The sequence below is a fragment of the Bactrocera tryoni genome, unplaced genomic scaffold (genome assembly GCF_016617805.1).
Source record: "Bactrocera tryoni isolate S06 unplaced genomic scaffold, CSIRO_BtryS06_freeze2 scaffold_25, whole genome shotgun sequence".
NCBI classification, from domain to species: domain Eukaryota; kingdom Metazoa; phylum Arthropoda; class Insecta; order Diptera; family Tephritidae; genus Bactrocera; species Bactrocera tryoni.
The window spans coordinates 31,311,962-31,594,325 of NW_024395977.1; the positions used below are offsets into that span (position 1 = coordinate 31,311,962).

Here is a 282,364-nt window from a genome sequence, read left to right on the forward strand (position 1 = left end):
AAAATTATTCACAGCTCTAACAAACTTGATGTTATTTTACAAATAAAAGCATAAAATAGCTATATTATAGCTCTATTATATCATTTGTAATAACAAGTGATAATTTAAAGCAAAAATATTTACCTATTTACTTATTTTTTGCATAAAAAATTTCACTTTGAACAAAATATTAAAATTTCATTGAAAAGTGAAAGGTATTAGTATGGCCACAACGAAATTGTGTACATGCAAAATGGACAACTGCGTTGTTTTGTGTACATGCCGGCCATTGTGTTGTTGTTGCTTCTCAAAATGTACATGTAGTAAGATGAACAACGACGTTTTCAGTTCACTGTCGTGCCGCTGCAGTCTGTCGTAGCCATTGTGTTTACACTTTGATGAACAGAGCTGAGCATTCAATGAAAATTGTGCTCAGAAATATACATACATTGCTATTACAGACGTACATATGTCGCTCTTTTGCTTATATTTTTATACGTTTACATGCAATCATATCATTTGATATGAATATCATTTTGCGAATTTTTGTGAATTCATGCAAAATTTATAACATTATTTTTAAATTATGGTATTTTCAAGGTAATATTTGCAATTAATGTCCAAATATTTCTTATCTTAGATAATATAATATAATTTCATATTAATGTATATATGCTATATACATACATATATGATATGCTATCTACTATAAAAGCTTAATACATATATTACAATAATAATATATGTAAATTACACCTCTTATTATTTAAAACTTTCATTCGCATCTATCCTGCAGATATGTATGCAAGTACAAATCAATTTCAAATCCATATATTATCATTTATCAGAAATATAAAATGCGCGCGCTGCTCTATATGTACACACATACATATATGCATATGTGCGTATGACATTTTCACACAAATAATGCATACACAAACCTACAGATATACATATCTGCGTACACATGTAAATATGTCGCACGTAAAAATTACAAATATTGTTCTACAATCGTCTCAAACATCATCATACATACTTGTACGCATACACATTAGGGTGTGTCATTCTGAGTCAACCTTTTTTTTTTCAACTGAAAAACAGGCTAAAAACTTTCGAAAATGTGAAAAAGAAAGTCACTCAAAAGATGAGCTCTTAGTATTAACATTAAGAGGTGCCTATTTCAAATTTTCTGTTTTCCATATAAATTACATGGAAAAAAAATCATTTTTTTTTGTGGTGGTTATTGTGCGGAGGTTATTATATGTGCACGCGATGGCTACCAGCAGGTAGAGGTAAACTCGATTCCGATTCTACTGGAAAATCGATTTTTCTCGTAAAATCCAATACTTTAGGATTTAGTTTCCACCACTTCCGAAATCCAGTTGTAAATGTTCTTTGTATGTTGTCAATGCGAACATTATTGGGAACCGGTAAACTCCAATGGGAAACATCTCTCAAGTGTTGCGCTTGATCGGTCGTCTTAATTGATTCTGTATTGTAGATGTTGCTATCTGAATGTGATTTTTCAAAATGTGAATCATTACTTTCGTCAGCAGGAGACTCGGGTACTTTACTTGAACTTTGGCCGCTATCTGCTTTTGTGACATACATATTTGAAAAGAGATCCAGACATGCTCTGAATTTCATCCATTTTAGCCTTTTTGGCTTTTCTCTGCTGAAACCCGCTTTGTCTTTTCGAAGTATGAATTCTCTGCGGCATATTTCGTTCTGGGTATCCTAAAAATATTGTTATTTAGTAAGTGATACGTTGATTTCATAAAGAAAAAAATAATATCTGTTCTTAAAAATTAATTTTTTTTTAATCAAAAATTAAAAGCTGATATAATAAATTAATAACTGAGATAGTAAATTTTACAACATATTAAATAATTATATTCATAACATCAAAAAGTACTGACTCGATTTAATTTATTACCATTTGGTTAAGAGAATTTAAAAAGTATAAAAAGAAATTCTATGAACTGTAGTACAATAAGTGCTATGTCAGCATTGAAATTTTTACTAACCAATATAGTACCTAATATTTTTTTTTAATCGATTCTAATAATAACTACACAATTTATAAATAATTACTATTCTCTTTACAAATATTACAAATACTATCTGTAAGAATACTTATACTAATTTTTAATATATGTATAGTAAAAAATACTTTCTTGTTTTTCTAAATATTTTTATTTTCTGATGTATAAATATTGATATCTATTCTAGTGAAAAGAATAATATACAAACTCGAGATTTTACTATACGGTTTGTAAAATTTAATTTGAGGTTAGAATTTGTTATATAATATATTCTAACATTTTTAGAAACAACTAGCTGACCCAGCAGCCGTTGTCCTGCGTGAAATTATGTGTTTTGAAATGAAAAGAAAGTTAAATTTACCATTTAATTTTTGTTTTTATTTTTCAATGTAACGCAGCTTGATAAACAACATTTTTTGGTTTCTGTTCCGATGTACAGAAAAGATGGTTTTCCAACTCGTGAGCACGCCACGGCCGTGTGAAAAACATAACATTTCCAAATTTATGCCTCACACTATGCGACTATCTTTAGGTGATTGTCATCTCACATGCAATTTTCACTGGAAACGAAATACGTTTGAACTGAAATGGGAAATCGTTAGAACTCAAAGGAATTCGTAGAATCAAGCATTCTGCCCCTTGTATTCGATAGGTGTGTCACAATCAGTCGGGTTCCAGTACACAGTTTCGTGGCATGACGATTGCGAAACATAATAACGACTGATCCTACTTTGAGACGCAAATGATGCGGTGGCATACCAAGCCTGTCCAAAGAATTTAGAAATACCACTGGATAATTCACGGAGCCGTCTTCATTGTCAAGACGATCGATCGATTTATATGAGCGCAGGTCTCCCGGAATTTGACTTTGAATCTTCCAGTTTAAGTCAACAACATCGGTATTTTTGGCAGCTAGCATTGCGCGTGTACTTAAGGAATCGTAGGTGCGATAATTTGGCCAATGTCCGAACATTTGTGATGAGTTTATCTTTCGTCAATTGACAAAGGGAAGATGGAATTGATATCGAACCACCGGAAGTATCAACCGAAATTCTACCATTTCCAATTTTTAGCGAAGGCCATGTAAAATGTCTTCGGCAATGTCTTTTTTGTTCGTATCCCATAATTGACGCGGATTTGAAGGCTGATATGTCGAAATGATTATCGCGAAAAGTGTGCGAACTTCATTTTCATTCCAATGATTAATGTGTTCTAGCAATTGTAATTGCTGGCTTACTTCTCCAAAACTTGCACACACCGTAACATTCACAGTAAGCAATGACTCAAATAAAGTTGAACCGCGTACATTAATCAATAGCAACCGAAGGTAGAATAGTCGTCGTTTTTCGAGTGGATTGTGTAAATTCGTCCTAATGCATTAGTTGAGAACACATCTGGATTTCAATCTACTGGTTGGCCTTGCTTTCTGCGCAACTATTTCTTCGACGATGCATTCCATGTATAATATCAAGGTATTTCCGAATAGAGCAACGTTCTCGCAAACGGATCACTGACGAAAGTTGAGAAAAAACTCGTCAATGTTAATTTTGTTGCTGGCGGTGTTTTCACAGGATGTACTGTATTCTTTGAGTTGAAATACACATTAATATAAACACATAAATATCATGGAGTGACATAACTACAATATGTAGTTGGACATATGCTACCGCGGAGTTTTTTGTAGACATTATGATGCTCTTCAATATTGTTTTACATTATTTTGTTCTATCGCTAATAGTTTCGGCAGCGCATTCGACGAAAGACATTTTAAGACTAATTTTTCTACACCTTCGGTTACATTGTTCAAATTTTACCAAGGATCCCTATTTTTGTTCAAAATGAAATGTAGCCTATGTCAAATTGGAAGAATGTAGCATTCTATTGGTGAAAGAATTTTTTAAATCGGCCCAGTACTTTTTGAGCCTATTCATTACAAACATACAAACATACAAAAATAGGTACAAATCTTTCCTCTTTATAATATTAGTGTAGATACTGTCATTTTTTTTTGTAATGTCGATTTCTAGTATAATAACGTTCGATAGATGGCCAAATTGGAAAAATCTCTCAAAACTGAATTGTTATAAAATAATTTTATAAGTCAATCTAGCAATGTCCGTGGTACTCCATGTTCCCTTGCGGAGCATATGTACTTATGTCAACGGTAGCGATAGGTCAACCTGCAAACACCGTAAGACGAATTGTTTTGGAATGTAGAGCAATATCTTGTTCTACATTTATATTTATCTGAAATAAGAAGCTACTCACACGCTGTGTCCGTAGCATACGCATAATCAAATAAAAACAAATATCAAAACACGCTTCGGTATGCTTCCACAAGAAAATTTGTAAACAACGTATCAAACTACACCGATGACGTATGTCTCTAAGCTGTATTTCAATTTTTACTATCCGCTGTTAGTAATTTTTACTATACAAGAATATAAATTTTCGTAGAAGAGGTTTTGAATATTTGTTACACAAAATACTAATAATTGTAATGATATTTTATTATTATTTAAAATGCAGATAACACAATTTGCGATACAGTTTTTGATTTTTATAAACTGGTTAGTAATTTTTCGAAACCTTAGTTATTATAATTTATTTAACCGAGGAATTTAATTTTCGTTTAGGCTTAGTAATTATTCTTAAATTTAATCCTGTTTTGAGATTACTAACTAAATATAGTAATTTTTCTAGAATATTATAATAAATTTTATTATATTTTTTTCTCCGTGTACTCGTTACGTTACGTTATATACATAAATTAATAATCCTGCATCTGGGTGTAAAAATGTATTTAAGTAGGTATGACTAGAAAATAATAGCAAAAATACTTTACTTACCTTGTTTATTTTCTTCAAGAATCGACTATTAACTCGGTTTTATACAAACATTGTTGTTTTTAATATCTAATAATTAACAAACACTTTGCACTAAACTTTCACACGTTCACGTAAAAGAATATTGAAATAAATGCGGTCGGAAGCAAGAGAAATTGCTCAATCCCAAGCGAACCAAGTAACATATCTTGGTATTTACCTAGATAGAAGGCTCACGTGGAGAAAACACATCTCGAGTAAAATAACATGTATGAAGAGCTGCAAATTTAAATTGGCTTTTAAATAAAAACTCCAAACTTAGCCTAGACAGCAAAGTGCTTTTATATAATGCGGTCATAAAGCCGATTTGGATGTACATATGGCATTCAACTGTGGCGTACGACCTGTGCAACTAATATTGATATAATACAAAGGTTCCAATCAAAAATGCTTAGAACTATCACGTGTTCACCATGGGACATGCGTAACGAAAATATCCATAAAGACCTTGGTATTCCTATGGTAAAGAAGGAAGTAGAGGACAGTATAATTAAATATATATCTAAACTCCGAGATCACCCAAACCCTTTGGCTAATGCTTTGTAACATTCCTTCGATCAAACATGCCTTAAGAGAAGAGATGTGCCTGCGTACTGAGGAGCAACGTATCACCAAAGCAGCTCAATCACTTGAGCATAGATTGAAGATTTTATAACTTAATGTTAGGCTTTAAGAAAAAGCAGATCCAATAAAGAAAATAATTGTGGAAAAAAAATATTTAGACATCATTCACAAATTTTTTGATGCGAAATCTTTGATATTCTGCCTTTGAGAAGCAATTGCCCGATGCACCTCGCATGGGCATTTGTCAGACGGCGGGCAGGATGCAGGTCGCAATTTCTATCGGAAACAAAAAAATTCAAAGAGATTCATATTTTGTAACAGTTTATCTTCTAGCCGAACTAAAAAAATTCCAAAAAAAGTGTAAAATTTAAATTTTTTTAAATTGAAAAAAAAACTGTTTTTTTTATGTTATATCATCAACAATGTCAGCCTGGAAATCCTACGTAGGAGAACTCTTGCCAACAGGTGCTACTTCGGACAGAGTAGGCAATTGAGAAGTAAAGTTCTCTCTCGACGAACAAAAACCAAACTCTATACTCATAATTCCCGGCCTGCTGTATGGTGCAGAGGAGGGATAATGGGATGCCCAATTTATTGCAGTGTGAGAGCGCCTCAAAATAAGCGTTTTTTATAACATTTTCCATTGTGGCCACATCGAATAAAATAAGAATTTTTGGGCATTTAAATTAAAAGACCCAACATTTATTACGATTGAAGATTATTATATATTGGACTTTTAATATATGGCGAAACTACTTAAATCCTTTTTATGATTTTATGATATATTAAAATAACTAACTTTTGATATTTCACTACTTAATAAGGTGAATTAAGCCTGTTATTTGTAATTGAAAATTAATTATTCTATGCATCAAATAGCAAAACGTTTAAAATATGTTTAAATTTTGCATTTTCTTTGATTTTCATTTTTTTAATTTTTATTAGCGATCTTGAACGGCGGCAACAAATTCCTCCGTTCATATATATTTTTATACTCTCGCAACAATGTTGCTAACGAGAGTATTATAGTTTTGTTCACATAACGGTTGTTTGGAAGTCCTAAAACTAAAGGAGTCAGATATAGGGTTATATATACCAAAGTGATCAGGGCGACGAGTAGAGTCGAAATCCGGATGTCTGTCTGTCCGTCCGTCCGTCTGTCCGTCCGACCGTGCAAGCTGTCGCAGATATCATGATGAAACTTGGTACACGAATTCCTTGGCTCCATAAGAAGGTTAAGTTCGAAGATGGGCAAAATCGGCACACTGCCACGCCCACAAAATGGCGGAAAGACCATAAAGTGTCATAACTAAGCCATAAATAAAGATATTAAAGTGAAATTTGGCACAAAGGATCGCATTAGGGAGGGGCATATTTGGACGCAATTGTTTTGGAAAAGTGGGCGTGGCCCCGCCCCCTACTAAGTTTTTTGTACATATCTCGGAAACTACTATAGCTATGTCAACCAAAGTCTACAAAGTCGTTTTCTTCAGGTATTTCCATATACAGTTCAAAAATGGAAGAAATCGGATAATAACCACGCCCACCTCCCATACAAAGGTTATGTTCAAAATCACTAAAAGTGCGTTAACCGACTAACAAAAAACGTCAGAAACACTAAATTTTACGGAAGAAGTGGCAGAAGGAAGCTGCACCCAGGCTTTTTCTAAAAATTGAAAATGGGCGTGGCGCCGCCCACTTATGGACCAAGAACCATATCTCAGGAGCTACTAGACCGATTTCAATGAAATTCGGTATATAATATTTTCTTAACACCCTGATGACATGTACGATATGGGTCAAATCGGTTCACAACCACGCCTTCTTCCAATATAAAGCTATTTTGAATTCCATCTGATGCCTTCTCTGTATAATACGAGTATAAACATTAGGAACCAATGATGATAGCGGAATAAAACTTTACAAAAATACGGTATTTGAAAAATATGTAAATGACGTATTATGAAATCTCGATTATCACTTTACCATGCGAGAGTATAAAATGTTCGGTGACACCCGAACTTAGCCCTTCCTTACTTGTTTGGTATAATTTCAATCTGGCCGTTCCAGCCATTCCAATTGCAAAACGTCAAAACCTACACAATCCAGTCAACTGTCAAAGTACGGTAGGTGAGCGGTTCTCACATTTCCAGTGACAGGAGAGTTGGGGATCTCTTTATCTCTTGTGCAGAGGCTTAGACGATGACAACAACTGATGAGTTGACGTTGCGAGTTTTCGAGAGAAAAGTTCTGCGAAAGATTTACGGTCCTTTGCGCGTTGGCCACGGCGAATATCGCATTCGATGGAACGATGAGCTGTACGAGATATACGACGACATTGACATAGTTCAGCGAATTATAAGACAGCGGCTACGCTGGCTAGGTCATGTTGTCCGAATGGACGAAAATACTCCAGCTCTGAAAGTATCCGACGCAGTACCCGCTGGGGGAAGCAGAAGAAGAGGAAGACCTTCACTCCGTTGGAAGAACCCGGTGGAGAAGGACCTGGCTACGCTTGGAATATCTAGTTGGCACCACGTAGCGAAAAGAAGAAACGAGTGGCGCGCTGTTGTTAACTCGGCTATAATCGCGTAAGCGGTGTCTACGCCAATTAAGAAGAAGCTCGGTCACTATTTCCCTTCTAGCTTCGAAAATATTTCGAATTCCCATCTATATCTTTGGTGGCATATTCTTAGACCATTTTTAAATAGATTTAGCAAAAAAACAAATTAATTTTTTGAAGCTTCTAAAGCAGGTCCCTCCCTTAATTTAGACAACCTACAAATAAAATTAATTCTTACTTCTTTTTTGTTTTTAGGTCAGTGATCTGTACCGAGTTTAGCCGAACATTTTATACTCTCGCAATTAGTTTCAGGTGTCGGTAAAACTTTATACTAAAGAATTAAGGATGATATGCACGTACTGAAAAAATTTTCCTTGGTTTCATTAAGGCACCCCACATACAATCACCAATTATATGGAGTAAAATCAGCCAAATGTTCGAAAAATCTGGTATTAGTTATATAGAGGCTTGGTCAAGTTTACGACCAAATTTATCCATTTCTTGCACAACTATATACTTTTATGAGTAAAATACGCCCTCCCATTTTTATTATGATAACCCACATGTTGGCCGATATATGCGATAAAACTGAACTATAGATACTGAATCCACATTTCCGATATTTGGGGCTTGAAAAGTTTTGGTTGAATTTGACAAATTTTTGGTCATAAATTGGCGCACTTTAAAAGAATTATTAGTGCAAAATTGCACTGTGCTCTGAGATATAAATGTAAGAAGAATGTCTCGTACCAAATTTAGTCGAAATCTGTCTTTTGGGTCCCGAGATATTTTTCCAGTGTCGGTAGGGTTGCTTAAGGGATTTTTGCCGAGCTTTGTAGCTTTAGTGGTCTAGGATATGTGTATATTAAAACTATTACCCCTACGTACACTTATACGTTTCCAGTTAATGGCGTTTTGTGGGCATGCCAGTGGTCTGATTACGTCCATCTACGAACTCCGTCTTACTTTTTTTGCGAAGGAATATAGTTATTAAGTTTCATCAAGATATCTTCATTTTTACTCAAGTTACAGCTTGCACGAACGGACAGATTTACATACAGATAGTCACTCGGAATTCAACTCGTCGCATTATCATTTAGAATGTGTAACCCTACATCTATCTCGCTTAGATAGGTGATGCAAAACTATTATACTCTGCAGCTACATGTTGCAAGAGTATAAAAATGTTATGACAGAATTTAACATTCATAACTCAACGAAAATGGGAAATGAGTTCAAACATATTTGATATCTGATTAACATATACTATTGGTTGTAGATTGACTTACTAGTTTTATTACTCTATTTTGCTTCATGACCAAGATATTCGTATTAAAATCAACCTAATCAAATGAGGATATTATTCAACTAAAGTGGTTAAATTTGATTCATTATGCATATGAGGGAAAATTCGACCAAATATTTAGACCAATATTATTCATATGCACTTAATATACATATATTTTAATTACATTTGTAGGTATTTTGAGTTTCGCATTTGCTCACAACCATATGCACAGCAGGAGTGTTTCGATCAACATTTATTGAAAGTACAGTCAGGATTTCCGAGTCAATCAATATCAACTGATCTTGAAACTAGATTTTATCCGAGAAATGGCAGTTTAATATATAATGTTAAAGTCCAACTTCCTAAAGGTAATGATGTGAAAACCTAAATAAATTTAAATTTTGAACTAGTTATATTCCTCGATAGGTTTGAACTGTAATCACTGTGTGTTGCAATGGCGTTATATAGCTGGTAACAACTGGGGTATTTGTCCGGATGGAAATGGTGCTGTAGGCTGTGGACCACAAGAAGAGTTTCGCGCCTGCTCTGACATCGTTATAAATGGTCACGAATACAAACCGGATTCTCCGTCCGAACCAAGGGCAACAGAAAGTCCAAAACACAGACAGACACCAACCAAAGAACACTTCGATGAATTTAATTATATCAAATTGATAATTTCATTAATTTTGCTAGTAATTTTCTTTATGACAGTAGGCGTTGGGTTTTTGTTTAGAGCGAAAATTAAACGTTATATCAAAACCAATTTGTATACCAGACTTCGAAAAGCCCACCCGTTCTCATTAAGTGATATTGCGTCTAAGCCGGAACCATCTTTAAGGACTATCTCGTCTTCTATGGAAGGTAAAACTTCAAATTCTGCTGAAATTAAGTCTAGTTTGACGCCACCAATACCGCCACCAAGATCAAAAAGAAACCTTCATGTTGAGAATAATCGCTTATTTTCTCAATCTTCAAACTTAGAAATATAAAAATTAAATAAAGAATATTATTTATAAAATAAAGTTAAAAAATATATATGGGGTACTCACAAGCCGTCGTAAAACATCGTCAAATCGTAAAATTATAAATTTTTGCACTTGCTTAAAAAAATTGTTGTTATATTTCATACAAAAATGAGTTTACACATTTACAATTATCAATGCTATATTTAAATCGTTATAACTTATAGCTTTATGAGACTTGTGAAAACCCTAATAATCAAAATATTAAATTTTCAATATTGACAAATTTTTAAGTTTATTATGTGATGTTGAAATGAAATATATTTGCTCGTGATAAAAGAGTTCACCGCAAAATTTAGTAATTAAAGATATGTTATTTCTTTGGTTTAATTTTTTGCGATCTTTAAGATATCAGAATAAGTTAAAAACTGGCAACATTTCATGCCTTAAAAAACAACAGTTTTAGTCAAAGCCTTATGACTTAAGACTGAATCAATTCAACAAAGAAATAAAAAAAAACATAAGTATATCTATAACATAAACAGAAGTTGATTGAAATTAGTATTGTAACACCGGTCCAGAAAAAGTATTTGCTTAGCGTTGTTTATAATTCTATGTAATTAAGGCTTAATTAAATATATACTGTTTAAGCATTCCTTACATACATTTTTTCAATAGTCTTGCGGAAAGCAGTGCAATAACAAAACATCCAAAACATTGGGTGATCGTTTACCTCCAAGAGAAGTAGATCGAAAATTTAATTATTTTGAAAACTGATGCACTTTATTGCTTTAACGTTACCATTTGTCAAAATTTTTTAAAGCATTTTTTTATTAGTTTGAAATAACTGTAAGATCCGATTTTTCCCAATAAATATTTATTACATACCGTTTAACATATCTTTAATTAATTTATTCAATTTATATACATACGTATATACGTATATATACATGTGCATATAGGTGTTTGTCATTATAAAAATATGTAAATCCAACATAAAAATGTCTTTTCAATATTAGGATATTCGAAAATATGTATGTATTTTACAATATGAATTTGTAATAAATTTGTACATAATTGTACTAAAGAAATTCCTTCTTTTTTCAATATGTGCTTTTAGTAATCTGTACCTCTCATCGTATAAGGGTTCCTCTATTGCTTGACTCAGTACTGTTGGAACATATGTCAAAGATGGGTATCAGACAAAAGTAAATACATCATTTTTTATAGTCTGCGATAAAGGTTAAAAAGCAATCTAACGGCTGAAAATGTGTTTATGGTTCTGTTATTGTAACAGTCAAACACGCGCAATTTTAGTTTATTCGATTCCGTTCCAGTAATTTTGATGTAAAATATGCACCGCCCTTCGAATCGGGGAAAATATCGATAATGTAATAGAAATCGTGGAGGTCGGACTTCATGTAAGAACTGTTTTGTCCAGGAGCTAAAAACATCGATACCACACGAGTTAAGACAATAAATCCTGACGCACCAAATTTTTATTTGCGAACTACTGAATCACAAAAAACCGCTTGGATCTTCCACGAGGAAATTACTTAAAACACACGTCAAGGGTTGTTAAGGACTGAGTGCTTTATTAAGCTCCGAGACAATTAAACCCTACATGAATGAACCTGTCTGGGGAACCAGACTCACTATTCTCAAAGAGAAAATAGAAGCAGATTAGAATAGCATAACATCTGCAGAGTTAACGATTCGACAAGAATCGAAACCACGGCGGGTGCGAAAAGTTATAGACGGCAACCCAACTACGATATATACTAAAATGTTTCAGAAGTTAATTTTTTACTTAATGTAAACTTTTTTAATGTAATTTTTGAGTTAAATAATTATTTTTTGTTGTTATTAGAAAAAAAGAATTGCTATTAAAAGACTACTACTAAGTTAACACTGTATCCACACATTTTTCTAAAAAAAAAAGTTCTCTGTGGAAGTTTTTAGTAAGCAAAGCGACAAAATCTACACAAAAACTTCCCAACGCGCTAAAAATGTTATTCCATGGGTTGTATGAGTACACTCTTCAATGGAAGGCATTGGATATTCTAGTAAGATTCTGCTCCAGCGCACCATAGTTGTTCATAGTTGCAGATTATTTTGACGATTTAACCCTGTTTGAATTGATCATCCGGAAGTCCAAATTATAAGCTTTTGGACTAGAGTTTGTGGTCAGAATTACCATGACCAGTTGAATACTCCACAGAAATTTTGGGAGTCTCAAAAAATCTCTCTAGCATCATTGTCAATACCAATAGAAATTGAGGGTTCTTCTACTGATCAATGGCCGTTTGGGGGCTTATGTGAAAGCAAAAGGTAACATATTCGAGTAAAATTTTGTACATCGGTCTTTATCTCATGTGTTATTAAATAAAATTAACTTTCAACTGTTTCAAGATACATCCGAATTTTATAACTTTATTATGAAATAATTAGTTAAAATGTTATCGCTTTATTAATTATTGAGTTATTTAATTTAAAGTCAAATAACCTAATGGATTGCAAGACTATGTTATTAGAGAAATAGGCGGTGTAGCCTGCGCTGCCAGATCTGTGGATTTTTCCGGATTTTGAACCGCAAAAGGCTTGCGGATTTACACCCACATTACTCCTGACATTCCATGTCAAAAGAGCTTTTTTCTTTATTAATGTAATATGAGTTTGGAAGAAAAAACATATCGTTTTATCTTCTCAAATAGCCAATATAGAAAAAATCACATTGTTTGCTACTATAACTATTTTTTTTTTAATATTTAATAAGTATTTGTCGCAGCAAGATTGTCATTTCGTGACATCGTAGTAGCGCAGCGAGATTCGGCTGTGTTCACTTTTTACACTTTTCTCACTGAGTTCTAAAACACCACTCCAGAAGGAATCTTTCTCTGCTAACCACCGAACCACACTCGGCGATAGCGTCACCACGCTGGCGCCCCGCTAAAACGGTACTTCCCAAAGCGACAACATGGAGACAACCAATCGCCGCACAATCAACGGCTGATGCAATAATGAAAAACTTAGTCTTCTAATGAAATTCCCTAAATTGTATACACATACACTCACACACGCATACCAATATCCACACACTATTAGGGTGTGCCGATACGGCCATCCTGACCATTACACGACCTCGTGCAATTTTACAAAAAAATGCTATGTTATTATTCAATCAACTTATAAAATTTTATTCAAATGTAACTTCCAATTTTTCATCTAATCTTATAATTTACATTGACAAATTACATCTTCATATTTCTGTTTCCTTCTTAACTAACACAAAATCCCTTACTTTAACACAGCTCATTTTCACATTATCATTAACCACACATGTTTTACATTATAATACCCAGTGCGTCACACACTGTGATCAAAACAATTGTTTTGCACTTGTGCCCACATTATTATTACAAACATTATTATAAGCCCTTAAGGCAACTGTACTGTCTCTTTGAACTTTCAATTTCCTCATTACTGTCTCTTTCAACAGTGCCTCTTTCAACTTCTACATTACTGTCACATAATAAATTCATTACTCAATCAAATACTCCACACACCATGATCAAAACAGCTAACATTAGTATGTTTTGCAATTGTGCTTGCATTATTATCTGAGTACTCTGCCATTCTCTTTGGCCTGCCATTCATATATTTTGTCATTCTTATTCATTTACTTCACTCTCTTTAGTGATTTCAGCATTCTCAACATTTTCATTCTCACTTTCTACTGTGGCTTCAACGCTCTTAATACTCTCAATATTTTCATTTTCACTCTCTTTACCGTTCGCAACTAATTCTCTACTTGCAACAACATCCTCATCATCACCATCATACTCATTCGGTTCCTCGGGCACTTGCGCCTCTGACAACCTTTTCAAATCTTCGCGTGCATATCCACAACATACCCCATTGATCAAGAATTCCAAAATGTACCTGTCACCTGTCTTTCTTCACCTTCAAGCAACACAAAATTTCCAACTTTATGTCCAACTACTTTTGCCCTACCTTTACCAAACCGCCTTTCATCACAAACTGCAGTGGCTAACGCATTCTTTGCAGCTTGCGCTTTTACGTTTGGCAGGTCAACAACATTTTTTATGTCGCTAGGTGGAAGTAATCCTAATGGGCGTGCTACCTTTCCCAACAACATTTCTAAAGGACTTGCTTTCGAAATGCATTGGTTGTACAATTGATTGCCAACTGCACCTCTCCTAACACATGCTGCCAAGACTGAGTTCCAGTTGCAATCGCCGTTAGCATATTTTTTAACGTGCTCATGGTTCGCTCCACTTGACCATTAGCTCGACTTGCACCAGTGGCTATCAAATGCAAGTTTATATTCTGATCTGAACAGAATTGATTGAACCTTGCGCCTGTAAACACCTTCCCTGGTCAGCTATTATTCGGTTTGGTACTCCAAACAATGAAACAGCGGATTGAACGGCTTTTACGCAACTCTCACTGTCTAATTTAAGGCTATGACTAAGATAGACGTATTTGGTAAACGCGTCTACCTGAACAATAACATAATTCTTCTGGTCACTCTTGCCACTTAATTTTCCTGTTATATCGATGTGGATTGTGTGCCAAGGAGTAGCGACTTTGGTATTGAATGCAATTCAGCCTGTATTTTCCCTGAGGTGGATTTTGACATTTTGCAAGTGATGCAGTTGTCAACAAATTTTTTAACATATTTTGACATATTGTCAAACCAGTAAAAGTCATAAGTTTCATCCAATGTCTTATCAAAACCTAAATGCATTATTGACTCATGAACCTGGTTTATAACAGACCATATGAAAGTTCGTGGCACCACTGGTAAACAACGTGTTCTGCCATTTCTCTGTATTTCCCGTCCTCAGTTCATAGGTTTTCGCAATATCTTCAGGCAGAGAAAACTCTGTTAATTTTTTTACAATTTCGACTATGTCCGAATCTCGACGCTGTTCGGCAATAGGCCAGTTGCTTGAAATTTCAGCTAAATTTACTCTTCTCTCATCGACTAATTTTGTAGCCGAAGTAGACTTTGTTAAAGGAGGATTTCTCAATAAAAAGTCAACATGTGCCATTCTTTTCCCTTCTCTATACTGAATATCGAATGTGAATGACTGCAAATAAGCCCACCAACGTTGTGCTCTGGGGGTTAAATCTAGTTTATTTTTTGACGCTTTTAGTGAGTTGCAGTCAGTATAAACAATAAAGTTCCTGCCCAACAAATAATGTCGAAAATGTTTAATGGAGTTTACAACAGCTAAGGTTTCCAATTCATATGAGTGATATCTTGATTTTGCGGGTGAAGTAGTTTTGCTATAGTTTTCTATTACTTGAGGTTTGTTATTAATTCTATGTAATAAAATTGCACCGAAGCCAGTACAACTTGCGTCTGTTTGCAATTCGATTGGATAAATTGGGTCAAAGATAACAAGCACTGGTTTTTCTGTAAGAATGGCAATGAACTCAGTGTTTTAATACGTGATCAATTTAGGAATGACAAAGCAATTTGTCAAAGCGTGGAAGAATATTGTTGTGCTGACATTTGTAAAAAATTTCCGAATGTATGTAGTATGGTAATGAAACACACAAATTATTTCAAGGTTATAACTGTCCCGGAAATCATAAATAATGAAACACACAAATTATATCAAGGTTATAACTGTCCCGGAAATTGAAGCTGGAAAAGTTTTATGTTGATAGTCGAATATTTCCCAGGCAACAACTAAGTTTCAAATTATGAAGACAAACTGGGACTATCTCTAGAAGCAAATTTGAGTATCAAGTTAAACTATTTCCGTAATAATCTGGATACATTTTCAGATAATTTTGGAAATTAAAGTAAGGACCAGGGTCAACTAGGATATAAAGTGGTGGAAGAAAGGTTGTTGATGGGATCAATTGTTACTGCTAGATCTTAAGAAAGGATCGTCGACCGTAAAATTATAAAAGAAATATAACATGTAGTATGTTTTCGATATCTGCCTTTATGTTTACTTCCATGTATTTTTTCAAAACAAAACAGATATTGCAAAGATTTCAGTTATTTGATTTCATGTTTTCTGCTTTTTCTTCTGAATAAGATTTTAAAATAAACGAGAGCGAATTTTACAAAACCATTTGTAATTTCATGAATCTAAGGCAACAAAACCACAGTGTAATCAATTGAATTAGGAGCTGGTGCGAGACGTGGATTACTGTCGAAGTAAAGTGTCTTGCAACAGATCTCCTTAATGTTACCAGTCAATAGATCGATTACTTCTGAGAAAAATGCTGGCTATTTTACATACATTTAAATAACATTTCACCGCAAACTGCGAGAGAATTTTCTCTCAAAACAATTTTATTCACAGCAAATCTGTGCGATTTTAGATGCGGACTTTGCAAAGATCCAGGCAAATATAATAATAATAATTGTAACAATTGTAGACATCATTGTTTTCAAAAATTTATAAAGCTAAATTTGATTAAATGATGTTTTCAAACTTTTTCTTTTGATAATTCCAATGTTAAAATAATAGGCAGTATATATACGCTCCAGAGGCCTTTTTTAATTTAGAGCACATAACCCTATTGACTCTTTTAGTTTAAGGACTTACAAACAACTGTTATGTGAACAAAACTATAATACTCTTCTTAGCAACTTTGTTGCGAGAGTATAAAAATAATTATATATAAATCATAAGCATATGTGCAATGCCTTGCATTCTCATATCAGTTAACGTCTCCCTTTTTATTTGTAAATAATAATAGTATATTATAATAATATTTAATTTATCCCATAGATATATATTATGAATTCTGATTTTATTGGTTTGTTGTTCGAATCCACGTTTTTGTTGGAAACTAAGCACTAGTATGAAAGGTATAGTATGTACATATGTACATTTGTAAGAGCTAAATTATTATTATGATTCTCTTGGACATGAAGTAGATTACTATGATCGCTAAAATCTTTCGTTTTCGTTTTTCACGTTTTAATTAATAATTTCACAAATAAAATTAATCAAGTTGTCTGCAATTTTTAATTTCCTATATAGAATTCTGATTTCGTTCGCAACCAAGTAAATCAGATTTGGTTTACACAAGAACTCTTATTAATTTCATATACAAATACATCTAATTAATTTATTAATCCGGCTAGCAACTGCTTAGCAAACATTCGAAGTTGCAAAGGATCGCCTTCATTAAACTCATTAAATATAAATTCCATTTCCTTTTTCAAACCATCCGATATTGAAGTTCTTATTCGTTCCTTGAATAAATTCGTAATTGGTGACAATATTAATCCACTTAATTCTCTTAGTATTTGAATTTGATCCAATTGAACATGTATTTTTCTGTAAACACAACATTAGAAATAATATAGTATACATATACTTATGTATGAATGCATTTTACGAAAACTGAAGTTAAATCGAATCCTTTGAACTCCTGCTAGTTATCCGTTTTGAATTTATGAATAAGATACCTCTAATATACATATGTATGTATGTGGATACGAATTTAGTATGAACGGCAATGAATAAATTATACTTATTTTTTTATTGATGCCAATTAATTCTTCTGACACTGCGAGAGTAACACATAATTACGAATCTACATTCTTGTTCTTACCTGTAGTCGAGAATGCGAAAATCGTGGAGAGCTAAGCTAATATTTGTCACGTCTATTGCTATTTCCGAACGAATAATTGTATCTTCCAATTTACCTATTACCTTTCCATAACCGTCAATGGGCATTACTTGAAGAAGAAAGTTGTATTCAAACTGAAAAGTAGTAAGAAATTTGTTACAAAGTTTAAATTTAACTCCAAGTCTATAAAAATGGTATGTATTTCAATATTACCATAATGAAATTTAATTAATTAATGTATCAATGCACTTTGTTGCCAGTTTACAATTTTTTCATATTGTCCACGTTCTAACTGGGTATGTCTGAATTCTTTATTGATATATTTGATTGTCTAATGACCTTCGGAGTGGTGTAATATTTCATAGGAATATATGAACTTCATTATTACGCACTGCTGCACATTGAACAGACAAGCTTCTATCATTAATTTAAAAAGAATTTCTGCACAAACTTCCCTTAGTCCTCGTGAACCTAATATGTATCTCTAATATCCCAATACGATAAACGAGCTAATAAAACTGTTTACGATTTAGTAACAACACATCATTTGATTTTGGTTTTTCTATGTTGTATCTTCTAATTAATATAATAATAATATTTTATTCATTAAGTCATCAGTATTTAGATGGCGCAATATTGAACTTCCAGCAGTCTGTGGGCCTTATCATTGTACAAACCTATGCCTATACAATAACCCTTGTATACTTTTCTTCTCCAGAAATTTCTTATATCGATTCCTCTCTTTTGTATTTAACACTTTTGGCACAATATGTTTCGTAATACATTTAAAAAGAAATGTTAAATAGGGTATAAGTCGGCGCAAGTTTTTAATCGATATCGATCGATTTAAAATTATGATAAATGAAATAAAATATGTTTGAAACAGTTTATTATTATAATTACAAAATAATATTTTGGCGAAAAAACATTTTTTTAACGTGAAATTTGCATGTCACTTGGAGGCAAAAACACAGACACTTTTGCAAATACCGGAAATAAATTTCATTTAATACTGTACATACCCATAAAGAAAAATTTTTAGTGAATTAAGTGGAAGGTTGTATTCGGAAAATATTTGTTTTATAGCATCAGCATTTTATTGTAAACAAATATATTTTGATATTAGTAATCATTTTTAAATATATTAGGTTAGTTTTCGAACTGCTAACTACTACTATCTAGCCAACTTTCTGCTGGAAATCGTTAAACAAGCGAGAGATGACGAATTTTATTTGATTTTGTTTATTTTCATTGTTTTGAACATCATTTTGATATTTTCCTGCTACTTTATGAATTTTTTACTATCGTTACATATGTAACATATTTCGTGTGTTAATAAATATTTTCTTTTTGGAGAAGAATACTGTTGATTTTGGGCTCTGCACCAGGGACATCAACCGCAGAAAAGATATTTGCTAAGTTGTAAAGAGGCGAAAGCTCTGTGCAAGGTGGGTGCCGCTCAAGTTCATAATCCAATAAAAAAAACGAATACCTTATTCTGAAAAGTGTTTGAGTGCACTATCATTGTAATAAAACCGAATTTTTGCGTCGGTGTATGGCAATAAAAACATGGCTTCATCATTTCACTGTAATCGAACCAGTCTTTAAGCTCCGAAAGACGAAAAAGTCGTCTGGTAAGGTTATGGTATCAGTCTTTTTGGGATGCACGTGGTATAATATTCATCGACTGATTACTGAGCCAGTTCTGAATAGACTAATAGAAGTATGAATGCATTTATGTCCTTCGCCCAAAAGAAAAGTAGCCGCAATACCCTGACGACGAAAATGTCAATTTTTTTGTGATATTTAAAATATCTGATGGGTTCCTTCTAAAAGAAAATGTCCAGGAGAACATCCAGCATAATTTTTTTTTACTTACTTCTTTTTTTTTTGAAGTAATAAAATTACCAAGTGATTCTTACAAGAATTTTAAAAACATGCTTATGATTTTAAATATAATTTTGGTATTTATGAACTGTACTGACTTTTAAAATAAAGAGATAAAAAGCATCCTACGCCCGTCCACTGCTCCAAATCGATTCAGCAGTTCTTGAGTTATAAAAGGTGTAACCAAGGCGACTTAATTGTATACTATACTTTATATGTATATAGATTACACCTCATCTCCTTTTTGCATGGTTAACTGAGAAGAGGGCAGCGAGACGCATTTGCAGATAGAAAAAGGTTGGAGGCCGATGTGCGTGAATACGAAGAGATTGACAAGCTGACCAACAGGTGTAATGCTCGAAAATTCTACGAAAAAATGCGGCGACTAATAGAAGATTTCAAGACTGGAGCATACTCTTGTAGAACCCCCAGAGGTGATCTAGTGACTGATGCCCAGAGCATACTAAAATTATGGAGGGCACACTTATCCAGCCTGCTGAATGGCAGTGAAAGCATAACACCAGGATATGACGAACCCGATTCCCCAATCGATGACAGTGGAGCAGGCGTTCCATTGTCTCACCATGAAGAAGTTCGAATAGCAATTACCCATCTGAAGAACAACAAAGCGTGAAGAATTAAAGCTCATTGTACACAAACGGATTGGACCTTATAAGTGTGGATTTAGACCTGACCAGATATTCACCATGCGCCAAATCTTGGAAAAGACACGTAAAAAGAGGATCAACACACACCACCTCTTCATCGGTTTTAAAGCTTGTTTTGTCAGCACGAAAATGAGTTATTTAAGCCGGCTGTGAAAACTGACGTTGAGCAATACCAAAAGCTCATGAGGATCGGGAAAGACCTCCCCTTGCCGTTCCATACACGAGGTTTCAGATAAGGCGACTTCCTATCGTGCGACTTTTTCAATCTATTGTTTGAGAAAACAATTCGAGCTGTAGAACTTAATCGAGCAGGTACAATCTTACGCCAATGATCAGGCCGACCGCCACCACGTCGTTAGTTCTGCTTTCCCCAGAATGGATAAGAAAGCGAAGCAGACGGCTCTGGTAGTAAACGAGGGCTAGACGAAATATCTCCTGTTATCAAAAAAAGAGTCGTCGCACACGCACTCGAATAACGCTTGCTAACAGGTGCTACTTCGGTCTGAGTGAGCAAATGAAAAGTAAAGTCCTCTCTCGACGAACAAAGACCAAATTCTACAAGCTACTCATCATCCACGCCCTGCTTTATGGTGCATAGGCATTGACGATGACAATATCTCATGAGTTGACTTTGCGAGTTTTCCAGAGAAAGGTTCTCGGAAAATCTATGGACCTTTGCGCATTGGTAACTGCGAGTATCACAGTCGATGGAACGGTAAGCTGTACGAAATATACGGCGATATTGATATAGTTGAGAAAATTAAAAGACAGCGGCTACGCTGGCTAGGTCATATTTTCTTAATGGACGAAAACACTCCAGCTCTGAAAGTATTCGGCGCAGTACCCGCTGGGGGAAGCAGAGGAAGACGAAAACCTGCACTCCGGTGGAAAGACCAGGTGGAGAAGGACCTGGCTTCGCTTGGAATCTCCAATTGGCGCCACGTAGCTAAAAGAAGAAACGACTGGGGCGCTGTTGTTAACTCGGTTATAACCGCGTAAGAGCTGTCTACTACAATAACGAAGAAGAAGAAAAACTGGGACAGTAAATAACTCGTGGCGCTGTCTACGCCAATAAAGAAGAAGAAGAAAAACTGGAACAGTAAAAAATCAAATTTTTATATAAAATTTACTTTGGTAGGTGGATTAGTAAATCGATCTATTTGTACCATGAGAATTTACACGGTATTATAAGTGTACATATGTATAGTAAAAGAAACAGACAAAGAATATTCGGGGAATGGTAAAATACCAATAATAAATTTCAAATGATCTTCTAGTTCTGTCGCCAGTTTCAAACTCGTATTACGATAACATGTTCTAAAATGAACCTGTATTTTCGTAAGGAATTTAGATAAAGCTGATAGATAACTTTTTCGACCTAGATTCAAGTATTCGTAGGCAGGAGTAGCTTCCATTATGTTATATACTCACCAATTGGTTCTCATAATCGCTCTCACGAATTCAAAGCACTGCACATTTAAATAAAGACAATAGATTAACGATGGGCAGCAAGGAACTGCGACTGAGAAATATGTAACCTTACATTTTGAGAATATTTGTATTCTTTCATGAAGCAAGCAATTTCATGCTTTTTTTTATTAATTTTTTATATATTACGATTAAAAAAATTATGTTGGGTTCCAAAACAATTAACTTTGTTGTCTTTAAATATAATATCTTAAAACACAAAATGTTTTTATAACACCCAAAAGCATTCATAAAAATTATTTCATAACACTTACAAGTATTCATAATCATAAAAAATTTCATGCAGCGCACATTTGCTTTAGCGGCACGACCATACACACCATCTCTCTTCCTCAAACCAATCGAATACTTTTAACCACTCTCTACGGAATTTTTGCTTTGAGGGTGAGGCAATCATTCGTCAATAATAATAATATTGTCAAGAACTGTCATCCGTACAGCTTCGACGTCGAAATACTGGGTTAAGACGAATTAAACATAATTCAGACTGTCATCAAGCCTAAGATTTTAGGCGGTACATTTGACAGCCTGTGCTTTTGCACTCTATATACGACCGTATTTAAAGCCAAAGTACAGAGACGCAACAAAATCCCCAAGTCGCGAGCCCGCAGCTTCTGGAAAATGACATAGAAACGTTGTTAGTAACTGTATAATGCATTGCGCAATGCATTCATATGTTACAAGTGTTTAGATTCACTCCATAGTGGTAAACACAATGACTGCGACAGATTGCAGCAGCACGACAGTGAACTGAAAACGTCGTTGTTCATCTTACTACATGTACATTTTGAGAAGCAACAACAACACAATGGCCGGCATGTACACAAAACAACGCAGTTGTCCATTTTGAATGTACACAATTTCGTTGTGGCCATACTAATTCCTTTCACTTCAATGAAATTTTAATATTTTGTTCAAAGTGAAATTTTTTATGCAAAAAATAAGTAAATAGGTAAATATTTTTACTTTAAATTATCAATTGTTATTACAAATGATATAATAGAGCCATAATATAGCTATTTTATGCTTTTATTTGTAAAATAACTTCAAGTTTGTTAGAGCTGTGAATAATTTTACATTTTACATATTAGTGGCATCACCACTCTACCTCCTCTTTCTATCTTCCATTCTACTGTCAACTCTACTGTCGTCGTACTGTCGTTGGCAAATATAGGAGAATATTGAAGTTAGCGAGAACGACAACTGTCGGCCTGCAGTCGTGTAGTCGTGCAGCTGTCAAAATAACAGTGTCCATAAGAACGTGTGTATTTTAATATTTGACAGATGTAGTTTGCAGTCTGTCGCTCTCTATGTGTTAAGCGCTTATGACTTACGTGCAGCTAACGCACTTACATAAATAACCTGGTATACACACACACCTGGAGCTCTGTTATCAGTTAACAGATTGCAATTACTGTGTGCATTAGTATTTGGAGTATGTGTGTTTTGTATATGTATATTAGTTTTATGAATTCAATTAATTTATGTTTTATTCGTTTCGACAATGATTTTCACATTTTTAGCAGCAAGTTTCAAAATACAATTTTGTAATCATTGCACTTGACATTTAGTGGAGTGAATATTATTCTTGTTTAACTTATTTTACATATAAAATATTAATGATTAACGCTATTATCCAAACTAAAGTTTGCCAAAAGTAACCATTTACGTGATGAAAATTTATACCTTTTAATTCTATTTTTTGAGGCGTTCTATTTGCTGTTTAAGATGCACACAGCATAGCCTTAGCATAACAATGTAAAGTACATATGTGCTCTACTCTACTCCGAGTTTTGATAGGTAAAAAACTATAGCTGGAGCTATGCAAATCATTTTGGCACTTGTTGCGTCAAGTGCCTTTATAAATCTAAAATCAAATATTTTAAGAAATGTGTTAATAAAATTAATTATATAATAATTGAATAAATTATAAATTTTTTTTTATTATGTAAAATATTTACCATTTTCATATTACCAAAAACATCATATATTCCAAATGTATTACAATACTCAATTACTATGAATTTTCGAAATTAATTTTAACTACATATACTTTCCCCCTTTTTATATACATTAGGGTGTTTTTTTTTTTTGAACTATTAATTTTTTTCAGTCCCGTCACGAAATTTCCTTGGAAATACCCCAAAAAAAATTCTCTGAAAATTTTAGCCCAAAATATTAACATTAAGAACTGGACCGAGGCATGTAAAAATTTTCCATAGAAAATACACTACAATCCTGAATTTTTATCTTTAAATTCCTACAGATCAGAGGTATTTTATGGCATCGCTTTGACTTTAGACGCATGTTTCTCAGAATTGTTCATTCTACGAAAGTGCCCAGAGCAACAAAGTCGAAACTCACACCAGCGAGGTATTCAAACCTGAATTTTCCTAGGAATTTGCATGTTTTTGTATAACTGACAAGAGCTATAGCGTCTAAAGTCAAAGCGATGCCATAAAATACCTCTGATCTGTGGGAATTTAAAGATACAAATCAGGATTGTAGTGTATTTTCTATGGAAAAGTTTTACATGCCTTGGTCCAGTTCTTAATGTTAATATTAAGGGCTAAAAATTTCAGGGAATTTTTTTTATGGTATTTCCAAGGAAATTTCGTGACGGGACTAAAAAAAATTAATAGTTCATTAAAAAATAACACCCTAATATACATATTTACCACTAATTTAAGATGTTAGGTTAAGTTTTAGGCTACACCATGAAACTCTGGTAATAAAGAATTCTATTGTTCAAAAACCATAATCGCGAACGGACGTTTTCTTAACCGGCATCTTTTAAATTCGCTTAGGCACAGGCACGTTCTAAGTAATTCGCGCAACCCAACTAATTTGTTTGTCCTCAAAAAACCTTTAGAATTCTTCAGCACTTTTGAATATTTATTTCTTGCGTAAAATGGCACCGCCAAAGAAAACCTTCAACGTACTTACATACTTACTATGAAGAGAATGATAACGACCGCGTGAAATGTAAAACATTTTCGCGTGTTTTTAATTTAAAGAAACTTTTACTATTGCATGACATACGACTTGTGCAAAAAGAAAACAATTCTGATTCCAAAAAGAACATGAAACATCAACAGGTAAAAGTTCAAATCAGTAAAAAAATTTTAGTTCGTTCATACATTTGTCTTGTCACTGAAGACGGCGTTCCGTTCAATGTGCTTAATTCTAACGATATGCGCAATATAATTGATCCTATATGTCAAGGTTTTAAAGACAAAAGTGGAAAAAAATTCATACTAAATGGAAACAAGTGTAAAGCTGTACTAGAACAAGTAGCAGCGAATATTAAACTCGGAATACATGAAGAATGTAAAAACCGTCTGATATCTTTAAAAATTGATAGTGCAACACGGCTTGATCGAAACATATTCGGCATCAGTGCGCAATTCATTTGCAAAAATGAAATTAAATCGCGAATTCTTGGTATGGTGGAACTCAAAGGAGCTGGGTCAAGTGCATCCAAAAATCTGGCCAAAGAAATTGTATCCGTTTTAGACAAATATGAAATAGCACTAAGCCAAATTGTATTAATTACATCGGATAACGGTGCCAATATGATAAAAGTTCAAAAATTTTATCACAAATTCATACAGGCGATGACGATACTGGCGATGCCTGTATTCTACAGAACATTGAGTACTCAAAGCAAATCGACCTTTTCGACAAAACAGAAAATATTAGTGTTGGTGAAATACAAATATGTCGATGTGCAGCACACACTGCACAGCTTTGTGCACTTGACGTTACAAAAAATACTACTAAATGTTAGGGAGTATTTGTTTCAGTGCCGAAATCTAACCAAATACATTCGGAAGCCATCAAACGGTTACTGTTTTGTTTGAGTTAAGAAATTTTACATTACCTGGATTGCCCAACTAGATGGGGATCTACTTATAACATGATTGACCAACTGAATAAAGCGAAAAGTATATTAAGCCTTATTGAAACTGTAGAAAATAATTCACAAGACGAACATACATATGTATAGCAGTGAATGAACTGTTATGGGACTTCATGGACTCCTACGTTGCACTACGGAAACTTCTATGCTCTGTGGCTGGTTTGCAAACTGTCTACGAATCAGATTGTAACAACCAGCACTTCAAGTAAAGATTCCATTATTTATACAATTGGAGAGATGCTTATTGAAAGTATGGAAGCACGAACTAAAAAATTAGTGTCTAATGTTGGCTTTGACGCTTGTTTATACACTGCGCATCATCAGGTTAGCACCTACCCTCGTGTAAGTGCTTTAGGTTCGAAACATAAAGCGCTAATGTTTTTAAAATTAATAAAAATTATTTTTTTTTATGGCCCATTCAATTCCGAGTTAAATAAAACAAAAAATACTGGTTTTTTATTTTTGTAATATATTTTTTTGTTTTTTTTTTTCGAAAAATAACATAAAAATTAACAATTCAAATTTGGTCATCAGGTTAGCACACATCATTTTTTTTTTCATTGTTGAAAAGTTTCTTAACCATGAAATTTTATATAAAGTGTTACATATAGTAATTTTTACATTTTTATACAAAAATTAATAATGTGTCGATCCTCCCTTGTTGAGAATTACCTCATAGATTCGATTGGGAAGCGATTCATATAATTTTCCAATATAATTAAGTGATATGGTGGACCAAGCGTCCTTGATGCCTTCAATTAGCTCCTCTTTGTTGGAACATTGTTTCCCAGATTCGTAAACTTTACGAGCCAGCCATCCCCATACGTTTTCTATTATATTGATGTCGGGTGAATAAGGCGGCCACTGCATTAGACGGACATTGTGGTCCTCAATCCATGACTTAACCACCCGGGCAGTGTGGATCGAGGCATTGTCGTGTTGGAAAGTCCACGGCAGATCTCCGAACTGGTTTTGGAAATGGGGAAAAACTATTGCAAGTACGTTTTTGTAAGTGTTTGCATTCATATTTGTAGTTAAAAACTGTAACTCGCACGTACCGTAAAAGGAGATGGCGCCCCACACCATCACACCCCTTACCCTACTATGAAGACAACGTAGCGCCAATCAGAATTCCATGTCATGTGCTTCCTCGGAAAATTCAAGCGCACTTCCTTTCTAACAACGTTTAGTGGGGGTTTTTTTCTTTAATTTCAGTCTTTTTAAATGTGGAACACTATGTATCACTCTTTGAATTGTAGATAAGCTCGCTTTAACATTAACATTTGCCCTAATCTTTGCATTCGAGGAGTCTCTCAAAATTGCTCTCTTATCAGCAACGGAAATCACTCTATTATTCCCTCCTTTGTTATTTTTGCCATAATTCAACTTATTGCTGAGGAATGCTGATATAACTTTACGACTTCTGCCCATTTTTTTGGATATTGAACTTATTGACAGCCCTGCTTCCTTGTAAGCTTCAATTTTGGGATCTCTCCTCAACAGATAGCGATTTTCCTTTACCCATATTAAAACGAATAGTTAACTTTAGCAGTATAAAAAAATTGCTTGCAATACGCATTCAACTGTTGAAGATAAACTGAAAAGAATTTGCATGTGCTAACCTGATGACGCAAAAATTCAACACACTTCTCCATCAAAAATAATAGAAAATAGCAAAAACCAAATAACGGGATCTTTCTTTCACAAGTTCTCTTTGCCAGTGATGGTGTATACGAAGATCAGAAAAATAGAGTAAAATAATTTTGCTGCATCTTAACAAAAACAATTACAAGAGCAATTATATAAAGCTGATAGGTGCTAACCTGATGATGCGCAGTGTACTTAGACCCAAGTTTCCAACATATACTTGACGGCTCACAAAAACAAAGAGCAATAAATTTTTTAAAGACATTGTGGGCATAAATAAAAATCCACAGTCCAATTCAAAATTTATCATTAACAAATTCAAAGACTTCGGATACTGAACATAAAGAAAGTAATTTAGATCTTTTGGACGACTTTTTGAGTTTTGGCGTTGTTCTAAATGAGTCAACAGATGTCCATGGAAAGATTGAAATGTTGAAGCTGCCATATATGAAATCTAGCACAAATGTTTTAAATTTCTGGAAAGAGAGAAAGTCAAGCGATCCAGAGCTTTATGCTCTAAGCAAAATATGTTTTGCTATACCACCCACTCAAGTAAGAATTATTACTTAATCTATGACAAAATATAGAGTATTTGCTTAAATTTCTTAATATTTGTAGGTAACAATAGAGCGGGCGTTTTCGTCTTTAAAACTGGTGTCATCGGATAACCGAAATCGATTAAGTCACCACACATTGGAAAATATACTTCTGGTCCGGCTTAACTCAACCCACTCAGATGGTGCCATAGAGAATTTGAATTTATTTGTAGACGAGGATTAATTTAAGTTTCAACAAGCATAAGTTATTGTTGCTTATTATTTACTTATATTTACTTTATTACTACTTATTTAATACATTAATTTGAATACTGTGACTGAATAAAATTGGTTTGTAATTTTTATTTTAATTTAAACACTGACTGAATAAAATAAGTTTTTGATTTAGATTTCTTGTTTCAAAATAAAATATTATCATTAAATTTATTTCTTTCAATTTAAATATTATTAGAGGACCCGTCCACGTTTTACTGTGGCTGATACATAGATAGTACTAGTAATACTGTCCATATGATTTCTATTCGTTAGATTATAACTATTTGTTTAGAAGATTTAGCATTTTTGGTGAAGGAACTTGTTTACAAAAGAATTGATTCAAAAAACATTTCGTGTGTTAATAAAGCATCGGTTTTTGGGAGCATTGAATTTGGGCTGCGCACCAGTGAAATCAACCAAGTCCAATCGACAGTCCTAGTCCTAGTGGACTGCATATTATGAAACGTTTCTCAAGCGTGGAAAGACAAAAAAGTCGGCTGGCAAGGTTATAACATCAGTCTTTTGGAATACACGTGGTTAATATTCATCTACTGATTACTGCGTATTTGCTGTTCTATTCTACCATTCCCAATATTTAGTAATTTTATCATTTTTAAGGAAGAATCAGTTTGAAATTGTACGCATATACATACTTCAATGTATATTGTAAAGAATCGAAACGATTTCTGTATATCTAAAATTATAATAAACCTTTTTATCAACACTCCAATTATTCCGCTATATCTTTATGTTAGATATCGCGTTTGGTTTGTTATGAATGCATTTGCGTCCTTGACCAATAATCTAGCAAACTATCCGCAGTGCCTTGACGATAAAAATTCCAATGCCATTTTTTGTTGTGATATTAAATACGTATATCGGACGGGCTCGTCTTAAAAAAAACTACCTGGTTAAGTCAGTATAACCCATATACTAAGCATGTTTGGATATGAAAATTTTTACTTATTTCTTTCTATTTTTGAATGACTAAAATTTTCAAATGATTCTTACATAAATTTTGAACAAATGCTTATGATTTGAAATATAATTTTTGTATTTATGAGTTGAATTGAATTTTAGCATAAAGAGATAAAATGTATCCTATGTCCTTACCCTGCTTCTAAGCTACCTCCCCACCAATTTTAAGCCAAATCGGTTCAGCCGTTCTTGAGTTATAAACGACTTTCTTTTATATACCAACTTGTACCATACTTGTAAATGACAAAAAGTAGCAAAAAAGAAAAAAAAACAAGTAAGGAAGGGCTAAGTTCGGGTATCACCGAACATTTTATACTCTCGCATGATAAAGTGATAATCGAGATTTCATTATACGTCATTTACAAATTTTTCAAATACCGTATTTGTGTCAAGTTTTATTCCGCTATCATCATTGGTTCCTAATGTATATATTGTACAGAGAAGCATCAGATGGAATTCAAAATAGCGTTATATTGATATATAGATTTCTTCCATTTTTGAACTGTACATGGAAGTGCCTGAAGGAAACGACTCTATAAAGTTTGGTTGACATAGCCATAGTAGTTTCCGAGATATGTACAAAAAACTTAGTAGGGAGCGGGGCCTCGCCCACTTTTCCAAAAAAACTACGTCCAAATATGCCACTCCCTAATGCGATCCTTTGTGCCAAATTTCACTTTAATATTTTTATTTATGGCTTAGTTTTGACACTTTATAGGTTTTCGGTTTTCGCCATTTTGTGGGCGTGGCAGTGGGCCGATTTTGCCCATCTTCGAACTTGACCTTCTTATGGAGCCAAGAAATACGTGTACCAAGTTTCATCATGATATCTCAATTTTTACTCAAGTTACAGCTTGCACGGACGGACGGACGGACAGAGAGACATCCGGATTTCAACTCTACTCGTCACCCTAATCACTTTGGTATATACAACCCTATATCTGACTCTTTTAGTTTTACGACTTACAAACAACCGTTATGTGAACAAAACTATAATACTCTCCTTAGCAACTTTGTTGCGAGAGTATAAAAAACCATAATTTATAAAAATTTAATTTAGTGCTTGATCCCGCCACGAACTGTGCGATGGACTCTTATCAGTGTGCCTTACCAGAATATTGCACAATCACTCAGTGAAGCATTTTGTCAGTGAGCAAAAATACTAGTCCACAATAAGAAATCTTTGTGTAAAATCAAACTGGTTAATAAAATACTAGTTGGCAACGAGAATTTTTTTTTTTGAAATGCACTTTGAGTGAGTTATTTTGAATAAAGCCATCTTTTTCACTTTAGATTAGAACTCTGACAGTTTTATTCCTTACTTTTAGAACGTCAGAAAACAAACTTCAAACAAGTAAGGAAGGGCTAAGTTCGGGTGTCACCAAACATTTTATACTCTCGCATGATAAAGTGATAATCGAGATTTCATTATACGTCATTTACATATTTTTCAAATACCGTATTTTTGTAAAGTTTTATTCTGCTATCATCATTGGTTCCTGATGTATGTATATACTCGTATTATACAGAAAAGGCATCAGATGGAATTCAAAATAGCTTTATATTGGAAGAAGGCGTGGTTGTGACCAATTTCACCCATATTTCGTACATGTCATCAGGTTGTTAAGAAAATATTATATACCGAATTTCATTGAAATCTGTCTAGTAGTTCCTGAGATATGGTTTTTGGTCCATAAGTGGGCGACGCCACGCCCATTTTCAATTTTTAAAAAAAGCCTGAGTGCAGCTTCCTTCTGCAATTTCTTCCGTAAAATTTAGTGTTTCTGACGTTTTTTGTTAGTCGGTTAACGCACTTTTAGTGATTTTCAACATAACCTCTGTATGGGAGGTGGGCGTGGTTATTATCCGATTTCTTCCATTTTTGAACTGTATATGGAAATGCCTGAAGAAAACGACTCTCTAGAATTTGGTTGACATAGCTATAATAGTTTCCGAGATATGTACAAAAAACTTAGTAGGGTGCGGGGCCACGCCCACTTTTCCAAAAAAAATTACGTCCAAATATGCCCCTCCCTAATGCGATCCTTTGTGCCAAAATTCACTTTAATATCTTTATTTATGGCTTAGTTATGACACTTTATAGGTTTTCGGTTTCCGACATTTTGTGGGCGTGGCAGTGGGCCGATTTTGCCCATCTTCGAACTTAACCTTCTTATGGACCCAAGGAATACGTGTACCAAGTTTCATCATGATATCTCAATTTTTACTCAAGTTACAGCTTGCACGGACGGACGGACAGACAGACATCCGAATTTCGATTCTACTCGTCACCCTGATCACTTTGGTATATATAACCTTATATCTGACTCTTTTAGTTTTAGGACTTACAAACAACCGTTATGTGAACAAAACTATAATACTCTCCTTAGCAACATTGTTGCGAGAGTATAAAAACAAACACATTCGGTAGCTGTAGCACATGAAAAATTTCATTAGCTCTGCTGTGCTAACGCTCCCAATTTTTTGCTACCGCTACGCCAGAGCATAGCGCAGAATTTAATTTTTTGCTCCCGCTCCAGCTATAGTTTTTTACCTAACAAATCTCGCAGCAGAGTAGAGCACATACTTTACATTGTTATGCTAAGGCTATGCTGTGGCTCCCGACAAAGTGAGAGCGGTAGCAAGAGTAAAATGAAATGCTATGAGAGTAGCGTAGTTTTTCAAACGCTGGTCGTAATGCATTGGCTAAGGATTTCCATATGCATTTGTTGATTGATCACATCCTAGATATGCGTATAATTGTTTTGGTAAATAATTTGTAAGAACGATTTTGAAAACATAATTTTATCCAAACATTTTCATTTGTAACAGGTTTGAATTCCCATTCTTCATTTTCTGGCCGTTTTAAAACTGCTAGTTCACAAATTATACGTCGCTGATTTCCAAGTCCAATTTTCAGGACATTGATAGTGATTCTCCGAGTTATGAGAATATTTATCTAGGTCTACCTGCTTCATAACTGAATATTGATTCAAATCAAACTTGTATACGAAATATTTTGCTTCTTTTTTTGGAATAATCATATAACCTATATATTTTATTTGAAGTGGATTTAATTTGTATACGTTTAATGGTTCATTCGATATTAAGGGGATTTATATCTTCATGAATAGCCGTGAATCCACAATTAAACGAATTAATTCATTACCCTAATGCTTAATATTTGAAACATCAAGGTCATTCGCCCAACATTTTTACCTTTTATTACTTCGTTATAAAAGTTATTAAGTATATTTTTTTCAAAATTATTGTTAACTTATTCTCATTATTTGCTTTAAGGCTATATATTTGTCCTTTAAAATTGCGGTATCTTAATATTGTTGTGAGCAAAAAATAGTATGACTTTTTAATTTAAATTTCGCACAAAAATTACTACGCTGAAGGAAATTATTCAACAAAGAATTTCCATTAAATTTTGTGCGCGGAATAAAATTTCTGGTGCCGAAACGTTCAGAATGTTGGAAAAGGCCTTTGGTGATAATTGTTTGTCGCGAGCTTCGGTACCTGAGAATCGACGATTAACAGTCAGAGATCTTACTGGCATCATTCGAATATCGGATGGATCAGTGAAAACCATTTTGTAAGATCATTTAGGCATAAGAACGGCGTCAGATTTACGTCTGTTAAACAATTATTTTCGACTACCGTGATGTCATGAAACGCATTATTACTGGTGATGAGTCTTGGATATAGTTTACGACCCAGAGAACACGATCAATCGGCCGAATATCGTCAAAGGTGAGCCGAAGCCGAAAAAGACACGTCTTAGCAAGTCAAAGTAGAGGTTATGTTAGTTTTCTTCGATTATCGAGGTGTCGGGCATTCCGAATTCCTTCCGACCTGCCAAATTTTTAACAAGGAATACTATTTCAGTGCTATGCGTCCTTTGTGTGAAGTTTTTCGTAAAAAGAGACCGTTTTTGCACCACAATAATGCACTTTCGCATACTGCATTGGTTTTTTGTGAGTTTCTCGCCACCACCGTATTCTTCTGATTTAGATTTACAATTGAAGAGATTAAACGTGAATCAATATTCCGAAAACTGACTTTAACAACTGTTTCGATGATTGGAAAAAAGTTTGACACAAGTGGGATGGGGATTACTTTGAGAACGACGATACAGATTTTCAAGAATAGATTAAGAATTTTAAAAATATAAACAACAAGTCTTACCATTTTTGGCTCAAAGTAGTATGTCCATATTTTACATTGATGTTCAAGTCTGTCATTAAATGCTTGTATTTTATGCATTATGACCATTTTACTAATAGGATCCAAATACATGGCTGCATTATTTCTCAGCTTAATCACTGAAGCTCTATCATTAGCAAGAGCAACGTTAAAAATCACATCATTAATTTGCTTGCTCTACTTCGCCGTTCTGAGTTTGCAGCAATTTTTATTATTCTTGAAGTCAACAAGCTTGTAACATGATTTGGCTCCGCTTTTATACTACTGGTGCTTCCAGTGAGCACATTTTGTAATTTTAGATCTACAACTCTTATATTTCCATCACTTCCCGGATAAGTTTTAGTAATTTTACCTAACGGCCACTTGGCTGGATGAGTTTCTTCATCTTTAATAATTACTATTAGTCATTCTGCAAAATTGTTCAGTTTGGTTTTCCATTTCATTCGTTGTTGCAACATTACAACATATAGGCTTTCCCCATCGTTTCCAAAAGCCTTTTTTAAATTTTTGTGTTAATTCCCACCTATCTGATGAATCTATCATTAATTGTTTTAGGAAGTTTCTATTATCGGGAATCCAATTCAAAAATGACCAGATGTTAAAACGTCTATGTCGCTTTCACTATCAATCGCACATAGAGGTCGTGAATACAGCACTGTTTCAATTTGTGATGGCAAAGTAAGAATTTCTTCAAATGTCAGTTTACTTTCGTCTATTACTTGTTTAAATGATATTTAACCGACTTGAATCCTATCTCCGAAATTCCTCCAAAGTGAGGAGCAGCCGGCGGCTGAAAATACCATTGAATTTCATTCGTTTCTAATACGGTTAAATTTTTCTTGATTGCCATTTTGATATCTCCGATTAATCTTCTACAAACTCCGATAAAATTTGTTCCATTATCCGAATATATCTGCTGACTTTTATCTCTTCTAGCAAAAACTCTTTTGATAGCAGCTAGAAACAATTCTTCTTCTTTATACTTTTCGAATACTCTCAGAGCTGAAGAAATTTTAATCTAATCGGTCGATATTACGTCTTCAAAAGAAGGGTCTCTCATCGGGGTGTTTTTTACGTGGCGGGGAGCGCAAAACCCTGGGGAGATATGATTCGCCTTTTCCCTTTAGCTCGCCTTTATATGGATGTTTTTTGATTACCCAGAGGATACTTGGTCAAAGCCCGGAAGTCGTGAGCTGCTTCGGTCATATGTAAAAGAAACGATTGGTTTTAGACCTTAAAGTTGCAAGAGTATAAAATGTTCGGTTGCACCCCAAATATGTATTTATTATTAATGTACTTGTATCAAAAATATAATTTTTTATATATATCTCTATATTAAGGTAATAAAAGTTTCATGTTCATATATTTATTATGAACAGCAACATACAAGGCAATCGAACGGCTTGTAGGGAACTACGCTGCATCGATCTTACTATTACAGGATGTCTCTTGATGTCTCCTGTCGAACATCACATGGTAAAGCCTGCGTTATCTTCGATATTCGACCAATATATCAAATTCTTAACACTATGAATACTTATTTTACAGTTTCAATTATAATTAGATCGCTCATTTTCAAACGTTGAAAATGTTCCTATTCATGACTACCATATTTTTTCGGTTAGTGTGAATATATAATAAAAATGTTTGAAATTTTAAGCGTACAAATCTTAAGATTAACTTTCTTTCTAAATATATCTAAAAAAATATTGCCTCAAAACCAAACTACCACTACCAATTTTGGTCCCATCGGACCAAAACGGCATCGCTGCCATACTTGTAACATGTATTTCGTCGCTGTCTCACTCATGGATAAAATGATCCGAAACTCCTCTCTTGAGAGAATCCATGATTTCGTGTTTTTCTTTTCATCACTGAAAGATCATGGGCTACTGAACAGATGTCAAGCAAAACAAGGAATTATCGCTATGAATCTATAAATAAATTGCGAAATCAGTAGGTAATTTGTGAGATTAGATTTTTTAGTGAATTTTACGTATGTTTACAATATTTATCTAAAGAGATTTATATAGATTATTTTTAAGAAATTATAGATATTTTGTCGCAAAGTATTGTTCTACTTAGCAGTATCAAAAGTCAACGTATGTATGTACATCTCTACAAAACGGGGGTAACCAATTCCCAACTTCATTTGTAAAGCTTCACCTGTTATGCTACTACATATCCATATCTAACTTTTTATTTTGAAATGAAAAATTCTGTTGAACAACATTCATCCTACATAACTTTTGAATGTGTAAGAATGAGACACACATATTGACAATGAATCTGTTCAAAATTTCCGCCATTGAAGTAAGTAGGTAAGTTTATAATATTTTATTAATATTTGTTTAATTAGAATCTTTTCAGAACAAGAAAAAATTAATAATTGGAAGTCAAGGCATTAAATATATTACTGAAATTTCATTCAGCCACACATACATATATATGTATTTCCTATAAATCTAATATCTTGCACTGGAAGCCGTTGTACAATTGTGAACTTGCCACCAGCCTCATATGACCAGGTGTAGAAGCCTTCAAACAACGAGATCACTACGAACAATTTTGAAGATGCAGTTAATAGACACGACATATGCAGCTAGATTTGGGTGAGTCTCAGTGTGAAATACCACACGCTATACCAAAAATGCAAGAACAAACGCGTCGCATATTAGGGAGTGCTGCAGTAATCTCAATAAGGAAATGCGATTGTTATGTGAAAGTTTATGTTATAACTTAGTGTAAGTGAAAAATGTGTGCAAAGTGATTAACAGTACCATTATTATTGATTGTGGCTTTATGTACCTGGTGTTCACAAGCTTTTTTATTGTTTTCTTATTTTAGTTTCGATAATAGTTAAAACCAAATTGAATTTCGAATGGTTGATTGGTGATACGCGTTTACAGCAGGCATTAGAACCCTTGACGAAATAGTCGCGCGGAGTTTGCGTGAACCTGCTACACAGCTAAACTTGGCTGCGTAATGCTTAAAGTAATTATTTATTTATTTCCTTATTATTTTTATGTGCTTTTAGATGACACTCAACACTTTGGTATGTCGTCAAATAATGTAACATTGTGTATGTATGTAAGTACTTGATGATATGTTGTTCTTAAAGGATTTATTGACATGTTTTTAATTGCCGATAAAAATTCTGATGTGCTTGATTTTACAAATACAATTTTTTTGAATTGTTCAAACAACACGGAAATTACTAACTTTTGTATTTAATATATGTATAGTATTTCTTAAAGTTTTACTACACAAATTTACGCTACAAATGTAAATTTTTGATTGCTGTTTTGCGTGTATTACAAAGTATTTTTATGATTTTTTTTATCTTTTTAGATTCGCCTGTTGTAAAAAATGCATGTCGTTTGGAAAAGTGAATTGGTAGTGACTTTGCCAGAATACTATACAACAACACCATGGTTGCAACAATTTACACAATGTCCCAAACAGTTCAATACGGTTCCGAAGATTGCAGTATGGATGCTTCCATTGAGTTGCTTGTATGGGTGCTTTCCACACCGCCGACAGACAGGCAATAAACGCATTAAATGAAATGTGGAAGTAGGTGTAAACAAATACCTTGCACATTACTTTTCAACATTTTCGATACTTTCAGAAAAATTAATTATCCGCCGGGAACTAGTACAATTATGTTAATTGTTCGTTTAATGGGCATGTATAAATAAAGTAACAGCAAAGAACAGTTTCTCCAGTCACTTCAATCCTTCCAACCGCTAATAGTGAATTCAGAACAAAAAAATATATCAAACAATGTTGGGTGAAGTCTTTGAACAACTTTTTGTAGTATTTTGTATAGCATACGAGCAGTTAACAGATGTGGATAAATGAGCCTAAGGCAGAGACCCACACTACATGTAATCGGCAAGCGCCATATCAACACCGAACACCTAACCACATCAATGGTCCCGCATCACTAATACGCTACATTCACCACATTAAAATATACATCACTAACACGCTATATGCACCATACTTACCTCGACATCCCCTACAACCCACATCACACACCAACTACGATACCACTGCATTTTACACGACAACAAAAAAGGGACGAAAGGAACGAAAAAACGAGATCTTCACTTCGTTATTCAATACGCTGTCGAAAGCCGTGTTCGCTCATCCTGGGTTCTAACTTTTACATTTTTGCGAACATATACCCTTTTAAAAAATTATAAATATTCGTATAAAAACAATAAAATTTTGTATAAAAGTTCTTGCGGAAGTAATGAAAAATTATTGTATAAAATTCTTGCTGAATTGGGTGTTCCTTATTTTACATATATTATTTTCCGAACGGTAAGTGCTTGGAACTTTCTGGAATATCAACATGGACCTTCGAGCCTACAGAAAGGCACCATACAAGTAGAAAAAAAATCAATTTAAAATTTTAAAACGTACGAGTGCAGTGACATTAAAACACATAAAACTAGAAATAAAGAGAATAAAAAAAAATAAGTTTGAAGTGAGTTGAGTGCATTGCAGTGACAAAAAAGAGATAAAAAGAGTGAATGCACATACAGAAACAAAATTCAGTTTAAAACAAAAGCAACATATATGTATATATATACATATATAGTATATTTAAATGAATATACTTGTATGTATATAAATATGTGTACATATGTGAAAATATAATAAACAAGTAAGGAAGGGCTAAGTTCGGGTGTCACCGAACATTTTATACTCTCGCATGGTAAAGTGATAATCGAGATTTCATAATACGTCATTTACATATTTTTCAAATACCGTATTTTTGTAAAGTTTTATTCCGCTATCATCATTGGTTCCTAATGTTTATACTCGTATTATACAAAGAAGGCATCAGATGGAATTCAAAATAGCTTTATATTGGAAGAAGGCGTGGTTGTGAACCGATTTCAGCCATATTTCGTACATGTCATCAGGGTGTTAAGAAAACATATATACCGAATTTCATTGAAATCGGTCTAGTAGCTCCTGAGATATGGTTCTTGGTCCATAAGTGGGCGGCGCCACGCCCATTTTCAATTTTTAAAAAAGCCTGGGTGCAGCTTCCTTCTGCCACTTCTTCCGTAAAATTTAGTGTTTCTGACGTTTTTTGTTAGTCGGTTAACGCACTTTTAGTGATTTTGAACATTACCTTTGTATGGGAGGTGGGCGTGGTTATTATCCGATTTCTTCCATTTTTGAACTGTATATGGAAATACCTGAAGAAAACGACTTTGTAGAGTTTGGTTGACATAGCTATAATAGTTTCCGAGATATGTACAAAAAACTTAGTAGGGGGCGGGGCCACGCCCACTTTTCCAAAAAAACTACGTCCAAATATGTCCCTCCCTAATGCGATCCTTTGTGCCAAAATTTCACTTTAATATCTTTATCTATGGCTTAGTTATGACACTTTATAGGTTTTCGGTTTCCGCCATTTTGTAGGCGTGGCAGTGGGCCGATTTTGCCCATCTTCGAACTTAACCTTCTTATGGAGCCAAGGAATTCGTGTACCAAGTTTCATCATGATATCTCAATTTTTACTCAAGTTACAGCTTGCACGGACGGACGGACAGACAGACATCCGGATTTCGACTCTACTCGTCGCCCTGATCACTTTGGTATATATAACCCTATATCTGACTCTTTTAGTTTTAGGACTTACAAACAACCGTTATGTGAACAAAACTATAATACTCTCGTTAGCAACATTGTTGCGAGAGTATAAAAATAAAGCTTTTGAAAGAAGTTACATAAATAGGCAGAAAGCTAAATCAAACGGGCGCGCGCGTTATAAAAATCTAACACTAAACATAATTCGGGCGCGTTCGGGGAAAAAAAAAAAAAAATTCATTAATACAATATAATAACAACACACAAAAGGAAACTGAAGCACACAGGACATAGGACAACAAAACAGGAAAACCGCAGCACACAGGCATAGCATTACATACCAAATACAGTAAAAGCTCTCCTCGCGGCCAGCTCTTCTCGCCGGACATCTCTCTTTAGCGGACAAATTTAGTGGTCCCAAATTTTCGCCTTGTTTCAGGAAGGAATCATGTTCCCTTAAGCGAACGCTCCCTTGTACGGACGCGGACACTTTTTTATTACGAAATATCTCCCATGAGCGGACAACTCTCTCTTTAACTTCTTGCTTTATCCAGTTTTTAAATCATTGGTCGGCAAACGCATAGAACCATAATTTAGAGCAGTGGTTCCCAAACTTATTTTGTCTACCGCCCACTTTGAGAATAAATATTTTTTTAGCGCCCCCATTCACCTATTTAAAAACCACTATAACTTCAAATTAATTATTGTGACCTATATATGTATATTAACGGAGAATTCTAAACGAAACTTTTACTATAACCAGCAACTTGAAACCTAAGCGCAGTAGGTAACATACAACGGCGCTTAGGTCTCAAGTTAACTCTTACGGGCTCCACCTGCCAATAAGAATGATTATTGAAACACAGCTTTATAGTATTAAAACAGAGAATCTTTTATTAAAAATAAAACTAAAATATCGATCCATATATGTATAAAAACTAATGTAAAGGATGAATCTGATGCTGTTTAATAAGTTTGTTAATAATAGGTTCCAATTTTCTCAAGAACAGTAGCAAGTCGCCACGTTCGGTAACAAGCAAACGATTTCTATTTTTAGTAAGCAGTGTTGTCACAGCACTAAATCCACGTTCACACAAATATGACGATGGGAATGCTATCAAGAATAGTTGAACGATTGACCACAATCCAGGGTACAATTGCGAGATCGGTTTTTGTAGCCAAAACCATTCTTGGTAACCATTTTTGAACTTGATTTTTATTTCCTCGTTTGTTGTCAATTCTATAAGTTCTTCTTCCAGCTGAGGTGACATTGCTGTGTTGACATTTGTAAACGGATCCAACACCCAGTCTGGTATTTCCAAGTTCAAAATGTCCTGGTATCGTTCGGTGAAGTCAATGTGGAAGTTTTCCAAATGTTGGCAGTAGGCAAACAATTCGTCGTTACTGCATGATACTGATAAATTCGGAAAATTGTGAAACTCTCGTGCCCAGATTCTTTTTGTGTAATTAAATTTAGTTTATCGCCTTGCAGTTGGAGATTCATGTCGTTGAACAATTTATACAGATCTGTCATGTAAGCTATATCATTGATGTTATGAGCTTGTCTTGAAATTCTTTATCTTTAGTTTTCAAGAACTCTATAACAGAGTCAAACAGGTTGTAGAATCGAGTCAGACAATTGCTTCTTGATAGCCAACGAACTTCAGTATGAAACAACAAGCGATTGAAATCCTCGTCATTAGTAACACAAAGCTGATGAAATAATCTATCATTCAAAGAGCTCTTGCGGATTTTATTGACTGCTTTGATGACATATTGCAGTGATTGAAATAGTTTTTCACTTAAGTTTCTAGCAACTAAATGTTGTCTATGAATAACGCAATGTACACCAAGGACATCTGGAATTTTATTTTTTAAGTACGCTATTAAGCCTTTATGGCTCCCTGACATAGCCGGAGCGCCATCCGTAGCAACTGAAATAATATTTTTCAAAGGAATTTCTTTCTCATCGCAAAACTTTTCCAATGTATTGAATATGGTTTCGCCTTTTGTATCGGGGTCTAAATTTCTATCAAATAATAGTTCTTCACATATTTTCTTATCTTTTATAAAACTCACGTAAGACAACAACAATGATTCTTCATTGTTTTCAGCGATTTCATCAATTCGTCTTTGCACAGAATTATTACTCAAAGGAATTTTTCGGATAATATCTGCGGCCTGTTTATGAAGCACTGTAGTTATTACTTCATTTATTGCTGGCAATATGTATTAACTCTTTTGCGATGTTATGTCGTTTGCCTTTTTGAGCAATTAACAAAGAGATATTGTTCGAAGCTCGAAGTCCGTCGTCATCTTGCTTAGCAGCTGCTGAAAATAGTTTTGCTACACTTGGCTGAGTATTATGCTTCTTCTCTTGGTCTTGAAAATATGCTACATTCTTGCCTCTCTTATCTGGATGCATTTTATTCAAATGATCTTGCAGTCTTGAAGGCTTAATTGCTTCATTCGAAAATGTTTTTAGACATAGAAGACACAAAGGCGAGGATGGGTTTGTGGGATTTTCAATGAATCCGAATTTAATGTATTCCGCAAAGTATTGCCGACTCTTCTTTTTTTACTTTCGACATTGTTTTGCTTTGAGAAATACGTTTCACTTCGCGAGTAGTGTAAAGGAGGCGTAAGTAATGCTCATCTATTGCGTTCAAAACCACAAATGAATATAAAATAAATATTACAATGTTTATATAGGATTGCTTAAGCGCTTATTTTTCCTTGTAATACATTTGTAAAAAAAGGATCTTTCTCCTTTTCGTATTATCTTATTTTTCCCAGAAATACATTTGTGAGAAAGGATAAAGATCCTTTTTTCATTTTCCACATAAAAGATTTAAGGAGTTCAAAAGCTCAAAATGTGCCCTACATCAGCTACCTACCCGACGTCATTTCGCAAGTGATAAAATAAATTATTCAAGAGCTCAAAGCATGCGCTACATCAGCTCGAACCTACCTACCCTACACCTTTGCGCAAATGATTATACTCGTATTATGATAGCAAATGCCCACATACAGATTTGGCAATAGCAATACGTTTGACAGTTAGTATTCTATAAATTCTATCCTTTTGAGATGCCCCGTTATGAAACGGAGCGACCGATTGACATGATTTTAATTTTTTCTATATTCAATGAAATAGGACAGATATTTGAACTACGCTGAGAGAAATATAGAACCGAGTTTGAGCAATCTTTTAATTCATATTAGTTGATGTTCACAAGTTGTTGTTGAGAGTCGAGAGCTCATGTAGTCGTTGTCTAAGAGGCCTCCTAGCTAAATAAAATTACAAATAACCCCCCAGACCTCTACACAACGCCCCTATTTTCTTTCAGGGTGTCTTACCGCCCCCCTTGACACCTGCAGCGCCCACAAGGGGGCGTTATCGCCCACTTTGAGAAACACTGATTTAGAGTTTGTGTGGGTGAGTTGCTGTCTTCCATCTCCCAAATTGTAATACAGTTTTCTCATAACGATGTACAAATTTATAAGCAACCAAAGAAGAAATCATATTCCCATACTTCATCAAACATTTTGCTTTTCACTGTCGTGGCTAGCAACATGCGTCAGACAAGTAATGAGCACATAGAGAGCGGCACACTTCAAGCGACATCTGTCAAATATTAAAATACACACGTTCTTATGGACACAGTTATGTAGTTGTGCAGCAATCTCAATAACTGTGTCCATAAGAACGTGTGTATTTTAATATTTGACAGTTGTGCAGCAGTCTCAATAACTGTGTCCATAAGAACGTGTGTATTTTAATATTTGACAGACGTTGTTTGAAGTCTGTCGCTCCCTATGTTTTCAGGGCGTTAAGCTGTTTTTGTTCATAGACAAAAAATGCCGCAGCTACTGCGACTAACCGTTACTTTAGAAATGGGTATTTTTATGTTGTACTATTTTGATAAACATTAGTTGAAAACGATCACTGTGTGCTACTATTAAAGAGTGGCATCGCGAAATGTGCTCTCCTAAAAAAAAAATTGAAATAATTAATTTCCAAGAAAAAGAAAAAAAATCTGTTCGTGATATTGCAAAGAGGTAACATTTTCGTATTTTTAGTGGTCAGCCATCAATTCATTCTTATATTTTCTTAAGGTTTAATATTGAAAAAGCGCAATCTGCAGCAATTATCAAAAATAAAGAAGACATCAAATCTAAATGGAAGTCTGGGTTTAATATTAAACAAAAAAGAATTTCTCTCACACCCAAGGCCAAAACGAAAGGTCAAGGAGGCATAATAGTAAAACAGTTCGCTCTTAATGACGATAATTTCAATTTGGCTTGGGAAGCTCCAAAAGCTAGATATGAAAACGAAAGAATACTGGTCGTTAAGCAAGTAACGACACTATTAAACTTGCCTAAAATCAAGAAAGAAACAAGTGAAGAATTTGTACGCCTACAATCCACTGTTTCTAATTGTTTGTCGATTCTGTCGACACAAAATATTCCCACAGATAGCTGGGACCCAATTCTGGTAATCATTTGCACCGCCGCATTACCAGAAAAGTCGTTATTTCTATGGAGCAATCGCTCTCATCACGGAAAAGTGCCCAATGTGGAAACAAATGAAAGATTTTCTCACCACACAATATGAAATTGCGGAAAGGTTAGAAGAAAATACTATAACCAAAACTAGAACATTAAACACGACCAAAATAGAAGCTTAAATAGACCCTAAGCTAGAAGCAAAACCAAATAAAACAGAATTTTTAACAAAACACAATCGTTCACATCCGAACAAAGTAAACATACGTCATGCGAACTATGCACAAGAGGGCATAAGCTTAAAACTTGCGAGAAGTTTAAAAAATTAAACATACATGACAGGAACAACTTTGTCATGTCAAAAAGACTCTGTACAAACTGCTTGTCCCACTCACACAATCTTAATAATTGCAAAAGCAAGTTAACCTGCTTATCTTGTCACAAAAGACACAATTCAATGCTTCATTACAGCAGATTTCACATCTCACCTCAAAGGAGCGCATATACAAAAAGAACCACGGATTTAATTACAAAAGCAAATCCCGAAAGCCAAAACACTAAAAATTGCGAAGAGACCCCATGCTGCTCAAAGGCACACAAATCTCAAACGCTGCACAGCGAAACCCAAAATGGACTAGTTACAGAACTAGTCACCACCATACCAACTCAAGTTGAGTATAATGAAAACAAATACCTTAATAATATGGAAATGTCAAAAGTTAAAGAAACTTCCCCCCATAACTACTCAATCAAATAATGGCCGGTACGTCCTACGTCTACCACTAGAGCCACAATTTTCCAATACTCCACAAATTGGTATAAAAAACAAAGTCACAGTTACCTCTGACAGTCGATATTAAAAGCATATAAAACTTTCGGCCCCGCAGGATGGCTTTCGCCAATAATGATACAAAAATCCTGCTTAAAAAATTTCAAGTTATGTGGCGCGCTACTAAACGCCAAATTAGTGCATACATAAAAACGTAAAATATAACACACAGTTGTATCAAAAAGTCGAAAAATCGACATTTTTCGTAAATTTTCAAAACAAATAAAATCTTAAACAAAAGGTTCAACGAGCACCATATTCCCAATGCGATAGGGTGACGCACCTAGACTTACAAAAAGCAAAGGTCGTTCTTATCGTTGTTACATAAGCGCTCCTCATAATGGTAGTGGATGGGAATCTGTTGTCAAATTTTAACATTCCACTTCAAAAGAGTAGCTAGAAATTACCACAATACAATTCGAAATGAAGCCGTTCGCAATTCACGGCCATTTTTTCGCAAGATCCCTCTATTGTCACATTCCTCACTCCAGGGCTCAGGAGTACCCATTCTGGCCATATCTGAGCCAGACGTGGAGTTACTATCCTTCATAAGCCGACCATAAATTAAATATCATAAAAAAATTGCAACCATTGCCAATAACACAGAAAAAACAATTAATAAATAACCCGCAAAATAAAGTTGCTTCTCTTAAGCATCTATTTGCATTTTAAAATTCATATTCAAATATGTACATGTGATATATTTTAAACCAAAGCTGTTTTCCACATACACGAATAAATATGACAATATGACAACGCCATTACTAAATACTTTTTCTGTCAAACCCATGCTACTCCATCAGCAGTACGGCGAAATACCTGCAACAACATACATATGTTTGGAATACTAGGTAAAATATTGTACGAAACGGGAAAAATTTAATTGTATACTATGTATATCATCAATATATATAAAACAAAATAAAAATTTGTTTTGCCTGCTTGCTTACCCCTGTGTTACAAACACACATTACAAACAAATAAAACAACAATTTAAATTCATGTATCCACAAGATTTTCCGCAATACTCCTTCTGTTTCTCAAACCAGTAAGCAGTATATTTAAAATAAATAAGCAAAAGGCACAATAAAAAGACACGAAGAGAAACAAAAGAGAGAATAAATTCAAACATACATACATACATATTAACTAATAACAACTCTGTATTATATTATAAAAGTTAAAAATTTAATAACATATTTACATAAAGAGGTTAGCACTGGAACATGGTGAACTCTCTTTTTGATTCGTATCGCGCCTACAACAACAAAATAACGCGAAAACAATACTAGCATTATTTACGGTACTTGGTATCCTGAAATATATACCATAGGGGAAAATTAAATATAAAAAGCATTAATCGAATTATTAAATTTGCAAAAATTATCCGACATTTACTGGTTTAATGAAAACATATAAACGGCCCGGTACAAAAAAAACATATATTTAAAGACAGCACATTGGCAAACTTTTCCTTTTTTTCTTAACTTTATACATATTTATACTTTGTATATATTTATATCATAGCACATTACGTGCAGACCAGATACATATACAAAGGGTATTGACCCCTACACATCCGAATAAGTCCTCAAAAAAAATTATACACATACATATATGTATATATATCTGTGTCGTTTTGTCATAACTTAAGTCTATAAAAATCGTGTTTCGAGATATTAGCGATTTTATATAAAATCATGTGTGCTGCACCTTAAAAAAATGTTTATCCCAATAAAAAGTTTAATTATTATTAAATTAAAATTAGGCAAGTTTTGAAAAATAGCTTGTTTGAAAGTATTGTTTTGTTGTTGTTTTGTATATAAGATGTTTTGTAAAACGAAAATAACTAAGAAACGATGTCTTAATTAGACTTAAGTTTTTGTTTCGGAAGAAAGACTAGAGTTTTTAAAATTAATAAGTAGACATTAGAGCTTCTGTTAAAATTGAAACAAGTATGTAAAAGGAGGTAGGATATTTGTTTAATTTTTTTATTCCTTAGAAAAACGATTTAAATTTAAAATTTACAGTCTTCACTTCTTATATTTTTATTTAAAACGAAAAAAAATCCAAAAAATAAAAGGCAATGTTTAGGTTTTTCAGTCAAGCTTGTAAATATTTGATTGTACTATATTTAATCGTTGCTTTCATCGTTTTAGGTTAGATCTGGATGACAGTCTAACATATCTTCTGAAGATAAGTTTAGCCTCTATAAATTTCATCCACTAGCGGCAGCATATCTATAAGATCATTTTTCTTTTTAGTGCTAATTTTTATTGGTGCGACATAACAATTTTTCAAATCTTTCATTTTGACGGAAGTGATTCCTCGCTTTGTTATATTAATGCACTTGAAAGGATCATCTTCACTTAATGATGTTTTAAAATATATTTTACCGGATTCCTTAGTAAATCTGAACCATTTAATGTCATGCCAATTGAATTTATCCCCGTTGCCATCCACTTTACGCCAAGTAAATACACTTTTTGATGCGAAGGCAAAATCATATACTTATACTAGTATATTTGATTGATCCATTTCGTTAACTAAAATTTATTCTTCACTCCGATTGTTCTCATAAATTGGTACAAATCACGGGCACGAGAGTTCTCTGATCGCCATTCACATGGGAGTGGCCAGAAACGATTCTTTTACACATGGCTCAAGCAGCTCACAACTTCCGGTCTTTGACCAAGTATCGTCTGGGTAGCCTAAGAACATGCGTTCGAAGGCGAGCTAAAGTGAGAAGGCGAAACATCCCCTACATAGGGTTGTGCGCTGGGTTTGGGACCCGCCACAAAAAGGCCCACCAATGAAAGATTACCAACTGCCTCGGATGAGAGACCCCCCTTTTGATGACAACCATGGCAAACAAAATAAGGACTACGATATAAGCGGCATGGGAAGGTGCCGCTGCCCAGCTGGTTGATGTCCTCGTGAAAATTAAGGCTGACCGCCGTCCAAGAAATGCGATGGACGGGACAAGGACAGAGACGAGTAAGTTCTTGTGACATTTACTACAGTGGCCATACAAAGGAGCACAAGTTTGGTGGTGGATTCGTGGTGGGAGAGAGACTCCGTCGCCGAGTACTATCATTCACTCCGGTGAATGAACGTCTAGCCACAATGCGCATCAAAGCGAGGTTCTTCAACATATCGCTGATTTGCGCCCACGCCCCGACGGATGAGAAGGACGATGTGACCAAAGATGCCTTCTATGAGCGCTTGGAGCGCGCTTATGAGAGCTGTCCCCGCCACGATGTCAAAATCGTGCTTGGCGACTTTAACGCCAGGGTGGGCAAAGAAGGTATATTTGGCACTACGGTCGGTAAATTCAGCCTCCACGACGAAACATCCCCAAATGGGTTGAGGCTGATTGACATCGTAGGGGCTCGAAATATGGTTGTCTGTGGTACTAGATTCCAGCACAAGAAGATACATCAAGCTACCTGGCTGTCTTTGGATCAAAAAGCCACCAACCCGATCGATCACGTTGTGATAGACGGAAGACATGTCTCCAGTGTTCTAGACGTGCGTACGCTCCAAGGTCCTAACATCGACTCTGACCACTATCTTGTTACAGCCAAGATTCGCACCCGGCTCTGTGCAGCAAAAAACGCACGTCAACAAACACAAGGAAGGTTCGAAGTCGAGAAGCTGGAATCACAACAGACAGTCGATCGATTTTTTACTCGGCTTGCACTCCTGCTCTCTGACAGCACTCGTCAACAAGTCGGTATGAGGGAACTGTGGGCCGGAATTTCAAATTCCTTACGTACGGCTGCAACCGAAACCATTGGTTTTCGGAAAATGCAAAAGAACAGCTGGTACGACGAGGAGCGCCCTGTCGCAGCGGAGAGAAAACAGGCTGCCTACCTCGCAACGTTACGATCGACCACAACACGTGCGGGATGGGATAGATACCGAAAGTTGAAGAGAGAAGCGAGACGCATTTGCAGACAGAAAAAGAAAGAGGCCGAAATGCGTGAGTATGAAGAGCTTGATAAGCTGGCCGACAGGGGTAATGATCGAGAATTCCATGAAAAAATTCGGCGGCTTACAGAAGGTTTCAAGACCGGAGCATACTCTTGTTGAACCCCCAAAGGTGTTATAGTCACCGATGCCCAGAGCATACTTAAATTATGGAGGGAACACTTCTTCAGCCTGCTGAATGGCAGTGAACGCACAACACCAGGAGAAGGAGAACCCGATTCCCCAATCGATGACGATGGAGCAGAGGTTCCATTGCCCGACCATGAAAAAGTTCGAATAGCAATTACCCGCCTGAAGAACAACAAAGCGGCGGAGGCCGATGGATTACCGGCCAAACTATTCAAACAAGGCGGCGAGGAACTGATAAGGAGCATGCATGAGCTTCTTTGTAAAATATGGTCGGACGGAAGCATGCCTAACGATTGGAATTTAAGTGTGCTCTGTCCAATCCATAAAAAAGTAGACCCCACAATCGACGAGCAGGAAAAATTTTTCCAGATGCTGAAGTATAACTTTCCCCGAGATTCCTTGATTCTTTTCGCGAGGTTTTTTTTGGAACCACTTTATTTGCAACACTTTCCGAATTTTCCTAAATTTAAATTTGTATAATTACTATGCAACAAATGCGTTTAGTACTTACAACTTCGCTCTCTAAATCTGAGCTTGGAGCAGTGCAATTACTTATATCAAAATTTGGATCAACAACCGAATCATCACTAGAAAAATCAACATTACTCACATTGCTTATGTCTAATAAGCTAACTAAATTTCCACTTTCCATTTTAATAAGCAAATACTCTTAACCACAGTATATACAGTAGATAACCTTTTCGCTTTCTGAGGGGTGAATAGCGGCCATCTTGGATTTCAGAGGTAGCAACGCAGTGCTGTATATATTGAGGCAGTAAATACTTAGCATATTTATTCTATTAAATAACAAAAACTATAAATATTGTTGCTTAATATAAAAGGAAATTATTTATTAATGACATATGTATATTTACTAATATTTGATTTAAACGCCATAGTGTGTCATGTTTCGCCCATAAAAATATCATTTACTGATAGTCAGATATTCTTTATGTAATGAGTTCTTATTAATAAAAAGCAGCCCTGTTTTTAGATTTCTCGGTGGTGAATTTTCTTCTGAACGTATTTGTTTTCAATTGACAGACAGAAAACATAAAACGGTTTGTATTCGTAAATTTTTGAAATATTATTACCAATAATTTTAATTTAGAAAGAAGATATTTAGGCATTTGAAGCTGAATTTTTAATACATCGTTCTAATTCTCATCCGAATACTAGTTATGATAATTTATTTTTCAATGTTTAAGTTTTGCAAATTCCTCACCACCCCAGGGCTTGCAATAAAGAGCGTTACAGACTTTTTTTAGGTGTTCGGTTCCCCGGTAGGCCTATTTCCACCTTTTCAACTTAAAATAAACATAATTAATAATTTACATAAAAATTTAAATAAAAATATTGCACAAAATAATTTAATAATTAATAAAGATTTCTAAGCTCTCACAGTAGATGCATCCAAAATCCTACAACTCTATTAAATATATTAAAATACAGAAGCTAACTTTTAGAAGGGGAAGGTAGTTACCTATGTGAAATGCACAAAAATTTGATGTGCGAAATTTGAGGGCTGGCCGCCTGCCTATTAAAAATTCTTAAAGAAAAATATGTTCTAATTCTTGGTAAAAAGTATTTTAAAACGTCGCACATTGGGGTAAAATGTGTCGATTTTGGAGATTAATTCAAAAATCAAAATTCAAGGTACAAGTAAATTTTTGGTATCAAACAAAAGTAGATAAAATTCTACATCACTAACTGAACAAATATTTGGCAAAAAATTTACAGTGTTCTTGTAATATTCTCTGAAAATTGCAAGTTTATTTATTTTTGTATGCGCACAGTGATATACGTGATTTTTTTTTAATTTTTCGAAGTTTTTTATTTTCTTTAACTGGACAAATCTTGAGAAAATTGTAATAGAGCCTTCTTGTTCAGGTAATTTAGTAAATACAAAAAGATTTCATTTGTGTTTTTACGTGTCTCTAAGTATTTTAATTTTTTTTTGGGTGAAAGCCTTAAAATATTGGGATTTCGACCTTATATGCAGACATATAGTTGTGAGTTAAGCGGGGTAAAGCAAATCTTGTTTCATTCCTGTAATCTATGACTGTTGTAGTTTCTTTTTGTAAAAAAAAAAGTTGCGCCAATACTGCGCACTTTCCAGTATATGCATTTCTTTATGCGAACTGCGCGAGAGTATTATAGTTTTGTTCACATAACGGTTGTTTGTAAGTCCTAAAACTAAAAGAGTCAGATATGGGGTTATATATACCAAAGTGATCAGGGTGACGAGTAGAGTTGAAATCCGGATGTCTGTCTGTCCGTCCGTCCGTCCGTCTGTCCGTCCGTCCGTCTGTCCGTCTGTCCGTCCGTCCGTCCGTGCAAGCTGTAACTTGAGTAAAAATTGAGATATCATGATGAAACTTGGAACACGTATTTCTTGGCTCCATAAGAAGGTTAAGTTCGAAGATGGGCAAAATCGGCCCACTGCCACGCCCACAAAATGGCGGAAACCTAAAACCTATAAAGTGTCATAACTAAGCCATAAATAAAGATATTAAAGTGAAATTTTGCACAAAGGATCGCATTAGGGAGGGGCATATTTGGACGTACTTTTTTTTGGAAAAGTGGGCGTGGCCCCGCCCCCTACTAAGTTTTTTGTACATATCTCGGAAACTACTATAGCTATGTCAACCAAACTCTACACAGTCGTTTCCTTCAGGCATTTCCATATACAGTTCAAAAATGGAAGAAATCGGATAATAACCACGCCCACCTCCCATACAGAGGTTATGTTGAAAATCACTAAAAGTGCGTTAACCGACTAACAAAAAACGTCAGAAACACTAACGGAAAAAGTGGCAGAAAGAAGCTGCACCCAGACTTTTTTTAAAAATTGAAAATGGGCGTGGCGTCGCCCACTTATGGACCTAAAACCATATCTCAGGAACTCCTCTACCGATTTCAATGAAATTCGGTATATTATATTTTCTTAACACCCTGATGACGTGTACGAAATAGGGGTGAAATCGGTTCACAACCACGCCTTCTTCCAATATAACGCTATTTTGAATTCCATCTGATGCCTTCTCTGTATAATATTTCCGTAGCATCTATGGTTCGAAATTGGGCGAAATATATTCACAACCACGCCTACTTCCCATATACCACAATTTTTCAGATGGACTGATTCGTTCACGTTAAAGTATATAAGTTCAACACGAGTGAAGATAACGGACCAAAACTTTTCACAAATACTGTATTTCTGGTGTAGCATAGCCCGAATAAAAATCACCGAGATCAGACCATTTTATTGAAAATATCGGTAAATATCTCAGATATTCTAAACATATTCATAGGAGATGTGTTCCTTCCAACAGTGTTCGTCTGTGCCAAAAATGGGCAAAGTCAAGCCAATATTTCTTCTTGTCCCCACATACCTCTTATTTGATTTTCACAATTCTAGTGGACTTTGTGCCGAATATATTGGTCAAATTATGAATTACCTTAATAAATTTGCATGGAAATATGTTCATACTTAAGTCAACGTGTTGGCCCCCATATACATATGTAATAACACGATTTCTGCCTTTAGTTTTTACTTTACGCCGAATATGTATATTGCGTACTTCCTAAGATATCTTTAAAATATTATAAGAATACATACATATATGTGACCTGGAAAACGGAAAGGGGGCTTAGGTGTCAAAAAATCAATTTTCACTTTTTAGTTGGTTCGGATGGAAGATGAGATGCTTTTTCACGTGATAGAATCCAAAAAGTCATAACTTGTTTGAAAGTTAGCTCCTTTTTCGTGGACCAGGTCACATATTATACATTAAATTTTTTAGGCGAATGTAAAATCCAACTATATTTGAAAATCAGTAAGAAATACTAACGTAAATTAATAGTAGTCTAGTATCAAAGGCACGCAATTAGAAAACCTGCTTTTCAGATGGACCAAATTATTATTAATTGTTTTACCGTGCGATTCTGTAACTTGAGACAGTCTCAAGTCTCTAAATTTGAGATTTTAAGTTAGAGACAATTTTTGAGACTTGAGATGATATTGCTATTCTGTAAGTGACAGTCACAAAATCTATTACATTTAATTATTCAGAGATGTTTTTACACTTTAATGAAAATAAATATGTCGATAACAAATATTAAATTTTCTATAACGTAGTCAACAAACATAATTATCAATGAAAATAAAAATATATGTTGACTTTGTTTCATAATATTTACGAAATTTATGTAAAATTGATTTATTTTTAACCTTTTCGTGTTTGAGTTGCTTACAAAATATAAAGAAACGACAATCGATTAATATCTATGATGAGCTCTATTCAGTATATTCAAAATGGCAGACAAGAGATCTTTTTAGTTTTGTGCCCTGCTAACTACCAGGTCTCAATATTTTGAGACTAACGCTAGAGACTGTTTAGTGAATAGTAACTAGTCTCAAATTGAGACTTTGCCTCAAAATGTCTCAAATAGAGACTAGAGACTGGTTACAGAATCCCGCTATTAATTTGGCTTATGCGAAAAAATCGCGATTTACAAAGCTCCATAGATAGCTTATGGAAGGTTTAGGTATTAAGACACAGATGTGTACATAGACGTAATAATTTACAATATTTAGCATATATATTTAATGGGAATTAGTATTTATTCTTTAAAATTGTTTTCAATGTATTTGGCTGCAAATCCCCTTACTCAAATGTTATTGAATAATTTTTAAAACAAAAATGGCTTACCTACCTGTGTCTATTCATAACAACTCAAACTTTCAACCTTGATATATGGTATATTTAAAAATTGTTTTCACAAATTTTCTACCTACATAGTTTAGCCTTCCCGAGCGAACTTTTGCGGAAGATGAACTCCTTTGTTTCAGAAAGCATTAAAAAATGCAATTTACGTAGGAGTTTTCCGTGTAAATACTTTCAAGGCTATTAAGCAAATTACTAATTTCTAAGATATATATATTTGTATGTACTATACGAATATATGTATAATATATGTATATATTATTATGCTAGATGTTTATACTTTCAGTTACACTAAATAACTTGAGTAGTGAAGTCTACATTTTTAGCTGAAGTTTTAATTAATTAAGTGAAAATTGACCATAGTGGTGTTAGCATCATAAATTATATCAATTTAATAAAATATAGAACGAATCTATATCATCATCCACTTGAAAAGAAGACTGAAAGAAGACCAGCAAGTTACCCTAAAAAGAGAACACAGGAGTCTTTCGGAGGAAAAATCAGAAAGTATTTACACACTTGTTTTAATAGATTATGATTAAATTATTTATCTTCTTTAGTAAGATTGAATTTTAAGAAATTATGCCTAGATTAAATAAAAGATATGTTGTACAAAGTCGGCTTGAAAATAGAAGACGTATGCAGATTCTTCGGGTTAACTCATTATATAGAGCTAGTGAGCAATCACATAATACTCAAAGCCAGGCTAATCGCAGATTAGATCCAGAAGTCCGCCTGTCAGAACAAAGTACCAATACAGTTCAACATAGGACAAGGCGACAAAATCAAGAGGTTCGGTCTGCTGAGCAAAGTATAAATACTGTTCAGCATAGGTCTCGGCGGGAAAACCCAGAGCTTAGGTCTGCTGAGCAAAGTATAAATACTGTTCAGCATAGGTCTCGGCGGGAAAATCCCGAAATAAGGTCAGCTGAACAAATCATAGATACCAATCAGCATAGAATCCGACGACAAAATCCTCAATTTCGCTCTGAAGAGCAAAGTAGGAATACCCGAGAACATAGGTCCCGCCGGGAGAATCCAGATCTTCGGTCTGCTGAGCAAAGTATAAATACTGTTCAGCATAGGTCTCGGCGAGAAAATCCCGAAATAAGGTTTGCTGAGCAAAGTATAAATACTGTTCAGCATAGGTCTCGGCGGGAAAATCCCGAAATAAGGTTAGCTGAACAAATCGTAGATACCAATCAGCATAGAACCCGGCGACAAAATCCTCAATTTCGCTCTGAAGAGCAAAGTAGGAATACCCGAGAACATAGGTCCCGGCGGGAGAACCCAGATCTGCGGTCTCGGCGGGAAAATCCCGAAATAAGGTTAGCTGAACAAATCATAGATACCAATCAGCATAGAACCCGGCGACAAAATCCTCAATTTCGCTCTGAAGAGCAAAGTAGGAATACCCAAGAACATAGGTCCCGGCGGGAGAACCCAGATCTTCGGTCTGCTGAGCAAAGTAGAAATTCAAGGCAACATAGAATTCGACGGCAAAACCCTATTATTCGGTCAAATGAGCAGTCTCATAATACCGTAGTACACCGAGAACTTAGAAGAAATCCTAACTATAGACATTTAGAGCGCATACGTGATCAAATACAAAGAGAACGTTCAAGAAGAAATCCTGAAACAAGGAGAGAGGAACGTTATAGAGAAACGCAAAGACGACAGCTTATCAGGAGGGGTGCAAGGGAACAAAGTTTAAATCAGAGACGTCAACAACAAAATCTGGTCCGTATTCATAGAGAAAACTTAACAAATAGGCAAATTCAAAACGAAAGGCAGTCCCAACGAAATATATTAAACAGAGAAAATAATGTCTCTGATATTTTTGCAAATGGTGGCATTTCAAGAGATTTTCGAAGCATTTATTTTGAAAATATATATAATAATAAATATAAAAGGTCCCACCGAAATATGTATTTGCTGTGGGGGATTATGGTTTCCACATCAAGTACGCAAGTTAAATTTCGGAACTATAGCTCAAGTTCACCCAGGTGCTACATCTGTTTTCTTTTTAAAGCAAAAGTTTCCTTCTGAAGATGGAAACTACAATTTTTGCTTAACTTGCAAAAATGGGATTGCCAAAAATAACATACCAAAAATATGTTTGTTAAATGGTCTGGACTTTCCGGATATACCAGATTGTTTAAAAAATTTAACCCCTATTGAAGAAGGCTAATAATGCCTCGATTGCCTTTTATGACCATTCGTCCATTGGGATATCAAAGCCAAAGTTCGATTAAAGGTGCCGTTGTCAATATACCTATTTCTGTTAATAATGTTGTGACATCTCTACCGAGGACTTTTGATCAAACTCATGTGATACAAATTCACTTAAGAAGACGTATGGAATACAATCATGATTATATGACTGATACCATACGGCCTGCGAAGGTTATGGAAGCTTTGCGATTCTTAGTGAATACTCCTCTGTATCGTGAGCATAATATACACATAAATGAGAATTGGATTTCAGGCTTTAATAACCAAGAAGAAGTTCCCTTTGTTGCATCTGCTGAAGATGATAGATTGGTTCAATCTCTTTATGAGGAGCAGACTTCCCATAATAATCACACATACATTCCCATAGCACCCGTACCTGCAGAACTGAACCCAGGTAGTCAAGAGACTCTTTTAGACAATATTCCTATAGAAAACATGGAATATAACCGTTTAGTTATAGCGCCAGGGGAAGGGCAAAGGCCAATTGACATAGTTCAAGATAATAATTCGGAAGAATTGTCATTTGGAACAATATACGTTGGGCAAAAACGAACATGCTCTGAAACATATAGTAAGATAGTACGTTCCGAAATTCGCCGCTTTGACCGCAGAGCGTGTACCATTCCGAAGTTGTTCTACGACTATAAAAAATTAGAACTACTGCAAATTAAGAATAGTACATCCATTTGCCTCCGAAAGTTTTCAGGTCGTAACCGTGTTACGGCTCAAAATGTATTAAATGAAAACTTTGTTCAAAACTTGATTCAACATGATGACGGTTACAAAGTTTTGAAAGGTGTTAGATCCTCTCCTGCTCACTGGGAAGCTGAGAAAAAAAAGCAATTGCAATGATTCGCCAGTTTGGGCTTCCAACCTTTTTCATAACTCTATCGGCTGCTGAATCTCAGTGGGTTGAGCTGTTGGTTATTCTGTCGAAAACTGTTGATTCAAAAGATATTTCACAACAAGAAGCCAACATTTTATCAACCCAAGATAGATATCGCTTAATCCGCTCAGATGCGGTTACTTGTGCTAGATATTTTGATTACCGCTACCGGCAAATCCTTAAACTTTTTAAAAATAATACCGGCATTTTTTGAACACATTTTGTAAAAAACTATTACTGGAGAGTAGAGTTTCAACAGAGAGGTTCCCCGCATATACATGGCATGTATTGGCTTAATAATGCTCCCAAGATCAACCTTCAAAGTCCTGAGACATTCTCCGAAGTCATTGATTTCATTGACACTTATGTTTCAACAGATGGTTCAGTAAGCCACTTGGAACATTATTTAGATTATCAAAAGCATAATCACAGTCGGTCGTGTACTAGAGAAATAAGACGACAACAATTTTGTCGTTTTGGTATACTATATCCACCAATGCCTTGCACACAAATATTGCTTCCTTTTCCAGACACAACCCAAGATTTGGAAAGGCATAAGGAAAACTTTTCTAGAATTCAAAATGTTTTAAATTCAACTCTGACTACAGAAGATATATCGAATTTAGATAATTTTGAAAATTTCTTGAGCGATAATAGAATAAACATGTCTTTTGATGACTATTTGTTAGCTCTGAGATCAAGCTTATCAAAACCTAAAATTTTTCTGAAAAGAAAAATGCAAGATCGTTTTAAAAATGCTTATAATCCTCTTATTTTGGAACTCCATAGGGCTAATATGGATATACAATATATACTGGATGCATATGCTTGCTGTTCCTATATAATTAATTATATTAACAAATCGAACAGAGGAATTTCTAGGCTCTTAAATGAAGCTATATCAGAAGTAAATGCCGGAAATTATACAATAAAGCAAAAACTTCAACATATAGGTCATAATTTTATATCAGGCACGGAAATATCTGCACAAGAAGCTGTTTATTGCTGCATTGGGCTTCATCTTTCGGAAGCTAGTAATGGAGAAATATTTATAAATACCTCACGACCGGAGGAACGTGTGCGAATGGTAAAACATAGGGCGGAACTTCAGAACCTTCCTTCAGATTCTACTGAAATATTTGTAGCTGGTATTTTAGACCGTTATGTGCAGCGGCCCGATCAGTTAGAAACTGTTTGCTTAGCAGATTTTGCATCTATGTTTAAATTTGTGAAATCCAATAGAATAGTGCAAGACAGTGATCATGAAGAAGAAGAGAGGAAGATAATAACGTACCAGATATTGGGGTACCCATTGCACTTAGAGACGGTAGCGGTTTGTTAAAAAACGTACCAAACCAATTATTATTCGGTACAGAAGGTTTAGTCCTGATGTGACCAAAGTTGAGTATTTCCGCGAAATGGTAATGCTTTTCTATCCATGGCGGAACGAACAGGAAGATCTTATTGAAAATGATAATGAGCTAACTTGTATAACTCACCGTATTTTAATTGAGGGAAATCAAAAATATGATGTTTTTGATCAAAGAGAACTGGAAAGTGTCTTAGAAAGTCTTTATAATGAGACAAACTTAGAAGAAGCTGTGCAAAATGAACTACCTGTTGTAGAAAATGAGTTTCGGGTGTTAGCACTTCCAGAAATAAGCCCTAATATTAATTTGCTGGATTTGCATAGCGCACATACAACAGATAATGGTACTGAATCTGATTGCAATATTAGGCTTATTAAACTACCCCCTTTAATTTCGGTTGAGGAATTATTTTCTCTAGTTCAAAGTTTAAATATTAAGCAAAGAACATACTTGACTCATTTGATGCATCAGATTAAAACAAGTCGACCATTTTATGAATTCATTGGGGCGGAGCAGGTGTTGGAAAAAGTCGTTTGATATCTGCAATATATCAAGCTCTTAACCATCGCTTCAATTCTACACCTGGATCCATCCCAAGTTCTTTAAAAGTTCTCCTTTGTGCACCTACGGGTAAAGCAGCATTCGGGATAGGTGGACTGACACTTCACTCAATATTTTCTCTTCCTGTAAATCAGCTGAATAGAGAGTTGAGGCCCCTAAGCAGTGACATAGTTAACTCTTTGTATTCCAAACTTGCTGATTTAAAACTAATCATAATTGATGAAATATCAATGGTGGGCGCTCGAATGTTTAGCTATGTTGATGCTAGGCTTAAACAAATTTTTAAAACAAACAACCCATTCGGTGGCATACCGATTATAGTGTTTGGAGATTTGAAGCAACTCTCACCTGTTGGAGATAGGTGGATATTTTCTTCTAACTCTAATGATGCTTACAGCACTTTAGTTGGTTCTCCTTTGTGGGACTTGTTCAAATATTTCGAATTAACAGAAATAATGAGACAAAGGGACGATCAAGCTTTTGCTATTGCGTTAAATCGTATGGCATCTGGCACTATGACAAATGATGATATATCATTAATTCAAACTCGGGTAGTTAATTCTGAAGAAGTCCCCGATGATGCGATCCATTTATTTTGGTCAAACGAAGAGACAAATAATTTCAATGCCCTTAAGCTCAGTCGAATTACAACTGAAGCTATTTCTTCAACTGCCAAAGACTATGTAAGAGGAATGGGTATAGGTGATCAACAAGGGAATATTTTGGAAAGAGTTCAACTTTTCAAAACTTCTGAAACACAATGACTTCCTTATCAGTTGACACTAAAAACCACTGCAAAATACATGATTACAGTGAATATAAACGCATGTGATGGTTTAGTTAATGGGACGACTGGAGAACTAATGCAAATTGATTATCCAGTAATTCTTTGGATTAAATTCTTGGAACCTTCTGTTGGTTTGATAGCACGATCAAAAAAGCCTCATCCTTTAGAAAGTTCTTGGACCCCAATTGAAAAAGTTATTAGATCTTTTCAATATAAAAGAAATGAGCAAATTATAATTGAAAGAAATCAGTTTCCAGTTGTTCCAGCTGAGGGAATAACCATTCACAAAAGTCAGGGTGCTACATATAATAAAGTTGTCGTTCATACTCGACCCAGAATGCCTAGAGCTTCGATATATGTCGCTTGCAGTCGAGCTACTACGGCAGTAGGTCTCTTTATTATCGGAAATTTTATTCCTCCTAATAAATTTTCTGAATCGGATCCAGTATTTAGGGAAATGATGGAATTGAGCACATCTAAAGCCCTGATTACAAGTTTCGATTTTATGATTTCTCGATCATCAGCACTTCAAATTTTATATCATAATGCTCAGAGTCTCCACGCTCACATTAACGATAAAAAAGGCGACTGTCTGATGCTATCTTCAGATATTTTATGCTTCGTAGAAACCTGGAGCACTCCTGTTGAACATTTTGAGATACCAGGATTTACTCTTATAAAGGAGCTGAGGATAGATAGCACTGAGACAAGCAACCGAAATAAACGGGGCCTTATAATTTATGCAAAGCATAGTGTTGCCAGCTCTATAGAACCGAAGATTATGAAGAAAATTTATTCAGGCCGCAAAGTTTTAGAAGCAGTTTTGTTTAAATGCTTCAACAACAATATTCTGGTTCTTTACAGAAACTCAGCTTTTCCCCTCAGGCTTTCTATTGCAGAACTTCAAGAAATTCTTACTACAGAGTTGTGCAATCAAAATGTCTTAATTGTGGGAGATTTTAACATTTGCTTAAAGTCTACAGGGTCTACAATAAAAAATCTTCTTCAAGATAAAAACTTTAGTTCCCTGCTTAGTGTAGAATATTCAACTACCCCTGCGGGGAGGCAAATTGATTGGGCATTTTCAAACATGGATCATTCTCATGTTGATGCTATCACTTATGAGACAGTGCATAGCTATCATGATGGTATTTGTGTCTCTATTTCGGACTAAGGCTATGTACAATAGTATCTTTTTCACACATAAGGGCATTAGAATAGGTTAAAAATATGACATTATGAATTAATAAATAAATATTTAAACTTAGAAATTTTAAATCATTTGTATAATTTGTTAATATATAAGAATTTGTATAAACATAAGGTAGAATTAAAATAATTTAACAAATCTTTCAAAATTGTAATATTATATAATAAAATATACATTATTATATATTAAGAGAAATGCAGTTTTTTGAAAAAAAATATTGTTTTAAATACAATATATATTTTTGGTAATATATAAGAATTTGTATAAATATAAAGTAGAAGTAAATATTTTAAGAATAAATGAAATGTACGTAGGATAAATTTTGCTATTTATAAAAGCATATCTTTAGGTTTTAAAAATAAAACATTTAATTATTAAAATATATAATACTTATTACTTCTAAATCAAACCTATATAATCTTATTGATGTAAGAAATAAAATGTGCATTAACTTCGAAAAACGATTGTTTTTGTTTTTTTACATAGTCCTCAATACAGTCAAAATAAATGAAAATACAATTCAATACTCAAAGTACACAAATTGATCTAATCTAATTAATTTTACAGCAAAATAAAAAAATATGTAAATGACGGATAATAAAATCTCGATTATCACTTTATCATGCGAGAGTATAAAATGTTCGGTGACACCCGAACTTAGCCCTTCCTTACTTGTTATTACTAATGTTTGTATGTCATGTGCAGTCGAGAGAAATAACAATAGTGATGTATATTTAACTAACATGGTAAAAGCGATACCGACATTGACTACATTTAAAGAGGATAAAAATATTATTATCTTCCTTATAGGAACCAGTTCTAATGTAATTTGGGTTCCTCGTCAAAGTCTTTATGACATAATGAAAAACTCTGGCTGTGATAAATTTAATGAAAAATTTGAATTTTTAAAAGAGTAATTGAAAAAGCGTATTGAGTCATCTGATGAATTTATAAAAGAGTTTGATGATAGGATAAAAACCTTTATTAGTCAATTTAAAATTCGTTGGAGCAGAGCCAATAGGCATGAAGAGCGTTTCCTTAGAATAAACCAAAGTTGGCTGGATTCTTCGATAGGTTTCACCCATTCACAAGGAATGAAACGTGGCTGCAAAGAACTTTCATTTGAAGAATCAAATGAGAAAACGAAGCAAAAAAACGTAAATTTTTAAGAGATAGTGTGCCTTTGCCTTTATTAGCTTATGCTGCACAAATGAGTTTTAGAGCTTCAGGGCAAGTGAAAGCGTCAAAGATAGTGAAAGAGGTTGCAAGTTCACCATCGAGAGCGAAAAAATTTCATAAAAGTATTGCCAGTGATGATCAAAGCAAATACCCAAAGAAGACGCTTTATTTGTTTTGGTGGAAGCAAAGTTATCTCGACAACAGTACAATGTTATGAGGCAATCTGCTCCAGATAGGTTTCCTTGCTATTCATATGTCCGATCAGCAAAAAAGGATTGTTATCCTAGACGTGAGAGCATGCATTTTTGCGAGATTTCAGCACAAGTAAGCTTGCAAGCCCTTTTAGACCATACCACTGAGCGTATAACTTTAGCCCAAAATAACGTAATTAAAACATTGAACGATGAGGAAATGACGAATTTATGCTTGTACACCAAGTGGGGATTCGATGGAAGCTCTGGACACAGCTCATATAAGCAAGCGTACCATAATCCGGGTGCAAATGATTCATCAGTTTTCATCACCTGTATTGTTCCAATCAGGTTGAGTTGTGGAAGCAAAATTATGTGGCAAAATCCGCGCCCAGCTTCTACCAGGTTCTGCAGGCCTTTTAAAATTGCTGTTTCTAGAACTGAAAACGAAAGAGTTGGTATAGAAATACGAAATCTTGTTAATTTGGTTATACCTTATGGAAATAAATATTTGGAAAATAAACACAATTTAATTTTATCTATGGTTGATGGAAAAGTATGCAACGCATTAACAGAAACAACATCTACCCAAAAATGTTATTTATGTGGAGCTAGCTCGAAAGATTTTAATAAAATTGATGAAATGGTGAAGAAAGTTGTGAAAACAGAAAATTTACAGTTTGGGCTTTCAATACTTCATGGGTGGATTAGGTTCTTTTAATGTCTTCTCCACTTATCATATAAATTGTCTATAAAAAAGTGGCAAGCTCGAACAGAAAGCGAGAAACTATTAGTTTCGGAAAATAAAGCACGGATTCAAAAAGGATTTAAAGATAAAATTGGTCTGATTGTTGACCACCCGAAACCTGGCCTTGGGAATTGTAACGATGGCAATACAGCTAGGCGTTTCTTTCAAAATCCCGAGATGTCAGCAGCAATTACTAAAGTTGACATAAATTTGATTAAAAAGATGCATACAATACTCGTAGTTGTTTCTAGTGGGCACGATAATGAGGTACAGAAGTTTCGTAACTACGCTTTAAATACAGCAAAATATTTCGTTGAATGTTATCCTTGGTATAACATGCCTCCAATACTTCACAAATATTTTATCCATGGTACAGAGATAATATCGCACGCTATGTTGCCAATCGGACAATTATCAGAAGAAGCTCAGGAAGCTCGAAACAAAGATTTTAAGAATTTTAGAGAACATTTTTCTCGCAAATTCAGTAGAAAAAAAGCAAATGAAGACATATTTAACAGACTTTTAGTCAATTCTGACCCCGTTATATCAACCACAAGAAAATTACGAAAAAAAAGTGCAGGATTTACCCGAAGAAGCATTAGAGTTGATCGTGATAGAGAGTGGCAATAATAATGAAGTTGATAATGACGATGATGATGAAGGCGATGATAAAAATTCAAGCGAAGACGACAATGATCATGAATATGATTATAGTGACGAAGAAACAGTTTATATATTTTAAATAAAATTTGAAGCTAAAAAAATTAAAAATTTAGAAAACCGATGTTCAGCATATTTTTTTTTTTAAGATATAAAAAAAAACAATCAAAACACTCGAATTGCATTATTTTCTTACTTCTTTTTGATTAATTAACTAAAAAAAATAATTTTTCCATAACTAGAAGACTTGTGGGAATTAATCTCCATTTTGAGCACAATTTACTCCACTGTGCGTCGGGTTGTGAATTTTCGCAGCAATTAAAAGGCTCTACAATTTTTAATATAAACTTGATTATTAACACTTATATGTATTCTTATTAAAAACTTCGACATATCTTTCTTTTCAAACTCAATTTCCAATTAATGTTTTCCTATAACGGCTAACGAGTTGTCAATTTGTATATGTCAAACGACAAATTACCACCCAGGATTGTATCCTACTGCATGCAAAAATTTGGAAATACTTGAAGCGTGTTTAAAAATTGCTCAAAAAAAACAACTGATTTAACAATAAACAACAACTAATATCCCAATAAAATTGAACAGATATGCAAAGTAATTCAATATAATCACTTAAATAACGTAAACACTTGCATTATTTAATATCTTTTAAAGTCTCGGTCATCAAAATTTAAAATTTATATGTAGTTTAAATGCTAACACAACACCCTAATTACCATGAAAGTAGCAAAAAAAGTGTAACACAACACCCTAAGATTTTCTAGAGGTGAGTATATGTATATAAACAAAGAAATAGTTTATTACTGTACATATCGGGTGATTTTTTTGAGGTTAGGATTTTCATGCATTAGTATTTGACAGATCACGTGGGATTTCAGACATGGTGTCAAAGAGAAAGATGCTCAGTATGCTTTGACATTTCATCATGAATAGGCTTACTAACGAGCAACACTTGCAAATCATTGAATTTTATTAAAAAAATCAGTGTTCGGTTCGAAATGTGTTTCGCGCTTTACGTCCGATTTATGGTCTACATAATCGACCAAGTGAGCAAACAATTAATGCGATTGTGACCAAGTTTCGCACTCAGTTTACTTTATTGGACATTAAACCAACCACACGAATGCGTACAGTGCGTACAGAAGAGAATATTGCGTCTGTTTCTGAGAGTGTGGCTGAAGACCGTGAAATGTCGATTCGTCGCCGTTCGCAGCAATTGGGTTTGTGTTATTCGACCACATGGAAGATTTTACGCAAAGATCTTGGTGTAAAACCGTATAAAATACAGCTCGTGCAAGAACTGAAGCCGAACGATCTGCCACAACGTCGAATTTTCAGTGAATGGGCCCTAGAAAAGTTGGCAGAAAATCCGCTTTTTATCGACAAATTTTGTTCAGCGATGAGGCTCATTTCTGGTTGAATGGCTACTGCAATAAGCAAAATTGCCGCATTTGGGGTGAAGAGCAACCAGAAGCCGTTCAAGAACTGCCCATGCATCCCGAAAAATGCACTGTTTGGTGTGGTTTGTACGCTGGTGGAATCATTGGACCGTATTTTTCAAAGATGCTGTTGGACGCAACGTTACGGTGAATGGCGATCGCTATCGTTCGATGCTAACAAACTTTTTGTTGCCAAAAATGGAAGAACTGAACTTGGTTGACATGTGGTTTCAACAAGATGGCGCTACATGCCACACAGCTCGCGATTCTATGGCCATTTTGAGGGAAAACTTCGGAGAACAATTCATCTCAAGAAATGGACCCGTAAGTTGGCCACCAAGATCATGCGATTTAACGCCTTTAGACTATTTTTGTGGGGCTACGTCAAGTCTAAAGTCTACAGAAATAAGCCAGCAACTATTCCAGCTTTGGAAGACAACATTTCCGAAGAAATTCGGGCTATTCCGGCCGAAATGCTCGAAAAAGTTGCCCAAAATTGGACTTTCCGAATGGACCACCTAAGACGCAGATGCGGTCAACATTTAAATGAAATTATCTTCAAAAAGTAAATGTCATGAACCAATCTAACGTTTCAAATAAAGAACCGATGAGATTTTGCAAATTTTATGCGTTTTTTTTTTAAAAAAAGTTATCAAGCTCTTAAAAAATCACCCGATATATACTGAGCTCTTAACAGCTCGACAGTATTTCACCAACTGAACAGCTTAAGTAGAAAAAGAAACGGAATGAACACACAAAAAAACAACCTTATGTTGATTTAAAATGCCGTTATCAGCTAACGAAAATTTAGCAGATCATTCTAAGCATACTTAAGATGTTTTGTAATACGATGTATTTCGCCTCCTTGATAGTTTTAATTTTATCACAAGCACTTATATCCATTTAAGTTATGAAAATCTGAAAATCTATTTTTAACATAACGGCTTAAGTAAACAAACCATTTCTTATTATATTAAATTTGTTGAATATTTTCTAGTAAATATTGAGTTTATGTTGACATAAGAAGTTATAAAAAATTCTTAACAACCGATACGGCATCTCAAAAACTATAGTTTACGTAAGATATTATGTCGTACGAAATATATTCAAAAAGAAAGGACGTTAAAAAGTAAACTGTGACAACTTTTTCTAAAATGGTGGAAATTGAAAACTGATTGGATCCAAATGTGCATTGTAAGAAGACATAACAGAATATGATCTTAACTCGATTTTGACTTAACTCGACTTAAGATGTTATAACATATGTATTTCCACAGATATACATATATAGTATACAATGTAATAATTATGTTATTGCATAAATATTAAAAAAAAATGAAAAAGGAAATAAAAACGATCTACGCGTATTTAATTTATTTAATCGTTAAATCGGAAATAAAAATACTTATTTACGTAAAAGAGATTTCGGTTTTTTACATTTATCGGTTTATACCGATAATAATATATTTTACTAATATTAATTAAATTTTTAAAAATTCCGAAAATTATTTTTGGTGACAAGAGTTATTGCTGAGAGTGACAGTCTAATTCGGTACTGTACTCGATTTTCATCTTCAACGATTCAAGACAATTCTGAATCGGTATTAGAAATCAAAAAAAAAAAATCTATGCAATTTCTGGACACGTCTCCAAGCTGAGTATGACGCAATTGTAGAATCTGACGAATCAGATCTACCTGAAAATTCCAAATCCTCAGCATACGCCAAATATGAAAACTGCTTAGACCAGTACGAAGAAACAAAAGCTATGATCCCCGATCAATTGATATTAATTAAAGCAATTGCACCTACTCCACAACCGAGAGTAGAGCACAAGTTCAAAGCTAAGAGGCTAGTTCAGGCATCCACCTCAAAGTGCTTGCAAGTGACACTGAAATTTTTCATGATGGTTATGAATAATGGCCGTCCTTCCGGGACATGTTTACAGCCGTGTACATAAACAATCCAAAATTATCACAAGCGCAAAAATTGTATAAGCTCCGATACAAAACAAAAGATCAAGCATGCGTAATATGAAACAGTTCGCTCTTGATGACGAAAATTTCAATTTTGCTTGAGAAGCTCTAAAGGCTCGTTACGAGAACGAAAGAATATTAGTCGACAAACAAGTGACAATATTAATGAATTTACCAAAAATTCAGATTGAAACAAATGAAGAATATATAAAACTTTAATCTACTGTTTCAAATTGCTTGTCGGTTCTATCGGCACAGAATATTCCCACAGACAATTGGGACCCCATTCTTGTAAATATATGCATATCTGCATTACCAGAAAAATCGTTATTTTTGTGGGAGCAATAGCAAAATGCCCAACGTGGCAACAAATGAAAGAACATGAAATTGCGGAAAGTGTAGGTAAAAAAAATGGTCAGAACTAAAAACTTTTAACAAGACCTAAATCGAAGCTTCATTAGGCCCCAAGCTAGTAGCAACAAAAACTTAAATCGTAGTTTTTTCAAAACACAATCAACAAAACAAATATACGTCATGCGAACTACAAGTGTGTACAGGAGGGAATAAACTCAAATATTAGTTTAAAGAATTTAATATTAACGAAAGGAACAAGTTTATCGGATCAAAAAGGCTCTGTACAATCTAAATAATTTCGAAAGCAAATTTAATTTTGTATATTTCGACAGAAGGCATCATTCAATGTTGCACCTAAATAACTTTCCCAACACACTTCAAAGTAGCGATTTCTCAAAAAGAGCCACGGGTTTAGTTGCAAACGCAACTAACGAAACATAAAATCCCGAAATTTGCCAAGAGACACCATGCTGCTCAAAGGAATTAAAAATTCAAACGCTACACAGCGAGATTCAAAGTAGGGTACTACGCACAGCAGTCGTCTCCATAGAACATCGAAGAGACCTGTTTAAGCTCAGGGCCTTAAGAGACCAAGGATCACAACGATCTTTTATAGCGTCTAGGACATAAAATAGGCTAAAACTGCCTATTTGTTTGAAAAAATTTCAAACACCCTTCTAGCTCAGAATACTATATTCGGTTGAATTCTAAGTGGACTAGTTCCGGAACCAATTACCACAATGACAACTCAAAACGAAGAAATCTCCAATGAATACCTTAATGCACAATTAGGGGAATTTTAGGAGTTCGAAAAACTCCCCCCATTTCAATTAAAACTTACGAAGATCAATATTGTAAAGACTTTTACGAAGCCACAACTACTAGTTCAGGAAATGGTCTGTATGTCGTACGGCTACCACTTAAAAAACAATTCCCTAACATACTCGACTTAGGTCACTCCCGCACCTCTGCAATACAGCAGTTTCTAAGTATGGAAAGAAACCTACTTAAAAAATGTGAACTGAAATCAAAATATGATGGTGTGTTAGGAGAATACCTCCATTTAATTCACATGGAGGAAGTAAGCCGAAGGGAAAAAATCGTCAACGGAAATACTTTCCTTTTACTTGCCACACCATGCAGTAGTAAAGCCAGACAAGAAAAAAACAAAAGTTGGAGTTGTCTTCAATGTCTCAAGATCCACTTACAAAAAGCAAAGTTCGCTCTTATCACATCAACTCAAACGCGCTATTTCAGCCGCGACATATCTTTACTAAGAGAATTGAAGCCAATTGACAAAACGAGCTCACTCTTAGTTCTAAACTCATTTCTAGACACGAAAGGTCAGCTTAGTGCCAATGGTCGGCTTGTTAACTCAAGCCTAACATACAACGAACGGTACCCCATAATAGTACCTGAGAAGTCTCCATTTGCCGCATTATTCCTGAATTACATCCACATATTAATGTTACACGCCGAACATCGCCTCATGCAACATATGATACGTCCAATCAGCCCCAAATCAAGAAATGCATTTTCATGTGCAAGATCTGCACTATGCATAAGCAAACAGTGCGAACGCAGATTATGGCTGCACTTCCACCTGAACGCTGCAATTTCGCTCTGCCTTACACCACCACAGGTGTCGATGCGTTTGTCTTTGTATGTTTTACAACAAAGGAAGTACACCTTGAGCTATGTACTAATCTGACGACAGAGGCTTTTCTCGCAGCATTTGCTCGCTTTGTCGCTGGACGTGGCTTCCCATCAAAGTCATGAGCGGTAATGGCAAAACATTCATTGGAGCTCAACAAGCCACAGAAAAATAGTTTGAGGATTTCTTAAAACAAGTGTCACCTGACTTCTTACAAAAGTACGCCCCCATGGTATCAATGGCAATTTATACTCCCAAGCGCTCCTCATATGGGTCGTTTATGGGAATCAGCTCAGCTTCAAATCTCATTTCAAGAAGCTAGCTGGCAGCTACTAATTTAATTACGAAGACTTCACGATATTATTAACTAAATTCGAAGCCGTTCTCAACTCACGGCTCCTCATTGCTCTCTGACAGGATCCCTCCGATTTCACAGCCTTAATTCCATAGAATTTTCTAAAAGGAACACCAATAACAAAACCACTCGTTAAACTGTGCTTTTTACCGATCGCCGTTAACATCGAAATGAAACCGATAAAACCCTCCAATAAACCGAATAGATATTTAGAAATATGTGCCACGCCTGCGGCTGTCCCAGTTGCAGCGCCCTGAACCACCACTACCCCCACATCAACGGCTCCTCGTAGTGTAAAGCGAGCATTGTCGTCAAGGCCCATACCAGCAGGAGACCCGCAGAGCGATGTGGCCTCATCATACCATGCTGCACCGAACCACCAGACACGACATCGGTCAACATTCTGGTGGCCGCAACCACGGCGCAGTACGACGACCGCCAATAAGCCGGGGTGCACGATGCTATCGACAGCCAACTTCATCATCATCCCGTATCAAGCGGCCACAGAATGACACATCGACACGACGCCAGCAACAAAGGCCGCGTCCGCGCCGCACCTCAGGTTTCAGCACCGTTGTAACCACACGCCCGCAACTGCAACGTCTTCTAGGCTGAAATATTCGCTTATGAGGGCCGGCATGGCTAAATGAGCCTCAGTCTCCTGTCCCACACAACATGTAATCCGCAAGCGCCCCATCAACACCGAACATCTAACCTCATCAATAATCCCGCATCACTAATACGCTACATTCACCACATTAAAATATACATCACTAGCACGCAACATTCACCACACACACCTCGACATCATCTACAATCCACATCACACACCAACTGCGTTACTACTGCATTTTACACCACAACAAAAAAGGGCAAAAGAGACGAAAAAACGAGGTATTCACTTCTTTTTGCGACACGCTGTGGAAAGCCGTGTTCAGCTCGTCCTGGGTTCCAACTTTTACATATTTGCGAACATCTACCTTTTTAAACTATAAAAAAATTTCGTATTAAAAGTTCTTGCGGAAACAACAAAATTTTGAATAAAAGTAAAAAAAAATGTGTATAAAAGTCTTGCGGAATTGTGTGTTCCTTATTTTATATTACTTTCCGAACGGTGAGTGCTTGGAAATTCCCAGAATATCAACAAGCTGTAAGTGTAATGTTCCCGAAAATTGATAAAACAAAACTTGACGAATATGTTGATGACATTTACTATTTATTATTATTTCACACGTAAAGTCGCGGGCGAACAACACTGAGGGTGCTGGATTTAACTACTTCACAGCAAGATTAACCACTGTTGTGTACCAAAAACTCATTTCACATTTCCTTAATTACAACTATTTTGTATGTCTTTGTAGAATGATTTATATTAAGAACTACCATAAAGAGTTCGGTAACTAAATATCGCATAAAAACTATTTAAGGCTACTATGTTTAACAAACCTATTTTTTCATTTCAGCTTTTCACCGTATTTTCGAATCGAAACTGGCCGAAAGTCATATATTTCGGTGGAAGTTTATGGTGAGCATGCACTAGCTGAGCTTAAGGACTAAAGGTGGAGTGCACGATTTAAAAGTGGTGATTTTGACTTAAAGGCTAAGATCCTACTGGGAGGCCTTACTCGATAAAGATTGCTACAAACATAAGAAACCCTCACAAAATCTTTGGGAGACACTCAAGCAGACATATCAGAACGTTTAATTCTGTTTGAACGCAATTGAAATAACTCTTTATGTGTTTGAGACTGTTGATGAAGAATGGATCCATAACGGCAACCATAAACGCAAAAATCAAACTTGACCAAACAGCGGAAGTTATATGTTTAAATAACTCAATACTAACAGTTTTAAATTATTTAATTTAAAAAATTATGTGTTGTTAAATTAGCTGACATACATATGTACAAATTGTGTAAATATCAAGAATTAGTAAACTGATGTGTTTAGTATTGTAAATTATACAAAGTATAACAATATAAATTATATATAAACTATATATCAAAAAAAAATGTTAGTATAATAAATACCCTACACAAATGTTACCAAAAAATGTATTGTAAGAAAGAAAATTGATTTTGTATTGTATATATGTATAATTGTAAAATTGTATATAATATATATACTATACATATATCAATGGTAATATTTGCAAGCTAAGCCTAAATAATAATTGAAATTTTGAAAAAATAGAAGGGAAAAATATAACTGTTATGTATAAAAATGTAAACTTAAAAAACCATTAAATAAAAAGAAATAATATAAAAATTTCAATTGTTTTATTTACAAGGAAAATTACTGATACAATAGGCGTTGGTGACTAATGAATAACAAAACAAATAATCCATAGCAGGTGGCGCATTGAACGATTCACCAGTTTTCTGTGACCAAATACTGTAACCTATCGGATAATAAATACATTATTTATTGATAACCTATCGGTGACCAGTTGCTTAACTTTTACCCGACTTGTAGCGATATTATGGTCAGAATTTCCCGCAAATGTTATTTGACTTTTGAATAAATTATTAAAATATATTTGTTTTAAGTATATAAGAAAGAGCTTCCTCTTTGGTTATTTACAACACATAAGTTTTTTGAAATATTAATATTTTTGTTAAATTGAGCTTGTGTGTATGTATCTTCTTCCTTACTGGCGTACACAACGCTTACGCGGTTATAGCCGAGTTAGTTAGCAATGTGGCGCTAATTGGAGATTCCAAACGAAGCCAGACCTTTTTCCACATGGTCTTTCCACCGGAGTGGAGGTCTTCCTCTTCCTTTGTTACTGCGCCGAATACTTTCAGAGCTGGAGTGTTTTCGTCCATTCGGACGACATGACCTAGCCAGCGTAGCCGCTGGCTTTTAATTCACTGAACTATATCAATGTCGTCCAATATCTCATACAGCTCACTGTTCCATCGAATGGGATATTCGCCGTGGCCAACGCGCAAAGGACCATTAATCTTCCGCAGAACCTTTCCCTCGAAAGCTCGTAGTGTCGACACATCAGATGTTGTCACCGTCCATGCCTATGTATATGTCCTCCTATATGGACGGGAATAATGCGAGACTTATAGAGTTTGGTTTTTGTTCGTCGGGAGAGGACTTTACTTCTCAATTGCCAACTAAGTTCGAAGTAGCATCTGTTGGCAAGAGTTATTCTGCGTTGGATTTCGAGGCTGACATTGTTGCTATTAACACTGGTTCCAAGATAGACGAAATTATCTACAACTTCGGAGTTATGACTGTCAACAATGACGTGGGAGTCAAGTCGCGAGTGCGACGACTGTTTGGTTTATACCAGGATATATTTCGTCTAGCCCTCGTTCACTGCCAGACCCATTTTCTGTGCTTCCTTGTCCAGCCTGGAGAAAGCAGAACTAACGGCGCGGGTGTTGAGGCCGATGATATAAATATCATCGGCGTACGTCAGCTGTTATACACTCTTATAGCAGGTGGAACATATATTTGGGCTTAAGACAGGATATCTAACTATTTAAACTGGTGTTTATTATATTACGTATACTTTTCTGTGGAAAGCCCATGAAATACAATAAAAATCTCAAAACTCCTTTCCTGCTATGAAATGCCATACCGTCGGATAAAATCTATAGTACTGTAATAAAATTAATTAGGAGTTGATTACGGCAAGGTTAACTGTTGGCAACAATTACAACAGTTAGAATGCCAACTAAGCGCATATATTCAAACTGTTTTGGAGGTCGTTCTTGTTTGTGTTAACTTTTGTCTTCATAGTCATGCTTATTATAATATTGAAACCTAGGTATAGTTTAACTTTGACACACTTCATTTTTGAGTTTATTTCTTATTGTAGGCTATAAAAGCTAACCAAATGCTTCATATTTACATTATATTAGGCAGATAAATTAAACAATGCCCTTACAACCATTATGCTATAATAATAATAATACAAATAATCTGTTAATATAAAATTGTAAGGTGAAGTCAAAACAAATTCATTATTTTTGAAATTTTGATTTTGGTCTATTATATTAAGTATATGGGGGTTAAGAAAGTATTGGTCCGATTCAACCCATTTTTGACATACAGACATACCATTATAAGACCTTAATTTCAGCTATATATGTACATATATCACACATTAAGCGACATTTTCGATCAAATGTCGACTATAGGTTCCGGGGTCTAAATATTCGGTACCTACAGATATTTTGGTCATAAGGTGGCACACACTAAAGACATTACTTGTTAGGGTGGGTCGATTCCGGACTTTTTTCGATTCGGGATTTCTAATAGTGCGGAAAAGTTGCCTTAGTACATCTTCAACCCCAACTCCGGCCTTGAAATTTCGGAAATTCGCCTAAAATCGTGAAATTGTCTACCTAGCGCCTGAAATACGCATCTGGGCAAAATGTATGAAACAAAAGTTATTTGTCACGGCATTTGCTACCGAAATGGTATGTGATCATGGCCGTAGGACTAACCGTTCCCGAGATACGAGCAAAAAGGCGGCGCTCCACAGCGCAAGGTGAAAATCGGCTTGCGGCCACACTTTTTGACGTTGATTTCGCCGAGTGCTATCACTCACATTCAGTCACCTACGCCAAAGGACACGTTCGGATAGGTCTCCACACAAATATTTTTTTCATCGAGTTCCTTCACTCTTGTCGGTGATTTCGCCGAGTTCTATCACTTATATTCATTTCCCTGCGTCAAATCATGGGGCACCCAAACATCAAGGTTTGGTGACTAACTCTCATCTTCTGGGTGATGTCACGAGATGCCACATTCCGGTCTAACTCGTTGTTTTCCATGATTTGATCGGTATTCGTCGTCACAGGTCTTCCGCCGGCTGGCTTATCCATGGTGTCGTTTTCATCCACTCTGAATCGTCGAAACCACTCCTCCGCAGTGTACCATCTCCCAAAACACCATTAGTCTCACGGAACGTTTCTCCAGCGGATTTGCCTTTAACGCAGGAAAACTTTAAAATAGTGCGAATTTCGGCGTTAGTGAACTCCATGTTTACACGTCTATAATTGTTGAACGCAATATCCAAACTAATCATGCATAGCGGTGTTTTGTAGGATGTATAGTGTTGTCAGATACGAGCTCTGTAGCGCTTTATATTTAGCCGCAAAATTCAAAAGACAAAAAGGCGGAACCTAATATTTCGAAAAATATCTTATGTAATCGGCAAAGTCGTATCTTAAATAGCTTTTGGATAGCAGCGTTGTAAAGAGCGACTGCTCGAGGGTACCCTCGAATTGCTGTCATCACAACTCAACGAGAAATTAACCAAATGACTTCAAATTAAAACTGGGTATTATTGAATAAATTTACTATACAACGAATTGTCAATTTGGCATTAAAAAAACTACCGTTTTTTACCTAAACAATTTTTTTTTTTCAAAATTACGCCGTTTTGTTAATCTTTGATATTTTTCAAAGATCGTAGGTTATTGTATAGACAAAATCTTTAAGTTTAATAAACTTTTTGATTTTTTTTGTTTCAGCTGCTCGTTCGGTCGGAATCGTGTCTGCAGTTGGGGCACTTTTTTTTGGCACCTCCGAAGACAGCCCATAACTTCGTTATTTTTCAACACTGTTATAAACAAAAAATGTTGAAGTATAGCTTAAAATATACCTTATTATGTTCAAAGAAGTTGGAAGCATTTAATCGAGTAAATCACGAAAATCGCCTAATTTTTTATATATCTCCTTAACTCTGGACGAGACCAACGGTCTGATACACTTAATCGAGACCAATGGTGCTTGGCTAGGCCAAGTGGTGTTTACATACATTTGTATGGAAATACGTGTTGTATTTACGCTCAAATATGTATGTATGTACAATATAGATATATTTTTGAAATTTCTTACCTCTTGATTTGGTTGAAATCAAATTGACTGCCTTGTTCAGGATTGGCGTGGCAATAGCGTTCAAAAAAATTTAACATTTAGAGAAAAATTACATTTTTTCTTAAATTTAAAACGATCTAGCGGCTAAAGTATTTGACCTAGGTGGTTCAAATAAGTTGCACCGGTTAGGTAATTTAAAGAGCTTTCATGAAATGTATAATTCGCCCCCAAGGCCCCACCGGGGGTGTGGCAATAAGCGAAAATGGGTTTTCGCCATGTCCCCCCTTTTGTTTCACTACAATTGGGAGGGTATGGGGCCGGGGGGGATCAAAACCATTTTGCGAGTTAGTTCACCCTTGTGGCTTTCAGGAAAGCCCTCAATCTCCCCTCTATCCCTACCAGGGGCGTGGCAATAGCGTTTACAAAAAAATGTAACATTTTGAGAAAAATTACATTTTTTCAAAACTTTTAAAACGCTCTAGTGGCTAAAGTAGTTGCTCCATGTTTGCGACGCTATAACTCACGAATGACTTAAAAGAAACGACAACCAATCAAACACGTGTTAGCGCGTGAAATGAGCTTTCCAAAAAGGTATAGCATGACCCGATGCGACGAATAAAACTAGAACTATGCGCTTTCAGCGCCAACTAGCGAAAATACCGCAAGACTTTTTTGACAACCTATTGTTTGATCTAGATAAACATACAAACCAATTTGGACATGTAACGAACATGAAAACAGATAAATCAACCGTTCGAAGTGATAGAAACATACCAAAGTTCATATATTTTCATACAAAATATATGGGGTCTAGCCAAGCACCATTGGTGCACTAAGGTGTAATATTATAATATCCTTTTTTCGTCCTTTTCGATACGATATCCTTGAATTTTTTTTCTGAATTCTACAGACAATAAAATTCAAAGAAGCTACCTGGAAGCGCAAGTCTTTTGCTACACTCTAAATATATTTAAATAGCATTGCCTTTCCAGACCCGAGGGTCTCGATGAGGGTTAAACTTGTTAGAGGGCTTTATATCAGCTTTATATCTTAATTTAGTGCTTGGTTATGGCACTTTATATGTATGTTTTTGGTTAATGGCAATTTGTGGGCGTGGCAGTGGTTCGATTACGCCCAACTACGAATTCGTAACTTTGTTTTGTACTAAGGAAGCCACATACCAAGTTTCATCGAGATATCTCCATTTTTGACACAAGTTACAGCTTGCACGGACGAACGGACGGACGGACAGATAGTCAACCCGATTTCAACTTTTCTCGTCATCCTGATCATTTATATATGTATGTATAACCCTACATCTATCTCGATTAGTTTTACCGTAAGGTGAACAAAACTGTAATACTCTGTAGCAACTGGTTCCAAGAGTATAAAAATCCATGTTACTTATATTAGAAACTAAAATTATATGTAATATATATTATATGATAAATAAAAGCATGAGTGTGGGAAATAATAGCAACATCTAAATTAAACAATAAGCTATTGTTTGTTGAGAATGTTTTTACGTGAAATGGAAACATTTAAGATTGTAAGAGTTGAAAAAATCAGTTTTTAAGTTAATTACATCATATTATAGAACATAGAACTTAAGGAAGGACTAAGCTCGGGTTTCACCAAACTATTGCACTCTCGCCAGTGCCAAGGAAATATTTTCATTTGTTAAAAACATTATGTAAAAATGCTGTGCATAAATTAATAATTTGTTATTCGATGAAATTGTCAATGGATTACGATCAAAATAATGTACTATCTACACATAATGCTAATCGAAATATTCTAGCTTAATATTGTGGCTAATATCGATTATGTAATAAAGTTCAACCGAGGGGTCAACATTTAATATATTGAGTATATGAGAGAAAAATTTATCAAAAGCGTGGAAATCATTATAGGGGGAGTATGGAGGTTAAACGAAAGGCTAGAACGATTTTAATATATCCTGAACATTGCATATTAAAATTTCCACAAAGTTTGTGATGGCCAGAAGGAAAGTAGAACCCTATTAAAAATTTATATAAATTTTGGGGTGAACAGCACTGAAACCATTTTTTCTGAAGTGTTTTCGAGAAGTCTCGAACAAGAGAAAGCGAACTAAAGAACGAACGAACGCTCAACCGACAGATGTGATGACCGAGATGACGGGAGAAGTATTTTTCTACATAAATTTCTTTCTGAAATATCAAAGCTATTTCTTTTATAAAATTATTGTTTTTAAATCAATATAAACTGAATATTATAGAATATTTTTGTAAATCACAATATTCGCTTTTAATTTGGTTAACAAAAATATAACGTGGAGGATAATTGGAAAGCCGGAGATTGCTGAGATTACAGAAAGGTCTGAGCTGATTGTATGACATTAAACTAAAGTGTATTCGAAAATATTTTTCCACGCAATTTGACACCAAACTATGGTATACCGAAACTATTTATTTCACTCTCTTAATTTCATTACAACTTATTGCAAGTTTATCAACAATTTTTGTATATCCACATCCACAGGCACTAAGGTTATAAATTGCTATATGGGGCCAAGAAAAGTTATTGTACGAATGTCACATCTGTTTATGAACATGATTTATAACATTTAGGTGCAAAGTTAAAGAATGTTATGCACCAAATTTTCAACATAACCTTTGTTGGAGATGAGCATGGTTATTATTCGATATGAAGCATTTTCAAACGGTACATTAAAGTAGTAAAAAAAAGTTTTCAGTATCTTTGGTAAATATAGCTCTAGTGTTTTACGAGATATCTATACAAAACTGGGCCTGAAAATAATCCCTTTCCACTCATGTGCTAAACTAACCTCTTCGTACCAAGTCGCATACAGCTATCTCAGTATGTTCTCAAATTATCGCTCCAACTTATGGATAGACTTCCAGTATACGACTCGCCGAATTATCCTGATCTCAATTTTTTATCTCAATTAATTTTTGTTGGAACAAACTACCCTTAGGTCAATCATAGTTATATACATATTTTCAAATCAAATTAAAATAAGTAATACGCGTCTTAATAATTTATATATATTATTATTTAGAAAATATTATTGAAATTACCTGTAATTTCTTTATTTTCAAATCAAATCGAATATGAAACCTCTTTTCTTTATAAGTCATCTTGGCATCACCATATCGCTCTATTCCTTCCACGTTATAAACTATTCCGTTGCTTAAAATCAAGCGTGTCTTGTAGGCAACCAAAATAAATGTCTGTAAAAATAATAATGTGAAATGTAGTACTCAATGAAAATGTACATCTAAAATGGTACAAAAACTGCTTGTACGGTTTTGAACTCTTTAATTGAGAATATATTGGATAAATTTGAAAGTAATTTTCCTTTTTTGCAAAAACAAAAAAAATAAAATATGGCACTATCGATTACTTTGGCGTTCGCGTAAAAAAAAGAATTTCGGTATAAATGGGGTATGTGCTGATAGGAGAGCTTCTCTAGAGGAGGAATATTATGAAAAAAATAATGTTGCCAACACTTATATTGCGGACGTGGCACCGCCCACTTTTTGGTGAAAACCCATATCTCGGAAACTGACTGGCCGATTTCGACAAAATTTGGTACGTAACATTTCTATCATAGTTATATATCACAGTATGAATCGGCCCGCAACCACGCCTACTTCCCATATAACACAATTTTAAATTCCACTTGATTCTTTTACTTTCCAGTATACAAATCAAGAAGTAATTAATAAAGCGGGATAAAACTTTGCGCGAATAAAGCCTTTAGTTTATGCCACCTTATAACCAAAAGTCTTTCGAATCCAATAAAAACTGTACACGCCCGTAGGTACCGAATATTTGGACCCCGGTACTTATAGTTGACTTTTGATCGAAAACATTGGTCAATGTGTAAGATATACATATAATTGAAATTAAAGGATAATTCTTTTCTGATAATGGTATGTCTGTTTGTCAACAATTGGTTGAATCGGACCAAGCCTTTTGAATGGCCTCTACGTCTGCATAACACTTTCCTTTCATGGGCAAATTCATTTTTCCGAAAAGGAAAAAGTCGCCCGGTGCCAATTCAGGTGAATACGGGGAGTGGTTAATGGTTAAAATGTGATTTTTGGTCAAATAATCGGTCACAAGTGTCGATCGAATGTTGGATTCTGAGTAATTTTTGGTCGTCAGTCAATTTGTGCGGAAGCGCAAATATTCGGTCAAAATGCGATAAATCGATATTTTGGAAATGTTTAGTTCCATTTCCATGAATTTCAATGATCAAAATAGATGATATTATTTACGACTTCGAAGTTATGACTGTCAACTTTAACGTGGGAGCCAAGTCGCGAGAGCGATGACTGTTTGTTTGATGTCAGGCGACATTTCGTCTTGCCCTCGTTCACCACCAAACCCATTTGCTTCGCTTCTTTATCCATTCTGGAGAAAGCTGAACTAACGGCGCGGTTGTTAAGGCCAATAATATCAATATCATCGGCGTACGCCGGCAGCTGTACACTCTTACAAATGATTGTACCTGCTCTGCAGCTCAAATTATTTTCTCCAGTAGTAGCTTAAAGAAGTCGAACGATAGGGAGTACCTTATTCGAATCGAACTGTTCGGAGAGATCTTCTCCGATCTTGAAGGAGCTTTTGGTATTGCTTAACTTTTTCAAGATTTCACGCGTTTTTGATTTTCCATCAAACAAACAGTCGTCGTTTTCGCGACTTGGCTCCTACGTCACTGTTGACAGTCATAAATTCGAAGTCGTAGATAATTTCGTCTATCTTGTAAACAGCATTAATACCAACAGCAACGTCAGGCTCGGAATCCAATGCAAAATAACTATCGTCAACAGGCGCTTCTTTAGACTGAATAGGCAATTGCGAAGTAAAGTCCTCTCTCGACGAACAAAGATCAAATTTTACAAGTCTCTCATCATCTCCGTCAAGCGCAGAGGCATGGACGATGACAACATCCGTAGAGTTGGCGTTACGATTTTTCGAAGGAAAAGTTCTGCGGCAGATTTATGATCGACCGAATAGTCGATTGAATAGTGAGCTATATTTTTTATATGAAGCTGGTTAAAGAAATTAAAACAAGAGATAAAACGATGCATAGTTAGTGTAAATAAGATTAAAAAAACGTTATACATCGGTTCGTCATATCGGCTAGTAAGGAATATTGAAATCATTGTAAAATTGTGTTACGGAAAAGTTTTTCTATTACCATAATATTTCAAATATACGTATATTTCCGTGGACCTTCGTCACATTCTGCTAGAGTATCTAGTGTTGAACTTGAACAACACTACACTAGATAGAGAAGCCATTCTCTACTTGCTTCAGATGAAATTATTTAAAATTATACATACCAAAGAAATTGTCTCTGTTATATCCGGTAGATTTAAATGTTCGATCTTTATATTATGCAAATGATTTAAAATCATTGGGATTACCACATCCACCTCTGCGTTAATGTTTGTCCATCGAGGATTAACTTTTACCTCGTCCTCTTCATTCGATTGAGACAATTCAAGAGAAAGTTTGGAGGAATTTATATGACTTTGTCTGCGCAGGAAAAGAAAAAGAGAATTCAAAGAAATTATGTTTTTAAGTATTACCCGTATTCTTTCACTATTATACTTTCGCATTTTTTTATTATAGACACGTATTCTTTCACTATTATAGTTTAAAATTTCACTGTATATATTAGTTTCCTTCTAACAACAATTGCATCTAACACGTAAAATATGCATTCCTTGATACTCTGAGAGTGATAGAGATGTATGAAATCAGATTACTAAAACTTAGACTAAATCACAAATTCAACTATAATACAAAATTTCAATTAAAAACAGAAGATCACAAAGAGAAGAGGCACTTGTGGTTTCAGCATTTTGAAAAATAGATTCTTCCAGACACTAGAAATTTCTTAATTCGGATCTTCTACCCCAATTTAACTAAAAAAAACCTTATGTTGAAACTAAGTTTTGATCTCGTAGGGAGGTGGTCGAGTACGAGTTTTATAAACATGTAAAGTAAAAATACATTCTGACAAAGAGAACCCTGAAATTGTAAATAAAACGCAAAATATTTAATTGTTCATCAATATTTGTTTTGACGCCTTCAAAGTAATCCTCACCAAATGTAATACACTTATGACAACCATTTTTTCAGTCCTCGATACACTTTTCCTAAGCACTTTTTGGGGTGGCCTTCAGCTCCTTCAGCGAATTTTGTTTTATCTCTTCGGTCGACTGAGAACGGGCTTCACGGAGCGACAATTGCAGTTTGGGGAACAAGAAAAAATCACACGCAGCCAAATTTGATGAATACGGTGGCTGATAGATGGTAGTCATTGCCTTTTTTGACTTTAAACGCGTTTCATACCCAAAATATCCACCAAAATCATTTAAACGGACTCGGGAGATATGTGGAGCTCTCTTGCCATCCCTCTAACACTTGCCTGAAGATTTCGGCTGTCTTTGAGGGCTTTGTACCAACCGTAGGCTTGTGTTTTTGATAAAACTGAATCACTGTAAGTCTTTTCCAAAAGTCCCAACTATTCCGCACACGAAATTCGGTTAGAATTATAAAATTTGACAAAAATTCTTTGTTCGACATTTTTATCCATTATAAAAATCGCAACGCACTACTGAGGTGTACCGACATAAGCAGCTGCTGTAAACAACCTGTTTGATCAACAGATCGCGCTCATATTTGGGATTAAAGATAGTCCTACCAAACTACATAATAAATTTTTTTGTAAATATCTTTTACTCGGGAAATTTAAATACAATTTCCGGGTGCTTTTTTGTACGAATTTATATGCGCAACAGTGACTCGTTACTTGTTTCTGGAAGGAACTTCGCTCAGTGAAATTAAAGAACTCTTGAATTCTGTACACGACGATCCCAGCCATTGAAGCGACCATTCACGAGTTTCAACGTAGTCCAGGCACTTAGAAGTCGTGTTTGCTCAATCCAGATAACAAGTTTATGTGTAGTTTTGTAATTGTAGATGAAATATTGTTCCACAGTGGACTTCACCCAACGAATCTGTTACGAAGGAGCCGAAGACTAACAGTCAACTCGTGCGCCTCCGTTTCTCAAACTTTGCGAGGCATTGCAATTAGTTGCAGAAAACATTTGTCACTGTCACGGAAGCATTTGTAGAGAATGATCTCAAAGACGCTGTTGGGTAGCGATTCTTATAACTTTCCAATATAATGTAAGTAAATTGATGATCAAGCATTTTTAATACTTTTAACTAATTCATTTTTAGAGGAATACGGTTTAATGTGCTGCGATGCAAGTTGTAATCGAATTTCTTTTGCTTAAGTGACTTCATATTAAATTCTAATAGTTTTAAATATGAAGCATTCCTTAGCGACCTACGGATAGTCGATAAGCTCACTTTAACACCAGAATTTACCCAAATCTTGACGGCCGATTCATGAGAACTGGATGCTTTTCCCTGACATTGTTGGTGGTGTTAATACTGGTTCCTAAATAGACAAAATTATCTACAACTTCAAAGTTATGACTGTCAACAGTAGCGTGAGTGCCAAGTCGCGAGTGCGACGACTGTTTGTTTGATGACAGCAGATATTTCGTTTTGCCCTCGTTCACTGCCAGACCCATTTTCTGTGCTTCCTTGTCCGGCCTGGAGAAAGCAGAACTAACAACGCGGGTGTTGAGGCCGATGATATCAATATCATCGGCATACGCCAGCAGCTGTACACTTTTATAGAAGATGGTATCTTCTCTATTTAGTTCTGCAGCTCGAACTATTTTCTCCAGAAGCAGGTTGAAGAAGTCGCACGATAGGGAGTCGCCTTGCCTGAAACCTCGTTTGGTATCGGACGGCTAGGAGAGATCCTTCCCGATCCTGACAGAGCTTTTGGTGTTACTCAACGTCAGTTAACACAGCCGTATAAGCTTTGCGGGAATACCAAATTCAGACATCGCGGCATAAAGGCAGCTCCTTTTCGTGTTGTCGAAAGCAGCTTTGAAATCGACGAAGAGGTGGTGTGTGTCGTTTCTCCTTTCACGGGTATTTTCCAAGATTTGGCGTATGGTGAATATCTGGACGGTTGTTTATTTGCCAGGTCTAAAACCACACTCATAAGGTCCAATCAGTTTGTTGATGGTGGGCTTTAATCTTTCACACAATACGCTCGATAGAACCTTATATGCGATGTTGAGGAGGCTAATGCCACGGTAGTTGGCGCAGATTGTGGGGTCACCTTTTTATGGATTGGGCATAGCACACTTAAATTCCAATCGTTGGGCATGCTTTCGTCCGACCATATTTTACAAAGAAGCATGTTCCGTATCAGTTCTTCGCCGCCGTGTTTGAATAGCTCGGCCGGCAATCTATCGGCCCCCGCCGCTTTGTTGTTCTTCAGACGGGCAATTGCAATTCGAACTTCTTCATGGTCGGGCAATTGAACGTTTGCTCCCATCACCTTTGGGGGCTCTACAAGAGTATGTTCAGGTCTTGAAACCTTCTGTAAGCCGCCTCATTTTTTCGTAGAATTTTCGAGCATTACCCCTGTCGGCCAGCTTATCAAGCTCTTCGTACTCACGCATTTCAGCCTCTTTCTTTTTCTGTCTGCAAATGCGTCTCGCTTCCCTCTTCTACTCTCGGTATCTATCCCATCCCGCACGTGTTGTGGTCGATCGTAACGTTGCGAGGTAGGCAGCCTGTTTTCTCTCCGCTGTGACACCGCACTCCTCGTCGTACCAGCTGTTCTTTTGCACTTTCCGAAAACCAATGGTTTCGGTTGCAGGTGTACGTAAGGAGTATGAAATGCCGTCCCACAGTTCCCTTATACCGAGTTGTTAACGAGTGCTCTCAGAGAGCAGGAGTGCAAGCCGAGTAGAAAATCGATCGACTGTCTGTTGTGATTCCAGCTTCTCGACTTCGAACCTTCCTTGTGTTTGTTGACGTGCGTTTTTTGCTGCACAGAGCCGGGTGCGAATCTTGGCTGTAACAAGATAGTGGTCAGAGTCGATGTTAGGACCTCGGAGCGTACGCACGTCTAGAACACTGGAGACGTGTCTTCCGTCTATCACAACATGATCGATCTGGTTGGTAATTTTTCGATCGGGAGACACCCAGTTAGCTTGATATATCTTCTTATGCTGGAATCTAGTACTACAGATAACCATATTTCGGGCTCCGGCGAAGTCAATCAGCCTCAACCCATTTGGGGATGTTTTGTCGTGGAGGCTGAATTTACCGACCGTAGTGCCAAATACATCTTCTTTGCCACCCTGGCGTTAAAGTCGCCAAGCACGATTTTGACAGCGTGGCGGGGGCAGCACTCATAGAAGGGGCTCAAAGCGCTCATAGAAGGCAACTTTGGTCACATCGTCCTTCTCCTCCGTCGGGGCGTGGGCGCAAATCAGCGATATGTTGAAGAACCTCGATTTGATGCGAATTGTGGCTAGACGTTCATTCACCGGAGTGAATGATAGTACTCGGCGACGGAGTGATGTCGGCCTTTATTTTCGCGAGGACATCAACCAGCTGGGCAGCGGCACTTAATATCGTAGTCCTTATTTCGTTTGCCATGGTTGTCATCAAAAGGGGGGTCTCTCATCCGAAGCTGGTTATAACTATTCACTGGGGGTGTTTTTTACGTGGAGGGTCCCAAACCCAGCGCACAACCCTATGTAGGGGATGTTTCGCCTTCGAGCGGATGTTCTTAGGCTACCCAGAGGATACTTGGTCAAAGACCGGAAGTAGTGAGCTGCTTGAGCCTTGTGTAGAAGAATCGTTTCTGGCCACTCCCAAGTGAATGGCGATCAGGGACTTTCCTCACTTGCGTGAACTTCTACACATGACTCCATCCTCCATCACCTAGTTCTATTAAATTACGACACGTTTATTTGTTATAAAATGAATAAATTTTGGGGTTTTTTTCTACCCATTTCAAGATATGTAGATTTCACATTAAATATAGCGTACCAAAATAAGTTTTTTTTTACACAAATAAAAAACCATACATTAATCCTGTTCAAAATATCTGGAACTTTTTGGAAAATCGTATTCGAAAATATCGAATTTCATCAAAATAAGGCCAAAAAGCTGGATCATGGACTTAGTGGGTCAAAATATCCGGAAATAATACTAGAAATGGAGTGGGGAGCATACATCAATGTCTAAGGACAATAATAGCATCAAATTGTAGGCCAAAATCCGCTAAAACTATTGTTATTACTTTTGATTTATGTATATAAATAATCATTAGTGTACGTAAACTTTTTTGATATAAATTATGCCCATTTTAAGCTTTAGCATTAATTTTTTTTATTTGTGTAAAAGAAAAAAATATTTTGATAAGCAAATATTTTGATTTGCATTAGCGGGCTTAGTTTACATTTACTTGCGCATTTCACCCATGTTATTGCAAATTTTTAATGAGAATTGCAGTAGCAAGGGTAACCTGTGGGCTGAAAATGTAAACATCTTCTAGACCTCAACTCCGCCCACTCCCCTTATAACGCTGCTGTTAAAAACTACTAAAAGTATTCAGCGATAAATAAATAACTAAATATTCCAGACACCTCAAATTCTACCCTCGTGATGGTATGAGTGAACTTTTTATGAGCTGGTGTAAAAATTGAAAGATGGGCGTGGCCAGCCCCCTTTTTAATGAAATCACATATCTCGAGACCCGCCCAACGATTTGAATCAAATTTGCTACGTGATATTCTATATTATAGCGTGAAAATTGACTAAAGCCATGCTTACTTTTCACATAACACAGTTTTAAATTCCATCGGAAACATTCACTTTCCAGTATAGGATAAGACTTTGCACGAATAGTGCCTTTAAGATATGCCATCTTATCACTAGAAATTTCTTTAGGTACTGAGACCCAGAGGTTATAGTTGACTTGTTACCGAAAATATCGGTCAATGTGTGAGATATTTACTGTAAATTCAAAGAGATCCCTTCCTGATAGTAGTATGCCTGTGTGTTAAAAAATGGGTTTACTCGGGTCAATAATTTCCTTAGGTCCCATATACCTATTATAGAGATTTTCGAACTTTGGTGTGACTTTATGTCGCATATATGAGCCAATATGTGGGTTATTTTAATAAAATTGAGAGAGTGTGTTTTTCTTATAACGGTGCACCTTTGTGCTTAGAGTTGCAAGAGTATAAAATGTTCGGTTATACCCAAACTTAGCTCTTCCTTACTTATTTATAATATGCTTGACATCATTGGTTTGGCTTCTTATATTATATACACGTATTTACGAAGAAGGAACTAACTAACGAAGAGATTTTATATTAGAATTAAGAATCCCCCATATGGATAGAAGTGCACTAAATCTCAAGATATGTGGCAGACCTTCAATCAAATTAGCAATGCAAAATTTAAGTTAGTGCAATTTGTTAAGCTCAGACAAACATGCGACTTTGAACTAAAATGTACCATATAATAATTATACTTGTATCTCTTTAAGGGATCCACTTCCAAAACAACAAAAAGGAGCGCTGCTTCTAAAGCCGTGAGCTCGCAATATCGTCCATTGTGCATCAATGTACCAAACTTGATAAATTTGAAAGAAAAACAGATTTACCTGTAACATTTGCAAAGATGCAGTGTGTCTAATCCACGGAGCGAAAGAAAATCGTACACTTGTAACGTCTATCTGCTCATAGCAACATCATTTTTAAAAACAGTTTTTATATTTTAAGTTTTATATATGATTTTTATGGTAATTAGTTAATATTTAAGACAAAAATTTTACAAATAAATTTCCTTGAGGGCCAATCAACCACTTTTTAATAATACTACTTTCAAAAATGATTAAATACATCATTTTCACCTTCAACATTTACGCTTAACACATTTTCCCACAGACGAAGGAATAAAAAACTTATAACAACGATAAACGCAAATCAAATTTCATACGCTTACCTGTTGACGTAAAAATAAGCACATTTTTCGACAGAAAAAAGCAAAAAGCATATAACGGCACATTGTTACGGCATGTTTTCTTTACCTATGATTGTTCATACAAATATGAGAAGAACAGAAATCAATAAAGTAGCTGCAGGTTAATAAACAAAAAAATCAGAAGCAATCGTGTTAGGCTGATGAAGGTGTTCTAACCTGGAGCTGTAGAAGTAGACAAAAGTAGGAACTCTATATAATTAAGATAATTTAAATAGTATAACATGTACATATGTATGTAGGATCAGGAAGAGTTTTTCCCAACCGCGTTAGTTCAACGAAACAACAATAATTTAAATGAGAAATTGGGCTGTGTAATTAAATTGGAAGAGGAAGTAGAAAATAGAAAACTTGTCACCTTGGTGGTCAGCAATAGACTATATTATTTAATGTAAATAAAATGTAATTAGGTAGAATTATTAGGCTTATGCTAATATTTTCGAAGGATGTCCATATGCTTGCACATGCGAAAGAGTCACACAAAAGGAGTGACAAAAACTCTCGCTGTTATGTTGTTGCGAATATATGTAGACATGCATACGTGTGTATATACAAATGAGTCATGTGAGAGCATTATGCACGTACAATTTTTAATACTTTTGTATAGTTTGTTAGTACAATTGAGTCTGTGCTCTTATATATGACTAACTAAACTTAAAATAACTTAATAACTACTTAATAGGGTGTAACGTTATGTGACCCAACATCCCGGCCCCATTGAAAGGACTTTCAAATAGGTAAAACTGCAATTTTGTGGATTGGGCGACGAATTACACCCTTTGAAGTTCGCACATCAACCACTCTGATTCGTGCATCCTTTCCTGGGATAGCATCTATGACACGACCAATTAGCCATCGTTGCGGTGGTACATGTCCTCATGGATAAGAACCATTGCGTTCTTACCAACATTTCCATGGTCAGTGTTCCATTTTGTTCTTGCTTGCAGATCGCTTATATAGTCGTGTAACCATCGTTTCCAAAATATTTGTTTTACGGCCGTTATTTGAATCTAACCGTTGAGTTGATTGACGTTGTCAGCTACTGCTCGCTCCGGAAGACTCTTTAGCGCACTACAAGTTAAGAAGTGACCTGGAGTCAAAGCTTCGTAGTCGCTGGGGTCAGACGAAAGTGGTGATAGAGGCCGAAAATTTAGAACTGCTTCTATTTCTACCAAGGCTGTAGTGAGTTCCTCGTATTTTAACTTGGTATTCATAACGCTACGATTCAAATGCCCCTTGGCTGATTTGTCTGCGGCCTCCCAAATGCCACCAAAATGAGGTGCCCTAGGAGGGATAAAATGAAAATTGATAAATTGATTAGCGCAATAATTTGTGATGACATCTTTGGTTTTCTTCTTGAAAAGAAAGGCTTTCAGTTCTGAAAGTTTGCTGCAAGCTTCGACGAAATTAGTTGCATTATCAGAATAAATATCTGATGGAAGACCTCTTCTTCCAATCATTCGTTTGAGTGATGCCAAAAATTCATCCGTAGACAAGTCAGAAACGACTTCGAAGTGGACAGCCTTTGTCGCGAAGCAAACAAATATGGCAACATAAGCTTTGTAGGGTATTTTGCTCTTGATGCGAAGATAGATATTGTCAGGTACACAGAAATCGACGCCGCAACGAGAGAATGGGCGTGTTGGTGTTAACAGCCCAACAGGAAGATTACCCATCATAAGTTGAAGCAATTTCGGTTTGTAACACACACAATGAATACATGATCGGACAATAAGTCTAGTGAGATCACGAGCATTAACGATCCAGAATTGTAAACGAATTAAAGCCAGTTTTTAATATGTAGATATCGGACATATCGCGTAACAAATCCACATTTGCTTGGTAGTAGAATAAGATGTTTCTGGCTTTCTGGAAGTCTTCCTCCAACCCTCAGTAGTTCAAATCCTTGAGTTGTTTCCAAGAACGGATTCAAATTTCGTAGTATGCCATTTGACATTTTATCTCGCTGCAACAATCGAATGTCTGCAGCGTAATGCTGTTGTTGAACGTTCCAAACAATTCATAGCAAAGCGCGATGTAGTTCATCAGGAGTAAGTGGTCCATCCACCATTTTCGTGTTATCATTTTTAAGTCTAGTGTAAAAACGTAGCATCCATGAGACAATCCGCACTTCACGACTATGAGTACTGTACCTGTCAAGCGTTTCAAGAAGATAATTATTGCTTATAATTATGTTAAATACTGATTTACGCATTTCTGCATTAACAATTTCCATGTCAACGTCGTTACTTTTTCCATTAGGCCATTTTCTTTCATCTTCGTATAGAAACTCAGATCCATTAAATTGAAGTTGTGAGTTCTAATGGTGTGCTTCCTCTGGAAACAATGTCTGCTGGATTGCTTTTCGTTGGCACATGTCTCCAACAAGCACCCACAGTCAAATCCTGAATATCCGATACTCTATTCCCAACAAAGGTTGAAAGTGTACTTGAGTGCATTTGAAGCCGATGAAGAACAATTTGCGAATCTGGGAGTGACTGTCCTTTAGTTGGTGCCACTCGTGATTTTGCCGTAAATAGGCGAACGCTAACATTACCAAAATTGTCAACTATGCGTGTGTATATTCCGCAGCCGTAAGCACGTATCGAAGATTCACAAAATCCATGTATTTGTAAAGACTTCATGTTAGCAGATAAACAATACCTTGGAATACTAACAGAAGGTAAATCCGAGAGATTGTTGACAAATGTTTGTCATGCCGAAGCGATGTTTTGTGGGACCGATTCATCCCATTCTATTTTCAGCAACCACAGCTCCTGAAGTAGAATTTTAGCGGTAACGATTACTGGTGCTAGTAGTCCTAGCGGGTCAAAGAGCGATGAGGCGATGGATAGTATTGTCCTTTTAGTGGTGGTTCCATTTATTGGCTGCTTTGGTATGATTGAGAACATAAAATGATCTTTAATTTGATCCCATTTAAGGCCAAGAGCACTAGTGACAGAAGTTTCAAGATTTAAATCCTTGTCAGTGTGTTCGACTCTGAAACCTTGGTGGTTGGAATGCCATTTTGACAGCTCAAATCCACCTAATTTTATCAACTCTGTTACTTCATGTTTTATCCTTGATAGCTCCGCAAGTTAGTCAGCTCCACACAGAAGATCGTCGACGTAGAATGATGACTTAACGACATCTGACGCAACGACAAATATCGACACATACTGATCCGCGAGGTAGTGTAGACTACGCACAGCAAGATAGGGTGCGGCTTCCATTCCGTAGGTGACAGTTTTGAGCTGAAATGTCTGAATATTCTTTTGAGGCGAACTCCTCCACAAAATGTGTTGGAACCTTCGATGTTTCTCATTGATGAGTATATACATTTTAACGATATCTGCAGCGAAGCGATGTAAACGAAAACGAAGCAAGGTGATTACAAGCTCGCTTTGAATTGTAGGTCCAACCATTTGAATGCCGTTTATCGATTTTTGCGTATTTGTTCGACAAGATGCATCAAATACAACTCTCAATTGCGTTGTAGGGCTATTTGGTTTCAAAACGCAGTGATGAGGGATATAGTAGTGAGGTTCCTCCAATTTTGGATTGGGCAGTGCTTCCATGTGGCCTAGACTCTCATATTCATCCATGAAGGCTACGTATTCTTTCTTGAGCATAGGGGACTGTTGCAATCGGCGTTCTAGCGCATTAAATCGTCGCAAAGCTGTATTATAAGATTCACCCAAACAAGAAGGGTCATCTTTGAACTGTATATTCACTATGATCCTGCCGTTGGGACTCCGAGAAAAGGTGTCATTATATAACCTTTCGCAGCTGTGCTGTTCAAGTGTCCACACATTCGGCTTTGTTGCAATATTTTCAATTTGCCACAGTTTTTCCAATTTTAAATCTATAGACTCCTCACAAGCAAATAAGCATTTGGCATTAAGCGCGTTAGTGTTTGCTCGATATCGTCCCGAAACGACCCATCCTAATAACGTTTTCTGTAAAATCGGAAGATTATTACAATGTTTAATTTGTCCTACATAAGGTAAACTGAAGAAGCTCTCTGCCCCAAGAGTAAATCAATTTTCCTCGGTTTATTAAATTGATAATCAGCGAGTACAATGTTTGGAGGAATATGTCAAATAGATGTATTTATCTCGGGTCTGGATGATGTGCGAAGTAATGCAAAAATCGAGAGGTATCTCCAAGCTTGTTGCTTGCGACTTAATATTTGTAGAAGTTTTATACTTGATATTGGTAGAGGACTTACCAATACTTTCAATCTCTATGTTGTGTTTGCTACGTGGAAGCATCAGTTTTTGTGAAAATTCTTCAGTTATGAAATTAATTTGTGAGCAAGAATCCAGCAAAGCTCGGCCAAGATGATAGTTTCTGGAAACGTCGCGCACTAGAACCTCTGCTGTGGCGAGGATGATGTTGTCAAACGATGACGAATTGCCTTTACGTAAAAGTTTTGCTTTATGCGTGTTGGTAGTGCTTTGGTGTACAAATCCAACGGTGTGAGCGTTATCAAATGAGTCGAAGTATTGGCAATGTCTCTCCAAAATGTGGGTGCAATTTTCCCAGCTCGGCAAAGTTTTAAAGTCCAGAGACTCCTTCCATTTGCGATTGGTTTCTTCATCTGCCTTCTGTAAAACTAAAAATATAAGCATAGCTTGTGAAATTTGGCTTTCAGTTCCCAATGACAATAACGAGCCGTAAATTGCAGATGCCTTATCAATTAAACTTCTCAACTGACCAACATTAAGCTTAGAAATAGACGAAAGCTCAAACAAAGAGGAAATATTTTCTAAAAATATGAGAGTTGGGTTGTCATATCGAGTTTTGAGTCTCTCCAATGCCTTCAAATAGTTTTCATTGGAAACTTGAAAAGCGTCAATAGTTTCTAATGCCAGTCCATTGAGACAGTTGCGTAGATTATTAAATTTCTCTATGTTAAATAAGCTATATTCTCGATCAATAATTTGCTGAAAGGAAGTTATGAAGTTTTGATATTCAGAGTACTTGCCGTTGAATGTAGGAAGTTTGAGTTTGGGCAGCTTCGATCCTGCCTGCATTACGCAAGTGGTGTCTGAGAGTGTGGTGTTGGAATCCTCGGTAACTTGAGACTGAATTATTAACTTTGTGATTATATACAGCTCTTCAAGATCCATGCGACCGCAATCCTCAGGATCTATCCTTTCAATTTCCGTCTGTGTAGACAACACATTTTTGAAATAAGATTCCAGAATACCAAATCGGCATTTGTATTCGGCTGCTGAAAGTATTTTAGCACCTGGCCGTAGACTGGCCTCGACAATGTTTTTTATGTTACTAATTTTCTTAATATTATCCCGTTGTTGTTTGAGCTCTTCCAAAGACATGTTTAAAATTTGAGTATAATATAAATAGTTTTATACTTGCGATTAGATTGCTTTGAATCCAGAATCCCGTTCGAATTGTTCGTTGGATATAAACGAATGTTGGGAGCTGCAGCGAAATGCGAGTAAGCGATAGCGATGGTGTGACCAAATAAGAGCGACGAAAGAATTGCAAGTGCAGCGGCAGCGATGCAATGTGATCCGTAATCACCTACAAGCGACGTATTAGCGTATCAGCGATATTGATAGCTAAGCAGCGAACAGGAGCAGCGAACAGTAGTAGCGACAGCGAATCAAGTATTTGCAGTGCAGTGCGAGAGCAGCAGAGACGACAGACGTTCGCAGTGGCAGCGAACAGCAACGATGGCAGAATTGGCAGAAGCGACGGCTTTCAATTCTGAGCAGTGCAGAGCAGCGGTGTGTAACTGATTTAGGTCTAACAGTAAGGTATTACTGTACTTTGTATGGACTACAATGACCTTTATCCAAGCCTCTGCAACTTATTGCGAAGAAATGTCCAACTAAGTTGTACAACGATGCGATCCTCCAGCGATAATGATGATGATGATTATTATGCGCGAGCCTTATGATGACCACCAAGAGCACGAATCACGATAGACTTATGTATGTATGTTAGATAGCCGGGTACAAAATTCTTTACTAAATTGAATTACACCTTTTATTTAATTTAATCGAAACTTCTAAATCAATTTAAAACACTAGCCCCATGTTGGGCCCCAAAAAACGTGGGATCAGAAAGAGTTTTTCCCAACCGCGTTAGTTCAACGAAACAACAATAATTTAAATGAGAAATTGGGCTGTGTAATTAAATTGTAAGAGGAAGTAGAAAATAGAAAACTTGTCACCTTGGTGGTCAGCAATAGACTATATTATTTAATGTAAATAAAATGTAATTAGGTACAATTATTAGGCTTATGCTAATATTTTCGTTGGATGTCCATATCAGAGAACGTATATTTATAGAGAAGGTTCATTGGGATATTTCAATTTTGGGATATTTAAGTGGTGAACACATAGAGCTCGACAGACTGCAAACTACATCTGTCAAATATTAAAATACACACGTTCTTATGGACACAGTTATTTTCACAGTTGCACGACTACACGACTGCAGGCCGACAGTTGTCGTTCTCACTAACTTCAATATCCTCCTATTTTTGCCAACGACAGTAGATTTGACAGAAGAATGGAAGATAGAAAGAGGAGGTAGAGTGGTGATGCCACTAATATGTAGAATGTAAAATTATTCACAGCTCTAACAAACTTGACGTTATTTTACAAATAAAAGCATAAAAAGCTATATTATAGCTCTATTATATCATTTGTAATAACAATTGATAATTTAAAGTAAAAATATTTACCTATTTACTTATTTTTTGCATAAAAAATTTCATTTTGAACAAAATATTAAAATTTCTTTGAAGTGAAAGGAATTAGTATGGCCACAACGAAATTGTGTACATACAAAATGGACAACAGCGTTGTTTTGTGTACATGCCGGCCATTGTGTTGTTGTTGCTTCTCAAATTGTACATGTAGTAAGATGAACAACGACGTTTTCAGTTCACTGTCGTGCTGCTGCAGTCTGTCGCGATCTATGTGTTCACCACTTTACTGTTTTGGATGAGCGTGTTTCACCACAGAAAATTATTAGCGTGTTTCACCACTTAACATCAGGGGACATTTTCAGTGTTAAATGAGAAATTATGCAATTTCCGATGTTAAGGAATGTACGCTTACAGATTCGCATATTTTCAATGCGTAAACGACTCTGCATATAATTTATATATGTACATACATATGTATATATAATATATTTTCATACATTTATTTGCAGGTCTTTAAAAGTTTTGATAATATGTTAATACATAGACCAAGCGGTCGCACTTATTCACGTACAAACATATGTATGTAGTTATGTGAACATGTAAACAAAAAGAACCAAACGCACATTGTTTGTAAATTTGTCCACACACAACTTTGTATGTAAATAATGTACACATGTTGTTTCATGCGAAATCTCTGTTGCCCCGGACAATCAATGGCCGAAGCTCACGTTTTGAGAAGAATCAAAGCGTCACAACATTGTGTTGTTGGTAGAAAATCCGGGCTGTGCCGAAAACACAAACGAACGATCGCCAATTGCCACTGCTTCCCTTGCCGCTGTAACAGCTTCACCAACAAACCAGCGTAAATATATACATATACATATTTTTTTTTTATAGTAGGGGGAAGCATCGAAAGCCGGAGTGCGGAACTTTAATCCGCTAAACCTAACCTACTCCCAATTCAAGACTCTCCCACGGGACCACCGATTAAGTATTACTTCGTGGGAGGGACAGGACATTTAAGTCTCATCTATCGTGCGGACTGACGGACGCCTAATTTGTTCAAAAAGTCTCAGTTGTGTCATTTTGGATGCTGACGCTTCGCTGACAGCTTTCCATTTATCAGTCGACTAACACATAAGTGTCGTTAAATTATTGACTGTAAAACTACCACCGAGTGTGGTTTTTAGCTTTTCCCTTGTATTCGAAAATCGAGGGCAATAAAATAGTACATGTTCCGAGTCTTCTATATACTCTGTACACGTCGGACAGTTCGGACTAAGGTCATTGTGGAATCTGAAAAGGTAGCTTCTAAAGCATTCATGTCCACTAAGTATTTGGGTCAGATGGTAATCTAGATTCCCATGTCGTCTCTCTATCCACGAGTGGATGTCCGGTATAAGTTGATGAGTCCAGCACCCTTTGGTTGAGGGATTCCACCGCTCCTGCCACATTTTAGTGCTCTTGTTTCTCTCCTCTGTCCTTGCCAATTCTGTTTTAGGCGTTGAAAGCTGATATAAACGCTCGAGTTCATCTCCCTGGATGTCAATAGGCGGCATGCTGGCTAATACTTGAGCAGCGTCGGTTGATATAGTCCGGAAAACACTTATTACCCGAATTGCAGAAAGCCTATGCACTGTTATTATTTGTTTAGCATACGATTTTATATCCATTGCCTGTATCCATACTGGTACCGCATAAAATATTACGGAACTCATTGCTTTCGCTATTAAGAATCGCCGGCTGGAACGCACACAGCCTCTATTAGTCATCATTCTTGATAGGGTATTATACATTTTGATTGCCTTCGCGGAAGAATACTCCAGGTGTTCTTTAAATTTTAATTTGGAATCCAATATTACTCCCAGATACTTCAGTTGCGGCTGCGAAGTAATCTCGCATTCCCCTATGGTGAGCTCTCATAAGGTTCCATAATAGTGGGCCTAACACTGACCCTTGGGGTACTCCACTCGAGATAGAGTAGCTCTTGATGCCTTCGTCCGTATCAAAACTCAGCCTTCTGTTTTTAAAATAGCTCATTATTATGTTTATGAGGTATTCAGGGGCCCGTATTTCATCCAGAACTTTGATTATGTCTGCCCATTTTGCCGAGTTGAACGCATTCTTGACATCCAGGGTAATCAGCGCGCAGTACTTTTTTGTGCCACCTTTCCATCTTTTGCCACTTACTGCACATTTCGCAGTATCGACGACTTCTCGTAGTGCGTCAGTAGTGGAACTCTTTCTTATAAAGCTGTCTCTCTGATAATCCGCCAGCTTTTTGGACTGCTAACTCCAAGCGGTTTCGTATTATATTTTCGTACACTTTACCCATTGTATCGAGCATACACAGAGGTCGGTACGATGAAGGTTCTTCAGCTGGTTTCTTTGGTTTTGGGAGCAGAACCAAACGCTGTACTTTCCAAGAGTCGGGAAATACCTCTTCCTTTATACAAGCGTTGTACATTTTAGCGAATACTAGAGGTTTTTAGCTTATGGCTTCCTTCAGAGCTCTGTTTGGTATGCCATCCAATCCGAGCGCTTTGGTGTTTTTGATTTTCTTTACTATTGCCAGTAGTTCGTCTTCCGTGACTAACGGGGGTGACTCTGCAGCTTCGTTTCGTCGCTTGGCAAATGAAATTCGGTCATGTTTCGGAAATAATGTTCCGACGACTTTTCCCATAAAAGAGGCGTTTTTAGGTTGCTGCTGCTTGTTTTTAAATCTGGACATACAGATTTTGTAAGCAGTACCCCAAGGGTCAATGTTTGCTTCCTCGCATAGCTTTTCAAAACATGATTTTTTGCTTCGGGTATTTGCCGACTTAAGAAGCTTCTTGTGGCTTTTAAATTCTTCCCTAAGACGATTTTCGTTCGTTTCGCCACGGTTACGCTGTAGACGCCGTCTAGCCTCATTCCACCAATATACAGGCCGCCGCTTGTTGTGATGTGATGTTCTGCGCATTGTTGCATCGCATGCTGTGATCAGTTCTTTTCGCACTGCTGACGCCAATTGCGTGGCGCTGTCACCTGATGCCTTTGATGCGCTCCAGACCAGCTCAAACAGGTCTGGGTCAAACTCTTGTTGCTTCCAGCTTCGCTTTCGGGAGTTGCCTCTGCTAAGAAGTTCCTGCTCTCAGGAATAAGAGATTTGTGCTATAATTGCCATTTGATCGCTGTTTGTGTATATGTCAGACACCGCCCACTTAATGCGCATACTCAGCGAATCGTTTGCAAACATAATGTCAATTATGGATCCTTTATTGCCTTTTTGGTAAGTGTTTCGAGTTCCGATGTTCATTATTGTTAAGTGCGTTTGACTCAGGTATTCATGAATTAGCCGCCCGCGGTGGTTTGTGCATCTGCTGCCCCATGCACTTGACCAAGCATTAAAATCACCCGCTATTATGATAGGTGCTTTTCTTCTGGTTTCTAAAGACAGCCTTAAGAGGAAATCTTCGAATTCTGTGATAGCTGCGCTGGGACGGGCATAGCAACTTACAAAATAAATCCCCTGAATATTCGCCCATGTAAAGCAATTGTGGGCTTCTCTGGAGCAGGTCTTTAAAGGTTGCCCTTTACAGGACCATATTGCTGCCTTGCCAGATTTGTCTGCAATCCATGTGCTTTCTGGACGCTGGGCGTATTGTTCACTTAGCATGGCGGCATCGATGTTCTCCTCTATGATTGTCTGATCTACCAGGTCTTGTGTTGCTGCGCAATGGTTTAGATTCAGCTGTAGTATCCTCATTTACTTAGAGATTTCGTCATCTCGAGGTACTTTGGGAAAGTCGTACTCAATACAGAGTGCTCCCCTTTGCAGAGCATGCAGCTCGGAGCGTTTGTACACGATTTTTCTAAGTGTCCTGCGGTTCCACAGCGTGTGCGTAGGGAAGATCTGTCTGTCAAACTGCAGCATTTACAAGCCATGTGACCCAGATGGAAACACTTATAACACCTGGGAATAGGCGAGTATTCTCGAAGGCGACAGATCGACCACCCAATCTTTATTTTTCCCAGTTTGAGTGCGGCCTTAGCATCTTGAGCGCGCATATATACAAGTGCTATTTGTGTGCCACTACGCGTTTTCCGCAGACTTTTGACATTTGCTATCTCTAGATTTTGGATTCCACACTCTCTTTTCAGTGCTGAGCAGATTTCTTCGGGAGTTGTTATTTAACCCAGATCTTTGCATACAATCGTAACGTTGTGGGTTTTAGGCTGTATCATAGCCATTTCTCCAACCACTCCTTCCAGGGCGCTTTGGAAAGGTTCGGCTTTCGTGTCTGCTCCATTTTTCAGTTCTAGAAGCAGGTCTCCTTTAAGTGTTTTTCGAACATAGGTTACGTTCGAACATAGCTCCTCTAGTCCGCTGTCACTTTTTATTTTTCGCAGAATATCTGCATACTACGCCCCTTCTTTCTTCGTAATAATGATGGCATCCGGTTTTGTTTTAATTTTCTTCTCCATCGGTCTCCTCTTTTTAACCACGTCTACCCATCTCTCATTTGAGTTTTGGAGAGTCGTGGTATCCTTTTGGGTGGTTTTTGCGACTCCACTATATGATAGTTGCTCCTTTTCATTTATGTTTTTTGGCTTTTTTGTGGGTGGTAAAAAGCCTGTTGCATCTCGCAATCGTTTTGGGGTGTTATCATCTCTACCAATGGGAACTTGAGATGATTTCCCTACTAACACTCTTCTCGGTGGGTTTTCCACTTTTTCAGCTTTGGCGTGTAATGTCACAATGTTACTCAAAAGTTCGTGCATAGCCTGGTTAATATGCCTTTGGCCGGCCATCATGCTCTCCAACTCTTTAATTTTCTTTCCCAATTTGATAAAACTGCTAGCCGTTTCTCCGTTTTGCGATTCCTCGGGTTTAGCGCATTTGCTTACATGATCGGCAGTATCACATTGCTTATTTGGTCCAGCAGCGGCGGACTCCTCGTTTTTTCCATTAGGCGGCGTTCTCGTTATTTTGGAAATCCTTCGGAAAGGATTATCCGGTGTTCGCCCCATACTATTTTCAGAGGCCATGCCTCCGAAAAAAAAAGTCTGGGAACACCTGTCGCTGTGTATGTTCAGTCCCTAGCCTTAATGCTTAACTAAAAACAAGACGGTCGATGGTTGGCAATGCGCAAACCAAAAGGAAAAACGAAAACACAAGGAGGGAAACAGCTGATCGATCAAAATAACAACGGCAGAAAAAAGAGGAAAAATTCAAATTAACTGCACGCTGTTATAAGGGGAAAATTAAATTTATTTTGCAAATTGGCGCGTAAAAAACACAAAAAGGTATGTGCGTATGAATGTACTTATCTAATCCCGTAGGTCTGGGGTCCACTTAGGTGGTAAATCCTGCCGGAACGTCCCTCACAAAAACTTATTTTCCCAATATAAAGAGAACTAGAAATTTGTTAAGAAATTTCGGGAGCTCAATAAAAACACGTCTACCTCACTTCACTAATCACAACTACTACAAATATATACATATGTATGATTCTGTATGAGCTTGCATACATATCGACGCAGATTTTTGCAAGCCGCATAAAAATATTTTTTACATTCCTTGACAAATACAGTCAATCCCGGTTATGTGCCACATTCAAAGATACAGATTTTTGTGGTTTGTTAAAAATAAAAATATAATATGGCACATAAGCGAGTGCGGATATTGAAGGAAGTGATACCTAAAACAATAATTTCAATGTATTTCAAAAAACCAACCGTGAGATGCAGCAAGATATAGGCAGTTAAGAGGGATGATTTTCATTTAAGCGGAGTACTACTTAACCGGGATCCACTGTACACATAAATCAGAGAAATTTTGAATATTTTCTTTGACACATTTCTTGACTTGAATATCGACAAAAAAACTATGTTGTCAATTTTATTCTAATATATTTCAATACTTACATAATATATAATATAATGTATTTGCGGGGTTGTTACTTTTTCTTTCTCATACAAATATCAGAAATTGTTAAATTTATGATTTTTAGCTTTTGCCATCGTAGGGAAAAAACGCTTGTAGACAAGGCATGCTCGGGGAGATGTAATGGTGTTTGTTTTTATGAATGAAGCAAGTTTGGCTGTTGAAAGTGCGCTTGCGTTCATGAATGAAAATATTGTCGTTAGGTGTTTTTCTACAAATTTGAGCATCGACTGTTTGGCTGCCATATTGACTTCTGACGCTGCTGACGCTATTTGAAACCCTTGTTGTTTTTGTAGAACAATATTCGTAATTTTTGCGGGTGACATATCTTCATGTGAACGCACATAAGTATGTATGTATGTTGTGTATGCATTATTTGTGTGGGAATGTTATACGCACATATTTACAGTACGCATATTTGCATGTTGATTTGTGTATACATTATTTGTTCGGCAATGTCGTACACATATGCATATATATGTAGGTACATATAGAGCAGTGCGGACACACTTTTACTGATAAATGATAATATCACAATTTGAATTTGAATTGTACTTATATATGTAAGTATGTATGTATGTATATATGTAACTATGTGCTAATATCTAGATGCGTATGAAAATTTAAGTGAAGAAATGTAATTTACATACAATATATGAATGTAATATATTAATTTTTTAATGATATTATGAAAGTATATCATATGCATATGTACCTATGTATATAGCATATATACAAACATATTCAAATATGAAATACTATTATAGTATCAAGCAAAAGAAATATTTAAAAAATAGCTCTTTTTCGTACTTTAACTACAATTATTGTTTTGGAAATAGCTCATTTAATTAGAATATTATCAGTTTTGCATGTATTCATAAAAATACGCAAAATGATAATCATATCAATTAATATGATGGCATGTAGCGTATAAAAATATAAGCAAAATACCAACATACATACGTCTGTAAAAGCAATGTATATTTCTGAGCATAATTTTCATTGAGTGCTCAGCTCTGTTCACGCGCCACTGTTAACATTTCTCCTTCTGAGCTAGCTGTGGTGAACACGCTTATCGCATTTTGTTAGCTTTTGACAGTTCACATGCTTGTCCGTTGTATAGAGAAGGTCCTATAAATATACGTTCTCTGGCTATTTTATATTAGCAACTAAACTTAAAATAACTTAATAACTAATAGGGTGTAACGTTAGGTGACCCAACAATGTAACCGCATCCATTTCTCTTCGTCACTATAAACAATAATATAAAATGAACAGAAAAATATCCTCAAAAATTTAAAAAATGAGAAAAGTATACTAAATATACATACATACGTACTAAATGTAATTTAAAGCAAGTTATTTCGTTGGTAATATATCGTTTACAGTTTTTTTGGCCAAATGTCTGCACTCTCGGGCAATTGGTGGATTTCGGTAAAACGAGTCTAATCACCACCTCCCTCAAAACACTGCACACTAATATATACAGGACTCTACAACACACTACAAGACACCAAAACTCCTCAGAACTCTACGCCGCCCAACTAGCAAAAAGAATCGTCCTCGATGAAGACGGCTTCTTTCGTCTACTGGATTTCGTTCATTTAACTCGTTTACTGAAACACCGGCGTTTTTGGCCCTTCGACACCATCTCATTTTTCTTCTCACAACATCGGTTCCACGTGGCTATTTAATTCGTTTTCACTAAAGACAAATTGTTTGTGAACACAATTGAATCATCGAATAACGTTGAAAGTGACATTTTTTGGCAATCCTGTTTTTTTTGCAAATTACCGTTAATAATGCTCTCCCGTATCATGAGAGCGCAAAATTTTACAATATCCATCAGTTTTTAGCCATTGAGCTGCGTACCAATGTCAGTTTTAAATCTAACAGCACAACAAGTAGAAGCTTTTAAAGACCTGCTTGACGTCAGACGATGTTATACTTCACTATCCAGATTTCGAAAAAGCTTTTGAGCTTACCACGGATGCTTCAAATTACGCTCTAGGAGCCGTACTTTCCCAAGACGGTAGGCCAATATCCTTTCTGTCAAGAACTCTAAGCAGAGCAGAGGAAACTTTTGCTGCCAATGAAAAAGAAATGTTGGCAATAATTTGGGCACTACAGTCCCTGAAATGCTTCCTATACGGATCAAAAAAGGTTAAGATTTACACTGATCACCAACCATTGACCTTTGCTCTCAGCAACAAAAATACTAATGCAAAAATGAAGAGATGGAAGGCACAATTGGAAGAATATAACCACGAAATCATTTATAAACCAGGCAACACAAACATTGTCGCAGACCTACTCTCACGACCACCAATCGCTAACTTAAATTCAATGACTGTCCACAGTAGTGACAGCTCTTCCGAAAATTTAATTTCTTCAGTAGAAATACCCATTAACGTCTTCAAGAACCAAATTTTCATATCAGAAGATTCCAAAAATTCATACAAATTCGACATAGTTTTCCCTACGTACCATAGGCACTTAATAACTGAAACAACCTACAATGAAGAATCGCTAAAATCGCTTTTAAAGAAATATCTTAATCCATCGGTAACCAATGGTATAAAAACCACAGAGCACATTATGCTAAAAATCCAATCAATCTACCCTCTATATTTCGCAAATTACAAAATTCGTTTCACACAAATAGTAGTTGAAGATATTACTCAGACCGAGGCCCAAGATAAAATAATAATCGAGGAACATAATCGTGCTCACAGAAACGAAAAAAAAAATAAGCTACAGATTTTGGAAAAATATTATTTGCCCGCTATGTCGAAAAAAATAAAAAAAATAACAAAATTATGCAAAGTTTGTAAAGAAAATAAATATGATCGCCACCCAAACAATGTAAAATTAGGAGCTACACCCTTACCAAAATTCAAACAGGAACCTACCGGATTAACCACATGACAAACATAACAGAATACTCTACAATATTACGGGAACTGAACAGAAACTTCATACGAAACATTCCAGCTAACAACCCTCTTTACCCATTTATAACAGACGAAATCAGTAATATCAACATAACAATAACATTTTACCTAAATACAAAAACAAAAGATCACTAGACTACATAGGATCAGCCTGGAAATGGATAGCTGGCAACCCCGACCATGACGATTTAATAGCCATCAACAGCAAATTTAAAGAAGTAATCGAGAATAACAACCAACAATTAATAATCAACAAAAACATTTTAGAAAGAATAAACAATATAACAGAAATTAGCAACTCAATAATAAAGTCTCTAGGAAGTAGTAACGAATATCAAACCGCCTTAATACTTCAATATAAATTTAAAATTGACATAATCAAAGATGAGTTAGAAAATATTAAAAGCAATTCATTTAACTAAAGCGAACATTATTAACTCAGTTATTATTAACAATCAAGAAGCTCATAGAATAAATAAAATTTTTGTCGAAGGGAATCTGCAATTTGGTTCGTTAGAAGAATCTCTGAATTTTGCAGATGTTCAAATTGCTGTAAAACAAAACTTACTAATTTATATGATAAAAATACCGAAAACCGGTAAAGAAATTTGCAAATCTATTATAATTAAGCCTTTAAGTAAAAACGAAACTATTTTAAAGATAAATTTTGAAAAAAATACTGAAATGTAATGAAGAATATTATGGTATAGAAAAAGATTGTAAAATAATAAATGAAATACAAATTTGCAAACAAACCCAAATTGTTAATTTGGAAAACGAAAAATTGTATAAAAATTTAATAAGGAATAAACCATATAAGTGCACCGTAACAAATACGGAACATGTTAAAAATATTGTAGAAATAAATAATGGATTAATACTTTTAAATAATTTCGAAGGAAATATTACTGCAAATAATAATACTAGAAAATTAAGAGGATCATATTTGATAAGAATCTTTAATGAAACTATAAGAATAAATAACATGAATTTTACAACTTTAGAACAATATAGCTTGAGACCACTACCTGCTTTAATCCAACATTCAAACTCAAATTCAGAGTCCGAGGAAGTTCTATCCTTAAAACTTATGAAAGAGCTTAATATAAAAAACATTAAAAAAATAAGTTCTCTGAATCTTTTAGTGAAATCCAGTTTATTCACTCATTTTGGGCTATTAGCCCTAGTACTTACCATAATCATTTCAAATGCCAGTAATTAAAAGGACGCAGCATAGAAGTCTTAACGACATCCCATTTTTTTAATTAATCAAGCGGGGACGCTTGATATTTCGGAGGGAGGAGTTAACACAATATTTTATGAACTTCTACATAAATTCCATTTCCCACATTATATGCTAGAAACATACAAACCGTTTGCATACTTTGGAGTCCTATTACAACCAAAAGTGCAACTGCGCTAAACGCGCATCCGCTAAATTCTTAAGTGAGCGAAACACGCGCAACCATGTCTTCTCCCCCAAAACCAAATAGCTGCAGGTGAGCGCTACACGCGCAAACCCTTTTAGCTGACCAAGCATCTTTGGTCACGTAGGCCGGCTCAAGCATAGGTTAGATTATAAACTTAACTAGTGTAGTCAGTTTTGTAATAAAGCTCAACAGAAGCACATAGTGCTGCTTATAAAAACGCATTGTTTTATTTTTTATGTTACATATAGTTAGATAATTATTCCAAACAGGTAATTTCTAAGTTTTTGTAGTGACCAGATGATGGCTAGCATCTCTTTTTCATTAGTTGAATAGTTTTGTTCCGTTTGTGTTAATGGAAGAGATATAAAGCCTATACGGTTTGGCTGGCTTAGTACTGCTCTTATCGCGTAATTGCTTGCGTCAGTTGTTAGGTCGAATATGTACTTTTTGGTAGTTAAGTTGATAAAGCTCAACTTTTTATTTTCATTTTTCTTTGATTTTGCTGATTGCTTCTAGTGCATTTTTATCTAATTCAATTTTTATATTTGTGTTTTTATTTTTTGAGACTGAGCCATTCTGTCCCCTCAAATAAATAGTTAGAGATTTGCATATATCTGCGAATCCTTCTATAAATTTCCTATAATATGAAGCTAGGCCTAGAAATGATCTGAGCTCCTTTAAGTTTGTGAGCGTTTTGTATTTGTTGATTGCTTCTATTTTGTTTGGGTCAACTGTAATTCGTCCTTTTTTATAATGTGTCCTAGAAATTCTGTTTGTTGTTGAAAAAAGTTAGATTTTTCTTCTGATATTTTTATGTTGGCTTTATATAGAGTTAGAATAATATTGGTGATGTCCTTCATATGCTGTTCTTCAGTTTCAGAATATATCAAGACATCATCTTTATATACATATGCACATTTGCCAATATATTCTCGAAGAATGTCATCAACACACCTTTGGTAAATAGAAGGTATGTTTTTTAGGCCGAATGGGAGTCTAAGAAATTCGTACTTTGCGCTATTTATTGAAAATGCTGTTTTTTCTCTATCCTCAGGTTTGATAATTATTTTATGGAATCCAAATTATAAATCTAGTGTTGTAAATTACCTAGAGTTGCCTAAATTTTGTAGGGTCATGGTGATGTCGGGTACAGGATATCTGTCAGGTATAGTTATTTTGTTCAATTTTCGGAAATCTATAACCATTATTTTTTTGGGGTTTCCTTCTTCATCGTTCCCTTTCTTAGATACTGTCCATATGGGTGCGTTATAGGGGCTTCTACTTTTCTGATTAATTTTATTTTCTAATAATTTTTGTAGTTCCTTTTTTACAAAATATTGATCTACATAAGGATAAGAGTACTGTCTAACCCAAACAGGATCATTAGTTTCTGTCCGTATTTCTGCTTGGACAATAGTTGTACTACTGTGCCCAAAAAATTAGGTGACATTTGAATTTAAACTGCGCGCGTCGAAGGATTTGGAGAATTACTTTTTTTTAGGTTGGTAGTACTGTCAGTCACATTTATGTCAAATTTCATGTCAAAATATTCATTAGTGTTTGAGATACGTGTCGTTTTGTGAGCTGCTAAAAGTGTATTTTTCGTTTTTTACGATGTCGAAATTTGTTGAGTAAAGAATTTGCATTAAATTTTGTTTACGGAATCAATTTTCTGCTGCGGATACATTGAGGATGGTGCAGAAAGCCTTTGGTGATGAGGCTATGTCTAAAAAAAATGTTTACAAGTGGTATAGTGAGTTCCAAGCCGGCCGTGAACGTGTCGAAGACGAAGAGCGTCCAGGGCGACCATCAACCTCAACCGACGAAGCTCACGTTCAACAAATCAAAGATTTGGTGTTGAAAAACCGTCGATTAACAATTAGAGACCTTGCTGATGAAGTTGGCATATCGAAAGGCTCAGCCAATACCATTTTGAAAAATGTTTTGGGCCTCAAGCGCGTCAAATCTCGACTGGTACCTAAAACATTGAATATTTTGGAAAAAAGGCGTCGCGTTGAAGTGTGTGAAACGATGCTTTCCGAATATCAGGGTGTCATGAAACGCATTATAGCTGGCGATGAGAATTGGATCTATGCTTACGACCCCGAAACAACCGATCAATCGAGCGAATGTCGTGCCAAAAGAGAGCCGAGACCAAAAAAATCGCGCCAAAGTCGCTCAAAAATCTAGGTTATGTTGACTGTTTTCTTCGATTATCGTGGTGTTGTGCATTATGAATTCCTTCCAACCGGTCAAACAGTCAACAAGGAATATTATTTGAACGTTATGCGTCGTTTGTGTAACGCTATCCGCCTAAAAAGGCCGGAATTGTGGAAAGACAATTCTTGGTTTTTACACCACGATAATGCACCATCCCATACTGCCCTCGTAATTCGTGATCATTTCGCCAAAAACTCAACCCATATCGTTCCGCAACCACCGTATTCACCTGATCTGGCACCGTGCGACTTCTGGCTGCTCACCAAGCTCAAAAGACCGCTCCGGGGACACCGATTTTATACGATAGAGGAGATTCAAGCCGCAGTGAAGACGGAACTGAAGGCCATCCCCGAAAGTGAGTAACCAGTGTTTCGAAGATTGGAAAATCCGTTGGCATAAGTGCATTGCATCGGGAGGGATTACTTTGAAGGGGATGAAATTGATTTGGAAGAAAAAATAAAGAATTTTCAAAATAAATACAATGTCACCTTATTTTTTGGGCACAGTATATGGTCAATTTTCATTTTGATAATTATGTTTCACTAAAGAACCCGTCCACGCTTCACTGTGGCTGATACATAGATAATATTACTACTAACATCCAAGAATGATAGAAAAGAGATTACGCATTGCGCAGGTCCGTTATACTTGAAAAATGTAAACAAACAATTGCTTACGTCACATGACAGCTATAAATTCGTGATACCAATCAATGTGAATATAGAAACAATTTATTTTACCCGTGTAATTTTGTATTTAAATAACAAAATGAAGTGTGTAGTGAAAAACTGTGTCAATGATAGAAGAAATAAAAATGTGAAGAAAACATTTTTTATGTTTCCGAACGATAAAGGGCAGCAAAGCACGTGGATCCAATTTTGTAGAAATAATCAAGCATTTAAGCCGAAAACATGGCGAATTTGCATGGACCACTTCAACGATGAAGACATTATTGGAAACGGGATGTACGAAATGGGTAAGTTGATAAATCACCTTTGTTTTAAAATATTTTAATTTTAAACTTTTCATAGGCCTTGCCGCCAAAAGGACTTCGAAACCAGGAGCTATTCCCTGTCGCTACAACGTTGCAGCTAGTGAAAATGAGCAGCGAAGCACCAGAGCTGAGCGCAGGGAAAATAAGATAATAGTGACTTCATTGTTGATAAATGTTGACCAACCCCAAGAAGTTCGAGTACAGTGTATACCTGCTGATGATTTTAACGTGACTGAGGATTGTGCAGACCTTTCAATGGAAAATAGTTTGAATGAATTGTGCACTGAAGACGCTGCTATTAAAGAAAGTTAAGGCCAAGGAGACAAAATAAAAATGCTAGAGAAAAAAGTGTAAGTGAAGATTTTTTTCAAGATGTAGCATTATATATGTATTTATATATAAACTTTATGCTTTTTATCACAGAAAACTACTTCAAACTGAAAATAAAAAACTTAAAGATGATTTTTCGCATGCCAAGCGCAAACTTGAATTTGAAATAAGCGAGTTAAAAGTAAAACTAGTTAAATCTGAGTTGTACTACAAAAATGTTGAAGAAAAGTTAAAGGGGATTTTTACGGACGGTCAGATAAAAAAATTGAAAAACGGATCCAAAATGCAAATTTGGACGCAGACTGACATAGCCAACTCCATTACACTATATTCTGCTAGTGCAAAAGGATATAAGCTTTTAAGAAGAAGTAATTTTCCGCTTCCAGCAGTTCACACGCTTCAGTCATGGGCTCAGAAGGTGGAAATAGACCGCGGCATTTTAAAGCCGGTTGTACAAGATCTTGGTGAAACTAGGCATTTGACCAAAGAACAAAAACTTCGCTTTTTAAGTTTCGACGAAGCCAAGCTACGAGAAGTTTTTTGTTACGACAAAGTATCCGATACTGTCTTACCACCTGTTAAGAATGTTCAAGTCGGAATGCTTAGAGGTTTGTGGTTTATAAAATACATACAAATATGTATGTACTTTCCTTTACATCCTGTGCAAATACAACTTACAATATCCAAATCGTTTTTGCAGGCTTGTTGGAAATTGGAAACAACAAATTTTTTACGATTTTGCCCGCAATATGACGACAGATATTATTAACTATATAATTAAAACAGCGAAAAACTGTGAATACAACGTTGTTGGTATTGTTTGCGATTTAGGTGGAACCAACAGAAGCCTTTTAAATAGCTTAAATATTAGCCCAGAAAAACCATGGTAGATGCATTTATTAAGCTGAGTATTTGCAATTCTTTCTAAGAGATTACAGTTTCTTTGGAGTTTTTCATGTTTAAACAGATTGAGGTATAAGTATTTATAATTTCAGGTTTATATTCGAAGAAACTAAGATTTACGTGTTTGCTGACGTTCCACATCTCATAAAACTATGGCAAAAAAGTTACGAAGGATGTAATATATCATGTTCTTCAGCTGACGTCTGGTAATACCCTTTCTATCACCCATAAAATAAGCTCCCGTCATTTAGAGGTATCTGGACCGGAGCGCCAAAAACTTACATTGGCAACAAAATTATTTTCTCATACTGTTGCACAGTCAGTGTCGCGAGCGGCGAGTTTGGGTCATTTATGTGAAGAAAATTGACGTGAATGTTTCAAGCTACTAAAAAGAGTAAATATTGATTTATTTTTTAAGCTTACAATTTTATTTATTACTGATTTACTTAACATAGACTAACGATTGGTTCGATGTGATGAACCTCAAAGTTCCACACGCAGATAGTCGCAATCGAATGAATGCCTATGGGCTTGCGCTTACAGAGCAGGACAAGATCTTGGACGATATGACACAAATGGTAACAGAAATGCTGGCAATAAATAGGAAATGTTTATTGTCATTTCAAAAAGGTTCAAGTGATATACTAATTTTGAATTATTGAATTTTAACTAAATTTTACTATATGTATTAGGAATTTTGCAATCAATCAATGCTCTCAAACTACTGCGTGCGGAATTAGAAAATTGTTTTGGTATTAAGCACATACATACTTACGTATCGACTAAATCAAGATGTACTGGAAAATTTTTTTGGGGTGATACGCGGTAAGGCGGGCTGCATGACCATCCTGATCAGCAGGAATTTAAATATAGGCTAAGATCGTATCTTTTAGGACGTAATCAGGGTATACTGTCTACTAGCGCCAATTTAGAAGAAGACGATACACCTGATCTTGAAAGTCCCTCTTTTCCTTTAACAGGTAATTTTATTTTGTATTTACTTAAAAAGACTTTAATTAATTCATTACGTTACATTTAATAGGAACTATTTTATCAAAAGTTTGCTATTCAAAATCAGACGATACTGTAAACTGCGATGATATTGACGAAATGGACCAGCTGGAGTATGATGGTGTTGAAAATGTAGCTGGCTATTTATGCCACAGGCTGAAGAACGTACTGCCGCACATTGTTGAATTAGATCAAAGCAACAATTCATCCACATGGGTTAACCATTTGAGTGAAGGAGGTTTGACGAAGCCTACACCACAATTTGTTGAAAAAGTGGCACGGATGGAAAAAAAATTTTACGGACATCAATTAAGATTCTCTTAACGCATACAAAGGTTACATTCAAATGCTTATCGACAAGGCTAGGGACATTGAATGCGATCTAGAGGCTAAAAAGTTGTTTTTTAGATCTCGAATGTTCTTATGTAATGTAAAATAAGAAAATTTAAGAAATAAATGTATAGATTATAAAAATAACTTTTAATATGACTAAAATATAACTAAAAATATTTAAAAAGAAAAAAACGAAATAAACTGCCTCGACTCATTTTCAAATAAAAAACACAAGCAGAATAAAATAAAAGACATTATAAAATCTGAATTGTTTAATTTAAATATTTCTTTTAATTTTAAGTTTTATGTTAAATATTCAAATTGATCTATAATTGTAATTATTTTCATATTTAACTTGCACTGTGATTTTTGTAAATGAGTTAATTTTTCTATTTTTTGTTTCGTGCGTATTTTAATAGAACAATTAATAAAACTATTTATATTGCAAAATAATAATTAATAAAAATCTAAAAAACTCGCGGACCTTCAATATTTTATTTCATTTTTATAAACCAAAAACCAATCAATTATTATTAACAAGCATTATTTACTGTGGGACGGCATTTCAAATTCCTTACGTACAGCTGCAACCGAAGCCATTGGTTTTCGGAAAGTGCAAAAGAACAGCTGGTACGACGAGGAGTGCCGTGTCGCAGCAGAGAGAAAACAGGCTGCCTACCTCGCAACGTTACGATCGACCACAACACGTGCGGGATGGGATAGATACCGAGAGTTGAAGAGGGAAGTGAGACGCATTTTCAGACAGAAAAAGAAAGAGGCCGAAATGCGTGAGTATGAAGAGCTTGATAAGCTGGCCGACAGGGGTAATGCTCGAAAATTGTACGAAAAAATGCGGCGGCTTACAGAAGCGGCGGGGGCCGATGGATTGCCGGCCGAGCTATTCAAACACCGCGGCGAAGAACTGATAAGGAGCATGCATTAGCTTCTTTGTTAAATATGGTCGGACGAAAGCATGCCCAACGATTGGAATTTAAGTGTGCTATGCCCAAGCCATAAAAAAGGTGACCTCACAATCTGCGCCAACTACCGTGGCATTAGCCTCCTCAACATCGCATATAAGGTTCTATCGAGCGTATTGTGTGAAAGATTAAAGCCCACCGTCAACAAACTGATTGGACCTTATCAGTGTGGCTTCAGACCTGGATAATCAACAACCGACCAGATATTCACCATGCGCCAAGTCTTGGAAAAGACCCGTGAAAGAAGAATCGACACACACCACCTCTTCGTCGATTTCAAAGCTGCTTTCGACAACACTAAAAGGAGCTGCCTTTATGCCGCGATGTCGGAATTTGGTATCCCCGCAAAACTAATACGGCTGTGTAAACTGACGTTGAGTAACACCAAAAGCTCCGTCAGGATCGGGAAGGACCTCTCCGAGCCGTTCGATACCAAACGAGGTTTCAGGCAAGGCGACTCCCTATCGTGCGACTTCTTCAACCTGCTTCTGGAGAAAATAGTTCGAGCTGCAGAACTAAATAGAGAAGATACCATCTTCTATAAAAGTGTACAGCTGCTGGCGTATGCCGATGATATTGATATCATCGGCTTCAACACCCGCGCTGTTAGTTCTGCTTTCTCCAGGCTGGACAAGGAAACAAAGAAAATGTGTCTGGCAGTGAACGAGGGCAAAACGAAATATCTCCTGTCATCAAACAAACAGTCGTCGCACTCGCGACTTGGCTCTCACGTCACTGTTGACAACTGTCAATGTGTTTTACGTGGGTATCTGCCTGCGAAGGCTCAAATCCACGGTGCTATCTATTGCTAGCAGCACATAGATCAAATTAATGCGTTGATCAGCGCCCCAAAGTGTAAGTGCATGCACAACACTACACTCTGGAAGAAACCAAGGTATGAGTGCCGCCCCACACACATACACTTTGGTTCCAATCGGTTCGGGTGAAAACCAGAGAAGACACCCTAGCCACCTTGGTCGGGTTCGAGGCCCATCTAAAACCTCTGCCGTACTCTGGGTCCGGCACCCGGCCGCAGTGCGACTCCACATTGGACAATTGCCCTTCCTGCATTTAGGTTTAAACCACAGCCACCACGAATCTCCCCAAAGGGCCAAGACCCAATGAGCAGACTGAAGCGAACTTCAGGGGCGGCTGCTCCCCGTGGTACCATGTTTTAGTCTTTGGTGTGACCTGTAGCCCAAGCTTGCGCTTAAGCTACTGCCAGTCGAGCCCCCAAAATTCCGAGGAATTCTTAAGAACCCGACTGTATGATTTTTTTGTTATCCCATTCATTTTTGTGTTTGTTATATAATCGCAAACCCATTCAAAGAATATGATAGTATTTCAATATAGCACTTTTCTGACATCTCTGACCATGCCGACATTCAATAAACCAGACATGTGAATGTCGGACATAGTGTATTTGGATTTTAGTCGCCTCATACGACAGGCATGCCTTACCGCGGGAATATTCTTATATCCCTCCCCGCAGGGAGCGTCACTGTTGACAGTCATAACTTTGAAGTTGTAGATAATTTCGTTTATTTAAGAACCAGCATTAACACCACAAACAATGTCAGCCTGGAAATCCAACGCAGGATTGCTCTTGCCAACAGGTGCTACTTCGGACTGAGTAGGCAATTGAAAAGTAAAGTCCTCTCTCGACGAACAAAAGCTAAACTCTATAAGTCGCTCATAATTCCCGTCCTGCTATATGGTGCAGAGGCTTGGGCGATGACAGCAACCGATGAGTCCACGTTACGAGTTTTCGAGAGAAAAATTCTGCGAAAGATTTATGGTCCTTAGCGCATTGGCCACGGCGAATATCGCTTTGCGATTGAACGATGAGCTGTACGAGATATACGACGACATTGAAATAGTTCAGCGAATTAAAAGACAGCGGCTACGCTGGCTAGGACATGTTGTCCGGATGGATGAAAACACACCAGCTCTGGAAGTATTCGACGCAGTACCCGCCGTGGGAAGCAGAGGAAGAGGAAGACCTCCACTCCGTTGGAAGGACCTGGCTTCGCTTGGAATATCCAATTGGCGCCACGTAGCGAAAAGAAGAAACGACTGGTGCGCTGTTGTTAACTCGGCTATAATCGCGTAAGCGGTGTCTACGCCAATTAAGAAGAAAAAGATTTACTTGCTACTCAAGCTATTTCACGAAATTTATGAGCCGTGTGACGTAGATGCGCAGAACGAAAAATTTTTTGTCTCTCATCTGCGCAATCTTGTACTCTATCATTCGTGACTACCATCTATATGATTTCTATTAGTTGGATTAGTATTAGTTACTGAAATATAGCATTTTTGTGAAGCAACTTGTGTTAGTTTGCAAAAAAAGTGGATCATAAAGCATTTCGTGTGCTAATATAACATTGCTTTTTGGGGGAAAATACTGTTTAATTTGGGCTCAGAAAAATCCACCGATGAAAAGGTATTTGCTAAGCTTAAAGACCTGTGCAAAGTGGGTCCTCGCAAGTTCATAGTCCAACAAAAACAACGAATATCTGATTCTGAGAAGTGTTTGAGTGCTCTTTTAATCTAATAAAACCGAATTTTCGAGTCGGTGTGTGACAATAGAAACATAGCTCCATCATTTCACACTGAAGTCCAATCGACAGTCACTCTAGTGGACTGCACATGATGAACCGGTTCTCAGGTGTGGAAAGACGAAAAAGTCAGCTAGAAAGTCTTTGACATCCGTCTATTGGGATGCACGTGGTATAATACATACTCAACGATTGATTAGTGAGCCAGTTGTACTCTATTTCACTGCGTATTTAGTTGCAGTTCTTTTCTACTATTCCATTTACTTAGCAATTGTATTATTTTTGAGGAAGAATCTGTTTAAAATTGTACGCATACATATATTCAAATGATTCATACAAACATGAATTTTAAACAAATGCTTATGATTTGAAATATAATTTTTATTTATGAGTTGTATTAAGTTTTAACATAAACAGATAAAAAGTATTCTATGTCCTTACCCTTGTTCTAAGCTACCCCCACACCAATTTTCAGCCAAATCGGTTCAACCGTTCTTGAGTTATAAATGGTGTAACTGGCACAACTTTCTTTTATATATATAGATTAATTCGTTTTTGATAGGTTTCGTTACTTATTGTATAATTTATTTTTTCACTTTGTGTATCTTTTACAAACGTTATTGGGTATTCAAATAAATTTATTACAGCTTTTATTTTTCTTAGTGCATTTTCTCCTAATACTCGTATAACATCGAAATCTTTTAATTTATCAATTTTTAAAAAATTTAGGTCAAATCCTAGTAAATTAATTTCTCTTTTATATTGAACTATGGAACTACCATTCAAGGTGTTCGTTATTACTTTTTTATTTAATGTTATTCTTTTCGCATATGGATAATCGTTTTTAGTTGTAGCACCAGAGTCTATTGATATAAGTACATTCTGTCAAGAAAGTATAGGGAATTTATACATAAAACGAAAATTTTTCTATTATTATCCAAATTAATGTTATCGCCTTCAAAATAACATCAATTGTGCACATGTGCCAACGCTTCTCCCAATCGTCAAAACATTTTGTTATAGGCATTTTCCGGGATGGCCTTCAACACTCGCGTTGAATTTGTTTTGATATCTTCAACTGAGTCGAAGCGTGTTCCCCGAAGTGGATATTTCAGTGTGAAGAAATGGAAAAGTCACATGGAGCTAAATCAGGGAGATTATATTTCTTGAATATTTGGCCAAAATGTAACACAAATACGTTAAAACTTTTTGTAAAATTCGACAAACACTACTGAGGTCGACTGACATAAACAGCTGCTGTAAACACACTGGTTGACAGATCGCGCTAATTTTTGGCATCATAATTAAGGACAGTTATACCAGCTCAGAAAAAAAAATTAACCTGTCTTCCATATTAGTGAGAGATGAGTGGGAAAATTGAATAATTCCCTATACTTTCTTGACATTTGCAGAGTTGGTAAGCCGTGCCGCCTTATAAAAAATGTTTTTCTTGAGTATACTCATTTGGGCTTCATTATAAAGGGATTGTGTGTCTTCTTCTTTCTCGTTGTTGTTTATTTGATTAACACGCTGGGCTTTGTGTTGATGTCTCCCGCTGTTTTCGTCTCTCTCTTTTTTGTAGCCGAATGCTCTAGCTACATTCCTAAATGGGTTATGGTGTGGCCGTTGCTGATTCCTCTGGTTGCCTGGTAGTTCCGATATTTGCTTGGTATGTTGTGAGAAATTTATTTCTCATTATTTGCTTGAAATTTATTGAGGAATTACATCCATGGGCTCGACTCGTTGTTGACTGTTTCTGTATGTATTTTGTGGATTGAAGTTGTATTGTGGCTGATGACTCATTACACAGTACAACAGCTAACCTGGGGGGTGAGTCAAGTCAGGGTGATGGTACTAGGTCAGTATAGTAAAACCCTCAAAGGGCTTGACGTTCGTATGTGTCAGTTTTTTTATGACCTTTTAAATTTTTTCCTTATCTTGATATTTTTACATAAAATAAAAAAAAATACGAACGCCAAACCCTTTGAGGGTTTTACTATACTGACCTAGTACCATCACCCTGACTTGGAATTTCTCACCCCCCAGACAATAATCCCAAAAATGTTCCACAGTGTTATCGGTATGTATTCAAGATGTTGGTGGCGCGTATCGTACTGCATTATTTTAGCGATACTGTATGCTTCCATCAAGGTAGTGCATCCACGGGAGTAAAGTGCATTTTTTATTGCTGGATTTCTCAATCCTGTTATAAATGTTCGGATAGCTTTCCGTTGCGTTTCAAGACTCAACGTATGCGACAACGTTAAGCTTAGTTGAGGTTGTCGTGATATACATGTAGCTGGAGATCGCGTTGTTGAATCTTCATCATATCCTTTTCCAAGACGTATATGGGTCGTTTGTCTGCATATGAGTCGTCTAAGCCATCAATTATGTCACGGAAGTTTTGTTTTGTGTTGTGTTTGATTAATATTTGGGCAGCTCGTTCAGAAAATTTACCTCTCACCTTAATGAGTGGCTGAGTTGTTATATTCATTGTATTCACCGGTAAACGTAGTTAAAGATTTGAATATGTTCAAATCCACCTTATCTGGATGTGTATATTTGCACAGATGCTCCTGGCTTGGTGGTTTGGAAATGGGTTTGTTAATCTGTAAAGCGACAATTTTTTGTTTAGGGTCTAGCACTATTGTTTTTAGAGCATTTATTTCTGCACTTCCGTCATTTTTATTCACTTTTCACTTTCACTTTTATTTGATTTTTTTCAGAAGAATTTAATTTATTCCTCTATGAGGATTTTTGTTTTCAAGGATTGTATATATATCCTTTTCTGGAACCTTTTCAACTGTAAGGATTTTTATTTGAATCCTTTTATTATTGAGTACCTGCTCAGGCGCCAATTAAACTTTGCATTTAAATAAGTTACACAAAAAATATATTTTTAGCTCCAGGAGAGGGCGTTCTTTATTATTAGCTATCCGCGACTTAACATTCTAACGACTAAGTAAAAAAGACGACGTATGTACGTTGTGACTTCTATTTATAGTGGTAGTGATCTGTACTTGCAGTTTTGTAGTTCCTGCAGTGGAAAAACTTCTGAGTTGTACAACTTGGGCGTATGACTTAACTGCAATGGAAAAGTCCTGCGTTGTACAACTCGGTTGTGTGTCTAAACTAGAGTTCAAAGTTAATAGCAACAAGTAAGGAAGGGCAACCGAACATTTTATACAATGCAACAATCAAAGCCAGGGTGTGAAACGTCAACCAGAGGATCGATTAGAAAAACGAAAATCATTATATCGAATATATGGGAATTGGGGAAGTATCGATATATAGTATTTTATCAATTACTAGCTGACCCCGCAGTCGTTTTCCTGCGTGAAATTATGTGTTTTGAAATTAAAGGAAAGTTAAATTTATAATTTAATTCTTTTTTTTTCAATGTTACGCAGCTTGGTAAACAACATTTTTTGGTTTCTGTTCCGGTGTACACAAAAGATGGTTTTCCAACTCGTGAGCACGCCACGTACATATGTATATCTGGCCGTGTGAAAAACAAAGCATTTCCAAATTTATGCCTCACACTATGCGACTATCCTTGTGTCTTGTTGATTGTCCTCTCAACTGCAATTTTCACTCGAAACGGAATACGTTTGAACTGAAATGAGAAATCGTTAGAACTCAAAGGAATTCGTGGAATCAAGCATTCTGCCCCGTTGTATTCGAGAGGTGCGTCACAATCAGTCGGGTTCCATTACACGGTTTCGGCGCATGCAGATTGGGAAACATAATGATGCGGTGGGATACCAAGCCTCTATAAAGAATTTAGAAATTCCACTGGATAATTAACGGCGTCACCTTCATTGTCAAGACGATCGATCGATTTGTATGAGCACAAGTCTCCCGGAATTTGACTTTGAATCTTCCAGTTTAAATCAACAACATCGGTATTTTTGGCAGCTAACATTGCGCGTGCACTTAAGGAATCTTAGTTAGAAGTATCAACCGGAATTGACCCATTTCCAATTTTTAGCGAAGACGATGTAAAATGTCTTCGGCAATGTAATTTTTATTCGTATCCCATAATTGATTTGATGGCTGATATGTCTAAAGGATTATCGCGAAAAGTGTGCGAACTTCATTTGTATTCCAGTAATTAACATGTTCCAGCAATTGTAATTGCTGGCTCACTTCTCCAAAACTTGCACACACCGTACCATTCACAGTTCGCAATGACTCAAATGAAGTTGAACCGCGTGCATTAATCAATAGCAACCGAAGGTAGAAACAATAGTCGTTTTTCGGGTGGATTGTGTAAATTCGGCCTAATGCATTAGTTGATAACACACCTGGATGTCAATCTACTGGTTGGCCTTGCTTTCTGCGTAACTATTTCTTCCGAATAGAGCAATGTTCTCGCAAACGGATCACTGACGAAAGTTGAGAAAAAAGTCGTCAATGATAATTTTGTTGCTGGCGATGTTTCCACTGGCTGTACTGTATTCTCTGGGTTGAAATACAAAACGTTCATGAATTGCAAAAGTAAATGTCCTACAAAGAGCTTTATTGCAGTTCTCGTATAGATCGTATCGTTAAATACCAATAACCGCCATGTTGCTTCCTTTGGTGACGTACTTACAAACTTATTTTATCGATTACATTAAACTGCAATACTCAACATTGATATGAGTTTTGAATGTGAATTAGACAGTAATGGTGAATATAGTAAGATCCATGAGTTGTCAACTTCGATATTCACTCTTCTAAATTGAGTGCTGAATATTCTGCCATTGTCGTCTGGTGAGCGACGCCGATAGAGTGAATATCCATGATTTCTAGTTTGTGTTTCCAAGAGAAAAGCACGCGGATAGTGTTTCGTACATTTAGTGTTAGACGTACAACCGAAGTAGGATTGTGGTGTCCGCAAGGTCCATGAACAATATTGGTTTTCATCGCTTCGTATAATACTGGATTTTTCTCTGCATCAGGAATTTCGCAGAAATGATTTCATCAATTTTATCTGGTGTAACCACCATCCAAAGAATAATGTGTGCGCGTGACAAACCTCTCCTTTGCCACTCAATAGAGTACATCTAGCATCTAACAGCACCACATATACATACGTTGCTTCAAGATAAAGTCCATCAAACATCGTAACTGTTGTTTGAAAAGTCGTGCTGTGACATCGTGACGATCGCTTGCTGATTGACCGCGATCCATAATTCCGCATGTATGTCATCGCATCCTGGGAGTACTCGGACATGTGCCTTGGGCTGCCAATGAATGTTGACGCCAAAAATAACGCCGAGCGATGTTAGCGCGACCTCTTCATGGCATCGTAACAAATCTACACATAACGTTTTCACTGAATAACTTTCAATAATTTTTTTTGAATAGCCGGAATAAAGAAAGCAAACGACATATTTGAGCAATTCAAATAATTGAAAAACAAAGCAAAAAAAAAAAATGTTTGTATGAGAAAAAGTTACTTTTTGGAATTGTCCAATTTTCCGACTTTTCCTCACGAAAAGTATAATTTTTTTTTATTTCTAAACCTTCCCCAATGCACATCGAACAACCTCTGAAAATTTCATCAAGATTGGTTCGATTCATTCGATTGTATGGGAAAAAGAAAAGGGCTGTTTTTAGGGGGTTTCCGGCATTTATTCGAATTTTTCTTGCCGTAAAAACCATCTTTGAACCTCAACGAACATTTAGAAAAAAGAATTGGCCACATTGGTGCAGGCGTTGTTGAGTTATGCGCTTAGCAACACATTTTGCGCTTCATTTTTATATATAAGATATGGGGGCTGAGGGAAGTATTGGCTCGATTCAATCAATTTTTGATACACAGAATTACTATTGTCAGAAAAGGATTCTGTCCGAATTTCAATGGAATATCACAGACATTAAATGATATTTTTGGTCAAAAGTCAACTATAGATACTGAGGTCCACATATTCGATGCCTAGGGTCTTGAACAGTTTTGGTTGGATTTGGACAATTTTTGGTCAAAAGGTGCCAAACATTAAGGGAATTATTTCTGCAAAGTTTTATCCCGTTGTATTAATTGCTTCTTGATTTGTGTACTGGAACTGAGCGAATTAAGTGGAATTTGTTGCTGTCCGATTTCGTTTATTTTCACATTGTGACAAAAGAATGTAAGAAGAATGCTACGTACTAAATCGGACTGGCTGGACTCGAGATATGGGCTTTCTCCAAAAAGTGTGCGGTGCCATGCACATTGTCTAATTTTTACACTTGGTCTCGTAAAACCCTCGCATACCACCTCGAAGTTAAAATTTAATGTCTCAGGTGTATTCAGTTATTGATTTATCGCGCGTTTAGTAGGGAATGGGGAATTAGCAGGGTTATCCTCAACCACTTTCAAACTGTCCTTAGAAGTTCTTATAAGATTTGTACTCAGCAAATTTTTTTGTTGTAGCTTAACTGGTTTAGGATATATGTATGTACTCGTATGTACATTAAACTTATTAGAAGCAGGGCCACACCCACTTTTTCAGAATTTTTTACCCACAGGTGCTCTTGCTACCGTGATCCCCTTCATTGTCAAATGAAGCAGAAAAATTTTTTGGAGGAGGTGAATGGATCGCAGGTGATAGCGCATATATACTATCACTGTTATAATATCACTTAGAGAGATTTCTAGAGAATTGACTCAAAGACTTTTTTCAAACATAATATTCAGTCGCTATAAAATTAGAATTGTACACTGTTTGTTGATTTTCCCGCCAGTTGCAACGAGGCAACATAGGTAGTCGGTATGTTGATGGTTTTTTATGCCCTAGTATATTTTTGCCCCATTTGAAATGTATAACATAGATAAAATGTCATAATTTCAGATACCTTTGGTGGGGTGAATTGGGAGTTGACTACTTTTACTAGCAAACTAGTTAGCGGAAATTTTAAGATAAAGTTGAAATTGTGAAGAATTATCTCTCTCAATACCCTCATATTTCTCAAAGTATTTATGGAAGGTATTATAGTGCCTCCTAAAATTATATGCCCGGGTCCCCTTTACACACATATTACACAATAGACATTGCGTATTATCAAGGCATCGGAAATCATAAAGCAATATTTGTCATTCATTTTGAACAAACACATATAGGTACGCGCATAAATAGTATCATAAAACAATCAAGCGGCGCACGATGCTGCTTCGCTGTTGTTTGTTAATTAACTGACTGCAAATGTTCTTTGTCCCATGGTAGCCACTTTACGCTCGCGGTTACTAATACATCCAAACATTTCATTTGCCCATCTCTGTTATAGAGCGTTACATAGTTGGAAATTATAACAAGTTATACGAGTACGAGTAAATGTTTGTTCCTATTGTGAAGTGGCGCTAAGTAGTTGATAGCCAACGTCCAAAATTGAGCGGAGGGCAAAGGGGTAATGAAAATATTGTTCCGATTAAGCCCATTTTTTACACACAGACGCACCAAGGATTATACCTAATTTTCAATTATATATCTCACACATTGACCCATATTTGCGCTGAAATGGCTTTTTGTGGGCGTGGCAGTGGTCTATCTACGTAATCTGAATTATTTTTTTGACTGATAACATGTATGCCAGGAATAATGGGATGCCCGACTCTCCTGTCACTGGAAATGTGAGAGCCGCTCACCTACTGAACTTTGACAGTTGACTGGATTGGGTAGGTTTTGACGTTTCGCAAGAAAAGAGACGACCGGATTGAAATCCCGCCAAAATAATATTAGAATGGAGGAATTCGTAACGGCCATCGTTTCTTCGCAAAAAAAAGAATTAGTAAAAAGTGAAGTAGTGAAGAACAAGTGTGAATGAGAATTGTTTAAATACATATACGAGTATAAATCATAATAAATATAATCAGCAAATATAAACGTAAGTACCATAAAAGTAATTTGCGTACATAATTATATATAAATCCCATATTAATTTACAGCGAAAATGCCGAAAACAGCAATGTGGAAAAAGTGCATTGTGGGCTGCAGCGAGGGAAATGCAGTATTTAGATTTCCCAACGAGGGATCGGATCTCGAACGGTAAGTAATTTTAATAGACTATAAATAGTGCAAAAAGTGATATAGTGCAATAAATAATAAAAATCCGGTGTTACAATATTTTTAAAAAACAGAAGAAGTGTAATATAATTATCGACACATTTCGATATTTAATTTCTTAAATATATAAATGTAACGTTAATACGGATTCGTTTAAATATTTACAATGTAAATTTGATAGTACTATTTAAATAATATTTAATTATATAATTTAAATAATTAAATTGAATTAAGTCGGAAAAAAAGTGTAAGAAAAAGTTTCGATAAATTTCGATATTTTGAAATTTAATTTTTTAAATAATTAAATGTAACGAATATACCGGTTAATTTGAATAGATAAGTTTATATGTTTGGTATTTTTGCACTATATGTAATATATGTAGTTATTTTATGTTTTTATATTCCTTCTTTTTCTTTTAAATAGGCGTAAATGTTGGCTCAACCGTTTAGGTGTTTCCGATGAAATATATAAATTTAAAAGTTGTGCCTACATTTAACGTCCCAAATTCTGATGTAAAAAATACAATTTTATTGGGTTTTGAAGATTTTGCTCCCCAAGTTGAAGAAGCTGTCTCAAATGCACAAAATGCATCGAGGCAGCTTTTTCCAATTATTGAAAGTGATACTGAAGATGAAATTTTAGAGCCTCTTCCATTTTTTAAGGAGGATATATCTCTTAATTTTGATAAGGCCGCGCAAACAGGTAGGGGTCTGACAGCAGGTACGGAAAGGAAGAAGAAATTGAGGGAAAAGAATAGGGTTTTGAAAATAAAGTTAGATCAAAAAGAGCAGGAAAATAGAAGTTTAAAGGCCCAGTTAGTTGAAATGGCCGCAGAGTTAGAAAGATGTAGGGAACAGCTAAGGAATAGCTCATTAAGGGAACAGTCAGACCCTCTTTCTTTAGTTTGTAGTAAAGCTCCTCCTCAGTTAGGTGCTTGCATTAGGAGTAGTTTTATAAATAGTAATCGCCGTACCCATGGTCGGCGATATGACAATTTTTTGAAAACGATAGCTTTGGGTGTATTTTTTCTATCGCCAGTTGCTTATCGGCACTTAAAGCACCAATTAGATTTTCCATCCGAAAGTACTTTGGAAAACTTTATTACAGACTGGCCCCGTTTCCCAGGTTGCACCCAAAGTAGCATAAAATCGTTAGGATTAGGAGTAGGGGATTCACTTTCGAACAAAAGTTCGTGTCGGTTTCATGTGATGAAATGTCACTGAAATGTCATTTGCAGTATGATAGGAAATTCGATAGGGTGATAGGTATTGAGGATTATGGCGATGAAAATCGAACTTCTAGATTAGCAACTACTGCAATGACTATAATGGTGCACGGTATAGGTGGAGAGCCTTGGTCCCACCCATTGGCTTATTTTTTCGTAAAAGGTTCCTGCAAAGGGGATGTCCTCAAGAAATACATTCTTGAAGCCATTACCCAACTGCAACATATAGGACTAATTCCTTGCCATTTTGTTTGCGACCAGGGCACCAATTTTCAGAATTTCTCTAATTTGTTAGGTGTTTCAGCGTCACGGCCTTTTTTAATGTTAATGGTAAGGAAGTGTATTTTTTTTACGAAAGCCCCCATTTGATAAAAAGTAGTCGTAACTGTTTACAAAATTTAAAAAATACGGTTTTCTTTAAAAATAGACGGGTAAGTTGGTCGGATATTGTTAATTTTTATGAAACCGACTCTAAGTCGAGTTATCGGTGTGCGCATAAATTAACCGATGCTCATATTTATCCAAATACCTTCCAAAAAATGAAGGTTAAATTCGCGTCTCAAGTATTGAGTAATACGGTCGCTTCTGGTACTATGTTGTCCCTATATAGCTCGAGAGCCTTAAGCTCGAATAGTAGGAGCTTTATTAATACCGCGGAATTCGTTTCGTTTTTTAATAAATTATTTGATATTTTAAATAGCAGTTTCGTTGAGGCTGTTGTACCCACTAAAAAAGTGTTTGTAGGTTCTCCTGAACAGTTAGATTTTTTAAATGAGGCAAGTTTTAAAAACTATTCGGGTCGTAGACGATTTAGAAAGCAACACAACCAATAATTTTAGTTTTATAAAGGGGTGTGAGTCTTAAATATTAACAGTTTAAGACGATTGTGGCGATTTTTGTCACACTCAGGTTTTCCGTACTTGAAGACGAGACGACTATGTCAGGACAGTTTAGAACATTTTTTTGGGCAGATTCGAAGCAGAGGAGGTACTAGAGTAACGCCCTATATGTTCTCTAGTTTGTTTAGGAAATCGTGGGGCTTACGTTACGTAAACGTCGTAACAAAAGGAAGCTGTGAGCTGCCTTTAGAACCTGATGCTACAGCAATTTCGGAACATAGTAATAATGTTCTACGTAATGTGTGTAATTATTCACTATTGAATGACCTTTCTTGGCAGGATTTTCAAGGTCTACCACGGCCTGAACACTCCCTCGTTAGATCAATAACATTAGATAGTAGTTTAGAAATTAATTTTTTGAAAGAAAATGCATTTAGCTACTTTTGCGGCTATTTTTATTTAAAAAATTTTCAAACTGCACACATGTTCCCTGCCTTTACCATATTTAGGAGATGAAATTCCTTCGGACGAATTCATCTTCATGCATCAAAATCAAATAGACAAATGCAATTTAGTGAAGCCACCTGAGGATTTTATTGCATTTGTAAAAATTTTGGAAACCAGATTTTTAGAAGAATTCGACAGTAATTGTCATAAAATAGGAATAGGAGATATTCTTTTTAATAAAATGAAAGATGTTAGGCCCTTTTTGTGTTGTGATAATTGTGACCCAAAAATAGTTATAGCCCTTTTTATTAGAATTAGAATACATTTCTTAACTAAATTTTGAAATAAAGACCTTTCTGTCCCTAATTTTAAAAATAAAATTTTGTGTGTTTCACACCTATATGTTTAAATTTTTTTTTTTATTTTTTAGTGGTTACAATATGCGAACTCAAACTTACGATAGAATATAAAAAAGTAAAAATTTTTTAAACAGGTAGGATTAAGAGGCTCTAAAATTAGAAAGCAATTTTTTAACAAAAATTAGAATTTGGGATTTAAATGTAGGCATTTGTATATATGTATATATGTTATTTGTTATTATGCTGTGATATTTTTATATATTTTTTACATGAATTGTTATTGTTTTGTTTTTGTCGTTATATGTATTCATTTATCGTTTTGTTTTTTTCGTTATATAATGAATTGTTATCGTTTTGTTTTTTTATGTAAATAAATTTTTAATGGGTGATATAGGCCTAAAGGGGAACTGAGCACCCAAAACTAACGCGCCGTTTTGCATACCTCCTGGGTGGTGTGGAAAGTGCAATTGGGCATTTTAATTTAAATGCCCAAAAATTCTTATTTCGTTCGATCTGGCCACAATTGAAAATGTTATAAAAAACGCTTATTTTGAGGCGCTCTCACACTGGAATAAGTTGGGCATCCCATTATTCCTGATGTATGCCAAGTTCCATTAAGATATCTCAGTTTTTACTCAAGTTACATCTTGCAAGGACGGACGGACAGGCAGACAGTCACTCGGATTTCACCTCGTCTCATCATCCGGATCATTTATATACACTCAGTCCTTTTTTTACGCGATCCCTTTTTACGCTATTATCATTATTGCGTCAGCCGTTGATTGTGTTGTGATTGGTTGTTTGCATGTCGTCTCTTCAAGAAGTACCGTTTTAGCGGGGCGACAGCGTGGCGTCGCTATCGTCGAGTGTGGTTCGGTGGTAAGCACAAAAGGAAGAAAACGACGTTTCAAAAAGAATTGAGTCTCTGCATGTTAAGATATAAAGAACTCTCTGCATGTTAAGATATAAAGAACTACATCGGAATTTATTGGGTCCAAAAAGAAGCATTCAAACAAAATTAAACTCAGTCGGAGATGCTAAGTCAATCAGAACATCAATCCATAGTTCTTACTATTGATTCTGATACAAATTCTAGTGATATCAGTGCCGGCGATCAAAATAAGCGGCTAAGAATAATTTCCACTACGGATAATGACAGTGATTAAACAGCATTGAACGGTTTTTTCAATAAATCTGCCTATTTTCTATTTTCTTCTCTTTTATATATGGTTTTTGTTTTGTATTTTTTATTTTGTTATGAATGAATCAATCATAAGTCTGAAATTTGAAACTTATTGTATTGTTTTTGAATATTTTTTTGCGCGTATATTTTGTTATACGCGATATTTTTTATATTCGGAACCAATTCGTCAGTTAATATTGGAAAACTAACCATTTTTACGCGATTTATTTTTACGCGATTAGTGGCAGAACCAATAATCGAGTAAAAAAAGGACTGAGTGTACATATAAGTTAACACCAGAAATGTTACAAACAAACCAATAACTGCCGACGCCAACATCCGCCATGCGCCGCAAGTCAGCAGAAACAAACAAGTGGGAACAACATCCGCTATGCGCCGCATAAGGGAACGTGCTAACGCAAGTAGATTTAGGCAATATTAAGAATATATTTAATTGTAAATTAAGTTTAGTTGTTATTTGGATTTTAAACAATAAAGGTCAATTTGACCACAAAAAATATTTTTTTACGACTTTGTAACTAATAAGTCGCTAATTGGCGCCCGAGCCTAAAGGCAGCTGAATTTAAATTCCTTACCCACGCTTGAGGAAGGAAGGTGAGCACTTGGAGCAAGACGGTAATCCAGTAGTATCCAGAAGGAAAAAAGGACCAAATCATCATTGCCAGCCACCATGAAGCTGATCATAATGTAAGAAATAGGTTAAGATTGTGAAAAATTGTAGAAACCAAAATAAGTTAAAAGAATTCAAAAGTTTAAAAGAGTGAATATATGTGTATGTATTTCCATTTAATATCCTTCAAAACAAAAATTGTTTTAAAATTGTGAAAGTTTTTAAAAAGAATCAAATGAATTGTTATACAAAAAGGAAATATATTTTTCTCTTCCTCTCACGAAAATTAGTAAAAATTAAGTTTATATTAAGCAAATTTAACAATAATACAAAATCGTTCATAATATAAACAAATCAAATAAAATAAGGCTTGTACAGCCTATAAAAAAAATATTTTTAATATAAAAATAACATTAATTATCTCTGCGATTCCGTAGCCAACTCAGGAGTTGACCGGACCCTCTAGAGTATAAATCAAGTAATACAAGGCTTGTAATAAATCAAATAAAATAAGGCTTGTACAGCCTATAAAAAAATATTTTTAAATATAAAAATAACATTAATTATCTCTGCGATTCCGTAGCCAACTCAGGAGTTGACCGGACCCTCTAGAGTATAAATAACCCGTTCCTAGAAAGGATAACATAAATTTTCTGTAACATAATCATAAAGGACCTCTCCAAAAATGGCTAACCCAAACAACCTGATTAGGCCATCATTGCTAGGGAATGCTGCTCCCACTGCTACAGCAGGACCTTCGGCTCCGGCTAACCAAATTTCGCCAGAATTGGCAAACATAATTAAAACTATGGTAGCCCAAGCCCTAGAAACGAATGGACCCAACTTAGTTCAAAGTGTTCTTAATAACGCAACAAATCCCATAGTAACCGATCAGACAATAGACGTACAATTTCAGAATAACATGAGCGAGATGGATAAAATACCAGATGTAGTACGCTCATTACGAGAATTTTCAGGAAACTCTTCAGAGTTTAGCTCCTGGAGAAAAAGCGTAGAACGCATTTTGAGGATATACGAACCCTCAAAAGGCACTCCGCGCTATTTCGGTATTTTAAATGTAATACGAAACAAAATAATCGGAAAGGCAGATATTGCACTAGAGTCCTATAACACACCATTGGACTGGACAGCAATCTCTCGCTGTTTAACTACTCATTACGCCGACAAACGGGACATAGGTACGCTAGAATACCAAATGACTTGCCTCATACAAGGTAGACTGACAGTGAACGAATTCTACCAAAAGGTATACGCACATTTATCACTCATATTAAACAAAATAGGCTGCATGGAAGTTGGAGAAGAAGCAGTACAGTTGTTGACAGAAAATTATCGTTCAAAGGCCCTCGATACTTTTGTCAGAGGACTTTCAGGCGATCTACCTAGGCTTCTCGGTATTAAAGAACCAAAGAGCTTACCTGAAGCCCTACACCTATGCCTAAAGCTCAATAATCAATTTTTTAACGCGCCGTCAACATCTCGAAAACAAGGCTTTACCCAACAAAATTCACGACAACATTTTGCCCAACCAAGATTCTCCCAACCACAAAACCAACAAATTTCACAGACAAAATTCCATCCTGAACTAGCTTATCTACCGCAACCTTTGACAAATCCTAACCCATACAACTATCAACGCACACAACAAAATTATTACCCACCTAATATCCAGAATTCTATAAACCAGAACCCAAATCAATTTAACCAGCAATATAACCAACAAACCAATACTCCACCAAGACCTCCTAAACCACCTCAACCCATGGACGTAGACGTGAGCCTGCGGACAAACGCGATTAATTATGCAAACAGGCCAAACCCTAAAATTATTGGTAAGCGACCTGTAAGTGCATCCAATAAAAATGAAATTCAACCAAAAGTGCAAAGAAACTTTCACTTGAATTCAACCCCAGATCCATATAATGAACAGAATTACCAAGATAATCAGTACAATTACGACTATCAGGACAACGAATATAATCACGACTATAACTCAACACAGGACGATGGAAATGAACACTCTTTAGACCTGACAGACGTACATTTTTTAGATTAAACAGCTCTTCGTTGCCATATTTCAAATGCAAAACGAAGAGCGGACAAATCTTAAAAATATTGGTTGATACTGGTTCCATCAAGAACTATATTCAATCAAGTTTAGTAAAAAATCCCAAAGAAAATGATAACCCTTTTTATGCAAATTCCGTAGGTGGTAAAATAAAAATTACGCACCACGCACTTCTAAATCTTTTCAATATCAAAGAATGCAATTTAAAATTTTTCCTACTACCAACTCTCCACTACTTTTCATGCCATACTAGGAAACGATAGTTTAAAACAACTTTCAGCAATTATCCACACTAAAGATAATTTTATGGTCGTAGCAAACAAACATAAAATCCAACTCCAACAATACACAGCACAGGATGTAAACTCAATACAAATACGTGACGAACATATGAATGAATTAGAAAAAATCGAAATTATACGACTTGTACAGAAACACCGGAATTTATTTTCAGACCCGAATGAGAAATTGACGTATACAACAAAAGTAGTAGCCGATATACGTACAAATTCAGATACACCCATTTATTCCAAATCATATCCATATCCTATTAGTCTTAAACAGGAAATAGAGAAACAAATAAATAAATTATTAGAAGACGGCATCATCAGACAATCACGATCACCATACAATTCCCTAGTATGGGTCGTCACGAAGAAAGACGACGCATCAGGTGAAAAAAAATTCAGACTGGTAATCGACTACAGGAAACTGAATACGGTTACAATTGCAGACAGGTACCCGATACCAGAGATAAATGAGGTACTGTCCCAACTAGGAGAAAACCGAGTATTTTCAGTAATCGATTTAAAAAGTGGCTTCCATCAAATTCCTCTTAAGGAATTTGACGTGGAAAAGACAGCTTTTTCAGTGAACAACGGAAAATATGTTATGTATATATAGACGACATAATAATATTTAGCAAAGATGAAGAAACACATTCCCAAAACATAGACACAATTTTCGATACTTTAAATAATGCTAACATGAAAGTACAAATCGATAAATGCGAATTTTTCAAAAAACAGGTCGAGTTCCTAGGATTTGTAGTTTCACTCCGATGGAATCTCTACAAACCCATCAAAAGTACAATCAATAGTAAATTTTCCTTACCCTCTTACTCTCAAAGACTTGCGATCTTTCCTAGGCTTATCCGGATATTATAGAAGATTTATCAGGGATTATGCCAAGCTCATAAAGCCACTCACATCCTTACTTCGAGGCGAAGAAGGCAGGATGTCAAAAATATCTCAAAGAAAACTCACATACATCTGAATGACGAAGCTAAGGCAGCGTTTAATAAAATCAAGGCTGCTTTGACTTCAAAAGACGTCATTTTACAATACCCTGACTACAAAAAAGAATTTGAACTAACTACAGATGCTTCCAAATACGCAATAGGCGCTGTTTTGGAACAAAATGGTAAACCTATAACATTCATTTCAAGGACATTGAGCAAAACCGAGGAGAATTATGCAGTAAACGAAAAGGAAATGCTTGCCATAATTTGGGCACTAAATTCCTTTAGAAATTATCTGTATGGCACGGCAAAAGTAGTAATCCATACGGATCATCAACCTCTCACGTACGCTCTGAGCAACAAAAATAACAATTCAAAGTTAAAGCGCTGGAAAGGAATACTCGAGGAATATAATTATGAAGTTAAATATAAACCCGAAAAATCCAATGTGGTAGCAGATACACTATCCAGACCTTTCGAAATAAATTCCTTATCAGTTGCCACACATTCAGATGACAGTTCATCTCACAATCTAATTCCAGCTGTAGAAGTACCCATAAATGTTTTCAAAAACCAACTTTGGATCTCTTTAGGAGACGAAGATGGTTACCTATTCAAAATACCATTTCCTACATACCATAGACATGTAATAATTAAACAAACATTTTCCTCAGAAAACCTAATTTCACTTCTTAAACGTTACTTAAACCCTTCGGTGATAAATGGCATATTTACTTCCGAAGAAATAATGGGAAAAATACAAGAAATATACCCACTCCATTTCTGTAATTATAAAATCCGATATACCCAAACAAAGGTAGAAGACATACCAAACGAGAACACACAAACTGAAGAGTTACTGAAAGAACACAAACGAGCGCACAGAAATAGGGAAGAAAGTAAAAAACAACTCATACAAAAGTTGTACTTTCCTAAGATGAGAGCAAAAATAGCAAATATAATAAAGCAATGCAAAATTTGTAAAGAGAACAAATACGACCGCCATCCTAATAAACCACAACTACACGAAACCCCAATTCCCGAATATCCTGGTGAAATAGTCCATATAGATATATTCAATACAGAAAAAAAACTGGTACTCACTGCAGTGGATAAATTCTCGAAATATGCCCAAGTTAGGATAATAGAATCAAAAGCAATAGAAGATATCAGGGAACCATTGCGACAAATACTTTTCGCTTTCGGTGTACCCAAAACAATAGTCATAGACAACGAGAAATCTCTAAATTCATCTTCAATACAATTTATGGTCGAAGATCAACTTGGTATTAGAATTTTTAAAACACCCCCTTACGCGAGTTAAAGTTAACGGACAGGTAGAAAGATTTCATTCTACCCTATCTGAAATTATGCGTTGTCTTCAAAACTGAACATACCCATCGCTCCTTTCAGGAACTCCTTGACCGTTGCACATACGAGTATAACTACTCCATACACTCTGCTACAGGGAAACGACCAATAGAAACATTTTTTGGTAGACGCATTTCAATAGACCCAGAGCAATACGAGAAAGCAAGACAAGAAAATATCATAACTATTCAGAAAAGACAAGCAAAAGATTTAGAATTTCACAATAAAACACGAAAGCCAACGAAAACCTACTCTCCTGGGGAAATAATATATGTTAGAATAAACAAACGATTAGGATCTAAGCTCACAGCTAGATATAAAAAAGAAGTTGTGAAAGAGGATAAATCCAGTGTAGTAATCACGGAGAAAGGAAGAACGGTACACAAAAGCAACATTAAAACCTAGTTATATTACCCCTTCTTTTTTTCCTTTTTTTTCCTCTTACAGATTTTTCGTAAATCTGGTGTACGCAGACTTCCAAATAATAGACTACACCAACTCGCAGTTAGCAACATTTAACACAGGACTAACTAAAATTCAAACAGGAACGTACAGATTAATTCATAAAGTCGACCTGGATGCATGCCAGAAAACATTGAATGAAATAAGCAGCATCATTAAGATAAAGATCACTGAAGAAAATCCCCTTCTTCCTATTCTCATTAACGGACTAAACTTGACACAGACTTATTTAAACAGACTTAAACCAAGGAGATTTAAAAAATCAATAGATGCACTAGGGACAGTCTGGAAATGGATCGCTGGAAATCCCGACCACGACGACCTAGTAATTCTAGAAAATGAACTTAACAATATAATAGAAAATAACAATAAACAAGTAATAATTAACAAAGTAATTTTTGACAGAATTAACAATATCACCACAATATCAAATAAAATAATAAAATCTTTACAAACGAACGAAGAAATACAACACCATTTGGCTCTTGAAATAAAATATAAATTAAAAATTATTAAAGAGGAAATAATTAATATAGATTACGCAATGCATTGGGCAAAGGCCGGCATCGTAAATTCATACATTTTGTCAAATGATGAACTTAGATTAATAAAATCTGTATTTGAAAATAATAATTTTACATTAAATAATATGGAAGACTCACTAGAGCTAGCGAATATAAAAGTCGCCTCAAACAATACAATGTTACTTTATATAGTCGGAATACCCGTAACAAATGAGGATATTTGCGACTCAATTTTGATAAAACCAAAAAAAATAAGAAAAATATTAATAAAATCCCCTATGAGGATATAGTTACTTGTAATAATGACAAAGTTTTTGGCGTTAAGAATAAATGTAAGGAACATAATAATATAAGAATTTGTAGCCGTAGGAATTTAATAGATATTAGTAACACTACTTGCGTCCCTCGACTACTTCGAAGCGAACACGCGGAATGCACTATAATAAACAATCAGCACATCCCATCAGTAGAGAATATCTCACCTGGCATCATACTACTAAATCAGTACAATGGCACAATAGAGATCGACAACCAAAAGATAAATCTTACTGGATCGTACGCAGTACAATATCACAATTCTACAGTTAGCATTGACGAACAAAAATATACCTTTAGCGAAACGTTAAGCACCAAACCACTACCTGCAATCCTGCAACCAAATCTCCCTTCAAATAGGGAAGAAGAAATCCTAAGCTTGGAAATGTTGAAAGAACTCCACATGAACAACACTAAACACCTAAAAGCACTACATATAACCCACAGAGCAGCTTTAATCACGAATTTATCTCTTTCAATCATCAGTCTGATATTCGTAGCGGAAATAGTCATCGCATTAGTTCTAAGAGAACTTTTGAAAAGCAAACTGGTAGAACGGTCAAGTTATAACGTAAACGTAAACGTGAATGACCCTAAAGAGTTCACAACATCCGAAACACCACAGTTAACAGAGTCAATAACGGTAGTAAGTCAAATGCAGTAACCCAGTAGAACAAACGGGGACGTTTGTTTTTAGGGGTGGAGGAGTTAACACCAGAAATGTTACAAACAAACTAATAACTACCGACGCCAACATCCGCCATGCGCCGCAAGTCAGCAGAAACAAACAAGTGGGAACAACATCCGCTATGCGCCGCATAAGCGAACGTGCTAACGCAAGTAGATTTAGGCAATATTAAGAATATGTTTAATTGTAAATTAAGTTTAGTTGTTATTTGGATTTTAAACAATAAAGGTCAATTTGACCACAAAAAATATTTTTTTACGACTTTGTAACTAATAAGTCGTTAATTTATATATAAATTTATATTTAGCTCGATTAGTTTTAGGTGATACATGCAACCGTTAGGTGAACAAAACTATTATACTCTGTAGCAACATATTGCAAGAGTATAAATATGTGTATTATGCTTTGTGATTGGTGCTGTTCTGTGTAGATGGGGTGAAAGAAAACCTCGCATCACTTGCAAGATCAAGTCATACGTAAATGATTTTAGGAACGTAATCCATCTTTCTATGTCTCAGTACACACCTCAAACTATTATAATTAAAACACCATTGGCGCAAGTAAGCCTTAACCATTTCAATAACATATTATAAAACATAAAACCACCACGTAATATTATCTTCTATGTTGCCAAATCAAAACAAGAAGTGACAGATTGCTGAATTTAATAATAGCATAATCGAAATTCGAACATACGTTTTTCCTTACACGAAATCCGTGATTTGGATTTTCGGTTCAAAAATAAAAAATTAATGGAATTGGTTTATTAACAAAAATTTGAATAAGGCTGTTTACATAATTGAATCATGTATAAACAAGAGAAATGTTTGACAATCGGTAAACCTTGTGTGAATCTTAAATTAACCTTTCCTAGTAAATCACGGCTACCGAAACTCCAATATATTCTAGGAATAATTGCGGAAACTAACACATACACATCGTGCAATTCATAAGTCCTTTGCATAACCCTGCCAGCCACGATTAACCACTTTTCTCAAATATTTCAATACATCTACACATTTTTTCTCTATGTACTAGCAATAACGCACATGTTCGGGTTATTTTTTTGTTTACCTAGATGTGATGAAAAAAAGTTATCTCATTTCTTAATATATTTGAATGAGTGCGAATGAGAAAACATAATTGTCAATAGTGCCAAAAGAAAATTCCAAAAAGGGTAATAAAAAACGATTGAAAAACTCATGTCATTCGCGCTGGTACAACAAGAAGGTAAGTAAGTGAATTTTATGTGATTTTTTTTAATGATTTGCAAATACTTACTTCATTTGTTTTTATAGCATTGGAAATCAGGAAAACAGAATTGGAAATAGCAGCAGCAGCAAATAAAAATTGTTAAGTATGTAAGCATCTAGAAATAAGTGGGTGTTGTCTGAAATTGGCGTGCGCAGTCCAATATAATTTAAATTTAAAAGTAGTAATCAAAAAATGCAACCCTGCATCAGCTGATGATTAGGGTAATTAGAGCAGTTCAGCTATATTTTTTAAATAATTTATATAACACTGCTGAATGAGCGCAACAGAGATGTATACGTATGATCACATGTACGTGTGAAGGGAAAAGTGGTTAGAATCTTCACGCGGCCTATGCCGAGCTCACCACTGCTTTTGAAGGTTTCAAAACCTACTGTTTCACTAGTTTTTTCACCATATTTTATTATTGGCTCTTAAGAAACTTAGAAAATGTAACATATAAAATATAAAGAATTTATTATTGATGTACATATGTATATTAAAAAATACAGAACACAAATTTGAGGATTGCGCTGCCACATTTTATTTTGAAAATTGTAACAAAATATGCGTTGCTTTCGTTATGTGTTCTGTGCAAAAACTAAAATGTGCTAACAGAAAGCATTTTAGAACTATTGCCGTACTTTCGATATTTTTAAGAAATAAAACGTTGTCTATATACGTACTAATATTAAAGATTACGATATTATTACAAATTGAAGATGAAACTAATTATTTAAATAGTACGGAGAAAGAATTGATAAACATTTTATTAATTATATGAACATATGTATGTATAGAAATAGTGTTGAATTTTATTAATTGTTAATTGTTTAAAGAAACTCACTAAAAAATAAAATAAATCACTTAGGACTGTATAAATTATTTGTTTACGGAATAAAATGTATGGTAATTACTTACACATTTTGTATCTCCGAACCAGAATTGTAGTTATCTAAATCCAGTTATCCAGTTAGATAAAGAAAATATAAACATATATGCAGGTAATTTAAGGCCAAGTCATACCTATGGGTGTGCATACATTGGGACAAAAAAGCACTCGACGGTAAGTACATAGGTTGTATTTCGGGCTCAATTAGCATTAGCTGTAACATTTTGATGGAGTAGACGTTGACCTTTTTGTTATTGCTATCACGTTTCACCTTCTCTTTCAAACCATTTTGTGTCTTCGATGAAGCTACTAATGTCCGATATGCTTTTTGTAGCCAACCATTCAAGGTTTGGTGCTTGATGGATTCCAAGTGTTCTGTGTCAGTTCTGCGATAGAGCTGGGCATTCACAGAGAAAGTGTGGTTGTAGGGCATGTTGTAGGGCATACCCATTTTGGACGTACATATGTTCTCCCTGGCCCTTTTATGGTAGCAGTTAGTCTGTATATGTATACTTTTCCTGAAACTGCTGCTTTATATATACTCTCTTAGTTCCTCAACAGAACTTCGCAGGCCCTTCTCTATACCCATTACTTCCGACTTGGAGATGCTAACTGAGTTCGGTAGACGGATAGAAAGAGAAATGTCCAGATCATCGGAATATACTCCCGTGGCTACTATACAGTCCTCTTTGAACCCGTCGGTATAGACTGAGATGGTATCTTCCTCCCCCATTTTGCCCCTTCTCCAATCTCGTATAGGACAGGCCCCACCTGGAAGTATCTTTTGAAATCCAGCATTGGGAGAATATAGTCTGATTTACATATATTATATAGTTTTTCTGATTCCAACCACCCAATTCTTTTATTCTTATTGCAGAACATGCTGCTATTTTGTGAAAATAGATTACTATGTGGTAGTTGATGCAGGATCACATTAAGTGCGTCAGTCAGACATGACTTGATTACGCCAGTAACACCTGCACATGCTGCTCTTCGTATTCCATTTAATTTTCTGATGTTGTATTGTTTCTTTTGCGCTGGCCACCATACCAGTGTTCCATGCATATGTAAGTATAGGTCTAATGACGGCCGTATACATCCACATGATTATACTAGTAGGTCATATAGTCTTTATTTATTATTTTTTTTATATTTATTTTCCATACGAGTTTGGAGTCGATCTCCACCCCCAAGTATTTATTAGTGGGGGACAGAGATGGTGTTATACCGTTTAGTACGGGAAGTTTAAACTGGGGGATTTTGGTTTTGTTAGTGACTAGCATAATTTTTTTATTAGGATTAACACCTAGTTCATTGTTCTTAGCCTATAGGTTTTACATGCGCAGAGCTCTTTCCATAATGACTGTTGAAAGAAACATGTATGATGCTTTTCCCCTCTACCGGTTATTTGGAGTAGTATTTCGTTCACCGCTACAACCCATAGTAGCGGGGAGAGGACCCCTTCTTGAGGAGTTCAGCTGCTCACATAACTTGTTGGTGTTGCAGCGCCGTTTGATGATATAATCTTCCTATTCTTAAGTATCGATTGTATTCATCTGCATACCATGTCGTTTAAGCCACCATGCGTCAAAGAATTAATGATCGTAATGATTGTAATTAAATTTTTCGGGCAAAAGATATTTAAAATATATTTTGCTTAGTTAGTAGGATTGTACTTCATTACTATGCCAAATTTGAGCGCGATCTGTCAACCAGTTTGTTTACAGTAGCTGCTTAAGACGGTACACCTCAGTAGTGAGTTGCAATTTTTACAGTGAATAAAAATATCGAACAAAATTTTTTTCTCAAATTTTATATTTCTAACCAAATTTCGTGTGCGGAATTATTACGAATGTTCGAAAAGGCTTTTAGTGATTCAAACACACGAGACTACGAGTGGTACAAAGGTGAAGAATATGGTACTTGAAAATCGTCGGGAAGTGCTAGAGAGATGGCAAGAGAGCTCGACATCTCTCGCGAGTCCGTTTGAATTATTTTGGTTAATATTTTGGGTATGAAATACAATTTTGCTCGACTCGTCCCGAAAAAGCTGACTTTTTTTCAAATAGGGTACGATAGTGGCCGAATTTAAAGCCAACAAGTAAGAAAGGGCTAAGTTCGGGTGCCACCGAACATATTATACTCTTGCAACTTGCCGGAATCAAAGCCAGGGTAATACCTTGCGAAAGATTTGTTAGAAAAACCAAAATCATTAACCATAGTCATTATACAAAATTAGCCGGATGTACAAAATTCCTGGTAATAGTTACATAGGGGCTATGTCAAGTTTTCGCCCAATTGTATCCATTTTAGGCACAATGATATACTGTTATGAGTAAAATAATTTTCATTGAAATACCTCAAATATCAGCCGATATATCCAGCATAAGGTCAACGGGAATTCCGCAAATCCTTTTATTAGGTATATGAGAGCTCAGGGAAGTATTGACCCAATCCCATCCGTTTTGGATACACAGAATTACTACAGCAGGAAAAGAATTCTGTTTGAATTACTATTGCATATCTCAAACATTGACCGATATTTTCGAAAAAAAGTCAACTATTGCTACCGGGGTCGAAATATTCGTTCCCTGGCGGCTTGAACAGTTTTTATTGGATTTAAGCAATTTTTGTTCATAAGGTAGATCTCACTATATACATTAATCGCGCAAAGTTGTATCCCGTTATATTAAATGCTTCTCGATTTGTGTACTGGAAACTGAATGAATCAAGTGAATTTAAAATCGTGGTATATGCGAAGTAGGCGTGGTTGTTGTCAGATTTCTCCCACTTTCCCAATGTGACATAGAATGCCACGTTCCAAATTTTGTCGAAATCGGTCGGGTCCCGAGATATAGGATTTCATTGAAAAGGTGGCGGTGCCACGCCCATCGTCGAATTTTTACACCGCCCCCTAAATTTTTTATCCACAGGTGGCCCCTGCTACTGCGATCCCGTGTGCCAAATTACAGTTTTATATCTTAATTTAGTTCTTCGTTATGGCTTTTTATAAATTTTCGGTTAACGACGATTTGTGGGCATGACAGTGGTTCGATTACGCCCATCTACGAACTAGATTTTTTTTATACTAAGGAACCTGCATACCAAGTTTCATCAAAATATCTCAACTTTTACTCAAGTTACGCCTCCACCGACGGACGGACGAACAGTCAACCGGATTTTCTCCCAATCCATGAATAATAATTAAATTTTATTTATCAATACAATCATGCGTTTTGACATTTTGTTATCCTTTATACTGTTCTATTGAACGTAGTTTTGATATGTCAATAAATCTTCCCATTTCTACATCAACTGCCAAGCAAGTAGCACGTGCCCACCATCGCATTACTACATTGGTGACCCCAGACAAAAAAAAAAAAATATTTTAATACATTTAAATTGCGAAAATTATCAAAACGAATAGCAACGTGGAACAGCTGCCGGCGATGCCTGAGGTTTACTTTTACTGGCTGGAATTTTGGTTTGAAGCCTCACGTGTTTACACTAATACACTCAAATTCAACATAGTATGTATGTACTTGCTAGCGTACCTTCGGCAAAGTTACTAGAGATGCGTACTCTTATTGAAGATACATCAGCTACGAACAAATTTAGCTACATTCGTCGTAGAATCATCGAAAATTTCGTAGAGAGTCAACAACGCCGTCTTCAATGTGTATTGAAAGAGCTTCCACTGGGTGACCGAAGGGTTAGCGATTTGTACAATTAAATTCGACGAACAGCAGGTACCACGCTCAGCGAGAGCACACTAAATGATATCTGTGTCAGGCTCTTGCCACCGTACGCGCAAGCAGCTATCATTGCCACTAGCGTTCCAATTAGCGACAAAATTAAAATCGCTGATTCTATCACAGAATGCTTATCACTGAAGGACGGTTAGCTACATTCGTCGTAGAATCATCGAAAATTTCGTAGAGAGTCAACAACGCCGTCTTCAATGTGTATTGAAAGAGCTTCCACTGGGTGACCGAAGGGTTAGCGATTTGTACAATTAAATTCGACGAACAGCAGGTACCACGCTCAGCGAGAGCACACTAAATGATATCTGTGTCAGGCTCTTGCCACCGTACGCGCAAGCAGCTATCATCGCCACTAGCGTTCCAATTAGCGACAAAATTAAAATCGCTGATTCTATCACAGAATGCTTATCACTGAAGGACGGTTGACAAATTTTTGAGGTTAGATCATAATCGAATCGCAATCGCAGGGTGAATGAAGTGATATACGAAACGAAATTGCTGCTCTTTCGAAAACCGTAGGACAGCAAATGCGGAACGTTAAGTCCATCAGACCGCAGCGCAGTAGATCTACGTCACGTGGAAGACACGGCTAATATCACATCAAAGCCCGGCAAACACTCTGATAATCTGACAGGTAGTCGTCTTTGCTTTTACGACACTTCAGCGAAAATTAGTTTTTTAATAGATTCAGGAGCGGACATATCCGTCATACCGAGGTCGACGAAATTAGCCAGCGCACGTCCATTACCTTTGTCATTGTTTGCCGCAAATGGCTCTGCCGTACAAACAAACGGTGAAGTCATACTTAAGTTAAATTTAAACTTACGTCGTGAATATCTTTGGAAGTTCACAATCGCCGATGTCTCGCAGGATATACTTGGTGCGGATTTCTTAAGACATCTGGTGTGATCGTCGATTTACAAGGTCAACGTCTTGTAGAAAGAAAGACCCTAGTCAAAACGTCGTGTTTAGTAACACAACGTAGACATCCAACGAATATATTAACTATAAATTTTACGCAAACTTTTTCGGATATTTTAAAGGAATTCTCTGAGATCACATGTCCGTCACGACTTGGCATATATACGAACACGTAAGTAGTTCATCATATTTCAACTATTGACCCACCAGTATGCGCGCGACCACTACGCTTATCAATGGAGAAACTCGCAGCTGAACGTGCAGAATTTGAACTCCTGATTAATCTCGATATTTGTCGTCCTTCGAATAGCAGCTGGGCCAGTCCTTTGCATTAAGTTCGCAAAGCTGACGGATCTTGGAGACCCTGTGGGGATCATAAGTGTTCGAATGCTAATACGTTTCCTGACCGCTACCCGATACCAATCCTTCAAGATTTTTCAACAATTCCAGCAGATAAAATGATATTTTCGAAAATAGATTTGCAGAAAGCGTTTCATCAGGTGACATTCACCCCGATGATATCTGTAAAACCGCCATTACGACGCCGTTTGGACTTTTTGAATTTACTCATATGACGTTCGTATTAAAAAAGGCTACGCAGACGTTCCAGTGTTTAATTAACGAAGTACTTCCTAGGATAGGCTTGGATTATACATTTGCGTATTCAAATGATGTTTGTATCAGTGATCTGCAGTGAATACTTGGCTTATGAATACACTCTCATATTCATGAATCACCCCCAATATTCACTCACACTTGCTCTCACTAAAAATATTATCTTCTCACAATCACATGGCTTGCTTGTGTAATAATGAGTGTGAATATGTCTCACAATCACTTATCGCTCACACTTGGCTTGGCTTGCTTCTTCTGTATACAATTGTTTGAGCTATTCGTTGCTTACCATTAGATGAGTTGAAAGGCTCATGAATACATTCACTAATAAGTGGCTCATTGTTTATTCATGAATACATTCACAAATTCCGTGCCTATTCAAAATATATTTTATACCTACGCGGAGGGGTTTTAAAAGGAACGAAACGCGCGATTGTAGTGACGTCAAAACTGAAACTTCTTTGTTTATTATCCTTTTATTGAATTATTTTTCTTAAGCTTTATCTTACATTCTAGAAACTGGAGAGCATAGGTAGATGAGTCCCTGAAGTTTATACCTACGCGGAGGGTTTTAAAAGGAACGAGTGAGTCTATTGACTTCGTAAAAACTACAAAACTGAAACTTATTTGTTTCTTATCCTTTTATTCAATTATTTCTTAAGCCTAAATGCAAAGCTTTATCTTACATTTTAGAAAATGAAGAGCTTAGGTAGATGAGTCCCTGAAGTTTATACCTACGCGGAGGGGTTTAAAAGGAACAGGTGAGTTTATTGACTTCGTAAAAACTACAAAACTGAAACTTCTTTGTTTCTTATCACAAATTCCATCTTCACCAATTACTTCAACATCAAATACGTCTTCACCTGCAAATGACCTGAACTTCTTTTTTCCAAATATTTCAAACATGGGCGCGCAGGAACGTATCGAAGATGAGATAGACTCGATATTTTACAGAAAGAATACAATTTGATAACGACTTTGACGCAAGCATATCAAAACTTGCACTTAAAATATTAACTATACCTGCAAGTAGTGCGGCGTCTGAACGTGTATTTTCCTTTGGCAGGCAATTTAATAACTGATAAAAGAAATCGACTTGCACCCCAAAACCGTAGATAAAATAATATTCCTGAATTCAATATTTAAGACTAACTAATATGGCAATAAGACCTTAGAAACTTAAAAAACAAAAATATACAATGATATTGAGAAGTAATTTTTGTGCAATACCTCAATCTTAATATATATTTAGAAGCTATACTTATAATATATACTTGTATCTTTGGAGTTGAATCTATGTATGTACATAAATCTTGAAGTAAATTTTATGCTTATTATTTTTATTTTTTACCGAAATTAACTGAAGTTTGTTATTTAGTTTTTTGATAATAATTCATGTAATTTTTATACCATTAAACTGACGTGATTTTTATTTTTAATTTTAATTCCATTGAAAGGAACTGAATTATCATTTTATAAAATAAAATGTAATATTATAAGTGATAACATAATAATGAGAAAATTAACACAAAATATGAAAATCCAGTTTTTTTATTTCATTATATCTAGTCATTATTAGAACCAGTTACAAAATCCTTGTTGTTATACAATAATATAATAGTAACTCTTACTAATTTCGTAATGGATTTCTTAGCCTTTGGTTCATATCGTTACGGCTCAAGTGGCTTGCGCACAATTAAGCTTCTTCGTATATTCACAAGTGTTTTGTATTCATGAATGTCAGAGAATCCTTTAGCAAAGATTCATAAGTATTGTGAGCTTATAAGCAAACACTTGTGAATATATGCTTCATACAAGCTAAGCAGCTCACAAGCCAAAACTCTCTCTCTCATAATTGTAAGTGAGCAGTATTCACACTTATACTCATTCCGTGAATAATTTGCTTGCTTCATACTCAATTTTTCGCAAGTGGCTCAAAGTTGTGTTTAACTCATTCACTGCAGATCACTGGTTTGTATCGCATCAAAATCGATTGATGAACGCAAACAAAATCATCATATTGTATTTAACCGTTTTCGAGATTATTATTTAACGATCAATGTTGCCAAATCGCAATTCGGAGTATGTCAACTCGATATTTAGGTCATTCAATTACGAAAGACGGTATTCACCCATTGCCAAGACGCGTCGAAGCACTAACAAACATGAAACCGTCCAAGATTTCAAAAGAGCTTAAACGTTTTTTGGCAATGCTCAACTTTTATCGGAGATTTCTTCCAAATGCCTTAGAGTTGCAAGGTCCTCTATTCGCCATGATTTCTGGAAATAAGAACAACGACAGAACCAACTTTAGTTGGAATCAAAATACTAAACGCCATTTTGAGGCTGCGAAAGCCCAACTAGCAAACTGTGTTTTGCTTATCCACTACCTGATGTAGAACTTTCATCGTAGGTAGGGCATACGATTTTTCAGATGGAGCAGTTTTAAATCAAAAGTAGATGGCAAACTTCAACCATTAGGATTTTTCTTAAGAAAGTTTTCATCAGCTAAAATGTGATACAGTACGTATGACCGTGAGTTGGCCGCGCTATACAGCGCCGTTCGTCATTTTCATTACATGTTAGAAGGTCGTAACTGCTCCATTCTTCTTCTTAATTGGCGTAGAAACCGCTTAAGCGATTATAGCCGAGTTAACAACAGCGCGCCAGTCGTTTCTTCTTTTCGCTACGTGGCGCCAATTGGATATTCCAAGCGAAGCCAGGTCCTTCTGAACTTGGTCCTTCCAACGGAGTGGAGGTCTTCCTCTTCCTCTGCTTCCCCCGGCGGGTACTGCGTCGAACACTTTCAGGGCTGAAGTGTTTTCGTCCATCCGGACAACATGACCTAGCCAGCGTAGCAGAACTTTTCTCTCGAAAACTCGCAACGTCGACTCATCCGTTGTTGACATCGTCCAAGACTCTGTACCATACAGCAGAACGGGAATTATGAGTGACTTATAGAGTTTGGTTTTTGTTTGTCGAGAGAGGTCTTTGCTTCTCAATTGCCTACTCAGTCCGAAGTAGCACCTGTTGGCAAGAGTTATCCTGCGTTGGATTTCTAGGCTGACATTGTTGGTGGTGTTTACGCTGGTTCCAAGATAGACGAAATTATCTACGACTTCAAGGTTATGACTGTCAACAGTGACGTGAGTGCCAAGTCGCGAGTGCGACGACTGTTTGTTTGATGACAGGAGATATTTCGTCTTGCCCTCGTTCACCGCCAGACCCATTTTCTGTGCTTCCTTGTCCAGCCTGGAGAAAGCAGAACTAACGGCGCGGGTGTTGAGGCCGATGATATCAATATCATCGGCATACGCCAGCAGCTGTACACTCTTATAGAAGATGGTACCTTCTCTATTTAGTTCTGCGGCTCGAACTATTTTCTCCAAAAGCAGGTTGAAAAAGTCGCACGATAGGGAATCGCCTTGTCTGAAACCTCGTTTGGTATCGAACGGCTCGGAGAGGTCCTTCCCGATCACAGCCGTATTAGTTTTGCGGGAATACCAAATTCAGACATCGCGGCATAAAGGCAGCTCCTTTTCGTGCTGTCGAAAGCAGCTTTGAAATCGACGAAGAGGTGGTGTGTGTCGATTCTCCTTTCACGGGCCGTTTCCAAGATTTGGCGCTTGGTGAACATCTGGTCGGTTGTTGATTTGCCAGGTCTAAAGCCACACTGATAAGGTCCAATCAGTTTGTTGACGGTGGGCTTTAATCTTTCACACAATACGCTCGAAAGAACCTTATATGCAATATTGAGGAGGCTAATCCCACGGTAGTTGGCGCAGATTGTGGGGTCTCCTTTTTTATGGATTGGGCATAGCACACTTAAATTCCAATCGTTGGGCATGCTTTCGTCCGACCATATTTTACAAAGAAGCTGATGCATGCACCTTATCAGTTCTTCGCCGCCGTGTTTGAATAGCTCGGCCGGCAATCCGTCGGCCCCTGCCACTTTGTTGTTCTTCAAGCGGGCAATTGCTATTCGAACTTCTTCATGGTCGTGTAATGGAACGTCTGCTCCATCGTCATCGATTGGGGAATCGGGTTCTCCTTCTCCTGGTGTTGTGCGTTCACTGCCATTCAGCAGGCTGGAGAAGTGTTCCCTCCATAATTTAAGTATGCTCTGGGCATCAGTGACTAGATCACCTTTGGGGGTTCTACAAGAGTACGCTCCGGTCTTGAAACCTTCCGTAAGTCGCCGCATTTTTTCGTAGAATTTTCGAGCATTACCCCTGTCGGCCAGCTTATCAAGCTCTTCGTACTCACGCATTTCAGCCTCTTTCTTTTTCTGTCTGCAAATGCGTCTCGCTTCTCTCTTCAACTTTCGGTATCTATGCCATCCCGCACGTGTTGTGGTCGATCGTAACGTTGCGAGGTAGGCAGCCTGTTTTCTCTCCGCTGCGACAGGGCGCTCCTCGTCGTACCAGCTGTTCTTTTGCATTTTCCGAAAACCAATGGCTTCGGTTGCAGCTGTACGTAAGGAATTTGAAATGCCGGCCCACAGTTCCCTCATACCGACTTGTTGACGAGTGCTGTCAGAGAGCAGGAGTGCAAGCCGAGTAGAAAATCGTTCGGCTGTCTGTTGTGATTGCAGCTTCTCGACGTCGAACCTTCCTTGTGTTTGGTGGCGCGCGTTTTTTGCTGCACAGAGACAGGTGCGAATCTTAGCTGCAGCAAGATAGTGGTCCGAGTCGATGTTAGGACCTCGGAGCGCACGCACATCTAAAACACTGGAGACGTGTCTTCCATCTATCACAACATGATCGATCTTGTTGGTAGTTTTTCGATCCGGAGACAGCCAGGTAGGTTGATGAATCTTCTTATGCTGGAATCTAGTACTACAAATAACCATATTTCGGGCCCCGGCGAAGTCAATCAGCCTCAACCCATTAGGGGATGTTTCGTCGTGGAGGCCGAATTTACCGACCGTAGTGCCAAAGACACCTTCTTTGCCCACCCGGGCGTTAAATTCGCCAAGCACGATTTTGACATCGTGGCGGGGGCAGCTCTCATAAGCGCGCTCCAAGCACTCATAAAAGGCATCTTTGGTCACATCGTCCTTCTCTTCCGTCGGGGCGTGGGTGCAGATCAGCGATATGTTGAAGAACCTCGCTTTGATGCGGATTGTGGCTAGACGTTCATTCACCGCAGTGAATGATAGTACTCGGCGACGGAGTCTCTCTCCCACCACGAATCCTACACCAAACTTGCGCTCCTTTATATGGCCACTGTAGTAAATGTCACAAGGACCTACTCGTCTCTGTCCTTGTCCCGTCAACCAGCTGGGCAGCGGCACCTTCCCAATTAAGGGACCGGTGCATGCCCTCAATTCATAGTCCTAATTTCGTTTGCCATGGTCGTCATCAAAAGGGGGGTCTCTCATCCGAGGCTGTTTAAACGTTTTCATTGGTATTGTTTTTTTACGTGGCGGGTCCCAAGCCCAGCGCACAACCCTTGTAGGGAATGTTTCGCCTTCTCACTTTAGCTCGCCTTCGAACGGATGTTCTTAGGCTACCCAGAGGATACTTGGTCAAAGACCGGAAGTAGTGAGCTGCTTGAGCCATGTGTAAAAGAATCGTTTCTGGCCACTCCCAAGTGAATGGCGATCAGAGAACTTTTCTCACTTGCGTGAACTTCTGCACATGACTCCATCCTCCGACCATTTACCATTACACCGACCAAAAGCCATTTATATTCGCATTCCGACAACAACTGCATAAGGCTTCAGATCGTCAAGTTAGACAATTGGATTTCATATCGCAAATCACTACTGATATCCGACATGTTCAAGCTAAATGTAACCGCTGATCTATTATCGCGAATTCATTCACTTAAGACCGCCATTATTGACTACGACGCCGTAGACCAAACAACGATGAAGAGCTACTAGCACACCTAAATGGCAGGATTCGACACTCACTAAAATGAAAATCTTTTATGTTACCTCCAAGTACTAAAAAGGTTTTTTGTGATATATCCACAGGACGAATTCGTCCCTTTGTAACATCAAAATTTTCTTCGGGCTACACACAATTTGTCGCACCTCGGCACGCGCGCTACTATAAAGATGATGGTCAACAGATTCGTTCGGCCAGGCATTGCAAAAGATACTAGATCTTTTGCTAGATGTTGCATACAGTGCCAACAATGTAAAGTTATTTAACACAACAAAAGCTTATTTCAACGCAGAATAAATCCCAGTAGCCGATTCTTACATTTGCATATTGACATTGTCGGTCCGTTTCCAATATCGGATGGCAACCGATATTGCTTAACCATAATCGATCAGATTTACACAATGGCCAGATGCCATTCCGATTCCCAACCTGACAGCTCCAGTTGTAGCAAAGGCCTTGCTAACCGGCTGGATTTCCCGTTTTGGAGTACCCATCGACATAACGTTGGATCTCGGTCGTCAATTCGAAAATGCCATATTTAAACAATTGCTAAACTATTTGGGAGTGACCCATTTAAAAACAACGCCGTATCATCCACAATGTAATGGACTAATAGAACGATGGCACATTAAAGTCTGCCATTTTATGTCATTAAGTCGATCAGTGGACGACCTATTTACCTCTTATACTACTTGCACTGCGTTCAACATATAAAGTCTACTCCTTCTGAATTGGTATATGGAACATCATTACGATTACCTTCTGAGCTTTTCATCAAACAACCCAGCAACTAGAGCCAGACAGAAATCTTAGTGGAGCTACGTCGTATCATGCGAGACCTGCGTTAGGGTGGGTCGATTCCGGACTTTTTTCGATTCGGCATTTCTAAAAGTGCGGAAAAGTTGCCTTAGTACTTCCTGATTCCAATGCAACTTTTTGTTTTGAGATCGGATTGCATCTTCAACCCCAACTCCGGCCTTGAAATTTCGGAAATTCGCCTAAAATCGTGAAATTGTCTACCTAGCGCCTGAAATACGCATCTCATGGCAAAATGTATAAAACAAAAGTTATCTGTCACGTCATTTGCTACCAAAAAGATATAAATGATCATGGCCGTAGGACGAACCGTTCCCGAGATACGAGCGAAAAGGCGGCGCTCCACAGCGCAAGGTGAAAATTGTTGCAGCTCTCAGCTAACCCGTATTGGTCTCTCAGAACCCACCGGGTGGAGGTGGCTGCTCTTCGGGTTCCTCCCAAGCCCAACCCAACCAACCAACCATATGTCAGGCTTGTTTTAGTCTGAATCTGTGTCAAATTTATTGATAAAATCAGATTTTGTACTAAACTTTGGCACCTATTGCCTAGATTGACTGCCAAGGTGTGAGAGGCGAATTCACTAAATTTTCATACCTCTGCAGTGTCTCCCGACAGCCCTTTTATGAGTTCTTCGTTAGAAACTGAACAAAGAACTGGTGGAACAGTCAAGGTAATAGTCTTCCAGTTAATCATATCGTAATAATTATTAGCTTTGAAATTCAGCTTTGGCACTTTATTACATCTAACCCTTCCATTTACAGTGTCAGACTCTGCTTCTCTGGCTGCCAGAAGACGGTCAAGGGCCAAATTTCTGACTTCTATCCGTTCGTCAGTCATCATACTAAGGAGAATATTTTCTGGAAGGGCAAAGAAAGCATTCTGTTGAATGGATGAATCGACAACCTTGCGCAGTTTAGCAGGTAAGTATCTCGACCTTTGAATTGCAGCATAGAGATGGCGCGAGCCATCTTTGATTGAACTGTTGAATCTTATTGAGAACCACAAAGGTGAGTAAACTGTAAGTATGTACTTGACCAAAATCTTTATTTCCTTTGTTGGTTTGTCAGTAGAAATGTATAATCTCAGAATTCTATTTGCACAGGTGAGCCAGCGAGATTTGCACATATTACCTGGATGCATCGACGCTCAGCTTCTGATATTTTATAGAGATAAGCTTGGTCTGTGCTAAGTTGGGCCGGATTAATAACCTCAGAAGGTAATTGGCAGGATGAAAAACTTTCAAATTTGACAACAGGCAACTTCTCACAATCAGGGAGCAGTTTACCTATGTCGCCAGAGAATGTATTTGGACTCTTTGAGACACCATCTATGTGTTCGAAAAAAGCTCGAAATGGAAGTTCGTTGAAATGTAGAAGACAAACAACCCACTGTAATGGCCTACCTATTCTTTCTTCTAGTTTCCGAATGATTCCACCTTTCCAACCTGTGTTCGTGTTGGTGCCATCCGCACCGACAACTTCTAGATGTTCCACATCAACTGAATTGTCTTGTAAATGTTGCCATATAGCTTGCGTCTCATCCTCAGCTGACCCGGAAGGAGAGGTGACGTGGCCAAAGTAATGACAACCAGGTTCCGCTATAAGAGAAATATGTTCCTCTTTGACAGTGTAGCGGTAGTACTTTTCACCTTCGCTGACTTGTGTAAGTGTATTGCCTTTGCGGCCGTCAAAATACAGCCCATATACAGAGTCAATACTTTTGGTGTTTTGAAACTTAACTCCAACACGTTTTTTTGCCCGACTAATCTTGCATTTGTCAGTGACAAAGCTAGCCTGATCCTCTGTTATCAAACCTGCTTTTTTGGCATCCAGAAAAGCAGATGAAACAATCAAGGCTGCTCTATCACTTACTCCAAATCTTCGGGCAGCTAAAGCAGTGTGTTCTAATACTAGTGTGTTTTGATTGGTTTTAGAGGATGGAAGAGAAAATTCATCATCAGCATCGTTTTTGGAAGAATCCATGTGCGACGCACCTACTTTGTTGTCGTCTGTATGAGAGTCTGGCTGATCTGAATGGTCACGTGTTCTAGCTGATACTTTTCTGGTAAGTGTTGATGTTGAATGACGTTTTGAAAGCTTTTCTTTACGTTAATTTTTCTTTCTAATCTTTTTCGTTTCAGGTAGATCAACACTTCCAATGCGACCAATTCTTCTGCTTCTCTGGTCCAAGAGAAATGGTTGTTCATTGATAGAAACTTTCCTTTCCTTGGGACAAGTGCAAGAAGAGAAATAAATGCATTTACAAGCAGCGATGTCAAATAATTTTCCATCAGAAGAGACAAAGTCGTCTCTTTTAGAGCTCAAACCTATTGGGTTCCTTAAAAACATTTGTTTAAGAGTCAGAAATTTCTTATGGTATGTGGTGAGCATTAGTACAACTCTGGTGTGTTAAACTATCGGAATAGATGACTTTTTGAAAGTATTTTCAACCTTTTTTGCAACTATTTCGGTCACCTCTTTATTCCTAGGTTCATAGTTGTCGCCTCGGAGTCGCCCTATACGAAATCTTTCAAACTGATAACAAAAAAGAACATCCTGGTAAGTAGGTAACTGGGACTCAGGGAGATTGTACGGATATATGCCAAACACAGGACATTTCTGTCTAAATTTAAATTTAGATACAGACATTTTGAGTTCTGTGTTCTGTTGAGAGAATATAAGTGATAGCACTTGGCGAAATCAACGACAAGAGTGAAGGAACTCGATGAAAAAATATTTATGTGGAGTCCAGTCCGAACGTGTCGTATGGCGCAGGGAAATGATTGTAAGTGATAGAACTCGGCGAAATCACCGACAAGAGTGAAGGAACTCGATGAAAAAAATATTTGTGTGGAGACCTATCCGAACGTGTCCTTTGGCGTAGGTGAATGAATGTGAGTGATAGCACTCGGCGAAATCAACGTCAAAAAGTGTGGCTGCAAGCCGATTTTCACCTTGCGCAGTTGCATTGGAATCAGGAAGTACTAAGGCAACTTTTCCACACTATTAGAAATCCCGAATCGAAAAAAGTCCGGAATCGACCCACCCTAGTGGTTACTATCTGATTTTATCCATTTTCACAGAGTTAAAAGAGGTGTTAAAATGACTTCTTCTCAGGAACTTTGTTTGATATAGCTAGTATAGCGGGTTGAAAGATATGTACATTAAACCATTTAGTGGACACGTCCAGTTTTAAAAAAATGTTTGCCCACAGGTGTCGCTGGATAGCTGAAATCTTCTGTATTTAATTTAATGCTTAGTTATGTCATTTTATAGATTTTCGTTTAATGGTATTTTGTAGGCGGGGCAATGGTCTGGGGTGCCAAGGAATAAGTGTATCAAGTTTTCTCAAGATATCTCAAATTTTATTCAAATTATCAGTTACACGGACAAGCTGACGGATAAAAAGCTCCGAATTCCACAAGCGGTTCATAAATTTAATTAAGCATCAATTTGGTGTGTTATAAAATTACGATTCTCAACCCAAAATATTACGAAGTGTAAACCCAGTATAATAACAAATAATTTAATTATTTAGGAATAACAATCAAAGTTTAAAGTTGTACTTAATGTAAAGCAACTTCATCGAGCTAATAACGACTGACATCATGTATGTGCATAGTCCACTGAATACCAATTATTTGACTTTGTCGTTTGAGATTTTCTTGCTTAGGTTACGAAGTGTGAGATATTATGACAATATTGTCCTGCGTCCTGTTAGTACAGCTTGGCACACTAACCAAAAAGCTTTCGTTCATGGCGATCTCAAGTCTTGTGATCATGTCTTCATCCGTGATGATTCAGTCAGATCGTCATGGGACTCTACAAAGTTTTTAGCCGCTCACCTAAGTATTTCGAAGTGGAAATAAAGGAGAATAAAGTTAAAGTTTCCATCAATCGTCTAAAGGCAGTTTAACACACGCCACCTACGACTCTCTAGGATGAGGGTACTGTGGCAACACCATAAATAATAATTAATTTTTATTTCTCAATACAACCATTTGTTTTGACATTTTGTTTATCCTTTATTCTATTCTAATGTACGTAGTTTGGACATATTAATAAATTTTCCTTTTTCTACATCAACTGCCAAGCAAGTAGCACGTGCCTACCATCGCATTACTACATACATATGTATATAACCGTCTATCTCGATTAGTTTTAGGTGATACATACAACCGTTAGGTGAACAAAACTACAAGTATAATACTCTGTAGCAACTGGTTGCAAGAGTATAAAAACGCAGTGAATACCATCGACCAACCACCCTTTTCCCCGGATTTGGCTCCATCTGATTTTTTCTTGTTCCCCATCTGAAATTTCTGCGCAATTGAAATCCGTTTTCAGTCGATCGAAGAGATAAAAACAAATTCGCTGGAGGAACTGAAGACCATCCCAAAAAGTGTTTATGAAAAATGTTTCGAGGACTGGAAAATCATTGGAATAAGTGTTTTACGTTTGGTGGGATTCTTATTTTATGATTAAATAAATATTTTGCACTTTATGTACAATTACCAGCTACTTTTTTGTCACATTGTCTTGCTCCTGGTTGTAAAGTTGTGTAACATAGGCGGTATTTTCGCTAGTTGGCGCTGAAAGCGCGTAGCTTTAGTTTTATTCGTCGCATCGGGTCATACAATACCTTTTTGAAAAGCTCATTTCACGCGTTAACACGTATTGATTGTCGTTTCTTTTAAGTCGTTCGTGAGTTATAGCGTCGCAAACATGGAGCAAAATAAAGAGAAAATACGGCATATTTTACAGTACTACTACGATAAAGGCAAAAATGCATCTCAAGCCGCCAATAAAATTTGTGCAGTTTATGGACCCGATACAGTTTCCATTTCCACCGCACAACGAAAGTTTCAACGTTTTCGTTCTGGTGTAGAGATGGTCGAAGATGCGCCACGTTTCGGAAGGCCTGCCGTCGAAAATTGCGATAAAGTCGCTGAATTGGTCGAAAGAGACCGGCATAGTAGCAGCCGTAGCATCGGTCAAGAGCTGGGTATGAGTCATCAAAAATTCATTTCAATTTCAATAAAAAAAAAAAATCAATAAAAATACCGCAAGACTTTTTTGACAACCCATTATTATATTCACTCGCTTTATAAGTTAAAAAATGCCGAAATATTCTTTAGAAAGCAGAGTTATGCAGTTTGTCCAACATACATATGTATGTGTTTGAAAATTTCCTCTATACTAGTAGACCACATTGTATTATTGTTCTCCTCACTTTCTCGAATTATTTAACTTGAATATTTGAATCAATACGAGTACTTCGGGAACCGAAAGAACACGACCGATTTATGCGAAATGTTCAGAGTAGTTTTATATCGTAGTTGACTACGTAGTACACTGTGTAACATCTCGTATATAGTTGTGGTTTTTTAGTTGCTTTTTCCACTTTATGTATCTGTCTGCAGCTAAAATCTTCTGAACTCTTCTTTTTCCAATTGGGAGATTTAATTTTGCTACTATTTTAGAGGCACTCAAGCGATTTTTAGTAGCTTCTTCTTTAATAATATTAACTTGCCGGCGAGTTATCTTGGTATTCCTCCTTGAATTTTTATTGGATATGCCATGAAAATTTCTCACGACTTTCTCTGATCTTTTGATTTGCCGGCTAATTGCTCTGTTAGAAAGACCATTTTCCTTCAAAATTTTAATTTGTCTCTTTTCCACATCATTTAAAAACTTTTGTCTAGCCATTTCAATCACACTGTTGTCAACTGAATATAATCAAATAGAATAAGTGTAAGTGTTAACAAAACTTCACAGAAAAATATTAAAAACACAGAGAACTTACCGCAAAAACGATAAAAATATGACTGCGGCTAACCAAAGTTCGCACCAATTGTCAGACAATATTCAGATTTTGCTATTTTAGTACCGTTATGCTCTTGTTTTTATATGCATGCTTACTTTATATGTATATTACCTAGCATTTATATTATATTTTAACTATTGTTTACAAAAACAAATATATTAAAACTGTCTCGTGTACAGTTATTTTCTTTATAATTCATGAGTGCGGCTAACCAAAATTCGCGCACTGTACAACACACAACATAGCAATGTTACGATCTGTGTAGATGTAGCTATACTTATTTAAAATGTGTAATCACTTGAATCGTTTTGCAGTCAGGCTTACATCATACGTATGTATGTACATTAGGGTGCACCTTAGCTATACGGGAGAAAAAAAATATAGCGTACAGGGCATCACACCCCCCCAAAAGTTGCATTAGAGTATAATATTATGTTCTGCAAAAAATTTTGGCGATTGGATAATGGGAAGACGTGCCGCAACGAGGGTAAAGTGACCATGTTATTCAAAATTTGTAAAACATGGTCACTTTACCCTCGTTGCGGCACGTCTTTCCATTATCCAATCGCGAAAATTTTTTGCAGAACATATTATTATACTCTAATGCAACTTTTGGGGGGGTGTGATGTCCTGTACGCTATATTTTTTTTCTCCCGTATAGCTAAGGTGCACCCTAATGTACATGTACATTCGAGTATTGCATACATACAAGTGTATAAAAATTATTCCTTTAGTTTTAATTCCGAACATTTCTGTAGGATATATTTTATATATGTATATATTAAAGAAATACGCATTATTTATTATAGTAAGAAACTTATTTTATTATGTAGATCTAGTAAAACCAACATGCTGTAAAGTTGTATTCGGTTTGTACATTTACTTAACTTATTTGTTTTATAAGTATATTTAACATGATCTTAATAAATTTCAAATGTACAATTACCTTATTTGCCGTTCAACTGCGACAGTAGGATATATAGAAAATAGAACTTCATGCAAAACCACCCACACTAAGTACTTATTCGCGTACATTTTTGTCACAATATCTCACACTGCGTAACCTAAGCAAGAAAATCTCAAACGACAAAGTCAAATGATTGGTATTCAGTGGACTATGCACATATGTACATGATGTCAGTCGTTATTTGCTCGATGAATTTGCTTTGCATTAAGTACAACTTTAAACTTTGATTGTTATTCCTAAATAATTAAATTATTTGTTATTATACTGGGTTTACACTTCGTAATATTTTGGGTTGAGAATCGTAATTTTATAACACACCAAATTGATGCTTAATTAAATTTATGAACCGCTTGTGGAATTCGGAGCTTTTTATCCGTCAGCTTGTCCGTGTAACTGATAATTTGAATAAAATTTGAGATATCTTGAGGAAACTTGATACACTTATTCCTTGGCACCCCAGACCATTGCCCCGCCTACAAAATACCATTAAACGAAAATCTATAAAATGACATAACTAAGCATTAAATAAAATACAGAAGATTTCAGCAATCCAGCGACACCTGTGGGCAAACATTTTTTTAAAACTGGACGTGTCCACTAAATGGTTTAATGTACATATCTTTCAACCCGCTATACTAGCTATATCAAACAAAGTTCCTGAGACGAAGTCATTTCAACACCTCTTTTAACTCTGTGAAAATGGATAAAATCAGATAGTAACCACTAGGGTGGGTCGATTCCGGACTTTTTTCGATTCGGGATTTCTAATAGTGTGGAAAAGTTGCCTTAGTACTTCCTGATTCCAATACAACTTTTTGTTTTGAGATCGGATTGCATCTTCAACTCCAACTCCGGCCTTGAAATTTCGGAAATTCGCCTAAAATCGTGAAATTGTCTACCTAGCGCGTGAAATACGCATCTCATGGCAAAATGTATAAAACAAAAGTTATTTGTCACGTCATTTGCTACCGAAATGGTATATGTGATCATGGCCGTAGGACGAAAACTATCAAACTATCGCGGTAGTATTTTTCACCTTCGCTGACTTGTGTAAGTGTATTGTCTTTGCGGCTGTCAAAATACAGCCTATATACAGAGTAAATACTTTCGGGTTAAATACCAAGCAAAAACCTGAAATGGCGCAAGGTTTTACCAAGTACTTAATTAAAACTGTATAAATATTTTGTGTTAATATTTATTTAGGATATTATATTTGTATATGTTCCACATATAGTTTCTCTAATCTGATTTCTTGTTTAAAATGTGATTTTGTCACCAAACTTACAATCATGGCATTCATACTAAAGTATCCTTTGCGCTTATAATAGAAAAACTTTTATTTAGTTGGAGCAGCGATTTTAATATGTGTTCCGTCTACACACAAAATCGCGCTTGAAAATCCGTATTTCTGAAAGAAGTCTCTTTTCGCTTGTATTTTTTCATTGTTTTTGTAAGGGGGGAGATACCTCTAGAATTTTCAAAAATAAAGTCCCGAAGTTTCATTGGTTTACTCCGCAAATTTTCAAAGAAATCGGCCCCAGAAGCACTGCACTTCATGCAGCGGCTGTATAGGTACCAAAACTTTGAGGCTCGTTTCCTCGAAAGTAACTTTTTTTATCCGGCCGTCAAAATTGTGAGCGAATTAATTAACTAATTTACGTGAAATAAGGCGTATTTCCGAGAAAAATGGCATTTGACAGTTGTTTAACTATTTTGACGTCGAAAAACTTTACCTGTATACTGTGGCACTTTTTTAAAGCCCTACCTACATCCCCAATTTTTCGAAATTCTCAAAATCCCTCTATTATACACTTGATAAAAGCTTGTTGATTAAAAAAAATTAACCTTTTTCGTTTCAGATAAGATGCCGTTGATATTTCCGCCATTTTGTTTTTTTGACATAAAATAATTTTTGTTTTGTTGTTCAATAATATATCTTAATACATACTATATATGCAAAAAAATCGGATATGATCTGTTTTTTCTCCCATAATAAAAGTGGAAAAAGTACCTTTTTAGACGCCTTATTTAGGCGATAATATTTCATAAACTTGTTTTAGAAAAATAACTTTAATAAAATTTAACTGTGCATTTCTGTGGATTCTCGAACAGTTTTGACCAGTGTAATTTGATAGGCTTAAAAACCGTCCATTTTCTATAAATTAAAATATAATAATTTGTATATTCAACAAAATTCAAATCCATACTACTTGAACTTTGGTTTTGTTTTATTCAATTAATACTGATATAGTAACACTAAAATAACCTTGCAAGTAATAAAAAAATGGCCTTTTTTTCAAATTGCACTGATTTTAGATGCAAAATGGAATAAAATTTATTTAATTTTGCAAAGATCTGATGACGTTCACTATCCTAATTTTACCCGAGATATGAGAGACTGATATGGATATTTATATTTATTCTACTGCCATCATATCAAAGGGGTCCGTATTTCAAGAATTTGCTAACCAAATAACGCTGAATCTCGATAATTGCTCTTGAATTACAAGTACGCGGTTTGTTTGGCGCAATATTGTCTATACAACCTCAACAGTTTCATATTGAAAACTCTAGGATTTCTACTTGTGGCTTTTGGGGTTCATTTGCTGTACTTCTTGAAATACTCCACTTACATCTAAAATTATACGGTTTTTAAATATGCCAGCTATTGTGGGGTCAGCGTTTAGTGCTTTTAACGGCTTCATTTACTTTAATAACACCTTCAACTATATAAAATGTGGAATTCCATCAATTATCGACATTTTGAATTAGTTTTTAAAGTTCTGTACCAGCATTGTTTCGAAAAAAATTTACATTTTTCATTTGTAGAAGTGCTTTTTCTGAAATGTGTGTAACAATTTGTTTTAATTTTCATGCGCAAAACAACGGAATTAGCGTAGTTTGAGCTCATTTTTCAAGACACACTTTATATAATTTGCGTTATCAAAAAGCACTGTCAATATTATTTTATCAAACACCCCCCACTCTGACTTTTTGTTTTTTGCCCGGTTTAATTATTGCCAGTATGTTCCTAACTCAATGGACAGCAATTCAGTAATATATGAAAATTTTCTCTAACAATTACAGTTAAACTGCTATGTAACTAACGAGATGTCCAACAAAAGTTGGAACTTTTGATTTAATTTTTTAGAGACATACTTCCTATAAAGTTCTTGACAACATGCCGACTGGACAGGTCATATGAACGATTTAGCGCTTCAATGAATTGATTAAATCCGTTGTCCTCGACAATGCTAAATGGTTGGAAACCCTTGAGATAATAGACAAAGCATCCTCAATTTTGTTTACGTAGAGTAGGTTCTAAAATCTCTTAATTAAAATACGAATTTTATGTTTTATTGCATTGTATGAGTACTTACGGGATGTCATTATGTGCATCTGATTTTTCTGTCGTTTGAAATGTAACCCTTGCTGCTCCTGGAAGCTCCGTTGTTGGACGCTGATTTTACATATGCTGTTTTAAGTTCGAACTCCACGTTTTATATAGTATACGTATTCCTTTTTATGTATCCGTTTAATTCCTTTGCTTTATAAAATTGCCACATTTCACATCGCTTTTTATTTATTTTACAGGCAATTTTCACAAAATTAATTATTTGAAAACTTTTTTTTAAACAACGTTCAACGGAATTAAATAAGATCATTCGCAATGAATAAAAAAGTATTTCAAAATACATTTTCTAACTCGAACTAAAAAATCAAAACACTCAATTTCTGTTTACTTCTTCCTCTTTACGAGCGTAGACACCGCTTATGCGATTATAGCCGAGTTAACAACAGCGCGCTAGTCGTTTCTCTTTTAGCTATGTGACGCCAATTGGATATTCCAAGCGAAGCCAGGTCCTTTTCAACATGGTCCTTCCAACGAAGTGGAGGTCTTCGTCTTCCTTTGCTTCCCCCGGTGGGTACTACGTCGAATACTTTCAGAGCTGGAGTGTTTTCGTCAACTCGAACAACATGACCTAGCCAGCGTAGTCGCTGTCTTTTAATTCGCTGAACTATGTCAATGTCGTCGTATATCTCGTACAGCTCATCGTTCCATGAAATGCGATATTCGCCGTGGCCAATGCGCAAAGGACCATAAATCTTTCGCAGAACCTTTCTCTCGAAAACTCGCAACGTCGACTCATCCGTTGTTGTCATCGCCCAAGCCTCTGCACCATATAGCAGGACGGGAATTATGAGCGACTTATGGAGTTTTGTTTTTGTTCGTCGAGAGAGGACTTTGCTTCTCAATTGCCTACTCAGTCCGAAATAGCACCTGTTGGCAAGAGTTATCCTGCGTTGGATTTCTAGGCTGACACTGTGACATTGATGATATCAATATCATCGGCATACGCCAGCGGCTGTAGCCTCTCATAAAAAATTGTATTGGCTTAATTTAGTTCTGCAGATCGAATTATTTTCTCCAGCAGCAGGTTAAAGAAGTCGCACGATAGGGAGTCGCCTTGTCTGAAACCTCGTTTGGTATCGAACGGCTCGGAGAGGTCCTTCCCGATCTTGACGGAGCTTTTTGTGTTGCTCAACATCAGTTTGCACAGCCGTATTAGTTTTGCGGGGATACCAAATTCAAAAATAGCGGCATAAAGGCAGCTCTTTTTCGTGCTGTTAAAAGCAACTTTGAAATCGACAAAGAGGTGGTGTATGTCGATTCTCCTTTCAAGGGTATTTTCCAAAATTTGGCGCATGGTGAATATCTGGTCGGTTGCTGATTTGCCAAGTCTACAGCCACACTCATGAGGTCCAATTAGTTTTTTGACGGTGGGCTTTAATCTTTCACACAATACGCTCGATAGAACCTTATACGCGATGTTAAGGAGGCTTATCCGACGGTAGTTGGCGCAGATTTTGGGGTCTCCCTTTTTGTGGATTGGGCAGAGTACACTTAAATTCCAATCGCTGGGCATGTTTTCGTCCGACCATATTTTACAAAGAAGCTGATGCATGCTCCTTATCAGTTCTTCGCCGCCGTGTTTGAATAGCTCGGCTGGCAATCCATCAGCTCCCGCCGCTTTGTTGTTCTTCAGACGGGTAATTGCTATTCGAACTTTTTCATGGTCGGGCAAGGAAACGTCTTCTCCATCGTAATCGATTATGGGATCGGGTTCGCCTTCTTCTAGTGATGTACGTTCACTGCCATTCAGCAGGCTGGAGAAGTGTTCCCTCCATAATATAAGTATGCTCTGGCCATCTGTGGCCAGATCATCTTTGGGGGTTCTACAGGAGTATGCTCCGGTCTTGAAACCTTTTATAAGCCGCCGCAATTTTTCGTAGAATTTTCGAGCATTACCCCTGTCGGCCAGCTTATCAAGCTCTTCATAATCACACATTTCGGCGTCTTTCTTTTTCTGTCTGCAAATGCGTCTCGGTTCCATCTTCAACTCTCGGTATTTATCCCATCCTGCACGTGTTGTGGTCGATCGTAACGTTGCGAGGTAGGCAGCCTGTTTTCTCTCCGCTGCGACAGGGCGCTCCTCGTCGTACCAGCTGTTCTTTTGCATTTTCCGAAAACCAATGATTTCGGTTGCAGCTGTAAGTATGGAGTTTGAAATGCCGTCCCACAGTCCCCTTATTCCGAGTTGTTGACGAGTGCTCTCAGAGAGCAGGAGTGCAAGGCGAATAATAAATCATTCGGCTGTCTGTTGTGATTGCAGCATCTCGACGTCAAACCTTCCTTGAATTTGTTGACGTGCGCTTTTTGCTGCACAGAGGCGGGTGCGAATCTTGGCTGCAACAAGATAGTGGTCTATCTTGGAACCAATGTAAACACCACCAACAATGTCAGCCTGGAAATCCAATGCACTATAACTCTTGCCAACAGGTGCTACTTCGAACTGAGTAGGCAATTGAGAAGTAAAGTCCTCTCTCGACGAACAAAAGCTAAACTCTATAAGTCGCTCATAATCCCCGTCCTGTTATATGGTGCAGAGGGTTGCACGATGACAACAACGGATGACTCGACGTTGCGAGTTTTAGAGAGAATAGTTCTGCGAAACATTTATGGTCTTTTGCGCGTTAGCCACGGCGAATACCGCATTCGATGGTACGATAAGCTGTATGAGATATATGATGACTTTGATATAGTTCAGCGAATTAAAAGGCAGCGGGTACGCTGGCTAGGTCATGTTGTCCGAATGGACGAAAACACTCCAGCTCTGAAAGTATTCAACGCAGTACCCACCGGGGGAAGCAGAGGAAGAGGAAGACCTCCACTCCGTTGGAAGAACCAGGTGGAGAAGGACCTGGCTTCGCTTGGAATATGCAATTGGCGCCACGTAGCGAAAAGAAGAAACGACTGGCGCGCTGTTGCTAACTCGGCTATAATCGCGTAAGCGGTGTCCACGCCAGTAAAGAAGAAGCGGTTGTAAATTTCACTCACAGTAATTTAGTGGCCCCATTTAATGATATAATTAGCACTCAATAGCCGTCAAGTGTAAGAGATTATTCAATCTTAGTGATAAAATCACCAGAGGTGAAAATTATCTCATCACTACTTTATACCACATCTACCGGTCAATATGTAAGAAATCTTGATGACATTCTGAAAGGATCCCTTTCGAATAACATTGTGTCCTTTTGACGTTTGAAGTGTGAAGGTGTTTCTTTGATCCTTGCAAGTTTTGACAGTATAAACTCTGCGGTTAAAACCGAAATCTGCTTTTGTTTACTTGTTTATTCTGCATTTGCCCCCTTGTGGGCGCTGCAGGTGTCAAGGGGGGCGGTAAGAGACCCAGAAAAAAAAGGGGGGGCGTTGTGTAGAGGCCTGGGTTGTTATTTGTAACTCTATTGAGCTAGCAGGCCTCTTAGACAATGACTACATGAGCTCTCGACTCTCAACAACAACTTGTGAACATCAACTAATATGAATTAAAAGATTGCTCAAACTCGGTTCTATATTTCTCTTCGCGCAGTTCATATATCTGTCCTATTTTATTGAATATAGAAAAAATTTAAAGCATGTCAATCGGTCGCTCCGCTTCATAACGGGGCATCTCGACAGGATAGAATTTATGGAACACTAATTGTCAAACGTATTGCTATTGCCATTGCCAAATCTGTATGTGGGCATTTGCTATCATAATACGAGTATAATCATTTGCGCGAAGGTGTAGGGTAGGTAGGTTTTAACTGATGTAGCGAATGCTTTGAGCTCTTGAATAATTTATTTTATCACTGGCGAAATGACGTCGGGTAGGTAGCTGATGTAACGCACGTTTTGAGCTTTTGAACTCCTTAAATCTTTTATGTGGAAAATAAAAAAAGGACCTTTATCCTTTCTTACAAATGTATTTTTGGGGAAAATAAAAAAAGGATAAAGATCCTTTTTTATAAATGTATTTCTGGGAAAAAAAAAGATAATATGAAAAGGAGAAAGATCCTTTTTTTACAAATGTATTTCTAGGAAAAATAAGAATTCATATTTTTGGACTACTATATAATAATTGTGCTTAAGTATTCCTATATAAGCAATGTAATATTTATTTTATATTCATTTGTGGTTTTGCGCGCAATAGATGAGCATTACTTACGCCTCCTTTACACTACTCGCGAAGTTAAACGTATTTCTCAAAGAAAAACAATGTCGGAAGAAAAAAAGAAGAGACGGCAATACTGTGCGGAATACATTAAATTCGGATTCATTGAAAATCCCACAAACCCATCCTCGCCTTTGTGTCTTCTATGTCTAAAAACATTTTCGAATGAAGCAATGAAGCCTTCAAGACTGCAAGATCATTTGAATAAAATGCATCCAGATAAGAGAGACAAGAATGTAGCATATTTTCAAGACCTAGAGAAGAAGCATAATACTCAGCCAAGTGTAGCAAAACGATTTTCGGCAGCTGCTAAGCAAGATGACGACGGACTTCGAGCTTCGAACAATATCTCTTTGTTAATTGCTCAAAAAGGCAAACGACATAACATCGCAGAAGAGTTAATATTGCCAGCAACAAATGAAGTAATAACTACAGTGCTTCATAAACCGGCCGCAGATATTATCCGAAAAATTCCTTTGAGTAATAATTCTGTGCAAAGACGAATTGATGAAATGGCTGAAAACATTGAAGAATCATTGTTGTTGTCTTACGTGAGTTTTATTAAAGATAAGAAAATATGTGAAGAACTATTATTTGATAGAAATTTAGACCCCGATACAAAAGGCGAAACCATATTCAATACATTGGAAAAGTTTTGCGATGAGAAAGAAATTCCTTTGAAAAATATTATTTCAGTTGCTACGGATGGCGCTCCGGCTATGTCAGGGAGCCATAAAGGCTTAATAGCGTACTTAAAAAATAAAATTCCAGATGTCCTTGGTGTACATTGCGTTATTCATAGACAACATTTAGTTGCTAGAAACTTAAGTAAAAACCTATTTCAATCACTGCAATATGTCATCAAAGCAATCAATAAAATCCGCAACAGCTCTTTTAATGATAGATTATTTCATCAGCTTTGTGTTACTAATAACGAGGATTTCAATCGTTTGTTGTTTCATACTGAAGTTCGTTTGCTATCAAGAAGCAATTGTCTGACTCGATTCTACAACCTGTTTGACTCTGTTATAGAGTTCTTGAAAACTAAAGATAAAGAATTTCAAGACAAGCTCATAACATCAATGATATAGCTTACATGACAGATCTGTATAAATTGTTCAACGACATGAATCTCCAACTGCAAGGCGATAAACTAAATTTATTTAAAACAAAAAACGTCGTTGCTGCTTTCGCAGCCAAACTGCTTCTACACAAAAAGAATCTGGGCAGACGTGAGTTTCACAATTTTCCGAATTTATCAGTATCATGTAGTAACGACGAATTGTTTGCCTACTGCCAACATTTGGAAAACTTCCACATTGACTTCACCGAACGATACCAGGACATTTTGAACTTGGAAATACCAGACTGGGTGTTGGATCCGTTTTCAAATGTCAACACAGCAATGTCACCTCAGCTGGAAGAAGAACTTATAGAATTGACAATAAACGAGGAAATAAAAATCAAGATCAGAATGGTTACCAAGAATGGTTTTGGCTACAAAAACCGATCTCGCAATTGTACCATGGATTGTGGTCAATCGTTCAACGATTCTTGATAGCATTCCTATCGTCATATTTGTGTGAATGTGGATTTAGTGCTGTGACAACACTGCTTACTAAAAATAGAAAGCGTTTGCTTGTTACCGAACGTGGCGACTTGCGACTGTTCTTGAGTAAATTGGAACCTGATACGAGTATTAACAAACTTATTAAACAGCATCAGATTCATCCTTCACATTAGTTTTTATACATATATGGATCGATTATTTTAGTTTTATTTTTAATAAAATATTCTCTGTTTTAATACTATAAAGCTGTGTTTCAATAATCATTCTTATTGGCAGGTGGAGCCCGTAAGAGTTAACTTGAGACCTAAGCGCCGTTGTATGTTACCTACTGCGCTTAGGTTTCAAGTTGCTGGTTATAGTAAAAGTTTCGTTTAGAATTCTCCGTTAATATACATATATAGGTCACAATAATTAATTTGAAGTTATAGTGGTTTTTAAATAGGTGAAAAAATGGGGGCGCTAACAAATATTTATTCTCAAAGTGGGCGGTAGACAAAATAAGTTTGGGAACAAGCCAGTGGTTGGCGATAATAAGCGGCAGTCCAAAAAACAGGTAAAATATTTTTTTACACATTTATCTATTTTAGACATAAATAATGTAACATTTAATGTATCTGGCGTATTTAGTTTCCAATTTATCGCACTTTTAGTAGTTTTTAACAGTACCGTTATATAGGGAGGGAGTGGGGTTATCCTCCGATTTCATCATTAAAATATACTTATATACATTACAAACTGAATTTTATTATACAAGTATTAACATTACTTTTTTGGTAAAAACCTTATATCTATATGGTTTATATACACCCGACTCTTTTTTTACACGGATTTGAAGTTACACGGTTGAGAAAATTTTTTTTTGTAAAAAATTTTTAATCTACTAAGGTTTTTAAATCACTGTCTTGTAATTATGTTTGTTTTTACCACACTTAGCACCATTGCTGAAATGAACATACCTAACAGTAACTGGGAAATTCCTTTATTCGATAACTCTTACCTACACATTTTGTTCGCATGATATTCACATTGCTGAAATGAATATCTCCAGCGATGATACCGACTTTAGTCCAGTTGCAAACAATTGCGCTTATTATCAAGTAGCGATAAATAATTATGTAGCAATGTAAATATTTTTTCCTTATTTCTATTCTAATTTTTCTGTTCTTAGTTCTGGATTATCAGGTTTCTTTGTTTTTTGCTTAATATAAGTACCAAATTTTCACCTGTACGAATTATGTATTTTAAGTTTTAATGCACGAAAAATGCCATATGAACATACAATTTGTAGGAATATCTGAATTTTTATAGTTTTCCAATTTTTTTACACGGTTTTTCGAAGTAAATATTGTTCTTTATTTAATCTTACACGGTTTTCAGATGACATGGAACGTATCCCCTTTTTCTATAGGAAACGCCTCTTTTTTACACAGTTTTTTTACACGGATTTCTGAGGAACGTATCTTCTTCTTCTTCTTAATTGGCGTAGACACCACTTACGCGATTATAGCCGAGTTAACAACAGCGCGCCAGTCGTTTCTTCTTTTCGCTGCGTGGCGCCAATTGGATATTCCAAGCGAAGCCAGGTCCTTCTCCACTTGGTCCTTCCAACGGAGTGGAGGTCTTCCTCTTCCTCTGCTTCCCCCGGCGGGTACTGCGTCGAATACTTTCAGAGCTGGAGTGTTTTATTCCATCCGGACAACATGATCTAGCCAGCGTAGCCGCTGCCTTTTAATTCGCTGAACTATGTCAATGTCATCGTATATCTCGTACAGCTCATCGTTCCATCGAATGCGATATTCGCCGTGGCCAATGCGCAAAGGACCATAAATCTTTCGCAGAATTTTTCTCTCGAAAACTCGTAACGTCGACTCATCGGTTGCTGTCATCGCCCAAGCCTCTGCACCATATAGCAGGACGGGAATTATGAGCGACTTATAGAGTTTAGCTTTTGTTCGTCGAGAGAGGACTTTACTTTTCAATTGCCTACTCAGTCCGAAGTAGCACCTGTTGGCAAGAGCAATCCTGCGTTGGATTTCCAGGCTGACCTTATTAGTGGTGTTAATGCTGGTTCCTAAATATACGAAATTATCTACAACTTCAAAGTTATGACTGTCAACAGTGGCGTGAGAGCCAAGTCGCGAGTGCGACGACTGTTTGTTTGATGACAGCAGATATTTCGTTTTGCCCTCGTTCACTGCCAGACCCATTTTCTGTGCTTCCTTGTCCAGCCTAGAGAAAGCAGAACTAACGGCGCGGGTGTTGAGGCCGATGATATCAATATCGTCGGCATACGCCAACAGCTGTACACTCTTATAGAAGATGGTACCTTCTCTGTTTAGTTCTGCAGCTCGAACTATTTTCTCCAGGAGCAGGTTGAAGAAGTCGCACGATAGGGAGTCGCTTGTCTGAAACCTCGTTTGGTATCGAACGGCTCGTAGAAGCTGATGCATGCTCCCTATTAGTTCTTCGCCGCCGTGTTTGAATAGCTCGGCCGGTAGTCCGTCGGCCCCTGTCGCTTTGTTGTTCTTGAGGCGGGCAATTGCTATTCGAACTTCTTCATGGTCGGGTAATGGAACGTCTGCTCCATCGTCATCGATTGGGGAATCGGGTTCTCCTTCTCCTGGTGTTGTGCGTTCACTGCAATTCAGCAGGCTGGAGAAGTGTTCCCTCTATAATTTAACTATGCTCTGGGCATCAGTGACTAGATCACCTTTGGGGGTTCTACAAGAGTATGCTCCGGTCTTGAAACCTTCCGTAAGCCGCCGCATTTTTTCGTAGAGTTTTCGAGCATTACCCCTGTCGGCCAGCTTATCAAGCTCTTCGTACTCACGCATTTCGGCCTCTTTCTTCTTCTGTCTGCAAATGCGTCTCGCTTCCCTCTTCAACTCTCGGTATCTATCCCATCCCGCACGTGTAGTGGTCGATCGTAACGTTGCGAGGTAGGCAGCCTGTTTTCTCTCCGCTGCGACAGGGCTCTTCGTCGTACCAGCTGTTCTTTTGCTCTTTCCGAAAACCAATGGTTTCGGCTGCAGCTGTACGTATGGAATTTGAAATGCCGTCCCACAGTTCCCCATATACCGAGTTGTTGACTAGTGCTCTCAGAGAGCAGGAGTGCAAGCCGAGTAGAAAAATCGTTCGGCAGTCTGTTGTGATTGCAGCTTTTCGACGTCGAAGCCTTCCTTGTGTTTGTTGGCGTGCGTTTTTTGCAGCACAGAGGCGAGTGCGAATCTTAGCTGCAACAAGATAGTGGTCCGAGTCGATGTTAGGACCTCGGAGCGCACGCACATCTAAAACATTGGAGTAGTGTCTTCCATCTATCACAACATGATCGATCTGGTTGGTAGTTTTTCGATCCGGAGACAGCCAGGTGCTTGATGAATCTTCTTATGCTGGAATCTAATACTACAGATAACCATATTTCGGGCCCCGGCGAAGTCAATCAGCCTCAACCCATTTGGGGATGTTTCGTCGTGGAGGCTGAATTTACCGACCGTAGTGCCAAATATACCTTCTTTGCCCACCCGGGCGTTAAACTCGCCAAGCACGATTTTGACATCGTGGCGGGGGCAGCTCTCATAAGCGCGCTCCAAGCGCTCATAGAAGGCGTCTTTGGTCACATCGTCCTTCTCTTCCGTTGGGGCGTGGGCGCAAATCAGCGATATGTTGAAGAACCTCGCTTTGATGCGGATTGTGGCTAGACGTTCATTCACCGCAGTGAATGATAGTACTCGGCGACGGAGTCTCTCTCCCACCACGAATCCTACACCAAACTTGCGCTCCTTTATATGGCCACTGTAGTAAATGTCACAAGGACCTACTCGTCTCTGTCCTTGCCCCGTCCATCGCATTTCTTGGACGGCGGTGATGTCAGCCTTTATTTTTGCGAGGACATCAACCAGCTGGGCAGCGGCACCTTCCCAATTAAGGGTCCAGACATTCCAGGTGCATGCCCTCAAATCGTAGTCCTTATTCCGTTTGCCATGGTCGTCATCAAAAGGGGGGTCTCTCATCCGAGGCTGTTTAAACGTTTTCATTGGTATTGTTTTTTTACGTGGCGGGTCCCAAGCCCAACGCACAACCCTCGAACGGATGTTCTTAGGTACCCAGAGGATACTTGGTCAAAGATCGGAAGTAGTGAGCTGCTTGAACCATGTGTAAAAGAATCGTTTCTGGCCACTCCCAAGTGAATGGCGATCAGAGAACTTTCCTCACTTGCGTGAACTTCTACACATGACTCCATCCTCCAACGTATCTACCGTGTAAAAAAAGAGTTGGGTGTATAACTTATATTGTTATACTTTGTATAATTTACAATACTAAATACATCAGTTTAGTAATTCTTAATACAACACAATTTACACAATTTGTACATATGTAAGCCAATTTAACAATATTTTTTTTTTAATTGAATAATTTAGAAGTATTAGTATTGGGTCATTTAAATATATCATTGAAATTAGTCTTTGTCGGAATGGCCAAATTTGATTTTTGCGTTTATCTTGCCGTTTTGAAATGTCTGCATGCGTGACTCCCAAAGTTCATGTGAAGCTTTCTTATGTTCGTAGCAATCTTTTTCGAGGAAGGCCTCCAAGTAAGTTCTTCACTTTTAAATCGTGCAAAACACTTTTAGTCCGCAAGCTCAGCTAGTGCATGCTCACTATAAACTTCCACCAAAATAGATGACTTTCGGCCATATATAATGGAAATTTTCAAACATTAGAAATAACGATGAAAAGCTTAAATGAGAAAATAGGTTTGTTGAACATAATTAAATAGTTAGATGCTTTTTATGCGATATATATGTATGTAGTTACCGAACTCTTTATGGGAGTTTTTAATATAAACAAATCTTTCTAACATACAAAAAAATTGCGATTAAGGAAATGTTGGGTGAGCTTTTGGTAAACAACAGTGGTTAATCTTGCTGTAAATTAAATAAATCCAGCACCTTCAGTGTTGAGAATTTCGCCTGCGACTTTAATAATTTCATATGTATACGTGTGAAATAATAAAACGATATTTAACTATTATATTAAACAATTGTTGTAGCTTATATTTTTCCACTTTATTGTAAATGTCATCAATATATTCGTCAAGTTTTATTTTATCAATTTTCGGGAACATTACACTTACAGCTGTTAACTGCTTAATTAGAAAAATTGCATTTGTAAAGTCAAGCACATCAGAATTTTTATCGGCAATTTGAAACATGTCAATAAATCCTTTAAGAACAACATATAATCAAGTACTTACATACATACACAATGTTACATTATTTGACAACACACCATCTAATTGGAAAGTGTTGAGTGTAATCTAAAAGCACATAAAAATAATAAGGAAATAAGTAAATAATTTTTTTAGGCACTACACAGCCATGCTTACCTGTGTAGCAGGTTCACCGAACTCTGCGCGACTATTTCGTCAAGGGTTCTAATGCCTTCTGTAAACGCGTATCACCAATCAACCATTCGAATTTCAATTTTTTGGTTTTAACTATTATCGAAACTAAAATAAGAAAACAATAAAACAGCTTGTGAACACCAGGTACATAAAGCCACAATCAATAATAATGGTATTCCCTAGTATAGGTTGACAGCTGCAACCAACTGTTATCGGCTCGTCTCATACTAAGCTCAGTTTCTATATAGCACTCGAGCTGTGAACACGTGTTATAACCTCTCTGCGACAACAAAAAGAAATTCGACACTCCGAATGTTTTTTTTCAACTCTGTGCACAGTTGATTTTTTTCACATTTTCAAATAAATTCATCCAGGTAAATATGTTTATAATATTAGTTGAGCCTTTAGCCTTCGACACACAAAAGAAATTTTTCACGAATTTACATTGTGTTCATTATCCACCGCCATTTTGCAAATATGAGCGTTTGGGGAATCTCGGGTAGTTTTTTACATTTGACATGCTAACTTCATGTGGTTTACACAGTGTTCAAGTGTACGGACGTGTTTTTTAATTCGCTCCGTGAATTTTGTGATTAAAACACATAAAAGCAAAAATTAAAAAAAAAAAAAAAACAAAAAATAAACAAATAGCTAACAGTGCACACAAGTTATTATATTTAAACATAAACAAATTGTGCACGAAACAAAAAGTAAAAACAAAAAAAAGAAAAATAATCAACAATCAAAAATGAGTGCTACTCAGCCTCACCAACAAGGCCGTAGGCATTCTTTAAATGCCTACTTTAGCTATGTCGAGCCAACAACAGTAACTCCTGGCAAAAACAAAATTAACGGCGATGACTCATCATCGCAGCGATCAACCGAAAGAGCAAGTAAGCAAGCGCAGTCAGCAGAAGCAGCAGAGAACAGCAAACGGGCAACAACAAATGCGCCGACAGTAAACAGTATGCAAGTACCAGCAAGCACACGGACAGTGAAGGAAAACAAAATGCAAGGTGAGAATGTACCAAGCAAAAAAAGGGCCGTTCTGTTCAGACTGGTATTGATCGCTATATTAACGTAAAAAAGGAAACTAAGTCCAGTTAAATCAGCGGTCAATACCAAAAAATTTCAACCAGGCACGCCAAATAGTAAAAAGCCAGAAATCCTAAATGGCAACAGATTTGCCATACTAAGCAATGGTTCAGACGACGATGCGAAGGGTACCACCACAGTCGTTAATGCCAAACCACCCCCAATATATTTGCGCGAGCGTAGCAGTAGTGCTCTCGTTGCTGAATTAAGCAAAATTGTAGGTACTAACAATTTGCATATAGTGCCTTTGAAAAAAGGCAATATAGACGAAACAAAAATTCAGACCTACACTGAAAAAAGTTTCATGGAAATCGTTAAATTTTTGTCAAATAAAAACAAAAATTATTATTCGTATCAACTGAAGAGCTCTAAGGGCTTAGTTGTTGTAATTAAGGGTATAGAGTCCGCCGTAGACTCCAGTGAAGTCAAAGAAGCTTTGGAAGAATGCGGTTTTGGTATTAAAACTGTTGTAGATATATTTAATAGAAACAAAGTACCACATGCCAATGTTTAAAATTGAAATTTTGCCGAATTCGAATCAACTTAAAAAAATGAGACCCATCCTCTATATAATCTGAAATATTTGCTGCACCGTAGAGTAACTGTGGAAGAACCACATAAAAGAAACGGCCTGGTACAATGTGCTAACTGCCAAGAATATGGGCATACTAAATCATATCGCACTCTACGCAGTGTTTGTGTGGTATGTGGTGATTTACATCCCATTTCAAAATGCACCCTTAAGAAAAAAGAATTAAATAAAAAATGCAGCAATTGCGGAGGAAATCACACTGCTAACTACAAAGGTTGCCCTGTATATAAAGATTTGAAATCGAAGTTGTCACAGGGCATTCAAGCACGTCGTAACCAAATGTTACAAACACCGCGTAATGAAATTATAGCAACCTCAGAAAAAAGATCAAATCCCATTACTTCTAACAATAATTATATGCAAGGAAGCTATGCAAATGTGGTGAAAGGCAACACTGTGCAAATGCAACAGCGCAAAATCCTCCAAATGGAGGTATTGAAACTATGATTATAAATCTTACACAGTGCATGACACAATTTATGTCCACTATGCAAAAACATGATCCAGGATTTAATAAAATCTCAAAATCAAATGCTGCAAAATTTATTAAGTAAAAAATGAGCTTCCTAAATATCTGTATATGGAATGCTAACGGTGTTAATCAACATAAATTAGAGATTATCAGATTTCTGTCTGAAAAGAATATAGATGTAATGCTTATTTCAGAAACTCATCTAACAAATAAAAATAATTTCAGTATACCAGGATTTAGGCTATATGTTACAAATCATCCGGATGGAAAAGCGCATGGTGGCACGGCAGTGTTGATTAGAAATCGTTTAAACCACTATGCCCTAGAATCTCATGCTACTCCACAGTTACAAACTACAACAATATCACTCAAAAATCGGGGTTGTGACTTAAACCTTACGGCTATATACTGTCCACCTCGTTTTAAAACTACAGAAATCGAGTTTAAAGACTTTTTGGAACACTAGGTCAAAGATTTCTAGCAGGTGGAGATTACAACGCAAAACATACGTACTGGGGCTCACGTCTTATTAATCCGAAAGGACGACAGTTGTACTACACTATTATGAATAAGCATAATAAGCTGGATATAATATCTCCTGGTAAGCCGACATACTGGCCCAGTGATAGAAGAAAAATACCAGACTTAATAGATTTTGCTGTAGTCAAAAATATAGATAGATCACTTATGACAGCTGACACATGTACAGACTTATCATCTGATCATTCTCCTGTACTAATAAAGTTATACGAACAGCCCATGATAATTGAGCCAAAAAGTTTCTCTAACATCATATAAAACTAACTGGTTGAAGTATAGAAAGTATATCAGCAGCCATATCAATATTGATTGCAAAATAAATACAGAAAGAGACATTGATGAAAATATAAGAGAAATTAATGACCAATAACTAATGCAGCTGTACTGGCAACACCAGAAAGAAACAATAAACCAGTTGGTTTTAGAAAGATCACAAATAATGAAATAGAGAAACTTGTAAATGAGAAAAGGCGAGCTAGGCGGGAATGGCAGTTAAATCGCTCCCCTTCAACTCTGCTTCAACTGAAATCTGCTGTACGAAAGTTAAAAAAAGCGCTTAAACATGAAGAAGAATACAACACTGAAAATTATATAAAAAAATTGTGTCCAAATTCTAGCAAGCAAAACTCCCTTTGGAAAGCCCAAAAATCTTTCAAGCCACCAGTAGTTTCCAACATGCCTCTAAGACAGTTGAATGGTAATTGGGCACGTAGTGATGAGGATAAAGCAAATTGCTTTGCAAATCACCTAGAAAAGGTATTTCAAATTCCCCAAAGAACAACTTTGAGTTGCCAACCTTGCCTAATACCGCAAACGAGTCGCATGTGTCTATTAGGACTTCTACTTCTGAAGTTACTAGAATAATAAAAGAACTTAACCCAAAAAGTCACCAGGATATGACAATATTACACCAAAAATGCTAATTGAGTTACCAAATATTGCCGTAGAAGTGCTCTCTTTGCTCTTCAATGCAATTCTTAATCTCGGACACTATCCTAATTCATGGAAAAGTCGCAGATTATCTTGATAGACAAACCTGAGAAAGACTTAACACAGCCGTCTTCATACAGACCAATCAGTCTTCTATTCTGTCTTTCTAAAATATTTGAAAAAGTGTTGCTATCAAAGATGTCTCCTTTCCTCCACGAAAATAATATAATACCAACGCACCAATTCGGGTTTCGTGAAAAACATAGCACGATAGAGCAAGTAAATAGAATTACTAACGAAATAAGAAAAGCATTTGAGCACAGAGAGTACTGTTCAGCTATATTCCTAGACGTGGCTCAGGCTTCAGGTATGGCATGAGGGCCTTTTATATAAGATTAAAAATATCCTACCTTCAGAATTGTATAAAATATTGGAGTCTTATTTAAAAAAGAAAATTTATGGTAAAAGTGGGAGATTTCATATCTGATGAAAGACAGATAAGGGCTGGCGTACCCCAGGGCAGTGTTTTAGGCCCAACACTATACATCATATATACAGCAGATCTTCCAACAGCTAATAATATATTGACTTCAACTTTTGCGGATGACACAGCTTTAGTGAGCCGTAACAAATGCCACATAATAGCATCAAGAATACTAGCCGAGCACCTAAGGTTTGTCGAAGAATGGCTAGCCAACTGGCGTATAAATGTTAATGAACAAAAGTGTAAGCATGTTACATTTTCGCTTAGACCAAAAATGTGTCCGGAAGTAAAAATTAATAATATTTTAGTACCCAAGCGAATGAAGTAACTTATCTTGGTATTCACCTCGATAGAAGACTTACGTGGAGAAAACACATAGCGAGTAAAATAACTTGCATGAAGATAAGAGCTGCAAATTTAAATTGGCTATTAAATAAAAACTCCAAACTTAGCCTAGACAACAAAGTGCTTTTATACAAAGCGGTCATAAAGCCGATTTGGATGTATGGAATTCAACTGTGGGGTACGACCTGTGCAACTAATATAGACATAATACAAAGGTTCCAATCAAAAATGCTTAGATCAATCACGTGTTCGCCATGGTACATGCGTAATGAAAATATCCATAAAGACCTTGGTATTTCTATGGTAAAGAAAGAAGTAGAAGACAGTAGAATTAAATATATATCTAAACTCCGTGATCACCCAAACCCTTTGGCTAATGCTTTGGTACATTCCTGCAATCAAACACGCCTTAAAAGAAGAGATATGCCCGCGTACTAAGGAGCAATGTATCACCAAAACAGTTCAATCATTTGCTTGAGCGTGTCTAGTTTTTAATTAGATTTAAGATTTTATAACTTATTGTTAGGCTTTAAAACAAAAAGCAGATTCAATAAATAAAAAAAAGATATTGAAAAAAAAAAAACTTCATATATTTGACTGTATAAGTGATTTTTCGTGCAGAATTTCAACAACACAATAGTTTTCCAACATTTCCTGATAGTTTCGTGCTCCGAAAAATTTTTTTTAGTCATTATGCCGCGGTACTATCCCAAACAAGAGAAAATTGTTGATTTCGACAACATTTTGGAGGCGATCAAGTCGGTGAAAATACATCACAACAGCGTTCGACAATCTGCGACGGCACACAAAATTCCGAGTACCAACCTGATGCGTTATATTGCAGCATTTGATGGTGCGAGCATCGACGTTACTACTGCCAATGCCGATGTAATGAAGAATTTGCTGGCTGAAAGCACGACGATGGGCACAAAAACAGTGAGTTCTGCTGGTTTCTTTCTTTTTCTCTCATCGAATAATAAATAATTTTTTTTTATTTCAGATCTTCAACATCGAACAAGAGAAGCTGATAAGCTACATTCTCCAGGCTAGCGACATCAACTATGGAATTAGTTTGATGGAGCTTCGTAAGCTCGCGTATGAATTTGCTCGGAAAGTTGGCGCGTCGTATCCGGATCCATGGAACAACAATCAACAGGCGAGTAAGGATAGGCAGTTGGCGTTCATGAAACGCCACAAAAATTTGTCACTGCGAACACCAGAGCAAGTAAGCCAGAGCCATGCGAAGCGATTCAACAAAGAGAATGTCGATGCATTCTTTGCCAACCTTTCATCCGTTCTCGGTAAGACGCCATTTGAACCTCACCGAATATGGAACATGGATGAAACCGGGTGCCCGACCGTGCCAACCAGACCTGTCAAAACCATCGCGCGCAAAGGACAAAAGCAGGTCGGCTCATCAACATATGCCGAAAAAGGCACCAATGTGTCTTTGGCTTTGGCCGTCAGCGCTAGTGGCCAGTCTATACCGTCATTCTTCCTCTTTCCCCGAGTCAACATGAAAGAGATTTTTATGACTCATGCGAGTCATGGCGCTGTTGGTGTTGCGAACGGTTCTGGTTACATGAACTCTGACGTATTCCCTCATTCCATGCGTCATTTCATCAAGCACACCGGTGCTAATGCCGATTCGCCAACCATGTTGCTGCTGGACAACCACGGTTCGCATTTATCGATCGAGGCGATAGATTTGGCGTTGGATCATGGCATCACGTTGCTGTCTTTTCCGCCGAAATGCACGCACAAAATGCAGCCGCTAGTATTGCGGTATTTGCACCATTTAAAGGCCTGATGACCGTGAAGCATGATGCATGGAAAAAGTCCAACATTGGTGTCACTTTCGATCTGCATCATGTGCCGCTCCTTGTCGATCAGTGCCTCGATGTTATGTTAACGCCGAAAACCATCAAATCCGGCTTCCGAACAACTGGCATCTACCCGTTCAACCCGCAAATTTTTACTGAAATTGACTTTGTCGCTTCGGAACTGAGCGGCGAAAATTTGTTCGGTGACGAAGAGAAAGGCGCCGACAATCAACGTCGAGTTCTTGCCTCTGGTGATGCCATTGTGACTGCTGCGAATGAGGAGGTGTCAACGTCGGAGGCATCGACAAGTGCCCCAGCTTCAACAAGTGGTGCTGCATCATCGTCGTTGTCTCTTGTTTCGGCTCCACAGCTCCGTGATGCATTGAAATCGGTTGGCCCGTTGAAATTGGGCACACCTGCGCCGAAATCAAAACGTGGCCGCAAGACAATGGAGTCAACGATTTTGACATCGCCTGAGGTTGTCGCAGATCTGGGTGACAAGGCCGAAAAAAAGCGGCAAAAATTGACGAAGGCAGCCGATGAACCAGCAGCCAAGAAGCAAAAAGGCCGTGGCAAATCGAAGACGCCACGGAAGAGAAGCACGCCTCCGACCGAAACCGACATCGAAGAGGACTTCGATTTTTGCACGATTTGCAAGAAAAAGATGCCGAAGCACAAGAATCGTCAAAACACGGCCCATTGCATCGTTTGTGATCGAGGGGTTCACTTGAAATGTGCCGGACCGAACCCGAACACTTACAACTGCATCCACTGCGAGTCGGAATAATTTTTTTCGCCAATTCCTATTTTTCTTATTATTTATGAATCTCTATTTCATTTCCATTGATAAATAAACGTTTTTCATCGGTAACAATCATGTTTTAATCGATTTTAACCACCTTTTTTCAAAATCGCAAAATCAGGTTTTTTGCGCCAATGGCTATAACTTTTAAATTTTTGTAGAATTTTATCAAACCAATGTTATCAAAAGGAAGGTTACGACTCGCACTACAAATCCATGCTTTAGAATTTTCACAAAAAAATAACTTTTATGTGACTTTTTAACCGAAATCAACGAATGGCCCAACATTCCCCTACTGTTAATCACTTTGCACACATTTTTCACTTACACTAAGTTATAACATAAACTTTCACATAACAATCGCATTTCCTTATTGAGATTATTGCAGCACTCCCTAATATGCGACGTGTTTGTTCTTGCATTTTTGGTATAGCGTGTGGTATTTTACTCTGAGACTCACCCAAATCTAGCTGCATCTTTAAAATTCTTTGTAGTGAACTCGTTGTTTGAAGGCTTCTACAACTGGTCCTATGAGGGTTCACGTTCACAATTGTACAAAAACTGCCAGTGCAAGATATTAGATTTACCGAGGAAGAATGTGTGGTTGAATGAAATTTCAATAATATATTAAATATATTTAATGCTTTGTCTTCCAATTACTTATTTTTTCTTGTTCTTAAAAGCTTCTAATTAGGTAAATATTAATAAAATATATTATAATATTATAAACTTACCTATTTACTTCAATGGCAAAAATTTTCTACATATTCATTGTCAATATGTGTGTCTCATTCTTACACATTCAAAAATTATATATGATGAATGTTGCTACTCTTACAACAGAATTTTCAATTTCAAAACAAAAAGTTAGATATGGATATGCAGTAGTAAAACAGGTGAAACTACAAATGTAGTTGTGAATTGGTTACCCCCTTTTTGCAGGGATGTACTTATATACACGTTGACATTTGATACTGCTAAGTAGAACAACACTTTGCGACGAAATACCTATTCTTTCTTAAAAAACAAACTATATTAAATCTCTTTAGATAATGATTGTAAACATATGTAAAATTCACTAAAAAATCTGATCTCACAAATTACATACTGATTTCGCAATTTATGCGAGATTCTTAGTGGTACTTCGTTGTTTTGCTTGACATCGGTTTAGCAGCCCATGATCTTTCAGTGATAAAAAGAAAAACACGAGATCATGGGTTCTCAAGAGAGGAGTTTCGGATCATTTTATCCAGGATTGAGACAGCACTCGAAATACATGTTACAAGTATGGCACCATTGCCGTTTTGGTCCGATCGGACCAAAATTGCTAGTTTTAAATTGGTTGGGAGGCAATATTTTTTCAAATGTATTTAGAAAGGAAGTTAATCTTAGGATTTGAACGCTTAAAATTTCAAACATTCTTGTAAGCTATTAATTATTTTTCTTTCTCGTTTACTGACATAGAAACCGCTTACACGATTTTAGCCGAGTTAGCAACAGCGCGCCAGTAGTTTCTTCTTTTCGCTACGTGGCGCCAATTGGATATTCCAAGCGAAGCCAGGCCCTTCTCCACTTGGTCCTTCCAACGGAGTGGAGGTCTTCCTCTTCTTCTGCTTCATCCGGTGGGTACTACGTCGAATACTTTCAGAGCTGGAGTGTTTTCGTCCATTCGAACCACATGACCTAGCCAGTGTAGCCGCTGTCTTTTAATTCGCTAAACTATGTCAATGTTGTCCTATATCCAGATCCGTGCAGCGTAGTTCACGACAAACCGTTCGATTGCCTTGTAGTATGTTGCTGTTCATAAATATATGAGCATAAAACTTGTATTACCTTATTATAGAGTTATATATAGAAAATTATATTTTTGATACAAGTGTAACAACAACAAAAACAGAGGATACTAAGCAAAGAGCTCAACATCCAAAGCAGCCAATAGTATCAAGTAGAATAAACTGGCCGCCAAAGAGAAGGTACTGCTCAAAAGATAAAAGAAATCTCAATATCAAGAGCCGATCCTAGCGGATAGTCAAATATAAAGTTGCTGGCGCCTCAGTTGATGAGAAAGAGATAAAGGGAAAGACACATGTGATGGAGGAGTACGAGAATTTTCTGAAAAGGAAGCAATCGAAACTTTCCACGGCAATCTTCAAAACAAATATTAAGAAATTAAATCACTCCCCAAACGAAACGTTGGAAACTGGCCGAAAATACTTGACAATCCAGCGGCTCCCCATCCATAATTTTACCCCTCATAAGTCCTTAGGAGTTACAGAGAATTTAAATTCACGGCGTAGGCCTCTTTGAATTTTCTAGCCGCTAGTGTCGCTAAACTTAGCGAAACTTACACAGCCCTAAACTGAAGATCTTTCCTGCTAAGAATATCACTAAAAGACATCGTGCATTTGGTTACCTTCTCTAGAAAAGCCAGGTGGAAAGCTCCTGCGACGCGTTAAGCAACAGAATAAGCCTGTATCAGGTATAGACGACCGTCAGCTCAAAGAAGCTGAACCTAATAAAGCAAACAGACCCATATTTACAGGCCTGAGAAAGAGATAACGACGTCAAAGGACTGAAATGAAATGAAGGTAGATCAAGGGCGTAAATTGTCATACATTATGTTACACATAAGTTCCTTGTTCACGTTACAGTACAGCATATACCATACTGATTAGAATGGAACAAAAGGCAGGGAGTTTCACGACATGGCACACGACATGGACGTGCCAACAGAATAGCTCAAGAAACTAAAAGATGGCAACAAAGGAAAAGAAGAGATTATGATAGGGTGTAACGCAAACGCAATACAAACTCTATGATTAAGTTCCAGCACAATCATCAGACGTGAGTCACTCTTACATTTTATTATAAATAGCTATTAAAGCAAATGTAATAGAGGCGATAAGCCAGCCTTCACATTCCCAAGTTCGGAAAGATTTACATGGTGGGATTAAGTACGGGATCTCGGAGTATCTACATAGACAGGTAGCCTTGTCGTAGAAGATAGAAGGGTCTCCGAGGAATCATCTCTGACGGATCACTCCTTAATTCTTATCACAACGCTTAAAAATAAGCAGGAATTATAATAAAATTAGATATACTCAACGCGAGTTGAAGGGAGTCCCTCCTTGGTAAAACAGCTATAAGAACGGAACTGCGGAAAGCATTCAATGAAAGTTATAGGACCTAAATTTAGCAACCCTAAACCCTAAAGAAATTCTGCAGTGGGTGGCGGCACTGAACAAAATATTAATACAACTCAACGGAGGAGGAGTTAAAGCAGTAGCATATGCAAATGATATTGTGTTAATAGTATCCGAACTGTTCCCATCCACAATTAGTGAAATAATGGAATGAACGTTTGGAAAGTTACACTTGCGAATCGGTAGCAACGGACTAGCGATTAACCAAAATACCTCAATATCATTTTGCAACACTAGGTGGTTCTATAATTTCTCTATCCCACACGGCAAATATTTGGGGGTCGACATTTACATATGTACATTTGTATACACATATTTAACCCTTTCATGCCCGATGTTGCCTATAAGCAACATTTACATATATGCTTCTAAGTCATATAAATTTATATGTATATAAATTTTTTTGACGCGAGGTTTTTTGCATTATGTAGTCTTGTGTATTGTGTAAGCTTACAGTGAATTGTTCTATCGTAAGCTATGCAATGGTTAATTCAGTAGGCGTTTTTTGTACAGTGAAATTGTCAAGATCGCGAATGGTCAAAATCACGAAAAAAGGCGTTTACGCAAAAAATTTTTAAAAAGATTAAAATAGCTGTTTTATTGTAAAACCAAGGAAACAACATAAATAAATAAAGGTAATAAAGTTATTAATAATAAAAATAAATCATTTGAAAAGTGTTTAGTTTGTTTAAAATAATTTTGTAAAAGTGCTGTTGTCTATAGGCAACATCCTGTAACTAACGAACCAGGACACTAAGGACTTTTAAATTTTTATCATTTCATACTTGAGTTAATACTTACATATATCTCTCCTAAAAAAATGTTTTAGCTCCATCCATTTTAATTCGGGCATGAGAGGGTTAATTATTTGAAAACAAATTTGTAATTTTTGATTGTTGCTTTTTTATTTTTGCTGCATTAGAAGTTTAGATTAGAAAACTGACACAACAACAAAACGCACGCAGAAAAATATTTGGAATTTACGTGGAATGACATTTAAAAAAATAATTGCAACCCTGTGACATATTTCACCGTTAAATTGTCGAGTAAAATTTAAATATATTTTATAATTTCTATTTAAATTCTAAAAAATTTTTACAGTTTTTGATAGTAATGAATTCTTAGGGCGCGACCCCTGCGAAGAGAAAAGGCAGCAGCCAAACAAAAAGTGGAAGAAGAGTCAGGTCTCCATTGTAGAGTTTTTGATGGAAAAGGTGGAATTTGAGGTAAGTTTATAATTTTTTTTTATCTAATTCGGTTTTCTATCTTTTCGGGCTCCAACTTCGGAATTGTTTTATAAACGAGTTTTACAAAAAATCGCAGTTGGATGGCTCATGGGGTCTGGTGCGGTGGAAGGTCCAGCATTTGAAAGCGCAGTGGTGCATTGCATGAAAAAGTGGAACTCTGAACTGTTTTACAAATATGCATTTTTTATATATTATTGCACGTACATAGTGAGATTATGTTCTCATCTAAAATAATTTACAAAAGTTGTAGTGAGTTTGTCTCATTTTTTGTAAATACCGTTATTTATTGAGAGTAACAACAGGTCGGATTTTTTCATTAGTCTTTACACAACTTTTTGCGAGGTCGCTGCCGCTATTGTTTATCAGATAGAAACTAGATTTCTGTTCTTAGTTATAGTGTATGGTCCGCTGTATTTAACTGCATACTAATTGTTTTGGTTAAGTGGTTTTTTGATAAGAAATTAATCATAACGGAAAGGTAAGTTTCGATGTCCCATACGACGCTTAAATCCTTTTTCTATTAATAATTGTAAAACTAGTCGACTATACAAATTGAATTTTTCTGTTAACAGCTAACTTTTAGCGGTCTAAAAACTGGTGAAGCAATTTTGTTTGAAATCGCTTTGCTTACATTATATTCTTGGTAATAATAAAGTGTCTGTACATGACGCCAAAGCATAAGTTATCTGACATCTTCAACTTTTACTGACGTTTGTAATGAACAAAGCCCTTTTTTGTACTGCAAATCTCAATAACGCAAAAATGAGCGACCAGCAACCATCAACCAGTGCTAGCCGCATGCTAAAATTTCGAGAAAAGCAAAAAGAGAAAGATCCAAAATTTACCGCTAATGAGACTAAAAGATTGCGTGAGCTTCGTAAACGAACAGCAGAAAATCTTTCTCAAGGTGAGTTAAAAGCAATTTTACTTAAGGAAAGGGATAAGAAGAGATTTCAAAGGGCAAAAAAGCGGGTTGAACTTAAAAATCCTACTGATTCTCCTGTCATTACTGAATCTCCGTACAAGTCGAAACAGACTTTACCTAAAGCTGTTCAAAAGGCTCTAAAAGCACTGCCTCAATCACCAAGAAAGAAAAAAGTGGTTTTTACAGAACTAGCGCGTAAAATGGACATTGCTCTAGCAGAAAGCCCAAACATTAGCACATCAGGTGACGATACACGTTATGACGATGTGAAAGCATTTTACTATCGACCGGATATTGTGTATACCTGCCCAGGCGCAAATGATTTCATCGTTGTTTGGGAAAACGGCATTAAGAAGAAGTGTCAAAAGCATTATTTGACTTTGTACCTACGAGAAGCCTTTTGCATTTTTAAAGAATTTTTTCCTAATATCGAAATTGGATTATCAAAATTTTGTAGTCTAAGACCGAAAAACGTTTTGCCAATGAAAGACACACCTTCAGACCAGTGTAAATGTTTAACTCATGAAAATTTTATGTTCAAATTGAAAGGTTTGAAACAAAATTATTGTAACGACTGGTGGACTATGATTTCATGTGATCATTCTTTGGCTTCGAAGTGCTGGAAAAATTAATGTGATACTTGTTCTGATGGCAAAAAATATTAATTTCTATGGATTAAAGTACAATCTGTGTATGGAAAGAATGGGAAAAAAAACTCAGAAAATAAACTACGTTTAGTAAACCACGAAAAAAGTTCAGGTGAACTTAAACAAAAATTGATTGATTCTATGCATATTATGATGAAGCATGTTAATTTAAAACGAGTTCAAGCCGGTGAATTTCAAAAAGACCAACGCAATGAAAATGTGCGAAACCTTCGAGTTGATTTTGCGATGTCTTTTGGCTGTGAATACCAGAATGAAGTTCAAAGCGCACTCTGGTCACGAACAAGTGTTCTTTTATTTACTGCTGCAAGTTTTTACAAAGGCAATTGCCAAACATATCTTATATGCTCAGATGCAAATTCGAAAGACAAGGATACAGTTTTTGTTTTCATCACTAAGTTGTTTGACTTGATGCATAAATAAAATGAAGACTTACCTTCAGCGGAAATTATTTGGAGTGACGGCCCTTCATCGGAATTTAAGAACCGTTATATGGTTAAACTAACATCAATGTTGAGCGAAAAGTACAAAAGGCCCTTTTATTGGAAATATTTTCCTACATCGCATGGAAAAGGTGTGATAGACGGAGTTGGCGGAAATATCAAAAGACTCGTAAGAGAGAAAATGATGAGCCAAAATGAACATGTTGTTGTCCAATCAGCCAAGGACTTTTCTGATTTAGCTTCTCAATTAGTCACAAAAACCCGTGTGATTTATGTGCCATCCTCTGAAATTTATGAAAGGATTAAAAGTGCATCGCCGTAAGACAATGCCAAAGCGATAACTGGAATTTCCAACTTCCGCTTTATTAAAACTGTGGAGAAAGTTGTGGAGTGCAGAAAACATTGCCTTTCCCAAGACGAAACTGTATTTACATATTGATGTTTACAGGTATTATAGATTTAAGTTGAACTATGTCCCGTACGTGACGCGACTTGTCTGTACGTGACAAATATAAAAAAATATTTTTGAATTAAAAATATGTGTTTTAATTAATATTTTTTTCGCTAGTAGCAAGCTTGATTCATAGTTATAATTTCCTTTGAAGACACTTTTTGTGCACCTGTAATATATTCGCTGAAATCTGAATAAAACTATAACGATTTCGAATGTTGGTTGACTTGATGTGTCCCGTACGTGACGTGGGTTGTTTGCATTTTTCTTCAGTATTTCATGACTTTTTTTTAAATGTTTCTTCGCACTATTAAAGACTAGTATATAATCTATTAAATTAGAGAAAAAAATATATATATCTGATAAAACAATTAAGTGCTATATGTAATATAAACCGTAAAATTAGTTGAACTTGTCTGTACGTAACAGTGGAATGCACCAGTACCGTGAAGCCAATGACTGGGTCGCGTCAACAGATCCAGGACTTCAAGATGAAGCTGATGGTAAAACCACCGAAGGTTCGTATAATATTGATATTTTAAATTTAGATAGATTGATGCCTTCTCCTCAGCTGTTTCCAGCTAGTCCTGCACCAGAATTCGAAGTAGAATTCTTAGAAGAGGAATGCCATCAAATGCCGCACCAATTGACACCCGATGTCAACATTCCAACGGTCAACTCGGCCACCAAAATCATCCGTTGAACAATTGGCGGCTATCCAAGCCGAAAAATTACTATGGAAGCGAAGAAGCTGGAATTTGAGAAATAGAAAATTAAAGAAAAAAATTAAATATAGAGTTAAAAATTAGATATACATAGAATTAAAAAAAAAAAACTGATGAAAAATACATGTTATTAGAATTAGAAATGAAAGAAAGAGTGGCTATGTACGAAATTAAAAAAAATATGGTAATAAAAATAATTAAATATCCTAAATTACATTTGTATTTTTTTTGATTATTTATAACAGTTAGCTTATTTCCTTAGGTTTCGTAAGTCTGATCATTTATATAAAAATAGCTATATCAAAAAAAGAGTTGGTATACCGAAAACCACTATGAATATACTATCTATATATACGTTCTATAGGTTTCCACCTGCTAAAAAGGTTGTAGTCAATTAAAAAAAGTGTAACATACATACATATGTATATTGCTAATCACCAAACATTATTGTATACAAAGATTTGCTCTTGGCTTCTGCCCCAGTTATTCACCGGTCATTTTCATGTGGAGAAAATTCATCCGATTCTTCGGAACTGTGTGAGAGTTACCCCCCATTTTTAATTTTTTCTGTGTCTTGCGAGTTTGCGGGGTTGTGACTTTTCCCTTCCAGAGGAACATCAGTTGTTCAATTTATTATTTTTATACTCTCGCAACAAAGTTGCTAAGGAGAGTATTATAGTTTTGTTCACATAACGGTTGTTTGTAAGTCCTAAAACTAAAGATATAGGGTTACATATACCAAAGTGATCAGGGTGACGAGTAGAGGTGAAATCCGGATGTCTGTCTGTCCGTCCGTCTGTCCGTCCGTCCGTGCAAGCTGTAACTTGAGAAAAAATTGAGATATCATGATGAAACTTGTTACACGTATTTCTTGGCTCCATAAGAAGGTTAAGTTCGAAGATGGGAAAAATCGGCCCACTGCCACGCCCACAAAATGGCAAAAACCGAAAACCTATAAAGTGTCATAACTAAGCCATAAGTAAAGGTATTAAAGTGAAATTTGGCACAAAGGATCGCATTAGGGAGGGCATATTTGGACGTAATTTTTGGAAAAGTGGGCGTGGCCCCGCCCCCTAATAAGTTTTTTGTACATATCTCGGAAACTACTATAGCTACGTCAACCAAACTCTATAGAGTAGTTTACTTCAGGCATTTCCATATACAGATCAAAATGGAAGAAATCGGATAATAACCACGCCCACCTCCCATACAAAGGTTATGTTGAAAATCACTAAAAGTGTGTTAACCGACTAACAAAAAACGTCAGAAACACTAAATTTTACGGAAGAAATGGCAGAAGGAAGCTGCACCCAGGCTTTTTTTTAAATTGAAATGGGCGTGGCGTCGCCCACTTATGGACTAAAAACCATATCTCAGGAACTACTAATCTAATTAATTTTACAGCAAAATAAAAAAATATATAAATGACGGATAATAAAATATCGATTATCACTTTATCATGCGAGAGTATAAAATGTTCGGTGACACTCGAACTTAGCCCTTCCTTACTTGTTAGCTTTTGCCATTGTGCTTTAACGCGCTTTTAGGCATAGTCGTTTGGAATTTCATGAGTGCGTGACAGCTACAAGTTCGTTCTTACAGTTTAATTTGCATTACACCGCCTTGATTGAGTTTTCATTTAATATAACAAGTGATCACTTTGAAGTTTTGAGAATCGTAAGTAATAAGTATATATGTAAATTAAGGCGCAGTTATAGATCGTGCAGTCGATTTTGGAATGGTATGCTAATTTTTCTGTGTATAATTTATTGAGTCGGAAAAGTTTTTTATTACGTCCGTTGTATGGGGCGATTTCTGCTGTTAGAAGGAAACAATTTTTGAAATACTGGAAATGTCTTTGGCATAGTAACTAATTGTTGATTGTGCACTACATAAATATATGCAGTTACGTGCAGTACTATGTGCAATTACTTGCAGTATCATATGTTGATCTTATTTTTTTCTCCGTGCAACAGTGAGATAATCGACTGTTGTGGAATGGAAATAACGGGTGGGAAATTTTAAATTTAAAAAGTCAATAAAGAAAAAACAGCTTGATATTTTTCAAAGGTCTAAAATTTATTTAAAAGGTTGTTTTATGAAATTTATTTGTGGAAAGCAATTTTGGACAAATGACCACCACGGCTGAGTGTTCAGTAGCTTTTCCGATCCACCCAATTTTGGAGTACTCTCTCGAAGGTTTCAGGCCTTATGGCAGCTACAGCAGCTTGAATCTCGTACTTTAGATCTTGAATTGTTTCTGGATGGTTGGCGTAATATTTATCTTTAACAGCTCCTCACAGAAAATAGTCCAACGGAGTTAACTCGCAGCTTCTGGAAGGCCAATTCACATCACCTCTTTTGCTGATTATGCAATTTTCGAAGATAGGGCGTAAAAGACTGAGTGTAGCGTTTTTGACAATTCTGTTTGTTAACGTAACCATCGAGGTGGGAATGAGCCTCGTCCGAAATGATGATTTTTCGGTAAAATTGACCATCCTCGGTCAAACTTTCAAATTTTCAATATTTCCCAGTTTTCTTCTAGTGAATAGCGAACCACTTCGTAAATTTTAGACTTTTTATTGAATATCTGTCACTTTTCGAATGGTATTTGACGTTTCCAATGTCGAAATATAGATAATTAAAATTTAAAACGTTAGATGGCCCACCCTGTAGTTAATGAGTCCGGCTTCTACGCTGTAGTTTTTGACGAAACTCCAGATGCAGCAGGAAAAGCTCACATATGTATAAAAAAATAATTGTTACAATACGATTTTACGAAATTGACAGACGAATAAATGTAAAATCGTTTGTATATTTATAGTAATATTGTAAATTTACAGTTTCATTATTCATTTGCTGGTTAGTCTCATCCTTCGATACGTTCACTGGGAGGATTCAAATGAACCTGTCATCAGAAAGGATTTTGTGACGTTCATAGATGCTTTCGGTGAACTTACGAAAAATACTTATGAAAATGAACCAAACGACTCTTCAGATACTGATGAAGAACCAAGCACTAGTGCAAATAGTATAAGTACTGAAGACAACAACCACGAGGAGATTTCACTCGCGAGTGCTGCGTTAGGACAGTTGGTTTTGAAAGACATGAAAGATATGGGGCTGGATGCTCAGAAATGCGTTGCAATACGCACTGATGGTTGTATTATTATGTTGAGAGATCGCGGAGCCGTGAAGGAAAACAAAAAAAAAGCTACAAACGCTGTGATGATACCATATTTTTCGAAATCTCTTCAAATTTCTTTGATTAGAAAGATATCTGAAATATTCAAAGAGGTTACAACATTTTTCTAAGTTTCAAGACCGAAACGTAACACTGATTTAACTCAATTCTTGGGAAAAAAAAATTGTGCAGCTCTGTGAGACAAGGTGGGTACAAAGACATGATGCCGTTCTTCAATTCACAGTCGCCCTTCCAGAAATCGTTCAAGCACAAACAAAAATAAGGGAATGAAAGAATATAACGACTGCAGAAAAGCGTCGAATTTAGTCACAGTACTGTTCGAATTTATTATTGGAATTTTCTGTCTCAGTGATGTTTTGTCACTGACACAGCCACTTAGTGTGATTCTGCAGAACGAATCAATAGACCTTGCGAAAGCATCAAACATAATAACAACATTGGTTGCAACACTGAACACACGAAGAATGCATGCTGATCATCACTTTAAAGAAATTTTTTTTAAATGCCACACAAATTGCTGAAAAATTAGATGTTGAAGTGAAAAAACCCAGAACATGTAGCCGTCAAAGTCATCGAAATAATCATCCATCTCAAAACTGTGAAGACTTCTACAGGATTTCTGAATACATTCCACTCATTAGCACGGTCATGCAAGATTTAAAAACGCGGTTTCCCGATGAAGTTCTTGAAAGTTTCAATTTGAGTCAGCAGTTACCAAAACTTAACCAAAATTTGGAAGAAAAATATTTAACTATACTCATCGAATCCCTAGTTAGACGTTTTGGGAAAATCTTACCAGGAAACAAAGAACTGCAAAAAACGAAGCTCAAAGCAGAAGTAGCGCTTTAGCAACAACAATGGGAAATGAAAATGACTACGAGAACACAAGTGCTTTCTGCCCTAGAAACCCTTAGAACTAGCGATAAGGATAAATATACATCCGTCGATTCATATTCTCCTTCACGTACTCTTCACTTTGCCAGCCACAAATGCTAGCGCTGAACGATCCATTTCTTCTTTGCGCCGAATCAAGACTTGACTAAGAGCAGCGATGCTCCAGAAAAGATCGAACGGCTTAGCACTGTGCCAGTAGTGAATATATCTTGTCAAATGCAAATGTTTACCATACATGAACTTGATTCCGATCGTTAAGTTTGTATGGCAGCTATATGTTATAGTGGTCCGATATCGGCAGTTCCGACAAATGATCAGCTTCTTGAAGTGAAAATTTCAAAACGATATATTAAAAACTGGGGGATTAGTTCGTATACATATATACAGACGGACAGACGGACATGGCTAAATCGACTCAACTCAACATACTGATCATTTATATATATTCTTTATAAGGTCTCCGACGCTTCCATCTGGGTGTTACAAACTTCGTGGCAAACTTAACATACCCTGTTCACGGTATGAAAAGTGAAATAAACAATTACCATCCAGATGTAGTAGTATAGTTAATTTTTCGCAATTTGTTTTGTTCATTTTTTTTATTCATTCACAATACTTTTTATAATAGTAATTCACAATAAATTGACCGAAACAACTGTTCAGCACAGCCCTTGTTGTACACCCAACTCTTGTTTTACACGGATTTGAAGTTACGCAGTTGAAAAAAAAAATTGAATTTTTAATCTAGTACGGTTTCAAAATCACTGTCTTGTAATTATGCTTGTTTTTACCACACTTAGCACCATTGCTGAAATGAACATACATAGTAGTAACTGGGAAATCCCCTTATTCGATAACTCTTATCTATACATTTTCTTCGCATGATATTTACATTGCGGAAATGGATATCTCCAGCGATGATACAGACTTTAGTCCAGTTCGTTGCAAACAATTGCGTTTGTTATCAAGTAGCGACGAATAATTATGTAGCTATGTAAATATTTTTTCCTTATTTCTATTCTAACTTTTCTGCTCTTAATTCTGGATTAACAGATTTCTTTTGTTTTTTGCTTAATCTACCAATTTTTCACCTGTACGAATTATGTTTTTAAGTTTTAATGCTCAATAAAATGCCATATGAACATAGGTACAATTTGTATGCATATCTGAAATTTTATACATAGTTTTCAAAGTTTTTTACACGGTTTTCAGATGACATGGAACGTATGGGGGAATGAGGGAATTTACGGAAACGATTCGTTTTTACACGGTTTTTTTTACACGGTTTTCTGAAGAACGTATCTACCGTGTAAAAAAAAGAGTTGGGTGTACTTCCTTGGGTTAAATCTAATTGTTGAATATGTTTACAAATCAATCATAAAGCTTAGTATCCAGCTCTCAAGAAATGTAAAAACTTCATGTAAAAAAACGCTAGTATGCAGCTCTAAAGAAATCTAGTATTAATTTCGGCAATCCTGGTTTTGCGAAGAAACAACCAATCAACAATTGTTTCTTGAAGGAAATTCAAAGTAATCGTTAACTTCATCATAAATTAGTTAAAATCACTATTATGAAGTATAGTTACTTTTGAAATGTTGTATAAAACTTACCAATCATCAACAACATTCCTTAAATCGCAATGAAAATATTTATGTTATTATACACATACATACATACATATTACATACAAAGTTTATTTTTTTTATTTATTCTCTTTTGCTCTTCTAATGTGGATCATTCACAATGCGTAAACAGCTATCAAAATTGCTTGAAGAAATACATAATATATTTTTTTCTTGAACAATTACTTAAGAGCTGGATACGGACCTTAAAGGCCAACTGCAAGGAAAATATTTTAAGAGCCTTGTTCAATACCAACGTTCATAAATGATTACATAAAATGTATTTGTAAATATGTACGTGTTTCGTTTGGCATTGTTGCTCCCAAGGATGTAATTTAGAAGCATGAATTAAAATTATGAAACTTCAGGAACCGGTTAATCTCGACTCGAGCGAATAAGGAAACCATTCATTGGTTTAGACGTAATTCCGAAATAACATCAGGTTAAGTTGAACTTTTCCTGACGTCGCTCCAGCTGACTCATTTTTGAATTTAATGAGGAACGTCCTATAAACTATATGTTCACAGCTCTAGAAGTCACTTTCGAAATAGGGTAGTATTTAGTATCTGGCTCATACTCGAATGCAAAACGAAGTAAAGAAAATGATGTAATTGTCATTACCGGTCTAATGCTTCAAAGTTTTTTGTGATGATGAGCTCTCATACTCAGTTTTAAGATATTTTCAAAATTGAATTGGAACCTTTATTAGCCAAAAGTAGGCTCCAAAACATATCGTTACTAAAAGAAATTTCGAATTTTGACTCTCGGATTGAGTTCCTATTGTATTTATTGAAAAATTGCCAAACATTAACGGTCAATTTATTCCACGTTTGCCTGCTTGTTGAGTAAGTCAGGGATTGTTTCCACCATGACTCAGCTATATATATATATCATATTGGTCGGTTAAATATCTACAAGTAGCCAGGGGAAATAAATCCCTTCTTTTGCAGAGTCTAATTGTAGGGTGGTACTTGTTCTGGCTAGTTCATCTGTTTCAAAGGTCCGAAGGATATCACTACGTCCTGGAACCCATTGCAGGTTGATCGAAAAGAAAAAAGAAAATGAGCTTCGAACAAAGAGCCAACATTAAATTTTGTTTTAAAATTGGTAAAACTTTTACCGAAACGTTTCAGTTGATGAAACAAGTTTATGGCGATGATTGCCTATCCCGTAGCAGAGTGCACGAGTGGTTTCAACGTTTTCAAAGTGGTCGTGAGGACAAAAATGACGTTCAAAATGTGGGCCAATATGCGTGAATTCATCAAAAATCAGCCAAAATCATCATGGAAATCCATGGAAATGGAATTGAGCATCTCCAAAACATCGAAATCGAAATCCAACATTCGAAGGACGATTATTTGACCAAAAATCACATTTTAACCATTAACCACTCCCCGTATTCACCTCATATGGCATCGTGCGACTTCTTCATTTTCGGAAAAATACATTTGCCCATGAAAGGAAAGAGTTATGCAGACGTAGATGCCATTCAAAAGGCTTGCACCGGCATACTGGCGGCCATAACGGCCAACGAGCTGAAACACTCGTTCGACATGCTTTTGGACCGTGCAAAAAGCTGTATTGAAGCAGAAGGAGACTATTTTGAATAAAATAAATTGATTTTGACGAAAAAACCATTTGTTCTGTTTTTTTTTTTTGTTATAGCTGCTGCTGCTGTCTCCGCTGTTGCTGCTGTTGATGTTGTTGTTTTTGTAATAAAGGTAATCCAAATGAAAAAAATGTTTGAAAAACCCATTTGTTCTGTTTTTTTTTTTTTTTTGTTATAGCTGCTTATATCCAAGGTGCTTTCCAAAGTAAACTGGTAAACTGATGGCAGAGTCAGTCTGATTTTTGCTATAGAATAATAAACAACCTTTTTAATCCATAACTGGCGCAGTCGAACAGAACAGTTCCATATTCTCTGCTCAGCTCCTCTCAGCTAGCAAAGAAAAGCTAAATAAAAGCTAAATAAATTATTATTAGACAAAAGTACTGTTATTAAAAGAAAAGTAGCAAAGACACAGCTAATCATATAAATTCCAAAGCAGAACAAAATAATACATTTGAGTTGGAAAATTATAGCAAAAGCAAAAACAAAATTACTGCCTAATGGTGCAAGTGCAAAAAGTGAAAGAATTTGTGAAAAGTGCAAAAAAAAATTGTTTTGAGAAAAAATAAAGAAAACTGTTGAAAACCCTAAAAGTGAGCTCTAAAATATTCCATTGGATTACTGCATTTGGATTACCTTTAATACAAAAACAACAACAACAACATCAACATCAACAGCAGCAACAGCGGAGACAGCAGCAGCAGCTATCACAAAAAACAAAACAACAACATCAACAGCAGCAACAGCAGCAGCAAATATAATGCAGATAAGTATTGTAAGAATAAATTAAATATTGATATTTTAAGAAAACAGAAGTTTTCGGAAAAGAAAGATAAACCAATTTAAATAAAATGGCTCATAATAATAGGAATTTAGAAAACTGTGTAGTAGGAATTACACAATTGTTAGAATTAAATGCAATACATAATCAGAGGCCAATAAGACAACGTATTGAAAAAGATTTAAAATATGTAAATTCTTTTGAGGGTGATGCCGGCCAATTGCCAGCATTCATTGAAGCAATAGATAGGATTCTGGGGGATTATCTTAACCAGGAACAAGAAGTTTTTAGAGTAGTGTACGATTTAAAAATAAGCGGGAAAGCAAAAAATTATTTGCATCTTGCCCCACCAGCTACTTGGGAAGATTGCAAAATAAAACTAAAACAACATTTTAAGCCAAGGAAAGATCAAATGACTATAACTAGAGAAATAAATATGTACATTACGAGTAGGTAGCATTAGTGAATTAAGCAGGAGAATCAATGAAATAATTGATGCTATAACTGAATTTGGAGCTATGGATGAAAACGGGAAGACAATGAAGGAATTTTTTTCAGGTATGCTTATTCAACGTATTAAACAAATCACATCGGGGACTTGTGCTTATGCAATAAGAAACTCAATTTCATTGACTCAGTTATCAGGAATTATATATAGTTTCATAGGGCTAGACGATGGAAATTTAAATCCTATACTTTTAGCAAGAAACAGAATTTCAAACCAATTTGTTCAGAAGTCAAGAAATTTTAATAATAACCAAAATCAAAATAATCCAAATAATCAAAGAATAAACAACTTTAGGGGACAAAATATTGGTGATCAAAACCATGATTGTTATTATACTACACAAAATAATTCGGGACGATAATCTCAAAGGAATACCAATTTTTCAGGGCAAAATAATTATCACCCAAATAATCTACAGAGACAAACTAATTATCGGACAAGAAATTCAGGCCAATATACAAATCAATATCGTAATAATTATATTAATAATAGTAATAACGGCTATGGTAATTCAGCAAGACAAAATATACAGAACGGCACTCGACAAACAAGACGTTCAAATGGCCCAACACCCATGAATGTTGATGCTGTGAGCAGGACAGAGGAAACGAATAACAACGAGGAAGTTTTTACCAATTAACCTCGGAAAATCATAACAAAATATTAATTTCACTTACTTTGCTTAACAAAAAATGGTGTGCATTGGTAGACCCAGGCTCTACTATTAGTATTATGAAAAAATCAGGCTTCGAACATTAGAAGTTACCGGTTCTAGAAAAAAAAAAATAAAACAATAATTAGTACACAGAATGGTGATATAAGAGCGTCTAACGAAAGAGCTAAGACACCATGTCCGCTAGAATTTAAATACCCTCGCAATGCTAAGATGAGGTGGTTGAAAATAGACTTTGAAAAACCGAACGATCTTCTCCCAGGAAACGATTTTATATTTAATAATTTCAATATAATCGATATTGAAAACGAAGAAATTGAGCTTAAAAATGGCGCTAAAATTCCGTTTTATTCAAAAACAATCCAAGAGCAAGTATATGCATTGAAAGAAAGTATGCAAAAAATTAAACTGGATCACTTAAAATCAAATGAACGAAAGGAGGTTGAAAAATTGCTAAAGACGTATGAAAAATTGATGTATAAAGAACGCGATGCCTTGACAAATACAAAACGGTGGTCCACGAAATAAGAACAACCACAAACCAGTAAATCAATTCAAAAATATATGTATAGGTTATTACCTCCGAAACATGACGAAGAAGCCATAAGGCAAATTAGGGAGCTAGAAAAACAAGGTATAATTCGAAAAAGTAGGAGTAAATATAGTTCACCTATTATCATCTTGTTCTTCTTAATTGGCGTAGACACCGCTTACGCGATTATAGCCGAGTTAGCAACAGCGCGCCAGTCGTTTCTTCTTTTCGCTACGTGGCGCCAATTGGATATTCCAAGCGAAGCCAGGTCCTTCTCCACTTGGTCCTTCAAACGGAGTAGAGGTCTTCCTCTTCCTCTGCTTCCCCCGGCGGGTACTGCGTCGAATACTTTCAGAGCTGGAGTGTTTTCGCCCATTCGAACAACATGACCTAGCCAGCGTAGCCGCTGTCTTTTAATTCGCTGAACTATGCCAATGTCGTCGTATATCTCGTACAACTCATCGTTCCATCGAATGCGATATTCGCCGTGGCCAACGCTCAAAGGACCAGAACTTTTCTCTCGAAAACTCGCAACGTCGACTCATCCGTTGTTGACATCGTCCAAGACTTTGCACCATATAGCAGGACGGGAATTATGAGTGACTTATAGAGTTTGGTTTTTGTTTGTCGAGAGAGGACTTTGCTTCTCAATTGCCTACTCAGTTCAAAGTAAAACCTGTTGGCAAGAGTTATTCTGCGTTGGATTTCTAGGCTGACATTGTTGGGGGTGTTTACGCTGGTTCCAGGATAGACGAAATTATCTACATCTTCAAAGTTATGACTGTCAACAGTGACGTGAGTGCCAAGTCGCGAGCGCGACGACTGTTTGTTTGATGATAGGAGATATTTTGTTTTTCCCTCGTTCACTACCAGACCCATTTTCTGTGCTTCCTTGTGCAGCCTGCAGAAAGCAGAACTAACGGCGCGGGTGTTGAGGCCGATGATATCAATATCATCGGCATACGCCAGCAGCTGTACACTTTTATAGAAGATGGTATCTTCTCTATTTAGTTCTGCAGCTCGAACTATTTTCTCCAGAAGCAGGTTGAAGAAGTCGCACGATAGGGAGTCGCCTTGCCTGAAACCTCGTTTGGTATCGAACGGCTCGGAGAGGTCCTTCCCGATCCTGACGGAGCTTTTGGTGTTACTCAACGTCAGTTTACACAGCCGTATTATTTTTGCGGGGATACCAAATTCAGACATCGCGGCATAAGGGCAGCTCCTTTTCGTGCTGTCGAAAGCAGCTTTAAAATCGACGAAGAGGTGGTGTGTGTCGATTCTCCTTTCACGGGTCTTTTCCAAGATTTTGCGCATGGTGAATATCTGGTCGGTTGTTGATTTGCCAGGTCTAAAGCCACACTGATAAGGTCCAATCACTTTGTTGACGGTGGGCTTTAATCTTTCACACAATACGCTCGATAGAACCTTGTACGCGATGTTGAGGAGGCTAATCCCACGGTAGTTGGCGCAGATTGTGGGGTCACCCTTCTTATGGATTGGGTATAGCACACTTAAATTCCACTCGTTGGGCATGCTTTTGTCTGACCATATTTTACAAAGAAGCTGATGCATGCTCCTTATCAGTTCTTCGCCGCCGTGTTTGAATAGCTCGGCCGGCAATCCGTCGGCCCCTGCCGCTTTGTTGTTCTTCAGGCGGGCAATTGCTATTCGAACTTCATCATGGTCGGGTAAGGGAACGTCTGCTCCATCGTCATCGATTGGGGAATCGGGTTCTCCTTCTCCTGGTGTTGTGCGTTCACTGCCATTCAGCAGGCTGCAGAAGTGTTCCCTCCATAATTTAAGTATGCTCTGGTCATCAGTGACTAGATCACCTTTGGGGGTTCTACAAGAGTATGTTAGGGTCTTGAAACCTTCTGTAAGCCGCCTCATTTTTTCGTAGAATTTTCGAGCATTACCCCTGTCGGCCAGCTTATCAAGCTCTTCGTACTCACGCATTTCAGCCTCTTTCTTTTTCTGTCAGCAAATGCGTCTCGCTTCTCTCTTCAACTTTCGGTATCTATCCCATCCCGCACGTGTTGTGGTCGATCGTAACGTTGCGAGGTAGGCAGCCTGTTTTCTCTCCGCTGCGACAGGGCGCTCCTCGTCGTACCAGCTGTTCTTTTGCATTTTCCGAAAACCAATGGCTTCGGTTGCAGCTGTACGTAAGGAATTTGAAATGCCGGCCCACAGTTCCCTCATACCGACTTGTTGACGAGTGCTGTCAGAGAGCAGGAGTGCAAGCCGAGTAGAAAATCGTTCGGCTGTCTGTTGTGATTGCAGCTTCTCGACGTCGAACCTTCCTTGTGTTTGGTGGCGCGCGTTTTTTGCTGCACAGAGGCGGGTGCGAATCTTAGCTGCAACAAGATAGTGGTCTGAGTCGATGTTAGGACCTCGGAGCGCACGCACATCTAAAACACTGGAGACGTGTCTTCCGTCTATCACAACATGATCGATCTTGTTGGTAGTTTTTCGATCCGGAGACAGCCAGGTAGCTTGATGAATCTTCTTATGCTGGAATCTAGTACTGCAGATAACCATATTTCGGGCCCCGGCGAAGTCAATCAGCCTCAACCCATTTGGGGATGTTTCGTCGTGGAGGCTGAATTTACCGACCGTAGTGCCAAATATACCTTCTTTGCCCACCCGGGCGTTAAAGTCGCCAAGCACGATTTTGACATCGTGGCGGGGGCAGCTCTCATAAGCGCGCTCCAAGCGCTCATAGAAGGCATCTTTGGTCACATCGTCCTTCTCTTCCGTCGGGGCGTGGGCGCAAATCAGCGATATGTTGAAGAACCTCGCTTTGATGCGGATTGTGGCTAGACGTTCATTCACCGGAGTGAATGATAGTACTCGGCGACGGAGTTTCTCTCCCACCACGAATCCTACACCAAACTTGCGCTCCTTTATATGGCCACTGTAGTAAATGTCACAAGGACCTACTTGTCTCTGTCCTTGTCCCGTCCATCGCATTTCTTGGACGGCGGTGATGTCAGCCTTTGTTTTTACGAGGACATCAACCAGCTGGGCAGCGGCACCTTCCCAATTAAGGGACCGGACATTCCAGGTGCATGCCCTCAATTCGTAGTCCTTATTTCGTTTGCCATGGTCGTCATCAAAAGGGGGGTCTTATCCGAGGCTGTTGTTGGTTTTTCATTGGATTGTTTTTTTACGTGGCGGGTCCTAAACCCAGCGCACAACTTTATGCAGGGGATGTTTCGCCTTCTCACTTTAGATCGCCTTCAAACGGATGTTCTTAGGCTACCCAGAGGATACTTGGTCAAAGGCCGGAAGTAGTGAGCTGCTTGAGCCATGTGTAAAAGAATCGTTTCTGGCCACTCCCAAGTGAATGGCGATCAGAGAACTTTTCTCACTTGCGTGAACTTCTACACATGACTCCATCATCCTATTATCATAGTACCAAAAAAATGTGATAGCATGGGAAATAAAAAATTTCGGTTAGTAATCGATTACCGTAGACTAAATCAAATAACTGTCGATGATAAATATCCTTTGCCAAACATTGATGGAATCTTAGACAAGTTGGGCAAGGCGCAGTACTTCAGCGCTCTTGATCTAGCCAAAGGTTACCATTAAATTTTAATGGATAAGAAGGATATTGAAAAGGCAGCTTTTGTATCACCGGTGGGATTATACGAATATATAAGAATGCCGTTCGGACTAAAAAATGCTCCGGCTACCTTTCAACGACTAATGAATGACATATTACGAGAATACATAAATAAGATATGTATGGATGTGTTCTATTTGGATGACGTATTAATCTTTTCAACGTCATTGGAGGAACATTTAAACTCCTTAGAAACAATTTTTTCAAAGTTAAAGGAACATAATTTAAAAATTCAGGTAGATAAATGTAGTTTTCTAAAGAGAGAAACAAAATTTTTGGGGCATACCTTAACAAAAGAAGGGATTAAGCCAAATCAGCACAAGATAGCAGCAATACAAAATTTGAAAATACCTAGAACCGAAAAACAATTAAAAAGTTTCTTGGGAGCCACTGGTCATTATAGAAAGTTCATTAGGGACTACTCAAAAATTGCATATCCAATGATTAAATATTTAAAAAGAGGTTATAAAATAAATTCAAGAGATCCGTAGTACATAGCTAGTTTTGAAAATTTGAAATCACTAATATCATCACATCCAATTTAAAATTTCCTGAATATGATAAGGAATTTACTATTACAACGGATGCAAGTGATTACACAACAGGCGCAGTGCTTTCTCAACAAGGTCAGCCAGTGTGCTACATTAGCAGAATTTTAAATAACTATGAACAGAAATATGCTACAACAGATAAAGATTTCTAGCTATTATACATACATATATTTAATAACCTATTTCAGGCCGTACATATATGGCACAAAATTTAAAATTATAATTGATCATTGCCCGATAGTATTTTTAAATAATAAATATAAAGGAAGGGAATTTTCACAACGTCACCAAAGGTGGCTGTTGAAACTGCAAGAGTTTAATTATGAAATTGAATATCAGAAAGGGAAAAATAATGTAGTAGCAGATTTTTTAAGCCGAATTGAAAACTCTCCAAAAATCGACGAAAGTAATGATAAAGAATTCAATTTAGAAATGTCAAACACAATACATTCCGCAGAAGAGGAACTATTAGAACACTTCTTCATAAAAGAAGAAATTGTCAACTAGTATAAGAACCAAATTATAATAACATATAGTCCTCAAACTGAATACTACATGGAAGGAAAGTAATTGAGATCAACCCTATTGATACGGGGAACATATTGAAAAATATTTTCCGAAGACATATTGACAAGGTCAAAGTGGGTATTTTTTCCGAAATAGAGGAGACCAATTATCATAAAATTCAACTAGTACTTATAAGCATGTTTTCTTGCAATAGCAAGGTGCAATTCATAAAATGTACAAAAAGCGCAAAACAGAAATTATACAAGAAGAAGATTTGCATAAACAAATTTCACTTTACCATAGTAATTGATAAACTAACAAAATTTGCAGCTGCATACAATATAATTGACAGAAATTAGAGAGCAAAGAAGGCCATCATAATTGAACATTTTACGAAATTTGGGAAGGATACAATGAATGAGGATACAAATCGTTATAGGTAACTATAATGATTGCTATCACTCAACCATAAAATGTACACCCAATAATGCAAGAAATAGTATTGATCCAACCATTTCAAAAAATACAATAGACCAGAAGAAACAACGCACCATACACAATAGAAATACGTACAGAGAAGACTATATAGAAACAAGAGAAGAAGGTCCAATACAGAACTACAAAAGAGTACGGCATAAAGATCAACCGTCTTACCGAATTAACCCACTACAGAACGTTCATCCAACGAAAAGACCAATGAAATTGCAAATACATTTAGTTTAAGGGCATTTAATGGGGAAAATAACACATAAAAAAAAAACGGTTAGAAAATAATTTTATTTTTACAGATGATGGGGATAATTGTATTTTTTAAGTAACTACGACATTGGTGGCAGCCCTATACACCCGAAAGAGCTAACAAGTTTGGTGGAGGAAATGGAAGAAAACATAAGACAAGCAGACCTAAGTAACAAGGCACTTTTTTTTAACGAAATTAAAGTAATTACAGCAAAAATTAGATCGATTACTCCCAAGGAAGAGAAAAGAAAGAAGAGAGGTTTAATTAATTTAGGAGGGACAATGTATAAATGGTTGTTCGGGGTAATGGATGAGGAGGACCGACAGGATATAATTAGTCATTTAGAAGTAATAGAGGGAAATTCGCACAACGCAATTACAAATATCAATAAGCAGATTATCATAAATGAGCACTTCAACGAGTCATGTGGTGAACACATAGAGGGCGACAGACTGCAAACTACATCTGTCAAATATTAAAATACACACGTTCTTAAGGGCAGTGTTATTTTGACAGCTGCACGACTACACGACTGCAGGCCGACAGTTGTCGTTCTCGCTAACTTCAATATCCTCCTATTTTTGCAAACGACAGTAGGACGACAGTAGAGTTGACAGTAGAATGGAAGATAGAAAGAGGAGGTAGAGTGGTGATGCCACTAATATGTAAAATGTAAAATTATTCACAGCTCTAACAAACTTGACGTTATTTTACAAATAAAAGCATAAAATAGCTATATTATAGCTCTATTATATCATTTGTAATAACAATTGATAATTTAAAGTAAAAATATTTACCTATTTACTTATTTTTGCATAAAAAATTTCATTTTGAACAAAATATTAAAATTTCATTGAAGTGAAAAAAGGAATTAGTATGGCCACAACGAAATTGTGTACATACAAAATGGACAACTGCGTTGTTTTGTGTACATGCCGGCCATTGTGTTGTTGTTGCTTCTCAAAATGTACATGTAGTAAGATGAACAACGACGTTTTCAGTTCACTGTCGTGCTGCTGCTGTCGCAGTCATTGTGTTTACACTTTCAATTAATTTAATGAAAACAATAGTAAAGAATGACAGGAGTAAAATATTAAAAGAATTAAATCAGATACAAAAGGAGGATAGAGAGCTAGCGAAATTGGTTCTTTATAATGATCAAATGAATAAATTAAGACATATAGAAGGGAAGATACATGAAGTTCAAAATAATATAGCCTCCGCTAAAAACAATTTAATACATTCGGGGATGTTAGCTAAAGAAGGAATAGATAACTTTGACATAGATTTTTATAAACTGAAACTGGGAAAGGTAGGAGCAGTAGCTTTCAAAAATGAAGCACTTGTGTTCGCCATTCAAATACCAAAGAGTTTTTTTAAAGTATATGTAAAATTAATTATGCCTCTACCAAACAAGCGAAAATTGCAAATAGTTCATGAGGGTGAAAAAATTGTAACAATAAATAAAAACATTATAAATATGAAGATAAACGTTATTAAGAAAACTAATATTAAGTAGGTATTGTATTTTTTAACGCTTGTGAATTTAAATATAACAATACTACAATAATACAAGAAATAAGAGATGATACTTTGATCATCAAGAATGCAAAAAATTTGAAACTTATACAAAATTGTGATGACAGAGATTTTGTAGTGCAAAATAACTATATATTAAATTTTGCGAAATGTGAAATTAAAATTAATGAAGAAAAATTTAGTAACAAGAAAACTAAATTTATTGACAAACTGATACATCCTGTAAAAATTTTAAACCAAAGCTATGAGTCAAAAATAAAATTTGAAGATATTGCACCAAATCATTTCAAGAATATTAAAGAAATAGAGGAACTAAAATATCACAAAAGCGTATCTCATGGCATAAGTGCGTCATTAATAATAATAATATTAATAAGTATAATTATTATTATTATTATGTACTTATGTAAACAAAAAAATGGAAAAATAAGTTTGAAAATTATAAATAAAAGAAGTCAGGAGACTTCTCAGAGTGGCTCTGGGGGAGTTACATCTCAGGTAACGTCTGATGGCATGCAGTTGTGCAGCACATCGCATGATCAGCCAGTACATGACCAAAACAGCAGACTCAGCATATTTTGAGTCTGTTGGAATGTGCGGTACACCCACACATTGCGGCAGACTCGAGTTGCTGATCTGATGGCAGAGTCAGTCTGATTTTTGCTACAGAATAATAAACAACCTCTTTAATCCATAACTCGTGTCGCACTCTCAGCGATTTAGTTGGTGTCGTATTCTATTGCTTTTTATCATATATAACTTATATAACCTTGACTTTCCTTCATAAGGAGGGAATATAATTTAATTGCAATGCCCCTTTTAGCATGGTGATTAACCAGCTTTTTACATAGTTCTGGGCCTGCTGTAACTGAACGGGGAATATATCGTCTGATTTGGCTGATATGAAGGGATTGAAATTGTCTGGCGCTATGTCTTCAGAGATGTAGTCTTTTTCTATATCACTGCGAAGTGAATACTCTATCGTGTGATTTTCAGAACTGCCTGAGAAGTGAGTATCCCTCCTTAAAACTCCTCACTGGATATCGTCTACCTGTGATCTGGCTTCTTAAGGTATCCAATGTTGTGCCATTATTTTCATAAGTTGAGACGCTTTCCCGTATTCTTGATATCATTACAAAAATATTTCCACGAATTTCTTTTTACTTTCACTACTTTTTATATGACCTTTTGAGATTATAATAGTTGTCCCATCAATTGCGGATGCCAAATTCTTTCTTTATTGTGGCGTATTGAGCAAGCCACCTTTATTGTTAGTCGGCAAGAGTCTGTGAATTGTTTAACGTGGATGTCGAATTATTTTTGTTCAATCTTTACAATCTTGCAAGAGGAAGATAATCCCCCTAATGAATTTGGACAATTCTGCTTCATTAACTTTTAGTATCTCTTCAGCAGGAGAAATAATTCCTGGTTAAAAAGATCGTATTATTTGCGTCAATGGCAAATGGTAGTCAGATTCACTACTCAAATACGAATTTTTACGAATCCCCCTTTGTGATAACATTTCATATTATTTCAGTTTTAACTTGTTTCCAATCATTTTAGAATATAGATTACAATTTGAGGTTTTGTATTATGCCTTGATCATGTGTTTCGCAAACAGAGGGCAAAACTATTAACTTTTTATGTTTGAGTGTCATGTTCCTGGTATGAGAAGTGGAATTGTCTAAAAATAGTACAATCTTCCATTTCGTCATTATCTCAGGAGTCAGACAGGATTTTATATGCATTCCATATAGCCGGTAAATCTGCTGCATTTATGTTTTTAAAAGCACAAGGATAAGCTGCTCTTCTAATGCCTAATATCTGCTGCTTTTCGCTTACACGATTTTCCACCTACACAAGTTTCTCCTTTAAAAACAAGGTCATTTTGGGCAGAGTTTAATAGAAAAATCCTTTCATACAGGCCTTAAATGTCTTCGGGTCGAAAACCAAATAGTATCGTAGGTATCCAACGCACAAACTTCTCAACATCCAAATTAACAAAGCCCGCTTCGCTTAACATTTTAACATGTGCTTACAAGTTTATACATATTCGGAATAATGAAAGCTTAATTCCTTACCAGAAACGCAATTAAAATTGATATTGCTTCTTGTTTAAATGAGTTAAGCATCTGCCCACTCTACCCGGAAAAACTGGCACACACAAATATAACACTTCCGACGGCACCATACTCATACATCACCATACAACAGAACTCACCACACTTTTACATCAATCAACCCACTTAACAATACGGCTGGGCAAACGGATAGCGAACACATTCGTTTTGATACCATCGTTGTGCGGTGGAAATGGAAACTGTATCGGGTCCATAAACTGCACAAATTTTATTGGCGGCTTGGGCACAATTCCGATTTCTTTGGCGCCGCGATTTGAAGGTACCGTTGGAAAGAGGAAGTCCTCCTGATTAAAAAATATACAGGGTTATAGGTACCGCAAACGCTTAGTTTACGAGATATTCGACCTTAAAGTTCAAAAATTCGCAAAATTCGAACATTTCAAGAAGCTATTTCACCACGGTAGACCCACTTTATTTACATTTTTCTCTTCAAATTAATTAAATTACACTATAATCTTTTAAAAAAATCCACATTTTACACTTTTAGCAGGTTTTTTATTTAAAAAATCTTTATATTAAAAATTACATTTTACACTCGTTTGAACCTCATTTGTTTACCAAAAATTACGAAGAAATGGAGCGCTTTTTCGCAAAAATTCCTCTATTCATTCATATGGATATTTTTTGTTTTAAATTTATTAAGCAAATAAGTAATATATACATGTATTAGTAATATTATATAATAATATTATATATACATATGTATAAGTAATATATTTATAATAATGTTACGTAATAAAGTGTAAGGTTACAGTACAGTACGAAAACTCAAATTTTGTTTGAATATTGGATATAAAGTGGTTATATTTTACGGTTATCATGCACTCATATTGAAACAAAATTTGAGTTTTGGATATAAAGTAGTTATATTTTTTGGTTATTATGCACTCAAACTCATATTTTAAATCTAATATATACATATATCGTCACCTAATATACAAACCAATACATCATAAAAAATAAATGGAAATCGCTGACAGAAATTATAATCAAAATTCAGAAAGGAGTACTTCGCGAAAGTACTTCAGTCACATAAATTACGTATTACACATATACATATGTAGAAAGTATTTTTTTATAGTTAATATAGAAAAAAGAATCACGCGATAAAACAAACAAAGAAAAATTGTTAAAAATCCTACATATTTACTGTTTAAGATGCGGCAAGACTCGTTTTCCTCATAATTGTAAACAATCCAACCTTTTCAACGATGGGTGTGCTATGTGATTTTTAAATTAATAAATTTAGGTAAAATATAGCAAAATAAAAGTTAAATGTAAGCTTATTTCAAAGCTTAGAGTGTGTATTTAAATATACAAAGTAAAAAAAGTCGAAAAATTTTGTGAAACATAGAGAAATAACATGTTTTCTTAGTGCAAATTTTTGAACTTTTAATCGTGAATATTTTGAAAAGTATTAGTAATTTTTACATTATTTTTAGATATTCCTCCTATGGAGAAGCTCCCCGTACGTACTACGTACATACCCCTTTTATGCGGAAATTCGGTTTTTTTACACCGCCGCCAAAATAATCAGAATCGTGCCGTGTAAAAAATGCTGTATTTTCTCTTTATTTTGCTCCATGTATGCGACGATATAACTCACGAACGACTTAAAAGAAACGACAATCAATCAAACACGTGTTAGCGCGTGAAATGATTTGACAACCTATATTAATCGCGGGTGTAAGTGAATTTTGAATACCCTATCATTGAGGGGTTTAAACATGATCCTTAACGAAAGGCACCTATAACAGTCAAATTCAAAACAATAATAATTAACTTAAATTAACATAATAACTATAATAAATAAATTTGGTGGCAATCGAAGTGCGAAAGTGAAATACATATGTATGTATAGTATGTATACATATTCATAAAGTGCCGTGGAGAAAACCAAAATACAAAATGCTGTGACTCAAACAGAACAAAAAAAAATAAAATAAAATGAAATAAACAAAAAAAGAAAAAAAGAAAGTGGAGTGCAGTACTCTTAAAATATATAAAATGTGAACTGACAAGCACAAAAACAAATTACAAGGAAAATCAAAATATAGCTAACAGTTCCAACAAGAAAAAAAAAGAAAAAAAAAACAACATAGATAATATTAGGCGCGAAACCTAAAACCAAAACATAAATCGTAAAACAGTAAACACAACAAAATACAATAAGACAATCAAATTCAACAAAAATATACAAAAACGGAATAAACGGGCGCGAACAATTAAAACAAATACACAAATACCTGCAAAAAAAGGATCGAGAATTCTTCTTTCCCCCCTCTCATCTCCCGCTTATATGGAATGTACTAACAAACAAAACAACTACGCAAGGTGGTAGCTGGAACACATAAAGAGGGATAAACACAGAAGGCAACATAAATACATACAAAAAAAAAGCCCCTGAAGGAACAAAGTGAGCGTATTCAATCTAATTTTCTATAATTTGTTATATACATACTATATGTATAAAACAACAAACTACTGATTTACATCTTAATATATAAAAATCCAGTGTCCGTGTGTATGTTTCGAATGAACTCAAAAACGAGTCAACTGATATTCATGAAAGTTGGCATATACATACATGTAATTTGGTCCAACTTAGATGATAGGATAGCTTACATCTCAAGTTATACTCGCAATATTATATTATTGCAAATTATTTGTATTATTTGTTAGTTCAAAAAGATTCTCACAGATGTCGCTAATTATTGATTGGATTGAGTAAGTATTCAACAGGTATGTTAAAAATACAAACGTTTTATATAAGCTACAGTTTTATCGTCTCCACAATTAATAATTAACATTTTGTTCTACTTCTAACTTACAGTTACATAAAAACAGCCAAATACTACATATATAACTAGAAAACCCGGCGATCTCCGTTTCGTCACCAAATTGCTTCGTTTTATGTAACATTTCGTTCGATGATTAAAAGATAAAATTTTTTTTTTTATACTCTCGCAACAATGTTGCTAAGGAGAGTATTATAGTTTTGTTCACATAACGGTTGTTTGTAAGTCCTAAAACTAAAAGAGTCAGATATAGGGTTATATATACCAAAGTGATCAGGGTGACGAGTAGAGTCGAAATCCGGATGTCTGTCTGTCCGTCCGTCCGTGCAAGCTGTAACTTGAGTAAAAATTGAGATATCATGATGAAACTTGGTACACGTATTTCTTGGCTCCATAAGAAGGTTAAGTTCGAATATGGGCAAAATTGGCACACTGCCACGCCCACAAAATGGCGGAAACCGAAAACCTATAAAGTGTCATAACCAAGCCATAAATAAAGATATTAAAGTGAAATTTGGCACAAAGGATCACATTAGGGAGGGGCATATCTGGACGCAGTTTTTGTGGAAAAGTGGGCGTGGCTCCGCCCCCTACTAAGTTTTTTGTACGTATCTCGGAAACTACTATAGCTATGTCAACCAAACTCTATAGGGTCGTTTTCTTCAGGCATTTCCATATACAGTTCAAAAATGGAAGAAATCGGATAATAAACACGCCCACCTCCCATACAAAGGTTATGTTGAAAATCACTAAAAGTCCGTTAACCGACTAACAAAAAAAGTCAGAAACACTAAATTTTACGGAAGAAATGGCAGAAGGAAGCTGCACCCAGGATTTTTTTAAAAATTGAAAATGGGCATGGCCTCGCCCACTTATGGATCAAAAACCATATCTCAGGAACTACTAGACCGATTTCAATGAAATTCGGTATATAATATTTTCTTAACACCCTGATGAAACGTACGAAATATGGCTGAAATCGGTTCACAACCACGCCTTCTTCCAATATAACGCTATTTCGAATTCCATCTGATGCCTTCTCTGTATAATATATGTATACATTAGGAACCAATGATGATAGCGGAATAAAACTTTACAAAAATACGGTATTTGAAAAATATATAAATGAAGTATAATGAAATCTCGATTATCACTTTATCATGCGAGAATATAAAATGTTCGGTGACACCCGAACTTAGCCCTTCCTTACTTAATTTGTTTTATATTTGAAAAGGAAAAATTATATTTCATTTCATAACAGTAATGAATTCATTTCGATTACAAAAATTAAGTATTATTTAGTTCAACTTCTCTAAGTAAATGAAAGTGAATCCAAAGTATGTAAATACTGAATCTAAGCAATATACGTGTCCGCAAATTATCCGTTTCATAGAAGTGCTCTTTGACCCCGCAGCCGTTGTCCTGCGTAAAATTATGTGTTTTGACAACATTTTTTGGTTTTTCTTCCGATGGTTTTCCAACTTGTGAGCACGCCACGTATATCTAACCGTGTGAAAAACATAGCATTTCCAAATTTATGCCACACACTATGCGACTAACCTTGTGTCCTATTGATTGTCCTCCCGAATGCAATTTTCGCTCGAAACGGAATACGTTTGAATTGAAATGGCAATCGTTAGAACTCAAAGGAATTCGTAGAATCAAGAATTCTGCCCCCTTGTATTTGATAGCGCAGATTGCGGAACATAACAACGACAGATCCAACTTTGAGACGCAAATGATGCGGTGGGTACCAAGCCTCTCCAAAGAATTTAGAAATTCCACTGGATAATTCACGGCGTCGTCTTCATTGTCAAGACGATCGATCGATTTGTATGAGCGCAAGTCTCCCGGAATTTGACTTTGAATCTTCCAGTTTAAGTCAACAACATCGGTATTTTGGCAGCTAACATTGCGCGTGCACTTAAGGAATCGTAGTTACAATAATTTGGCCAATGTCCGAACATTCGTGATGAGTTCATCTTTCGTGAATTGAGAAACAGATGGAATTGATTTTGAACCACCGGAATTGACCCATTTCCAAGTTTAAGCGAAGACGATGTAAAATGTCATTTTTGTTCGTATCCCATAATTGACGCGGATTTGAAGCCTGATTTGTCGAAATGTTTATAGCGAAAAGTGTGCGAACTTCATTTTTATTCCTATGATTAAAATGTTCCAGCAATTGTAATTGCTGTCTTACTTCTCCAAAATTTGCACACACCGTACCATTCACAGTACCCAATGACTCAAATAAAGTTGAACCGCGTACATTAATCAATAGCAACCGAAGGTAGAAACAATCGACGTAATACATTAGTTGATAACACACCTGGATGTTCATCTACTGGCTGGCCTTGCCTTCTGCGCAACTATTTCTTTGACGATGCATTCCAGGTATAATATCAGGGTATTTCCGAATAGAGAAATGTTCTCGCAAACGGATCACTGACGAAAGTTGAGAAAAAACTCGTTAATGTTAATTTTGTTGCTGGCGGTGTTTCCATTGGCTGTACTGTATTCTCTGGGTTGAAATACACTTTCCAAGTTAACTGCGAGACGCACAACAGTCGGAAAACGTTTATGAATTGCAAAAGTAAATATCCTACAAAGCGCTTTATTACAGTTCACATATCTACCGTATCGTTCAAGACCAATAACCGCCATGTTGCTTCCTTTGGTGACGTAATTACAAACGTATTTTATCGATTACACCAAACTGCAATACTCAACATTGATATGAGTTTTGAATGTGAATTACACAATAATGGCGAATATGATACGATCCATGTGTTGTCAACTTCAATATTCATTCTTCTAAATTGAATGCTGAATGTTCTGCCATTGTCGTCTGGTGAGCGACGCCTATACAGTGGATATCAATCATTTCTAGTTTCAGTTTCCGAAAGAAAAGCACTTGGATAGTGTTTCGTGCATATATTGTCAGACGTACAACCCGAAGTGGGATTGTGGTGTCCGCAAGGTCCATGAACCATATTGGTTTTCACCACTTGGTATACTACTGTACCTTTCTCTGCATCAGGAATTTCCGCAGAAATGAGTTCATCAGTTTGATCTGGTGTTACCACCATTCACCATCCAAAGAATAATGTGTGCGTGCGGCTAACTTTTTTTTTGCTACTCAACAGAATACATCCAGCATCTAACAGCATATGAACCATATGTTCCTTCAAGATAAAGTCCACCAAACATCGTGACGATCGCTTGCTGATTGACCGCGTTCCATAATTCCACATGTATGTCATCGCATCCTGGAAGTAGTCGTTCATGTGTCTTGGGCTGCCATACGTTGATGGCAAAAAGAACGCCGACCGATAATAGCGCGACCTCTTCGTGGCTTCGTAAGAAATTCCAATCTGTAATTGATCACTTTATGTGAAACATAAAGTTTTCACTGAATAATTTTCAATAATTTTTCTTTTGAATAGCCGGAATAAAAAAGCCTGCGACCGAAATTGAATGATTCAAATATTTGACAAATCAAAATATTGAAAAACAAAACAAACAAAAATTGAAAACAAATTTGTATGGAAAAATGTTACCTTTTCGAATTTTCCAGTTTTCAGACTTTTCCTCAAGAAAGGCATAAGGTATTTTTATTTCCAAAACTTCCCTGATCCACAACGAACAACCTCTGCAAATTTCATCAAGATTGCTGCAGCCGTTCTCTTAGCGTTACTAACAAACAAACATTCATTCGTTTGTATGGGAAAAAGAAAAGGGCTGTTTTTAGGAATTTTCCGGCAATTATTCGAAATTTTCTTGCCGTAAAAACCATCCTTGAACCTCCACGAACATTTAGAAAAAAGAATTGGCCAAATTGGTGCAGGCGTTGTTGAGTTATGCACTTACCAACACTTTTTTTTTTGTTTTTCTATTTTCCCGCCTTTCTGTTGAAATTTTTCCTGAATTTTCTTTGCTATTAACCTCACTTAGCCCGAGACCTTGCTAACGAATGCAAAGCTGAGGAAAGCGGTTCATGCGTTCTGAAGTTGTAGCGTCAGAAAGGAAAACCCGGCTTATTTTTATAATATATGTATGTATATATATTAGAGTCAACTTTTATATGGGAAAATGGAATTGTCGTCTTACTCTATCTTACTCGCAATTTTTCTTTATTTGCTCACCGTTTAGACCTACCCTGGACTACGACAAACATTTTAAAACCAAACTCAGCTCAATCGGCCCAGCAGTTTTCGAGTTTTAATCAGACTAACGAACAACAATTCATTTTTATTTATATATATTACAAAATCAGAGAACATTTAAATTCATTTACATTAAATTAAATTAAATTAAATTAAAAGTTTATAATTTTCAGCTATCACAAAAACAACACTGACAATACCGACAACACTGAACGCTAACCAAAATTAAATACCAATGTTGTATGCGGCAGGTAATTTACTACAATACTCTATTTGGATGCCATTCGATGGCCACAGGTGGTGTGTATGCAGGAATAACTATTTGTATTTAGGAGATGCATGTATGCATTTATTTATATCATATTTAATGAAAAACTATTTAATAATGACCTGGTTTGCATAAATATGCTGTAAATAACTGCTTTCTCAACATATATCAACATGCAAAATTTAGCAACGACATGAACCTATCTCCAATTGGAAAACAACCCACAACAAAAGCACCAACTACAACAAGCTGAAGTGCGGAACACAATGACAGCGACAGACTGCAGCAGCACGACAGTGAACTGAAAATGGCGCTGTGCATCTTACTACATGAACATACGTAAGAAGGCAGCAACATAACAATGGCCGACATGTACACAAGACAATACAGCTGTCCATTTTCCATGTACACAATTTCGTTGTGGCCATACTAATACCTTTCACTTCAATGAAATTTTAATATTTTGTTCAAAGTGTGTATGCAAAAAATAAGTAAATACGTAAATATTTTTGTTTTAAATTATCAATTGTTATTACAAATGATATAATAGAGCTATTTTATGTTTTTATTTTTAAAATAACGTCAAGTTTGTTAGAGCTGTGAATAATTTTTCATTTTACATATTAGTGGCATCACCACTCTACCTCCTCTTTCTATCTTCCATTCTACTGTCAACTCTACTGTCGTCCTACTGCCGTTGGCAAATATAGGAATATGTTGAAGTTAGCGAGAGCGACAACTGTCGGCCTGCAGTCGTGCAGCTGTGAAAATAACAGTGTCCATAAGAACGTGTGTATTTTAATGTTTGACAGATGTAGTTTGTAGTCTGTCGCGCTCTATGTGTTCCGCACTTCAAACCTTTTCGTTTAACTGAAATTCTACTGCTGGTTCTTTTGCTAACTGGTGCTGGAACACACAGGTGGAAATTCTCAATTAAATTTAATTTTTATAGAAATTTGTGTTATTATATTAAAAAATAGTTTGTTGAAAAACGGTGCAAATACAATAATAAAAATTTTAGCAGCGAAAAATGTTGATGTTGATCTGATTAACTACCAGATACAACAATTATTACCCGGTGATTTAATTTCATTTAAGTCTACCGATGCTACTGTAGAAGAAAACGAGACACTGAATTTCCCAATGGAATTTTTAAATTCTTTAGACATATCAGGAATGTCACCACACAATCTACGATTGAAAATTGGATCACCGATTATTCTACTGCGTAATTTAAACCCTCCTAATACCATGTTCAGACCGACACTTAATCACACGATTTCGGCTGTTGAGTGGTTTATCCCACTAATCTTATAAATTTATCAAGATTTCGCCTTACAGAAATGACAGTTCAAAATCACTTCATCGGAGTGATTTGAAACTGATCCACACTAAATCTATCTGTGCGACTCTGAGTTTGCGCCATCTACTTGACAGCATTGGAAATCTATTACATTAACACAGCTGATTTAGACACTACAAAAAGGAAAAAATGTAAACAAACAAATTTTTATTGGAGCAATGAATCTAATTTCTGCTGAAAATCGACTTCCCAAATGAAAAAATGCGTCCATTATTTCCATTATATGGAAAATATTTAAAAGAATACGGCTTTTATTACAAAATACTATATGAAAATGTTTTCTTTTGATAAATATTGAGCGATGTAAATCCTTGAATGACAAAAACAGCTGTTTTTTATCTTTTCAACGGCAGTAAGAACACTGTTGGGTTATGAAATGTTAAATGTAATCTAATCTTTTAATTTTCGGTCTGAACGTGGTATAAACTGCGCAACGGCACACGTTTGGTGATCAAAGGAATTACTGGAAATTAGCCGAGTTAACAACAGCGCGCCAGTCGTTTCTTCTTTTCGCTGCGTGGCGCCAATTGGATATTCCAAGCGAAGCCAGGTCCTTCTCCACTTGGTCCTTCCAACGGAGTGGAGGTCTTCCTCTTCTCTTCTCTTCTCTTCCTCTGCTTCCCCCGGCGGGTACTGCGTCGAATACTTTCAGAGCTGGAGCGTAGCCGCTGTCTTTTTAACTGTGATTTATTACGATTAAAGACATTCAGAGTATATATGTATATCAAATAAAAATATTTAAAGTACTTATTTAATATGTTATAAAAATGTTATGTTAATTTGTGTTAAATTTTGTCTTTCAAATCCTTCTTGAATCACTCAGCCACAGCAACCCGTGGCCGGGTCTGCTAGTACTATTATAAAATCGGTAATCAAAATCCGTTTTAACATAACTATTAAACGGTTGCCAAACTTATAAGGTCCAAGTTTAAAAAATAAAAATAAAAATACATTTATCTAAATATTTAAAAACTTAAATAAACAAATTTTCAAATGCCTATACGTTAAGCTTATCTTGGTGTATTCAAACACAACCACTTAACAAAAAGAAAAAGCAGCCAATATTCAGACATTCAGATGCGAATTTTCCGGCAGCCTCTTATGCTTGATAAAGCAATAAGCACGACTGTATACAGTAAGAAAGCAAAGGCAGAAAGATTTGAAAACATAAGACAAAAACATAAACAAAACTAAAATAACTATATTTACATACATATATGCATATATAACTATTTAGTGGAAACAGATATTCATTATATTATTCATTATAAATATATCATACATATGTACCTATATATAATTGCCGAGCGCAAAATCTATATATATATATATATATATATATATATTTACATATATCTAGACGACGCATATAGGAGCATTTACCCTCAAAAACTGGACAAAATTGAAAATTACAAACTTCACCGATGGTACTCAAAATTGATTTTTTTTGGCATCTAAATAACCATTCTACAATGAACCCATTAAATGAATGACCTTCAAGCCGCTATATTGCCACACAAGTAGTCGGATCCTAGACTTCGTTCAGTACGCACGTGCTTATTCGCGAAACTCTTCATTGTTCTCGAAATTGCAAGTGGTTTTTTATTGCGTGAACGGAGTTCTTGAAAATATTTTTTATGGATTCAGGACAACATGGTATGTATTTAATATTAATGATATACAAATTAATTTAGTTAATGTATTATTATGTTTTTTTCGTGAAAGCAATGAATCATTAAAAAACTAAATTTTTTTTTAATTTTTTAGAAATTAGTGTTTTTGTTATAGTGTCGGGCGAGGTCGAGCTATGAATTATTTTTCCTAGTAAACTACAGGGTTTCTACTTAACATATAAGCTTAAATATTTCGCCCGTTCGGTTTCACCGGAATTAGTCCTTCCTTACTTGTTTTATTTTAATATATTGCATTAATATATTTAATCATGCATTTTTATGCATTTTCATTCATAAAAGCAATTTAAATAATTTTGTCCGGTTTTTGAGATCAAATGCTCCTACATACATATGTGCGTAGATACTATGTAAAAGTTCATATGAACATCTATGTAAGAACATAAGAGAAAATAACTTTTTCAATACCGTGTTCAAGCTCTCTCTCTCAAAAAAAAAGTATTATAACATTTACATACAAATATACGGCAAAGAATCTACCGGTTACACTAAACACAAAATCTCACTAAAAGAAGTTCAACAAAACATATACAACTTGTGAGAACTATATAAAATACATATTAACACATAAACATTGGTATACACAAATATTCAAAGTCAACATTTGCAAATATTCGGCAATACCCCTTGTTCTTTGGCAAACAAAAACAAGCAGGATTGCGTACAAAAGCGAATTGATCTCTCTAACGAGCTCTCAATTGCTTAAGAAAATAAATCAGAAATACATACTAACAATTCGTGCATACTTATGTAAAAAGCGCATTGATCTCTTCAACGAGCTCTCAATTGCACAAAACATAAGCACTAGAGCTCCCACTCCCGGAATGTTTACGAATTCCCGGGATTTCGGGATATCGAAATTTCATTTCCCGGGATTCCCGGGAAAAACGGGAGAAAATAAAAATTGTTAATTATTGCTTATAAATTTAAAAAAATTAAATTAATTTTTTATTTCCAATCAGTTACATAGATTCAATTAAGCATGTCCATGTTCTTGGGTTCTTTATAATAAAAAAATATTATTTAATAATAATTATTATTTCTTATAAATTGAAAAAAATATATAATTCACTTTTTATTTCGAATCAGTTACATGAATTAAATTAAAAATATACCTATGTATTTGGTATTATATATATATTATTTTGTCAAAAAACAAATAATAAAAATCACAGATCGATTTCTGTAGGAACTAATTTTAAATAGTATTTTAAAAATACAAGCGCATCCATTGTTTCATCGTTTAAACTAGATCTGATTTTAGTGCAAATGCGGCCAGACACTGAAAAACAACGCTCGCATTCGACACTAGTTGGTGGTATTGTCTTTAAAAAATTACAAGCAACCTCCAGATTGCTGCCAAGCCCGCCACCCCCAAGAAGTAAATTTATTTCCTTTGGTACCGCTTCCTCTACTGATAATGAGACATCTCTTTTTAAAACGCGAGATTCTTTGACAGTTTCTTGCAACCTTTCCTTCAACGTTTTTTTCCTTTTCATTATTTTTAAATCGATATCGCGATTCTCAACATCACTTGTACTTTTTGACAATTTCTACAGAGTGTTTGAAATTTTTCTTCTAAATTCGGTTCATTTGTGGTACTTACAAAATTCCCCCATTATTAATAGTTTCAATATATTCGTGCATATTGTGCGCCTTTCAGAAACGCGTTTTTTAATTGATTCAAAAAGATTGAAAGCTATTGATAAGTCCACATTTTAACTTCGTCCAGCATAAAATGTATCACTGCATCAGCAGAACAGAGGTTCATGTCACGGCGGCACAAAGCTTCTATAACTAACTCTGCCGGCTTTAAAACTTTAATAATGCTTTTAATAATATTAAATTCAAAATCTTCCAAGCAATCTGCCTTAAGGTCGACCATCGCTTTTTTCAAGCAAGACTCCAGCATATGAAACCCTTCGATCATTTTTAGTAAACTGTTTCACCGAGTCTGACAATCTAGGATGAGCTGCAACTCTTTGTTGAACTCCATTTTCACATATTTTTGTAAAATTTCATTCTTTTTGGGAGATTTTCGAAATGACCGTAAAACGCTCCGAATTTTGTCTATAATTTTTTTGATATCAAATTCGTCTGTAAGTTCTCCATGTTCTTCATTATCAGCTAACTAAAAATACCATAAAAATTAGATTTTCATATTTAAAAAATAAATAAATATGTCTACCTGTATGCAATCAGTTTGATCTCTCGTATCTTCTTCGGAATCATCATCTTCACATATAGAAATTTCATTTGGCTCAATTCTTATTTGTCTTTTGTACATCACATCAAGGATACCTAGCTGTACTCCATGTGCCAGGCACAGCTGTTGATGTGGACCTATGCGTTTGCCAATTTTCAACATAGTTGAGGCACCATCCGTGATAATAGAAATAATATCAGTTGCTAAACTCAAGTCATAACCTACCAAACGAGATTCAATCATATCAATGCAGTTTTCAGAAGTTGCGGTACCTTTTATTCGGACAAGTCCCAAGTTCCATATGTTTTTTTTACTATGCAGTATTAAATTCAAGTAGCGTTTATTGGCCACAGAAGTCCATTCGTCGAATGAAATGCTAAATCTATTATTTTTTACTTTCAAATCGATTATTTCTTTCTTCACTCTTTCGCGACATTCTTCAAAATATTCCATTATATATTTTCTGATTGTGGTGTCAGATTTGGGAACTTTAAATTTTCTGGCTTCAATACCTTTTCTGATTTGTTTTGAATGCGCAATGGTTGAAAATGCTAACCCATCCACAGCTACCAAACTGGCCATAATAGCACGAATATTTTCTTCATTTTTTGGTGAAAAATGTGAAGTAATTTTTGCCACTTTCTTGGGAGCAATTGTAGGAGTTGCTTTGCTTATGCCATGAACCTAAAATTATCAATTTCTCTACAATCTTATTTTCATTGCGGATTTATAATTTTTACTTTAAACCTTCATGTAATCCTTTTGTTGAACCACCCTTTGTTTTGAGGACTGCATTACATTTTTTGCACTTGGCTTCCTCTGAACTTTTTGATATTAGAAAATAAAACCATGTTGACGATTTGTCGTCTCCTTTTTTTGTGTGCTTTATAAATGATGATAAGTGAATGAAAAATTGTTATTTTAACATTTATAATTAAAATATTTAGTACTTACATTCCATTTTTAAAATTTATACAATAAGCACAAGTGTAAGTTTGTAAAATGCAGTGCGGTTGATCGTATGCTTGGCACATGCTACAGCTTGCCAATTAACAGCTGATCAAACCAGTGCTGTAACTTTGATCAAACAGTGTTGTAAAGTACTAAATTCTTACTAATTGTTTTTTGGCAATGTTCATCTATTGTAAATACAACTTTGTTTATGAAAAAATAATAATTAACAGTGTTTAAAAAAAGGACAAAAATCCCGAATATCCCAGGAAATTAATTTTAAATCCCGGGAGGAGTTTTAAGTCCAGGATCCCGGGATTTCGGGAGCCCGGGAGTGGGAGCTCTTTTAAGCACATACAAGTCCAAGTATTAGGGTGTACCTAAATACAAATCATTCGGGCACAAAATATTTCAATTAATAAAAAGCGCGGTTTTTAATAGAAATTAACAATTCAAATATATTTTGGAACTAAAATATAAATAAATAATATTATTTTGCAAAAATGATCAACAACAACAATAATCAAAATACGCCTGCAGGAGCTACAGCAAAACAGGTTGCTAAATTTATTTCAGAAAGTGACAGTTTAACAAGATATTGGACTAGTTTTGCCTCTTCATCGATTCAAGAAAACTCTGAATAGTTATTAGAAATAAAAAGCCAAAATCTTAATAATTTTTGGACGCGCCTCCAAGCGGCTCATGACGCCATACTAGAATCTGACAATTCAGTGTTGCCACATAATATTTTAAATCATCGGCTTACGATATTTACGAAAACTGCTTAGACCATTACGAAGAAACAAAAGCTATGACCTCCGATCAATTAAAGCTAATAAAAGCAATTGCACCTACTTGCTCTTAATGACGATAATTTCAATTTGGCTTGGGAAGCTCTAAAGTCTAGATATGAAAATGAAAGAATACTGGTCGATAAACAAGTAACGACACTAATGAACTTGCCAAAATTTATGAAAGAAACAAGTGTAGAATTCATCAAAGTATAATCCACTGTTTCAAATTGTTTGTCGGTTCTATCGACACTAAATATTCCCACAGACAGCTGGGACCCAATTCTGGTAAACATTTGTACCGCCGCATTACCAGAAAAGCCGTTACTTCTATGGGAGCAATCGTTCTCATCACGAAAAAAGTGCCCAACGTGGCCACAAATGAAGGATTTTCTCACCACCCAATATGAAATTGCGGAAAGGTTAGAAGAAAAAATAATCAAAACTACATAAGAACATTAAACACGACCACCATGGAAGCTTAAATAGACCCCAAGTTAGTAACAAAAACAATTCACAAAACGCAATCGTTCACATCTGAGCAAAGAAATCATATGTCATGCCAACTATGCGCAAGAGGGCATAAGCTTAAAACTTGCGAGAAGTTTAAAAAATTTAATGTCAATGAAAGGAACAACTTTGTCAGGTCAAAAAGACTCTGTACAAACTGCTTGTCTCACTCACACAATCTTAATAATTGCAAAAGCAAATTTAACTGCTTATATTGTCACAAAAGACTCAACTCAATGCCTCATTACAGCAGATACACAAAGAACCACGGGTTTAATTGCAAAAGCAAATCCCGAAAAACAAAATTCTAAAAATTGCCAGGTGACACCATGTTGCTCAAAGGCACAAAAAGTTCAAACGATGCACAGCGAAACACAAACCAGTTACCACTATACCAACTCAAGTTGAGAACAAATACCTTAATTCACAATTAAGTAAATTGCAAAAGTTAAGGAAACTTCCAATAACAAACAAAACTATGAAAGATCAGTGTTTGAGATTGCTGCTTATATTTACAAACGGAAGTACAAACACCAACTTGTTTAAAATGCATTGTCGTTTTTATTTAATGTCTATTTAGTAAACAAGTTTCTTTTAATACAAGTAAAAGTTTCATAGAAGGGTTTATCGCGCAGGCTCACGCTCGTATCGCGTTAGTATCGACTTGACCGTAGCGCAAAAGCTCGATGTACCACAAAGTAAATTATTGAAAGCTAGTGTCGACGTGACGCAACGTGGAAAGTATCAAGAACCAAAAGTTGAACGCTAATGTTGATGATCGATGAGTGTCTATGCTGCTAACGTTGATGATCGAACCAATTGTGTCTGCCTTCCCGTTGCCCATCCTTTTGTAGAGTGGGTTGGTGTACAGATGTGTTGAGTTGTGTTGTAGTGTCATTAGCTGTGGTGAATTGCGCTGTTGCATTAAGATGCGCCAGTTTTACCGAGTAGAGGGGGTGGATGCTTAACTCATTTAAACTTCACATGAGCGCTTATCTAAAGCCACAACTACTCGATCAAATAATGGCCGGTACGTCGTACGACTACCACCCAAGCCACCATTTTCAAAAATTAGTATAAAACAAAGTCAGAGTTACCTCTGATAGTCCCAATATTAAAAACACATACAAATTTTCGACCCCGCAGGATGGCTTTCGCCAATAATGAAGAAAAAAACACAATCCTTGAGCGATGGGGCACTACTACTTGTCAAATTAGTGCATATGCACTTCAATATTACATATACAAAATTTTCCACAAAGTCGAAAAATCGACACCTATAATACAATATGCGACAACTTAAAATTAACGTTAAGGGATCACCAAATTCCCAATACGATACAGTGATGTACATACACTTTCAAAAGCAATGGTCGCTCTTATCGCACCTATCTAAGCGCGTCTGATATGAGTGGATTATGGGAATCAGCTGCATAAAGCTTCAAATTAATTATAAAAAATTATCTACTCTATAAATCGTAGCCGTTCTCCATTCACGGCCACTCTCTCGTAAGATACCTCTATTATCACAGTCCTAACTTCAGAGCCAAGGAGTACCCATTCTGGCCATATCTGAGCCAGGAGTGAAGTTACTATCCTTCATAAGCCGAGATCAAATAAAATGCAAACAATTGCCGATAATACAAAAAAGGAAAATAATAAACAACCGGTATACCAAACCACTAGTAATAATATAACCGCAAACCAATGTTTTTTTTCTATAATAATAAGTCGTCAAATCATTACTACCTCCAGCACCAATACATAAAAAACAAATTTATATTAAAACTAAAATCGCTTCTTACAGCTAATATTCTGTGCCCTCGGCTACTTCACCAACAATAAGCCGAATTACATTTATCAGCTTATACATAATACTAGGAAAAACGTTCGCCTAGGGAGCCCAGGATGTTTAAATGAGTTAAGCATCTGCCCACTCTACCCGGAAAAACTTGCACACATTAATATAACACTTCCGATGGAACCATACTCATACATCACCATACAACAGAACTCACCACACTTTTACATCAATCAACCCACTTAACAAAACGGCTGGGCAAACGGATAGCGAACACATTCGTTTTGATACTTTCCGTTCTGCATTACGCCGCGTGACCAACATTCGATTGGATATTCGCCACAACAAAGTTCCCACGCGCTAGAAACAATTTCGTGTCAATCCAGTTCCTGCGAGCGGCATCCTGTCTCAACTCAACAATAATTTAATTGAACACAACACCGTTCTAAATTCATCTATATGTATGTATATACATATTTAAAATTTGATTGCATTTTCAATATACAAAACTTAAAGTAATTGTACAGCAAATTACCCGCGCATTTTCATTTGTAACATTAATCGCGATTGTAAGTGAATTTTGAATACCCTATCATTGAGGGTTTTAAACACTTCTCTTTTTCCACTCCTGAAGCCAACCATCTGATGAATTAAAATTAATTACACCTAACTGCTGCGCGATTTCTAGGGTTTTTGCTGTATTGATATTGGAATTACTTTATTTCTTGCTTGGTTTGCATTTAGACAGAGCTTATCTAATTTTGATCCAGTATAACCTAGATATGCCTCCGAGGATCTTGATATCTCGACTTGATATCTACTTCCGTGTACCTATCATCGTCCAAACATCTATATTTAAAGATCTTACGAATAGTGTATCAAAATAGCGCAATCTAATTGAGATCGTAGGGCTGTCACTCTTACCTACCTACCCATCGTTTGTCTGTTTGTCCGTCTGTCCCTGCAAATGAAAAGTTGATAAAAAATTAAGATCTTGAAGAAACTTAGTACAGAAGCTTCTTGGCACCTAAGGGGGTTGATATTGCAGATGGGTGTTATCGGTTCATTGCCTTCCTACAAAATCCCGTTAAACGAAAACATATAAAGGACTACAATAAATGCTCCAAATTAGATACAAAACCATTATTTGCTACAAAGTATCTTGGGAGAAAGGAGCATCTGTGGGCTGAAAATTTTCTAATCTAAAAAAATGAATAAGCATGTCTCAAAAACTTATTTTAACTAAATTTGCGAAAAGGAAGTACATATGAAAACTTCTTTTTCTGTGGATATCGGATAAATGAGTAGATTACCACGCCCACCACCCATATAAATTTGTCAGAGACATAAAATTCTACACTTAATAAGGCACAAAAGCGTTTTACGGGAGGCGTTGGGAAAATTGGACAATAGAGTAGCACCGTCAAATAACAAAATTCGCTTAGAGCTTGAAAATGGATGAAATCGAATTATAACTATATAACAAATAAATTTTGCATTCAGAAGGATATATTCGCAAGGATCCATTACTGTTCACGCACAGTAGGAGGATATCAATCATTAAGACCACCATCCTTTTTTACACAGATGCCATTTGTAAAAATCATGGCTATCCTCAACGACTGATTTTCTACTACAGTTACCCATTAATACAATGAAATTGTTATGCACGAGCGCAGAGGGAAACGTTAAAGCTGGTATAAGAAGCCACTGGATTGGAATTTGAAAGGATATGACTTTTAATACATTGAACAAAATTTTCATACTATTGATATTTGGCAAGAGTTAATACAAAAGAATTAATTTGTTTTATTTAAATTTAATCAAATAGTTTTAAATAATAATATTCAATATTTTCAATTATCAATACTTTTAATCAATTTAATTTAGCACTAATTGGTGCACAATATTTTTGGTTAATCGGAATGTAGCTAACAAAAATAGATTCGACGGTTTTCCTATACGTGAAAATGCAACATACATATAGTTGCTCATGAGAAAAATATGGATTTTTCAAATCTAACCCACAAATAGGCATTGTTTGGCCTTGATATTTATTTATCGTAATTGCAAAAGCTAAACTAACAGGAAATTGTAGACTTCTGAAGGGTATCGTAGAATACGATGATATCATTGGAATACGTGACAACAGGACCACTTCACCTTTAAACTTTCCAGTTAATATCGTTGCTTCAAGAATATCCAGTCGTTTTTTTTAATAGCCAAACGCGTACCATTGCATAATCGAGGTGGATTCAAATTACGCAGGAGAATAATAGGTGAACCATTCTTTAATCGAAGATTATGTGGTGGCATTCCGGGTATAAATAGTGAATTTAAAAATTCAATTGGAAAATTAACACTTTTATTTTCATTAAGAACAGTATCGATTGATTTAAAAGACATCAGATCGCCTGGTAACAACTGTTGTATTTGGAAGGCAATTTCGCCAATATCAACATTTTTGGCTGCCAAAACAGCTCACTCACGGAGCCAGTTATGACTCAAGTAATTACTCCCTATATTCGGAAAAATACTCTGAATCAATTCATTTTTTCCCAGAAGAACAGTGCATAAATTATCTGGCAGTTTAATACATTGCGTATCTGATTGCATTTCTATTTTACCGTTTCCAATATCTAGTAGTTTTTCGGAAAATATTTGTGCAGATGGATCATTTTGCAATTGTACGCGAATGTTTATGGTTAATCGAAGTGTTTCAACTCTTCGCCATAAGAATGATTATTTCAAACACACCTTAAGTAGAAAGTAGAGCGAGGTATAACCGGCAAGGTCTGTCGGAAATCAACAGACAAAAGTAAGATAGCACCATCGAAGAGTTTATCATTGGCGTTTAGATCTTGCATAGTTCAATGCAATGCTTCGAGGGAATATTTATGTACATTATGTCCCAAATTATAATTGAACTCTTCCGAAAAACTGCAGCTATTCCACTATTTTTTTATGTTACATATTACGTTTGGTTTATTATGAATGTCCAGTAGTAGTTTGAATGTTGAATGTGCAGTTCGCTCACCATCTAGCGACCGTATTTTGGCAAGAATCAAAGATATTAAAAATATTTTATCGGTCCCACCTGGTGCGTCCAAGAAAAAAACCGCCTTGTTCAGCGGCAACAATCAGCATAATCCCATCATAAATAATTTTATGCTCTGCCTTCAGCAATGACTCACTGTTCGCGATAATTGTTGTTAAATTAGCTTGATTATAATTTTTTCTCGTTGTAAATCGGTGTGGATTAAGTCGGTGGCTGGGCGATTAAGTGGTAATGATTAAGTGGTAAATTTGAAATTAAAATACATAAATCCTCGATCAAAACTAACGCTTCAGTGTATGTCTCTGGCGTATAATCTATGTTTTGGCATTGACGCTGTTTTTACTTCAAATATGGCCAAGTCATTGCCTTTATTGACATATTTACAAATGTACTTAATTGATTTTACAGAACTGCAAAGCTCGACATTGATATGAGCCTCATGATTTTTTAAAAGTAATGGTGAATATGCTACCACCCACTGCTATCAAATTCTACTGGATTTGTAAAATTCGGCCATCGCATTGTAAATGTGTGACCACCATTCTCAGTATTTCTGCGCCGGTACAATGGATAACCGTCAATATCTATGCTAGTGGCATTCGTAAGCGGCTTTGGGAAATTTTTCTTACACTTTCCATTTTCATGCACCATGCATGACGTCATGTTAAAAGCACCGCATGACCCGTGGATCATGTGTTTGGTAACTATATTAAACAATTCTTGATCGACTGATTGGTCTGGGATTTCAGCTGAAATTGTTTGATCAATTTCTTCTGGATGAATTTTATTTTGAAGCCAAATTAAAATGTGGGCATGAGACAAACCGCGCTTTTGCCACTCAATCGAATACAGCCAACAACGGTGATACAAAAAACTGAATATTTAACAATAAAATCAATAAAGGGTTTTAATTTTTGTTTGAACACACGAACAATTACATCATGCGATTAATTCCTTGTTGTCCTGGTAATAGTAAAATTTGTATATTTTTCCAATTCGGATTGCCTGTAAAGGTAATAAATAAATCAGGTCGGCCGTACGTAAGTCATCGCATCTTGCATATATTCCTACATGTTTCGTGGACTGCCGATATAGCTTGAAGGTAGATGTTTGATATTTCCAACATCAGAATCCCGAAAATGAATGTATTCTTCCGATCGTAATTTAGCCTGGTTGTATCGAATAAATCGCAAGCATTCGCTTTCAATCTTAGCATACATACCAACAACGCACTGATGGAAAAGCTGCCAATATCTAAGGATATAGTTGTCCTGATTTAATCTAATCATTAATCGGTGTGCATAGTAGTTCATTGAAGGAACTTTTTTATCTCCTTCAGCACCTAAACAAAAATAAAAAATATAAAGAAATAAATTTGAATTCATACATATGTATGTATAATACGAAAGTAAATAGTTAGTTGTTAAATTTACCGGTATTTGAATCACACCGTTTGATGTTAATGGTATATTCATCCTGTCCTTGCCAAAATATTAATGGATAGTGTTGTCTCGCCGAGTAATTTGTATATCCCTCTTTTAAATTGGATCACCAACCATAATTACAGCAACCTCATCAACAGTTGGAGCGTTGAATCTGCCAGCATGTTCACCTAATGGTACTTTGTCGAAAAGAAAAGGGACTTATGCCCATTCTTCCATTTGGATTTAGATCTCAACATTCCATCGATTGTCTTATACATTTTGTTTACTAGCGACATGCCTACGCCGTCAAACTGCACAATCGCCACATTTGTAGATAATACCTGCATCAATACGTCCGGCAAAAATGAAGTTGAGCCGTCACACAGAATGCAATCTTCACTAAATCAAATTGTAGAATGGACACAGAAATGGTACATTACTTCAAACGAGTTGAAGTCTATCCATATAAACTTCACTAAAAAAAGTGTTACGTACATTCCCTTATATATTGGAAATGAAGTAATCCCCTTACTCCACCCCGGTGAAATATCTTGGTATGACGTTGGATGCAAAGTTGAATTGGAAGGAGCATATACAAAAAAAAAGTTTCAGAACTAAAACTAAAATACCACAAAATAAACTGTTTGATCGGCAAGAAGTCATCCTTAACAACATCAAATAAACTCCTAGTCTACAATCAAACTTTGAAACCTATATGGGCATATGGAATTCAACTATGGGGATGCGCTGCGCCGTTATACATCGAAGCGGTGCAAAGATTCCAAAACAAAGTTCTGCGAAAAATGGTAAATGCCCCATGGTACATACGCAATTCGGGTCTTTTCTAAACAATTTTCCAGCAATATCACAATTGCTCTTTCCTCTGCTTGTTCAATGAAATTATATTGTCACCGAGTTGTCACGCGCTCTTCACAATTGCCCATAAAATAAATTCGAAGAAATTTCGGATCATAATCAGTCATTGGCATCAATGACCCAATTTTATGGTATACCTTGTATTGTAATGTATAATATTTTGAATGTAATTTTAAAATTACCACCATCTGATGCGAAATTGCAAGTTTTAGTTGCCCCTAACGACGTCATTTGGAAGAAAGAATTAAATTTGCGTATCTTACGAAGAAATAGTTTTGAATCAGCTGAATCACCAGCAAGAAGGGATAATGAAGGTTCGGGCGGAGTAGGTAGAGGTGACAGCACAACTTTTCCTGATGCGCAGCACATGCCGGGTGGTTCATTCTGAAATTTCAGCGCCTGACAATATTAATATACTTTATCCATTGTACCGATAGCAATGTTTGAATGCGTAGAGTATTTAATATCTGGTGGATATTCGAAAGCAAGACGAACAAATGATGTAAGTGTTAATGAGCGGCTGTAGCTATGTTTCGTTCTCGTAACCCTCTTGTTCTCGAAATAGTCTGTCGCAAACGTTCATCACGCTGTCCTTGAGATTCGTCCGCACGACTCTCTGCTGTCCTGAGTCTTTGAGCTGCATTTCTTGCACAGTAGAAACAGTAGAAAACCTTTTCCATCTTGGATTTTCAACGGTAGCAACGCAGTGCTGTATATTCAGTTGGTAAATACGAGGCAAAACCTACAAATATATATTTTTTTTAATGTAAATCAAAAATTATTTATGTATTTATGATATATTCTTATTAATAAATGATTTAAACGTCAAAGTGTGTCATATTTCGTCCTGATTTCCTGATAATAAGATATTTTGTAAGTAGTGAGTTGTTATGTATAAAATGTGTCCCTGGTGTTAGATTTCTCGGTGGTGAGTTTTCTACGGCTGTATTTGTTAACATTTGACAGATAGAAAACATAAAAGATGCTGATTTCCTAAGCTAATCTTCTTTCTTATCTTAAAATTCGCTTATTTTACAAACCGGTTTCGTGCTCTTTTTCTGCATGGATATATGAGTTGAGGCCAACGAAAATGCTAAAGCAAAAGAAATGAGCGAAATTGAGAGCACAACACTTGAGACAAACAATATGTGATAGACATGTGTGTTGTTGTTATTCTTACATTAACTTCATACATGCATACATATTTGTTTTTGAATATGCACATATACCTACATTTATGTGAAATGAAAATAAAAAGCCGTGTTTTGCTGCTTCATTGCGTGTTATATATTCATATGTACTTATGTATTTCATTTTAAGGTTTACAACAAAGGCATTACATATTTTATATGTATTTGGTCTTCAATGACTAGTAATAAAAAAATAATGAACTAAATAGAGCATGTGAATTATTAAAAAAGTAAATATAACTTATTATGATTTGTTCATATGCTTATAATAAGAGTGTAAAAATAGTAAACTGTCAACAGATGTTGGTCCCAATCTATTCCGCTTTTCAGTAATGACATTGCCTGCTAATGAAAAAACTCTTTCAGCCGGTGCACTACTTGCAGGTATTGAAAGAAACTTCAATGCCACCTTTCACAGAAGAGGGTAACGATTTTCATTCACTCCCCACCACTGCAATACATCGAAATCATGACTTAAAATAACCCTTTCTCGACAATATTGTTCTATTTCTTGTATTGGAGATTGTCTAGAGTTGTTAGATGGTGCAGCAACTAATGTTGGGAAAAAAAATTCTGGTTTTGATATACTTAGATCTTAAGCTTGGTGACGGCTCTGATGAAGTGAAGCTTTCTATGTTGGGTGTATATGGACTAGAAACATATTGTGTTGTATCACTTTCTTTTGAAATAGAAAGTTTTAACATTTCTGAAACACACTGCTCCTTAATGTCGGCCAGGTCTGTATCCTGTATATGTGCAGCCGGGGGATACAAAAAAAACGCCACCTTATGCCTTATGGACAAATTTGTTGACCATATGCCAACAACTTTTGTTTTTATTGTTTCTTTTAATGTTGCAATTGATGAGATATCTGATATGTTGGGCTCGCATAGAACACAAATTTTTGTACTTAAAGGCAGCACAAAACAAATTGAAGGCGAACTGCAAGTTTGAAGTTCTTTAAAAATTCTTTCGAAGGATTCCAGCAACCCAACTAATATTTTTAATGTTGATCTATTGACATCCATCAATCTTTCGAGCCCTTTCTCGCTTAATATAGTGTTAACAGCCACCCAATTATCGTCGATACATTTCAGCATTGCGTACTTTGAGTTCCACCTTGTTGGGCATGAACTCTTTAAAGAAGCGTTTAACTGATGCTGCAAATTGGCTTTCTTGAAGTACCTTACAATTTTTTTGCATGTCGTCACTGTTTTGTCTAGATCCGTTGTTTCTGTAAATGATTGTTTTAAACAATTATTTAAAAGATGACTGCTGCAGTTAAGCCTGATGTTGTTTTCTAATGCTTTTATAATGTTTCTGCCCCTATATGTTACAAATATGATCTAATCAATGTTTTCAATATTAAATTTTGAGAATACACTTTTAATTTTAGTTAAAATGTTTTCTGCGGTGCTTTTCTCTGATTCCATTGACTTAAGACCCAAAATTAAATCACAAAGAACATTGTTTTGATAATGAATTGTGATACCCAAGAAGTTTCGTTGTAGATATTGGTCAGACCACATATCGACGGTGGCAGCTAATCCTGAAGTATCTGCAGCTATTTTAATTTCAGATGATATTAACCGTATTTTTTCTTCAGCGTCTTGTGGACCGTTCGACTTGGACTAGGCAGCAAGTCATCCACATCTATGTGATCCCCATAGGCGGCACCAATTTTGATAAAAAACTGCACCATGCTCTTAAATCCGGGCCCGGCTACTGATGAAAACGGCTGACAATCTTGGACAATCCATTGACTGCATTTTTTAATAGCTTCTGCTTTGTCTGTTGCCGACACTTTCGTCACTTCTCTTGGTTGCCTTAATGTCATGCAACATTTATGCCGAGACAAATTTGATGTGTGGCCAGCCACAAATTTTAACACTTTTCGGCAGGTGCTGCAAAATAGACACCCTTCCACTTCACTTTCGTCTTCCTTAACAATGAAAAGTAAAATATTCCATATGACACAAAGTATACGTTCCACAATCTATTTTACTTTTTATAGAGTCCGGCGTTTCAGTCATTTTGCTTATTCCTTTTAAGGCACCAATTAACAATTGAAATCAAGCGACTACAAAACAAACCAGCGATCAGTTCTCAATGTCCTGCTCATGCATAAAAATTGAAGACACTCGAAATCATAACTGTAAAACATGAGTGTTTCGCTCACAGCTCATTTTTGCGCATTCCTTTTTGTGATCAATTGTTGCTGTTCGCACATTTGCTTTCAGTGCATTGTGCCGTTCACTTATCAACGCAAAATTTTTGGGTGTCTGGTGAAATAGAATCGATGCTTACTGTTAGAGTGAGTGACGAAATGCAAAAACCCAAAACACGGAAAGCGATTTGTGCGTTTGGGTGTGTTATTCTTTTCTTGCTGTTTGTGGGTGCGACAAGCACTCCACATTTATAAGTGTGATTCGGGTGCCAAAAAGTGACACCCCTGACGTTCTCTGCTATATATAAAACAAAAGTTTACCGCCCAGGACTTTTTTTGCATGCAAAATTTAAGAAATTCTTGAAGCGTGTTTAACACTTATTAAGAAAAAAAACAACATATGTACATAACAACAGGAGGATGGAGTCATGTGTAGAAGTTCACGCAAGTGAGGAAAGTTCTCTGGTCGCCATTTACTTGGGAGTGGCCAGAAGTGATTATTTTACACATGGCGCAAGCAGCTCACTACTTCCGGTCTTTGACAGAGTATCCTCTGGGTAGCCTAAGAACATCCGTTTGAAAGCGAGCTGAAGTGAGAAGGCGAAATATCCCCTGCATAGGGTTGTGCGCTGGGTTTAGGACCCGCCACGTAAATAAACAATCCAATGAAAAACCAACAACAGCCTCGGATAAGAGACCCCGCTTTTGATGACGACCATGGCAAACGAAATAAGGACTATGAATTGAGGGCATGCACCTGGAATGTCCGGTCCCTTAATTGGGAAGGTGCCGCTGCCCAGCTGGTTGATGTCTTCGCGAAAATAAAGGCCGACATCACTCCGTCGCCGAGTACTATCATTCACTCCGGTGAATGAATGTCTAGCCACAATCCGCATCAAATCGAGGTTATCGCTGATTTGCGCCCACGCCCCGACGGAGGAGAAGGACGATGTGACCAAAGTTGCCTTTTATGAGTGCTTGGAGCGTACTTATGAAGGCTGCCTCCGCCACGATGTCAAAATCGTGCTTGGCGACTTTAACGCCAGGGTGGGCAAAGAAGGTATATTTGGCACTACGGTCGGTAAATTCAGCCTCCACGACGAAACATCCCCAAATGGGTTGAGGCTGATTGACTTCGCCGGGGCCCGAAATATGGTTATCTGTAGTACTAGATTCCAGCATAAGAAGATTCATCAAGCTACCTGGCTGTCTCCGGATCGAAAAACTACCAACAAGATGGATCATGTTGTGATAGACGGAAAACACGTATCCAGTGTTTTAGATGTGCGTGTGCTCCGAGGTCCTAACATCGACTCGGACCACTATCTTGTTGCAGCTAAGATTCGCACTCGCCTCTGTGCAGCAAAAAACGCATGCTAACAAACACAAGGAAGGTTCGACGTCGAGAAGCTGCAATCACAACAGACAGCCGAACGATTTTCTACTCGGCTTGCACTCCTGCTCTCTGACAGCACTCGTCAACAAGTCGGTATGAGGGAACTGTGGGCCGGCATTTCAAATTCCTTACGTACAGCTGCAACCGAAGCCATTGGTTTTCGGAAAATGAAAAAGAACAGCTGGTACGACGAGGAGCGCCCTGTTGCAGCGGAGAGAAAACAGGCTGCCTACCTCGCAACGTTACGATCGACCACAACACGTGCGGGATGGGATAGATACCGAAAGTTTAAGAGAGAAGCGAGACGCGTTTGCAGACAGAAAAAGAAAGAGGCTGAAATGCGTGAGTACGAAGAGCTTGATAAGCTGGCCGACAGGGGTAATGCTCGAAAATTCTACGAAAAAATGAGGCGGCTTACGGAAGGTTTCAAGACCGGAGCGTACTCTTGTAGAACCCCCAAAGGTGATCTAGTCACTGATGCCCAGAGGATAGTTAAATTATGGAGGGAACACTTCTCCAGCCTGCTGAATGGCAGTGAACGCACAACACCAGGAGAATGAGAACCCGATTCCCCAATCGATGACGATGGAGCAGACGTTCCACTACCCGACCATGAATAAGTTCGAATAGCAATTGCCCATCTCAAGAACAACAAAGCGGCAGGGGCCGACGGACTACCGGCCGAGCTATTCAAACACGGGGGCGAAGAACTAATAGGGAGCAAGCATCAGCTTCTTTGTAAAATATGGTCGGACGAAAGCATGCAAAACGATTGGAATTTAAGTGTGCTATGCCAAATCCATAAAAAAGGAGGCCCCACAATCTGCGCCAACTACCGTGGGATTAGCCTCCTCAACATCGCATATAAGGTTCTATCGAGCGTATTGTGTGAAAGATTAAAGCCCACCGTCAACAAACTGATTGGACCTTACCAGTGTGGCTTCAGACCTGGAAAATCAACAACCGACCAGATATTCACCATGCGCCAAATCGTGGAAAAGACCCGTGAAAGAAGAATCGACACACACCACCTCTTCGTCGATTTCAAAGCTGCTTTCGACAGCACGAAAAGGAGCTGCCTTTATGCCGCGATGTCTGAATTTGGTATCCCCGCAAAACTAATACGGCTGTGTAAACTGACGTTGAGCAACACGAAAAGCTCCGTCAGGATCGGGAAGGACCTCTCCGAGCCGTTCGATACCAAACGAGGTTTCAGACAAGGCGACTCCCTATCGTGCGACTTCTTCACCCTGCTTCTGGAGAAACTAGTTAGAGCTGCAGAACTAAACAGAGAAGGTACCATCTTCTATAAGAGTGTACAGCTGCTGGCGTATGCCGACGATATTGATATCATCGGCCTCAACACCAGCGCCGTTAGTTCTGCTTTCTCCAGGCTGGACAAGGAAGCACAGAAAATGGGTCTGGTAGTGAACGAGGGAAAAACAAAATATCTCCTGTCATCAAACAAACAGTCGTCGCACTCGCGACTTGGCTCTCACGTCACTGTTGACAGTCATAACTTTGAAGTTGTAGATAATTTCGTCTATTTAGGAATCAGCATTAACACCACCAATAATGTTAGCCTGGAAATCCAACGCAGGATTGCTCTTGCCAACAGGTGCTACTTCGGACTGAGTAGGCAATTGAAAAGTAAAGTCCTCTCTCGACGAACAAAAGCTAAACTCTATAAGTCGCTCATAATTCCCGTCCTGCTATATGGTGCAAAGTCTTGGACGATGTCAACAACGGATGAGTCGACGTTGCGAGTTTTCGAGAGAAAAGTTCTGGTCCTTTGAGCGTTGGCCACGGCGAATATCGCATTCGATGGAACGATGAGCTGTACGAGATATATGACGACATTGACATAGTTCAGCGAATTAAAAGACAGCGGCTACGCTGGCTAGGTCATGTTGTCCGGAGGGATGAAAGCACTCCAGCTCTGAAAGTATTCGACGCAATACCCGCCGGGGGAGCAGAGGAAGAGGAAGACCTCCACTCCGTTGGAAGGACCAAGTGGAGAAGGACCTGGCTTCGCTTGGAATATCCAACTGGCGCCACGTAGCGAAAAGAAGAAACGACTGGCGCGCTGTTGTTAACTCGGCTATAATCGCGTAAGCGGTGTCTACGCGAATTAAGAAGAAGAAGAACAGATGTAATTGAAATTAATGATATATATTATTGTTAAAAAAATGTAAAAACAACCAGATAAGCAATACATGTAATACAAACATATTTAATCTAAGTGAAAATTACCTAGTATCCTTATTAATTGTTCAATTGAAATAGAAAATAGAGTATGGAAAAATTATAATAACATTTTCAAACAAACTATACAAAATATCTATGATGTTAAAGACATAGAGAATCAAAATGAAAAATTAATGTTCGATGATATTTTATTATCAAAATTTGAAAACATTGAACAAATTAACGAATTAAGCTTTATCAGGTAACAACACTACATATATTTATCAACATTTTTTATATTTTTAATAATTATTATTGTACTTATTGTCTCACTCATTCACGGTAAAAGAAATCATAACTGAATAAAATGTATACACGATACATTGAGGAGCACTCACCACTGCGTTAAATTAAATGAAAAGTCCGGTTTATTATTTTGTACATCTGGGTTCTCAACAATTTTATTTAAATTTAAATTTATTAATTTTATTATATAATATTATATATATATTATATTGTATATAAATATTATATATAAATATAATATCGACGGGCGAGGCGGCGATACCCCAATTCCGGGACACGGATCGTGGTTGAATTTTGTAAGTGGAGGAGAATAGCGTGATCGAAAAGTGTGCGAATGTATAAAATACCAAATGTAATGTTTACGCGGCGGAGTGGGGCATCGGATTGTTTAGAACGAATTGTGTAAACGAATTGAGTCTGTATAGGTATGGTGAGTTGTGTTGGTGTCGCATTAGGATGCGCTAGTTTTAAGGTAATAATTGATTTTGCGTGCTTTGACGACTTGTTGTATTATTACACCAAAAAAATTGTTTCTCGGTTTGGCATACCGGTAGTTTATTATATGCCTTGTCTGTATTACCGGCAATGTTTGGACTTTTTTTATTCTCGGCTTATGAAGGATAGTAACTCCACGCCTGGCCAGATATGGCCAGAATGGGTACTATTTAGCCCTGGAGTTAGGACTGTGACAATAGAGGGATCTTGCGAAAGAATGGCCCTGAATGGATAACGGCTTCGATTCGTGGAGTAGAGAATTCTTCATAATTAATTTGATGCTTTGTATAGCAGATTCCCATAATTCACCAATATGAGGAGCGCTTATGTAGATGCGATAAGAGCGACCTTTGTTTTTTTGTAAGTCCAGGTGCGTCACAGTATCGCATAGGGAACATAGTGATCCCTTAACGTTCATTTTTATTTGTCCTATATTGTATTATAGGTGTCGATTTTTCGACATTTGGGATTCAACTGTGTTATAGCTTATGTTTTATTGCGTATGCATTAATTTGGCGTTTAGTAGCCCGCCACCGCTCTAGGATTGGTTCAGAATTGTTTTTTTTTTTCATTATTGGCGAAAGCCATCCTGCGGAGCCGAAAATTTGTATGTGTTTTTAATATACTTAGGAACTGTCAGAGGTAACTCTGATTTTGTTTTTTATACCAATTTGTGGAGTATTGGAAAATTGTGGCTCTAGTGGTAGTCGTACGACGTACCGGCCATTATTTGATCGAGTAGTTGTGACTTTAGAGAAGTGCTCACAATACTGATCTTTTATAATTTTGTTAGTTATAGGAGGAAGTTTCCTTAACTTTTGAAATGTCCTTAATTGTGAATTAAGGTATTGATTTGATGCTTCCTCAACTTGAGTTGTCAATGTTGTGACTGGTTCCGCAATTAGTCCGCTTAGGACCCATCCGAAAATGGTATTTTGCGCCAGAAGTGTTTTGGTAATTTTCTCAATACCTTCGAGTATTATCTGTAGTATGAGATCGCTGCCTAATAGAAGATCTATTTGAGCGGGTGTGTTGCAGTTTGGGTCCTCTAGCTTTAGGTGTGAAACCTTTTGCCAATGCTTGCTATTTATATGATAGCTTGGTAGCATGTTGGTTAATTGCGGTAAAACAATAGCTTCTGCTTGTATGCGCTTATCCGCTTGGGGGCAAATTAGGGTAATGGGGCAGATTTTATTTGAGTTTTGTACTACTCTTCCGCCCATTCCGTGATTGCAAAGTTGGCCAGTTTTGTTGGTAACTGTAGCCTGTTTTGTGCCCTAGACGCTATAAATGATCGTTGTGATCCTTGGTCTATTAAGGCTCTGAGTTTAAACAGTTCTCCTCGGTGTTCGATGGAGACAACTGCTGTTGGTAATAGTACCCTACTGTGATTTTCGCTATGTAGCGTTTGGGTTTTCATCGCCTTTGAGTAGCATGGTGCTTCTTGGCAGTTTTCAGAATTTGTTGTGGCAACTAATCCTGTTGCTCGTTTTACGTTTGCATTGTTTGGGGGTGAGCTGGAAAAATTGGTTATATGTAACATAGAATGATGTCTTTTTGGCAATAAACGCAATTAAATTTGCTTTCGCAATCTTTAAGCGTATGCGCATGTGACAGACAGTTGGTACATAATTTTTTCGTTCTTACGAAATTGTTTCGATCGCTAACATTCATTTTTTTGAATTTTTCGCATGATTTTAGTTTGTGACCTCCTCTACAAAGTTCGCATGACGTTTGCTTATATTGTTCAGAAGTGAACGATTGATTTTTAAAAAAGCTTATATTTAAATTATTGTGGCTACTTGCTTGGGGCCTAATGAAGCTTCTATTGAGGTCGTTTTGAATGTTTTTAGTTCTGACTAGTTTTTTATCTACCCTTTCTGCTATTTCATATTGGGTAGTTAGAAATTCTTTCATTTGCTGCCACGTTGGGCACTTTCTTCGCGATGAGAGCGATTGCTCCCACAAAAGTAACGATTTTTCTGGTAATGCAGCTGTGCATATGTTTACCAGAATGGGGTCCCAATTATCAGTGGGAATATTCTGTGTGGATAAAACCGACAAACAATTTGAAACCGTGGATTGAAGCTTTATGAATTCTTCAATGGTTTCTTTCTGAATTTTTGGTAAATTCATTAGTATCGTTACATGCTTGTCGACCAATATTCTCTCGTTTTCGTAACGTGCTTTAAGAGCTTCCCAAGCAAAATTGAAATTTTCGGCATTGAGAGCGAACTGTTTGACTATTACGCCTGCCTGACCTTTGGTTTTGTATCTGAGGTAATACAATTTCTGCGCTTGTGATAATTTAGGATGGTTTATGTACACAGCTGTAAACATGTCCCGGAAGGACGGCCACTGTTCATAACCACCATGAAATATATCTGTGTCGCATACTGGCACTTTAAGGTGAATGCCTGAACTTGCCTCTTGGGCTTGTCTTTGTGGCAGCTCTACTCTCGGTTGTGGAGTAGGTGCAATTGCTCTTAAAAGCTTTAGTTGATCAGAAATCATTGCCTTTGTGTCTTCGAACTGGTCTAGGCAGTGTTCATACTTGGTGTATGCCGAGGATTTAAAATTTTCCGGTAGATCTGAGTCATCAGATTCTACGATTGCGTCATATGCCGCTTTGAGTCGTGTCCAGAAGTTGTCTAAATTGTCTTTCTTGATTTCTAATACTGATTCGGAATTGTCTTGAATCGGTGAAGATGAAAATCGAGTGCAGTATCGTATCAAACTGTCACTCTCAGCAATGAATTTTGTGTAAGAAATATCTTTACCCCTCTTTAGTTTTGTAGCACCTTGCTTTGAGCGTGTAGCTTCAGCCGGTGTACACGGACTTTTTTCGTCTGAAATCATCTTTGGAACGTTTAGCAACTGAGTTATTTTCGATTCCTTTGAGTCTAAGCTCATTTAAAAGATGTATAGAATGAATTAAAACGTCTTAGTGAAAACTAGACTTGTAGGTAAAATGTCGAATAGAAGACTCTTTTGTATGTAAGAGTTTCAAAAAAATCAATAAAACCAATGGTTTTTTAACAAACCGAGATTTCAAAATATTTCCGTATGTATGTATGTATATAATTGGACGAGAACTCTTTTAAGCAAATAAGAGTTATCAACGAAATTGAAATAAAGATAAAACGTATTTGATAGTAATCGCGAACTCTTTTAAGTTAATAAGAGTTTTAAAATGAAATAAATAATTAATCACTTAAATTTGATTTAATGATTGTTATTATTATTTTTTTTTTCTTAAATGACCGGAAATTATTTTAAGTATTTTATTTTTCTGCGTATATTTCTTTTATATATGCTTTATGTCCTATAGGGTATACCTATAGGTGGATATTTTATTTATTATGTGCTAATGAGCGCTCGTCTTAGAGATCACTGCACTTTGTACATATGCATGTATGTACATACATATGTATTACGCTTTTGTTTTTTACAGAATCCTGCTTGTTTTTGTTGATCAAAAATCAAGGGGTATTGCGGGAATATGCCAATGTGGACTTTGAATATAGTTTATACGCAATCCTGCTTGGTTTTGTTAGACGAAAACCAAGGGGTATTGCGGAATATATGAAAATGTGGACTTTGAAGCGGTGAGCGTATCTACATATGTGACAATACACTTATGTACAACTTTGTATTTTATAAAATCCTTTTTTGTTATAATTATTTTTATTCAATTTGTACCCAATGTCGATTGGGTATTACTTCCAGTATATTGAATATATGTACATATTTATATGTGCCCGTATGTGCATATATATGTACGCATGTATATACGTATATATTTTCTTACGAAGAAACCACGAAAAGAGAATTAACCGACGGTGATTTTCGCAAATTCACTTGTTAGTAAGTACTCTTATATACATACATATGTCCATAATTTGTATAACTGCGCCGCATATACAGAAGTTTGTACAGGTATCCCTCGAATAGCACGGTACTTGAGTTGCGCGAAATCTCGAATAGCACGGTTAAAAATTGCGACAACCCTCGAATAACATGGAGTTCGTATTACACGAAGTCGCGAAAATTCCTGTTAAAAATTGAGTATAATTTTCCTTCGTACGACTGTTTGTAGTATGACGCAATAATGCATTTGAATCAGTGGTTGAACATATGTAATTTAAAAATTATTGCGTTTATAAATTTTACCTTTTAAATTTTTAAGTTTCACTTTTCTAAATTGAATGAATTTTGTTATTCTTGTGTAACTGAAATTTTATAACTAAAAATAAAAAAAAAATTGTTCTTATTTTTAATGTTTTCTTAATTAATCTTTGGAACCAAATGTACAAATTTGTATGGATCTCGAGTTTCGAGTTGCACGGTTTTAAATAGCACGGAACGGTATCTCCAAAATTGTATGATTTATTAGTATCAAATAACACGATTTCGATTAACACGGAACCAATTAACCGTGTTATTCGAGGGATACCTGTATATATGTATGTACGCAGTGAGAAGAGGCCGCGAAAAGAAAATAGAATGATATTCTGACTTTAGAATATATGTATGTACATATGTATTAAATGTAGATATTTTGAAATATGTATATATGCATATTATTTGAGTAGTAAACGAGCCAGTTATGCTCTTTATATGTTTTTAGAAATATATATACGTGAAATATATGAATATATGTATGTATGGTATTAAATTTAGTTTCCAAATACGCTTTTGTTTGTCGTTTGTTTTTTTCCGATTGCCGTAGCTTATTTGAAGCAATCCTGCTTATACTTGGTGAAGTATAAGGGGGTCTTGCCGGAAATTTCGCAAGTAAATACTTGAAGTTTTATATATATTTTTTCGAGGTTGGTTTGTGTTATGACACAACGGTAAGAATTTACCGGCAATCACTAATCCGTTATATACAGTACCAAACTGCTTTGTTAGCGGTTTTCGGTTTTAACCGGAAAATAAACCGAACACCGAAAACAGTTTGGTAACGGTTTCCACTTATCTTTCGACCGGGATTTTTGGTCTGAACCGTACACTTTATGTCTTAGTATGTTTTAGATTTTAAACCATACATATGAAAATGATATATTAAAAATGAAAGGAGACGATACTACTCACTTTGATTTCCGCCAGGGGCTTTTGGGGATAATATGAGTGTATGGGTCTATGTGTATTTGCCTGTGTCTACGCTTGTGCCAGTGCTTGTGGAGTGCTTCTTTCTCCTATCCTTGTGTGCTTGCTGCTGCGGTGATTCTCTGGTGGCTTTGTGGCTTTGTGTTTTTTTTTTTTCCTTTTTTGTCTTGTTTTTTCTTGTTTGTGCGTTATTTCACCCAATACTTCACTTTTATTTTCACAGCACAATTATTTTTTTTTTCTCACTTGTACGGTTTAGAACCCCTTTTTTTTGTAGTTGTGTTTTATTTGTGCTTTGATTTTCGTATGTGTGTATGTATTAACCACCGTACTTGTCTTCTTTTTTTTTGTCACCGCACGTTTGTTCACTTTTTATGTGTTATGTATACATACATAGGTATATGGCAAAAATTTCTCCTTTTTTTTTGTTTCGAATTTTCTCACCACCGTAACTTTTTAACTTTTGCCAAATTTTGTCACCAATTTTTCTATTTATTTTCTAATTTTCTACATACACATGTACATATGTATGTCTGTATGTATATGTTATTTCCACACTGCACTTTCGACACTTTGATCTTTTTTTCCCGGGTTTTCCACCTTTTGCTTTAACTGTTTTAACCCGTCACCACCGTTGTTCTTCCACAATTTTTTTTTTTCTCTTCCAACGGGTCTTTCACTTTTTTGTTTCAACTGTTTTAAACTCCGCGCTTTTTGCTTTTTCACCAAAACTTTTTTTTTTGTTTTTGTTTTAGTTACCAAAGTTTTGTCACTACCGGGTTTTTCTTTTTTTTTCCCGTTTTGTCACCAACGGTTGTTTTTCACTTTTCCACTACCGTTTTTTTTAGTTTAGTTTTAGTTAGTTTATTTCTAATTTTGTTACCGCGTAACTACCGTGACCGTAATTATTTTATTACCACTTTGTGCCGTCCGGTACGGCTCGAAGGACCATGTAAAAAATGTATACACGATACATTGTGGAGCACTCACCACTGCGTTAAATTAAATGAAAAATCCGGTTTATTATTTTGTACATCTGGGTTCTCAACAATTTTATTTAAATTTAAATTTATTAATTTTATTATATAATATTATTAAACATAATATCGACGGGCGAGGCGGCTATACTCCAATTCCGGGACACGGATCGTGGTTGAATTTTGTAAGTGGAGGAGAATAGCGTGATCGAAAAGTGTGCGAATGTATGAAATACCAAATGTAATGTTTACGCGTCGCAGTGGGGCATCGGATTGTTTAGAACGAATTGTGTAAACGAATTGAGTCTGCTTTCTCCTTGTCCATCCTTTCTGATGAGTGGGTGGATAGGTATGGTGAGTTGTGTTGGTGTCATCAGCTGTGGTGAGCTGAGTTGTCGCATTAGGATGCACTAGTTTTACCGAGTAGAGGGGGTGGATGCTTAACTCATTTAAACAATAACATTAATATTACAAATACAAATTCTTCGACTCAGGAGAGTCTTAAAACAAAGGGGGGAGAAGTTACACAAGAGACTCCACCCATTGTATCAGTACAATCCACTGCAAGCTCTTTTAAATACGAAATTTAATATTCCGTTCAATTAGCTTCTTTTATGTATAAAATGATTATTAAGCAATATATCGCAAAACGACCACAGTAGTTGTTATTAAACTCTCGCAACAATGTTGCTAAGGAGAGTATTATAGTTTTGTTCACATAACGGTTGTTTGTAAGTCCTAAAACTAAAAGAGTCAGATATAGGGTTATATATACCAAAGTGATCAGGGTGACGAGTAGAGTCGAAATCCGGATGTCTGTCTGTCCGTCCATCTGTCCGTCCGTCCTTGCAAGCTGTAACTTGAGTAAAAATTGAGATATCATGATGAAACTTGGTACACGTATTCCTTGGCTCCATAAGAAGGTTAAGTTCGAAGATGGGCAAAATCGGCCCACTGCCACGCCCACAAAATGGCGGAAACCGAAAACCTATAAAGTGTCTTAACTAAGCCATAAATAAAGATAATAAAGTGAAATTTGGCACAAGCGATCGCATTAGGGAGGGGCATATTTGGGCGCAATTTTTTTTGGAAAAGTGGGACTGGCCCCGCCCCCTACTAAGTTTTTTGTACGTATCTCGGAAACTACTATAGCTATGTCAACCAAACTCTACAGAGTCGTTTTCTTCAGGCATTTCCATATACAGTTCAAAAATGGAAAAAATGGGATAATAACCACGCCCACCTCCCATACAAAGGTTATGTTGAAAATCACTAAAAGTGCGTTAACGGACTAACAAAAAACGTCAGAAACACTAAATTTTACGGAAGAAATGGCAGAAGGAAGCTGCACCCAGGCTTTTTTTAAAAATTGAAAATGGGCGTGGCCTCGCCCACTTATGGACCAAAAACCATATCTCAGGAACTACTAGACCGATTTCAATGAAATTCGGTATATAATATTTTCTTAACACCCTGATGACATGTACGAAATATAGGTGAAATCGGTTCACAACCACGCCTTCTTCCAATATAACGCTATTTTGAATTCCATCTGATGCCTTCTCTGTATAATATATAGTACATTAGGAACCAAAGATGATAGCGGAATAAAACTTTACAAAAATACGGTATTTGAAAAATATGTAAATGACGTATAATGAAATCTCGATTATCACTTTATAATGCGAGAGTATAAAATGTTCGTTGACACCCGAACTTAGCCCTTCCTTACTTGTTTTTTATTTACATTTGCTTCGTCGCAACTTTGACGAAATTGATATCGCATTCTATTGCTTATTGTTCTTCGCCACAACAATGTTACAAATCAACAACTTATGTTGTAACATTGTTGCTGCCTTTATTTTATTGATTACAAACAAATTAAAAGTGGTTGAACTCCGAAATTATTTTGATGTTTACGTTAAAATTTATGAATGAGTGAGCTAAGCAAAATCTTTGTATAAAAGCCATGTATTTCAATTTTATATTATTATTCAATAAAGTAATAATCAAGATACCGCAACTCAAGTTTCTTTACTCGCATGTCAAAGCGCAGTGTTCCTTAGTTCGTGCATACATATACGTACGAATATACAACATAAAGGAGAGCGCATGTCAAATCGTAGATAGCGCCTTAGCGCATGCATATGTATTTATGTACCATATGTATGTACAATTCATACAACTACGCAGGGCACATGCCAAAGCAAACATTTGTAATTTGTAATATTCGTCATTCTCTTATTGTCATTTTGCTACCGAGCATGCAACATTGTTGTTGTTAGATTTCGCACTTGCGCCTTCGCGTATGTGGGTATGTATGTAACGAAAGCAAATGACAGAAATATTTGTAATTATTCGTTCTCTTACATACATGCTCTTTTCAGTAGAAGCGCTGCTTATATAGCTTAATGTAAAAATTGAAGAACTTTAAACGCAAATATATCAAAAGTGGTTTAATGAATTTAAAATCTGTAAAATTTGTGCAAAGTTTCAGATCGCACACTTTAATTTGATGTATTATTTGTCTCTGTTCGTTTTGTAGATCTCTGGAAATAAGCGCCTTGTCTTAGAATAATATATAAAAAAGCACCTCTTCCTAGAAGGGATAAAATAAAAATAATTACAAAAAAAAAGACCAGAAATTGAAAATTGTAAAAATGGCTAACGGTGACGCTTTGACCATAGACCTAATAACGCGCCTTATTGCTGACAGCAATATAGCATTACGTGAGGAAGTAAAGCAATTACGCTCACAAATAATAGTCAATACCACTAATTCAACCGATTTTTTAATACAGACGATTGACGATAATATAGCCTGTCAGGAATCGTTAGACATAGTTAAATCCGTACCAGAATTTACTGGTAGAATGAATTCATATGTTAGTTGGAGAGAGGCAGCGCTTAACGCTATGGGCCTATATATACTTAGAAATAAAATAACGCATGATGCAAATGATGCATTAACAAACCATGGAACAGTTCTAAATTTCGATGCAATTCTATCTCGTCTAGACTTTACATATGCGGACAAACGTCCAATACATATAATTGAACAAGAATTAAGCATCTTAAGGCAGGGTGCAATGTTGGTTGTAGAATATTATAACCTCGTCAACAAAAAGTTGACGCTATTAATAAACAAAACAATTATGACTCACGGAAACAACGCAGAATTGATAAAAGAATTAAACAAAACAACAGGGAACATGCCTTAAGAATCTTTATAACAGGACTAAACACCCCATTACGAGACATAATATTCTCTCCAAATCCACAAGATTTACCTGACGCTTTAGCAAAATCTCAAGAACTCGAATCAAACAATCAAAGAGCCCGGTTTGCTCAAAACTTCATGTATGGTAGAAACAGGGTGAAGCCAACGTACACAAACAATAACTTAAGGTTTCCTCAAAGGAACAACCCTCTCAATAATAATATAAATTATGATTTTCCGAAACCAACTCCTATGGATATAGATCCATCTGTATCCAGAATTCACAATAGAAATTTTAATATGAGGGGGAACAAAGCACTAACAAATTTTACCAACAACAAAGAAATAACAATTTTAATGAAAATGTAAAACCTATGCAAACAAATGCAAACTTCCAGGCCAATAGGGGGCAAAATAAGGAAGCACATGGGGTAAAGAGGCATAGAGAAAGTAATAATAGCTTTCGCCCGCAAGAAAAGGGTCAGAGAATTAATAATATGAACGAGAGGCATTTTTTAGGCAAAGAGGGGACGAACTCCCAATAGGGGGCAAAATCAGGAAGCACATGGGGTAAAGCTGCATAGAGAAAGTAATAATAGCTTTCGCCCGCAAGAAAAGAGTCAGAGAATTAATAATATGAACGAGAGCCATTTTTTAGGCAAAGAGGGGACGAACTCCCCTATCTCAAATTACACGACTCAAAATTAAATAAAAACTTAAAAGCTCTAGTTGGTACGGGAGCAACCTCATGTTACATTAAGCCTGGGGTTTATAATAATAAAAACGAGTTAGCCATTTATAAGGGCATAAAAACCGTGAATGGCTATTCCATAATCAAATTTTACCACTTAACCCTAGAACACACACCCAGAAAATACCACGTAAACACACACCCGGGATACGTTTGTACCCGGGACCTTATTTTGCGGTTTTGTTTTAATGCTTATTCAACCGATTTCTATGTTTTTTTTTATTGTTTATTTTAATATATAACAAGTATTTTGTCTTTTGTTTCATTCGAATATTCCTACTGGTTCCAGCGATATGGGCAAATAAAGTCAGGACATGCAACAGTGGATTTTTGTTTTTGTGTTGGCCTGATAAATGCAAAACAAAATAATATAATTTATAATAATGTACTTGTAACAAGGAATACACATTTTGTTTTTTATTTCATTGAAATATTCTACCTGGTTCAAAAGATATGTGCAAAAAGGTCGCGCAAGGTATGGGTACGTAGGTAGCAAATACACTGATATAACTGGTTTTTGTATTTTATATGCAGCTGCAAGGGTTGTTTTCATACGAGGTGTTGTTATAAATGCTGCCTGTTGATATTTTCATTATTGTTTTGGTGCTCAAAAGTGTAAGAAGTGAAAATAAATATAACTGAGACTATAAATAACTAGATACGAAATGACTTCAAGAAGAAACGAATATTTATCAAGTGCAGCATATAGAAGGTAAAAAATGTAAAATAAGCAACAATGTAAACATATACTAATTTTTTTTATTATGCAGGCTAACTGAAGAACAGCGAGAATCATATATACAGTCTTTGTTTGATGAAATTTGTGACGATGACGCTCCCTTTGACTTTGACTCAGAAGATGAAGAAGAAATTCAAATCTATGACATTGAAATTGCTGATGACTATGCTGAAGTTTCGCAAAGTGCCGCAGAAGTATTACCTGATTATGCGGACTATGAGGATGATGAAGAAGACGATGAAGAAGAAGAAGTAGAAGAAAATAATGAATTACCCGCTAGTGCCGAAAAATTTGTTGCACGTGATGGTACTGAGTGGATGAAAGAACCAAATGTAAGTCGTGAGGTACTCAGACAAAATATTATAAGAGAACGTTCTGGACCAGCTAGATGCACTGAAATGTTGTCAATAGAGCAAACATTAAAATGTTTCATGAATGTTGAAATGGCTGATATAATTATGCGCCACACAAATAAGTTAGCAAAAGAAACTTATAATGCTTACAACAATGCGCATCCAAACACAACTCCTAAGCCATGGACGCCTGTGTCAATAACAGAGCTGTATGCATTTTTTGGCATACTTATTATGACTGGTGCGAACCATAGCAATAGAGAACATGTTCGAGATTTATGGAGCGTCAAAGCTATCCTTTATATCGCGCCACAATGGGAGTCAACCGTTTCTGTTCTACGCTTACTAACTGATAAAGCTGCACCGATCAGTGAGTTGTGGACGATGATGAACAATAATCTTGCTGCACATTACAAGCCCAGCTCATGCTTGACGATTGATGAACAATTATTTCCTTACCGTGGACGCACACGGTTTACGCAGTACATACCGTCAAAACCTGCTAAATATGGTGTCAAGGTTTGGTGGATTTGCGATGCCACAAATGCATATCCACTGCATGGACAAATATATATTGGCCAAGCAGAAACTGGTAGGGAAACGAACCAAGGCGAACGAGTGGTGAAGGATTTGTCTGCCAAATACCAAGGAAGTGGCCGAAACATTACAATGCACAATTTGTTTACGACCTTGCCAGTTGCAGAACTGCTTCTCACCTGCAAACTTACGATCGTTGGAACTTTGCGCAAAAACAAATCATATATTCCTCAAGAAATGAAGCAGAACAAAAACAGGACAATTGGTTCAACGACATTTGGCTTCAAAAATAATGTGACAATGTGCTCTTATGTTCTCAAAAAAAAATAAAGCAGTAATTTTGCTTTCGACCATGCATAATGATGCTGAAATAGCTGACAGTGTGACGGACCAAATGTTTGCGGAATATCCAACACAAAGACAAACAAAACGATGGCCACCAGCGATGTTCTTCAACATGTTGGACATTACAGCTCTTGCAGCCTACATTGTCTACGATTTGAATAACCCCATGTTGCCTTGGAGAACAAACAACAAGCGTAAGCAGATCCTGCGCAGCTTGGCTGAAGCATTGTGTATGCCCATTATTGAAGCCAGAGCCATAAATCGTCAAGTGACGCAAAATTTTTTGACTAAAATTGCTATTGAAGCATATTTTAACCGACCGGTGGAATCAATGGTGTCAACAGCAGCATCAACATCTGCCGCAGCGCGCACGCCAAAACCTGTGTCCGGATCTTGCTATTTATGTTATGCACAAGAGGAAAAATGCCGTAGAAAAACTAGAAAGCTGTGCGCCAAATGTAAGAAGCCAATTTGTCTTGAACATTCGGTCACATCAACAAATTGCTCTATTTGCCATGATTTTCCTTAGATATAAGATGCATTTTTATAATTTTTATAATAAAAGTCAATAATATAATGTGTGAAATTAATACTTTTAATTTTTCAAATTAAAAAAATAATATAAAAATTTTTTTTTTTTGATTATTATGAGGATTTTTACTATTGGGGTACAAACGTATCCCGGGTGTGTGTTTACGTATATAATGTGTTTGGAAGGCTGTAGCTCCTGAACCAATGGTCCGATCTGATTCAAATTTTGAATTTGAACTCAAAACTAAATAGTCATCCTAGATCCGAAGTTAGCGGTATAGAAGTATAGCGGTTCAAAAATTACAACACTTCAAAGTTGAAAGTGGATACATTTGTACCCGGGTGTGTGTTCTAGGGTTAATTACCTTATTTGGAGTCGAAGAAATCTTCTATGAAATAGAGGGATTAGAATCGGATCTCCTTTTGGGATACAATTTCCTTAAAAATATTGAGGCACTTATCGATTTGCCCACTGGGAAAATTAATTATAGGGGAAAAAATAATTTGGAAAATGAAAATAAAAGTATGAATATTTATTTTGAAAATAAAACTAAGGAACAAGAAGCTTCCAAAAGTATCGGTAAAAATGAAAGAAAAATTAAAATTGTGGAACAAGCATGTTCCACACCGCCAGCCGAAGATTTTACCGGCAATATTATATTAAAAAAATTTCTTTTGGGACAAAAAGGTCCTAAAACGCCTGCTGAAGATTTATACCAGCATAACGAAAAAAATAATTATGCAAAAAATATTGTGGAACGAAAAAGTTCTACAACGCCAGTCGATGATAATACCGACAAATTAAATAAAAAATATATTGTGGAACGAAAAAGTTCTACAACGCCAGCCGATGATAATACCGGCAAATTAAATAAAAAATATATTGTGGAACGAAAAAGTTCTACAACGCCAGCCGATGATAATACCGGCAATATTTTATTTAAAGAAATTATTTTGGGACAAAAAGGTCCTAAAACGCCAGCCTAAGTTCTTACCGGCAAAATAAAACAAAAAAAGAATGGTGAAAAACCAAATAAAAATATAAAAATACAATATTTTGCTTACTTGGGACAAGAAAATCCTAGGACGCCAGTCGAAGATAATGCCGACAATAAAATAAAAAAATATACTCCAAAAAAGGAGGTACTAATATTTTAAAAATAAATAATTTCAATATTACCGATGAAAATAATTTCGAAGAAATAACTGAGCTTCAAACACATGTAAAAGAAAAAAATCTCAAATGTATTCAGGCAATGATACAAGCTTCCCATTTCACCCTGGAGAAATAATTTACGAGAAAATAATAGGAAAGAGAAATAAATTACAACCTAGATATAAAAAACAGTAAGTTAAGGAAAATTTAGAGAATAAAATATTTATTAATAATAGAAATAGAATTATTCATAAAGATAATGTAAAATCATAATTATTATAGGTTTCCGATATGATTATTTTAATTTTGACTACACTAATCAGATCAGCAACCGCTGTGTTATAGACTACACCCGACAAGACTACGTACTTATCGAAAATGGAGATGTTTCCATTTATGAGGAATGCGGGGACCTATTTCACATTACTAATTTATCTTATTTTGTAAATATAATAGCAGACGAAAATAGAAATTTTTACAGTAATAACGAACAAAATCACGACAGCTTAGGAATTATTACACAGGAAACAGAATAAGAAACTTTGGTAATTAAAACTTTATTGGAACAATTAAAACAAACTCATTTTAGGAAAAAAAAGGAGTATAAATGAATTATGAACACTTTGGAAATGGATAGCTGGTACACCAGACCATGACGACTTTGTAAAAATTAATGACAAATTGGACGAACTAGTAGTAAATAACAATAAATAATATACAACAAATAATAATATTAAAGGTGATACCACAAATAGGAAAATAAAAAGAAAATGAAATCAATATGTTATACATATGTACATGAACTGCAAAATTTAATAAATACAATAACTTTTGATAAAATTGGAATTTTAAATCCAACAATTTTACACTTTGATGAACTAAAAAACATAACATACTACCAACACGGTATAATGACAATAACAGATCTAATGGACATTTCTAAATTTAAAATAGCCCAAAAAGGAAACGTAATTATAATTTATATAAAACTAGCGTTACCCGGCGCGCTTCTCTACGCAAAAAATTGATTGCTTAAAAGATGATTTCTTAACACAATAATGAAAAAGAAAAGCAATGTTCAATTTAATACAATTGTATACACAACATTTTTTTGTTTTATTTTGTGGTGCATAAATAAACAAATTTTTCGTGGCTCCAACTCTCGAATGCAACGTACAGTTGACCGTGAGAAAAGCAAGCTTCCTCTAAATTAACTCCACACACCTGGAGCGTTTGCCCTTGAGCTTTGTTGACGGTCATAGCAAAAGATAGCCGAACAGGAAATTGAAGACGTTTAAATTCGAATGGCATGTCCGTTGGTATTAATGGGATGCGCGGTATTAGTACAATTTCACCTTTTGATTTGCCAGTGAGAATTGTTGCTTGAATTAAATTTGGCATCAATTTCTTCACTGAAAGTCTCGTCCCATTACAAAGTTTCGGTGCATTAAGATTTCGAAGAAGTATAATCGATGAACCAACTTTCAACTTCAAATTATGCGGTGGCATGCCTGGTGGTTCCAAAGAATTTAAAAATTCAACCGGATAATTGACTGCGTCTTCATCATTCATAGCAGTATCAAAGGATTTATACGTTTCGAATTACCTGACAATTTTTCCTGGATGTGGAAATTGATTTCATTGACATTGACATTTTTTGGTGCTAAAATTGCACGTTCTCATAACCAATCATGGTTATTATAATTTTGAGCAATATTTGGAAAAACGCGATCAATGAGTTCTTCTTTTGATGATACAATTATTGAAAAATTATTCGGTAACGTGATAAACCCATTTTGATCACTTGCCATTTACATATTGTGGAGTATACGTTTGTACGAACGCACGCAATTCATTACGATCGAATTGCAGTTCGCGTTGCAATTCTCGTTCAAATAAATCATGCATTGGACGATTTGGTGGAGTCAATCCTAATTGCCCTAATGCCTTATTTGCAATCGTAAGGCACAAATTTTCGATCATTATCAAGGCTTCATTATACATTTCCAATGTCAGCAGCAATGCAGGATCATTGGAACGATGTCGAAGTCGAATCAAAATGTCTTCAGCCATGAAATCTTTGTATTTATTCCACAATTCCAGTGGATTTGATGGAAAACATGTTGATATTATGATCACAAATAACATACGAGTTTGAATTGGTGGAGAAACAATTGATGCATCACGAAGCGTGGCATCCCAATGCGTATCATCTTCCAGCAAATGCAAGTGTTGACATGCTTCACGGTATGTTGCGCACAATTGACCAGTAACAGTTCGTAAATGTTGGAATGATTGAGGTCCATGTACGTTCACCAACAAAATTCGCAAGTAAAAACATTCAACATTAGCTGGACTAACTGTAAAAATGCGTCCCAAAGCATCTGTTCGAAAAATACCTGGATAACCATCAACAGGTGTGCCTTGTTTGCGATGTTGAAATTTTTTTGTTGATGCATTCCATGTGAAATAGTGAGACACTTCCGAATATAGCAAAGTCCTGGAAAATTCATCAGTTTCACATAACTGGAAATAAGCTGTCAGTGTAGTTACTGGTGGCTCTACTACTCTTTGTTCGGCTTTTGCAGCAGTGTAGTAAACACGTTGGTCGTTTTCAAGATGAACTGCCAAATGTACAACAACCGGATGTCTGTCATGAATTGGAAACGATAAAATACGCCATACAGCTTCATTCGTACTAATATAGCGCCCCATTTGGTACTGCAAAATTTCGTCATGATTATTCTCAGGAGCCACTCCAAAAACAGCCATATTGCTGCCCTTATTCACATACTTGCAAATATATTTGATTGATTTTACAGAATTGCAATATTCTACATTGTTGTGAGCGTTGAACATTTTTGACAGCATCGGTGAGTACGGAACTATCCACCGGTTATCGATTTCAACATCTTGATTTTTAATTTTAATTACAGTTGATTTACCGTTGTCTTCAGTTGATCGTCGACGATACTGTGATACTGATATCCATCATCTCCTGTAATTGTTTCAGCAATCAATTGCTTTGGAAAACGTTTCGAACATTTACCATCAATCATACAAAGTAGATTTCGATTAATATCACCACAGAGACCGTGAATCATATTTTTCGTGACAACTTCGAATAATCCTGGCGATGGTTTGATCTGGAATTTCGGCCGATATGACGGTATCAATCATATCATGGGTTATTTTGTTTACGCACCAAATCAAAATATGTGCCTGAGGTAAGCCTCTTTTTTGCCACTCTATGGTATACATAAAGCACTGCACTTCTCCAAATACACGGAGTTTGACAATCAGATCCATTAATTTTTTCAATTTTTTTTGGAATACACGGGCAGTTATGTCATGCCGATCTTTTGGCACCTGACCATCAAGTAAACAATCAGACACATCGACCCACTTCGGGTTGCACGTAAATGTTATGAATAGATCCGGTCGTCCATAATTTCGTACATGTTCATGCATATGACGTGGGCTACCAACATATGATTATGGTAAAATTGTTAAACGGCCGATATCATTCACATTTACATCATTGATTATTGCGCCACGCAAATATATGTATTCCTCTGATCTTAATCGGGCTTGATTGTAACGGATGAAATTTAATCGCTCACTTTCAATTTTGGCGTACATATCGATGATATATTGATGCGAAAGTTGATTGCATCGCAAAATAAAATTTGTTTCTGAGGGCGAATCATCAATCGGTACGAATAAAAATTCATCGCACTGACTTTTTCTGTTGATTCTTGACCTGTATTGCAAAAATTAATTAGCGAATGAAAATGATTTATAAATCATATTTAGCACATTCGCGTAAATTGCGGGAATTCCCGTCATTCATGTTTCCTTCAATAAAACAATTGCGGGAATTCCGCGCTATTTGAATAGCTATTGATAGGCTTTTCTACCGTCAAAAATGGTTCACTTCTTATCACTTCACATTTTTAGTGTTGGTAAAGTCGTGAACTACTATTCCTAACAGGCCAACCGCAATTCAAACAAATTTAATTTGGGGAATCCCCATTCAAGGTTAACGTGCCAGTCATTTGGGGTTTGTTGAGGGAAGTTTCAATAAAACGAAATGCAGGAAATCCCGACAAAAGTGCATAGGAAATTCATGTGGTAATGGCGGGAATTCCTAATTTGTTCAGACTATTTAAAAAAATTAACCTGTAGAAAAAAGCGGGAATTCCCGCTCTTCAATTTTGTATGGAAAAATTAAGTGATTATCTGGCAGCCACCCGCTAAATTCAAATGAACGCGAACGTGTTAAACAAAATAAAATGTATATGTACCAGTTGTTGGATTTATCATTGGTATGTTGATGTGATAGCCATCGTCCCCTCTCCAAAACAAAATGGGGTATTGCAATGCATCATAACAGCGATGGAGTTCTGAAATACGTTGTAAATTCTCATTTCTACGATACAAACAATGTCTCGTGACTGAAACTGTTCGCCAACCACAACAATGGTTACTTCATCAATCGTTGGTGCATTGAATCGTCTGGTGTGCTCCCCAATTGGTGTTTTATCGGCTTTTATTATGATTTTGTGGCCATCGGAGGGCATCCGTTCGAGTGCCACTTTAAACAATTTCACCAATTCATTGTGTTGATGAAAAAATGTTTGCAATTCATTCACGATTGATCTTCTCGTATTCGTCGAAATTGCACAGCGCTTATTTAATTCACGATTCTCACCATCAATGAAATATATTTGCAAAAATTTATGATCATCATCTGGGAATGGTAGCAAAGACCCAGCCTTATGGTATAATTGACCTTGAATCGGTAACGGTCGAGAAATATATATAGATGATAACGGATCTTAATTTCTAAAAACATCGAACACAGGGACGGCACATAAATTAAAAATGATATTGCTAATTCCACACGAAGAAATCACCTTAAACGTCGGCATAAATCCATCTTTTATGATATTTGTAGCTCCAAAGATGTCATTTGAAAGCAGAATTGTATTTTTGAATATTTACAGGAAATGCTTTGACGTTGGGTACAAAAACCAATGAATGCAAAGGTTCTGGCGGAAGTTCTCGGTAATTTGACTTTCCCACCAGCACAACACATGCCAGGCGTTTCGTTTATGAATTTAAATGCTTTGCAATGTATATGTACATTCTATATTCATCTGGCCAATGTAGGCATACATGCTGTAATCAATGGTGGCATCGTAATTGAAAGCCGCGTGTTCCATTTGACGTATATCATAAACGGACGTACGCCCACGACGGTTTCTTGGTGCTTCACTCTTATCCAAGTGAGTTCTCCGTCTGTGTCGTTGTGTTTCCATTTCATTTCGTCGAACACGATCTTCTTCACTTTGTGATCATCGATTTAACGCTGTAGCATTTGATTGACGTGAACGTCTGCCAATGTTTGGTCGTCTTGAACGTGGCATTCTTTCAGTACAGTGTATGACTAATTGAATGGAAAAGCAATACATTGAAAATTATTTCTAGAAAATATTATACATTTAATTCAAACTTCAATGTGTGTGCGTGGAAATATGAATTCACATAAGAAAACTGTCAACTGAATTCCAATGACAGCAAATTAATATTCTGTACGCAATGAGAGCACGATGTAAAATTGATAAATCGTATTGAAAATACTTGATTTTGGTACAGTGTATTTACTCACAAAAAATGTCAAACTCAGGAACGGCTGCACCGATTCCAAACAAACTTCACACAAACCACCTCCTTATAGATAGGAACGAACTCTAAAATTTTTGTGTCAATCGATTCGGCGGTTCTTGAGTTATAAGATTACCAAGGAAATGTAACTTCTTTTTATATATATAGATACTCTAAAATAGAACTAACATGTAAATACTATGATGTAAGAGCCATAGCTCAATAAGATGGTACGCTTATTATTGGCCAGAACATATGTAATATGGTACTGTAATAATAAATTTTTTAATATTCAGAATTGTAAAACAGAAATTTCAAAAACCTATTGTAAACTAAATAAAAAAGCACATGTTTGTCAAAAATTTTAAACAAAAAACAAGGAAAATGTAATAAATTAAAAGAAAAAAAAACCTACAAATTGAAGAAATTAAATCAGGAGCGATATTAGTTTCAGGAAAAAATATTGTAGATAATCAAACATTAAATGGAACATATTTAATTACATTTGAAAATTATACTGTAATAAATAATCAATCTTATGAAAACATTGAAGTAAAAATGTGGAATTATTTTAAAAATAACCATATAAATAATTTTGAAATTGTAGAATATTTTGAAACAACCAACAAACTGTTAAAATTAGATAATATAAATATTTTAGCAGAACGGAACAAGAGCATAACAGTCCATTCATATTTTTGGTACATAATTTTAATTTTGGGAATCATTTTCATAACTTACTTATTACTAAAATTAAAACAATCTCGCGAAATTCCCAGACCAATCGAAAATACGCAATTTCAAGAAATCACTTATAATGTTCTTTTGGACCAAATCTATAAATTAACTCAAAATAATAGTGAATCGGGGACGATTCATTTTAGGAAGGGGGGAGTTAACGATAGCCTCCGCATAGAAACCTTACCACAACTGTAAATAAAATTGAATCTTTGCACTTTGCAATTACATTGTCTCATAAATTAGAAATATAATTAACGTTTTTGATTATTTAAGAATTCGATATGCTTTTTCCGTACTGAATCCAAGAATCCATTATTATCAAAACAATATCGCCTCACAAGAAGGCATAACAATAACAATCGTAAAGAAATCAGAACACTTAACGTTCTGCTGAAATTTGCTGTCACAGCTAAAATTGTAATTAACTCTTTGTTCTGGATTCAATCAAGCTGATGCTTAAACTTCAGCTTTAACTTTAAGTAAATAAAACCAAAATGTATATCCATATATTGGTATTTCAGAAGTAAAGATTTGATTTGTATCTAACAATCCACTAGAACCACACGTGGTCTTATTTCATCCGCGCGTTCGCGGATATAAAACATATATTTTTTTAAAAACTCCCTCGTTGCGGGAATTAATTTGTATACCGATCTGTAAATTATATGCAGCATCGTTTGCGTATAGTAAATATGCGAAGAGTACATTCCTTAACATTGGAATTATTATTTTTCTCATTTAACACTGAAAATGCTCAGCGTGTTTCACCACAGAAAAATTATTAGCGTGTTTCACCACATTTAACATCAGAGGACACGAAAATACCAGAATTGAGCATTTTCAGTGTTAAATGAGAAAAATTATGCTATTTCCGATGTTAAGGAATGAACGCTTACAGATTCGCATATTTACAATGCGCAAACGACTCCCCACTAGCAAAAGGTAATAGGTAGTGTATGAATTGGTAAGAGCCAAAGTGAGGGTCTTACTGCTGAATTCATTGCTGAATTTTAACACAGCGATGTCCTAGGAATTTCAGAACAGATCAACTCACATACCCAGGGATACAAATCGATCAGCTGTACGCATTACCAAGCTATATATCTGAAGACATGAATTAGTCAGTTGTAAGCATTACCGGCTCACATACCTGGGTATACGAATCTATCAGTTGTGCGAATTACCGGCTCACATACCTAAATACATATATGAATCGATCAGTTGTGCGCATTTCCTACTAAAACGAATCCAAAATAAATATCTTATAGTTTTATATTTTTTAATTCAATTAGAAATAATAAAGAAATCCATTTCAGTACAAATTACTATAATTAAGATTTTACATTTAAAAATAATGTCAATGTTACTTAAATTAATTGTTTTCATACTTTAATTTATTATATTTGTTTATCTTTTTGTTTTTTCAAAGAGCCCGCTTTGTGATGTCGGTTTTTACCCATCTTGAAAGCTCTTTTGAGCTCCCGCTCATAATCGCCTTTAGTGAAACCTTCCACTTGCATTGCTTCTAAAAAAAATAAACAAAGTGTATCAAAACAAAGACTTATTAATTACGGAAAAGTGAAATTTACCATATATGACATTATTTAGGCACTCAAACTTCTTGAATGCCACCTTGTCTTGCAGTCTATCATAATTTAACTGCACCATGACGCTATCGCTGAGAATTTTTTTCATTCCGTTTGTAACTCCAATTGATCCAATAATGTTTTTTATAATAGACACCTGAAACACCGATTTAGTTGCTGATAATGAATATATATACATACATATATGTTGGTAAGACTTTAGACTTACGTATATATATTTATTTTTGGAAACATCATCTTCAATTTCCGTTAGTTGCATTACGTCGCAAACTGGGAATTTTGTTTTCTTCTCCACTTTATTAAGCACTTGCTTCATCAGCAAATTGTTCTGTGCCTGGCTGCTTATTAAGGCTGCAATAGATTTTGCCTGCTCTAAAATAAAAATGTTTATGTAGAAAATTATGTGCAGTCACTAACAAATTTAAGTATAAATTTGTTTTCTTATGATATTCACTCCGTTTTTCATTCTTAATATAAAACTATTTTTATATATGTTAAAATAGTTCTACAACAACAACAAATTCAAACTTTTTACAAAATACAGAAAAATTCACAAATTTGTTTAACAAAATTTTTTAAAAATTTACGAAAATAGTTTAGCATGAATGTCGTAAGGAAAACACTTTATACTTAATCAATACTAATGGTAATATTGATTCTAACCATCCAATTTTGTTATAAGTTCGTCTATTTTTTGCTTGATTTTATTTAGTTCATTTTGAGTATTTTCCGGAACTACAAATATACAAAAAACAATAGTGAATTAAATTACTTGTTTGGGCTGAGATTAACTTTTTTGGTCGTTGGGGTTGGAGTTTTTGGCTCGAAAAAGTGAAAAAATTTCGGTCAAAAAGTTCTACACCAAAAAGTTAATTAAATTTGTTGAAAATTTATTTAATATTAACATACCTGGACTAATGTTTTCATCGCTAAATGCATCTGAATACCGGAGTTGAAGTAAATAAGTTTTGTGACATCTTTGAGTATCGACTTTTACTTAAATTGAATGCAGTATAGGAATGAATAAATATTCGTTGGCATTAAATGGAAAGTAAAAAAGTTTGTAGTTAACCTGATTTATATTAAACGTTTCTTCGTTTGCAGTGGGGGTTTTGTTCGCAGTAAAAATTCCTAAATCTGTTAGCGAATTCAAAGGTTTTTCGAAATATGCTTTACAATTTGTAAACTAAATGCAAATATGTTCCAGGCGAAACACTTCTTATAATTGAATCCTGCCTAATAATCAGAGACTCTGCGCAAGTTGGGACATTGAAATGCCATTTATTTAAAAGTTTCAATAAACCATCAAAAGCCACACGAGTTACGTTATTTTTCACTGCCCATTGTTTTAAGTCAACTACCAAACTACTTTCATTCACATTTTCAGTTCTAGAATTTCCATTGTTAATTTCAACCACATTTTCATTATCATTGTCACATTCACTAAGATTATAATTATTGTCATTTGAATTATTTATATTTAGAATTTCATTTATTTCGGCATTAATTAATCTTCTTTGATGACGTTTGCTGTACATACTTAAATAACTTTTAATACTTCACACGCGACCGCTTTCAACCAATACTTAAAATTTACTAAAAACCACAATCATTAAAATTGAAAGACAACAATTGTCGGCGTCGTGGCAGGACTAACGGTTACCAATTATTTTCAGAAAAGAACAACAACAAAAAAGCATCGGTTTTGTCACACAACCTATTTCCTATGAAATTTAGTACTGAAGCGCTCACATACCCAGAGAGCTGGGTCGATCAGTTGTGCGGATGACCAACTCATATGAATAAAATTCGCACATTTCTTGAAGATAACAACAACGATTTTAAAGCGAAATTTTTCTCGTTTCTTGCCCCGCAACCCATTACCAACTCGCTTACTTTTTTCAGTAGTGAATTATTTTGCTACTGGGTCTGCATATAATTTATTTATGTATATATGTATGCACATGCACAAATGTATTTCTATATATTTTATATCACAGCACACAAGCATGTACGTACAAATTGAACTATTTCATGATGAATTCCTGAAAATCTTTGGAAATATACATATAATAGTCATGTTAATGTTGTTACCTAAATATTTAATTAATACATTACATATTTATATGCATATGTATTTATTTACAGGCCTTTAAAAGTTTTGATAACATGTTAAAAGACCAAGCGGTCACACATATTCAAGTATGTAATTAGGTGTGCATGTAAACTAAAAGAACCATACGCATAATGTTTGTAAATTTGTCCACACACAACCATGTTTTTTTTTCGGAGGGGGAATCTTTCTAAAGATACTGCCAGGGTGAGACTGGTAGCATCGATTCATATTGTTCGCTAGAGTACACCTCTTTCGGGACTACGCCCAGACAGTGTTAAATCACTATGTTGGACTTGCGAAACAGTATGCCTACGTAACTGCCTCTTCACTACCTACCTCCAGGGTTATTCATGTGGTCTTATGCTTCTGCGCTGCCTTTCTTTTATTCTGAGTTCTTGGAGTGCTATTGCAGTCCACTCTTTCATTTTAACCCACACCAGTTGTGATCGTAGCATGTGACTAACTATGTTGTCGGGTGTCATCCTTTCATTTGTTAACTTTTCTACGGTCTCTCTCTCCACTGCATACCTCGTGCAGAAGAAAAAGGTATGCTCTGCGTTTTCTGCGGCATTTCCACAGAAGGAACAGTGTGTTTCGTCATCATGGCCAAATTTGTGCAGGTATTCCCTGAAACAGCCATGGCCCAATAAGAACTGTGTTAAGTAGAAATCTGTCTCCCCGTGTTGTCAGTCAATCCAGGCCGGCACATTCTTAATAAGTCTATATGTCCATCTTCCTTTGTCTGCCGCGTCCCATTGCTTTTGCCACTCCTCGAGACTTGTCTTTCTCTCTTTTTTGCGCTCGTCAGCCGTTAGGCGCCTATTCATGGCTTTTGTTTTACAGTAGACTCTACTTAACTCAGGGGCCATATCCGGTGGCATAAGACTAGATATGATAGCGCTCGCCTCGTGCGACACCGTTCTATGTACATATGTAAATATGTACACATATTGACATAACAGATTTTTGCAAGCTGCGTAACAATTAGGTAGTTCACACAATTGTAAATCGTATATGAAAATCTTAAAAAAGTATTAGACTTGTGAGCATCCCTGTGAGTTGTAAATAACATATAGTCGTATCTAATCAGCTGTTTGCTAAAATTTAAATAACAAAAATGCCGCGCGCAAGTGAAAAAGACAAAATTGTAGCAGTTTTGTGCCTAAATCATATGTTTAATTTACTGGAAATGAATTCGAGTATGGGTTACATTTTTTACGGCATTTATTTCATATTTATTACACACCTTTCCTATTTTCCAGGCAACGAGGAAGATGAAGCGATTGAAAATTTTAATTCATACATGCTTTGTGTGCTAAATAATCGCAGAGGTGTTCACCTTGGCATTCCAAAATCATGCGAATGGGAGTAAACAGTGCTCAGAAAATTCGATGATAACAGGTTCAATCAAATGGTTAGGGTCCGTCCCGAGGAGTTTTGTTATATTTTAAACTTAATAAAGCATGACGAAGTTTTTAACAGAAGTTCAAGTGAAGTGCAGCTCCCAATAGAATTACAGCTTAAAATTGTCCTTTACCGTTTAGGATCATCCGGTGAAGGACAATCTGTGCGTAAAGTAGCTTCCGTTTTTGGTATTGGTGATGGGGGCACTATTTACAATCTAACCAGGAGGATATTGAAAGCCATTTTAAAATTGAAGTCTAAATTCCTATTTTGGCCCCATGAAAGAGAAAGGCAGCAAATTGTGTCCTCAACCAGTACAGAAATGCCGGGATGTGTTGGATATGTAGACGGTTCTGAGGTTAAACTATCTGAAGCTCCTGTTAATGAGCATACGATGTACTATTCTCGCAAACGGCAATATGCGGTCAAGCTTCAAGCTATATGTAATTATAAATTGAGAATAAAGCAGTTAATAGTTGGTTATCCGGGTAGTGTACATGATGCAAAAATATTTTCGAACTGTTTACTCTTCAAACATCCGGAGCGTTTCTTGTCAACCTCGCAGTGGATAGCTGGGGATAGTGCCTATCCACTGAAGCCCTTTTTCATTACGCCATTCAGACGAAATAGCAGCGAGTACACAGAAGAAGAAAGGCACAGTTTCAACAAATATTTCTCAAAATACCGTGTACGAGTCGAGAACTGCTTTGGTCTTTTGAAAGAAAAATTCGGTAGCCTTAAGGAACTTAAATTCAAAATGCATTCGAGATCAAATAAGAATGAATGCAACGACTGGATTACTGTGTGCTGCATTCTTCACAACATTCATATTAATTTTCACATTGAAAATGAAGACGGAAATGAAGTTCCAGGTCCTCAGTTCGACTTACTATTAGAATGTAACACCAGAGATTTTCTTTTAAATTTTATACAAAATGAAACAGCTTAGTTTGTATATCTAGCTAATATGTATTGTTTCAACACTCCACTTTTATATGTTTAGGCACTCGGAGCTTTTTTGTTTATGTACGAGTAATAGTAGAGTACTCGACATAGCACAGTGTGAGATTTCGACAATCTTGGTGGAAAAATTATTTCTTTAAGATTTTGGTCATTATATGGATTATTTATAAATGAAAAACATACATTTTTCTTTTAAATATACTTTAGAAGAAAAACTTATGCTTACGGTACAACAGATTAATTAAAAATATTCCAAGAAAATTTACTTGAACTCCAAAGGAAACATTCCAAATTATAGATAATACATATATGTACATATTTATACACATAAGTATATTTCCTCCAATATATATTAGAGTAATTTTTAATAGAATCATTAAAAAAAATACATACATACTCTCTCAAAACCAATAAATGATTTGCGTTTAAACATATTATATATATCATATAGCTACATTTATTCACTTCTACATATTCAAGTATACGTGTATATTTGGCATTTATTGTACGTACATACATACGTACAAATGTACATATAAAATTATACCATTAACAAAAATTTAAATTAAACCATCGTATAAAACAATGTGTGAGTCCATCTCATTGAAAACAAAAGTAAAAAATAGAAAAATTGGTCTTTTCGTATACTAAATAAGTTTTAAAAATTTATTTGTACTTCAGCTTTAGTTCCTCCATGGCGATTCGCTCTTTCATCTGTAGCTCTAGTTGTTTGATGTCTTTTAGCGCTAATATTTCAATTTCTTTGAGCTCCACTTCTTTAGCTTTTAACTGCAACTCTTTTTCTTTTTGCTCGAACTCTCTTTCCCTTGCAGTCAATTCTGCCTCTAACTTTTGCTTTCGCAATGTCATTATTTCGCCATGGATTTGTATAATATCGGAAGCCGCTGTTCTGGAGTATATTCCTCTTTGCCTTGGAGTGGTAACTGTTTCATTTACAATAGGAATTTCAATTTGCACAGGACTTAATACTTCAATGGTAGTGTCAGCACTTTCCATTATTTCTTCAACTACAGCACAAGCATTTAGTCGGGCACCGAAAATATCGTCAAATTCGTAGAAATAGCGAAACTTTTTGAGCAAAACGTCTATATAAAGTGGATTCTTATGTATTAACAATGATATTCAATTGAAGACACAAACTCACTTTTTATAGTATCGCCATCCACGTAACCAGCGCCAGTACTTCCTTCCCATTCCTTCGCTTTATTATATGCAGATCGCATATTTCTTACTTTTGAGCGCGCTGATTTCCACTCGACCAGGATTTGTTTTTCATTCGCGAAGCGATTATAAAATAGCCGTGCCGATGGTTTCTGTAAATAACTAAGTAATTAATAGTTTCCATTTACCCTAAAATATAACATCAAACCTCAAAATCGCGATTCTCTAGAAGGAATTCAATCAACGCTTTTTCCTCGGCAACTTCCCAACGCTTTTGGGGCTTGTAGCGCTTGCGTTTTGGTAAAAACTAAAAGAAAGTATTCACAAACGTTTAAATTAAAAAATAATTCAGCATTTTTTATTATATTTACCTCAACTTCACCGTTCGTGCTCTTTATCCATTTACTTATTCGTTTAACGAATTTGCGGCCAATTTATTTCAACTAAATGCAAACAATAAGAAGAAGAAAGATAAACAAACACAGCTGATTCAAAGTTGCACTGAATAAACACAGTACTCAGAGTTGTATCGTCAAATTTATATTTTTGCATTTAAAACAGCAACAACGGCTCTACAACAGTTGTACAAAACTATGACTTACGACGTATATGACAATATACGACACCTTGTGAACTACCTAAATATTTTTTACATTCCTTGACAAATACAGTCAATCCCGGTTATGTGCCACAATCAAAAATACAGATTTTTGTGATTTGTTAAAAATATAAATATAATATGGCACATAAGCGAGTGCGGATACTTCCATAAGTGAGTGGTACTTAAACAATAATTTCTATGTACATCCATATTTCGAAAAACAAACCGTGAGATGCAGCAAGATATAGGCAGTTAAGAGGGATGATTTTCAATTAAACGGGGTACTACTTAACCGGAAATCACTGTACACATAAATCAGAGGAATATTGAATATTTTCTTTGATAAATTTCTTGACTTGAAAATCGACAAATAAACTACTTATGTTGTCCATTTTATTCTAATATATTTGAATACTTATATTTGCGCGGTTGTCAATTTTTCCTTCTTATACAAATATCAGAAATTGTTCAATTTATGATTTTTAGCTTTTGCCATCGTAGGGAAAAGACGCTTGTTGGCAAGGCATGCTTGGGGAGATGTAATGGTGTTTGTTTTTAGGAATGAAGCAAGTTTGCCTGTTGAAAGTGCGCTTGCGTTCATGAATGAAAATATTGTCGGTAAGTGTTTTTCTACAAATTTGAGCATCGACTATTTGGCTGCCATACTGAGTTGTGACGCTGCTGACGCTATTTGAAACCATTGTTGTTTTTGTAGAACAATATTCGTAATTTTTGCGGGTGACATATGTACATGTGAACGCATATAAGTACCCAGTAAACAATCGCGTTTGTGAATAAACTTAAAATAAACTTACACTGGTAAACCTTTTCGTTACAATAAGTTTACGTTTTTGATTACAAAACAATTACAAAAGACTTGTAAAGAACCAAAACGTTACATTACTTTGGGCTTTTTCACATACTTGTAAAATCGCTTTTTTTTAAACTTAAAAGTAAGCATTTATTAAATTAATATCCAACCGCTTGTAAGTTTATTTTCAAATGTATTTGTAAACGTGTTGTAATGATTTTATATAATGGTAGTAAAATAAATCGCATGATATATTTTTAAAGATATATAATTATTTTCTTTATTAGTTTTAATTCATTTAATATTATTTATTATATATACATATGTACTTAAACGAAAAATTAAAAAAATTCTTGATAAGTTAAATTAAACTTATACTAAAAATTCAAATTTAAAAAATATTTTATAAAAATGAAATGATAGAAAAATAGTTAGGTAAAATAATTAATTTGCTGCATTTTGGTGCTTCCGTTTTTGTCTATTTTTGGCAAACTGAAAAATCGCCTTGGTGCCACTTATATATTCAGTCTCATTGCCCTTCACTTCATGTAAGAAGACATCTGAAATTTAAATTAAAAATATATATAAGTATATAAGTACACATGTAAATATAAAGTTTATTTAGTTTTATTATTAAGTGCCTCGGATAGCCATAGATACTTTTAAGACGCGGACAGGTTTTTTGTCTGACGTTCCACTCCAAGCAAAATGTTGAGCACATTCATCGGATACCAATGAGCGCCAAGCTGTTCTGACGAATTTCGCTCCTGTGTATTTAATATTTTGCATAAGTTCCGATTTCTTCAAAAAAAGGAAATTGTAAAATTGGCTTTCAAACAGTCAATAAATATTTACTTACAAATTTAGCATATTCTTCATCCTTCTGGAGTAAACTCTCCAATTCCATAAATTGCTCCACTGTGTTTAAAGGTTCTGCTGGCATAATCTTTTTTGATGGAACATTGTCTCTGCTATTCCTCAACTTTGCGATATCTCGCCGCAAGCTTCTTACCTCCTCGACGATTCTTCCCATCGATTTGGATACAGCTGCATCAATGGTGCTTTGAATTGCTGCAAAAAACAAACTTAGTTAGAATGCGTGGCAAATTTTCCGCGAATAGCAGTTAAAAAAATTATAACAACGCCTTAAAAGACAACATGCAACTTACCCTTTTATATTGTAAAGGCCTTTTTTATTTTATTTTATTCATAACACTTCTAAATAATACTTATATATAAGTAATTTTTCAATTAATTATTTTTAGTTATTAACTTTTCCACTGTTTTATTTAAAACGCACGTTTTTACATCTCACAAATTCAATAATTATGAACTGCGATCACTCAAAAAAGGAAAAACAGTCGTCAGAGAGTCGGCGAAAAAACTAACGGGAAATGGTAAACGGTTGGTTTACTTTTTGTGTTTACATGTAAACTGATTTGCAATGTTGCATCATAAGTTTACATTTATGTTTGTAAGTAAACGTTTTTTCAACGCATTTATTTTAAACTTACAAATATAAGATAAGTAAACTTATAATTAAACTTATTTCTCACATTTGTAAGTAAGTTTACTCAAATGTTTGTAGATAAGTTTATTTTAGCGCAGATTTACGAAACATTTACGCAATTGTTTATTGGGTATGTATGTATCGGGTGATTTTTTAAGAGCTTGATAACTTTTTTTTAAAAACGCATAAAATTTGCAAAATCTCATCGGTTCTTTATTTGAAACGTTAGATTGGTTCATGACATTTACTTTTTGAAGATAATTTCATTTAAATGTTGACCGCGGCTGCGTCTTAGGTGGTCCATTCGGAAAGTCCAATTTTGGGCAACTCTTTTCGAGCATTTCGGCCGGAATAGCCCGAATTTCTTCGGAAATGTTGTCTTCCAAAGCTGGAATAGTTGCTGGCTTATTTCTGTAGACTTTAGACTTGACGTAGCCCCACAAAAAATAGTCTAAAGGCGTTAAATCGCATGATCTTGGTGGCCAACTTACGGGTCCATTTCTTGAGATGAATGTGTTCTCCGAAGTTTTCCCCTCAAAATGGCCATAGAATCGCGAGCTGTGTGGCATGTCAGCGCCATCTTGTTGAAACCACATATCAACCAAGTTCAGTTCTTCCATTTTGGCAACAAAAAGTTTGTTAGCATCGAACGATAGCGATCGCCATTCACCGTAACGTTGCGTCCAACAGCATCTTTGAAAAAATACGGTCCAATGATTCCACCAGCGTACAAACCACACCAAACAGTGCATTTTTCGGGATGCATGGGCAGTTGGCCACCAAGATCATGCGATTTAACGCCTTTGGACTATTTTTTGTGGGGCTACGTCAAGTCTAAAGTCTACAGAAATAAGCCAGCAACTATTCCAGCTTTGGAAGACAACATTTCCGAAGAAATTCGGGCTATTCCGGCCGAAATGCTCGAAAAAGTTGCCCAAAATTGACTTTCCGAATGGACCACCTAAGACGCAGCCGCGGTCAACATTTAAATGAAATTATCTTCAAAAAGTAAATGTCATGAACCAATCTAACGTTTCAAATAAATAACCGATGAGATTTTGCAAATTTTATGCGTTTTTTTTTAAAAAAAAGTTATCAAGCTCTTAAAAAATCACCCGATATAATATGTTGTGTGGGAAAGTTATACGCACATATTTACATGTGTACGCATATTTGTATGTTGGTTTGTGTATACATTATTTATTCGGCAATGTCGTACACATATGTATAGTGTATATGTATAGAGCAGTGCGGGCACACTTTTTACTGATAAATGATAATATCACGATTTGAATTTGAATAGTACTTACACATGTACGTATTTATGTGTTTTTATTTTTTTTTTACGAGGAGGAAGCATCGAAAGCCTGGACCCCATGTCAGTGTGGAACTTTAATCCCAACTAAACCTCCTACCGTCCTGTACCGTTCCCCCCCGTACCACCGTCAAGTATTACGTCGGGAGGATGGTTGAGTGACACTCATGCGTACGTGATGGTCAAAAGGCATTCAGTTACAAGTTGCATTTACTTGGCCCCACCTCTGTTTGTCTGATAACCCCCCTTGTACATTGTTCGCCGCCAACCCTCCCCGTCACGTCAAAGTTAATGTGTTTGGGTCGTGGTTATTCGTTACATTTAACAGCTCTCTTCTCCTCCGCTGTTCGCTAGCACGTTGGGATTTCATAACCCTGGCTGCCACTTCGCAAGCAGCTTTCCACTTCTCAACTGATTCGACCATTTGGTTAACCAAGTTATCAGGAGTCGGGTCTATACCGAACGTATTTTTTAAGTGTTGCCTCTCAAGATTATATTTGGGGCAATAGAAGAATGTGTGTTCTACATTTTCGACGGTATCGTCTCCGCAATAATCGCATATGTCGTCAATTTCGTGTCCGAATCTTTTCAAATACGCTTTGAAGCAGCCATGTGAGGATTTGAGATAGGCGGAAATCTACCTCACCGTGCGGCCTGATTCAACGTTGGGGATCAGTCGGAATGTCCACCGTCCGTTTTCGCTTTCCTCCCAGCGTTTTTGCCAGTGATTTACCGTCTCTGCCCTTGCAATTTCTTTTATTGTATTATGTGGTAACCTGTCATTTGTAAGGCATTGAATTTCTTTGGCCAAGAGGTCTAAAAGGTGTAGGCCCGAAATTATTAGGGCAGCATCTTCCGATACTGTGCGGAACACAGAGCATACTCTTAGCGCGCAAGTGGCATATATAGAAAAAAGGCCACGGCGATAGGGTTTTATTTCTCGGGCTTTTCCCCATATCTGGGCGCCGTACAGAAGTCAAGGCTCTGCCCACTTTTGTCGCTTTGTCGCATGTGTACGCTAAGTGTTCCTTAAAGGACATCCTTGCATCAAGAATAATTCCCCAGTATTTGATTGCAGGTTTTGTAGTGATGCTTACCCCCTTTGTACTGAACGTGGCAACTTCCCGAACTTTTCTGCCAGTAATGAGTACCGCCTCGGTCTTGCTCTCCGCTAGGCTCAGTTCGTTATTTTCGAGCCAATCGCTTATTAACGCTATTGTCCTGTTGGTAATCGTAACTATATCGTGAATGTGCTTTGCTATAACCACAACAGTGATATCGTCTGCGAACCCAATGATGTGTACGTTTTTAGGTACCTTCAATCGCAGTACTTCATCGTACATGATGTTCCAGAGTAGCGGCCCGAGTACAGATCCCTGGGGTACTCCTCCGGTGACTTTATATTTTTTGGAGCCTTCGTTTGTCTTGTAGCTCAATGTTCTATTCTCGAAATAGCTTACTATAATGTTGTAAAGGTATAGAGGCACGGAGAAGCTTTTTAGTGCACTCAATATACTATGCCGAGTTAAAGGCATTCTTTACATCCAGCATTACAACCATACAGTACTGTATTGTGCCTCCTTTCCATCTTTTCCCACTTATAGCTCGTTCAGCCAGGGTCTTTACTAGGGTTACCGCTGCAGTTGTGGATCTTGCCTTCCTGAATCCGAATTGGTTTGGGGATAGTCCACCGGCATCTTCAATTGCCTTATTAAGCCGTTGGTATATGATCCGCTCCAGAACCTTTCCAGCGGAGTCTAACATGCAGATGGGCCGGAAGTGGGACGGTTCTGACATTGATTTATTAGGTTTCGGCAGTAGTATCAGATATTGCCTTTTCCAAATGGTGGGAAAGCGGCCTTGTTGGATACATATATTATACATGGTTCGAAAGGGGCCTATGTTTCTGGCAATCGCCGTTTTTAGCGCTACATTCGGAATTCCATCTCGTCCCGGGGCTTTAGATGGGTTTAATCGTTTGCAGGCTTCTCGGACTTCCTCATTCGAAACGGCTGGTATATCCTGGATTTGTGGAACTCTCACAATCTCGTGATGGAGTGGGGGTCGGGTAGGGAAGAGTACCGTAACTATTCTCTCAATTATTGAGGGGGAGGTTGGCATTTGTCCGCCAGTACGGAGTTTTCCCATTACCTTTTTATAAGCGAGTCCCCAAGCGTTGTTTTCAACATCGTCGCACAGTTTAAGGAAAGATTCCTGCTTACTTTTTTTAATTGCCTGTTTTAGCAATTTTCTTTTGTCCTTGAAGTGGTTTTGGAGGGTGGTGAATTCGAGTGTACCACGTGACCTTGGGTACAAGCGTCTTGCTTGCTGGCATTCCTTACGTAATTTTGCGATTGTCTCGCTCCACCAATATACTGGGGGGCGGTGTTTGCGTCGAGATAGCTTGGACATTGAAGCGTCGCACGCGCTCTTAATACTACTCATAATCGAGTGAGCAGCTTTGTTAGCCGACAACAGGTTGTCGGGAAGGGTAGTTGGTCGGAAAACTTCTTCAAAGAGGTCTGGGTCGAATGTTTTGAGTCGCCAGTTCCTTTTTTTTGGGGTCGATAAATCCTGTCGTGCGTGTGTAGCATTTATCTCGAATATAATTGCGTAGTGATCGCTAAAAGTGTAATGGTCACTGATTTTCCAGTGAGATCTGCGAACTAAGCTCGTTAAATGTGCATTGATTGTCAACATTTAAAACCTCCAGATAGAGAGAAGCAAAGGCTTCTAGTAAGGTTTTTCCTCTGCTGTTGGTTCTTTTGCATCCCCATTCTATAGCCCAGGCATTAAAATCACCAGCTATTATCACTTTGGTTTTGCATCTGGCATCGACCACTAGGTTGTCGATAATACGCCTGTACTCTTCGTCGCTAAGGCTAGGAGGTAAGTAGCAGCTGTATATATTAATATTATTGATAGTTGTACGAACAAAACCATCTGAAGAGAAAGGCGATTCCAGCTGCGGAAAATTGGGATTACATTTCCATATAGCCGCTTTCTTTCGAGTGTCACTTATCCAGGTTACACCTTGTCCGATTTTGTATGGTTCGCTTAGCAAAACGACATCAATTTGCTTTTCGACAACTGACTGTTTTAATAAGTCGTGTGCCGCTTGCCAACGGTTTGCGTTCAGTTGTAAGAACCTCATGTGACCTGTTAAGCTGCTTTCTTGTATATTGGGCACCTGACGCTTCCTGTAAAGTGCTCAATTTCTTTTGTACCTGCTTTCAAGCAGAGCAAAAATTTTGGTTTGTTATTGTAATCCTTTGCCTGGTGCTCCCCTTCGCCACATCTCCTGCAGAGTCTGGACCTGTCCTCATTGGTACAGGTTTTTGCAGTGTGTCCGTAGTCGAGACATTTGAAGCATCGCTGAGGTTGCCTATATTCTCGTATACGGCAGCTTACCCATCCAACTTTCAACTTTCTAGTCACTAGAAGCTGTCTAGCTGCTTCAACCGGGAGTTTAATAAGTACACCCAAACGTGTCTCCATAAGACTTTCTTAAGCTCTTGATTGACAAGATCGTCAGTTCCGGGTTTCCTAATTCTCTCTGTAGAGCATAAAGGACTTCATCCTTGTTTGTGACTTCATCAAGGTCTTTGCACTCCAGTAGAATCTCCTGGGTCAGAAGTTTAACGTGGGCTTGATCCCCGAGACACTTTTTCATGGTCTCCTTAGAGTCGGTTGGAATCACTCCTCCGCTCAATTGTAGCAACATTTCACCACTTTGCGTTTTGCGTATCTTTGTCACGATATTTCCGAATCCGCTGAGCGTTGAGTCGGACTTGATTCTCCGTAGCATCTCCGCATAGGAAAGGTCACCATTTTTTGATATTAAAATCGCTTGGGGTTTTGGTTTTGGCAATTTTGCTGTCTTCTGGTTGCTGTCCCTCCATTGGTTTTATTGTTGTTGCTTTATTAATGGGCCCTTTCGTTAGTTGCGTGCCTAATTGTTTTGTTGCTGGCGACTTTGCAGTGGCTTCAAACATTTGTATGTATGTGTATATGTAACTATGTGCAAATATCTAGATGCGTATGAAAATTGAAGTGAAGAAATGTAATTTATATACAATATTATTGTAATATACATATTAAGTTTTTTAGGATATTATGATAGTATGTCTTACATATATATATGTACATTAGGGTGATTAAATTTTTATTTTTTTTTTTCATTTGGTACTCGCAAAAATAGGTTCCTAGACACCTCTAAGAAAGCCTCTCCAAATATGAGTTTTTAATTGTAACGGGAAGATCCTCCGCCTAACGGTTTTCGATTTTTTCTTATTATCAGATAGAAAAATTTATATCTCGCTTCCAACTACTTGAAAAAATATCTTGTTAATTAAGTTTTGTAGGAAATTGAATGCTCTAAAATATGGTCTCTTATGATTTTTTCGTAAACCCAACCGTTTAAAAGATATTATGAATTTTATAACTCAATGAAAAAAAATTATTATGAATAGATTTTTGGAGAGGCTTTCTTAGAGGAGTCTAGGAACCTATTTTTCAGAGTACCAAACGAAAAAAAAATTTTTTTTTTTTGATCCGCCTTAATATGCATTGATGTTCGACGATGAATATCTCGTAAACGCTTAACTTAATCGAAATATCATCGTAGACCATTTTTATAGAGCAGTAAATTTCCTACAAAACTATGTGTTTCATCATTCATAATAACTTTTTTTCATTGAGTTATAAAATTAATAAGAAATAAAGAATTTTTCCAAAAATAGTCAAATTTCAACCGTTAGTATCTTTTAAACGGTTGGGTTTACGAAAAAATCATAAGAGACCATATTTTAGAGCATTCAATTTCCTACAAAACCTAATTAACAAGATATTTTTTCAAGTAGTTGGAAGCGAGATATAAATTTTTCTATCTGATAATAAGAAAAAATAGAAAACCGTTAGGCGGAGGACCTTCCCGTTACAATTAAAAACTCATATTTGGAGAGGCTTTCTTAGAGGTGTCTAGGAACCTATTTTTGCGAGTACCAATTGAAAAAAAAAAAAAAATTTTTTTAATCACCCTAATGTACATGTATAAGTTAACACAACACTTGTTACTAATTATACAATTAATCTTTCTTTTTCTTTTTATTTTGTTACAACCTTTTTTAATATATTAAATATTTTTTTACATGAAATATATTTTTATTTATATAAACTGTAATAAATTTTTGGAACGAAGTTCCTTACGGCAGGCTTGGAGAAGATAGAGATTTTGCTGCGGGACCTAACTGAAAAAAAGTGATAGCAAAACCGTAAGAAAAAACCCGTAAGAAATAACCCGTAAGAAAAAGACTGTAAGATCGCTAGTTATAGCCCACCTTTAGGTTTTGCAAAATAATTAGGCATGAAAATCTGTAACATTATTGTGTATGCAAATTAGTTTTGAGTGAAGTGCGGAACACATAGAGCGCGACAGACTGCAAACTACATCTGTCAAATATTAAAATACAGACGTTCTTATGGACACTGTTATTTTGACAGCTGCACAACTACACGACTGCAGGCCGTTGTCGTTCCCTCTAACTTGAATATTTCCTATATTTGCCGACGGCAGTAGGACGACAGTAGAGTTTTCTTAATACTTATCTGTACTTAAATAAAAACTAATCAGCGAAATTTGAGAGAAAAATCAGGACAACCTACATAAAATTAGGCACAATTTTTTTTGCAAATTGTATCGATTCTACATTATCCGAAGGAACTTCGTTCCTACCTGGTGTCCCACGACACCACATTTCTTTTTTGTATATATATATAAAATAAATAAAATAAAAATTTTAAAAATTAAAAAGTTTAGTTTGAAATTTTAAGAAATTTGAAAAGTAGGAGTCAAAAAATGCAACCCTGCATCAGCCGTCGATTGGGGATATTAGAGCAGGAGAGATATACTTTTTTATATGGCACTGCGGAATGAGCGCAACAGAGATGTATGATCACATGTATACGTACGTGTGAGGGGAAAACTGGGTAGAATCTTCACGCGGCCTATGGCAAACTACCGACATGTTTACCCACTGATTATCTGGTTTTTTACCTGCTCATGATCGGCAGGGAATTGGTAACATTATTATTCGAATTTCTGAACGCGCACATGCGTATACATACATTCATATGAGCATGTGCAGAGACATAAGATTAATATGATAGAAGACGTATGTATATATTGTTGTGATAAATTTAATTTCTATTAATAAGAAATATAATACAAAATATTTACTAGTATAGTATATTATGTAAAAATCAAATAAAATTACTGAATATGCAAGTCCAAATTGACTATATATGTACATTACTATGGATTCATTCATACAAAATTATACTCATATCACAATTATTTTACATGTCAATATGGAATTGCTGAGGGTAAAACGCAAAAGCATACATACATACATATGTATATGCATGTTAACATGGCAAATGTTAACAATTACTAAATAAGTAATAACACATAATCAGCAATAATGAGCAAATCATAGCGGAAGTGCATCTTTAGTTGCACAACATTTCCCACAGTAAAAGCCAGACGCTTTCATCAGCATAAAAGCTCATTTTTCGGCGTGAAGCGGAAATCCAACACGCGCAACCGAAATAAGCCAATTCGGAGAATCGGCAACAAAGTCAGCAGTTGGCCAGTGCAACGTAGCTTAGGTTTTAAGTAAATTAATTCTTAAGTTTAGTCTTAGCTCTGTAATGTAACGACCAAGTAATAAATAAAATTTTTGTTAAAAGAAATTAACATCAAATTTCTTAACTGGCGCCCAACGTGGGGCCTTCGCTAGTCGCGTTTAGTATCAATACAATTCGCGGGTGTATCCACAAGTCTTGGTTAAAAAGTTTGTGCTGTCGTGATACTCAGCGGCTACCATTAGAAGACAAGGATAATACTGACCACCCCATAGACGGCGAAGGCTTGGGCTAGGACTCAACAGAAGTGCAGGAAAAGAGGCCCCCTAGTCGCCAATAGCAAACGGGAAACGCAAGACGTTAGCCGCCTGCCCAGGAGAATGTTCCTGCTACTAGAGTAAGAATTAATTTTAAGAATAAATATTAATATATTCACATATGTAAAAGAATTTTTTAAAATATAAAAAGTGAAAATGTTTAATGTTTAATGTGAAACAAACTATGTTTAAGAAATTTTTAATGCAAAGGTGAACACAATTTAAGAATAGTGACATAATTTAAGAAAGAGAGCGTAATTCAGAAAAAATAATTGAACTAGACGAGAAAATATTATATCGAAAAGCTAACTAAAAGTGAAAAATTTAGAAAGAAAAGTTTTAACTCAAAACAAAATAAGCTAGGGATAAATAAAATTTTTAAAATAAAAAAGTGAATAATAGAAATATATCAATCATGCCAGTGAATCCTGCCAACCTCGTTCGGCCACCAATACTTAATGCACCCCAAGGGCCACCAGCACCTTGTGGTGAGCCTCTTGCCTCTTCTAATTCATTCTCTATGGATGAGTTAACTTCCGTAATCACAGGAATTGTGAACAATGTCTTAAGGACTGAAGGGTGAAACATGGTTCAAGCCGCCCTTAACCCAAATTCCAACTTTTCAAACTTCACGGACATTACCATAGACTCAAGACTACCCGGGAATGTCTCTGAGTTAGACAAAATACCAGATGTGGTACGATGTCTTCGGGAGTTCTCCGGAAATCCGGGAGAATTCACATCTTGGAGGAAAAGCGTGGACAGGATCCTCCAGATATATGAGCCTCAAAGAGGTACCCCAAAATATTATGGCATCCTCAATGTCATTAGAAACAAAATCGTGGGCAATGCCGACATTGCTTTGGAGTCCTATAACACTCCACTGGATTGGAAGGCGATCTCCAGTTGCCTAACATTGCATTACGCGGATAAACGCGACCTCGGTACCCTTGAGTACCAAATGACCTCTCTCGTACAGGGTAGCAATACAATTTAAGAATTTTTCCAAAAGGTATATTCTCATCTCTCACTAATTCTGAACAAACTGGGATGCATGGAAGTCGGCGCAGAAGCCATGGACCTTCTAACTCGTACGTATAGGGATAAAGCCCTAGACACGTTCGTTCGCGGACTCAAGGAGATCTACCGAGACTCCTTGGAATGAGGGAACCAGCAGATCTCCCTCAGGCACTCCACCTGTGTCTCAAACTAGAGAATCAAACCTTCAGGTCACATTATGCCTTGAGCAATAATAACAATATCAGCAGGAAACCACAAGAGTTTCGTCCACCACTAGCTCCCAGAAGGTTGAACAATGAGTTTTACCCCGAATTGGCATACTTGCCCCAACCAAGGTTGTACGCAGCCACTCCACATAGACCACCGCAAATGAACTATCAAGTTCAACGCCAGCAACAGGCGCCCCAATATGCACAACAGCATTACAATCCACCACCACGTCCTTTGCATAAGCCACAGCCACGTCCAGAACCAATGGACATTGACCCATCACTGCGAACTAGGAATATTAATTATATGAATAGGCCACGTAATAATGACCCTATTAACAAAAGACCTCCTCCTGGCAACCCTCCAGCTCCTGTGCCCCCTAATAAAATCCAAAGGAATTTCCATATAGATTCCGAACAACCACAAGCTTACTATCCTACCACGACAATTGACGAGCAGACGAACGACAACTCTAGCCATTACGATGATGAACGTTACAGAGACAGAAATGATGAAGGTCAGGACGATAGCTACATAGACACGACTGATTTACATTTTTTAGAATGAGTCACTCTTCGCTGCCCTATGTTGAATGCAGGCTGAAGAGTGGAGATATTGTGAAAATTTTAGTAGATACAGGATCTACGAAAAACTATATACGATCCTCTATCGTGCCCAATCCAATAAATAACGAAAGCATTTTTTTTGCGAAATCCATAGCAGGAGACATCGAAATCAAACAGCATACCTTTCTAAACCTATTTAACTCAGACAAAAACTGAAATTCTACCTCCTCCCAACTCTGACATCATTCCATGGTATTATTGGGAATGATAGCCTTAAGGAGCTTGACGCAGTCATCCACGTAAAGAATAACTTCATGGAGTTAGAAGGCAATACCAAAATTAAAATCAAGCAGCTAGCTTCAAGATCTGTTAACAAAATACATATTAAGGAAGATAACTTGTCACAAAAACATCAGAAGGAAATTAATAATTTAGTCGAAAATTTTTCTAATCTCTTTACGGAACCAAACGATAAACTTACCTATACCACTAAGGTCATAGGAGAAATCAGAACGCCTCCCGAACCAATTAACGCCTTGTCAGTAACCCAGCATAGTGACGAGAGCTCATCCGATAACTTAATTTGGCATGTAGAATCCCCAATTAACGTTTTCAAAACCAAATCTTCCTAAATTCAGGCCCAATTTCTACCTATCAATTCAAGATAGTATTCCCCACATACCATAGACACGTCATTGAAGAACCGGAATATAACTCAGAAACATTAATAAATCTCCTAAAAAGGTACCTAAACCCCACCATAATAAATTGCATCAAAACCGACGAAAGAACTATGGGTAAAATTCAAGAAATATACCCCATCCACTTTAGTAACTATAAAACCAGGTTTTCTCAACTCCAAGTCCAGGATGTGACAGACGAACAGCAACAAGAAGAAATAATCATAAATACCCATAAAAGAGCACATAGGAATTCTCGTGAAAACAAACTTCAAATTTTAGAAAATTACTATTTTCCCTCCATGACCAAAACAATAAAAAGAATTATTCAGCAATGCTCAGTTTGCAAAGAAAATAAGTACGACCGCCACCCTACCAAACCACAACTAGGAGAAACCCCTATTCCACAATTTCCAGGACAAATCTTACATATTGATATTTACATAACCGAACGAAATTTCGTCCTTACAGCTATAGACAAATTTTCAAAGTATGCCCAAACCAAAATCCTTCGCTCCAGAGCCGTAGAACACGTTAAGGAACCTCTCCGCGAACTACTGTTTCAATTTGGCGTACCAGAAACGGTAGTTATAGACAATGAAACGTCCTTGAATTCAGCTTCCATTCGATTTTTATTGGAAGATACCCTAAATATACAAATTTTTAGAACACCACCTTATGCAAGTTCCGTAAATGGTCAAGTAGAGCGATTTCACTCGACCCTCACAGAAATAATGCGCTGTTTAAAAGCAGAGCGAAGTTTCACCTCATTCGCCGAACTCCTCGATAACTCCGTCTACGAGTACAATTTTTCAGTCCACTCCTCCACAAAGAAAAAACCAATAGAGGTATTTTCGGGAGAAGAATCTCCACAGACCCAAGCCAATTTGAAAGAGCTAGGGAAGAAATTATCTCGGAACTAAAAAATAGACAACTAAAAGATCTTACCTACCATAATAAAGCCCGTCATCCAATTAAAACATATGACCCTGGAGAAACAATTTACGTTAGGATAAACAAACGACTAGGAACCAAAATATCTCCAAAATTTAGAAAAGAAATAGTGAAGGAAGACAAAAATTCCACCATTTTGACAGAATCAGGAAAAGTAGTTCATAAACGCAATATAAAAACTCAAAACTAAAATTTTTGTTTCCAGACTTCTCCTTATTTACCCAATATTCGCATCAATAGACATTTATGACTACTCCACGGCACAAATAGTTACGATAAATGACGGACTAGTAAAAATCCAGCATGGAGACTTCAGGCTAATACACATAATCGACCTCAACAAGTACGAACAATTTTTGACGAACATGTACAAATTCACCTCTTCAGACATACCTAAGGACACAATCCTTTATCCCATCCTAAAACACGAATTAACCCAATCTCTTCAAGTTTTAGATACAATAAAACCTGTCGAAAGAAGACAGAAAAGATCCATAGATAGTTTAGGAACGGCTTGGAAATTCATAGCCGGAAGCCCCGATCACGAAGATCTGGATGTAATAACCAAAAATCTTAATGATATCAATAATAATAATAATAAACAAGTACTTATTAACAATATTTTTAACGAAAAAATTAATAACATTAGCATGATAGTAAATAATCTTCTTAATAACATAAGGAAAGATACTTATATAGAAAACGAAACTATTATAAATTTGCGAAATCGAATACGACTAATAAAAGAAGAGTTGATTAACATTAAATACGCCATACAGTGGGCAAAGAAAGACATTTTAAATACATTATTGTTAAATAAAAATGAAATCGAAATTGCGTTAGAAAATTTAGAAAATGCCGAAATACCTTTCAAAAATGCTGAAGAAGCACTAGAAATATCAAATATAAATGTAATTAGTCAAAATATGACAATATTTTACTTGGTAAAAATACCATTAACTATTAAGGAAAATTTTCAAAAAATGATTATAAGACCAGTTGTTAAGCAAAACAAAATTATAATTAATGTCGAATTTGATAAAATATTAAAGGGTACAAAAGATACCTATGGAATTAAAGAAGTATGTAATAATTATAAGAAAATTGAGATTTGTAAGCAAACTCAACTAGTAAATATAAGTAATAGTAGTTGTATACCTAGAGTAGTAAATAGCCTAAATTCATCTTGCACTTTAACAAACGGCCAACATATCCAACAAATTGAAGAAGTAAAACCCGGCACCATATTACTTAATGGCTTTCAAGGGATAATAGATGCTGACGGAATACAGAAAAATTTATCAGGGACACACCTTATTAATTTTCATAACTTAACGTTAAAAATAAATCATCAATTTTACATTAATTACGATTTGGTTCCACTGCCGGCAATCCCAGCAGCCCTGCAACCAGCACCAATCGAAAGAAATCGAATTGAATTACTTTCTCTCCAGGCCTTAAAGGAGTTTCACATTGATAACATACGAAGAATAAATCTTCTGAAGACAACAACGATATCCAATAGCTCCCTTTCACTTGGAGCCGTTGCAACTATAATTCTCGGTATGATATTTTTTCGAAAATTCTGGAAAAAGCACCAAAACAGAATAATCATATCTTCAAGCCTGGACCTTAACCAGATGCCCCAGCGAATATTGATCTTAAGGAGATCAAAGATCTTTCCAATGATCAAAATACTTACATCAATTTTAACAACCTCCCTATTTTTGATAGGCTCTCGGGACGATCGCTTTTAAGAGGGGAAGTGTTAACATGGCAAATGTTAACAATTACTAAATAAGTAATAACACATAATCAGCAATAATGAGCAAATCATAGCGGAAGTGCATCTTTAGTTGCACAACATATCCCACAGTAAAAGCCAGACGCTTTCATCAGCATAGAAGCTCATTTTTCGGCGTGAAGCGGAAATCCAACACGCGCAACCGAAATAAGCCAATTCGGAGAATCGGCAACAAAGTCAGCAGTTGGCCAGTGCAATGTAGCTTAGGTTTTAAGTAAATTAATTCTTAAGTTTAGTCTTAGCTCTGTAATGTAACGAACAAGTAATAAATAAAATTTTTTTTAAAAGAAATTAACATCAAATTTCTTAACTTGCATGCATTGCACATACATACAAGCGATTCCCTGGTTGAAATCAAAAATTTAAACATGACGCAAATGCCGACGGCAAAACGAAATTCTTTACATTCGTTGGGAATGTAATCATGGGCATGGAGCTGCAACGAGTATGATAAAATCAGAACAAACAGTCGTGCCAAAAACACAATCAAATCAATTCAGTTCAGCATAGACAATATTGTTAATCAATTCGAGTAGCCGCCAGCGTCAACTGACCTGATGCAACACGAATAATCTGTTCTTCGGGAATCACGATCGTGTAATCGGTATGGCTGGCTTCGGTTGCAATCGTATAATGTCAGTTCATAGCGTTGCGACGTTTCTTTGAATTGAAATGAAACTTTGGTAAACTATAAATAAATCTTCGAGTAAATCTATGGGTAAATCTATGAGTACAGCAAACAACAACAATTTTCTGCTGGACTGATTTGAATCATGTATGGCAAAAAATGTATCAGCTTTGAAAATGTGCGCATGTTACAAATTTTAGAAGCGTAAACAATGGAAATTCCATCGAGAACGTACATACATACATACATATACATATGTTTACATATATTTGTTGTATGTATGTATGTACTCGATGGAATTTCCATTATACATATAATATGTGTATATACATACATACATGTGTATACAAACATATGTATTTGAAATAGAACAGAAGTGCACTAGAGTAAATCAGTGTTTATACTATGTTCGGACCGACAACGAAAACATGTTTTCGTGGGAAAAACTGGTTTTCGCACGAAAACTTGTGTTTTCGTCCATGTAAAATCTGTAAAATGAAAACACAGTTTTCGCTGAAAACTACTTGAAAACTTACATTCCAGTCATTATAATCGGTGCCTGCTCTAGTTGAATCAATGTTTTTGGAAGACATATTTTGCCGGCCCTAAATTGTCACTTGATATTTGTTTACATTCCATATACAAAAACAGCTGTCGCTTGATATTCTCATATTAGGGGGATTCTCTTGCTCTTGCAAAACCTTGCACGGTGCAGAAATGGCAGAATTTTCCTCTTGGTGCAACGGCACATCAACAAACACACGCAGAAAATTATTTGCAATGGCTATAAATATGTCAGACCAAACCCCACGTTTATTTTCGGGCCGTCATATATCACTAGATTCTACAATGGGTGCTCTCTTGGCCTTGCATATTTCGGTTCAGGATTTTTGCATTTTGTGCCATCGTGCAATCTTGCAAGAGCAAGAAAATGCCGCTATTGATAGTTGTCGTGAAAACTCATCGAAAACTCACATTGTCGGTCCGAACGACTTAGATCCCACAACATACAAATGTGTTTTCAAAATTTTTTCAATGTCGGTCCGAGCATAGTATAATATTAGGGGATGATATACAAACCGAACGTTCAAAAACAAATCAGGTATAAGCTGATCGCTAGTGATTCAAAGTTGTTCTCTATCGCTGATTTGAAGACAAACGGTTCGCTTCGTGTACATGAACCGAACTGACAGAATCAGACAGAGTAACGGATCAGTAATTAAGTATAAACAAAAATTTATTACTCGTTGCAGTTCTCTGATGCACACATATATTTATGTCTCTTCATATTCTTGAATATGTGAGAGAGTTGTATTTGTATAAATTTTTCGCTGTTAAAAATGGAATATCAAATGCATGCTATGGCATTATATGCCATATTTCGCTTCATATTCTCTGGTTAAGTATGTGAGAGAACTGTGAACAATGTTAACATTTCACAGCGTAAATTCTGTGGTTGTGAAATCCTTACTTCAATTCTAACAAATCTTCGCTATCGAACCTGCACCTTCCTATAGTTGCGTCATCGATGTCGACTGTGTCCTTGACATCAGCCCACAAATTTTTTGTGGAGTTAATGTCAGTGGACGTGGCGGCCATTCCATTACCTTGTCATTCGTGTCCTTGAGCCACCTTTTAGCAACTTTACTTGTGTGCTTGAGATCGCTGTCCTGCTGGAACATATAAACTAGCGGAATTTCTTCACTGGTAAACGGCAGCATGGTTTTCTGGCGTATTTCGACATATGGATCACAAGTCATGCTTTCCTTGATCTAATAAATGGGGCCTACACCTTGCCAAGAAAAACATGCCCAAACCATGATACTCGCACCACTATGTTTTACCGTTTTTGTTGTATATTTGGGCTGGTAGTTATTCGGTATTGGGCGGCCGTTTTACATATTGTCGTGATCCTTTTCCGCCGTACTTAACAATCTTCGATTCGTCTGACCATAATATGTTCCACCATTTTGCCGAAGACCAATTAAAATTTCCTTTAGCGAAAGTCTTTGTTCAACATGTGTTTTTATGGATCGGGGGTCCACAAGTCATGATCACATAAATGCCGGCATATAATTTAAATACTTCTGGGTACAGTAAAGGCGCTTTTTACCTCTGTAGCAGCCGCAAATGGAATCTGCCTTGGGTATCTTAGAATTGACAAATATTATAAATCGACAACAGCTACGTATGTTGCCACTTTTCTCACTTTAAAAAACATCAGAAAGTTTTTCAATTTATGATTTTTAGCGTTTGTCATCGTCGCAAAAAGCCGCTTGTTGGCAAACGCATGCTCGGGGATATGTGAAGATTGTCGCTTGCTATAAGATTTACTACATTTGGCTGCCATATTGACTTGTGACGCCGCTGATGCTATTTTAGACATTTGTTGTTTTGTAGAACGATATTTGTAATTTTTGCGGATGATATAACTACATGTGAACGCATATAAGTATGTACATATGTTGTGTATGCATTATTTGTGTGGGAATGTCATACGCACATATCTACATGTGTACGCATATAAGGATGTGTGATGCCATTTCAAACGATTGATGTTTTTGTAAAGCAATGTTTGTAGTTTTTGGGGGTGACATATTTACTTGTGTACGCATATGTATACAAGTATGTAGGTTTGTGTATGCGTCATTTGTGTACCAATGTCATACGCACATATTTATGTCATGTATGTATGTAAGTAGCAACACTAAAGTTAACTGCCATAAGCAGAATAATGCTGGATAAGCAATTAACCAATTAACATCCGGCACGAGCAGTATAAACTACAGCCAGGCTGACCAGAGAACATAAAACATAGAGAAGGTGCAGGTTCGACAGCGAACATTTTATAAAATTGCGACACGGAATGTCACCACACAACTACAGAATTCACGCTGTAAAATGTTAACATTTTTAACAGTTCTCCACATACTCAAACAGAGAATCTGAAGAGAAATAATATATGTACGGCATATGATGCCATAGCATGTATTCGCAATCAAAGAATATTGAAGAAAAATATGAAGAATATGAAGACATAAATATGTATTTGTATGCATGCTCCTTATGATACTCCCAACACAGCATTGTGATATTTCCATGCTTCAATTTTGCTTTCGCAATGTATGCTTTTGCGTTTTGCCGTCGGCATTTCCATATTGGCATCTAAAAATAATTATAATATGAGTATAATTTCGTATGAATGCATGCATACGTAAGTACTATTTACAGTCAATTTGGACTTGTATATTTAATAATTTAATTTGATTTTTTACATAATATACTATACTAATAAATATTTTTATATTATGTTTCTTAGTAATGGAAATTGAATTTATCACAACAATATATGTATAAATATATCGTTTATCATATTGATCTTATTATCTGCTCATATAATTGCATGTATACGCATGTGCGCATTCAGAAATTCAAATCATGATTTTATCACTTATCAATATATTACATGTGCGCGAGTTGATCTGCATGTTCATATACATTCATTTATACTTACATATATGTATGTACATATGTTTGTATACATTGCCGCCGAACAAATAATGCACAAGCATACAAACATACATGTGCGTACACATGTGAATATGTCACCAACAAAAAATTGAAACATTGTTCTACAAAAACATTTCTCCAAATAGCAGAAGCGTCACAAGTCAATGTGGCAGCCGAATTGGCGAAGCCCAAATGTAGTAAATTTTACAACAAAAACGATTTCATTCATAAACGCAGGCGCACATTTCGCTTCACTCATAAAAACAGACGCCGTAACACCTCCCCGAGCATGCCTTTGCCTTCAAGCATCTTTTCGCGACGATGGCAAAAGTTCAAAATCATAAATTGAACATCTCCTGGTGTTTGTTCTAAGAAAGAAGTGAGAAAAGTGGCAACATAGCTGCTGTCGATTTATAATATTTGTCAATTCTAAAGTATTTTTCCGAGGCCCGCAAAAATCAGCGTCGATATGTATGCAAACTCATACAAAAACATACATTTGTTTTACGCTAGCTTGTTGGCGAAGCTGTTTGAGCAGAAAAGGAAGCGGTAACAATCGGCGATCGTTTGTTAGTTTCTTTCGGCACAGCTCGGATTTTCTACCAACAACACAATGTTGTGGCGCTTTATCGTCGCGTCAGTGTTTAGACACATTGAAGTGCTGAAGACAATGAGCGCGACAAACTGCAAACGACATCTGTCAAATATTAGAAGACACACGTTCTTAGGGACACAGTTATGCAGTTGTGCAGCTGCCTCAATAACTGTATCCCTAAGAACGCGAGTCTTCTAATATTTCACAGATGTCGTTTGCAGTCTGTTGCGCTCAATGTGTTCAGCACTTGACTCTTTGACAAAACGCCTGTTTCGGCCATTGGTTGACCGTGACAACTGAGATGCGAAAGCTGCGTGCATCACTTGTTATTATGAATGTATGTACGTACATATGTATGTGGCTCGCATTTGCTTTCGTAAACATATAGACAAATGTGCCAAAGAAATAGTATTATATATGTATGTACATATATAAGTATATGCCATAGAAATTCTATTGGTGCAAATTTAAAAATGATAACGAAATAATGCGAATATGCATATTTCATGAAAGTCGTCAATTTTCTTTGAAGAAATGAAGTTCATTTGACACATCTTCACTTTGTAATAGACGAAATAAATATAACTTTTTCGAAATAATTAAAAAATTAAAAAATATAATTAAATTATTTTTTACCTACTTTATCACGATTTTGTTAAAAAATTAAAATTTTTATCATTTTTCTTAAAAAAATGGTTCATATGTAAATTTGTACATTTTTCTTCTCTTTATTCATTCTTGTATGAATTCAGTCGTTTTACATATATTTTTGCCATTGCACGTGCTTAATTCTGCTAAATAGCAGCGAGAATGGTGAAATTCCGTGTCACAATCTTATAAGCTCTGTTAGCCGTCCTATCGAACATCATACAGAATTCAATTTGTACCTTCTCTATGTTTATGTTCTCTGGTCAAGTATATAGAAGGTGCAAATCGGAATATGTATGATGGTTCGATTGCGCGGCTAACAGAGCCGATAGAATTTGTATAAGGAATTCGCCGTTGTCTGGCTATTTAGCAGAATTAAGCACGTGCAGTGGCAGAAATATATGTAAAATGACTGAGAATAAATAAAGAGAATTGCTTTATAGAAAAATATATAAATTCACACAGAAAACGTAAAAAAGCATTCTCTGAGTGACATACATATAAATGCTTATATTGAATCATATGAACCAGAGAACGTTAAGTATAGAGAAGGTGCAAATCGAAATCTGTATGATGGTTCGATTGCGCTGCTAACAGAGCCGATAAATTTTGTGTAAGGAATTCGCCGTGCTCTGGCTATTTAGCAGAATTGAGCACGTGCAGTGGCAGAAATATATCGTCACCTGAAATGCAAAATACAACGTAACAACATTTTCGGAAATTTACAGAGGCATGAATGAAACACGAAATAAAATGGAACATGAGTGAAACAAAATTTTAGTATTGGTTAAAACTAGTTCATATTTGATCGTAGAACCCGAAAATGTTGAACATATGTAATATTATGTATGTTATTTGAAGTAGTGAAGCGTAATCAATAAGACATTCAATTTCGAATTTTTTGATTATACGTTATTTTGCATTTCAGGTGACGATATGTAAAATGACTGAGAATAAATAAAGAGAATTGCTTTATAGAAAAATATACAAATTCACACAGAAAACGTAAAAAACATTCTCTGAGTGACATACATGTAGGATTTAGTTTAAAAACAAAGAACACACCGCGTTTTAGTTTTCTCAACTTTATTTTATTCGCACTTTAGAATTCGGGCGGTGGCGCGACCGCATTGTACAACGTCTTCTTAACAACTTATGCTTAAACAAATGAATCATATTCTTTTATACAAAAATGGATGATCCATATGGACCGTTACAATGATGGCTGCTGATGGACGCTTCGTCAATTAACAGCTGATTTTACAGTGTTGCCATCTCAACTACATTATTCGTTCAATGACAACACTGCCACATGTTCTATATATTATTTCTTCCTACAATCGGCTATCCTGACCTATTATTCGACCTCGAATACCCTGTACGGTCCTAAATACTTCGGTCGTAATTTCGTAGCCACCCCAAACTGAGTTTTCTTAATAGCTACCAAATCTCCTATGTTGTATTTACGGCTTTGTTTAATTTTTTGAGTAAATGTCTTACAGTTTTCTTTTTGTATTTTTTCTATATTTTCATGAGCACTCTTTCTTAATGAATCACGTTCTAAATTCAATTCCTCTATTTCGAGATCTTTTAAAATTTCATGTAAGTCTGGATAATCTACTACTCGCATGTTTAGTCCTGTAAGAATTCTAAAAGGTGACATTTTCGTACTGCGTAGAGCAGTGTTATTTAAAATCCGTTGTACTTTTGCGACGTGGTTGTACCACTGGGTTGGGTTACTTTGACTTTTCTTAGACAGCATTGGAACAACGGTTCTGTGAACGCGTTCTACCTGTCCGTTGCCCCGCGGAACTCCGGTTGCAATCAACA

At 36.2% G+C, this 282,364-nt stretch overlaps 7 protein-coding genes across 13 annotated transcripts in view; 3 read left to right on the top strand and 4 right to left on the bottom strand.

Annotated features, from left to right (window-relative positions):
* LOC120780294 overlaps nucleotides 1-10,469 on the top strand; it is a 50,280-nt gene extending 39,811 nt beyond the window's left edge. For all 5 annotated transcript variants that reach the window (XM_040112582.1, XM_040112584.1, XM_040112581.1 and 2 more), the window contains 2 exons: nucleotides 9,517-9,692; nucleotides 9,751-10,469. In XM_040112582.1, coding sequence (XP_039968516.1) covers nucleotides 9,517-9,692; nucleotides 9,751-10,316 — 742 coding nt within the window. In that variant the 3' untranslated portion in view covers nucleotides 10,317-10,469. The remainder of the gene's footprint in view (nucleotides 1-9,516; nucleotides 9,693-9,750) is intronic.
* Nucleotides 10,470-17,007: 6,538 nt separating this feature from the next.
* On the bottom strand, nucleotides 17,008-153,702 carry LOC120780295. Of its 2 annotated transcripts, XM_040112585.1 has the most exons (5): nucleotides 153,449-153,701; nucleotides 80,177-80,372; nucleotides 77,900-78,052; nucleotides 17,907-18,058; nucleotides 17,008-17,629 (listed from the first exon to the last, which is right to left on the bottom strand). In XM_040112585.1, the coding sequence occupies exons 1-5, from the start codon at nucleotides 153,535-153,537 to the stop codon at nucleotides 17,413-17,415; spliced, it is 807 nt and encodes a 268-aa protein (XP_039968519.1). In that variant the 5' UTR covers nucleotides 153,538-153,701; the 3' UTR covers nucleotides 17,008-17,412. The 2 variants fall into 2 exon arrangements, with proteins under 2 accessions (XP_039968519.1, XP_039968521.1); XM_040112587.1 differs by lacking the exon at nucleotides 77,900-78,052 and having other exon boundaries at nucleotides 153,449-153,702.
* Nucleotides 153,703-168,855: 15,153 nt separating this feature from the next.
* On the top strand, nucleotides 168,856-174,266 carry LOC120780877. Its single transcript, XM_040113111.1, has 2 exons — nucleotides 168,856-168,891; nucleotides 173,457-174,266. Exons 1-2 carry the CDS (start codon nucleotides 168,856-168,858, stop codon nucleotides 174,264-174,266), a joined length of 846 nt encoding a protein of 281 aa, XP_039969045.1.
* Nucleotides 174,267-213,903: 39,637 nt separating this feature from the next.
* Nucleotides 213,904-214,407, bottom strand: LOC120780878. Its single transcript, XM_040113112.1, has 2 exons — nucleotides 214,147-214,407; nucleotides 213,904-214,089 (listed from the first exon to the last, which is right to left on the bottom strand). Exons 1-2 carry the CDS (start codon nucleotides 214,405-214,407, stop codon nucleotides 213,904-213,906), a joined length of 447 nt encoding a protein of 148 aa, XP_039969046.1.
* Nucleotides 214,408-256,303: 41,896 nt separating this feature from the next.
* LOC120780604 (protein ANTAGONIST OF LIKE HETEROCHROMATIN PROTEIN 1-like) lies at nucleotides 256,304-257,759 on the top strand. Its single transcript, XM_040112861.1, has 2 exons — nucleotides 256,304-256,370; nucleotides 256,434-257,759. Exon 2 carries the CDS (start codon nucleotides 256,583-256,585, stop codon nucleotides 257,522-257,524), a length of 942 nt encoding a protein of 313 aa, XP_039968795.1. The 5' UTR covers nucleotides 256,304-256,370; nucleotides 256,434-256,582; the 3' UTR covers nucleotides 257,525-257,759.
* A 235-nt stretch (nucleotides 257,760-257,994) lies between these two features.
* LOC120780543 lies at nucleotides 257,995-259,104 on the bottom strand. The gene is made up of 3 exons (XM_040112804.1): nucleotides 259,092-259,104; nucleotides 258,704-258,882; nucleotides 257,995-258,644 (listed from the first exon to the last, which is right to left on the bottom strand). The coding sequence occupies exons 2-3, from the start codon at nucleotides 258,780-258,782 to the stop codon at nucleotides 258,205-258,207; spliced, it is 519 nt and encodes a 172-aa protein (XP_039968738.1). The 5' UTR covers nucleotides 258,783-258,882; nucleotides 259,092-259,104; the 3' UTR covers nucleotides 257,995-258,204.
* A 1,557-nt stretch (nucleotides 259,105-260,661) lies between these two features.
* Nucleotides 260,662-261,172, bottom strand: LOC120780897. Of its 2 annotated transcripts, none has more exons than XM_040113135.1 (3): nucleotides 260,992-261,172; nucleotides 260,793-260,933; nucleotides 260,662-260,692 (listed from the first exon to the last, which is right to left on the bottom strand). In XM_040113135.1, the coding sequence occupies exons 1-3, from the start codon at nucleotides 261,163-261,165 to the stop codon at nucleotides 260,672-260,674; spliced, it is 336 nt and encodes a 111-aa protein (XP_039969069.1). In that variant the 5' UTR covers nucleotides 261,166-261,172; the 3' UTR covers nucleotides 260,662-260,671. The 2 variants fall into 2 exon arrangements, with proteins under 2 accessions (XP_039969069.1, XP_039969070.1); XM_040113136.1 differs by having other exon boundaries at nucleotides 260,663-260,692; nucleotides 260,808-260,933.
* Between the last annotated feature and the right edge of the window lie 21,192 nt (nucleotides 261,173-282,364).

Excerpts from the sequence above, each read along its gene's own strand:
- LOC120780543 (XM_040112804.1), bottom strand. The coding sequence starts at position 258,782 with ATGCGATCTGCATATAATAAAGCGAAGGAATGGGAAGGAAGTACTGGC. Across the intron at positions 258,645-258,703 it reads GGATGGCGATACTATAAAAA|ACGTTTTGCTCAAAAAGTTT; the intron begins GTGAGTTTGTGT and ends CACTTTATATAG.
- LOC120780604 (XM_040112861.1), top strand. The coding sequence starts at position 256,583 with ATGGTTAGGGTCCGTCCCGAGGAGTTTTGTTATATTTTAAACTTAATA.
- LOC120780877 (XM_040113111.1), top strand. The coding sequence starts at position 168,856 with ATGACTCATCATCGCAGCGATCAACCGAAAGAGCAA. Across the intron at positions 168,892-173,456 it reads GCGATCAACCGAAAGAGCAA|ATCTTCAACATCGAACAAGA; the intron begins GTAAGCAAGCGC and ends TTTTTATTTCAG.
- LOC120780295 (XM_040112585.1), bottom strand. The coding sequence starts at position 153,537 with ATGTACGCGAATAAGTACTTAGTGTGGGTGGTTTTGCATGAAGTTCTA. Across the intron at positions 80,373-153,448 it reads GCAGTTGAACGGCAAATAAG|ACAAAGTCATATAAATTCCT; the intron begins GTAATTGTACAT and ends TTTCCTGCGCAG. Across the intron at positions 17,630-17,906 it reads TTTCGCATTCTCGACTACAG|AAAAATACATGTTCAATTGG; the intron begins GTAAGAACAAGA and ends TTGTGTTTACAG.
- LOC120780897 (XM_040113135.1), bottom strand. The coding sequence starts at position 261,165 with ATGGGAAGAATCGTCGAGGAGGTAAGAAGCTTGCGGCGAGATATCGCA. Across the intron at positions 260,934-260,991 it reads ATGAAGAATATGCTAAATTT|AAATCGGAACTTATGCAAAA; the intron begins GTAAGTAAATAT and ends CTTTTTTTGAAG. Across the intron at positions 260,693-260,792 it reads AACCTGTCCGCGTCTTAAAA|ATGTCTTCTTACATGAAGTG; the intron begins GTATCTATGGCT and ends TTTAAATTTCAG.
- LOC120780878 (XM_040113112.1), bottom strand. The coding sequence starts at position 214,407 with ATGATTGAATCTCGTTTGGTAGGTTATGACTTGAGTTTAGCAACTGAT. Across the intron at positions 214,090-214,146 it reads ATCAAACTGATTGCATACAG|TTAGCTGATAATGAAGAACA; the intron begins GTAGACATATTT and ends TGGTATTTTTAG.